At 44.9% G+C, this 257,080-nt stretch overlaps 1 protein-coding gene and 1 pseudogene across 1 annotated transcript; one reads left to right on the plus strand and one right to left on the minus strand.

Annotated features, from left to right (window-relative positions):
• Positions 1-1,250: 1,250 nt before the first annotated feature.
• AR (androgen receptor) lies at positions 1,251-240,837 on the plus strand. The gene is made up of 8 exons (XM_077922599.1): positions 1,251-3,442; positions 110,538-110,689; positions 156,812-156,928; positions 193,831-194,118; positions 225,773-225,917; positions 229,128-229,258; positions 230,276-230,433; positions 233,076-240,837. Exons 1-8 carry the CDS (start codon positions 2,265-2,267, stop codon positions 233,229-233,231), a joined length of 2,325 nt encoding a protein of 774 aa, XP_077778725.1. The 5' UTR covers positions 1,251-2,264; the 3' UTR covers positions 233,232-240,837.
• LOC114589602 (U6 spliceosomal RNA) lies at positions 128,334-128,429 on the minus strand (annotated as a pseudogene).
• Positions 240,838-257,080: the final 16,243 nt, after the last annotated feature.

Consider the following 257,080-nt stretch of genomic DNA (forward strand, 5'->3'; position numbering starts at 1 on the left):
GTGTTCAGCTTATTTTTTAGTTGCTGGTTTATTAATAGCATTTAATAGATTGCAATTGTTTCACTGATGATTTGTTAATTTATACGACTTATGTTGCACCTTTAATGTTCCATTATGTTCTTGCTATTTATTGTCACACACAAAAAGAACTTTATTGCGGCCAGTAGACCCGAAATACATGGTACTTATGGTCTGTAAGCTGTTTTGGGAATTCATGTGAATGGAAAGAAATTCTGAGCTTTCTCACACTTCCACTGGTGCACAGGTCTGAGAGGTATTCTACCTGCCACAACCACTTTCTCCAGGAAAACTCGCTCTTTACCACTGTATTGGAACTAACGTCAACCTGCAGAAAAACCAACTGACATTTGCTCCATTTCAGCAGTGAATCCTTTTCCCAAGGAGAGGAGCGGGACAAGCAGAAATGTGTACGAACCCATAGAAATACATTCACTCACTCACTCACTCACTCACTCACTCAGTGTAGTTCCAGATTTGCCAGGCTTGTTAGGAAGGCTGCTTTGCTGTTGCTATTTCACTGTGTTGCCTTTTTCCTTTCTCTTCATTGCCTACCTGCTTTATTTCAGTGTTGATATGCTTTTGCATGTAACAAAAACTCAACAGGAGGTTTTTAAGGAAGGCCTGCCATTGGAGCAGCCACCCCACAATAAGCAGCCACCTGCAAACACCCCACAAGTTGCAAGCCTTGCCCCAATTTGCTGGAACACCCCAGTGTGTGGAGTGATCAACACTCCAGATGTTGCTGTCAGTTGGATGGCTAGAGCATTTATATCCGACCTTAGGTTTTTCCAAGCAGCACATATAAGTCTCCCCCTCATTTAATTCCCACAACAGCCCTGTGAGGTAAGGCTGAGAGGAAGTGCCTGGTCCCCAGTGCTACACCCAAAACTTCATGGCAGAGTGTGGGGATTGGAATCTTGGTGTCTCGCAGGTCCTAGTCCCACACTCTAACCATTACGCGGCACCACCATGATTGCAAAGCGCTGTAGCGACTACAGCGGCGTCGAATGTTCGCTACTGCTGAGCGATACCTAGATCGGTATCTGAGGCTTTGCGGGCGCTTTGAGTGAGCTCTGAGCCCGCGCTCCCGTGTGTAGAGGCTTCTCTACAAGCTCCGCCGTCGGGCACGTGGTGGAGCTGGGCATGCATATGTGCCGAGCAGTCGCCAAGAAGGCACAGCAGTGCCAAGCGGCCCCGGATCGGCGCAACCTTGCCCGCTGTGCGCAGCTAAAGCGCAGCTTGGGATCTCTTGAGGCCATCGAGTCAGACTGCCGAGCGGGGGAAAGCGAGAGCGAGCAAGGCGCGGCGCAGCGCTTTCAGGCGGAGCGAGAGTGCGGAGCCAATCTCCTCCCCGGAATCGGAGTCCAAAGGGGCGGGAAGGGAAGCGCATAAAACCCGAGCGAAGGCGGACCGGCTTCCTTCTCCCCCGCCCTGTCCACGATCCTCCGGAGGCGCGCCGGGCGACAGCAGCGGAGCCGGGCGCGGGAGCGCGCGGCGTGGCCAGCCTAGGGAAGCCACTTACTTTTACTGCTTCTATCCCACCAACCGCGACTTGTTGCTGCTCTCTCCGCCCCGGATTCAAGGGATCTCCTCGGCCGCTGCGCCGATTGGGCGACCAGCACCGCCGCTCCTCCCAGGCCTGCCGGCTCGCCAGCCTCCGTCTCCGCCTTCCCTCCGCGCCCGGGTTCACCTTCTCCGGGCAGCCCGGCTTGCCTCCAAAGCGTCCGTCCGTCGGCGGAGCTTGCAAGGAAAGGAGGGGGTGTGCGGGCCGCGGCGCTCTCTCGCCTCCAGCCAGCAGCCGCTCTCTCTCTCCCGGCTGTAACCTCAGCTCACCCCTGCAAGAGAGGCATCAGTTTGCAATTGCAACAGCAGCAACTGCCAACGGCTGCGTCTTTGCTCCGGCTGGGAAAGTTGAAAAAAACAAAAAGAACAACAACAAAAAACAGCGGACTAGCGCCTTGACTTCTACGTTTCCCCAGGCGGGAGGCGTCGGACCCGAGAGGCCAGGGCCGACCGGCTTTTCTCTCACACACCACTGACAACTGCACCTGCTCCAATTTAGGAGCGCCTCGCGCGTGCCCCGACGGCCCAAGGGATGGCTCTGCTGGTCGCCGTCGGAAGCTGGTAGAAAAGCCCGGTTCTCGCAGCTGACAGTCGAGGAGTCTCCAGAACCAACCTGCAGCCAGAGAAAAACACAGCGGGCTGACCCCCACACGCCTTGCCGTCCAGCCACAGGAGAGATCATGGAGGTGCACGTCGGTCTGGGCAGAGTCTATCCTCGGCCGCCGGCGAAAGCTTTTCGAAGTGCCTTCCAGAACCTGTTTCAGAGTGTCCGCGAAGCGTTCCAGAGCCCCGGACCCCTGCGGGAGGAGGCTGGCCCCAGCCACCAGGCGTCGGCGTCCGCGACGGTGGGGTCATCTTCCTCGGGGTCCCACTTGCAAGAGCCCAGCGCCCACCAGCAAGACCCGGCTTCGCCCTCTTACTTGCCGCTGGAGGAGCAGCCCCAGGTGAGCAAAACGCTGCAGCCCCCGGATGAGCGGGAGGAGTCCGCGTCCTCGTCCGCCCCGTCCTCTCTGGCCCTGCTGGGAGGCCCCTCTTTCCAGAGTTGCCCGGGTGAGTTTAAAGACATCCTGGGTGAGAGCAGTCTTCTGCAGGCGGCAGAAGGAGGCGAGCCCCGAGGAGGAGGCGAGGAAGCCCCATCTGACAAAACTGACTACCTGGGGGAGAGCGCCAAGGAGCTGTGCAAAGCCGTCTCCGCCTCCATGGGCTTGGGGGTGGAAGCGCTTGATGCGCCCGGCGTCGGCGAGGTGGCGACGACCCGCGGCGACTGCATGTTCGCTGGCGCGCACGCTCGGCCCCTGAATCTGGGCGGCTGCAAGATCATGGAAGCCGAGGAGGGAGGCACTGGCGGCGGCGCTGGCGGTGAGGGCGCGCTGGCCATGGACGTGCCAGGACACCTGAGCCTCTACAAGAGCTCTCCGGAGCTGGAGGAGCCGTCGGGAGCCTTCCCGAACCGAGACTACTACAACTTCCAGCTGGCCCTGGCCTCACATGGGCGCATCAAGCTGGAGAGCCCCTTGGAGTACGCACCCGGCGGTGCCGTTTGGGGGCCGCAGTGCCGGCGCGCCGGGGACGTGCCTGCTGCCTTGGCGCCCCACTATGCCGGCCCTCCTGGCCCCGGCTGGCACCCTTTCTTCACCGAGGAAGGGCAGCTCTACGAAGGCGCACCCCCGGCCTCCTTCGGCTACGCCAGGAGCCAGGGCCCGCCGTCTGGGCAAGAGGGCGCAGAGCTCCCACCGTCCGAGGTGTGGTATCCCGGGGGCGTAGTGGGCAGGATGCCCTTCGCCCCTGCCGCCGGCTGCATCAAGACGGAGCTCACCCCGTGGATGGAGGGCTACCCGGGGGCCTACGGAGACATGAGGTAAAGGGCTAACACGCGCTCAGACATTCCTCTCCGAGGGCCGGTAGGGTTTGGCAAAACACTTGCAGGCAGATTGGAGGGGGAAAATCCCGGGTTTACAAAAAGAAGAGGGGAGGCTTGCAACCAGTATTCCTTTTTAGCCTGGTTTGCTGTGTGTGTGGATTGCATGACCTTTTGCATCTCCTCCTGCAATTTCCTTGGGTGTGAATTGGTGCAGGGCAGGGGTCCAAAGGAGGGCTTCAACCTAACGGTTGCTGGTTCAAGGCCCACTCTGCTCTGGAGCTACTCACAGGTAAATACCATCAGGTTTGCAACCTGCCTGCTGAGCTTGCGGATCAAGTGTAGATAAAGCAAAAACTATATTAACCCTCCCCCTCCCAAAAAAAAACTTACCCCAGTTTTCCTGGGGTAAATTGTCAATTTGTTCAGTCCTGACCATGATGCATCTTTCATCAGTCTGACTGAATGTCAGGATTTGGGGGTATCGTTTAGAAATGTTGATTTCATTGGCTTTAGCAGCATTCTGGATTCCTAATACAGTTGGGAGTCCTCTGCATGAATGTAGCATTATTTTGTTGTTTTGAGCGAGGTTCTGGCAGAGTTCACTGCCGTTGCTTCTCTCATGACTCATCGGGGAAGGTGCTTGCGCCAGAATTTCTATGCTCTGAAACCAGGACTTTGAAAGGTGATTTAGCGATCCATTAGAGATATGGAGCTATGATTATTCATATTTAAATTTGCTCTTATCTCCCCCCTCCCCCCCCTCACTTTGAATAGCTGAGTCTCTTTATCAGGGCCGTTTCAGTGTTGTTATTTTATATATCTATAAAGTTGTCTGTATTTTGGGTGCTCCAGCGAGTTTCTAGAAATGCTGACAACAGCAGACGTAAATTAAGGTAAGTAAATTTGTGCCCATAAATGTGGATGAACTCCCACTTCTGAATTCTCACCCCTTTAGAGACTGAACTGAGACTGCATTTTGAGTTAAGCTGTGCTGCAAATATTATTTACACGCAAGAGAGATCTCATAGTTGGTTGACAAATATAGCAAGCGGTTAAAAACTTTTGCAAGCTACTTTCTAAACAGAAGGTTGGAAAATGCAATTGATGTAAATAATTTAAACACAGAATTGATCAGTACGGGCCTTTATATAAAGATATGCATGTGCAATTTTTTTTTTTTAAAATGTTTCTTTTCTCTTTGCTTAGCTAGAGCAGATGAGACATGAGATACTTGCTTTGGTGTTGCAGGTGTAACCATGCTTATTTGAGGGAAGCCCCACCACACTGGATGGGACTTTCCACTTAACAATTGAACCTCAGTTGGTGGGCACTGGACTTTTACCCTTGCCACACACCCATTCTGTGTCTTTCCCCCAGCAGCTGGTTGACTCAACTGGAGTTATGGGCTTTTTTAATACCTAGGTATCTTGTGTGCTGGCTGTCCTGGCACACTCCTTAGCTAGCCAGTGTCCATCTCACCAGTGGCGCCTGTATTGACATTCTTAGTGGTTAGGCCATGAGTTTAAAATGAAGACAAGGATCAGGTCCTTCCCTTCCTAGAATCCAGTTGTAAAGGAACTCAGACTTATCGCTCCCTGAGTACCTCATGCCTGCTCTGGTGATGTAACAATGACTTCATTTGTTTGGGCAATAAAATTTATGCCACTAGTAGTAAAGTCTCCACATCAACATTTATTATTATTATTTTTATTTTACAAGCAACAGTCAAATGCAGTGCACTTTTATAGGAGTGGTGATGGCTTCCTTGAAATCAGATTCATATGATCCTTTAACAAAAAGAAACGTAAGCAAGGAGGTTTTAATCTTGGCTTCAGCTATATATGATTAAGGATCCCTAATTCCTTAAGGAGTGAGTCTCATTCTTACAATCTGTTTTGCAGCCCAATCCAAAAGATCCTTAAACTGAAGCATTGTAGTCCTATGGACTACAATGTCGCTTGGAGTAGGATGCTAAAATGTGTTTATGCAGGAGGAAAAGCTACCGGTTTCACCAGAACTTATTTCTAGTGAATATGTACATTTAGAATCATATTCTCAAGTGACTTTAAAATTACAGTGTTTGAGCTTAACCAGGTTTAGACAGATTTGCATTAGCATCTTTGTTTAATATTTGTTTCATTTGATAATGAATGGGTTAGATTGTCAGCCTTCCCTATCCAGAGGCTGAGGTAGAAAGCACAAATAAATAAAATTAAAACGAAAGAAAGCATGAATTGATCCATGTCCCAAAGGCTCATAGTCTGGAAAAACATTGTGGATGGCCACAATCCAAGCCTCCCATAAAAATTACAATAAAGATACTGAACTTGGGATCTTAATAAACTACTGCATGATTTTGCAAAGGCATTTAATCATTAGAGATACATGGGACGCTCTGCCTGTACAAAATGGCACGTGCAAATTATATGTGGGACTCATCGCAGCCGAGTCCAGTGTTGCTTTTGCCTGATTGTGTCTTTATGATACACGTTGGGAGGAGAAGTGCTGGGTGGGGGTGGAATAATACAGTGGGGTGGGGGGAAGGCAAGAAGTTCTGTGCATGTTGATCGGTGAAATGTACAACCAGCACAGAAAGAGCCCCTTTGCGTGTAGGCGTGATTCTCATATAGGGCTGCTTTCGGTTTGAAGACTTGAGCCTTCCGCCATTTTGTCCTGCTTTCTCAAAATGCAGCTCGGCGATATAAGCACGGCAGTTATGCTACCCTGAGCTTTGGCCTGCAGCTCCCCCTCCCCATTTTCATGGAAGGGGCACTGTCCAGATTTTGCCTTAAACTACTGGTGAGTAAGGCAAGTGGTACCTGTGTGGTGCTTGCAAGCATCTTGGGCGATGCATCAACGCTGACCCATAGAAGCTTTTGAGTCAGAGAAAATGGGGTTCATTGCTCGGGTCTCCCTGAGTCAAAAGTTGATTCACGTCTGCTATATGTCTCCACCACCTTCTTTTTTCTCCCTTTTATACACACAGCAAGAATCAGTTCTGCCCAGGACAAAGTGGAAATAGATAGAATTTAAGATTTTGCACGCCTAATACCTGGAACGGTGACCATAACATTTCAGTTGCTTCCCAAGAAGTCGTTTTAGGGACTTTAAGGGAGTAAGTGGTTTTAGATCCTTTAAAGCATTTAAATTCCCCTTGGAGTGCCATCCCTGAATATGCTGTATCAATTTTGCATTCCCCACTCCGTGGGAAACATTTTGGGAGTTTCAGATGTAGAAATTTGATAGATTGCGGAAGAGAAGCAAACTAGTGTACCCAAGTGGGTTTTTGTTTTATTTTAAAGAATATACTTTGTAAGCAGTTGATTACCCTTTCCCTTTCTAATACTTTTCTTGGGCTGTATCCAGCCCTCTGTGGAATCTAATGGGAAGGCTTCCCATCGATGTCAACGGAGCTGAATTAGGCCTTTGCATTTGTGACTCCCAGTCCCGTTGCGATTTTTAAGAATTGCAGTCTGAGCTGTTGAATAATATTTATTTCTCACATTACCACTGGGTGGTAAAGCCCACTTTCCTCAAAATGGAACAGCTGAATCTTGCTGGTGCAGACAGCAGGGGTAATGAATTGCTTACGGGCAAGTATAGAAAAGCTCGTTTTCGTTTTACTGGAAAATGAACTGCAGCTCTATTGGACAGACGGCAATGTCTCCTCTCCCTCACCAACCCAGTCATAAGACCCGTAGTCAGAACTTTGGTGGTGGTGGGTGACATGATAGATCTACCCATGAAAGCAAAACAGCTAAATGCAACTACTCAAATAAGTTATTTATCAAATAATATTAATAAAGTTTTTAAAAGCTAGGTGCCAGCTGCACAGTAATATATCTGTTAGCCCTGTGTCCTTTCCCGTAATGCTGCAAATTGGAAACAGGTTTATTTTTTACTGAACAATTTGAGAGAAGACTGCCAGCTTGTCTCCCCCACCCCCTTATCATACAAAAACAAACAGACTAGAACATGGGTAGGCAAACTAAGGCCCGGGGGCAGGATCCGGCCCAATCGCCTCCTAAATCCGGCCCACAGACGGTCCAGGAATCAGCGTGTTTTTACATGAGTGGAATGTGTCCTTTTATTTAAAATGCATCTCTGGGTTATTCGTGGGGCATAGGCATGTGTTCATCCCCCCCCCAATATAGTCCTGCCCCCCCACATGGTCTGAGGGACAGTGGACCAGCCCCCTGCTGAAAAAGTTTGCTGACCCCTGCCACAATTTTTTAGACCCATTCATTTCCATAGGGGAACCAAGCAAATGCTGAAATTGTTTCCTGTTAAAACAAAAAGTAACTTTGGCTGGATCACTCAGTGATAATAAAAGCTCAGAAGGGACTGGGAATATTTAATTTATTTATTGCATATTTAGCCCCCCTTTCTCGAAGGAAGCTCAGGGTAGTGTGTACATAGTTCTCTTCCCTCACCCCAACATAATACACCCTCAAAACAACCCTGTTACACTGCATAGCCAGAGGTGCTGGGTAGCCCACCAGACAAAAGCCCAACACCCTTAACAACCACATTGGGTCTCATGCTCGTAGAATCACAGAACCCCCGAGTTGGAAGAGACCCCCAAGGGTAATCTACACCATTGTACGGAGTGGCACATTGGCTGAACGAAAATGCTTGTGGCAAGAGCATGGGCACCCAGTGCTGTGCTCTCCAGGTGTAACTGGTCTCCCAGCAGACCCAGCCAGCGTTGCCAGTGGCCTCCATGTTGGCTACCCCTGAACCAGAGCTTGCAAAGGCACACCCAACCTTGGCCTCTTTTATTCCCGCCCGCCTGCCACCACCGCCATCTCTTGCCATAAATGGATGTAGTGCTGTGCACATTTCCTTGGGAGACAGCAAAACTTGTGGGACCTGTTTTCCGAATAGCTTGCTTTGGATCGCGCATTGCATTTTATGAATCAGGTTTATCACTCTTTACCTCCAATTATTTCCCAAGCTGGCGGTTACTTTTAGGCTTGCAAGAGTCCTCCCCAAATGCAGATTAAGGTTCCTGCAGAGTAAGGAGGTTGGTTGCCTCTCCATCACCTTTATTCTTTGTGGTGCTTTAAATCCCACCTGACAGTGAGAGTGGTGGCTGCTTCATTTTAGCTTTGCACTCTCCCGGCAGCACAAGCAAAGAGCATGTGTGGGGTGGGATTGTGTGTGGTCTTTCCCCCTCCTTGATGTTATGTGCAGATCGATCTCCTTAAAGGTTATTTATTCCCTTGGGAGTGAAGTTGCTGTGTAGCTTCATAATCTGTTTGCCCTGTGAGTAGCTTTTGATTTTCTCTTGATGTGGAGAGATTAGCGATGAAGAAATTGCTGGGGCTAAGATAAGGATTTCTGATTTATAGGTGCTTTTCTTTTCTTTTTTTAACTCTTCTTCAGTGGATAACCCAGTTGCAGCCGTATGGGTTTCTCCATCCTTTGTTCCTCCTCAAGTCCTTTCAGTGGAGCGAGCCTGTCACATAAACAATATTCTGCATTTCGGAAGGACGGCACAGCCAAAAACAATTAAGCAAATAGCTCTCCTGATGTTGGCCATAAGGACAGGATAGTCTTAACGCCTGCATCTAACTTAAGCCTAAGTTTTGCACTGTTAGCCCTTTCCAGTCTGGGTGGCTTTTCTGGGGCTTAACCTGCCTTCAATCCAGGGCACTTCTTTGACCATCTTTCCCTAAACCTGGGCTCAGTACGGCTTGAATCATTGAGGAAGCCTGCATAGCAAATGTCCGGCACTGATCAGTGCTAGAGCAGATATTCTGTGGTATGTTGAATGTCCTGTACATTTTCAGTGTCAGGACTAAGCCCCAGGAGTTCCCATGTAATTCTGAAGACACAAATCCAGGCACTTAACAGATTAAAGCTTGGTGATAAATAACATTATGTTGGGTTTTCTCACTTACCCATTTTCCTTTGGCTAGATGTCCCTTCCAACTCTACAGTTCTATGATCCTTTCCTATAGGGCTGGTGATCGTTACGTTTGATGCCTCCTTTTTAAAACGTTGTGATCTGGCACTGTTGAACTGGGAATATTTTATCAGGAGGCAATCCCCACTGAAGACGTTAAGGGACTTTTTATACACGCACCTACCCATGTAAACATGTCGCCCCTCCCTTTGGGCTTGCAGGGTCCTTTCAAAGCAACTTCCTAGCACTTGTCCTCTTGGACCAGAAGCCTGCACTCTTCACCCTTTTTGGACCACCTCGGATGACCTCCACTTTTCTGCTTTTTTCTTTCACCTGCTCTAGGTTTTGTTTTGTTTTAGGTTTAAAAAAATCATGACCCACAAAGGCCATTTTGCAAACTTTCCCTGTGGCATTTTTAAATCCTCCCCCCCCCCCGACTTTGCTGTTCCCCCTTTGTGTCGGTTCCTGCCACGCTTCGTTTTTCAACTGCTTTTTTATTTGTTGGAAGGGAAATAGGTCAGTCCAGTTTCCGTGGAGGTCGAGACTTGGTCAGCTAAAGGGGGGGGGGGAGAAATTAATGGGCCAGTTTGTGAGGCCTTCCTTCACCTGAAGGTCATTGATCTGAACCGAGCATGTCCACGCTTCCGAGCAGAACATGACCACTTCCTTTTCTGTGGTGCCTGCGGGGTGCACTTCTGGCATCAGCTGCAGTCGTTATGGAGAAGTCATTTTACTCTTGGAAAAAGAACCTCATGGTCTGTTACCCGCAGCTGGAGTCTTTTGTTGTTGTTGTTGTTGTTGTTGTTGTTGTTCGAAAGGTAAAACGGTTTACTGACCAAATTGCCATATGAGCCGAGGCCCAATTCAAAGCTTCAGGTTTGCACACATTGTCTCTGTTCCCGCTTGCGCAGTTCCTCATTGGTAGCTTTATGCAGATTTTTGTTGCAAGCCCTCTTACTAATTTTTCATTTTTTAACAACAACAACAACTTGAGGGAAAGCAGTACACAGCACTGGACGAAGTACACAGCAGAGAGAGAGAGAAATCCAAGCACATCTGGACTGTGTTCAAGGCTGGTTATTATGATTCAAGATATTATTTTTCAGAAGTACGCCAGCTTCTCATCCGTGGTTTCTGTGCGGATTTATTTATTTATTTTTAAAGAGTGTGGCCACCATTATATGACTGTGCTTTCGCTGGAATGCTATCAACTACATTTCATGTTTAGTAACAGGAATGTTCCAATCTTGGATTGAAAGTGGTTTATGAGAGATAAGCTTATAGACAGACAATTAAATAATAATAATGGCGCTCTGATCGTGTTTGCTTCAGGCTTTTTTTAACGACAGAATGATCCAGCTGCTAACTTTAAGTGGACTTGTAGCGGGGAGGACCCCTAAGTGGACTAAACAAATTAGAGAGCAGCTTAGAAACATCTAGGTGGGCGCATATGGCCATTCACTGTAATCACATTTCCCCTTATCCTGCTCCACTCGTTTCCCCCAGCCATTTATTTGTTAATTAGCGTCTTACTTGTTAAAGTCCCTGTTGTAAAATAGATCACAATCTTTCCAGAGTGAGTTTTCTGTCTTGGTGTGTATATTTGTATTTATTTTTTTAATGGCAAAACAATATTGTTGGGTTTTGCTTTTTGCGACCTGTGGCTCAGAACTGAATTCTAACAAACGTTACTAGGAGAAGATGCCTTGTAGTTAGGTTAATAACAAACAGCAAGGCTATTTATAATGCAGAAATAAGAGGAAACGAAAAGATATAGCAGGGTCCTTTCTCTAGATCTTTTGTTATCTCTACTCTTTTTTTTAAAGCAAAAAGTCCAAGTTGTGTGTTTACAAATTGTGCTTTCAGGTTGTTCTGCTGAGGTTATCTGGTTTAAGTGGCTTTTGGACCAGAGAGTCAGACATTTTCCCACAGCTCCTTAACTGTTTTGTTTTCCCCAGATTGCCTGGTGAACAACGATGGTGTTTTATGGACTTGATTCGCAGACACTTAGACACACTTGGATCCCTTTTGCAGATGAAATATTTGAGACAGTCTGAATTCTAATTTCTCTGCAGCCCGTAGAGCTAAGCATTCAAATCAGGATTAGATCTGTAGAATAATTGTTCAGAACTTCTGCAGCATGGATCCACACTGCGGTTCCCGTAGCTGTTGGGTCTTCTCTTCTCCCCTCCTTGCCTTTGCATCTTATTTATTTTATAACATTTATACACTTCTTTATGGTTCTGAAAAAAGCACACACACATATCCTCAAAGTACAGTAGTTTATAGAGAGAATCTTTAATAGTTTTCATGAGCACCTATTTAGCTGCTATTAGGATGAAAAAGCCTTGCATAATCAGAACTCAATTTGGTTAGATTTGTACTGAGAATTAGGTTTGGGTTTTTTTTTTTAAAAAAATACTTCTGGAAATTTGGAACAATTAACTTTGGTTTTAAAATCGCTTAAAAGACTTGCATAAGGACATACAAAAGGATTACTTTCATATTCTTGGTTTTTCCCAAAGAAATAAATTTCATTTGCATGTTTGGGCACAGAGTGGCTGGGGGAGCAGAACTATTTAAGAAGGAGTACAGGTCAGTTGCCAATCAGAGAATGAAGATTATTTCCCCAACCGCCACGGGGGGGGGGGGGGAGGGAGTTCATGTTTGCCTCTGTAAGAACGGGATCGGGCCCCTGTTTTCTCTCGGGTGCCTCTGACCTTTGTTCTTCAATTTAATGGTAATAATATGTAGATATTTCTTTTGAAGACAAATGGTGCGTGGAAGAATGCTATTTCCAAAACCGGCTGGCTTTCGGTTGCTCTCTTAAAAGCCCACAGTCAGAAGAACTGATTTTATGTACTGTGAATTCCAGGTAATTTCTCATGGATGGGATAAATCCTGTCTTTCGATACAGAAAGTAATCGTGTCCTTAAAAAAAAAATCTCTTCACCTTATTTTAACCTCTGCCTTTATTAGACTGAGTTAAAAAAAAAAACACATAAGACAGTCTGGGGCACATTATCTCTCTACACCAACCCCCACCCCTGGCCCCCTGCATGTCTTGAAGTCATGAACTTTGGAGTTTGATACAGAGAGCTGCTGTATGAATGAGCCAGGAAGCAGATTTATCTGTCTTAATTCGTCCATGCGTACTTCGCCTCGGGCTAGAAAACATCACGTACTGTACATTGTGTAGGGCTCCCCTTGACGGCACTCTGGCTGGTGCAAAATGCCGATCGGTGTGGTGGGTGGATCATCGGAACACATCACAGCAGGGCTCCATTCCTCTTCTGGGCTCAGTTCAAGGGGCTGGTGGCTACAAAGCCTTACAAGGTCCGGATACAGCATACCTAACAAGCCACCTTCTCTTACCCCATTGCACTGCTAACTGGAAACAGTCCCTTAGACCTGCAAGGGTGTGCAGTGCATGGTGGGGTTTTTTCGGTGGCTGCCCCTTCGGTTTAGGATTCTCTTCCTCTGGAGATGTACCAAAGCTTGAGGTTGCGCCACTGTTCCCAGAAATAGTGCAAAACACTTCTGTGCAAGCCACCTTTTGCCAACAATAGGGAGTGAGAGGGTAAGATGACAGGAATGCAGACGTAATATGTATTGTTTTTCATTTCAACACACAAGAAGACCGTGGAGCAGTGGTTCCCAAACTTTTCTAGGCCATCTCCCCCCCCCCCCCTCTGCGTTCCTCAGTTCCATAAACCCATCATATCGCCCTCTACCCTGCCCTATAAAAAGCGTTAATTCAGAACAGGGGTTTTGTACAACCCGCCGAGGAAGACGATGACCAAATAAAATCCAGCCAAGAATATTGTACAAGAAATATCTCTCTCCATTCGTAATTAAAAAGTAACGGTGAAGGAAATCCATAGCATAACATGCATATATGTCACTACTTACCAAACATGCACAAACCTTCGCCTACCACGGATGCTTGGTAGCTATAATTCGTAAGAAAATCAATAGTAATTACCAGTACGTAATTGGCGGTCTTGTGCCAACTCAGAGTTGTAAATACAAACAAATGTGATCAAAGCTTTGGAAGTGATAAAAGAACAGTAAGTCTTGAAATATGAAGTGCGGAAGTTTTTTCACTTTAGTGTCTTGTCTTGCCAATCAAAAAGAAAATAATCAATATCCTCAGAGGGGCCCCCTGCTGCCACCTTTCCTCTTAGTGCCCCCCTAGGTAATCCCTCGACCCCACCTTGGGAATCACAGTTTCTCTTAGTCTGCTTGTCAGTCATTGTCCCCCAAATTATTGGTTTGCAATCTGAGGCTAAGAGAGGCTGTTTTCAACAGCTAACTCTTCTAAAGAATTTAAAGGCAAGTCACCCTGGGAAATTGGAGTGTTCAAACTCTGGAAATAAATTTTAAAAACTGGATAGAGTTCTCCTCGTACAACTTCATTCACAGTAACACTCTCTCCCTTTTTAGCCGAGACCCTGAATGCCCTGTACTCCCACCTCTCAGAAGAGGTTATTGGGATTTTAAAGTGGTTTTAAGTATTGGCATGGCAGTGCAGAGAAGCCTCCCCAAACACACAGATAAATATATGGCAAGTATCTCATTTGAAGGCAGCCACTTAAACTCGTTGTCCACAAGCAACAAATCTGCAATTAAAATGTCCCTGGACTGTACCACTTCAGAAGGTGTTTCTTGTTAGAATTCATTTACAGAGAAAACCAGGTATTGAGTAGGATGCATTTTATCCTCCTGGATGTTTTCTATATATGGGGGGGGGGTTAGTTTCTTCCATGAGGAAGCATTCAGTCATTTCATTACTTGCAGGCTGAAGTGCTTTATGAGTCCAAGAAAAACATCATGACTCACTGTGCATTTAGACTGACCACCTTTTTTCAAAGACCACCCTACGTTTTACCCATTCTGTGATATTTAGGCGAGTCTCTTCTGCAAGTTCCAAAGGATCTCAGAAGCCCTCTCTGAAGTAACTTAGAGCAGGGCCTTTGGTGTGGCTGCCCCTTCTGTGGAACATCCTCTCTGTTGAGATGTGACATGCTCCCCCTATATGCACTTTCTGGAAATGGTTGGAGGTATTTTTCCTCCAGTAAGCCTTCCCAGCTGGATGGATAGTTATCTGCTATAAATTATCTGCTTGGTGTTCCTTCCCTGATGTTTTCTATGTGTTTCTTTTTTGTTCATTGTCATGAGATATGTGTGGAAGATTATTAATAAATACTAATTTAGATCTCCACTGGTGCATTTTTCTTATTGATGAATCAGTTCCCATGGGGCACCCTAAAGCAATTTACCAGCCAACCAACCACCAAACCCACCCATTACATATATAAGAACAGTTTGACTCAACAGCACATGCATGAAAGCAATTTAAGCCCATTACATATGGGGACGTAGGAAGCTGCCTGCCCTATACCGAGTCAGACCTTTGGGTTAATCTAGCTCAGTATTGTCTGTGCTGACTTGGTAGAGGCTTTCCAGGATTTCAGGCAGAGAGTTTCTCCCACTGTACCAGGAGATGATGGGGACTAAACCTGGGGCAATTTGCATGCAAGGCAAGATTCTCTACCACTGAGCTGTGGTCCTTCCACATAGATGCCAGCTGGGATGAAGATCTCCATGTACAGTGGTACCTCGGGTTACATACACTTCAGGTTACATACGCTTCAGGTTACAGACTCCACTAACCCAGAAATAGTACCTCAGGTTAAGAACTTTGCTTCAGGGTGAGAACAGAAATTGTGCGGCGGCAGCAGGAGGCCCCATAGCTAAAGTGGTACCTCAGGTTAAGAACAGTTTCAGGTTAAGAACGGACCTCCAGAACAAATTAAGTTCTTATCCAGAAGTACCACTGTAGAAGGTTTGTTGAAAGAGGTATTTCATTGGTTCCCAGAAGGCAACAGGGAAGGCCCCTGTCTTGGTAGGCAATGAGAGGTAGTTCCAAACTGTAGGAGCTGCTGCCACACTAAAGGCCCAAGTCTGGCAGCAGCTGCACAGGCCTCCTGATTGGATTATATCTTTAGGGTGCCCCCACCTGCAGTACGCTGTGATCTTTTGGGTATGTATGGGTGGGGGCAAGATAATATTTTAGAGGCATCCGAGGTCAAACCGTGCCATTGCCTGGCCTACTATCAACAAAACATCAAAGCAACCCACTAGAAATTTATTGGGCCTAAGAGTAATATGTGCAGATCTTGCCTGCAGGCTTGGCAGAAGCAGAGAACAGGTAAAGGAATGAGCCTGAACTGAGTGCACACCCCACTGAAGTGTGCGGGGTAGTGTTTAGAATGTTAGACTAGGAGCTGAGAGAGACCAAGGTACAAATGCCCCACTTGGCCATGAAGATCCCTGGGTATGGCCATAGGCCAGTTCACTGCCTCTCAACCTAACCCAACTGTCACAGGGTTGTAGGCATTAAATGGAGGGGGGAGGGCCATGCATTACACCTTGAGCTCTGTGTAGGAAAAAAGTGGGATATAAATACAATCTATTAACTTAAAGCCTGCATCTGGATTCAGGCAAGCATCAGCCCCTGAGAGCTACTAGGCATAATGCCTGTGCTCTGCCTTCCACAGTTTGAGGCAGAAATGCTCCTGAATACCAGTTACTGGAAACCACAGGAGGGCAGAGGGCTCTGGTGCTTGAATCCTGCTTGAAGGAGGCCCTTTGAAGCATCTTGTCAGCCACTGTGAGAACAGAATGCTGGACTGACCTGACCCAACGGAGGTCGTCTTACATCTTTTATATTCAGTAGAATTCTTGTTGTGCCAGGGATTGAGATGAAGTCAGTCTTTGGGGCAAATGATTGCCTGAGCCCCAGCTTCCATCAGCGCAACTTGGTTTTGAAGGATACACATCTCCCGACTCATTGAAAGAGGTTTTGTAGGGGCCCTGAGACTTTTTCTCTGAGTCAACTGCCCAGCTTCTGTGGCAGAGGCCAGCCTTAGATTCCAAGAAGCGCAGGCCTGGTGCTGCTGAGCTTGCCTGGGTTGTACAGCCAGGTTTTCTAAATGGCATAGCAGGTGTGTCGGGGGGGGGGGTTGAGTGATTTTCAGCAGGAGAATGACTGAAAGAGAAGAATATAATAAGGCCTGCTCCCCCTCATTCTTGTCTACTCCCATCAAACTCAGCCTCAGTGGTATAAAAAGAAGGATGGCTTCCATTAATAATTTTTATAACCAAGAATATTTTTATTATGCAAACATCCAAGGACTCACACACCACTGTGGAGGGGGGCACTTGCCTCCCCCCAAATAATTTTCTTCTTTTCCAGAATGCCCTCTCCCCAACTTGTTGGTGTTTTTTTCTGTTTTGATGACTTTTGGTCAGAAGACCATAAGAGCCTTCTGGATCAGGTCAGTGGCCCTTCTTGTCCAGCATCCTGTTCTCATACAGTCTGAACAGTTGCCTGTGGAAAAGCAGCAAGCAGAATCCAACCACAAGAGCCCTCTCACCTCTTGTGGTTTCCAGCAACTAGTGTTCAGAAGAACTTATTGTTTACAACTCTAGAGCCATAGCCATTGTGGCTAGTAGCCATCTCCTCCATGAGTATGTCTAATCCTCTTTTAAAGCCATGTGGGTTGGGGGCCATCCCTGCCTCCTGCCAGACAGCTTTCCATAGTTTAACTATGCCTTGCATGGAAAGTCCTTTATTTACCGTATTTTTCCTGCTCTGAATCTTCCAGCATTCAGCTTCATTGGATGCCCACGAGTTCCAGCGTTATAAGAGAGGGAGAGAAACTTTTTTTCTACCCACTTTCTCCATGGTTTGATTAATTCTATAAACTTCTATCATGTTGCCTCTTGTCCTCTTTTTCTATAAACTAAAAAGTCCCAAGCACTGCAACCTTCCTTCTGATGATTAATCTGATTACAGATACTATTTCATTCAGATGCAAACTCTGACCTGTTGATCCTCATTTTTTTCTGACTATTGATGATGATATAAACAATTTCTGTACTTCACGTAGTCAAGTTTATGGTTATTAGGTTTTTTTATATCTATTATCCTTCCTATTGACTGTTTTTCAGTTGTGTATCAAAAAAGCATACATTTAAAAGAAAGGGAACCTGTACCCAGAAGCTCGTTCACAGCTGATGCAAGAGATGGCCCCCACTTCCATATCTGTTTTCAGGGCTGCCGAACAGTCTTCCATCTCCTGCCAGCTGAACACTCTGTTCATCCTTGTAATATTGTGGCCATGAAGCCTTATTCTTGGTGACATGCTGATCCAGCTTGGGCCCCCATTTAGGTTTCTTTGCTTCCCGCGACCTTCTGACATGAAACCTGGAATAGCTTGTGTAAACAGGCAAGGAAAAGGAACAATAGTATTGTAGTGCTGGAAGGCACCCCCAAGGGTCATCTAGCTCAACCCCCTGCAATGCAGGAGCCGCAGGTAAAGAATGGCTGTAATTCTGCTTGCAGGTTTCCCACAGGCATCTGGTTGGCAACTTTGTGAGAACAGGCTACTGAAATAGAAGGGCCATTGGCCCAATCCAGCAGGCTCTACTTATGTGAACTTTTTAAAGTCAGATTTGGAGATTCCTGCTTAGGAATGTTGAGGGCAGCTCTGGGATAAATGCAGGGGGGTTCTGCACCTTGGTGGCTGTTCTAGAGCCTGGAAAAACACAATTCTTCCATGCAAGTTGGTGCCCATCACTGCCTCGTGTAGGAGGGAGTTCCATAGTTGTGCTGTGTGGAGAAGTCCACCCTTTTATCTACCATTTACCTTCATTGGATGCTCACAAGTTCCTAGGGAAGGAGAAAAAACATCTATCCACTTTCTCTACACCATGCACAATTTCATTACCTTCTATCATGTCTTCTTTTCTATAAGTTTAGAAGTTACTCTATATAAAGTCCCAAATGCTTTATATAGGAGTCGCTCCAAACCTTTGACCATTTTGGTTGCCCTTTTCTGAACCTTTTACAACTTTACTACTGTATCTCCCTTTTTTTGAGGTGAGGTGACCAGGGCTGCCCTATGGAGCGATTTTGTAACTTTCCTGCTCCTTTTTATTCCTGCAAGAGAAAAGGAGAGAGCACCCCCCCCACGGCCTCATCTTTAAATGTAAGCCCTCACCCCAAAAGTTGAGCTTACAACCCCCTTGATTACTCTAGAGTTAACCCAGGCATCGCTGTGAGCATCCGCTGAATGGGTGGGCAAACAGGCCCGCCTCCCCTCTGTTTTCATGCAGAGGCCGGCGGAGGGAAGGGGGAGCCCCCGGCTGCCTTCAATGCCCTCTTGCGCCCCCTGACAAGGTTATGGGAATCATTAGATGGATTCTGCTTGGAACTGTTGCAATTAGTGGAGGCGGGGTGGCGGTGGTGGTTAAACCCCAAGCAGGTCGTGCGAGATGTTCGCCGGATGGCTGACATTCTCTTCTCCACACACAACAAACAGCCCGAAACAGGCAAACGCGGCTGCTTTTTGACGGACGCGAGGAAGCAAAGACAAAGGCGGAAAGAGAGGGGAAGAGGCACCTCTCAGGGACGCGGGCGGAATGCGCAGAGGGCGAAGGAAAGAAGCCCCGAGTCCACCGTGGAGGAAACTTCCTTGCTTAGCGCGCCCGACGGCTTTTTATGGCATAGCTTTGGAGTGGGGTCCGGGTGGGGAGGAGATTAGCGTGTGGGTTTTTTTTTTTTGCAGTTACCTTCTAAGAAGAGTTTAAAAACCGTTTTAATAAGGGAGAGAGGATTTGGACCTTGAGCGTATTCCACAGAAAGAGTGCCCGCTCTTTCTCAGAGCGTCCACTGCTTGATGGTTGTTTCCTCTTTCCGTCTCGTCCTGCCCGTCCCGCGGCGCTGCCGCCTCAATGCTTGCGCCCTCCTCCTAATTTGGCTGCAGGACAGTGACCTGCGATCGGAAAGGGATTGTCTGTCCATGAGACAGAGAGCGATAGTTAGGGCTTTGACTTTTAATGGGAGTGGGACTAACCATCAGTGGGGGCAGTTGGGGAGTTTGAACTATATGAGTGGGGATAGCTAGGCAGGGCAACCCGGTTTTGATTCCCTGTGGGGAAGATAAATCCTAGAAGTGGCTTAGTGGGGTGATAGTCATTTCAGGTGAGAAAAGTCTACCTGAGCAGTGGCGTAGCGTGGGGGGTGCAGGGGGGGCCGGCCGCACCAGCCGCAACATCTGGGGGGCGCACGCTCGCAGCTCGCACTCGCAGCTCACACTTGCAGGGGGCACAAATTACTTGCCTTGCCCCGGGTGCTGACAACCCACGCTACGCCACTGTACCTGAGCCTTGGTTGGATAAAGAGTGCAGTTTAGAAGTTTCTCTGCAAAGAGTTTGTGGTTTAAGTTTTGTCCCTTAGTTGTGAAGCCATCAAGTGTTAAGCGCTCACAGAAGTTTCATTAAATCTCCAGGTTCTTTTGTTTCTTTTTTGTTACCCCCTGATATTTTGAACCTCTGGGTGGAGAGGAAGTGGGCACTGGACAGCCTTCACAGAAGCTTAATGCATTGTTGCTGCTTAATCACACACATTACCACAAGTAGTTAATTCTAGGCACCTCTGCTGCAGGGGGAAAGTAATCTGTTTACAAACACGAAAAAATCAATAATGTTACCCATCTTCTGTGAGAGTGAAGAGTTTGAAAAAGTTCAAAAGAGGGCAAACAAAGTGATTAAGGGGATGGAATGGCATCAGTGAAGTTAGCTCTTTATTTAAAGAAACAAACAGCTCGGGAGGGCAGGTCTAGTGAGCAGAGCAACTCTTCCCAGTAGGTCTTGCCCCAGTGAGGCAGTTGTGAGGACTGAAGGTCTCCACCTCCCCACTGCTCCCTAAGGCTCCTCCCCTGGTCCTTCTCAAGCAACCTGAGACTTCTTCCCCTTGTCTGTCTATGCTGTGTCCTCTTCATACCTCTTCTGGTCCTGGGAGACCAGCGGAGAGGTGAGCTGGTGCTGATGTGGGATGCTGCCTGCATTTAATAAGAAAAGCTATTCAGACAGGACCATTTCCCCACCAGGATGCACTTTTGTAGCCCTAAGTGGCTTTGGCCCTGCATACCTGCTCTGGGGGCCTTCTGGCAGTTCCCTTCATTGTGAGAAGTTGCAGGGATCCTGCAGAGAGCCTTCTCAGTAGTGGTGCCCACCCTGTGGAACACTCTCCCATCAGGTGTCAAAGAGATAAACCATTATACAAGTTTCCGTAGACATCTGAAGGCAGTCCCGTTTGAGGAAGCTTTTAATGTGTGATGTTTTGTTGTGTTCTTTTATATATAATATAATAATAATTTATTTATATCCATCTGGCTGGGTTTGAAGCTGCAACCCAGTCTTATGGGTGGGGTAAAAAAAATAAATTATTATTAATATTATGTAAATTGGCACATTTTTTTTTAACCTGTGTATGTGTAGGTATTGTTTGATGTAAGTGTAGCAGCTCTGCCTCTTGTTTGGTGCCCAGGTTGAAACACACCAACCTAGTAGATGGTTAACAAGCTTTCTGGCAGGAAGGGTTTTTTTGTTCCCGCCTTTGACATTGCTGGCTTTGTTTAGTGATGGATGGTGTTCAGCGATCTTTTATTTCCTTTTCCACCTGCTCAAGTAGCTGACTGGCATTAGTCATGTTTTCTTGGGTAGACATTGCTTTCTTACTTTGTGTTTTAGTGTGTTTTGATTTCATTGACATTTCAGCTGGTGATTTAAATACATATTTTAGTGCCTTAATCATTGTTAAGAGCTGCCTTAGGCGGGAGCTGTAAAGCAAAGGCAAGCTCTTAAAAACTGTGGCTGGGGATTGCTTTCTAAGCTTGCAGTTCCAAAACCTTGGCTGATTCAAGCAAAGATTCTTCCACCCCCGTGACTTGCTCACAGACGAAAAGCAAGAGGCAATTTGACAATTTGGCCGAGTTCGCTGATTGTAACTAAATTGTTTGGAGTTGTTAAAAAGAGATTGCAAAGAGCTCCAAAAGGACCTCTCCAAACGGAGAGATTGGGCAGTAAAATGGCACATGCAATTCAACATAAACAAGCGTAAAGTTGGGCACTTTGTGGCAAAAATATAAATAAATCTTTATTTCACCTATGCGCTGATGTGGTCTGAACTGGAGGTGATGGACCAGGAACAAGACCTTGGGGTTAAGCTATGGAACTCACTCCCACAAGAGGCAGATGGCCACCAACCTGGGTGGCTTTGAAAGTGGTTTAGATAAATTCATGGAAGAGAGGGCTATCGATGGCCATTAGCCATGATAGCTACGTTCTGCCTCCACCGTCAGAGACAATAATGCTTCTGGAGGTCACAGAGTGCAGGTATAGTTCAGGGGTTTCCCACAGCAGTTGGTTGGCAGCTTGTGAGAAGAGGATGCTGGACTAGATGGGCCTCTGACCTGATCCAGCAAGCTCCTCTTACGTTCTTATGTTCTTTATTCTGGCAAACAAAAGCTGCAATCTTTTCTCAGAAAGGAAAGAGAAATTATGTATCTACTTAATGGCTGATTTTTATTTTTTTAAAACGGAACAAAACAGAACAAAAAGGCTCCCTTGTATCTCCATGCAAGACTAGCTATTTAGAGCATCCTTTCAGTTTTTGCACCTGTTCATCATAAGCTCAAAGAGTTGTACTAGCCTGTAATTAAGCCTAGATCTCCAGGCGAGTCTCATATTTGCACTTCGGGGAGATCGTCGTTGGAGGTGGCTGTGCTGTGTGTTTGCCTTATGGATGTGTGCTTGGGGTGGGTGCGTTTCTTGGTGGGTGAAGCTTTGCAGTGATGTCTCAATGGGATAGAAAACTGTGGTTGACACCACATCCCGAGGACTAAGTATGCTTGGCAGTGGTGGATAGCTGTGAAAAGCGTGAGAGGTGTGTGTGTATGTGTGAGAGAGACTAGCAGCTAATACAGAATATTGGGAGGTATCATGATCTTTGCAGGCATCTCCCATTTTAGGTAACCGATTTGTGTGTGAACGTGCAGACGCACACAGTGCCAAAGCCGAAAAAGTCATAAGGATGTCACTAAAAGGGTGGGATGGGGCGGGACAGTGTGTCTGTAGGCTTTTTAAGTGAGTTTCTGATTTCACACAAGCACACGGTGACTCAGAACACCACCACCACCACCACCACCCTGTGCAAACGGGGAGTTGCCTGTATAGGTTTTGAGTTCACCTATGGAGATCCAACGAAGCTGAATTGTGAAAGTTTCAGATGAGATAAAAGAAAGCCCTTCACACAGTGCAGAGTTAAACTATGGAACTCACACCCACATGAGGCAGTGATGGTCTCCCACTTAGATGGCTTTAAAAAAGGATTGGGCATATCCATGAAGGAGAAACCTATAGATAACCACTAGCTACTATAGCAAACTAACTGAGATAGCTCAGTAAGTAGAGCAGGAGATTCTTAATCTCGGGGTCGTGGGTTCAAGCCCCACATTGGGCAAAATATTCCTGCATTGCATGGGGTTGGACTAGATGTCCCTTATAGTCCCTTCCATCTCTACAATTCTATGATTCTGTGACTCAGGCTATGCTGTGCCCTCCACAGTTGGAGGCAGCAATGCTTCTCAATACCAGTTTTCATAAATCGCAGAAGAGGATAGGGTCCTTGTGCTTAGATCCTATTTAATGAGCATCTGGTTGGCCATTGGACTTGCTGGCCTGATCCAGCAAGCTCTTCTTAAGTTCTTAACCCAAATGGCAAAGATGCCAACCTTCAGAGGAGGCCATTTCCTCCTGAAGACTTCTGTCCTTCTTTCAAAACATCCTTGTCCTTCCTCCTTAGAATTTTGAAGAGGGAGCTAGTGTTCCATCTCAGGAATTGTGACAAAGTCCAGCCCAGCCATTTGCCTCCATTGAGAGGACAGCTCTGGCTTCCTGTGACTTCCTGCCTCTCTGGGCTCTTCCACGCTTGACTGGGAAGGATGCCCTGTCAGTGTCTTGTCTATTTAAGGCAGACATCTAAATAGCAAATGATGTTCCTTGGCACCTCATTGACATGAGTGGCATCTTGGTGTCGTTTTTCAATGGTATCATAAGTAGCATATTGCAAGGGGCAGGGAAGCGCCACTTGTGGCAAAGGAGGGTTGCCCAGGAGAGTCTCTCACCCCCTCCCCACATTGCCTAACTGCAACACAAGAGCCCTGCAGTGTTGCTAGTGGGCATTTCTTCCCACTAGCTGCCATCACCACCCTTCTCCTTCCTCCTGCACCTCCAGATGGGAGGGAAAATCTTGCACTCTTGTAAAGAGATAGTAGAATGTTTATTTGCCCTTTGATATCAATCTTTTGGCAATACAGAGCTGCTCTCCAAGTATCTGAAAACCTTTTAGTCGGAGAGATCAGAAAGACGTTCCTCAAAGCTCTTTTCCAAGACTGGAAGTGCAGCTCCAATCTTAAAGCGTCTGGGCACATGGGGATCTTAAAACCCTGAGATTCGCAATCACACACTACCTCCACCCTGGCTGTGGCCTTCTCATGTTGGCCAACCAAATGATGTGGGAAACCCACGAGCAGCTAGATGGTCCCTTCCTATGATTCTGTAAATGAATTTATTATTATTATTATTATTTTTAAAATTTGTATACTGCCCTATACCCGCAGGTCTCAGGGCAGTTACAACATAAAATCACAATAATAATGGGGGGGGGGGAAACAACCCAATAACACCCCCGCCTCCACAACACATTTTAAAAGGGCATTGGATGACCTTCCAGCCAAAGGCCTGGTTAAAGAAGAATGTTTTTGCCTGGCACCTAGAGGTGTACAACGAAGGCGCCAGCCGAACCTCCCTGGGGAGAGCATTCCACAAATTAGGAATGAAAAGTGGCAGGGAAAGCAGGCAGAAGGCCAAAACTATACAAAATAACCCTGAGCACTGTGGCTCTCGACCTGAACTAAACCAGACATTTCCCCTACACTCAGCCTGGTCTACTCACAAGCAGCATGGGTGGTCAGCATCACAGACAGTCTGGTCTGGATCGCTGGTGCTGGAAAGGGAACTGGTGGTTACAGGAAACAAAAGCTGCAAGAAAGAAGCTCAGCTTTTAAAAGTTTTTCTCCCCTCTCATGGGAGGAATGTATCTCATGTCCTTCAGCCCTTTTTGCATAAGAGGAGGATTAGCAGGGAACACAGTAACTGACAGACTGGCTTAATGTAATGGGGCAGATCAGGGCCCTACATAACATTGCCCACCTGAATTGGTTAGGCCAGGCATAGGTAAACTCGGCCCTCCAGATATTTGGGGACTACAACTCCCATCATCCCTGACTACTGGTCCTGTTAGCTAGGGATGATGGGAGTTGTAGTCCCAAAACATCTGGAGGGCCGAGTTTGCCTATGCCCTGGGTTAGACTTTGGGTTGGGTTGGCTCAACCCTGGAATATCTTTGGTCACTGATGCAGTTGTGTAAGGAAGGTGGCATTGCCCCCCTTTTTCCCAAAACAGGAATGGAAAAAAAGCCTTCTTTTTCTGCAGGCTGTGTTTTCAGAAGCACAAAATTGGAATGGCCAGTTTTGGGGAGAAATGTTTTTAATTTCAGAACACACAAAGCTGCCTTTTACTGAATTAGGCCATTGGTTCCATCTAACTCAGTGTTGTCTACATTGACTAGCAGAGGCTCTCTAGGGCTTCAGGCAGAAAATCCTTCCCAGTGTTATCTGGAGGTGTTGGGTATTAGGGTCCAAGTCCTTGCGCATGCAGAACTGGTGCTCTACCACTGAGCTACAGCCTTAATTTTGTAAAATATTTAGTTATTCCACTCCTTACTTTCTGCCCCATTTTTATATCCTCCAGTAGCCGTAGATAAACTCTCAGCAAGGAGGAGGAGGAAGGCACCAGTTTTGGGAAAGATGAGTCAATGAATTGTTGTGTGTTTCAGATTTCAAAATACAAGACGTGTCATTCCTGATTGCTGAGTGTACACTTTTGCAATATAGACATAAGTTGGGAATATGTATCTTTTTTCTACGCAGGATGCCAACGCTGATTCAGCTTTGGCCCATGCCACTCAGCACGGAAAGAAGAAGGGCTTGGATTCAAATGCTGCTGCTTCTGTGGGCTCCTAGTGATCCCGTGGACTCCACACTTTCAGACTTCGCTTCCTTCCTGTATAATGAAAGCATTGTAGGGGGCTGGACTAGATGACCCATCAAGTCCACTCCTGCTCTAAAATTCTGTGAGATAAAAGTGACCTTTGCCCACAGGATAGAGGGTTTTTTTTAGGTTAGTTCTGGCTAACTAGGAAAATTGCCTGATTGCCCATGTGCTTGGGCATTTGAAATATTTCTTCAGATTTATGGATAGCCAGTGTCTGCTCTGCTAATATACAAATTTGTTTTCAGTCCCAGTGAACTCAGACAAAGACAGCAAAATACTTCGTAACCCGGATATGCCATATAAATGAGTAAGTGGGAAGTAAATTCAACTATTGACCTGCACAATATTTGAACGGTTGGCTGGCTCCCGGGAGATTCAGAGCTATCATTTCTTCCTGATAATCTCTTATTCCCAATTTTGATGGGCTTGCAACAGATGATACAGCTGTGAGTGAGGGCAGCCGTGGCGGGTTTATTGTACCCCTTCCTTTTGCTCTGGGTTTTTCCAAATGGAACAGGAAAGGTAACGGACAGTTCGTCTGGCTCCCATTTCATGGAGACGTCTATGTTCAAGTAAACATTTAAGAAACAAGATTTCGGGCATGCTGTCTCCATGCACTTCCCTGGCTAGGAAATGATTCCTGCTTAAACATTAGGAAGAACTTTCTGAGGGCAAGAGCTGTTCGACTGTGGAGCGGACTGCCTCAGAAAGTGGTAGACTCTCCTTTGTTGGAGGTTTTTAAAACAGGTCCGATGGTCATCTGTCTGGGATGCTATAGCTATGATTACTGCATTGCAGGGAGCTGGACCAGATGAACCTTGGGGGTCCCTGCCAACTCTACAGTTCTGCCATTTTTCTCCTGAACGCAACTCCAAGGTGACCAATTATATTGCAATATTCTGCTCACCATTTCCATGCAGGGAAAGGGAAGAGGCTTGGAGCACCCCTGCTCCCCTGCTGCAGACCAGTCAGCTTTATAAGCAGTTGATGGAATTTTTACAATGGTTTTTAAAAAGGGGATAAAAGAGAGGAGGACCTGCTCCAAGAACCTCTCCAGGGGCTGTCATGCTGCTCTAATTTCCTGTCCATGACTGCTGTTATAGCATTAACTAACATCTGGGGAAATGTGTCTGAAAGACCTTGCAGACAACAAAAAATATTTGCATTCTGAGTTCACTTCTGTTGAGTCCCCCCCCCCCCCCGCTCCTCATTTTAGGATTCATCTTTGTTTGGGAGGTGGAGTGGAGCTCAGGTGTGTGTGTCTTATGTGCAACTCAATTTGCACTCTTGACTTTGCCACCCTGGGTTTCTTTGGGAGGAGGGGTGCACATAAATTATAGTTAATGTTACATGCCACCAAGCTGTGACAGACTATAGGGGTTTCAAGTGCCTGCCCAGGTTTAGTTTCCTTGGAAAAAAACAGTGGTGTCTTTAAGATGTGTGGTTTTATTTCCACGTACAGGCAACCCCTCATTTACATGAGGATTACATTCTGAGGCACCGTACACCTATGTGAAATTGCTTATAATTGAAACACCCATTGGAAAAGCCTGCAAACACCCTCTAAACCTCTGGAAACCCTTGAAAAACCTCTTTAAAAACCATCAGCACTTAACCAGTTGCCAAATTCCACCACAATCGCTCCCTCCCAACCCCCTTCCTCAAACTACGACTCTCCATGGGCATCAATAGTCTGTGTGAGGGCTCTAGGGACTGCAATTGCAAAGGCCCATGGGATTGCTCGGCACGGTTTCTGCGCCTTTACTGACTGCTTTGTGCCTCTTCTCTGGCCATTTTAAAATTTGCTTCTGAGTAGGTTTGATGTGCGTATACACGGTTGCACACATATTGAATGTATGTAAATGGGGAGTTGTGTGTATATGCAACAGAGCATAAGATCTTACGGCATTAACACCCCAAATAAATTTTGCTTCTCCATTAGTTACAGCTTTGGATCTGACACAGGTTAGGGCCAGGCATACACAAACTTGGCCCTCCAGATGTTTTGGGACTACAACTCCCATCATCCCTAGCTAACAGGACCGGTAGTCAGGGATGATGGGAGTTGTAGTCCCAAAACATCTGGAGGGCCGAGTTTGCCTCTGCCTGGGTTAGGCAATGATTGTCCCCCCCACCCCACCCCAAGGTCCCTTAGTGAGCTGCATTAACAAGTGGGGATTTGAACCCAAGTCTTTGCCCAACACTCCAAATGCTGCAGAACACTGGCTAACTTCTGTCTGAAAGATGAATATTCAGTGCAGCTTTGCTTGGTTTAAATGCTTTGCGAGGGCTTGCTAGAGCAAGCCTTGAAGAGCAGCAATAAACTGAGCTTTTATAATTGACTGGCTTTTGTTCTAATGGAGTAACTGCTGGCTGTAGCTGGTCCAATGTGAAGCCTGCAGCAGCTGGAGAACGTCTAACCATAAATCTTCCTGCACAAGTAGAGCCTCTCCCTTGGAAGCCACTGACAAGTTCACGAAGTAACAACAACAATAAAAATACTTTCCTGTCTATAAAATGGGAGTAGTAAATGGTTTTTCCCCCTTCCTGGATTTCATGTGGGCACACAATTAGCTGTGATTCCTGCATTGTAAGGGGTTGGACTAGATGACCTTTGGGATCCCTTCCAACCATATAATTCTATGAAATACTCACCTGCAGTAGCTCCAATGAAATGAGCAAGAGATGAGCAAGACCTCCAGTTTAGCCAGGCACATCCCTTGCTGGCAGACGTTCTGAGGGTGTGGTATGGCGACACATTGGTGGGAAAGCTACTAGTGCTATAATTATTATCATTAATGATAATGATAATTTATTACTTGCCCTTATTACATCCCTGGGTGACTCACAGTAATTAAAACATTTTAAAACAACTTGCAATCATAAAAATAAGGTGGGCTTTAAAAACATACACCTCAAAATTTATTGTTCAGCCTGGACACTGAGGGCCTTTTGGTGGAAATGAAGTTACAGGGAACCATGCAGAGGGACTTATCGGTAGTGGCACCCTCCCTGTGGAATGCCCTCCCATCAGATGTCAAGGAGATAAAGAACTGCACAACTTGTAGAAGACGTCTGAAAGCAGCCCTGGATAGGGAAGTTTTTAAATGTTTGACATTTTATTGTGTTTTTATATGTGCTGGAAGCTGTCCAGAGTATCTGGGGGAAACCCAGCCAGGTGGGCAGGGTATAAATAATAAAACTGTTGTTATTATTAAAAGAGGTGCATCTTCAGCATTCTCCAAAAGCTGTACTGTATGGTAAAAGTGCCAAGCATCCCTCCATTGAGAAGGGAGCCCCACAGTTTAGGGGCTGCCACAGAGAAGGCCTTCTCCCAGGTCTCTCTCTCTCTCTCTCTCTCTCACACACACACACACACACACACCAAGCATCCAAGGACAGAGGGACTCAGCACCTGAGAGCTTCTGTGGGGAAGGAGGTGGCCTTCAGGCATTTGGACCCGGAAACAAACCGGCAATAAGCATGGCTGTTTCGAAACAGGCTATGCAAGATCTTGACTGAATCTCAGCCAGCAATCTGGCCAATGCATTTTAGACCAGTTTAAGTTTCCGAGCCATCTCCAAGGGCAGGCCCGCATTGAGCACATTGCAGCAATCCTCCTGTGGTTTCCAGAAATTGGTATTCATAAATCTCCAACTTTGTACAAAGTGTGACTTGGGGAATAATTGTTGTGCGTTCATAATGGGATACAAAGTTGTCTTATCTATCATGCGGCACTGAAGCAGAGAGAAGCATTTGTTTTTCTGTAGGGATCTTGTAATTTGGGATATAACAAAGAGCAATATTTCAATTCCCAATAAGTGAATGAATGAAAGCAGCCTTTGTGTCTGGAGGAAAATCCTCTCGCATTTCCTCTTAAAAGGCAGAACTGCCACATTATTATTTTTTTCAACAGCACCCGTGGCCTTTTAAACCATTGCTTTTAAAATGGTTTCAAAAGCAACGAAGGGAGTTGTGCCCTCCATTTGCATTTGAAATTAAAAGCAAAAGTTTCAATTTAGATGGGCAAATGATGCTAGTGCCCTGTTTCTGCTTTATGAAATAAGGTGTTCCTTTTGCAAGTCAACAGAAAAGAGAATTCTTTGCAAGCACTGATCCTGAAGTTTCGGCTTGCTAGTTTTGAATAATCCTGGCAGTAAATTCCCATGCTTCCCATGCGTGTCGTGTTGCAATCCGTACCACAAGTCTGCAAAGTAAGTCAGTATTGATTTCTACCCTACATAGTGTGAGTAGCCAGTGTGGAATAGTGGTTAGACTGCTAGGCTAATGGGCCCAGGAGAGGCCAGGGTTCAAATCCCTACTCTGTCATGAAGCCCACTGGGTGATTTGGGGTGGTCACTGTCCCTCAGCCTAACCTTGTTGTGAGAATAAAATGGAGAGAGCTCTTTTGGGGGGGCATGTAGTAATAAATGAATAAATTATATTGCAGATTGGCTGGGGTTATAAAATTATACATAGCATGGAGAAAGATTCAGAAAAGGGCAAGCAAACTTATAAAGGGAATGTAGTGGCTCCCTTGTGAAGAAAGGTTGCAGCATTTTGGTCTTTTTAGTTTACAGAAGAGGCAAGCAAGCGGTGGCAGAATATACCGGTAAGTGTATAATTTCATGGGATGGAGAAAGCTGACAGAGAAAAGTCTTCCTTTCTCATAATACTGAAATTGGTGGACATCCAGTGAAGCTGATTTTGGGGAGTTAAGGCAGAGAAAATAAAGTCCTTCATCATGCAGTTCTCAGTTAAACTCTGGAGGCAGTGACAGCCACCAACTAGGGCTGGGCAATAACTGGTTTTTAATATCGTGATATGTCACCAGTTAAACATCAGGATATATTGATATATCATGATATCTGAAATAAGGAAGGAACTACACAGGGGCAAACAGGACAGTGTCCTGGCAATTGCCACTACTTAACAGTCTAAAACTGATAAATGATGATATTAACAATCACCTCATGGTCACTTTCAGCAACAGGCAAACCTAAATGCATCCAAATGAGACTTTTGGATTTGGGCTTGGCTACTAAATGGTGGATGGGATGCGGTTGGCACTGTGGTCTAAACCACAGAGCCTAGGGCTTGCCAATCAGAAGGTTGGCGGTTCGAATCCCCGCAACAGGGTAAGCTCCCGTTGTTCAGTCCCTGCTCCTGCCAACCTAGCAGTTTGAAAGCACATCAAGTGTAAGTAGATAAATAGGTACTGCTCCAGTGGGAAGGTAAACGGCTTTTCCGTGCACTGCTCTGGTTCGCCAGAAACGGCTTAGTCATGACCCAGAAGCTGTCTGCGGACAAACGCCGGCTCCCTCAGCCAGTAAAGTGAGATGAGCGCCGCAACCCCAGAGTCGTCTGCGACTGGACTTAACGGTCAGGGGTCCCCTTTACCTTTACTAAATAGTGGTATTCAGGACAATCCAAAGTACGGTGATGAGTCATAGTGAATACAAATAATCTGGGGCTGCCAGCAGGCCTGCTAGGTGGCAGAAGCAGCAGCAGCCTGGCAGCAGAGGCAAAGTAATCAGCAGCCTACAAAGCCTCACTACCTGTTGTCACTGCCGTGAGGCGAGACTTTTCAGGCTGCTGCCATTACTGCCGTCACTTTTCATTAGTGTTGCAAGGCCTCGCAGGCCACCCACCACTACTACTGCCGCCACCTCCCGTCACCACTCTCAGGCTTCCATTGCTACTGCTACCATTTTCCATCACTGCTGCGAGGCCTTGCATTCTACTGCCACAGCTGTCGCTTCGTCACTGCCATGAGGCCTTGCAGGCTGCCACCGTTACTGCTGCTGCATCCTGTCACTGTCATGAGACTTTGCAGGCCACTGCCATTACTGCCACTACTTTCCACTGCCACCTTGAGACCTTGCAGGCTGCCACCACTACTGCCGCCACCTCCTGCTGTCACTGTGAGGCCTTACAGGCCGCCGCTACTGCCGTCATCCCCCATCACTCCTTGCAGGCCACTACTGCTACTGCCGCCACTCTCTATCACCGCCACAAGGCCCCGCAGGCCGCCACTGTTTGTGCCACCAACTACAAGGCTTTGCAGGCTGCAGCTGCTACTGCTGTCCCTCCCATCACCTCCACAAGGACTCACGGGCCACCACTGATTGTGCCACCAACCACAAGGCCTTGCGGGTTGTCTCTGCTACTGCCAACACGTATCATGGTCATGGCAAGCCGTTTCTGCCAGTGCTGCCTTTGCCTCCTAGCATGCCTGCTGGCAGTCTGGCAATCCCAGATTATGTCTATCACTCATCACAGTACTTTGGATTGTCCTAAATTCCACCATTTGGTAGCCAAGTCCCAAACCAAAAGTCTCACTTGGATGCATTTTGGCTTGCCTGCTGGTGAAACTGAGTGTGTAATGATTGATAATATTGTTGTTTTTCTGTTTTAGACCCCTAAGCCACTCTCACAGGAGTGGTTTTAGACCCCTAAGTAGTGCTTCTGTATAGTTCCACCCTTATTTCAGACATTGTGGTACAGTAGATTGCAACGTTAAGCTGGTTATATTGTGAGGTTTAGGTGGTGATAACATTGCAACGTTTAACTGGTCGGTTATTGCATTACACACCCTTACACACATTGTGATTTGCAATATATTGCCAGCTCAAATATTATTAAACAGTTATCACTATGTGAACTTCAAAGTGGTTTTGGATGATATATCACCCAGCCCTACCACCAACTTGGAAGGCTTTAAAAGAGGATTGGGCAAGTTCATGAAGGAGACGGCTTCAGGATGCCTATGATCTGCCTCCAGGGTCACAGGCAGCAATGCTTCTGAATTGAGCGCTTGCTGTCTTTCCCAAAGAATATGGCTGAGCTCTCAGCCCAACCTACGTCACAGGGTTGTAGTAAGATGTAAACCTGGGGAGAGGGAGCCATGTGCACCTTTTGGGTTAGGAATGCAGTGGTACCTCAGGTTACAAACGCTTCAGGTTACAAACACTTCGGGTTACAAATGCCACTAACTCGGAAGTAATACCTTAGGTTGAGAACTTTGCTCCAGGATGAGAACGGAAATCATGTGTCAGCAGCGCGGCAGCCGCAGGAGGCCCCATTAGCAAAAGCATACCTCATCCAGGTTAAGAACGGTTTTGGGTTAAGAACGGATCTCCAGAAAGAATTAAGTTTGTAACCCAAGGTACCACTGTAGATGGAATTACACACACACACACACACACACACACACACACAGAGAGAGAGAGAGAGAGAGAGAGAGAGAGGGAGAGAGAGAACACCCTGGGAATTGTGGTTTTATGATTGTCTAAAGAAGCAAGAGGGAAGTGAGCAGGTAGCTGCCGAGTCTCTGAAAGGTTTGCAGTAATACAACCATGTAAGAGGCCCAGAAAAGTGACCAGAAGATAGGTTGATGATGCCTTCCTGTCATAGCATCATCGTATGGCATTTGCACTTCCTCCAGCTACTTTTATGCACACCTGGGTAGGGTGTCCATAAAAGAGAGAGAAGGGATGTGCATCTCGCCTTTTGACTTCCCTCCACAGTTTTAGGCTGGAAACTCCTCACCGCAGATAAAAGAGAATATCCCATCAGTTGGTTAGCTGCCCACCTGCCGCCTCCTCTGCTCTAGATGTTATCACCTCCCTAGCTTCTTTTTGTAGGAGGGAAAAGCCCCAGGGGGTCGTATGCAAATAGATTGCGTGTAAATAGGGAGTTGCCTGTATTTTCTTTTCTTAGAGAAGTGGAGACAGTTTGACGGGGTGGAGGGAGGGGCTGTGCTTGTGGTTTGGAGCATGGGATGGATCTCCCTCATCTGCACTTTCTGGAGCAATGAATTAAATAAAACATTTAAGCTGTGTGTACTTTTCCAGTTTTTGCGTTTCTTCAGCCAAGTGATCTTTCAAAAAGAAAAGCATCTATTAGTGAAAATAACCCATAGCGTGAATTTATTATAGAAAACTGCTTTATGGAGTATTGTGTCTTGGGCACCCTTGCATACAAAAATGTGTGTGTTAGGAGAAATCTGATGAATTTTCACAAGGCCTTTCTTTCTGAAAAGGTTTTATTGAAGTAAATCAAAACAAATCAATACAAGAAAAATGTAGAGGAACAGAAAAGGTGTGCAGTATATCTAGGAGCAACTTAATATTAGGTGGGACTAGATGAGCCTCAGGGGCCCCTTCAAAATCTACAATTCTATGATTCCAATATCAAGTAGGTAGAATGCTTAAGACCATTAGGACAGCCAAATTTCATACCATACCATGGAGAGGAAGTCCTGCATGTTTTTATTTGTTGCATATGAGATAAAGTCCCACCAAATGGCATACCATTTTTCACAAGGACTTCAACAACAACAACAACAGCAGCAACAACAACAACTGATATAGAAATATGGAGAATCAAATTTAAGGTTGGAGAAAATGGCAGTTTCATCTGCCCAATTCTGGAACCTCATTCTAGTTCTATCTCTTGCCAAACAGGCGTGGGAGGATTTTTGTTTAACCTCACCCCCCAGCCATTTCAAAATCTGTTTGTGCAGAGGAAAAAAATGGGATGAGATTTAAAGTGTTTGTGACTCCCCAAAAATCAGCACTCATAAAAGCTGCAATCTATTGTCAGCCTAATGTGGATCTCATGTGATTCATTTGAACTTGCTCTGTGCTGGAGGCATAGTGCTGTGCTCAGTCCTTGGTTAGGAAAGAGCTGCACAGCTCTATCTCAGGGTGGAGATCGGGAGGGTGGAGCAACTCCCCTTTAAGGAAAAGTGTGCAGTGTCTGGGGATTTGAGAAAATGAATGGAGAAAGGTCCCCCCCCCCTTTCCTAACATGCAAGCTTGAAGCTAAATGCTGGAAGATACAGGACAGGTAAAAGGAAGGACTTCTCCACACAGCACACCTGAATGGCTTTTAAAATTAAAATAGAGGAAAGAGCTGTCATTGGCTGCTGGCCCCAGTGGCTGTCCTTAGCCTTCCATGGTCGGAAGCAGCAATGCTTCTGAATATCAGTTGCTTGGATCTGCAGAAGGGTAGAGTGCTCTTGTGCTCAAATTCTGCTTGTGGGTATCCCATTGGGGTATCTGGCTGTGAGAAGAAGAGGATGCTGGACCAGATGGACCATTGGCCTGATCCAGCAAACTCTTCTTAAAAGACAGGCTTGTGAGCATGCTCCTTACAAGAACAATTGCTTGTAAGGCCTTTCCATTACTGCAAAATGCTTCTGACTCCTTTATCTTAGGTAATCCTTTTACTTCAACCCTATAAGACAGGGGGTATTATAATCTTACTTCTGATTAGAGAGATGAGTTTAAGAGATCATGACTGGTGCAGATTTAATGTTGCTTCCTTCCTAGCCTGGCTAAGCAAAAGCATTAGCATTAATCACAGTTAAGGTCGTTGCTGATCTTTCCCTTGAACTTGGCTAAAGCAGGATAGAAAGATTAAACCCCAGAAGGCCAAGGGGAGGCGATCAAGGCTACCTCCTCTTCGTTGTCTTTCACTCTCCTGAATAAGGAAATGGGGAAATGATGTTACTACTGCACTTGGGCTTACTTGGCTTCAGGTGAGACTTCTCTCCAGGGCTCTGCTCACTTTCACTTATGTAAACAGTTGCAATTGTTTGTGGCACAGAAAGGAAAAAAGAAAAAGGAGCAAAGCCCATCCTCCTTCAGTTTACATTCACAGAATTAAAGAGTTGGAAGGGATCCCCAGGGGTCATCCAGCCCAACCCTCCATAATGTAAGTATCACATTGAAAAAAATTCCTGGCAGATGGCCACCCAACCTATGCTTAGAAACCTCCAATGAAGGAGAGTACCATCTTCCGAAGGAGTCTTATCCACTGCCAAATGGCTCTTACCCTCAGAATGTTCTGCCCAATGTTTAGTCAGAATCTCCTTCCTTGTTGTTTGAATCTCCTGACCTCTGGAGCAGGCAGAAGCAAGCTTGCTCCATCTTCCTTGTGCTAGCCCTTTAGCCCCTTCTCCAGGCTAAACATACCAACTCCCTCATGAACCTCCCTTTCTGGAGGTAATTCATGCTTTCCAGAGGACTCCAAGTGACCAGCTGTTTACCAGTCTAGTAAATCCATCATCTAGTCTAGGACAAAGTACCCTTTTCTTTCTCCCCCACTTTTTTATTTTTAACAAAAGCTTTTGAGGCTCTTGGGAGAAGCCTGGCTAATACTCTTCCTATTAACCTTTCTCTTTCCACATTCTAAAAAGACAAGCAGGTGGTGACTATTTTGCCTGAACACACACACACACACCCATGTGCATTGGCGGAGTGCACACAAGCCCATCCTGCATAAGCCCACTGTCAAACAATAACTAAGTTTGTGAATGAAATGATTTGCATCAGTTTAGGGGTCTTCTGCTCTCCATCATAACAGGTTGCCCTAGGGTGAGCCACAGCTCACAGGTGGAGCTGGTGTGGAGGGCTTTATCCATTGCACTGAATAAACACATGCCATTATTGAAATCATATGAACAGAAGAAGAGCCTGTGGGGTCAGGCCAGGGCCCCATCTAGCACAGCATCCTCTTCTCACAGTGGCTGAACAGTTGCCTATGGAAAGCCAGCAAGCAGGACCTGAGCATGAGTAGCCCTCTCCTGTCCTGTGGTTTCCAGCAACTGGTATTCAGAAACATAGCTGCCTCCAGCTGTGGAGGCAGAGCATAGCTATCTTGGCTAGTAGCAGTCAATAGCCCTCTACTCCATGAATTTGCCTAACCCTCTTTTAAAGCCACCCAAATTGGTGGCCATGCCGCCTCCTGAAGGATTAAGTTCCATAGTTTGAATATGTGCTGTATGAAGAAGTATTTTCTCCACCCTGAATCTTCCAACATTAAGCTTCATTGGATGGCCACAAGTTCTCATGCAGTGCTTTATTTTATTCCATGCATCATTTTACAAACTTCTATCACCTCTTCCTTGCCTTTTCTGTAAACTAAAAAGTCCCAAACTCTGCAACTGTTCTTCATAGGGGAGTCACTCCATCCCTGCAATAATTTTGGTTGCCTTTTTCTGAACCTTTCCCAACTCTACAGTATCCTTTTTGAGGTCAGATGACCATATTTAGTCTTTGTGTTCCAGAGCAATGCAATATGCTCCCTTACTTTCTCCATATTGACTGTATTCCATAGACTATCCCGCCACTCCTTCAGAGTTAAGTTAGGGTTTACCCAGGCTCACTGCTCCTTCCATGCACGGGTCCACAATTTAAAGATCTGTGTCCATGTTTTTCTGGGGGGGTTTTACCACAGAGCTCCCCACGAAAACACAATCTTTAAACTGAAGCACAACAAATGGTAATTGGGGTTTTCAGTGGATTGCTGTTTGCTCTGATTCAGCTTTAAAGAGCCAAGTTTTTTGTGTAGAAAGCTCTGGGACAAAAAAACAAAAACCCTACTCAGACATGGAACTTTAAAGTGCGCACTGTGTGTGGAAAGCTCAAAGGAAAGGTAAGTGTGGCTGAGCCCTTAATAATCTCTTTCCAGTATATTTGTAGCTGTGGGCATGAAGAGGATTAGTATGTACTTTAAAAGCTAATTCTTGTAGTCATCAGATTAAATAAAGCTAGCTTCGGATTACCTGTCCCGTAACAGAAGAAACTTCTTCAAAGGCTGTTTTTCAAAATAATTGCACAGGTTTGCGTTTCCACCATGGAATCATAGAATCACAAAATTGCAGAGTTAGAAGGGAAACTGAGGAGCAGTTAGTCCAACCCCCTGCAATGCAGGAATCTCCATTAAAGCATCCATGACAGTTGGCTATCCAACCTCTGCTTAAAAACCTCCAAGGGTGGAGAATCCACTGCATTGCAAGGAAGACCTCCTTTCTTGTCACTTGAAGCCATTGACTTGGGTTCTACCCTCCAGAACAGAAGGAAACAAGCTTGTTCCATCTTCCTTGTGACAGCCCTTCAGATATCTCAGTCTCCTCTTTTCCAGGCTAAACATATGCAACCCCCTCAAAAACTGCTTTCCAGACCCTTGAGGGCAGCTCTCCTCGGTGCACATTCCAGCTTGCCAATATCCTTCTCTAATTGTTGTGCCCAGAACTGGACCCAGATGTTGTCTAACCGAGGCAGAATAGAGTGGCCCCATGACTATGAATGGGACTATGAATTATGTTGATTCAGCCTAGAAAAATATTAGCTTTTTGCTGCTGCATTATGCTGTTAGCTCATGTTAAGACCGTGGTCTACTAAGGCTCCTAGATCCTTTCTACATGTCCTACTGGCAAGCCACATGATCCCCATCTTGTATTGATGCAGCTGATTAAACCTGCCTAAGTGCAGAACCTTACATTTGTCCCTACTGAAATTCATTGCATTCCACCTGACCTTGTGGCTGTCATTCCGCTTGGTGGGCTAGTAAGATTTCTAGGAAGCATATTCAAAACATGCTTGACGTTAATAATGTCAGAATGACAGTCAGTTCAGGTTTGCAAGGCTTCAGTGTGCTTTTGGTTAACAAGGAAATTGACAGGTGTTGAAACAAAATTTAAGACAATGGGATTTCATTTCCTACAGAAATTTACTGCTTGTTCATTAAGGACCAGCTGTCATTCCTTATTTATGCCCTTCATAAACATCCTGGACTTCATGATCTTTCCTCTGGTCTCTCTAGCCAGGCAGAATTTACAGCCTGATGTTGTAAAGTAAATAATGGAACTGTTAAAATGTTTTTTAAAAATGAAAAATGTCTCCTCCCCCCCTTCGTAAATCAATTTGTTTTGTTTGTTGTGTAAGTGCATGAAACTTAGTGCATAAAGTATGCAGGATGAATGGTTGTAGGTGTGAGAAACCTCTTAAGATAGCTTGCTATTTCCTAGTTCTGCTGGATCTCTCAGTGGCCTTTGACACCATTGACCATAGCATCCTTCTGGGCCGTCTAGAGGAGCTGGGGGCACTGTTATACAGTGGCTCCGCTCCTTCCTCCTGGGCCGTGTCCAGAAAGTGGTGTTGGGAGATGAGTGTTCAGACCTCTGGGCTCTCGCTTGTGGGGTGCCTCAGGGTTCCATCCTCTCCACCATGCTTTTCAACATCTATATGAAGCCGCTGGGAGAGATCATCAGGGGTTGGGGCTGGGTGGTCACCAGTATGCAGATGACACCCAGCTCTACCTCTCTTTCAAATCGGAATGAGTGAAGGCGGTGAAGGTGCTGTGTGAGTGTCTGGAGGCGGTTGGGGGATGGATGGCAACTAATGGATTGAGGTTGAATCCTGACAAGACAGAAGTACTCCTTTTGGGGAACAGAGGATGGGTGGGGATGGGGGACTCCCTGGTTCTGAATGGGGCAACTGTGCCCCTGAAGGACCAGGTACACAGCCTGGGAGTCATTTTGGACTCACAGCTGTCCATGGAGGCGCAGGTCAATTCTGTTTCCAGGACAGCTGTCTACCAGCTCCATCTGGTACGCAGGCTGAGACCCTACCTGCCGGCGGACTGTCTCGCCAGAGTGGTGCATGCTCTAGTTATCTCCTGCCTGGACTACTGCCATGTGCTCTATGTGGGGCTACCTTTGAAGGTGAACTACCAACTAATCCAGAATGTGGCAGCCAGACTGGTGAGTGGGAGCGGCCACCGAGACCACATAACACCGGTCTTGAAAGACCTGCATCGGCTCCCAGTATGTTTCCGAGCACAATTCAAAGTGTTGGTGTCGACATTTAAAGCCCTAAATGGCTTCGGCCCAGTATACCTGAAGGAGCGTCTCCACCCCCATCGTTCTGCCCAGACACTGAGATCCAGTGCCGAGGGCCTTCTGGTGGTTCCCTCACTGCAAGAAGTGAGGTTACAGGGCACCCGCCCTGTGGAACACTCTCCCATCAGATGTCAAAGAGATAAACAACTATCTGACACTTAGAAGACATCTGAAGGCAGCCCTGTTTAGTGAAGTTTTTAATGACTGATGTTTTAATGTATTTTTTTATCTTTGTTGGAAGCCACCAAGAGTGGCTGGGAAACCCAGACAGATGGACGGGATATAAATAATAAACTATCATTATCATTTTCATCATCATCATCATCATCATCATCATCATCAAAAGCTTCCAGAAAGAAAAAGTTCTAGACTTGCCTTGGCAATCTTTCGTCCCTTCTGCCTCAAAAGTCACTAACAGAGGAATTTGGGGGGTAGCATTCAGGGACGTGCTTTATACTGCTGAGAGATGAGATGCTGTGACCAGGGCTTGGTGTTGGGGTTCTGCATTTATTTATTAAATTTTATTTATGACATTAATACACCATTCTTTTCTGCAAACAGCTCAAGATGGCATAAATAGCCCCCCCCCCCGTTTTATCCTCATAACAAACCTCATAACACCCCCCTCCCACCCAGTGGGTTAGACTGAGAGGCAAGGACACACCCAGCAAGCTTAATGGCTGAGGGGAGGAGGATTTGAACCCCCAGGCTGTGGACTTGATCCAGGAGGGAGTAGCTGAACCCCATTCAGAACGACGTCTCTCTGAGCAAACAAACCTCCCACCTGCAGAATCTCTGACGTGTCACTGTTGGGTTTCTGGCCATTATTCATCTGTTTACTGGTTGCAGGCCCTGATCCAGCACTGCTACATCTGGGTCTGATGCTAAAAGGGGAGAGAGCTGGATGTCATCAGCATTATGATGGGACCTCCCCACCCCCAAGTGATACCTTACAGCAGTTTTGTGTAGACGTTTGCTGGGAGCAATGGAGAGAACCTAGTGGTAGGTTAGGCTCAGAGGCAGTGACTATTCAAGGTCACACCCAGTGAGCATAGCCAAGTGGGAAATTGAATCTTGGTCTCCTAGGTCCTAGCCTGACACTCTAACCACTACACCATGCTGTCTCTTGTAATTGTCTCAGAGTGGTCTCATGACTTCTTTCATGTGGAATGGAATCAGCACCTCCACAAAATGGGCATTAATCCAGAACCCAGGTCATTTTCCAGCCTACTATTATTAGCCATTAAGGGTGGTGGTTGAGTAAACAAATGTCTGGCCACACCATAACAACTTAACTTGCTCAACCCTGATTATTATTATTATGCTCAACTTAATTACTATTAAGCTCAAAGCTTTCTGTCATTAAATTTGGACATTTTTTCCCTTACTATCTTGACCGACTCCTTGGTTTCTAAACAATCTCAGGAGTTTTACCTAAGCAGGTATCTCCAGGTGCACCTCAAACTTTATCGTGACATGGGATTGATTGATTATTTTTTTAGTTAGTTAGTTAGTTATTATACCATCCAGAGCAGGTAACCTCCCAGCCACTCAGTCTAGAACAGGCCACTAACAGTTCCCCAGTTTTATCTGGATTGAGCTTCAGTTTGTTGGATCTCTTCCAGTCCATTACTGAGCCAAGATAGTGGTCCAGCACATCTGCTGCCACACCTGCAGATGTAAAGGAGAAGTAGAGCTGTGTGTCATCAGCATATTGAAGACAATGTACTCCAAACTTCTGGATAACTCCACTCAGTGGTCTCATGTAGATGTTTAATAGCATAAAATTGAACGCATTGAAGGCTCCATGGGGCCACAGAACACTCCCCAAGCATCACCCTCTGGAAACATCCATCCAAGTAGGACTGGAAGCACCACAAAGCAGTGGAGTGGTGGTTAGATTGTCAGACTAGGACCTAGGAGAGTTTCAGCCATGAATCTCACTGGGTGACTTTCGACTAGTCACTGCTTTCTCCCAGCCTAACCCACCTCATAGGGTTGCTGTGAGAATTAAATGAGAAGAACCACGTACACTACATTGTACTCTTTGGGGGGAGGGGGAATATGTGGTATAAATGCAATCAAGCATCACACGTGTTCACTGGTGATGTGGGTACTCCAGAAAATGTTGGATCTGAATATTCTTCTGCCTTCAATCACTAGGGATATGATTTATCAAGTTACTTTGACCTTATATTTAAAACTCAAACTGAAAACACTATAAAAATGAATGTTTTACAAATTGTATAAATATTTCAAAAGGTTTTCCAACAGCCAGAAGAGGTGGGAAACATCTGACATGGGGGGGGGGGTGTGCAGGGGAAAATCGATAAATTGCACTTAACATTATGTACAAAGAAATTCAAAGCTCTGCTTTGAAATTATTTCTGTTTGGGATACTTGTAAATATTTTAAGATGGGCTACTCAATAGTGTATAACTTCTCCTTGAAGTTATTTCTGTTTCAGTAGGAAAATGGAAAGTGCAGAAAGCCGTCTTCTTAAGTAATATGTGCTTCCTGTGGATAGTCTGCTGGGTGAGGGGGGAGTTTAAAAGTTTAATTGCAAATGGTATTTTTAGATCCCAGTTACTCAAATTGACTTGAACTGTGTTTACTGATGGTTACTAATTTTATGAAACAATGCATTTCTAAAAGGAGAACATTTTTCTGTGGGAAGAATATAACAGTGGAAAATATTGTTTGCTAACAATTCCCAAACTAGTTCTCATGAGAGAACTGCTGGCATGCCTCAAAAAAGAGAAAAAATAATAATTAAATAGCTAAGCGCTCCTATTAAAGAAAAATTACGTTACAGTTTGATGGGGTCAGTATAGATGATGTCCTGAATCCTTTTCAATTTCCTGGGTGTTGTGCCCAGTGATGGTTAGAATCTAATAGAGGATTATGTTGCTGAGCTAGTAAGACAAGTTTATTTGTAAGACCTTGGCTGGCCTCTTAAGTGTCCTCATTAGCTCCCAAAAGAGTGAGATGTGTTTCAAGAGCTATGCTGCATCTCTGCGTGATTTGCTGTCCTCATCTTGCTCAGCTCCCTTCATTGAGGGCTGGTTGTTCTGCTGTGTTTTCATCAGGTATGTATTATCAGATTAATCGGTTGCTCCCAGTGCACAAACAGCTTTCGGAGAAAGGCTGTCTGTCTCTGCAAGAGTTTCTGCTGTAGGCTTGCATCTTCAAGTATAGTTGCTGAAAACCACAGGAGGAGAGAGTGCACTTGTGGTCGGATCCTGCTCGCTGGTTTCCTATGGGCATCTGATCGGCTCCTGCGAGAACTGGATGCTGGACAAGGTGGGCCATTGGCCTGATCCGGTTGGTTGTTCTTATGTGCTTATGCTCTTAAGGCAGAGCTGATGCCATAACTATTTTAGTTCTGTGTACAATTGGTACCCAGAGCTTCCAGGTCCATTCATTTCCGTATCAGTAGGGCTGGGAAGACTCATTTCTGAAACACAGAATTGGAAGGCTTTCCAATGGTCATCTAGTCCAACTTAGGGTTACCAGATGGGGGACAGTCCCCGGATTCACCAATCTGTCCCCGGACAAAATCTGTCCCCGGAATGTCCCCGGTTTTTAATTAATGTCCCCGGATTTATGCCTGGGGACTTCTGGCGAGGCAACATGGTGGACGCCATGGCAGCGAGCAGCACTGGAGGTCCTGGCCACGTCAAAGTTCCAGCCAGCCAATCCACTGGCGGGGGGGAGGGGGCTATTTAAACCGAGGCGCGAGCCAGAGAGCTTCTTTCTGGCTTGCTTCCTCGATCAGCACTCGCCCTGAACTCGCACAGAGCTGCCTGCAGCAGAAGAGCCCACGGCGCTCTTCTGCTGAGGGCGCTGTGCACCCGAGTTGGGGGGGGGAGCGCTTAGGCGGTGAAGAAGAGGATGAGAAGCATAGAAAAGAGCTGTGCCGCGTTGTGTGTGTGTGTGTGTGAGAGAGAGAGAGAGAGAGAGAGATGGAGCGCGGTGGCGGCTTGTCACGGGAACAAAGAGGCGCGAAAACGAAGGCTGAGGGGGAAATGGGGGGGGGAGAGGAAGGTAGGCAGGCTCCTTTGTTTTCTCTGCCTCCTCTCCCTCCAACGGCCACTGTGGAGATGGTGAGTTTAATGGGGGGCGAGGCAGGCGCTGCAGCGCCCCTTGTCCCCGGCAGTGCCACGCGGCCTTCCCGCCAGGAGTGGGGCGCAGGGGGAGGGGGTTGAAATGTTCCTGGGAGATAGAGCCTCCCTCCCTCTTGTGAGGAGGGCTGTGTGTGAGTCCGCTGTTTGTCCACCTCTGGTAACAGGACACCACCACCACCACCAGTTAAATCTCCATAGAGACTGCACTCACCCTCCAGTGGTCTCCCAGTTATGGGAAGCCGGTGCCTTGTGTGTGTGTTTTAATGTGTGTTTTCCCAAGACCAGCAAGCGCCTCCCCCCCCCAACCTCTTTTTTTGGCATTTGTGTGCTTGTAGATGGGCTTCTCCGCCTGCCTTGTGTTGAGGTGTGTGACCGACAACTTTGGGGTCCCCTTCTAAAAAAAGGTCAAGAACTCTGGGCAACCCTTTCCTAAAATAAAGCATGATTATTATTATTTTTAAAAAAGTGTCCACGGATTCCTTGAAAAAAATCTGGTAACCATAGTCCAACTCCCTGCAATGTAGGAGTTACAGCTAAAGCATCCCTGACAGATGGCCATCCAACCTCTGTTTAAAAATCTCCAATGAAGGAGAGTCCACCGCCTTTCGAGGCAGTCCATTCCATTGTCGAATGGCTCTTGCCATCAGAAATTTCTTCCTGATGTTTAGTTAGAATCTTCTTTCTTGCCATTTGAACCCATTGGTTTGGGTCCTGACTTGTGGGGTAGAAGAACACAAGCTTGCTCTGTTTTCCATGGGACAGCCCTTCAGATAAGGTGGACACCATACCACATCTCAGTCTTCTCCCTGGAGAGCTTCTGCCAGTCATTGGGCTTCACGGAGCCATGGTGTGAAGGCAGCACCCTACATTTCTAAGTACACCCTCCTTTTTAATTTAAAGAAGTGTGTGTCCCAGTTTTCAGTTGCTTGGGGAATCCTGACAGTTGCTTGGGGAATGTGCACGTGCATTGATAAATAAGAGAATTATCTGCCCATTGCCTAGCAAATAGTAAATTTCTGCTCCAAATCCAGCAACATAACTTCTCGACTACTGTAACACATTCTAATGGGGCTGCCTTTGAAAAGTGCCCAGAAACTCCAACTGGCTCAGAGAGCTGTAGCCAGACTGTTGACTTTGGCTGGTTATAGGAAGTAGATGAGTCCCTTGCTGCAATTTAAAGGGCTGGCTATGAGCTATAAAGTCCTAAGAGGCTTAGGTCCGGACTCTGGAAAACTGTATTCCCTCATATGAATCTGCCTGAGCTTTGAAATCTTTGGAGGAGGCCTTTCTCTCTGTCCCACCCCCTCCCCTCACAGGCACAATTGGTGGGGATGTGGGACAGAGCCTTCTTGGTGGCTGCTCCGTGGCAACTTAGGAACTCCTTTCTTAAAGAAGCCAGACTTGCTCCTTCCTGGCTGTCCTTGTGCCAGGTGGTGACCACCGTTTTATTCTGACAGGACTTTGGGAATTGGCTGCTTTTAATGAAAGAATTGGTGCTGTGATGTTATGTGCATTTTAATAGACTTGCTTTATACTTTATTGTTTTAACTTGATTAGAGATCAGTTACTTTTAAACTATTATGTTTTATATCTTTTTAGCTTTTTGTATTTTATCTGTGTTTGTTTAAAATTGCGTCAGATGCTTTAAGTTGCAGTGTGGGGGAAAGGTGGGATAAAAATAAATATAATTTTTTATTATTATTTCCTGCAGGTAAAAGACACGGTTTACTAATAGTACTATACTATAGTAATACTATTATTACTGTACCATGCCTTTTTCCTATATAGGGACTCAACCACCCCCCTCATTAAAAACAGGCAGTTCCCCAAAGCCTGTTGGAATAAGAAGGTTTTCACCAGCCAATGGAAGAACAAAGCAAGACTGGCTTTGCCAGGAAGTGAGTTCCAAAGGTACTCCCTTATTGCACAAACAGGGCTCTGTTAACTGGAGGGCCCAACCCTCTCACTTTGATGGAAGCAGGTCCACATGCACAAAGCTTGCTGCTCACACATTTCTGCTTAATCAGTCAGTCAGAGTGAATGGGTTGCCCTTACACAAAGCTCCACCTGGTCTATGGAGCCACCTGTAGGCCTTCTCGCCATGGCAGCTGTACCTTTGCCTACAAACTTCACCACGATGCAGTCGAGACTGCTCTGATTCTCGCTGCTGTGAAACAACCTTTTCTCCCCATGACTTGTGGTGGGTAAGTAATTCTACACCAGATAAACCCAGCAGGGAAGTGCACTTTCTGTTTTCATTCTGTTCCCCCCCCCTGCCTCGTTTTGCTCCTATTTATTCAAAGGCATTTCATCACATCAGGCTTAAAAGTCAAGCGTGCACTGTTTATTTTGGCATTACTAGTTACCAGCTTACATTGGAATTTAATTGCCTCGAATTAGCTATGTTTGGGACAGGAGGAGAAGGGATCTCTCAGGATTGTCATGTGAAAGCCAGGAGCAGATCGTGATGGCGTGAATTTCCCACACCCTGCCTCTTAGAATTTTAGTACCTCAGGCTGTGAATGAGCTTCAGGGCCGAGTGGGGATTAGAAAACTGGTTTCTCCCAAGTCCTAGTGTGATGCTTTACCCACTACAGTGGTACCTGGGGTTACATACGCTTCAGGTTACATACGCTTCAGGTTAAGACTCCGCTAACCCAGAAATAGTACCTTGGGTTAAGAACTTTGCTTCAGGATGAGAACAGAAATCATGCTCTGGCGGCGCGGCGGCAGCAGGAGGCCCCATTAGCTAAAGTGGTGCTTCAAGTTAAGAACAGTTTCAGGTTAAGAACGGACCTCCGGAATGAATTAAGTACTTAACCTGAGGTACCACTGTATATCATGTTGACTCCATTGACCCCCACTGACACATATTGCTTGATTACAGTTGTGTAGCATGAATTGCCAGCACCTGGGGCAGGGCAAGTGGGAAGCTGGGGTGCATGCCAGGGGTGGGGCCTTCCCCTCTCTGGCACTTTCCTGCCTCCCTCCCTACTTGGTGGGCTGTGGCAGTGGCAGTACACTCCTGCTCCCTCCCTCTTGGCCACGCCAGGCAGCACACCGGTAGCAGTCAGTGGCAAGGTGCAAGTATGGAGGGCAGACCAACGAGCACCCATGCTGGCTGAGCAAGCCCTCGCCTCTCGGCCAGCCCAGGCAGACATCCAAGGAAAAGGAGGCACCACCCAGCCCCAAAGGGCGAAGGCCCAGCCTGGGTGTGGACTGCTTCCCACAGCTCTGGAAGACGGCAGGAGTACAGCAGGGAGCCTGTTGTGGAGGCGTCTGGTTGCGCCTCTCATGATTTTGCCCCCCTGCTACACTACTGCTTGTTTACGATGCTTAAATCTCACCTCCTGCCAGCCTTCTCCTCCACCCCATATTTGTGGCACGCATCTAACAGCACTTGATTTATCAGGCTGAAGCTAGGTCCGCAGACACGTGTTGTGTTGCTTGGAAGAATTCAAAGTGCTGCATGCTGCTGCTACCACTGGAACCTTTCAGTTGTTTGCTGTCTCCTCTCCTTCCAAAGGTGGCTTAAGAATTAAAATTCACAGTGTAAAACTGAGTGGAAGGGTGAGCTTGCGGTCTGTGGGCCTGAAACCTTGTCTGAAATCCTGGAGAGCTGCTGCCAGCCAGGACAGACAGTGCTAAGGTAGAGAGACCAGTGGTTTGATTCAATATTAGGCAGCTTCCCATTTCATTCAGCTCCTTTTCTTTTTAAAACCGTAAGGACTAGAATCTTGATCTGTTTCTATGGGAAAGAGCTGTTTCTCCAGTGCCTTGCATGCATAAGGTCCCAGCTTCAATTCTCAATGGCACCTTCTGGTAGAAATCCCCTGCCCCAGAAACCCTGGGGAGCTGCTGTCAGTCAGTGTTGAGACAGTCTTTAGCTAGATTGACCTACAGGTTGAAGAAAGTGCCTTCTCACCATAATCTGACCCCTGACATTATTGTGGTATTCCTTTCTGTTTTGGAAGCACTTGATTCTGCTGTCAGTGGTGCTGTAAAAAGGGCGAGGCATCTCATTCAGTGATGTTGCAAGGAGCAGCAGCACTGTGTATTTTTACCTCCTCTTTGCAATGCTGAGCTTCTCTGCACAAGCTCAGTGCTGCAATAGTTGGGAAATCGCCTCCTCTTCTCTTCAGATTGTGTTACCAGGAGTAGTAGATATTCTTGGAGGTGGCCTCATAAGAGGGTAAAAAGAGCCTGCTGGATTAGGCCAGTCCAGCATCCTTTTCTTGCAGTTTTCTTTGGGAAAACAGTAAGCAAGAGCCCTCTCCCCTCTTGTGATTTCCAACAGCTGGTATTCAGAAGCATTGCTACCTCCAACGATGGAGGCAGAGCATAGCTATCAAGGCTAGTAGCCATCAATAGCCCTCTCCTCCTGCATGAACTTGCCTAAGCCTCTTTTAAAGCCATCCACATTATTGGCAGTCACTGCCTTTCCATTTTCTCTCCCTCCACCCCCATCTCATTTTGGGGAAGTTTATCCTTTTGACATAAAATCTGACCCCATTTACCACTTGGCCACTCAGATGCATATTTAATTGAACAGCACTGTGGTCACTGCTACCAATTGGATTGACAGCACTTACTGCACCAAGTCCTTTAGCTGTGATTACTGTATTGCAGGGTATTGGACTAGAGGACCCTGTGGGATGCCTCCCAGCCTTAAAATTCTATCATCCTATAAGTCCATCAGGTACTTGATCAAGAAGATTTGGCGGTTACATATTAGAAGCTGGGGGTAGTAGCGCTGTGCTTCTTGATGTATAAACAATTCATATCCCATCTGCTTTCAAAACACGAATGCAAGGTGGCTTACAGCCGCCATAAAGCCTCAAACAATATGAGCATGAAACCTATTAAGCCCATACCATAATAAATCACCAATTAACAACAGGAGCAGAAATTCTTTCAAGTAGCAAGAGGGTGTAATAGCAGGCAAGGCCGCTGTAGCTTTCTGAAACCTGGGATGGGTCTTCCGTGAGCTAAATCACAAAATGAGAATCTGCCCACCTTTTTTCTGTTTGCATGAATGTGTGAAACTATCCTATTCCTGACCCCCACCCCCAGCTGGCTGGAATGAGATTTGGAAGACGGGCAGCTTTCTGATTGCAAAAGGCAGTTTACAGTTTCTATTGTGGATAATACATTTTTCAATAAATGTGAGCAAACATTGGGTTACAAGGATATTTTTTTAAAGCCAAGCAGTTTTTGATTAGATTCTCCTCCTAATTGCCTTTTTATTTGGTCAGGAAAGGGCACTGGTAGATATTAATTATAAACCTCAGGTCTCAGCCAACTGTTTCCTTTCTCACACTAGGGACAAGCAATCCCAGGAGTGTCGTGGGATGAGAATTCTCACACTCTCTAGCTCCTGCAAATTGGTGTAAAGAGAGAGAATTTACACATATACATTGCCTCAGAGAGAGGAGAGTCCAGGGGCATAAATGAGTTGGCTTTGTTTGCCCTTGTACAGCCTGCTGCAGCCTTTCCCAATCTGATGCCCTCCATGTTTTTGTACTCCAGAGCCCCCCCCCAGCCCCCAGCCAGCATGGCTGTTTGATGCTGGGAGCTGTAGTACAAAGAATCTGGGGGGCACCAGCTTACTAGAGGCTATCTTGTCCTTAAACAACTGTGTCTAGTTCTGGAGACAAGTTTAAAAATCTCCAAGGAAGGATAGTCCACCACCTTTCGTGAGAGTCTGTTCCACTGTCAAATGGCTCTTACCACCATAAAGTTCTTCCTCATGTTTAGTCAGAATCTCCTTTCTTGTACCTTGAATTTGTTGGTTTGAGTCCTACCCTTCAGAAAACAAGCTTACTCCACCTTCCACGTGAAAAGCCTTCAGATATTTGAAGATCATATTTCCCCTCGGTCTCCTCTTTTCAAAGTTAAAGATATCCAACCCCCTCAACCATTCCTCCTAAGGCTTGGTTCCCAGACCCTTGATCATCTTGGTTGCCCTCCTCTGCACATTCTATGATTCTGTGTTCCAAGTGGTTAATTCTCTTCCTAAATTGTAATGCTCAGAACACAGGACCTCCAGTGGGGTAGACCGGTGGGGTCTACCCAAGGCAGAATAAATGATACTATGACTTCCTTTGATCTGGATACTGGACTTCTGTTGATGCAGCTTTTTCTTGCTGCTGCATGACACTGTTGACTCATGTTAAGCTCTTGGCATGCTAAGACCCTGAGATCCTAGGGCCCCACAATGATGATGGAGAATTTTGAAAGGAAATTCTGCTTCTTTTCCTTGAGGGATGAGAAACATAAAAATATCTCAGAAATGCAGTGTCTTTGGGTACTTTTTGTACCCAAGGCTCTAGCTTGTCACAATGCTTGAAAGGTCACTAACATGAATTTGCTTCTAGGTGTTCTCTTTAACATGTAGATGTTGGTAAGGGCGCAGCAAGTGTGCATTTTGTGTGGGGTGGAGAGGATGAGCAAATGGCCCGAATGAGGGCTGGAAAAAGCGGAAGATGCCTCGGTCCTGTATACCTGAAGGAACATCTCCACCCCCATCGTTCGTTCCACCTCCGAGGGCCTTCTGGTGGTTCCCTCACTGTGAGAAGTGCAGTTCCAGTGAACCAGGTAGAGGCCCTTCTCAGTAGTCATGCCTGCCTTGTAGAATGCCCTCCTGTCAGATGTCAAAGAGATATAGGACTTATAGAAGACACCTGAATGTAGCCCTGTATGTAAAGGTAAAGGACCCCTGACAGTTAAGTCCAGTTGCGAACGACTCTGCGGTTGCGGCACTCATCTCGCTTTACAGGCCGAGGAAGCCAGTGTTTGTCCGCAGACAGTTTTTTTCGGGTCATGTGGCCAGCATGGAAGTTTTTAATGCATGGTGTTTTGCTGTTTTTCTATAATTTGCTGGATATCACCCAAAATGGGTGGCATATAGATAAACTAACAACAACAACAGGAGATCTTTCTGGACTGTGCTCTAATTTTTTTAACAGCTAACCTTCCTGAATATTTCTGGACCCTGCAGTGGCTGCACAATATGTTGTGGACTCTGACAATGTAATGTGGGATTCGTATAATAGCTACCAGGGCGGCAAAACACTACCATCTTCCTGTTCCAAATACTGTTGTTCTGAATTGCAAACAAGTGCAATTCCTCTTCTCCAAAGTGATCTCATTTATCTAGTCAGCACACAGGGAAGGATGTAATGGAAGGACCTGCAGGTAATGTATTTCTGAGATCATTTTTGGGACTGAGATTGAGAGCAGCCGCTCATGGAAGCTAGGAAAGGTGGCCTGCAGCTTGTGTAAAAAGAGCCTTCAAGACTGGGGTGGGGGAAATAAAGGGATAGAGTAGGGTTCAAATACCCAACTCAACCATGAAGCTCACTGGATGTGACCGTTGGGGCTGGTCACTCCCTCTCTCAACCTGCCTCACAGGGTTGCTGTACTTTTATCGACACACGTTTTCAGCTTTTCTTCTTAAAACATCTTGTTCCCCATCCCCCCCAAAAACCTGCCTCTTTCTCCCTCCACCAGTAAGTATAAAAACATTTTAAATGACTATCCCAACAAATTCAAATACTTCCGGAAGTAAATAATCACAGTTGTATATGGAAGCATAATACTAAAACACGTACTGAAATATTGTTTAAATGAATGAATAAATTTCAACAAGATAAGTTTAATTGTATCCCTGATGGTTAATACAAATTTATATGAAAAGGTTTTTTTAAGGCCAAACCTTCCCATCTTCTGCAGTTCCTGCAATGGAGCATCTGATTCTAAGCGTTTGTGCAGAAGAGCATATGGAGATCCCTATCACCCTTTGCAGACTGCATTACCCCCTCATTCTTTGTGACGAGGAAGACACACCTTGAGTGCGTTGTGCAAATCTCGATGTCCTTGCAAGGAAGAAATCCAAAACGCTTCTGGAATATCCATAATGGAATGCTTCCATAGATCCATGAAAGAATATCTGTACTGGATTTTGTGCGACATTCAGACTTCTCTTTCTGAAGCTTTCCAAGTGGTATAACCGTACTCCCTTAGGTCCTGTGCTAGCATTGCAAAACCTTCAGGATTGTGGTCTCGTTATGGGATTGCATCGCATGCCAGAACAGTTCTGCAATATATGCAACAGCTTGCCCCACTCCCTTAATCCTGATGGTTGCGAAGAGATAAGGAATTTGGACAGAGGTGCATTTGCCAAACAGAGTAAACAAGTGCAGAAGAGTGGTAACATCTCCTAACAAACATTTCAATATTCAGCAATGTTTAACATTAGGCCCAAGAAGTGCTACAACTTTGTTTAAAAACTTCTGTTTCATGAACCAGGCAAGCCTTTATGTAGTTTCTATGAATCTTTTGGCAAGCGATCAGTCCCAGAATTTGAATCTTGAATGAGTTGCAAGAATAAACACCTTAAGGAGGGGAAGAAGAACTGGTGTAGCGTTTTGAATGTTAGACTAGCACCTGGGAGACCAGGTTTCACTTTCCTTCTCAGTCGTGAAGCCCATCAGGCTTCGCTTAACCTTCCTCACAGGGTGGTTGTGAGGATAAAAAGTGGAGGTGGTGAACGATGTACTTTATGCTGAGCTCCTTTGAAGAAATCTGAGATATGAATGAAACATTAAACATAAGAGTGCAGTTCCATTTGAGTATGCCAAGTAGCCATGGAATGTAGAGGAAGATAATTGAAAAGAAAGTCGGGTGGGAGGGAAGGAGCAGAATCTCTTGCTTTGTGGGGAAATGGCTGCCTAGAATCCGGAACCAGGGACTCTGCTTTTTGAAGGAAGGACACACTACAACATTTGTTTTGCAGGACTCACTTACACTTTGTAATTTTATTTTATTTTTAAACTAGATAGCAACTTTTAAAACTTGTGGGAAGTAATCAGACTGGAGTTAGGGTTTCTTGTGCCAGTGCTTCTCAAATGTTATGAGATTATCCCAGATCCTGCAAACCCCACCCAGTTTTGGAATCTTGCTGTGTGTAAACATTGCAGGGGGGCTGGACTAGATGACCCTCAGGGTCCCTTCTAACTATGATTATACAATTCTATAAATGCAATAAGTAAGTAAGTCTATCTGTCAGTCAAATGCATTGGGAGAGCACCAGGCTGCCAAGGCTGGTCTACCCTGCAGCTCTCTTTTTTTATTTTTATGAACAGCAGTGTGTGTGTGTGTGTGTGTGTGTGTGTGTGTGTGTGTGTGTAAGTAATCATAGAATTGTAGAGTTGGAAGGGACCACAAGAGTCATCTAGTCCAACCCCCTGCATTGCAGATTTTTTTTTTTGCCCAGTGTGGGGCTCGAACCCTCAACCCTGAGATTAAGAGTCTCACACTCTACCCACACGTGTCAAAAAATCTACTGAAGACAAATGAAGCCTAATGGTAGAGCTTTTTATAGAATTATTATCTCCTTTGTATCCCACCTCCCTTCCAAGGAGCTGAAGGTGTGGTGCACATGGTTCTCCACCTCACCATTTCATCCACACAACAACTCTGTGAGGTAGGTTAAGCTGTCACTCAGTTGAGCTTCATGGCTGAGGGGGGATTTAACTGTCAGCTCCCAGGTCATAGCCTGGCATTGTAATCACTGTGCCACACCAGCAGTTGGTGGGTGTTGTTGCAGACAGCGTTCTCTTGCCATGTTGTCAAAGGGGGCCCCACCATCACCAGGGACTAGAAACTTGCAAAATATCCCATATCAAGTAAGTACCCATTTGTTTTTGTTTCTTCATGCCTAGGTAGTTTAGAAAGGAAAATATTACTTGAAGTAAAAACATCCCAATGAGCAGGCTCTTTTCTGGACATTCTGTGTTTTCTGTTTTCTCTCCTCCCATTACTATAAGAACAACCACAGAGTATCCCGAAGGCAAGGAAAATGATTAAAGTCAGTTAAATTGGCCAGAGGAGAATCCTGTAGTTTCTTGCATGGGAAAGTGTGCAAGAGAGGATTGTGCTTTACCCAACTGGTTTGACTCCTTGCATTAAATATTACTTGATCCGCCCACTCAAGGCAGTTTGAGGCTTGCTCGAGGCACGGCTAATAATATCCCAGGCTCCAGATAGCATTTAGCCCTCTCCGCTCCGTGATGCGTACTGATTTGAACACGATACTCTGCCCACCTGTATGACCCTTGTGCCTAGGATAAGGTTACCAGAGGTCCCTGCTTCCTGGGGACAGTCCCTGGATTTACAAATCAGTCCCCAGACAAAATTCTGTCATTCCTACTGAAGTTGAAAAGTGTCCCCAGATTCATTGAAAAAAATCTCGTAACCTTAGCCTAGGAGTCCAGGCCCACAAGAAGAAGAAGAAGAAGAGGAGGAGGAGGAGGAGGAGTTTGGATTTGATATCCCGCTTTATCACTACCCGAAGGAGTCTCAAAGCAGCTAACATTCTCCTTTCCCTTCCTCCCTCACAACAAACACTCTGTGAGGTGAGTGGGGCTGAGAGACTTCAAAGAAGTGTGACTGGCCCAAGGTCACCCAGCAGCTGCATGTGGAGGAGCAGGGAAGCAACAGGTCTATGATTTGTTAGCTGAGATTCCTGCATTGCTGTGAACTGGCCTAGGTGACTCTTTGTGCTCCTTCCATCTCTATAATGCAATGCTGTGAGACCCTGGGACCCTTTAGTTCGGTTGCAAACCTCTTTGAGTGTGGTGTGCTTGAAAGCTCTTCAACCTCACTAGGGTCAGGAAGGTTCTGGGGTGTGTGGCCCAACTGGACTATATATTTTAAGTAGTACCATACCACTTTAAACAGCCATGGCTTCCTCCAAAACATCCTGGGGATTGTAGTTTATTGAGGATAGTTAGAGTTGTTAGGAGACCCCCTCCCCCAATTCCTTCCCCAAGTCAGCAATTTCAAAAGTGGTTTAACACTTAACATATTTGTCTGGTTAGCCAGTTCCTGGACAGGGACAGCTGGGCCACTGTAGGTCATGCACTGGTAACCTCAAAGCTGGATTACTGCAATGAGCTCTATGTGGTACTGCCCTTGGGCCCGTTTAGAAGCTCCAGCTGGGGCAGAATGCTGCAGCCAGTTTGCTGATGGGAGCTTCAGGCTGAGGACAATTGACACCATCTTTGAAACAGCTGCACTGGCTGCCCATCTCTTACCGAGCTAGGCTAAAGTTCCTTGTATTAAGTTACAAAGACCTGAACATCTTAGGCCCAGGGTACCTCAGGGATTGCCTGAACCCTCATCCCCCAGCTTGAGATCATTTGCAGGAGCATCGCTGGTCAATCTCTAAGTTGGCGAGGCTCATTTGACAAGTACCAATTGATCAGTTTGACATCAATATCAGGAAAGGTTCTAAACAGATCATTAAATGGTGGGTCTGTGAGCATCAAGAAAAGGAAGCTGTGATTACTAAGACCCAGCATGGGTTTCTCAAAAACAAGTCATGCCAAACAAATCTCATCTTTTTTTTCTTTTTGTTTGGCAGAGTTACTTTCCTCTCCATTGGTTTCCAGCCACTGCTATTTTGAAGCATGAGGCAGACCATAACCATCATAGCTAGCAGTCGTTGATAGCCTTATCACCTGCCATGAATTTGTTCCGTCTTTTAAAGCCATCTGCTCTAGTAGCCATCCTTGTCTCCTGTGGGAGTGAGTTCCATAGGTTCCATAGGCTGCGTGAAGAACTACTTCCTTTTATCTGTCCTGAATCTTCCCAACACTCAGCTTCATTGGGTGTCCACAAGTTCTAGAGTTATGCTAGAGGGAGGAAAAACTCTTCTCTATCGGCGTCCCCTTTGCAAGGCATAATTCTGTAGGCTTTTCCTAAGTTTCCTTAAACTAAGAATTCTGTCCCAAATGCTGCAACCCTTATTCTTAAGGGAGATGCTCCATCTCTTATGCAGAATTAGCTCTCAGTATTCTCCATCATTTGGGGGGGGGGGAGCTGCCATAAAGGTGGAAGGTGGTGAACTCTCCTTCATTGAAGGTTTTCATACAATATGTCTGATGCTCAAGCTTCCTGAATCTTCCAACATTCAGCTTCCCTTAGATCCCAATATTTTGTCGGCATTATAGTTGGGGGGGGGGGGATATTTCCATGGTAGGATGTGAAAGAGGTTTGTAAAATTGTGCATTATTTGAATAGGAAGTTTTTCTAAAGTTGGAACTACAGTATATGAGTGTTTCCTTAGTTAGTTGTGTGTGTGTCGTCGTCTCTCTCCCCCCCCCCCCCGGCTATTCTCCAGCCTCGAGGACTTTTATCTTGTGTATCAGTTGATTTTTTTCCATTTTAGAGGGAGGTGGTCTTCAGGCTAAACAGAAAAAGCTTTTTAGGTTCATCTTTTCCAGGCAGGGCATAATTAGCTGGCAGAATCCTTAGTCACAACATATTAATTACATGATTGCATTTGTGACTCACTTCCTCCGAAACATCTCATAGAAATTTAACAGCAAAAAAATATATCTGAAAAGCACTTCAATATATGAAAAGGATTTTGAATCCAAAACAGACACATTCTGGGGTAAAAGAAAATATCCACTTAAAGAGCTTGTTGGGGGGAAAGGATTCAGGAAGCAACAGCGAGATAATCAAGATGACTCTTGCCTGATATGTAAAAGGAGGGAGTTGTGGTTGCTGGCACCCAGGGCAGGGCAAGTGTTGCGGCACCCTGGTGGACTGGGCAGATGGGGGGCACACACAGAGCCCACATGGCTGCCAGCGCTGGTGGTCACACACCTTTTTAGCTTGTGAGGTCACTTAGGCTGAGAGTGAGTGGCCAAGGTCAGAAATCTTAGGCACTACAAACCAAATGGGGTAAAAATAATAATGATGCATTTGTTGAGATAAAAAAACTCAACCTGGGAGGATAGTTATTTATGCTTCTTAAAACACTTGCTGAGTTTTGAACTTCCATGTTCCAGTTCTGGATCAATAAATAATTGAGATTTATTATCACATTGGTTTGGGTGGGAAGATGTGGGAAACCCGTGATGACATCTTGGATCAACCTTGAATCTCAGAGTAGAACTGAATGTTACTGAAATGTCTTATTGGTCCTGGTTTTTGCTAGATTTTATTGCCGAGCTGTTTGATAATTAACAGTTTTGTGTTTTCATGTTAGCTGCCATGGTGGGATTAAAAATATGCTAACTAACTACGGGCGTGTGGGGGAACTGTAGGTGTAATGACAATTGGTCTACTTATTAAGACCTTAAGATGTATTGTTGTTATTATTAATTTGCATTCATATACCACATTTTTCTCTCCAAGGTTGCTTCTTTCTTCATCTATGGCTGTCACTCGTAGCCGAGTAAGATTGCCTTCCATGAAAACGGTCTTAGCAGTGAGTCCGTAAGTGACTGTGGAGGCCAATTCTGGATCCACACGTCCTTCCACAGTGGGGACATAGGTTTCTGGGGGGGAGTTGATCATGTTGAGCCTTCCTCTTGGTTCTTCCCCTCTTCATTTAATCCCCACAACAACCCTGTGAGCAGCCCCACCATAGATGGGAAAGGTGCCTCTTTTACCAACAGTTCTGAGAAGATTGTGATGCCATATGGGCAGTTTGCACTGGTGTGCAGTGCCATCTGTGTAGGATTTCCATAGAACACTCCCTCATGTAAGCTAAGACTGGCTTGTATGCGGGATGGGGGAAAAAACCATTTTAATAATAATAATAATAATAATAATAATAATAATAATATTAATTTTAAATCGGAATTTTTTTTTAATTTAACTTGGATTTTTAAAATAAAATGCTTTTGGAGGAAAAATCTTCCTATAGTTTTCTATTTAAGTTACATTATAATCCAAAAGCTATTCATCAGGAAATAAGGATTTGTTTTAAGTTTTTCATGTGTGCTAAAATAAGATTATTTTTAATTGTTTAACCACATCAGTTAACAAACATGGATACGTATGCTATAATGTTATTGCTTTAGTTAAATAAATTGTTAAAATTGTTATTAAGGAAATGATGATTTTTCTCCTTCCAATAAAGTACAGCAGAAAAGCTGTCCAAATATAAACAGTTAACTTATTAAACCTCACAATAATTTCATAATTATTGGTCTTTCTATTTCTAATAGTATAACCAAATCAGTAATTTTTGATATAACTGTAAAAACTACTCTGAAAATTTATTATTCCAAAAATGAAACCTTCATCTGGTTGTAAATATTAAGAGTATACCAGCAAGAATGTCTTTCTGTAAAAAAATTATTTAAATCAAGTCTTACTGACTAGTGATTTAAATCAAATTCACCCTTCCTGTATGGTTTAGAAACTTCAGATGGACGTAGTGCACACCATTGAGAACCTGTTACAGGCAGCAACCATTTCAGATGCATCCAATATGTGCACGACTGGACACATATCTCACAGGATCCAGAAGTGACCCAAAACCATCACAAAAAGGGGCAGGGGCGAAACAGGGTGTTTGCAGGCTTTTTCAACGTTGTTTCAGATATATGTGATTTCATTTAAATGCATAGTGCCTTGGAAATTAACCCCCGCACAAACAGGGAGTTGCCTGTATTTGTATGTGCAGGTCTTTCTCTCATGTGAATCCATCAAAACCAGCACTCTGGCTGAAAAGGCAATCGCCATTCCTCATAATGGATGGAGTTGGGGCCAGCACACTGGGCAGCCACTAGCTGTCAAGCAACTCAGTCTCTAGTTTTAGCAGGGAGGTGCTTCCCTGCCCTCTCTGGATCAGCAGCCAGGGAAGCTTGAAACAGGTTTTTGGAAGTTTGGTAGAACTCCACACATCTGACTGGAGAGCAGGGTGTCAGGCACCTGTTAGGGGGTTCTTAGCCTGTTCTTGGAATCTTCCAAGTCCTGCGGCTGCTGCAACCTCAGGCACAGGGTTTATCCACACTTACCTTTTGCCCTGCTCTGGCGCTGTGGGTTAAACCACAGAACCTAGGACTTGCCAATCGGAAGGTCGGCAGTTTGAATCCCTGCGACGGGGTGAGCTCCCCTTGCTCAGTCCCTGCTCCTGCCAACCTAGCAGTTCGAAAACACGTCAAAGTGCAAGTCGATAAATAGGGACCGCTCCGGCGGGAAGGTAAACGGTGTTTCTGTGCACTGCTCTGGTTCGCCAGAATCGGCTTAGTCATGCTGGCCACATGACCCGGAAGCTGTACACCGGCTCCCTCAGCCAATAAAGCAAGATGAGCGCCGCAACCCCAGAGTCAGCCACGACTGGACCTAACGGTCAGGGGTCCCTTTACCTTACCTATCCAACCACAGGTCCATGCCTAAAAACTCCATGCCTGAATGTTGTAGTTGTTTTACCTCGAGATTTCTCTGCAGAAACCCGCTCTATAGCACTCTAGTCGAAGCAAATGTCAATTCAGGTTTTCCCAACTGAGTTTTAAACAGTGGGGTTTTGCAGATAAAGCTCAGGGCAAAAAAAGAAAGATGTGTGTGCTTGGACACAGAGCTTTAAATTGTGGTCCTATGCCTGGAAAGAATGGAGGAAAGGCACACACACACACACACACACACACACACACACACTGGGGTGCTGGAAGAGTTTTTGGCTAGGATGGATGATTTTAGTTTGTCTGCCTTTTTAAGCCAACCAATTTAATTTGCACTTCCTAGACTTATGGAATTGCATGTGATTATCCTTCAGGCCTCATGCTTTTCCAAGTGGAGAAAGTGGATAGAGAAAAGTTTCCCGCCCTCTCTCTCATAACACTAGAACTCCTGAACATCCAACAGAGCCTCATGATGGGAGAATCAGGATGGTTTGGGGGAGTACTTCTTCATGAAGTGCAGAGTTAAAATTTTGGAACTCATTCCCACAGGTGGTGGTAGCACAGCCACCAGCTTGGAGGCTTTGAAAGAGAACCGAACAAATACATGGAGTTGGAGGAGAACTACTAGTCAATGACAGCTAGTCATGATGGATGCTATGCTGTGCTGTCATCGTCAGAGGCAGCAGTGCTTCTGAATACCAGTTGCTGGAAACCACTGGAGGGGAAAGTGCTGTTGTGCTCAAATCCTGCCTGCAGGCTTCCCATTGGGGCATCTGGGTGGTGACTGTGATGACAGGATGTTGGACTAGGTGGACCATTGGACTGATCCAACAAGCTCTTGTGATTCTGTAAGAAGTGGCTTACAAATTTGAGTTGCTTGGATACCTTTTAGGTAACATGCAACTAAGTCGTTTAATTGATGAGGATGCCTTACACCACAAATCCATATATGCATGTGTTTGCTGGGTAACGACTCCCATCAGCCACCTGTGGGCTTTTGGCTAGAGAGAGGTTGGGGAGATGTGTTTGGGAGCTTCTTAAACACCATGCTCTTGTGAAAGGTGACATGGAAATTACCAAGTGCAGATAATGACCTCCTGTTACAATGCTGTGTTGTAAGATTGATTTTAGCTCCATTAATTACAAACCCCGATATTTGGAATCCCCTCCAAACTGGTGCCAAAATTTTGCAGTTGTTTTGCAGTGTGAACTCAGAATTTTGCAGTGCCCCCAAATGGAGTAATTGATACTCAACTTGAGGGATACACTCAAAAATCCAACATATCCCAATTCACCCCAAGCCAGTGCCAAAGTTTTGCAGTGGTTTTGCAGTTCAAACCCCACAGTTTTCAGCACCCCATAAAAAGTACAGTACTGTAAGAAGCAATACATCAAACTGTGGTTACTGCAGACCAATGCCAAAGTTTTGCAGTCATTTTGCATCATCCTGAAAACTGTGATCTACTCAGCATGTGGACTTCCTGGTTTCTTCAAATCCAATCCAGTTACCTCCAGAGCCATCTCCTCTTAAATTATTTCTTGAAATGTGTGTTCAGGTGGGATAAGAGCTTGAGTTCAACTTGAAAGTGCAAGAAAAGAAGACTAGAAAATGTGGCAAAAGTGCTAACTCCACAATCATATTGAATAAACCCCATGTGTGAATGCAGGCATACCCACCTCAAATTCCTGGCCATTCAGTTACAGATCTTAACGTCATAAACCTCAGAAACACAAGAGTTTAAATTCAAAATTATCTCAGGATAGTACGGGACTCCAATTCGGCTAAAAAGAATACCAATAAAATGATGGTTTATAATTGTTTGTTGTAAAATTTGTTGTTATTATTTAAAATTCATTTCTTGTGTGTGGACACAGACATATGAAGTTGGCTGTGGCCAACGAAAAATTATGCCATAATAAAAACAGTTATTAAAGTCCCACAGACAATCTGATGTTTATTCATGGAGATAGTGCAATGTGGGAATTTGAGTGCTGTTAACTATAGTGTCATTAACTGGGGCCCCCAGTTTGCTTTATTACTTGCTGTGCTTTTTGAGACGCGCTGCAAAAGGTAGCGTTTTCGCTGCAGAACGGTGCAAAACAATTGCAAAACTTAAGCACCAGTTTCGAGTGAATTTGCCAAAGCTCTGTCTTTATGTCCTATGTCCTTTATGTCCTATGACCCTTGGTTTAAGTATCAATTACTCAGCTGGGGGGGGGGAGGCGCAGCAAAATGCTGCGAAGCTGTTGCAAAACTTTGGCACTGGTTTGGAGGGGATCCCAGATTTTGGGGTTTGCAGTTAATGAAGCTACTGACTTCCATGAGGAAAAGCTGAAAATTTTTCCCTATTTGTAAATTCTCCTCTTGTTCCTGGGCAGAATAGACTTTTGCCTGAAGGACATCTAGTTCCCATTCAGAGGTAATTATGGAGTTAAGAGCATTTAATTGTAACTAAAAGATTTTCTCCAGCAAAGCATTATACTGCTCTCCCTTCAACTTGGTGTATGCTGCTGTGCACGCCTCAGTGACACAGGGTAATGTTGAGGCAGCCTGAAGGAACCTCTGACTCCCTCCCCCAGCTGAGCTCTTACCTGGCCCTCCATTGCAGCTCGTTTGTTCTATTACAATTATACCCCACCTTTGTCTCCAAGGAGCTCAAGGTGGAATATGTGGTTCTCCCCCTAGACTGAGAGAGAATGTGGCTCACGGTCACACCCAGTGTGTTTAAAGGCAAGTGAGGATTTGAAACCTTGTCTGCAGGGTCCTAGTCCTCATTTAATCCCCACAACAACCCTGCGAGGTAGGTTAGGCTGAGAGGCAGTGGGCAGCCCAAGGTGACCCAGTGAGCTCTATGGCAGAGTGGGGATTCTCTCTCAGATCCTAGTCTGACACTCTAACCACTACACGACACTTCCTCTCTCTTGTGGCTTTATTCCAAATATTGGGTGGGAGGCAGCTTTGCTGGGTTTACTCTGTGTCAAGCTTCTCATAGCAGACGGGCCCCGAAACTGCCTGTCTAGTAAGCAACTGAAAGCCAGTCAGTTATATAAAGTGAGTCCATGCGCGTGCAATACTTTCAATTAACTTGTTATTTAACATCTCATTAAGCAATGAAATAATCTGGTGTCGATGATGGAATGCTCCCTTTTAAACAGGAGCAAATCTCAACAATGAGATGGGAAAGGGAGGCAAAATACAGGTGCCACATCATTTTCATTACAGTGGTACCTCGGGTTAAGTACTTAATTCATTCCGGACGTCCGTTCTTTCTGATATTTCAGGCCTGAGTTGTTTAGGGCTTTGAACACCAATGTGAGCACTTTCAGTTGGGCACAGAAACAAACTGGCAACAAGTGCAACTGTTTCAGAACAAGACATGGGAATTAAATGAGATCTAAATGAAGCCCCAGCCAGGAATCTGGCCACTTATTTTGGGCCAGCTGAAGTTTCTGAGTCATCTTCAGAGTTTTCTTCACTGGAGGTTTTCAAGCAGAAATAGGATGGCTACCCATCAGGAATTCCGTAGTTGAGATTCCTGCATTGCAGGGGGTTGGACTGGATGACCGTCAAGGTCTCTTTAAACTCTACAATTCTATGAATCTGTGAGTCTTCAGGGGCAGCCCCATATAGAGCACTCTGCAGTAATCCAGTCACAAGGGTTCCTTTCCCCTTTTTAAAATCAAGCTCATTTTTGCTCTTATGCTGTTGACTGTTACAGTGGTACCTCGGGTTAAGTACTTAATTCGTTCTGGAGGTCCGTTCTTAACCTGAAACTGTTCTTAACCTAAGGTATCATGGGTGGCGCTGTGGGTAAAACCTCAGCGCCTAGGACTTGCCGATAGAAAGGTTGGCGGTTCGAATCCCCACGGCGGGGTGCGCCCCCGTCGTTCAGTCCCAGCGCCTGCCAACCTAGCAGTTCGAAAGCACCCCCGGGTGCAAGTAGATAAATAGGGACCGCTTACCGGCGGGAAGGTAAACGGCGTTCCGTGTGCTGTACTGGCTCGCCAGATGCAGCTTGTCACGCTGGCCACGTGACCCGGAAGTGTCTGCGGACAGTGCTGGCTCCCGGCCTATAGAGTGAGATGAGCGCACAACCCTAGAGTCTGGCAAGACTGGCCCGAACGGGCAGGGGTACCTTTACCTTTACCTTTACCACTTTAGCTCATGGGGCCTCCCGCTGCTGCTGCGCCGCCGTCACATGATTTCTGTTCTCATCTTGAAGCAAAGTTTTTAACCCAAGGTACTATATCTGGGTTAGTGGATTAAATGAGAAGGAGAGCCATGTAAACCACCTCAAGCTCCATAGAGAAAAAGGTGAACTATAAATGTAGTCCATCAATCAATAATTGCAGAGGGGCAATAGAGAATTGTTCTTTGAGTGAAACATTGTGAGCTTCTGATTGTTCAAATATCAGAATTCTTGGATTCTGGGTTAGGAATATCACTTAATGGGGCCTTCCTTAAAATTCTGTGTTCCCCACGGTTCTTTGGAAGAGTCAAAGGGGTTGCATAATAAAAGTTTACATGACTCTGGGATAGCTCAGTCAGTAGAGCACGAGACTCTTAATCTCTAGGATTAAGAGAGGTTTCCAAAGTTGTTTACACAAGACTGAAATGTATTGAAACATGTAATCAATAGTATTGTTGTGAGTTTGGGAAGGGTCAGTCACGATGATGCCCTGAGTCCCTTCCTGTTCTTAGGGTCTTGTACCCAGTGAGTTTATAATCTGACCAAGGAGTCTGTTGAACAAGTTTCTTTGTGAGGCAGTAACCTTAGTTGACCAGTTAGATGTCCTCATCAGCATCCTAAAAGGATTAGCCAGGTCACAAGACCTGCAACTAGGTCATGGAGCCCTCAGTGCTAACAGGTAGGTCTTTGCTCCATCCCCTCACCTAGCTGCTAGGTAAGAGAACAAGAGCCAGAGTGTGAACTGGGCTGGGCTGGAGGCAGGTTGGAAGTTGGGAGACAGAGACAGGCTTGGTCTTTGCTTGGGGCCAAAGTTGCAACCTACAGAGAAGAAATATCTGGTAGGGGGTCAGTGCTGTGAGCCCCTCTGTCCTATGCTCAGGTGCATATGTGTAAATATATGTGCATATGTGCAAATATATCTGCTTTTCTGAAAGGCCCTGCAGTCTCTATGTACCACGGAAACTGAACCCTGGGCTCACACCAGGAAACCCTAGATTCTCTCACCACCCAGAGATTGGGATGGCACGTAACATTGTCACAGTATCCATGTGATGCCAGGATTGTTAACATTTCCTACCACCATCCTACCCCAGGGTATCTCTTTGGCCATCATGCTGGGACACATTTCCCACAGGTGTGTTTTAAGGCAAGCTGGCAGAGGCAGGTCTTAACCAGCTATCTCAAATCCCCATCCTGAAGTTTCCAGGGCTTTGCCAAATTGTGAGGGACCCCCCACAAGATGCAACTTCATGGCTCCATTGATGCAGAAACTGCCAGTGTTTCTGTGTCCTAGATAAAGACAAGTATTTCCAGATCCAGTTAATACAGTTGTTGCAGGTACTTGCGAAAGTATAAATTAGGATAAGTAGTGATGAAATGGCAATGGCGAAATGTGGCTCTATTAGAAATCTTGCTCTCCATAACCAATACCGTAACTGAAGGAGCATTTCCCCTCAAGGGATGGTGCGTTAATCTTGTGTAAACAACATGTAAAATGCAAATGGATGGCCTCTTGGCAGCTGTATGCTTTTTCTACCATGAAGTAGAAAGGCAGGCTCCTTTGGTCTCAAGGAACAAGAAGCTTGGCAGCTGCCTCAGGGCAACGATTTCAAAATAGTGAGGCAAGGCACTTCCATTGGTCTTGGAAGACTTGCAAGGGGCTCACCAGGCTGGTGCTAGTTCTGGGACAGAACCTATTCATTTATTGCATTGATATCCCAACTTTTTCTCAAAGGAGCTAAATGTGGCATATATAGTTCTCCTCTCCATTCTGTCCTCACTACAATCCTGTGAGGTACGTTAAGCCGAGAGATGGTGACTGGCCCAAGATCACACCCAGTGAGCTTCAAGGCTGCATGAGGATTTGAACCCTCGTCTCAGGAGTCCAAGTCCAACATTGTAACCACTATGCCACACTGCCTCTCTTACTCCAGTGTTTGTTCATGCTCTTCCTTGCTGCGAACTCAGTGAGGGGCAGGCTATTGACACAGTCACATTTATAGAAGGAGAAATGAAAAGTTTGAGAGATTGTAAACCTGACAGGGCCTACTTAGCAAGTTGGTATGTTGCTGAGCTAAGCTATGAACTAGAGCCACTCTCCTTACTGGGCTTAATGGGCATTCATCCCATGTTTTTAATATCCTGTTGGAAGCCGCTCAGAGTGGCTGAGGAGGCTTGGCCAGATGGGTAGGGTAGCTGAGGAGGCTTGGCCAGATGGGCAAGGTATAAGTAATAAATTATTGTTATTATTATTATATCCACCTGAAAGAGGATACCTGGGAGGTCTTTTCAAGGCTAGTTCACATATGCATCCACATCACTCATTTACTGCAGCACCAAACCAAGACTTGTTCTCTAGTGAAGCCAAGGAGCAATGGGATCAGGTGAAGTGGGAAGGATGCTTGCATGCCTGGAAGCATTTCAAGCCTGTGCTCCAAGCGCAAACTCCAATGAACCTCAAACTGGCTGCTTCGTCTCCTAGGCCCACAGCATGCAGGAAACTTCTCCTGAGGCAGCATGGTGTAGTGGTTAGAGTGTTGGACTAGGACCTGGGAGACCAGGGTTTGAATCCCCACTCAGCCATGAAGCTCACTGGGTGTGACTTTGAGGGCTAGTCACTGTCTCTCAGCTTAACAACCCACTTCACAGGGTTGTTTTGAGGATAAAATGGAGAAGGGGAGTACCATGTATACAACATTGAGGGGAAAGGTGGTGGAAAAAATAATGTGCAACAAATAAAATAATAAATAATATATTTCTATATTGCCCTCTGTACAGACGGAATTCACTGCCACATCAGTGGTCAGAATCAGGGAATATGGCCAAGGGCGCTGACTTATAAAAAATATTGGGGGGGCCCATACCGGGGTCCTGCCGCTGGTTCGCTCGGGTAGCCGGGAGAACGCAGTTTGAGGTGGCGGTGTTGGGGAGAGACCCTCGCTCAGGGCGCCACGAGACTTGGCGGCCGGCGGCCTATCTGGGGGGTTTTGGCTGGCTGGCTGGCTGGCTGGCTGGCGAGGGAGCAGGTGGGGAGGAGGCGGGGGTGCATCCCTTTCCTTTAAGGCTTCCGCCCTAACCCAGCATGGAATTCAAGGCGATTTACTGCCAAGTAGACATGGGGCTGCTGCCCAAAAAGTTTTACTTGGAGCAGGCGCAGTGAAATTAATGCACTTAAGCCAGTAGCGTCTACTCCGAGGAGGACTAGCCTTGGGGAGGCGTGAGAACGCAACTTCGGCAGCGGGCCACTTTAGGGCTGCAGCCATTCTGTGCGTCGGTGGAGACGCGTCCCCGAAGGCACTCTGCCTATGCCTAGAGGCCGCGCCTCTGCCCACGCCACGCAAGCCTGGGAAAAGAAACGAGAGAGTGTCCGGCCGACTTTCACTACCCTCCGTGGCGGCCAGGAGCAACGGGACGGGCCAGCACGCCGGGGTGCAAAAGCGAAAGGGAGGGAGAGCAACCGGGCTGCGGGCCGGGGCCTAAGGCCAGGGAGGCGCCGCCCCAAGCAGGGCAGCTAGCGGGGAGCCCCGACGCCCGCCCACCGCCCCCAGATCAGGATCGGTCCCCCTCCGCCTGCAAACGGGGCTCACATGGTGACGTTGGGGCTGGTGGTGGCGCAGCAGCGGCTCTCTCCGAAGAAGTTCTGCTGCTCCGCAGGCTGTTGCTGTTGCCGCTTCGGGCTGCAACTTTTGCAGGCGCGGCCGCTGGGTGGGGCCCTGGGAAGCTCCGCCCCGCCGGCCGGAGAAAGCCCCCAGCCCCAGGAGCCGGAGGCGGAGGAAGGGACGGCGGCGGCGCTCTGCTGGAGGGGCACCCGAGATTATTGGGGGGGCTGAGCCCCCCCAAATGAATTTTTGAGGGGGCTCGGGCCCCCTCAGGCCCCATGGAGTCGGCGCCTATGAATATGGCTGTTCAGCCTGTGTGGTACAGAGGTCAGGGTATTTGACTAGGCCCTGAGAGACCAGGGTTCAAATCCCCTCACTCATCCATGAAGCTTGCCAGTCATTCACTCTCAGCCTAACAACAACTTCACAGGGTTGTTGTGGGAATTAAATTATGAGGGGGGAGAATGCCAGTTTCAGAGTGCTCTTAATTTTCCTATCTATGAAAAAGGTAGCTGTGTCTGCTGGAAATAGCTGCTTTTTGTTTTGTGACACCAAGTGACTGCAGGAACAACAGCAACACAACCCAGATGGTTACTCCTTTTGTTTCCTCCTGTGTAAAGCCAGTCCATAATCCTGTGAGGAGAGGTAACCTCTGAAAATGTTTGCTTGGCTGTTTTCTTTGATTTGGCTCACACTTAAAGCACACACAGTCATGTGTGATAATTTGCCTGAACTTTGACTGTAGCACTGAAATTGCAGGTGCTTTCTGTTTGATGCTCCCACTCTTTGACCTAGCATCAAAGTCCAGAATTTGCAGCTTACAACTTCTTAGCATTGCTGATACGGCTGCTGATTTTTTGCCAATTCTACCCACGCACACAGCTTTTTCATTAGAGCCAGGCTGTGTCCCCAGGGAGCAAACACTTATGAATGTTATTTATTTATATATATATTTATTGCATTGGGATATGGTGGATGTGGAGCAACTCCAGGAATTCCTGGATGAGACTAATGACCCAGATCCATTGCTATCTGGATTCAGAACTGGCTTCGGAACTGAATGAGCCTTGATGGAAAAGCAAGAGGTATTTTTGCCAAGTTTGCTGATGGTACTAAATTGTTCAGTACTGGTAAAACAAAAGGAGATTGCAAAGAGTTCCAAAAGGATCTCTCCAGATTGATTGAATGGGCAGTAAAACAGCAGATGAAGTTTTGTGTAAACAAATGTAATAGTGGTACAGGTTGGTGCAAAACAAAAAATCTCAATTTCTCATATACCCTTCATGGGGTCTGAACTGGAGATGACAGACCAGGAACAAGACCTTGGGGACATAGTGGAGAGCCTGATGAAGGCATTGACCCAGTGTGTGGCAGCCATGAAAATAGCAAATTCTATGCAAGGGATCACGAGGAAAGGAATTGAATCATAATGCCATTATACAAGGAAGAGGCAACGATAGAAGTTTATAAAATTATGCATTATCATGGAGAAAATGGATAGAGAAAGTTTTTTTCTCCCTCATGGCACTAGACCTCATGGACCTGCAATGAAGTTGAGTGTTGGAAGATTCACGACAGATAAAAGGAAGTCAACACAGTGATAATAATAATAATAATAATAATAATAATAATAATAATAATAATAATAATAATAATTTATTATTTGTACCCCGCCCATCTGGCTGGGTTTCTCCAGCCACTCTGGGCGGCTTCCAACAAAGATGAAAGATACACTAAAATGTCACATATTAAAAACTTCCCTGAACAGGGCTGCCTTCAGATGTCTTCTGAATGTCAGGTAGATGTTTATCGCTTTGACATCTGATGGGAGGGCTTTCCACAGGGCGGGCGCCACTACCGAGAAGGCCCTCTGCCTTGTTCCCTGTAACTTGGCCTCTTGCAGTGAGGGAACCGCCAGAAGGCCCTCGGAACTGGACCTCAGTGTCCGGGCAGAACGATGGGGGAGGAGACGCTCCTTCAGATATACTGGACCGAGGCCGTTTAGGGCTTTAAAGGTCAGCACCAGCACTTTGAATTGTGCTTGGAAACGTACTGGGAGCCAATGTAGGTCTTTCAAGACTGGTGTTATATGGTCTCGGCGGCCGCTCCCAGTCACCAGTCTAGCTGCCACATTCTGGATTAGTTGTAGTTTCCGGGTCACCTTCAAAGGTAGCCCCACGTAGAGCGCATTGCAGTAGTCCAAGCGGGAGATAACCAGAGCATGTACCACTCTGGCGAGACAATCTGCAGGCAGATAGGGTCTCAGCCTACGTACCAGATGGAGCTGGTAAACAGCTGCCCTGGATACAGATTTGACCTGTGCCTCCATGGGCAGCTGTGAGTCCAAAATGACTCCCAGGCTGCGCACCTGGTCCTTCAGGGGCACAGTTACCCCATTCAGGACCAGGGAATCCTCCACACCTGCCCGCCTCCTGTCCCCAAAAAACAGTACTTCTGTCTTGTCAGGATTCAACCTCAATCTGTTAGCCGCCATCCATCCTCCAACCGCTTCCAGACACTCACACAGGACCTTCACCACCTTCACTGGTTCTGATTTAAAAGAGAGGTAGAGCTCTCTTTGTGCATGGTGAAACTATAGATCTCTCTCCCGCAGTAGGCAGTGATGGAGGCTCTTTGAATGGGTGGTTCCCATGACTGGGAAATTGGAAAGTTACCTGTTTTGGGTGGAGTTTCCCTTCTTTTGAAGGAGTGAGTGTGTAAAGTAGAATTACTCCTAGATACGCCTTTGTCCTAGATTTTGACATCTGAGGTGTGTATTTTTTTAAAACCCACTTAAAAAAAATAATGATGGTATTTCTATTACTGTAACTGGTCTTGAAGTGTTTTTTAATGCTGTGTCTTAATGTTGCACCTACCCTGAGAACCTAGAGTGAAGGGTTGGTGATAAATAAGTGATCATTATTAAGAGCCCAAGGTCGCCGAGTGAATGCTACATGAGGAATTCATGCCAGCAGCAGACATGAACCTAAATTCATTTATTTTTATTTAGTCTTACTGTTTCTGATGCTGCAGTTACTCCTTGTTAACAGCTGTCATAAAACCCAGAACATCATAAAAAAGTGATTTATAATATCAGTGAAATCAATGCCAGCAATTAAAGCAGTGAGCAATAAAACGTTTTAACTGCTGTGTTCCAAACCAGTTATGCTCCTGGCCATTTAGATTCATGGGGGGGGGGGCAGTTGGATTTCACTTGGGAGGAGTTCCACAGAGAAGGGGGCCGCCATTGGGAAGGCCTTGTTCCTGTCACTTCCCATTGGGCTATCATGGCACCATGAGCAGGGCCAGTTTCTTCTAGGGGGTGGACAATCATCATCTTGTTGGATTATTGGCTGCCCCAGCCAGCATGGTCAGTAGCCAGGATGAGAGGAGTTGCTTGCTTATTTATTTATTTATTTATTTACTTTATTTTATAGCCCACTTTTTTCTCCAACGTTCTCAAGGCAGCATACATGGTTCTCCCCGCTCCTCTTTTAACCCCCCTAAGAACAGCCCTGTGACGTAGTTTAGGCTGAGAGACAGTGAGTACAGCCACCAAGGCCACAGGGTGAGCTTCATGGCCCAGTGGGGATTTGAACCCTGGTCTCTGCCAGGTCCAGTTTTGACATTCTAATCCCCACAACTACCCTGTAAGGTTGACTTATTATTCCCAGAAAACAGCACACTTGGTAGATGCTAGCGTTGGGGGGAAGGGGGAAATAACACAATGGGCATTGGGTGGGTCCCCTCTGAATACTCCAGCTGGGCACCACTGATTTACAGCAGTGCTTATGTTTCCAAATATACGAGCTCTGAATTGCTGCCTGCACCTCTTGTTTCTCGTGAATTTAAAAGCCACAATCTTTTCTTGCCATTCAGCTTGAAGAAACTCCCCACCTTGCTGTCACCTCTTAAATAAGAAATAACAACACCACCATGCTGGGGATCTACACCAAAACCCCAAACATAGCCCCTCCGGAAGACCTGCCCAGCTCTGGGGCTGAGGAGGGGGTGTGCAGGAAAGCACTGAGCTTCACATTCTGGTCTTTAAGTTTTCCTGAACGAAATAGGATGGGAGGCGGATAGCATAGGAAGTTGCCTTATACTGAGTCACAACACTGGTCCATCTAGCCCAGTATTGCCTACTCTGACTGGTAGCAGCTCTCCAGGGTCACCTTCCTCCTTCAGCATCTTTTACGCTGATCATTTGCAGTTAGCTGCTTACTTGAGGAGCCTGCACATTGCTAGATATTGGAGAGCTTTCCCCCTCTGGTCAGATTTAATGGCCTCCCATCCCCTGTGCTGCAACCTGGCTGAGTTCTGGACCCTCCTGGGGCCTTTGTCAGTGGCTGGCTTTTTCACCCACATGGACATCACTAAACAAATGGTGTTTATTAAATGCACAGTAATTAGAGGATTGAACAGTGTGCAAGTTGTTTAGACTGCTGGTGGTGCAATGTGAAAAAGAAGAAGTTAATAACGTTGCAATTAATTAAACTTTCATTACTTGGAATATGCTAAGAGTATTGTGTTTGTCTGCCAAGGACATTTCCGCCATTAAGTGTGTTGTTTGAGTTTTCCTGGTTTTTAAGTATACACATTTTCTTCCCTCTGCCAATTTTGTGTGTGTATGTGTGTGTGTGTTTTCTTTGTAATTTCCCCATTTGAAGGCTGGATTAGCTCAGTTTCTGAGCTTCATAGGCCACTCCAGATCACACACCAGTTTTCCCCAACAAAGCCATCTGACATAATCCATGGCTGAATGGATCCCTCCTGCGGAGTCTGGAGGAGCATAAAAAGAGGCAGGCAGCTTAGAGCCCCGTTTAAATGCTCTTAGCTTGAAAAGAGGCCACTTGGTGAGAAGGGTTCAGTTTGACTCTCCCATCCCCAAATGTTAAATCTTGTTTGTTTGTTTGCATGTACAGTATTTTATCTTCTCTCAATATTTGTAGAGAGCTTTCAAACATTGACTATGGATTATCAGGGGGTTGGATTACGTTTGTGTACAAACTGAAACCTTTGCTAACCTTTTATTCCCACTGCTGTGATTTAAGCACACCAGTAGATGTAAGCCAACAGCTCAGACGTCTCCCAACATTTTGCCTACTGGATGGTTGGACTATAACTCCCATCAGCCTCAACGTAATATGGCCATCCTAGCTGGGGTTGGTAGGAATTCTCACCCAGTGCAAGAGGCAGTGTGGCATAGTGGTTAGACTGTTGGATTAAGACTCAGGCCCCAAGTATTTGAAGGGCTGCCTACTTCCCTACAGACCCTGATTGGGAAAGGGAGACCTCTTGGTAGTTTCTCTGCCCTCTGAGGCTAGAGGCGGTAGTGGTCCAGGAAGAGACAGCCTTCTCTGTGGTGGCCCCTAAGCTGTAAAACTGCTTCCCCACAGATGTGTGTCTGACACATTTTAAACATTGTGTTTTAATTTTGTAATATGCTCATGTGCTTAGTGTGAAGGGCAGGTATTGGGAAACAGGTGATAAGGGAACACCCATCTACTTCAAAATAATTCAAATATCCAGGGCCTGATAGCTGCATCCAATAGTACTAGAGGAGCTTGCAAATGAAATTCAGAGCCTCTGTCTATAATCTTTGAGAATTCTTGGGAGAACAGGTGAGGTCCCTGCAGACTTGAGAAGGGCTATGTTGGCCCCATCTTCAAAAAAAGCAGGTAACTACCAACAGGCCATGAAAAATCTGAGAACAGATAATTAAAGTGTTCAGTCCTGGGCCCATTGTTGTTCAACATCTTTATAAAAAATGTAGTTGAAGTAATTGAGGGGATGTTCAGCCAATTTGCAGATGACACAAAACTGGGAGGGATAGCTAATGCCACCGAAGACAGAATTGGGATTCAAAATAACCTTAACAGATTGGAAAACTAGGCCCAAACTAACAAAATGAATTTCAATAGGGACAAATGTCAGGTTGCCCACTTAGGTAAGTAGAACCAGCTGCATGGGGTTTTTTTTTTGGGGGGGGGGAGGGATACCTGAGTTGCCAGTAGTACGTGTGAAAAAGATATAGGGATCTTAGTAGACTACAAACTTAACCTGAGTCAACAGGGTGATTCTGCACCAGAAAAGCTCATGCTATTCTGGGCTGCATCAACAGAAGTCTAGTGTCCTGATCAAGGGAAGTAATAGTTCCACTCCATTCTTCCTTGGTCAGACCCCACCTGGAGTCCTGTGTCCAGTTCTGTGTGCTACAATTTAAGAAGGATGTTGACAAGCTGGAATGTGTGCGGAGGAGGACAACCAAGGTGGTGAAGGGTCTGGAAACCAAGCCTTATGAGGAATGGTTGAGGGAGTTGGGGATGTTTAGCCTGGAGAAGAGGAAACTGAGTGGTGATACAATAGCCCCCTTAAAACAGCTAAAGGGCTGTCACATGGAAGATGGAGCAAGCTTATTTTCTGCTGCTACAGAGTGTGGGCCATCTCTCATTGATTCTTTAGTTGTGATTCCTGCACTGCAGGGACTAAATGCCCCTCAATTTTCCTCCCAATTCTACAATCCTATTCCTTTTCTTTACAGCTCTTTTTAACCTTACACTAGGCTTATTCAGTAAATATTGCCAGACATGATGGTTTCATGTGGGCCGGAGAGAGTAACTTAGTTCTCTCCTCTAATAATAGGGTGCTGTTCATCAACAATAGAATCCTCTCTTGCCCCCCACCCACCCACCCACCTACCCACGGGAAATAGAATAACATCCTGCCAAATGATCTTAAGCAAATGCTTCTCCTGTCATTCTGACAGGGCCCCTCTGGGGCACTGAAAGACGGGGATTCAAAGCTACCTTGTTACTTGCGATCTCTCAGACAACCTTTTCCTGTTCATTGCCAGCAGCGGAGTTTATAGAATTGGAGCTTGGAGTTAAATGAAATTAGAAAATATTGCGCAGGACATCCTGTTTCCTTGGGAACTGGTTAAGGTTGTGAGAGCAATGGATTCAGGCCCAGGGTCTTCACCTTGGAGAGTCCAGGTAACTCTTCAGTCTCCCAGGATAACAACAGAGGCTCTGAGGCAGATGCAGCCTTGCTGGAGGTGGTTGTTTATTCCATTCCGCATGGAGCTTTTTGTGTGTGTTTGTGTGTGTGTGTGTGTGTGTGTGTGTGTGTGTTTTTGTGTGTGTGTGTTTTACCGCACAACAAATCATAATAACAGATGCGAAATAAAATTAAATAAAAGTAGAGCAAAATGAGATATTTTGAGTCCAAACATATAGGAGCAGATTACCATACCAAAATTGAATTTGTGGGCATCCATTCACGATAGATGAAAGAAAAGTAGCAGGAATGGCCCCCAACCTGGATGGCTTTAAAAAGGGGTTAGACAAATTCCTGGAGAGCCAGTGTGGTGTAGTGGTTAAGAGAGGTAGATTTGTAATCTGGGGAACCGGGTTTGCGTCTCCGCTCCTCCACATGCAGCTGCTGGGTAACCTTGGGCTAGTCACACTTCTTTGAAGTCTCTCAGCCCCACTCACCTTGCAGAGTATTTGTTGTGAGGGAGGAAGGGAAAAGAGAATGTTAGCCGCTTTGAGACTCCTTCGGGTTGTGATAAAGTGAGATATCAAATCCAAACTCTTCTGGAGGAGGAGGAGGAGGAGGAGGAGGAGGAGGAGGAGGAGGAGATGGCTATTGATGACTGCTAGCTAGGATAGCTGTGCTCTGCCTCCATAGTTGGACACAGCCATGCTTATGGGTACCAATTGCTGGATACCACAGGAAGGGAGAGGGCTCTTGGCGTCACCCAGCAGGGTTCTTTGTATGTCCCAAAGTTCCAAGTATATGTCCCAAAGTTCTCCTGTATATTATATATACTCCAGTATATCACTAAAAAGACTATCCTTTCTTGACCAAGGCATTACCTTCTTGTCTACCCTTTAACAACAACAACAAAAACAACAATTTTTATTTATATCCCACCCTCCCTGGCCAGAACCGGGCTCAGGGCATCTAACATCAAAATATATAATACATTAAAACATAAAATCCAGCAGTCGACTGAAATACAGCTTAAAGTCAGATTAAAATCTAAATAAGTTCAGATGGCTACCCACAAATTATACCTATAACTATAGGGGTTGGGAGCCTTAAGTACTCACAAGGCTCAGCTATTTGTATGAGCCGGTGCGAAGCGTTAGAGAGGCCACTTATATGCAGGGTCTTGTAAAAGGAGAGGCGTCAGACTGAGCCCTGACCAAAGGCCTGGCAGAACAGCACCATCTTGAAGGCCCTGCAGAAAGATATCAAGTCTCGCAGAGCCCTGGTTTCTTTTCATTCCACCAGACTGGGGCCAGGGCCAAATAGGTCTTGGCTCTGGTCGAGGCCAGTCTCACCTCCTTGAGGCCCAGGACCTCCAAAGTATTATTACTTGTGGACCGCAAGGTCCTCCACAGGGCATGCCAGGAGAGGCGGTCCCTTAGGTACGAGGGTCCTAGGCCGTACAGTGGTACTTCGTGTTACAGACGCTTCAGGTTACAGACTCTGCTAACCCAGAAATAGTCCCTAGGCTTAAGAACTTTACCTCAGGATGAGAACAGAAATCGCGTGGCAGCGGGAGGCCCCATTAGTTAAAGTGGTACCTCAGGTTAAGAACAGTTTCAGGTTAAGAACGGACCTCCAGAACAAATTAAGTTCTTAACCTGAGGTACCACTGTATAGGGCTTTAAACAGGCATAGTCAAACTCAGCCCTTCAGATGCTTTGGGACTACAACTCCCATGATCCCTAGCTAACAGGACCAGTGGTCGGGATGATGGGAATTGTAGTCCCAAAACATCTGGAGGGCTGAGTTTGCCAATGCCTGGCTTTAAAGGTTAAAACCAGCACTTCAAACCTGACCCTGTACTCCACCGGGAGCAAGTGCAGCTGGTATAGCACTGGATGAATGTGGTCCCACAGCGAGGACCTCGTAAGGAGCCTTGCTGCGGCATTCTGCACCTGCTGGAGTTCCTGGGTCAGCTTCATGGGCAGCCCCATGTAGAGCGAATTACAGTAATCAAGCCTGGAGGTGACCGTCACATGGATCACAGTGGCTAGTTAAGGGCAAGAAAGTTAAGGAACCAACTGCTTAACACGGTGGAGATGGAAAAATGCCGTCTTTGCTGTAACCTGTGCCTCCATAGAGAGGGAAGTGTCAAGGGTTATACCCAGACTCTTGACAGAAGGTGCTGGCACTAATTGCGTCCCTGCAAGGGATGGGAGTTTACCTTTCTGGTTTTCACCATCAGAGCCATCTTTCCCATAGGGCTTAGTGGTGCGTCGCGCCAGGGCGCCGGCCTCTCAGGGGTGCCCCAGCAAGTGGGGGAGCTGAGCACCTTTGCCTGCGGCCTCCCCTTTCCCTGCACGCCCACCAGCTGCGCCCCGCCAACCATAAGGCTGGCAGGCGCACAGCTTCCCTCCCGAGCCTCTGCGAGGATTGCTCTCCTCCCATGAAGGCTTGGGAGGGGTGCAACTTCACTCCCAAGCCTCTGCGAGGATCGCTCTCCCGTGGTGGCATGGGGGAGAGTCCCCCCCCCCCCAGATGGCTGGCAGTGTGCAGCTATGGCCACCCCAACACTATCCATGGTAATTTGGGGGCGCTGGGCGGATATTTGCACCCTGGCGCCGCATCTGCTAAAGACGGCCCTGTTCACCATATATGTATGCTTAACCATAAATACTATGTCCCAGCAAAGGCGGGTCTAGGGAAGCACAATTGGTGTGATTGTACCGGGTGCAGAGCTTCTGGGGCGCTGCGGCAGGCGCTACAGCTATGACATTCAATGGAAGGTGAGAGGCAGGATGTGTTTCCACTGAAATATGAAACGCCGAGATCTGCCCCGGTCGCAGATTTTAGTTATCCATTCTCTCAAAATGCACTCCCCACTTGATCTGAGTAGACTTCTCCAAACAAAAATATTTTTAGCAGGTGCTGAAAGGAGTACAGTGAAGGCCTGGTGTCAATAGGCAGAGGGTTCCAAAGGACATGCTGCTACACTAAAATATCAGTTTCTTACAAAGGCGGAATGGGTGTTACATGGTACCTGTAACAGTGCTGGTAAGGTGAACTGGCACAGGTGAACTGGTCTCAGGTTTTTGAAAATCTTTATATTCTAATAGTAGTAACACCCTCAACTTGGCCCACTATCAGATTACCAATTCATACAAATCACAGAGCAGGCATAAGCTGTGGACAGCTTCCTCCTCTGCCTGTCTCTCTTCCTCTCCTCCAACCCCACGCTACTAAAATAAAAGCAGGAAATTGAGATCCAAAAGCTTGGGAGAATGATAAGGAACCTAAAAACAGTGCTGGAGCCTGGTATGCATCTCTGGGGAGAGCATTCCATCAATGGGAAGCCACCACTGAGAAGTCTTGTCCTGCTGTGGTCACCCTTCCCTCAGAGAGGGTACACAGAGAAGGGCCTTGGAAGATGAATGCAGGGAGATGTGTGTCAGCGAGCTGCTAAGATTTCAGAACAACTGTCGGCGGCAGCCGTCATATTAAGCAGTTGAGGAATTTCCAGATCTCCACACAATTGTGTTAGAGCTGGGGTGTGCAACATCTATCCCAGGGGGAGGCAACCTAAGGCCCAGGGGCCGGATCCAGCCCAATTGCCTTCTCAATCTGGCCGACGAACGGTCCGGGAATCAGCGTGTTTTTACAGGAGTAGAATGTGTCCTTTTATTTAAAATGCATCTCAGGGTTATTTATGGGGCATAGGAATTCATTCATTCCCCCCCCCCCAAATGTAGCCCAGCCCACCACATGGTCTGAAGGATGGTGGACTGGCCCCCTGCTGAGAAAGGTTGCTGACCCCTGATCTATCCTGCTTGGAAAAATAATGGAATGCCTTCTTCATGCAGCACACAGTTAAGCTGTGGAACTCACTCCCACAGGAGGCATTTGATGGCATTAAAAGAGGATTAAGTATATCCAAAGAGGATTAAGTATATCCATGGAGGAGAGCGCTATCGATGGCCATTAGTTATGATGGCTATGTTCTGCCTCCAACCTCAGAGGTGATAATGCTTCTGGATACCAGTCACGGGAGGCCACATGATGGCAGAGGGCTCTTGTGCCTGGATCCTGCTTGTAGGCTTCCCATTGAAGCACTTGGTTGGCCACTGTGAGGATGCTGCACTAGATGGGTCATTGGCCTGACCTGTCCCATCAGGCTCTTCCAATGTTCTTATAATTTTAAATCTACCTGATCCCCTTTCTTATCAGCATCCCTTCCAGGAATGCTTACACCACAACCCTGTTTGATCTTAATGAAGTTCCTCGCTCTCTCCCAAAGATGCTATCTTTTGTGGTCCTCCCTCCATCTGCACAAACAAATCAGCTTGGAAACATTCAAGGCTGTTTCGAGAAAGTGAAACAAAATTCGGCGTGTTTGCAAGGGGAGGAAGCTGACCCCAGATTACCAAAGCAGGCCCTTCCTAAAACATTGCAAAATTGCAAGCCTTCTGGACGGAGGAGCCCGGAGCTCTTCTTGCACCTAATACGAATGACGTAGGCATGGGACGAGTGCCAGATTTAGGGCAGTGTGGGCATTTTATCCGCACAGGCTGCTGAGCCAAGGAGCTTTAATAATAATAATAATAATAATAATAATAATAATAATAATAATAATAATAATTTAATAATAATAATACCACTTATATTTATACAGGAACCTGCTGAGAAGATCCATTTAAAAACCAGCTGTACAGAAAGGAACTATTGTGAAAATAAGAAATATTTGGGGAAGGGGTGCGCCAAATTTTGTCCTCGCTCAGGGCAGCATATTACCAATGCCTACCCCTGCTATGTAGGTGACCTGCCACAAGGCTAATGTGGCACATCCAGGCTCACAGATAGCTTGTTTTTTTGGGAGTAGTGAGAAAAGTGTGTGAGTGTGGATGTGATAGGGAGGCAAATGAACAGGCCATAAAGATCCAAACAGCCTGTCCTGGGGCAGCCGGCATCATCCTGCCATGCAGTTCAGAAGATTTTCCCCACATGCCAGCTGCAAGTGTATAGGAATCTGTGATCAGCTGTGATTCTGCTTTGCAGGAGGTTGTACTACATGGCCCTTTGGGTCACTTCCCGCCCTACAATTTTATTATTCTGTGTGTCGAAAGCTGCATGTTAAATAGCTTCTTTCCAGTAGCACCTTAAAGACCAACTAAGTTAGTTCTTGGTATGAGCTTTCGTGTGCATGCACACTTCTTTAGATACCACGAAGATGCATGCACACGAAAGCTCATACCAAGAACTAACTTAGTTGGTCTTTAAGGTGCTACTGGAAGGAATTTTTTTTGTTTTGACTATGGCAGACCAACACGGCTACCTATCTGTAACTGTTAAATAGCTTGTTTGTGTGAGCTGACTGCAAAGTCTCAGGCAGTGGTTCCCAAACTTTTTTTTGGGGGGGGGGCCACCAGCCTGATTCCCAGTGCCCCCTACCCTATAAAAGTATTATTCAGAACAGTGGTTTGCACAACCCACTAAGGAAGATAATAACACAGTAAAATTCAAAATAAAAACAGAACCAGTGTGGTGTAACCATTAAGAGTATCAGACTGGGACGTGGGAGACCAGGGTTCAAATCCCCACTTTGTCATGAAGCTGACTGGGTGACCTTTGGGACCAGACAACTTCTTTGCCTAACCTACCTCACAGGTTCAGGTAGGTAGCCGTGTTGGTCTGACGCAGTCGAAATAAATAAAAAAATTGTCCAGGAGCACCTTAGAGACCAATTAAGTTTGTTCTGGGTATAAGCTTCCGCATGCAATGAAATGAAATAATAAAGAATCAATTGCTCAGTGATTCAAAATTGAATTAAAATTATACAGTTTAATTAATGAATGAACTTGATCTAGTGATGCGAGCTTTACAAAGCCTGATAGTCATTTACACCTCCAGCACCCCCTACCACGCCTCTTAGCATACCCCAACCCTGGTAAACCACTGGTCTAAGACATTATTATTATCAATTGCATCAAGAGCCAGTGTGGTGTAGTGGTTAGAGTGCTGGACTGGGACCTGGAAGAGACCAGGGTTCCAATACCCAGACCTAATGGTTGCATAGTGGGGAAGGTATCTTCTCATGTCTCCTCTTGGTCTCCTCTTATCCAGGCTGAACATGTGCAACTTCCTCCACCGTTCCTCCTCATGAGGCTTGGTTTCCAGGCCCTTGATCATTTGGTCCACAAGTCCAAATGCAGTCGTTTTTTGTTAGCTTGTTATGTCCAATAAACACACCGCGCAGACTGCCAATATAAAAAGGAAATAAAGTCCATGCCACTATATAAGAAAGAAAGAAAGGGCAGAACAGAAATGAATTCAAGTATTGAAAAATTAAAGTGAAGATTCCAGTTTGGCAATCCTCACCGTTTTTATGTAAGGTGTTTTCATATTGTATTAAAAATGAATGTGTGACATAACCAGGCCAGCAGCTGCATTTGCCACAGGACATAGTTTGCCAAATGGGCAACAGTAGACAACCAATGAATCATCTGTAGGCATTTATTGCCCAGTAAAAATGTCAGTTTCTCAGAAATGGAAGATGGTGAAAAGGCTCATTCCCATGAAAAGGAATAATGGAAAAGGAGTTTAGATCATCCATGTGCTGTCTGGACCTTCCGATCTGCAATGCCTTCATAAGTATGAAGGTGGCTGGATGTTTGTTGGAGAATTAGCAACAGTAATGAAAGCTCTAGGGAGAACATGGGGGCTGATTTGACGCTTCCACTAAAGAATGGCTAGTGTTTAGATTCTCTGGAAGAGTCAGTTTCTCCAGAAAAAAGTCCCAGGGGCCAGAACTATGTTTAGCTGCACAAACAAAACCCCTTCATGTGTGACCTTATGAGGAACGGTTGAGGGAGTTGGGATGTTTGCCTGGATAAGAGGAGATGGAGAGGAGATATGACAGCCATCTTTTGCTATTTTAGCTGTCACATGGAAGATGGAGCAAGCTTGTTTTCTCCTCCTCCAGAGGGTAGGATCCAAACCAGTGAAAGGAGATTCTGACTAAACATCAGAAATAACTTTCTGAAAGTAAGAACTACTAGACAGTGGAATGGACTCTTTCAGAGGTTAGTGGATTCTCCTTCCTTGGAGGTTTTTAAGCAGAGGCTGGATGGCCATCTCTCATGGGTGCTTTGGCTGAGATTCTTGCATTTCAGGGGGTTGGACTGGATAAGCCTGAGGGGATCCCTTCCAGGTCTACAGTTCTGTGATTGGGTTCCATCATGTCAGTTCACATGTTACATATAAAACTTAAAAAGAAGTTTTTCTTTTTAAGTTGCTCATTCATTACTGTTAATACACAACCTTTCAGTGTAAGGGCAGTGTTTATCAAAATGATAAATCCTAGCTTTATACCATCACTACATGTGTAAAATGCAGAACATAAGTCACAAACCAAGCAATAAAAATTAGCACAACTGGTACAGCCATAATTTAAACCATTTTATGCAACATAAGCTGATGCTACATAATTGATGTATGTTTCTAATTTTTTGTGGTTTTACTGTATGTTTTTATTGCTGTAAACTACTTTGATTTTTTTTATGATAACAGCAGTCTACATATATTTTTATTAATAAATAGGGAAAGGCCTGGGCAGGTTAAAAAAAAAAGTAATTAGTCTTGTCACTGGATGAACTTGATGATCATTTCCAATGGAATGGCAACACTGGCTAACTTGTTTGTTTGTTTTATTGCATTTATTTATTCCTCTAAAGAGCTCAAGGTGGCATTCAAAGTTCTTCTGCTCCCCATTTTAGCCTCACAGCAATCCTGCGAGGGAGGCTATGCTGAGAAGCAGTGACTGGCTCAGTGTCACACAATGAACTTTATGGCTGAATGGGGATTTGAATCCTGGTCTCTTACAGACCCCTAGTCTGGTCTCAAACCACTACATCACACTAGTTATTATGTGTGCTTTCTTTTGGAGCACCTGTTTTGCTGCTGTAAGTACAGGATGCTGGACTCAATGGGCCTTTGGTCTTACCCAGTAGCTGGGCTCTTCCAAAAGTTTTAATTCATAGCAGAAGTTCCTTCTTTGGTTACCCAGACTCCAAGCTATTTAAGACTTTATAGGAAATCACCAGCACTTTAAATGTGATTTATTACTTTTGTGGGTTCTGAATGTCACAGCGTTTGTAATACTTCTGTTTCATACAATGTGCAAACACTTTCCATAAGCACAGGGAATGCTTTTACTGTATCTAGATGAATATTTGGAAGAAATTCCAGGGGCTAGATCAAATTCCTCAGGCCTGGAGCGCCCTAGCTACCTCCAGTTTAGTAGGATGTCGTCCTACATACCTGTTACTTTTTTGTGGACCATTATTCAGGAATTATGTTGCAAAGGAACCTGAATCCCTGGCCACCTGAAACCCCCTTAGCATTGAACTTAAGAGGTAAATGGGTTTGGTGCTTGAAGTTCAAATAGAATATGCTTGGGAATGTTATTTTTTCTGATATGCTGTAACTTAAATTTATCCCCATATAAGAAGAGGCTACTGGATCAGGCCAATGGACCATCTAGTCCAGCAACCTGGTCTCACTGGGCCAAACAGATGCCCCAATGGAAAGTCCCCAAGAAGTGACCAGTGCTTTATGATATGCTTTATGTCTCTAACCAATGGCCCTCTCCTCCTGCCTGAATTTCTCCAATCCTCTTTTAAAGCCATACACATTTGTGGCCTTCTCAACCTCCTTTGGGCTCGTGTTCCACAGTTTAACAATGCACCATGTGAAGAAGTCTTTTCTCCTTTCCATCCTGAATCTTCCACCATTCAGTCCAGGAATTCTACTGTTACGCGAGAAGGAGAAACCCCTTTTCTTATCCATATCATGCATAATTTCATAGACTTCTATCACTTCTGTATACTTCACCAAAAAAGTAATTAGGAGTTGTACAGTCTAACTGGAAGAGTACCAGGGCAGGAAATAAAGCAAATATGCCTATCTTATCTTATTTTATCTTATCTTTTGTGTGCGTATCTACTGTGAGGATCCCAAGTGAGGAATCCCAAGCAGGAAAGAGCTCTGCTTTTTTGGAGCTTTGAAATCTCATGCATGAATAAGTGAGTTATAGAGCTCTGTGACTTGGCTCCACTTGAAAGGGATGTACTTCTCTCTCTCTCTCTTTCTCTCTCTTTTATTGCTTGGGTGGAAATTTTTAGCATGAGCAAAAGCAGGACGGAGGAGGGCGAGGGAGTGGTTGAAATTTCCCCTTATTCAAGGTTGCCCTCTGCCCACTGAATGCACAGTGAAAGCTGGGCTGATTGCTGAAGTGAACTATTGACACAGATGGTGATTACCTGGTCAGCGGAAAGTGGTTCTTGGCTGTTTCAAAAATGGTTATATTTTGCACAGGGCTTTCATCTCTCTAGAGAGCAGCCTAATCACTCTCTCCCTTCTCATACCAAGGAGAAGTGCGGGGCAGGGGGAGAAAGTTTCTTTCTTTCTCCTCTTTCCAAAAGCCCTGAAAATGCTCCTGACCTTGACCTCCCAGTCATGAACCTGGGATGGAATCTCTGGCCCACGTCATTCCTCCACAAGCTGTGTCCGCTTCTCCGTGCCTTATCTCACTGTCCAGGGTTTCCAAGCTTTGCTGCGACACTCGGGTTGCATATTTTTCAGATTGCACTGGAAAAATCTCCCCCTCCACTCCCTGCAAAAAGAAGAAGAAAGGTTTCAAATGTGTGCACAGGAAACTGGTCAGAAGAAGTGACTGTTGTGAGCACAGATCACCAGCATGTCTGTCAATATTGGTGTAAAACTGGTAAGAATGTAATAAGAGCCAGTGGCCCATCTAGTCCAGTATCCTGTTCTCACAGTGGTCAACTATGTGCCTCTGGAGAACCTGCAAGTAGGATCTAAGCACAAGAGCATCTTTCCCCTCCTGTGGTTCCCAGCAACTGGTATTCAGAAGCATTGCTGCCTCTGAGTGTGGGGGCAGAGCATAGCCATTGTGACTAGTAGCCATTGATAGTTTTTATTGGTTTTCATACATATATCACACATTATTCAACTTAACCAAACAGTCGTTTTATAAATTCCCCTCTCCCCCTTGGCTTCCCTCCGTTTCCGTTTCCAGTTTGTTAAACCACTTGTTGCATTCTGCTGCTTGTATATAGTAATATATTATCACATTGTTGTCTTTCTTGTTCTCTCTAATTACATTATATATGTTTATTTAAACCCTGCCAAAGAGTCCATACTTTTACATTGTTTCTGCAAATATGTTACAAAAGGTTCCCATTCTTTTCCAAAGTCACTATTATCTTTTTCATGCAGTTTATCTGTCAATTTTGCTAATTCTGCATATTCCATCAACTTTTCATGCCATTGTTCTTTGGATGGTATTTCTCCCGTCTTCCAGTTTTGTGCTATTAGGATTCTTGCTGCTGTTGTCAAATACATAAATAGTGTCCTCAATTCTTTCTTCACATCTTGTCCTAAAATATCCAACAGAAAAGCTTCTGGGTTCTTTAAAAATGTTATTTTAAACATTTTTTTTCAATTCGTAATAATAATAATAATAATAATAATAATAATAATAATAATAATAATAATAATTTATTTGTACCCCACCCATCTGGCTGGGTTTCCCCAGCCACTCTAGGCGGCTTCCAACAAAGATGAAAAATACACAAAAATGTCACATATTAAAAACTTCCCTGAACAGGGCTGCCTTCAGATGTCTTCTGAATGTCAGGTAGTTGTTTATCGCTTTGACATCTGATGGGAGGCTGTTCCACAGGGCAGGCGCCACTACCGAGAAGGCCCTCTGCCTGGTTCCCTGTAACTTGGCCTCTCGCAGTGAGGGAACCGCCAGAAGGCCCTCGGAACTGGACCTCAGTGTCCGGGCAGAACGATGGGGGAGGAGACGCTCCTTCAGATATACTGGACCGAGGCCGTTTAGGGCTTTAAAGGTCAGCACCAACACTTTGAATTGTGCTCAGAAACGTACTGGGAGCCAATGTAGGTCTTTCAAGACCGGTGTTATATGGTCTCGGCGGCCGCTCCCAGTCACCAGTCTAGCTGCCACATTCTGGATTAGTTGTAGTTTCCGGGTCACCTTCAAAGGTAGCCCCACGTAGAGTGCATTGCAGTACTCCAAGCGGGAGATAACCAGAGCATGCACCACTCTGGCGAGACAATCTGCAGGCAGATAGGGTCTCAGCCTACGTACCAGATGGAGCTGGTAAACAGCTGCCCTGGATACAGATTTGACCTATGCCTCCATGGACAGCTGTGAGTCCAAAATGACTCCCAGGCTGCGAACCTGGTCCTTCAGGGGCACAGTTACCCCATTCAGGACCAGGGAATCCTCCACACCTGCCCGCCTCCTGTCCCCCCAAAACAGTACTTCTGTCTTGTCAGGATTCAACCTCAATCTGTTAGCCGCCATCCATCCTCCAACCGCCTCCAGACACTCACACAGGACCTTCACCGCCTTCACTGGTTCTGACTTAAAAGAGAGGTAGAGCTGGGTATCATCCGCATACTGATGAACACCCAGCCCAAACCTCCTGATGATCTCTCCCAGTGGCTGCATGTAAATGTTGAAAAGCATGGGGGAGAGGACAGAACCCTGAGGCACCCCACAAGTGAGAGCCCAGGGGTCTGAACACTCATCCCCCCCCCCCACTTTCTGAACACGGCCCAGGAGGAAGGAGCGGAACCACTGTATGACAGTGCTCCCAGCTCCCAGCCCCTCAAGACGGTCCAGAAGGATGTTATGGTCGATGGTATCAAACGCCGCTGAGAGATCCAGCAGAACTAGGAAACAGCTCTCACCTTTGTCCCTAGCCCGCCGGAGATCATCAACCAGTGCGACCAAGGCAGTTTCAGTCCCATGATGAGGCCTGAATCCCGACTGGAAGGGATCCAAATGGTCCGCTTCTTCCAGGCGTGCCTGGAGTTGTTCAGCAACCACTCTCTCAATCACCTCGCCCAAGAATGGAAGATTTGAGACTGGGCAATAATTGGCCATCGTGGCCGCATCTAAAGATGGTTTTTTAAGAAGCGGTTTAATAACCGCCTCTTTCAGCAGGTCTGGGAAGGCTCCTCACGGAGGGAAGCATTCACCACCCCACGAAGCCCATCGCCCAGTCCTTTCCGGCTAGCTTTTATAAGCCAGGATGGGCAAGGATCCAGGAGACAGGTGGTTGGCTTCACTCATCCAAGCAGCCTGTCCACATCCTTGGAGGTAACAGATTGGAATTGATCCCACACAACTTGACTAGACAGGACTCTAGCACTCTCCTGCCCTGGCCCTGCTCCCACGGTGGAGTCTACTTCTTCCCGAATCTGAGCGATTTTATCTGCAAAAAACTTTGCAAAATCATTGCAGGAGATCATGTGGCCCGTACTGGGCCCCGATGTCGCAGGTGGTTCCGCTAAATTGTGAACCACCTGAAAAAGTCTCCTGCTGCTGTTTTCTGCAGATGCAATAGAGGCGGCGAAGAATGTCTTCTTCGCCGTCGCTATCGCCACTTGGTAGGCTCGACGTTGAGCTCTAACCTATGTCTGGTCAGATTCGGAATGAGTTATCCGCCACCGGCGCTCTAGCCGTCTCAACGATTGTTTCATTGCCCTCAGATCCGTGGAAAACCACGGGGCTCTCCGGGCTCCATGCATTCGGAGAGGGCGCTTCGGAGCCAAACAGTCAATAGCCCTGGTTAACTCCACATTCCAGCGGGCCACCAGGGAATCGGCTGAAAGGCCATCAACATGGGATAAAGCATCCCCTACCACTCTCTGGAAACCATTTGGATCCATTAAGTGGCGGGGGTGGACCATCCGAATCAGTCCCACCTCCCTGCAGAGGGGATGGGTTGCAGAAAAGTCCAGTTGCACCAGGAAGTGATCTGACCATGGCACTTCTTTCGTTTCGCTTTTACTTAGTGTCAGATTACCAACATCCATAGAGGTAAACACCAGGTCCAAGGCATGTCCACGGCTATGGGTTGGGCCAGACTTATTCAGGGACAGCCCCATGGAGGCCATACTTTCCACGAAGTCCCGAGCGGCCCCTTGTAAGATCGTGTCGGCATGGATGTTAAAATCCCCTAGGACAACCAAGCTAGGTGTCTCCAGGAGAACATCTGCCACAACCTGAAGCAGCTCGGACAGGGAATCCTTGGTGCAGCGGGGAGGTCGGTACACCAAAAGGAATCCTGTACTGCCCCTATTGCCCAACTTCCAGAACATGCACTCGAAAAACTGGGTCTTCCCAATAGGACGCCTGGTGCAAACTAATGACTTCCTAAAAATCACTGCAACCCCCCTCCCCGCCCACATGACCTGGGTTGCTGTGCGTAAGAGAAACCTGGTAGACAAGCAGTGGCAAGGACAGGCCCATCTGCTTCATCCAACCAAGTCTCTGTTACACATGCCAGGTCAAGTCCTCCATCCATGATCAAGTCATGGATGGCAGTGGTCTTATGAATCATTGACCTGGCATTGCACAGCAACACTTTCAGGTCATGTGGGTATCCCTTGTTGATTCTAGTATCCATCCGGTCAGGACCAGACCCGGAGGCAGGGATAGTCCTCAGACAACGACTAAACCTGCCTCCTCTGTAATGACATGGTCTGGTCTTAGCGTAACTCCTCCTCCTACCCGTGATCACTGAGATCGGTTGTCCCAGTGCATCCCCCCCCCCCCGTGGAACATGCCCCAGCCATTTTGTTGGCTGGGACTTACTTCCCAGCAGCCCTGACCCCTCCCCTTAAGAACAAAATAACACCTTAAAAAAACAAAAACAAAGAAAACAATGCAAACAAAAAAACAATAAAAATTACAAAAACATAAAATCAAACAAATTCCCAGGCCCAATAAACATCCATCCCACCCACCCCACATACAAAAAATTCAAAAGAAAAATTTTAAAACATTTTAAAAGCACTCTGCACCCCTCCAGCAGTAACAGCAACTGTCCTAGTGAGGCCCATCAGGCCCTGCCCTGGGCCAGGTGGTAAGTGGCAGGAAGGAGCAGGGCCCCCAGACACTCACACAAGAGAGTCCTCCTGGGCAGCAGAGCGCAGCAGTCCTTATGAGGCTTCAGGCCCCGCCCTGGGCCAGGTGGTAAGTGGCAGGAAGGAGCAGGGCCCTCAGACACTCACACAAGAGAGTCCTCCTGGGCAGCAGAGCGCAGCAGTCCTTATGAGGCTTCAGGCCCAGGCCAGGTAGATGGTAAGCAGCAAGAGCAGGGCCCTCAGACACTCACACAGGAAATAAATTATTTCCCAATAATTTTTTACAATCTTACATTCCCACCACATATGGTAAAACATCCCTTCATTTTCTTTACATCTCCAGCAAATCTTTTGTTCTGTTTTGTACATCTTTGCTAATTTAACTGGTGTGATATACCATCTATACATCATTTTCATGCAATTCTCTTTTATTAAAGCACAATCCATAAACTTAAGATTTATCTTCCAGAGCCTTGTCCAATCCTCAAACATTATGTTATGCCCTAAATCTTGCACCCATTTGATCATTGCTGACTTAACTTCTTCATCTTTAGTTTCCCATTCCAACAGTATACCATAAGCCTTTTTAAATAATTTGGTATTGTCATCTATGATATCCTTTTGGAATTTGGAAACTGAATACGTAAATTCTTTCTTACAATCTTGCTTAAATGTTTCATTTAGTTGCCTGTAATGCAGCCAGCTTTGTAAATGTTCCTTTATCTCATCATATTCTTTCAATTTTAGCCTTCCTTGTTCTTCCTTTAAAAATTCTCTATATGTTGGCCAAGTCTCTCTTCTAGTTGCTGCTTTAAGTGCTAATGCTTCTATCGGTGATACCCACTACTGAGTTTTTGGCTCCAATAGCTCTTGATACTTTTTCCACACCTTCATTAGGGACCTTCTTATTATGTGATTGTAAAAATATATATATGCACTTTTGCTTTCTCATACCACAAGTATGCATGCAAACCAAATCTGTTATCATGTCCTTCCGATTCTATTGCCTCTTCCTTCTCCAGTTTGATCCAGTCCTGAATCCAAGTAAGGCATGCCGCCTCATAGTAAATTTTAAAATCTGAAAGAAAAAAGCCTCCCCTTTCTTTTATATCTGTGAGTATCTTGTATTTTATCTGAGGTCTTTTCCCATTCCAGATAAATCTTACTATCTCTTTTTGCCATTCTTTGAAGTATGCAGTGTTACTTATTATTGGTATTGTCTGGAAATAGAACAACATTTTTGGCAATACGTTCATTTTAATTGCAGCAATTCTTCCCAAAAGGGAAAGATTCATTCTACTCCATATTTCTAGATTCTTTCTTACCCCTATCCATACTTTTTCATAGTTATCTTTATATATATTGATATTTTTGTAGTTATCCAAATTCCTAAGTACTTCACCTTTCTATGTATCTTTATATCTATTAATTCCATTAACTCCTTCTTTTCTCCTTTTAAATTTTTAGCTAGCAGTTTATTTTTATTAAGTTTAAAACCTGCTACCTGTCCAGACTTATGTATTTTTCAATCACTTTTGGGAGAGAATTCCTTGGGTCTTCTACAGTAATAATCAAATCATCAGCAAAGGCTTTCAATTTATGCTCGCTTTTCTTTATTTTAATTCCTACCACCTCTTTTTTCTGCTCTAATATTACTTGCTAATACCTCCAGGACCAGAATAAATAAAAGTGGTGACAACGGACGACCTTGTCTCGTTCCTTTTTGTATCTTACATTGTTTCATTATCACTTGATTAATGATTAATTTTACATTCTGTTCTGAATAAATTATGGGACGCGGGTGGTGCTGTGGGTAAAAGCCTCAGCGCCTAGGGCTTGCCGATCGAAAGGTCGGCGGTTCGAATCCCCGTGGCGGGGTGCGCTCCCGTTGCTCGGTCCCAGCGCCTGCCAACCTAGCAGTTCGAAAGCACCCCCAGGTGCAAGTAGATAAATAGGGACCGCTTTATAGCGGGAAGGTAAACGGCGTCTCCGTGTGCGGCTCTGGCTCGCCAGAGCAGCGATGTCACGCTGGCCACGTGACCCGGAAGTGTCTCCGGACAGCGCTGGCCCCCAGCCTATTGAGTGAGATGGGCGCACAACCCCAGAGTCTGGCAAGACTGGCTCGTACGGGCAGGGGAACCTTGACCTTTACCTTTACTGAATAAATTGCTTGGATTCCCATATTATGTTGTTGTTGTTTAGTCGTTTAGTTGTGTCCGACTCTTCGTGAGCCCATGGACCAGAGCACGCCAGGCACTTCTGTTTTCCACTGCCTCCCGCAGTTTGGTCAGACTCATGTTTGTAGCTTCGAGAACACTGTCCAACCATCTCATCCTCTGTCGTCCCCTTCTCCTTGTGCCTTCCATCTTTCCCAACATCAGGGTCTTTTCCAGGGAGTCTTCTCTTCTCATGAGGTGGCCAAAGTATTGGAGCCTAACTTTACAATCTGTCCTTCCAGTGAGCACTCAGGGCTGATTTACTTAAGAATGGATAGGTTTGATCTTCTTGCAGTCCATGGGACTCTCAAGAGTCTCCTCCAGCACCATAATTCAAAAGCATCAATTCTTCGGCGATCAGCCTTCTTGATGGTCCAGCTCTCACTTCCATACATCACTACTGGGAAGACCATGGCTTTAACTCTATTACATTACATTACATTACATTACATTATTATCTTTCTCCAAATTCCGCTTCTTCAAGCACTCTTTTCATAAAATCCCAAGACACGTTGTCAAATGCTTTTTCAGCATCTATAAACATTAAGGTGGCTTGCTTGTCATTTCGGACTTCCAGGTATTCTATAATATTTAACACTTTCCTAATACTGTCTTTCATCTGTCTACCTGATAGGAATCCGGCTTGATCATGATGTATAGAATCTTTCAAGATTTTTTTCATTCTGTTGGCCAAAATGTATGCAAACAATTTATAATCATTATTTAATAATGAAATAGGCCTATAATTTTTAACTAGAGTAATAGCTGACTCTTGTTTTGGTATTAGTGTTATATACGCCTCTTTCCAAGTTTCTGGGATTTCTCCTGTTCTCAAAATCTCATTCATCATATGTTTCAAAGGGATCACAAGCTGTTCAACTAATTTTTTATAATATTCCGTCTGGCCCTGGAGATTTCCCTACCTTTGCTTGATTAATTGCTTCTGATATTTCCTGAACTGTTATTTCCGCATTTAGGAGTATTCGATTGTCCTCTTTTATTTTGGGGAGATTACTATTTTTTATATATTCTTCCGTCCATGTCTTCTTTTCCTGTCCTTATATAAATCAGAGAAGTATTTAATGAAGGCTTCCCTTATTTCTTTTGACTTGTCTGAAACTTAGTCATTAAATTTTATCTTATTTATGTGACTTTTTTGATCATTTTTCCTTAATTGCCAAGCAAAAATTTTTTCCTGGTTTGTTGACATGCTCAAAATACTTTTGCTTCATCTTTTTAATTTTTCACTCTATTTCCTGATTAATCAGCATTGAATATTGTGTTTGTAATAATTTAATTGCATGTTTAACTATCTCTTTATTTGGACTTTTTATCATTCTTTTTGTAATATTTCATCTAAAATCTCCTTTTTTCCCTTTCCCCTTAACTTCTTCCTAGTTACATTTTGTTGAATAAACAGTCCCCCTCATGACTGCCTTATTAGCATCCCATACTGTTTGCAGCTTGGTTTCATTGTTAAGATTTATTTTGAAATATTCTCCTAGTACCTTTTTTGCTGTTTCCAAGAGAGTATTATCACCCAACAAGTCCTCATTCAGTCTCCATCTAAAAGTATACTGGTTTTCTTTTTGAATCTCCATTTTTATAGATTTATGGTCTGACAGTGTTCTAGAATTTATTTCGATTCTCTTCACTTTAATTTCTAACTCTTTAGAAATCCAAACCGCATCCAGCCAGGCACTGCTGCCATGGACATGGGGAAAGAATGTAAACGGTTTATCAAACAGATGCTTCACTCTCCAAATGTCTATTAAGTTCAAAGTTTTTGTCATTTCAAAAAAGGTTTTGGGAAGCCTACCTTCTTTAGTATCTTTCTTCCTAATTGTTCTGTCTGTTTCTAATGATGGTACCCCATTTAAATCTCCCATCACTATTACCTTCTCATCTGCAAAATCTAAAAGGTCTGTTTCCAGTTTTTGAAATAATTTTGATTTGTTTTCATTTGGTGCATATAATCCCACCAAAATTATTTTTTCTCCTTGGACTTTGATCTGTACTACTAAGATTCTCCCTTCCTCATTTTTCTGTATTAGTTTGGGTTCAAGTGCAGGTTTTATGTAGAATACTACTCCTCACCTTTTAGCGTTAACTGCCGACACAATTTCCATCCCAAATTTTTTATTAATTAAGATTTTTTAATGTTTTTTGGCTACATGTGTTTCTTGAAGAAAAATTACCAGTATATCTAAACTTTTGTTTAAAAATTACATGTTCGGTTCTATCTTGTTTCACCTAACTGATCAGTCCATTAACATTCCAACTTAGGACTTTAAGCTTTCCCACTATCAGATTTGCATAAAAATCCAAAACAGGATTTTGTCTAACCCTCTTTTAGACCCACCACTGCCTCCTGTGGGAGTGAGTTCCATAGTTATAACTATGTGCCGCGTGGGGAAAAAGTCCTCTATTTTATCTGTCCTGAATCTTCCAACTTTCAGCTTCACTGAACTCCAGTGCTAAGAGAGAGGGAGGAAAACTTTCCTCTTTCTGCTTTCTCCATGCCAGGTATACATTTATAAATTGCTTTCATGTCACCTGTTCCTCACTTTTCCTCTAAATGGAAAAAAAACCAAGCCTTTTTTTTTTTTACAAGGGAGTTGCTACACACACACACACACACACACACACACCCTGATTATTTGAGTTGCCTTTCCCCAGCCTTTCCCCCACTTTACTAGTGAGGCATCCAATATATTCCAAATGCAGTCACACCACAGTTTTGTATAATGACTTTATGATACCAGCAGCTTTATTTTCATTTCATTTCCCATAATAGAATTTGCCTTTTTTACGGCCACTTGCACACTGCATCAACATCTTTATCAAGCTATCCACTATGGCCCAAAGTTCCCTTCCGGGTCTGAGTTCAGACTCCCATCAACCTATATGTGAAATTCATTTATTTCACTCCAGCATGTGCCACTTCACACTTATTCGAGGTGTGGGGACAGGTGGGTGCTTTTAGAGAAGGGTGAACCTGCATTTTTAAAAACTTAAGTCGTGGAGTTTCTGTTTTTACCCTTTCTGAAAAAATCTGAGTGTTTTGTCTGGTTCCTTGTGGCCCCTCAGGTTTTCCTGCTAGGGTAGCACTAAAAATAAGCTTTTCTATAGACTTACTAACCCAAGAATCTACCTCCTGAGTTACAAGTTCTTACAGGATTTGGATGCTAGCACAAAGAGGCCTTGCTATGTACTTAGAGGTCTTTCCTCCTATAAACTAAGGAAAAACAAAATGTTTCTTGAGGAAGGTGTGTAGCTCAGTGATAGAACATGCTGCTTTACATGCCAAAGGCCCTGGGCTCAATCTCTGGTAACTTCAGGTAGGACTGGGAATTTACCCCATCTGAAGCCCTGGAGATCTCCTGCCAGCCAGTGCAGGCAGTATTGAGCTAGATTTGCCAATAGTCCTGACTGCATATAAAGCAGCTTCCTGTGTACCCCAACTAGCTGGATTTTGGGAGCCACAGTAGACAAATAGCTAGTCATTTTGAACCTAGGAGATCTGCATTCAGCTTCATCTGTCCCACTGACTCGCTGCAATGGAGATGGCTAAGTTGCTGTTCCTCATCCGACAATAATGAAAACCGTTGTTGAGTTTTTGAGAGGATACATTTAATAAAGCAGCACTGGCAGTGAATAGCACCAGAAGCTGAGTATCTTGCCTTTTTCTCATTTGGGGCAGGCGGCCTGCATGCTCAAACAAGCTGGCTTTTTCTGGGGAAGAGGGAAATGGATATGCATGCAGGTGGAACAGGATGTAATTTTGACAAATCTGTTTGGGGACCAAGGAGTTCCTTTCAGGCATTAGCTGAAAAGTGTTGGTCTTATCAGGAAACTGCGTGAAGCATCTGCTTCAGTCCACAGAGCCTGCAGTGGTTGGGGTGAGGTTTGTAATTTATCTTGCCTTTAATATCTAGTACTACGTATTATATTTTTTTTTATCGTTAAGTTGTGGAACTCCTTCCCTCAGGAGGCAGTGATGGCCACCAACTTGGATGATTTTGAAAGAGGCAGATTCGTGGAGGAGAAAGCTATAGCCTGCCACCACAGGGGCAGCAATGCTTGTGAACACGAGTTGCTGGAAACCAGAGGAGAAGAAAGGGCTCTTGTGCTTGAGTCCTGCTTTTGAACTTCTCACTAGGGCATCTGGTTGGCCACTGTGAGCACAGCTGTTGACCTGATCCAGCAGGCTCTGTTTACATTTCAGTAAAACCTGGTGCAGAGCAGGATAATGGTCTCTTGGCCATATGTCACTGTCTCTTGAGGTGAGCATTAACTAGGGATGGGGGAGAAATTCACTTCAGGTCACATGTAAAGGTGAACCTACCAAAGCTGCATTTTCCAGACTGATATACAAACTGAGATGCAGCCATCCTTCCAAATTCACACTTCTCTGAATTTTGTAATGCAGTTCTCCAACCACGAAAGGTGTACAAAAATGCATTAACAAGGGCAAAGTGAGCAATCAGTTGCACAATTCAGTGAAAACAGTATGCACAGTTGTGTTAGGAAAATCCCTTTGCAAAACTGAGTACAGTGGACACTCGGGTTGCAAATGTGATCCGTGCGGGAGGTACGTTCGCAACCCGCAGCGCCACGTCTGCACACACGGGTTGCGATTCGGTGCTTCTGCACATGTGCAAAGCACGATTTAGTGCTTCTGCGCATGCACAATCACCAAAACCCAGAAGTAACCTGTTCCGGTACTTCCAGGTTTCAGAACGTCTGTAACCCTGAAAAAATGCAACCTGAAGCATCTGTAACCCGAGGTATGACTGTATATTGGGCAAAATTAGATTAGGAGAAATTAGCACTAAGGTGCTGAATAGTTTTCGTGAGGGACTTTAAAAAAGAAAGAAAGAAAGAACGCAAATGAATGTGGCGAACTGAAGATTGGAAAATGAGAAACTGGGAGAAGCCAAAACTGACACAAACATGTTTTAATCAGGTGCTGAAAGGAGTACATAAAAGGTGCCTGCCTGATATCATTAGACGGGGAGTTCCAAAGTGTAGGTGCTGCCACACTAAAATATTGATTTCTTGCAGGCATGGAATAGCTGCTATGTGGTACCTGTAACTGGTGGGGCAAGGCAATCTTGCAAGTAAGCTGATCCCAAGTTGTCAAGGGCTTTATAGTCTAATAGTAAAACCTTGAACCTGGCCTGGTGGCAAATTGGCAACTACTGCAGATCCCTGAGCACAGGTGTTACATGCTGACAAGGCCTGACTCCTGTGAGCATCTGAAGCAGCAAATGCTTTCAGGATTAGAAGGCAAATAGGAAGAAGGGTTGACTGGAACAGAGGCTTCTCTGTTTATAAATCAAGCGCAGCGTACATGCCTTAGAAGCACATTTTCCCAGCCACCAGGAACGGCCTTTCCAGATGGGCTGAACCTGCGTTTGAGTCTCTCTCTACCTGTTCGCCCCAGATGTCCACATTCCCTTTTCCTCACCGTCTGCTTGGAGATTGAGTGCTGACATTATTCTTCATCTCTCCAGAGAGCTTGAATTCAGCAGTTAAATCCGTCATTCCCCTGGTTTCTCCCTGCTTCTTAATGGACAAGTAAAGCAAATCTGCAAAGACTGCAGTTTGCTAACCTACCTAAGCCTCCCTGCACCAACTTACTGTTTTGAAGCCTAACTGGGCTCTCCCCCTGCCTTTGCAAGATCAAGTAGGCTTGTAAAATATTAACACAAGTCTTACTTCTTTCCTTCTTTGTGAAATGCTGCCAGCTGTCTAGACCCAGGACTCACCCACACTTGCCTTTCTAGGAATAGGTCCGCACTTTAAAGCACTTCTCTTTCCTTGACCTGCCACTTTCCCTGCAAACACCTGCACTTCAACACTGAATTGGAACAAATGGCAATTAGGGTTTTCTTCCAATTGCTATTCTCTCCAATTCAGCAGTAAAGAACCTGTTTTCACAGGAAAGCACCTGGGCAAATAGAAGGGTGCCAGGACATAGCGCTTTAAACTCAGAACTGTGCTTAGAAATGCAGCACAAAAGGAAGTCTGGATGAGCCCTGAGAGTATGGCAAGCTGTTTTGTTGACAGTAATCAGGGATCTTCTGTTCTGCAGATCAATTGGTATTGTGAGGCTGTAGGCAAAAATAACAAGTTCAAAGCCTCAGGGGGACAGTTATCCTAAAAAAAAAAACAAAAAAAAAAAAACAGAACCCCTTCAAATCAGAGGCCATTGCAGTAGATTCCAATGTTAAGAGCATAAGAACAACAGAAGGCGCTACTGGATCAGGTCAATGGCCCACCTAGTCCAGCATCCTGTTCTCACAGCAGCCAATCAGATGCCCCAAAGGGAAACCTGCAGGCAGGATCCAAGCACAAGAGCCCTCTCCCCTCCAGTGGTTTCCAGCAACTGGCATTCAGGGGCATTACAGCCTCTGACTATAGCATGGTCATCATGGCTAGTAGCCATTGACAGCCTTTTCCTCCTCCATGAATTTGGCTAATCTTTTAAAGCCCATCTAGCTCCTGCAGGAGGGAGTTCATAGTTTAACTCTGCCCTGCCAACGTGAGTGTGGTTTTCATGACAATGAAATGTTTTTGCCCATTTCTACAAAACTCTTTAATCTGGTTCCCAATATTGCTCTTCATTTGTATTTACAAATACTTACGTGTTGGAGACAATGTGCTGTAGTGCTTAACAGAGTGCTAGGCTAGGAATAAGGAGACCCTGCACATGTTTCCATTAGGTCATGAAGCTCGTTGGGTGAGCCGCAGTTACTCAACCTGACCTACCTCACAGGGCTGTTGTGAGGATAAAATTTCATGTAAATTGAAAACAGCCTTTGAACTCGTTTCAGCAGAGGAGTGGTGAGTGACCGTGAGCTTGTTTCTCTCTGTGTGTCAACATCGCATGTCCTCCCTGCAGGGTTCCAGTTACAAAATTTTAGATACTCGCTCATAGCACAATGACGACAGAACCCGCCGCAGCAGAAAGGCAGCTTGCCAGGGAGGGAGTTGTTTTTTAATTGAAAAGCTGCCAGTGGATAAAGGGTTAAACATCCCACTCCCCTGCTTTAAATCACAGCCCCAGCTTTACTACATCCTGTGTTTTTTTCCTGTGCATTTGAAAGTTGCCTTAGAAATTAAGGCCAGAGGCAGGATATGCAAAATGCTGAATCAATAATTAAAAGCTGTATGTTAAAGTCAAACCCTGGCAGTTGTTGTTTTAAGTGTACTTTCTCTGGCCATTTTTATTTTGAAAGAGAAACAGCTGCATAGCGCCCCGCCCCCAGCACACGTTTTTCCCCAGGGTGTCATACCAGTTTCCCTTCTGGAAATCTTGGCTTACAGTTGCTCCCCCCCCCCCCCGCCGTCCCCGTCCCAGGGTTTACTAACAGCAAATTCAAGAGCAAATTGTGGTGGGGAAGGGGAGTTGTGACAGAAAAGTAGATTGGGCTGCTTTTCCTTTGAAACAAGAATGGCCAGCTTAAACATGCTTTCCTTTTCTTCCTTTAAGGAGTGTTTAAAAGGGAGTACTTTTGGGCTAAAAAAATAATAATTCTTTTCTGTGTCTGGGCTGATGGCACATTGTTTGCTTGAAGAGACAGGTTCCCTGCCTCCCTATATGTCATGCTTGAATTCCATCCAGACAGTGGCGTAGCGTGGGTTTCCAGCACCTGCTGCAAGGCAAGTATTGCGCTGTTAGCATGGGTGCCAAGAGGCTGCGCTGCGGAACAAACTGAGACATTTGTAAGATTATATTTATTTTACAAGCGGAGTCCTGAGAGGTCGAGCACCTTTCCAGGTTGGCCCAACTTCAAAATGTGGTGTTTGGTAGGAAGCACTCCTCATCTCTGAAGATTCCTTTCCTTGATTTGTTAACAACAGCAACAAAATGTTCAAGCACAGCAAAAAGAAAGAAAACAGAGAATCAGAAATTTAAACCATAAAGCATCATGGGTCGGACCCACAAAGGCACAGTGCAGCTCAAAAGGGATAATATAGTACAAAGTATTATGCACCTGTGACTTCCATCATTACTGAGAATAAAGGTTCTACATAGTCTTAAACGAGCCAGACATTTGCATAAACCGATGGCATAGACTTTAGGCATTACATTAGCTGTGCTTCCTGCACAGCAGGGGGTTGGACTAGAACTAGCTGACCCTTGGGATTCCCTTCCAACTCCACAATTCTATGATTCTGAATACTGCTAGCACTGAGTGACCATGTGCCTCAGTAGTTGTATAAGAAATAAAATCATGCCTTTTACACACACACACACACACACACTGTCACTTGAGCTCTGTTTTTAGGTACTTTTAGTTTACGCTACATCTTTTCAAGGAGGGAAATTTGCCAAACCCCAGAGTACCAACAATTCAAATTATTAATATTAAATGTCTTCCAATATTAAATGTCTTTCCAATAATAATTTATTTATACCCCGCCCATCTGGCTGGGCCTCACCAGCCACTCTGGGTGGCTTCCATAGAAACCAAAAATACAGTAAAATATCACACGTTAAAAACTTCCCTGAACAGTGCTGCCTTAAGATGTCTTCTGAATGTCAGGTAGTTATTTATCGCTTTGACATCTGCTGGAAGGGCGTTCCACAGGGCAGGCGCAGTATAGCCCGTGTCTGCTGTTAAGAGATGAGAAGTTATTTTCTCTTCTTTAGCTTCCCCCCCCCCCCTAAAAATATCTATATACTTCTCTATGGTGAAGATATCTCACAGTGCTTTATGACAATAAATAAACATAAAACTTGGTTTGAGCAAGGAATGCCAATCCTGGCCCAACTGCTCTGGCTGCCATTTAGTGCTTATAAAGCCTTAAAATGGCTCAAGACCGAAGTACCTCAAGGACTGCCTCTCCCCATTTGAACCAACCCAGACCCTGCAATCATCATCTGAGGTCCTTCGCGTGCCTCCTCTGTGAGAGATCTGCAGGGCAGCAACAAAAGAGTGGGGCCTTTTTGATGGTGGCTCCCTGTTTGCAGAATGGTCTCCCCAGGGAGGCTTCACTACATATGTTTAGGCAGCCGGAGGTTAAACTGACTCCTTATAAAAGCATGTACATGACTCACCTACACACCGCATCCAAACACACTTAATGTGTCGCAACACACAGTTTGGAAAACTCTGATCCAAATAAGTCATTCTCTTCTAGGAGTACCTGCAGTTGCTGCATAATCACTGACTTCACCTCTTATGCAACAAAAGGGTGTTGGTAACTGATCTCTTCAGTGATTGACTTGAGTTTACAGAAGCCTCCTGTTGTTTATTGGTTCGGTTAATTAAGTTAGGCTACAATCACAGCTATGCTTTGATTGGGAGTAAGCCCTGGTTGAACACAGTGGAGCTTACTTCTGAATAGACATACACAGCACACGAATATGTCCCCACAACACCTTTTGGGGATGTCCTTCCTCAGTGCAGTGATGCATTACAGGGTGACATCATGGGAGCAAGAGAGTGTGATTCACTCTCTCCAAAGCCAGGCTGCAGAGGAAACCTTTGGCTATGCTTTCCACAACCACTTACTTTGGGTTAAGGTAAAGGGACCCCTGACTGTTAGGTCTAGTTGCAGACGACTCTGGGGTTGCAGTGCTCATCTCACTTTACTGGCCAAGGGAGCCGGCTTCTGGGTCATGTGGCCAGCTTGACTAAGCCGCTTCTGGCGAACCAGAGCAGCTCACAGAAACACCGTTTCCCTTTCCGCCAGAGCGGTACCTATTTATCTACTTGCACTTCGTGCTTTCGAACTGCTAGGTTGGCAGGAGCTAGGACTGAACAACAGGAACTCACCCCGTTGCAGGGATTCGAACCGCCGACCATCTGATCGGCAAGCCCTGTGGAACCTCAGATTTTTATTTGTGCAGTGAGATCGCCGTTTATGGTAGTCTAATCATCCCATGTTACCCTGTAATTCATATCCAGCAATCCAGTTTGTGCATTCACGAGTACTAAAGCGGGGTTGGAATTCTATTCCACTAACTAAACATCTGTGGGAAGCAGATTTCGTCTTATATCTTTGAGGGCGGTGGCATCATGAAACAAACACACAGACTTTCACCACATGAAACATGCTCTATTTCTGTGTGAACATAAATTTGGCTTGCTTGGTGTTATTATTCCTGGATCTCGGTGCCAGTTTACTTCCAACCAGAGGTTTAATATCTCAGTTGGGGTTAGCAAACACTTTTTACCTCATCATTGTGAACATGCCTGTGGCATTAAGAATATATTGCATAATACAAAATTCCTAGCCATCTAAGCACACAGAGTGAGGGAGTTTTAATGAAATGAATGCAAGAGCATGCCCATGCATGTACAAACTTCCCTTGAAGAAAGGTTGCAGCCTTTATGACTCTTTAGATAAGGCAAGTAAGAGGCAACACAATAGAAGTTTATAAACTTATGTATGGCATGGAGAAAGTGGATAGAAAGAAGTCCCCTTCTCACTTTCATAACACTAGAACACTAGAACAGACGGGCATCTCATGAAGCCAAATGTTGGAAAATTCAGGACAGATAAAAGGAAGGACTTATTCATGCAGCAAAGAGTTAATCTGTGGAACCCACTCCTACAGGAGGTAGTGATGGACAACAACTTGTATGGCTTTAAAACAGGGTCGGGCAAATTCATGGAGGTTGATGGCTACTAACCATGATACCTATTCTCTTCTTCCATGGTTGGAGACAGCAATGCTCCTAGATATCAGTTGCTGGTGACTGCAGGACAGGAAAGGACTCTTTTGCTGGAATCCTGCTTGGGGGTTTCCCACAGGCACTTTTCTGTCCACTGTGAGAACTAGGTCAGCCATTGGCCTGATTCAGCATGCTCTTCTTATGTTCTCTGTTCTTTCCCATCTCTGTTCTGCTCATCCACAGTGACCTGACCACAGTGATCTTGAGGAGCTATAGTTTAGGGGTGGAAAAGAAGGTAGCAGGTTCAAGCTTTACATCTGCAGTTGAAAGGTTCAGGTGGCAACTTATAGGGGGAAAACATGTATTGGGTTTTGAAGGTCCCCATACACTATAATTGGGGAATTAGGTTGGTTGAGGTTGGTTGGTTGAGATTGGGTAGCTAGCACTGACTGTGCATTAAGAGTTTGTGGGGAAAACGAAAGCCCCACTACTATCATTTGGAGAACCATTTACCATCATATGCCAACCTGGTGCCCTCCAGATGTTTTGGTCCACATCTCCTGGGGCTGATGGGAGCTCACACTCACACATCTGAGAAGTGCCCAGTGGCTCCTAAAGTTTTTGCGGCCACTTCCCTGTTGGTTCTATAAATTCATTTGTGGTGCTCCCTACCCTACAAAAAGCATCATTCAGAATAGTGGTTTGCAGGATAACACACTAAGGAAGATCATAACAAAAAATCAAAAATCAAAACAGTAACAATGAATTGCACATTTATTCAAAACCAAATTAAAACTTTAATTAGTTTAGTAGATGAACTTGATTCAGTGCTACCAGCTTTTTGTAGTCTGTTAACCCCTCCCCATAATTTTTATTGGTTTTTAAACATTTTAACAAATTCAATTCAGTTTCAATACAGTATTCCCTTAACATTTTGACTTCCCATCCTTACTTCCATGATGATTCTGTTCAAATTGTTCATCTACTGCCATTAATGCCATATTTTTTTCTATAACATATATTGTACATTACATTCCTTTATCATTCTCATTCCTTTGCTTATATTTGAAGTCCTGCTTGTGATTTCCTTTGACTATTGATAATCCAAAAAGGGTCTCTACTCTTCCACAAACGTTTCTTCCTTTTTAAAAAAATATTTTTTATTAACCGACCAATCAAATCAAATCACATCACATAAATTCCGAATTACAAAGCCGAATTTTAAATTTTTGTTGAGGGGACCCATATTTCAAGTTCCGAAGGGGGATTCTGATCATCTTCTTGCTACTGCATTAATATCCACAAATCAGTTCAAATAATGTTCATAATTCTATCCAGTCTTATCTTGCTGTTTCCACATCTCATCTTATTCGTATCTTTTTTCTTCTTTTCTTTATGATCTCTTCTGATAATCTCCTTAAGCAGACAAACACCAATTATAATCCTGTGTGAATTTTCCATTTGACCAGTCCTCATATCAAGATGGTTTCCATATATCATCGCTTTCATAAATAACATCACTCTTTCCATCATTAATCTCGTAGATCTGTCGCTCTTAAGTCCCTCTGAGGAGTCTCACCCACAATATAAAAACAGCTCTGTTCCTCCTCCCAGACCTAAGTCCTCCGACAGAACTTGCCAACATGGCGACGGTATTTTTTACTGCATCATTCCAAAGCTCTTATAGTTTCCACGGTCTTCTTGAAACATGCTTTGGTTAGTAAATTATCTCCACACAGTCATAAATCCACAGCTTAAGTCAAATCAAATCAAAATCCGTTTATTGTGAGGACCATGCCTGTGCACAAACATCAACACTACAATAGTTAAAAATATTAAAATTCATTACATACTATGCCAACAAAACCTTCTTCCCACAAAATAGAAAAGGAGGGAAAATGAGCAACGAGTTAAACAGACGATGAAGAGGTCTTTACATTGTCGTCCATAAATCTTTCCCTGGCTTTCATGGCCTTCATCACAAAAACCGCTACCACATGGGTAATGCGTGGGTTTGCATCAACTAACAAAAATTTTACTCTATCTTCAGGACTGGTTATAGAGTTGGGTATAATTTGCAGCAATGCGTCTCTAAAGCCCGAGTAAATGGGGCAATAGAGGAGGTAATGTGTAAGATCCTCTTTAATTTTCATAAGGCAAGGACATAAACGATGTTCTACTGGGGTTTTTGTGTATCTACCGGTCAGATAAGCAGTTGGCAATGTTTGAAACCGTGCCATAGTGAAAGCTCTCCGAAGGGTGGGATCAGTGATCTCCACCAAGTAGTTGACGCAGATTTTGACTGCTTTTACTCGGGGGAACCAGTAGGAAAACCCAGAGTTTTTTATCTTAGTGGAGTCCAAAAAGGCGTCTTTTTCAAAGATCCATTCCCGAACTTTATCAGGGCTCCACAATTTGAGAGTATTAAACTCAGGTAGGTTGTATCTGGATAGAATGTCTAGTAGGTTTTTATGCCAAGAGGTATTATTTTGTAATGATACAAAGGCTTGTTTAGCCAATAAGGTGTTCGGGGCATCTATGAGGTTGGTGTAAAAACGCAAGAATCTTAAGTGGGCCCTGGCAGACACAGAAGGTAATCCTACTTCCACTCTTAGGAGAGCTGCCGGAGTACTCTGAGTGAGGCCTAGAATTCTTCTGAGATAAAAATTTTGGAAGATTTCAAGCCGTTCTAACAGCTTCTGATTCCATCCCCAGAGTTCTACTCCGTATAACATCTGGGGAATCACTTTTCCAACAAAAGTTTTTAGTGCCGGGGTCACCAGTTGCCCTCCCCTCGAATAAAAAAAGCTGAGCAGAGCACCAATTGTCCTACGTGTTAGAAGGGCTACAGTCTTGAAGTGGGCAAGCCAGCTAGATGTAGCTTGGAAAGTGATACCAAGATATTTAAAGAAAAGACATTGTTCGATTTTGTGTTCATCTAAAGACCATCTAAATGTGTGGCGAGCTCTAGTAAATACCACAATTTTTGTTTTGTCATAATTTATCTTTAGAGAGTTTTGGGAACAATAAGCTGCGAGCCCCTCCAGCATGCTGTGTAGGCCCCTTCGAGTGAGTGCCATGACCGCCATGTCATCAGCATATAGCAGTATATTCAGGTGTTTGCCTTCCAGGGCAGGAGCTGATGACTTATACTTTGCCATATGTTGAACAATGTCGTTTATATAGAAATTAAAGAGGAACAGCGCTAACAAACAGCCCTGTTTAACCCCTTTCCCCAGTGGCAGTGGGTCAGTATAGTTGCCTGACATCCCAGTTCTGATTTTAACTGTGGTGTCTGAATGTAGCTCTCTAAGTATTTTGAGAAGTCGTCTATCAATATCTGTGTCATAAAGTTTTTGCCATAGTTTGTCCCTACAGATTGAGTCAAAGGCGGATGTGAGATCTACAAAAGCCACAAAAAGTTTGCTCTTATGTGTCTTTGTATACTTATCTATCATTGTCTGTAGTACCAAGCAATGGCCTATTGTACTATGGCCCTTTCTAAACCCTGCCTGTTCCGGGTTAAGCAAGTTAGAGTGGTCAGCCCAGTCAACCAATTTATTTAGCAGGTGGCGAGTATAAAGCTTAAGTCATTTAAACGGCATTACTAACTTGTGACTTGTGTGGGAGGGGGATTCTTGGTTAATCATATAGAGAAAAGAAAGGAAAGTTTCCCCCCCTCCCCCATCCAGTCCCTTTGCCATACTGAGCCTTGGTGGGTCTTCTCATGATTTATTCTTGTTCTTCCGACCCAGTTAGCAGTCTTTACTCCCCCTCCTTCCTTGAAATATGTGCATTCGCTTCCTCCTAATTGATTCTTTTGTTGTTGTTGTTTTTAAAGAGATATTTATTAAGGTTTTACCAAAAAACACACACATAGGTTTACAGAATAGTGAAAGTTAAAACAAAGATTAACAAACTAAAAAACACACATAGAAAAAAAGAAGAAAAAAGATACAAAATGCAAAAAACAAATAGCTAAAAAGAAAAAAAATTAAAAAATAAATCAATTTTTCAATATCTTTAGGCTCATTTATTTATTTCCTTGACCTCCTCACACCTCCCCTTTTTGTATTCCCATTTACAAAAACATTTCAGCAAATCCTTACCCTCTTTCGTTTATCTTTACTCTATATCTTAGCCTATTATAACTATATATTTTCATCCATTATCAATCCGTATTTGCATATTCTTGTTAATCTTGTTACCAATACCACTTATTTTCAATCCAACATCATTTTAACATTCATTAATTTTACAGTATTTCTGCAAGTAGTCTTTGAATTTCTTCCAATCTTCTTCCACCAACTCTTCTCCCTGGTCTCGGATTCTGCCAGTCATTTCTGCCAATTCCATATAGTCTATCACCTTCATCTGCCACTCTTCCAGTGTGGGTAAATCTTGTGTCTTCCACTAATTGATTCTTTTGAAGTTATTGCAGCTAGAAGCGCAGATCAGAGACAGCATCCAGGAGCGCCGAGATCCACAGAAGGGTTTTCTGCCTAGTGCCCCCATCCCCACAAATTCGGGGGTGGTGTAGGGCACAGCAGGCAAGGGCAGCCCCCCCACAACCTTGGGGGGGTAGGGAGGGTATTTACTCCCATCACAGCCTCCTATTTACCTCGTGTGGATCGGAGAGATGTTACTGTCAGCCATCTTCCGATGAGCCCCTAGTGGCCCCCACAAATGTTTCTTCCTTTTGGTCTCCTATTTTTGCCAACACTTTCGCCATCTCCACATAGTCCAATAATTTCAAATTCTGCTCCTCTTTTGTTGGATCTTCTTTCCATTTCTGCTCATGCAGAATTCTGGCTGTGGTGGCAGCATACATAAACAATTTAACCAACTTTTGTGGAATCTCTGCCCTATTATTCCCAAGAGAAATGTCTCAGGCCTTTGGGGGATAACTATTTTAAACTATTTTTTATATTCTTCAATTCAAAAGCTTGCCGCTTTTTTGCAAGTCCATCACATATGAAAAAATGACCCTTCAGACTGTTTACATTTCTAGCATTTACTTGATACAGTCTTGTATATCTTGGTCAGTTTATCAGGTGTTAAATACCACCTGTATGTTTCATATCTTGTGCACCTCTAGGCTTTGTAATCTACCTACCAAGTAAAACCTAATAGGAACTAATTTTTTGCAGCCTGATAAATCAAGATTGTCAGGGAAGGGAGATTTTGGCATACTTTGACTGCAGAACAACAATATGCACCCAAGTAGTGCAGCTCCTTCTGTGTTAATAAAGACAGTGTTTGAGAACAGCCTTTTTATAGACTGTGTAAAGAAGAAGAAACGGCTGTCAGAGCTAACGTTGCACCCGCAAGGTGAGCGTCCAAAGAGCAACAGAGTAAAACACCATCATTTACTGTCAAGGGGTTGTCAGTAATTTGCTGGCAGTAATTTGCTGGGAGTGGTGCAGATTTACAAGTCCTGTTTCTGGGCTAAGAAGCCTTTCTGAGAAACACACTGCTACTCGGGCTTTTTGTGGGGCAGGCAGGTGTCTCTTTTTGCAGCTGGTGTGCTCAGTGACCAAATCCCAGTTTTTCCCAGTTCCAAAACCACACTCCAGTTTTACTGCAGGAAGGATTATTGTTGTTTTATTATTAAGTGCATTTATATCCCACTTTTTCTCTCCCATGAGCTCGAGGTGGCCTTCTCTCCATCCTCACATAAACCCCACAACAACCCTGTGAGGTAGTTTAGGCTGAGAGTCCCCTGTGGTCACACCCAGGGAACTTCATGGCTAAGTGGGGGATATAAACCCCTGTCTCTCCCAGGTCCTAGTCCTCACTTAAGCCCCACAACAACCCTGTGAGGCAGTTGGCGTCACTGCATCAAGTTCATCAGTTTTGTTGAACTAATTTAAAAGTTTTGATTGGATTTGGAATAGATGTGCAATTTTTGGTTGCTGTGTTGAATCAGGAGGCTCTTCTGAATGGTCTTTTTATAGGGTTGGGGGCACTAGGGGTGCCTGAAAAAGCTTGCTTTAAAGCAGGGGTTAGCAAACTTTTTCAGCAGGGGGCCAGTCCGCTGTCCCTCAGACCTTATGGGGGGCCAGTCTCTATTTTGAAAATAAAATATGAACAAATTCCTATGCCCCACAAATAACCCAGAGATGCATTTTAAATAAAAGGACACATTCTACTCATGTCAAAACACGCTGATTCCCAGACCGTCCGTGGGCTGGATTGAGAACGCGATTGGGCCGGATTTGGCCTCCGGGCCTTAATTTGCCTACCCATGCTTAAAGTTATACAGTGGTGCCCCGCAAGACGAATGCCTCGCAAGACGGAAAACCCGCTAGACGAAAGGGTTTTCCGTTTTTCAGTTGCTTCGCAAGACGATTTTCCCTATGGGCTTGTTTCGCAAGACGAAAATGTCTTGCAAGTCTTGCGATTCCCCCCCCCCCGCTTCCCCCCTTTTTTCTAAGCCGCTAAGCCGCTAATAGCCTTTTAGCAGCTAAGCCACTAAGCCTTTAATAGCCGCTAAACCGCTAATAGCGCTAATCCACTAAGCCGCTAATAGGGTTGCTTCGCAAGACGAAAAAACCGCTAGACGAAGAGAATCACGAAACGGATTCTTTTCGTCTTGCGAGGCACCACTGTATTGTAATAGCCCCTCTTATTTTTCCCCTCTGGCATTTCCCCCCTACCTCTTAACAGCTGCTCAACAAACAGAAGCCCATTAGGTAAAAGCAGGGGAGCTTGGTGGGCTGATGGACACCTCCATAGGTGTTCTCCTGTACCATCTCACTATAAGGCAGTGGATTGTGGTATGGAGGGCACCACATTTCTCTGGGTCAGGTGGATTTGTTGGGGAATCTCTTTTAGCTTGAGGGCCATATTCTCTTCTAGGAAACCTGCAGGGACCACATGCCAGTGGTGGATGGGGCCAGAGGCAAAAGGAAGCAAATGCATTATTATTATTATTATTATTATTATTATTATTATTATTGTTGTTGTTGTTGTTGTTGTTGTTGTTGTTATTTAATTTTATTTATAAAAGAGGTAGAGTGAGGAGAGAAAAAATGTGTGTGAATGAATTTTTTAAAAATACTGTTACATTACCATACATTGATATACAGATGTGTATATTCTTATTATTCTAACTCACATTTAATTGTCAGAGCTACATTAGACAGTCCTTTCTTATACAAACATAAGGGAGTCCAATAAATGCTAAATAATAGTTTCTGTTGATTTAGTCTTAGTTTAAGATCCATCAATGCATCTGATATCGAAGCCAATACATATTCCCACTGTCTGGGTAATAGTGAACATTCCCATTATTTATTCCAATCATTTCTTAAACTTTACACATTAAACTTATTTGTTGATGATAAATATTTATAAAATGCTTTAGTTTCAAATGCAAATTTGGCCTTTGTACAACAGGCTAGTTTCTACACACATGCATTATCACAGTATCCTCCATCCATCCATGCAAGAGGCATTGAAGGGTGTGCCAGACAGCAGAGCCAGGCCAGAGTCTTGGTGGTGCAGTCCCTCAGAATTCTCTGATTGGCTACCAAGACAGCCAAACAACGGAGGTGGGTGGGGCATGGAGCCAACACTGGGGGGGGGGGGGACTGTTTCTGAGGGAGTTTTTAGATAGGGATAGAGATAGGGCTTGATTTGAGATGGATGGTAAGAATTAGGATAAGGTTTGCCTGAGGGAAAACTGGTTCTGATTTGAGCCAAACAACCACACTGAGGAGACTATCTGTAGCATGAGGAAAGAGCCTCACAGCTTAGATAGGAAGACTGGGTTGAGGGTTTGGGAAATATAGTCAGGAGTTAACTGAAGGACTGAGTCTGAGCCAGAAGCTGTGGGGATCAGACTACCTGGGACTCATTCCAGTCAGGAGGGGAGATTTCTTCTAGGTAAAGAAGACTCCCAAAGCAATAACAAGGGGTGAGGTGATTCCCTGGGTCTGCTATACTAATTAGAATACCTCAGGTGTGGGATTTTTTTCTTAAAAAAAAAAGTGAAGAAAAGTGCCCCTTTGCTTGTGAACCAAATTAATAAACGGTGTTAAAAGCGTTGATCTGAAGCATCTGCCCTAAGCATCTGCATAAGGACCTAGAAAGGAGTAACGGAAACTGAAGTGTAATAACTGATTTTAAGTAAAGGGAGTTTGAGAGAAGCTGTGACTGTCATACTGTGTTTAAGCCTGTGATGTCCCTATATTTAGTTTAAATAATAAGTTCTACCTGAAAGAACGTGTCTCCTGACCTAAAGTTGTTTCACCATCTTCGGAGTTGGGTTTTTTTAAGGGGGAGGGGGTAAATCAAACTTTCCTTGTTTGATTAACTCCCGCCTGAGACTCCCTGAATGGCAGTTTCCCTCACACAAGACCCCCTCCCCCGATAGCCTGTGGTAAATTGCAGTCATTTATTTAATTGGCGTATAGTGAGGTGGGTCTACTTTAGTCCACAACAAAGGGTGCATTGCAATCAGGCAGAAACACTTAATGAGGGTGTGAAGTAAGATCAGCTATGAGTGTCGTGATCTGGCTGTTGATTCCCTGACTATTGATTAGCTGGGATTCCTGCATTTCATAGGGTTGGACTAGGTGACATATGAGGTCTCTACAATTCTCTGATTCTACAATTCTAGGTAGCTTAGGCTGAGAGGTGGTGACTGGCACTCAAGATCACACCCAGTGAGCTTCATTGCCCAGTAGGGATTTGAAACCTGCTCTCCCCAAGGTCCTGTTCTGACACTCTAACCACTAGACCACACTGTGACTTCTCCCAAAGCAAGGGTGGTAGATCTGTGATGAACACTTGCAGGCCAACACTTGATAACGAGCCATGTTCAAAAGCCCAGGTCTGTAGGTTGTTTAAGAGCACAATAAGAGACTTGCAGCTGGATCTGGTTTAAAAAAAAATAATGTTTGAGGAAATGCAGAATGGCCCTGAACCTTGGAAAGTGTTTCGGAAATTAAGGAGGGTGTTTTCATGCTTTTCTGCCCTATTTGCTCCATGTCTGAGTTTGCCACTTCCTTGCTTCTGCTATCTTTGAAATGTTTCTGTCTTCTTCCCATTCAGAAGGGTTCACAATCACTGTTTTTAATTGCCACATAGCACAGACTGAGAATCCTTAATGCCAAGCCCTGAACAGCACCACTTTTTTATTGAAAGATCAATATGAAGCAACCAACTTTTGAAGAGCAAATTGCTGTTTAATCCAAGCACAATTTTCCAGGATCAGCATAAGCCTAGACAGGAGAGTACAAATCATAGAATGCAGAGTTGGAAGGGACACAAAGGGCCATTAATGTTAGAGCGGATGCTAACAGTTATTCATGCAGACATTTGTTTGTTTGCTTATTTCATAAAATTTATACACTGCTTCATTGTACAAAATCTCAAATCAGTTTATGAAAAGATGAAACAATAAAACTGAGAAAAATTCATAACCATATTGCTAAACATACAAAAGTTAAAATAATAAAGCAGATTAAGATTACCCTCAACTTTCTAAGCATCTGGGTAGGCTTGTCTGAACAAGCAATAAGTATGAAGTTACTTCCACTGTGGACCTGAACCTCCCAAATAAATACTTGTCCTAAGAACACATAGTGTTATATACTAATGGGCTCACACACCAGAATCTTCTGGAAAGCCACTTGCAGAAACAGGAAACTGGGATGCATGTCCATTGAGATCTGACATATTAATGTGCCTGAGCAAATCTGCATTTCTCATTTCCCAGGATTTCCAGGCCCAAGCAAAGCCAGATTTCTGATGGGTCCTGGCTTTGCCCAATAGCTTGAGAGCAGGCATGTTGAACATCTGGACAGGGGTGACCCATTCCAACAGAAAGTACTTTTAACAATCTGCCTTAAAACTGCATAGGAAAAGGCCCTTAACATTAGTATTGAAGACTCCCTGTTGGGTCACATAAACCACTTAAGTCTGTCTCCACTTACATACATGAAAGGTCTTTGAAAGTTTAACACAAATGGCATTGTACACTAGTTCAGATTTCACACATAAATTCTCAATCTTTCCAACTTCGTTGAAGGGGTTGCTCCCATAATGGCACATCCCCCCCCCCCCATTTATGGTGGGATTGCAGAAAGTGTGTGCAGAAATATCACAAATACTTAAATATGCAATTCTGGCATCGCCACAACTTGTACTATTTAATATATGGGATGATACTGTAAAATGATTCTCTTTGAAGGAATTGCTAAGTTGGTTTCTAGTAGCAGCTAGACTTTCTGTTGCATAAAAATGGAAGAACTGAAAGGATCTATTTCTTGAGTTGTGGCATAAGAATTTACAGAACCTTACAGCTGCTGAAAGGATGACACACAATATACTACATGGAGTTAAGTACCAGTGGAATATTGTCTTAAGATATTTCTCTTTCAGGTTCACACTAATAAACATTTCTGGAATATTATTTAATATCCAGTAGTTCTTATGTGTTTGCCACATTTGCTGATGTTTTCCCATTTTCTCCTTTTTTGCTTCCAAAGGTTGGAGTCTGCAAGAGACCATGTTCTTCCCATTGACTATTACTTCCCACCACAGAAGACATGCTTGATCTGTGGGGATGAAGCTTCTGGGTGCCACTATGGAGCACTCACTTGCGGGAGCTGCAAAGTCTTTTTCAAGAGGGCAGCTGAAGGTAATTCATCTTTTTTTGTGTTTGTGATGTGTGTGATTGAATGCAAATCAGACAATGGCTGTAGATGTCTCTGTATATACACACATATATATATCTGTATATACACAGAGATATAGGATGGGGTACCCCTGGCTTGACAACAGGACATGACAAAAGGGATCTAGGGGTCTTAGGAGAAAAAAATCTCGTAACCTTAGCCTAGGAGTCCAGGCCCACAAGAAGAAGAAGAAGAAGAAGAGGAGGAGGAGGAGGAGTTTGGATTTGATATCCCACTTTATCACTACCCTAAGGAGTCTCAAAGCGGCTAACATTCTCCTTTCCCTTCCTCCCACACAATAAACACTCTGTGAGGTGAGAGACTTCAGAGAACTTCAGAGAAGTGTGACTAGCCCAAGGTCACCCAGCAGCTGCATGTGAAGGAGTGGGGAAGCGAACCCAGTTCACCAGTTTATGAGTCCTCTGTTCTTAACCACTACACCACACTGGCTCACAAGAACAACATGAGTCAGTGGTGTGATGCAGCAGCAAAAAAAGCTATTGCTATTGTATGCTGCATTAACAGATATCAAGGGGAAATAATAGTTTCACTCTATTCTTCCTTGGCCAGACCCCACTGGGAGTCCTGGGTCCATTTCTCAGTGCCACAGTTTAAGAAGTATCGTATATACTCAAGTATAAGCTGACTTTTTCAGCACATTTTTTATGCCGAACCCCCCCCCCCCCCCGGCTTATACTCGAGTGAGACGGGCAGTGGCGGCGGAGGGATGAGCGGCCCGAAAGGAGCCCTTTCTCACCGCTGGTCCCGCCACCCGCCTCTTGCAAGGGCAGAAACAGGAGCTGCGGTTGGGAGAGGCACTGCACTGCACTGTGCCTCTCCCAACCACGGCTCCTATGCCTGCTTTTGCGAGCAGCTTGCGAGCAGCAGAGTTGGCGGCGGAGGGACATGTGGCCTAAAAGGAGCCCTTTTGGGCTGCTCCTTCCTCCTCTTCCATCTTTGCTGCTGTCAGTGGCGGAGGAGAAGGAACGAGCAGCCCAAAAGCAGCCTTTTCGAACTGCTTGTTTTTCCTCCACTGCTGCCGCCACCACCAGGTTTGTGGTGTGGTGAACCAGCTTATACTCAAGTATATACGGTATATTGGCAAGCTATGACATGTGCAGAAGAGGAGGGTGAAGAATATGATCAAGGGCCTGGAAACCAAGCCCTAAGAGGAATGGTAGAGGGAGTTAGGGATGTTTATCCTGGAGAAGAAAAGATGGAGAGGTGACATGATAGCCATCTTCAAATATCTGAAGGGCTGTAACATGGGAGAGAGAGCAAGTTTGTTTTCTCCTGCTCTGAAGAGAAGGTCCTGAATCAATGGATTCAAATTCCAAGAAAGGAGATTTAAACTAAACATTAAGAAGAACTTTCATAGGGTAGAAGCTGTTCAGCAGTGAAAAAGACTCCCTCAGAAGGTGATCTCATTTGAGATTTTGAAACAGAGTCTAGATGGCCATCTGTCAGGGATTCTTGAGCTGTGGTTAATGCATTTCAGGGGTTGCACTAGATTGAGGCCCCTTCCAACTCTACAACAGTGGTGAGATCCCGTTGCTCTGACCCAGCAGTTTGAAAGCACAGATAAATAGGTACTGCTGCAGCAGAAAGGTACATGGTGTTTCCGTGTGCTCTGGAACTCATCATAGTGTCTTGTTGCTCCAGAACCGTTTTAGTCATGCTGACCACATGACCCAGAAAGCTGTGTGTGGACAAATGCCAGCTCCCTCAGCCTGAAAAATGAGATGAGTGTCATACCCCATAGTAGCCTTTGACTGGACTTAACCATCCAGGGGTCCTTTACCTTTTTACCTCTATGATTCTGTGATTTCATTGGGTTAAGCAGCCCAGATTACATTTAATTTCTGTATTAAAACTCTTTAGCAGACAGTAATCTTAGTAATCTTAGGGACGCGGGTGGCGCTGTGGGTTAAAGCCTCAGCGCCTAGGACTTGCCGATCGAAAGGTCGGCGGTTCGAATCCCCGCGGCGGGGTGCGCTCCCGTCGTTTGGTCCCAGCGTCTGCCAACCTAGCAGTTCGAAAGCACCTCCGGGTGCAAGTAGATAAATAGGGACCGCTTACCAGCGGGAAGGTAAACAGCGTTCCGTGTGCTGCGCTGGCTCGCCAGGTGCAGCTTGTCACGCTGGCCACGTGACCCGGAAGTGTCTGCGGACAGTGCTGGCTCCCGGCCTATAGAGTGAGATGAGCGCACAACCCTAGAGTCTGGCAAGACTGGCCTGTACGGGCAGGGGTACCTTTACCTTTACCTTTAATCTTAGTGTTTGCCTGCTCAGGGTGAGGACTTCCCATCTTGTCTTTAAAGAAAGTTTTCCCTTGAATCCACCCGCCAACCCCCAGAAAACGGTGCTGGGTTAGGAAGGATAGTGGCGATTATTATCTGCCAGATTTCCACCTCCAAATGGCTCCCCCTCGAAATCTGTTTTTTTTGGGGGGGGGGGGAGGGCACATCTTGTTAGAGAAACTAAATTATTGAAGGCAAAATAGGTTGATAAGGGAAAGGAATGGAACTCTCCTTGTAGTGTGGTATGGGGGCTAGATTATCAGACTAGGACGTGGGAGACCAGGGCTTAGATCCCCAGACGGCCGTGAAGCTCCCTGGGAGACAATGCCACTCAGCCTGAACTACCTCACATTTTTGTGAGAATTAAACATGGAGCAGATGATCTCAGGTTCAATCCCTGACAGCATCTCCAGGTAGGGTTGGGAATCACCCCTGCCTGAAAGGAAAGCCTGGAGAGCTGCTGCCAGTCAGAGTAGGCAATACTGGGCTAAATGGACCAGTGGTGTGACTCAATATAAGGCAACTTCCTATGCTATCCTCCTCCCATCCTATTTTGTTCAGGTGAACATAAATCGATTGCACTCTGAGCTTTCACCTCAAAGACCAGGATATGAAGCTTTATGCTTCCCTGCGCACCCCTCAGCTCCAGGTTTTGGTGTGGATCCCTGGCATGCTGTTGTTGTTGTTTCTTATTTAGAGGTGACAGCAAGATGGCAAGTTTGTTCAGGCTGAAGGGAAAGAAAAGATTGTGGCTTTTAAATTCGTGAAGATGGGAGGAACAGGCAGCAGTTTAGAGCCCATATATTTGGAAACATAAGTACTGCCATAAATTAGAGGCACCCGGCTGGGGTATTCAGAGGGGACCCACCCAATACCCATCGCATTATTTTCTCCTAACGTGAACATCTACTAAGCGCACTGTCTGCTGGCAGTAATAAGTCATCTGCCACATTTTTATGATATTACTTAGCAAAGAGGCACATCTTGGTCTGCCAGCCAAAGTACTCGCATTTGAGGATTTGACCGTGCTGTTCTGTCTGATATGTTTCTCGGTCATCACATGGAGGGCTTCTGCGCACTCACTTTTCATGCTGCATGCAGTGACTTTGCACAGCATTTGTGATCATAGGATTGTAGATAGTGCCACAAATCTAACTCAGTGGTGTAATATTGGAAAGTGTTAATCACTTCTCCTACCTGGGCAGTTCCCTTTCCACAAGGGCTGACATTGATGCTGAAATCCAGCATCGCCTGAGCTCTGTGAGTGTAGCCTTCTCTCAACTGAAGTGCAGAGTGTTTGAGGACCAGGACATTTGCAGGAAAACCAAAATGTTTGTTGACAAAGCTATTGCACTACCAACTTTACTGTATGCTTGTGAAACATGGACCACTTCTAAATGCCATCTCCAGCGCCTTGAAAGTTTCCAACAACAGTATTTCTGAAAAAAATTACATATCACTTGGGAAGACAGGTGAACTAATGCCAGTGTACTGGAAGAAGCAAAGATTACCAGTGTCAAAGCAATCATTCTTCAACGTCAACTTCATTGGCTGGTCATGTTGTTCGGATACCTGCTTATCGTCTTCCAAAGCAACTACTCTATTCCGAACTTAAAAATGGAAACCGTAATGCTAGTTGTCAACAAAAGATGTTTAAAGACTTTCTCAAAGTAAATCCAAAAAAATGTAATATAAACACCAACAATTGGGGAACACTGGCCTGCGAGTGCTCCAATTGGAGAACAGCCTTTACCAAAGGTGTCATGGACTTTGAAGACGCTTGAACTTAGGACAAAAGGGGAAAATGTTCTAAGAGGAAGGCACATTTGGCAAACCCTCAACATGATCAACTTCTGCACGGAAACATATGTCCCACTGTGGAAAGACATGTGGATCCAGAATTGACCTCCACAGTCACTTATGGACTCACTGTCAAGACCGTGTTCATAGAAGAGAATCTTACTTTGCTATGAGTGATAAGAAGAAGAAGAAGAAGAAGAAGAAGAAGAAGAAGAAGAAGAAGAAGAAGAAGACGACTTGGAAGGGATCCCATGGGCTTTCTAGTCAACTCCCATTCAATGCAGGAATCCCAGCTGAGTAATCCCTGACAAGTGACCATTCAACTTATGCTTAAAAACCTTCGAGGAGAAAGAGGCCACCACCTTGTGAGGGAGCCTGTTCCATGTCATGGAAACATAGAATTGTAGAGTTGGAAGGGGCCCCAAGGGTCATCTAGTGCAACTGCATGCAATGCTGGAATCTCAGCGAAAGCATTTATGACAGATGGCCATCCAGCCCCTTCTTTAAAACCTCCAGTGAATGCTCTTACCATTGTAAAGTTCCTTTCTAATGTTTAGTTGGAATCTCCTTTCTTGCTATCATTTTCTCTAAACTAAAATATCCCCAATGCCGCAAGGGGAGGCACTCCATCACCTTCATCATTTTAGCTCCCCTTTTCTGAATGCAATTAAGGCCTCATTTGCACCTTATGTTTAAAGCACTATTATACCATGTTGACGTACATAGCTCCTCCCAAAGAATCCTGGGAACTGTCATTTGTTAAGGACATTGTGAGTTGTTAGGAGACCCCTAATCCCTTCACATAGCTACAGTTCCCAAAGTACAGTGGTACCTCGGGTTACAGACACTTCAGGTTACAGACTCTGCTAACCCAGAAATAGTACCTCGGGTTAAGAACTTTGCTTCAGGATGAGAACAGAAATCACGCGGTGGCAGCGGGAGGTCCCATTAGCTAAAATGGTACCTCAGGTTAAGAACAGTTTCAGGTTAAGAACAGACCTCCAGAACGAATTAAGTTCTTAACCCGAGGTACCACTGTATTAGAATTAGTCCTCAGGGCTGTTCACAACAAAAAATCACAATATAAAAACAGAAAATACATAACAAAAACAACCCAATAATCCCCACTTCCACAGCACATTTTAAAAGGGTATTGGATGTCAATCAGCCAAAGGCCTGGTTGGAGAAGGTTTTCACTTGGCACCTAAAGGTATATAATGAAGGCGCCGTGGGGAGAGAATTCCGCAAATGGAATCACTGCAAAAAAAAAAAAAAAAAAAAAAAGGCCTGTTCTCGTGTTGCCACCCTCCAGACCTCAGGTGGAGGAGGCACACGAAGAAGGGCCTCAGAATATGACCTCAGGATCTGGGTAGGTTCATATGGAGAAAGGCAGTCCTTGAGGCATTGCGGTCCAGAGCTGTTTAAGGCTTTATAGGTCAAAACCAGAGTAGTTTATCAACCAATCCCTCTTCCTAGGCAGCTCTGAGAACTGTATCTCTGTGTGGGAATAGAGGCCTCTTAATAACTGTCAGTGCCCTTAACCAACTACAATTCTCAGGAGTATTTGAGGGGAGAAGCCATGACTGTTTTAACTGGCACAATACTGCCTTAAATGTATGGTGCAGGTATGGCCTGAATGTGCATTGGCATATAATACCTACCTATTGTGGCACATGGAATCCAGAGTGGCCTTGGCACTAGGATCCTTCATGCCTGCATGCTTTATTTCAGGTCAATCCAGGGCAGAAATAAAAACCCCACTTAGCGAAGGATACTTTCTTTCTGTGGCATCTTTGGATGAAATTTAGAGCTTGCCAGCTTGGCTCTTAAAGTGCTTCTCAAAATCGTCTTCACCAAAGGGTAAAGCACACATCCTGTCAGAGAGCCCCCCAATGTTCTCTGTTTGCCAAACAGCCATCCAATTTGCACAGTTGGATTGGACTTGTCAGACTCGAAAGTGGAATAGCAGCAACAGATACTTGTAATTGGGTTTGGAAGGACATTGGCAGAGATGTCACACAGAGGGATTCCAGAAGTGAGATATCAAAGGGCAAAGAGGGTCAGGCCGTGAAGGATCTGCAGGAGTAAAGAGGAGGAGGATTCAGAGAGAGGACTCTTTTACACTTTGGAACGCCTGGGCAATGCAGGGCCCATTAGCAAAGGGTAAGTTTGCAAGGGGCGTTGTTGTTGTTGTTTAATTAAATTAAAAATCCCATCCTGGGCTCTCTCCTCCCCCTCCCCCACCGCCCTAGCATTTGCATTGTTACGTTGCACACCATGTGCATGTAATGCGCCTCTTACAAACCCTGGAGGTGCTTGTGAATGTGTGCAGGTCATAATGATAAAAATATTCTGCACGTATGTCGGTCTTGTTTGCAGACTCATTTCTGTCCTTCCCTTGCAAGAATGAGACCAGGAATCACCATACAGTGGAGTAGTGGTTCAGAATTGAAAGACCTTTGGGACAGTCTATTTTCAGCAGCCCAGTGGTGGCTCCTCTATATTTAGTGGCTGAGGGACATAACATTAATCTTTTTGGATGCTGGCCTTGGATTCTCCTCCATTTTGCACTGCAAGGCAAAATGGAGATATTCTGCAGGCCCTGAAGCTTATTTTTCACCTTCCTCATACAAAGCAATAGCAATTTGGGTAACTTTTATTGAATCACTACATATTTTTATTGTTGTTGTTGTTAGAATTATTTTATTTCACAAAATTTATACATGCACCATTCAGTTGTTTAAAAAGATCACCTCAAAGTGGTTTACAAAAAATCAGTAATCACTGGAAACAACTCTTTAAAACATTCAAAAAATAAAATCAGCAGTAAACTAAAAATAGCTTGAAAGGTTCACCAGTGTTCTACATGCCTAGAGAAGCTTATTTAAAGAAAAAGGTTTTTAGCAGGCACCAAAAAGAGTACAGCAAAGGTGCCTGTCTAATGTGTCAATAGGCAGGGAGTTCCAAAGTGTAGGTGCTGCCACTCTAAATGATTGACTGTGTAATGGGGATTATATGGCACCTGCAACAGTGCCAGTTCCACAGATGGAAGTAGTCGAGCAGGGGTGGAGGTGTAAGGTAATTTCCCAGGTAAATTGATCAGAAGTTGTTATGGGCTTTATTGACTAATAGTAACACCTTGATATGGTCTGAAGCTCAACATCAAAAAAACTAAGATCATAGCCACTAGTCCCATCACCTCCTGACAAATAGAAGGGGAAGAAATGGAGGCAGTGAGAGATTTTATTTTCTTGGGTTCCGTGATCACTGCAGATGGTTACAGCAGTCTGCTTCTTGGGAGAAAAGCAGGGACAAACCTAGACAGCATCTTAAAAAGCACAGACATCACCTTGCCGACAAAGGTCTGTATAGTTAAAGCTATGGTTTTCCCAGTAGTGATGTATGGAAGTAAGAGCCGGACCATAAAGAAGGCTAATCGTTGAAGAATTGATGCTTTTGAATTATGGTGCTGGAGGAGACTCTTGAGAATCCCATGGACTGCAAGAAGATTTAATCTATCCATTCTTAAGGAAATCAGCCCTGAGTGCTCACTGGAAGGACAGATCCTGAAGCCGAGGCTCCAGTACTTTGGCCACCTCATAAGAAGATAAGTCTTTCTGGAAAAGACCCTGATGTTAGGAAAGATTGAAGGCACAAGGAGAAGGGGACGACAAAGGACGAGATGTTTAGACAGTGTTTTCGAAGCTACCAGCATGAGTTTGACCAAACTGCAGGAGGCAGTAGAGAAGGAGACGACAGAGAATGAGATGGTTGGACAACTCAACAACAACAACAACAACACCTTGAACTTGGCCCAGTTGGAAAACAGCAACCATCCCAGATCTCTGAGTGCACTTGTATGCTGACAGTCTTATGCCTAATAAAAGTCAGTATGCTGGCGAAGAGCACAAAGCAGATGTCCCTTTTAAATGTGTTTGTGGGAGGGGGCTTTAATGTTTTGTGTCCTTTTTTTCTTGCTTTTATTATGTATTTTGCATCCAGTTGGTCTCTGGACTGTATAGCCCCCATCAGCCCAGGCATGCATGGCCAGTGGTCAGGGCTGAAGGGAATTAAATTCCAACTACGTTTGGAGATCCAAGACTGGGGAAGTCTTTATGGACCATACTGTCCAGATCAATGGTTCCCAAACTTTCTGGCCACTGCCCACTTGGTTCTATAAACTTATCCCCAGAGCCTGCTATCCTACCATATAAAAAGTGTTATTTGGAATGGTGGTTTACACAACCTACTGAGGAAGGTAACAACACAGTAAAATTCAAAAACACAGTAAAATTCAAAATTATAGCAATTAATTGTACAAAATCCAATTTGTTTAGTTTGATTAATTCAGCAAAATGGATGAGCTCGATCCAGTGATACCTGCTTTTCAATGTCTGATAATCATTAACACCTGCAACCCTTCAACCCCCTTGCCTCTTAGTGCCCCGCTGGGGGGCGGGGCGGGGTGTGCTACCAACCACTTTGGGAAACACTGGTCTAGAATGGTTGAAATAGTATGGGGCACTTGCGTAAGGTTCTAGCCTTAGGACAGGATCCCAAGCCCAGTTCTCACTGCAGATGGAAGAGCAGTCATTTTTGATCTTGCATTGGTTTCTGTCCCCTGTCCAGGCGTTGTACAACTGATGTGCATGGTTAGTCTCTCCTCTGATACAACTTGCTCAGTATCCTAAGAACATAATAAGCGACCAGCTGCTGGATCATGTAGTGGCCCATCTAGTTGAGCAGTCTTTTCTCAAAGCTGCCAACCAGGTGCTTGTGGGAAGGTGGCAAGCAGGACCTGAGCACAACAACAATGCTCACTTGTGATTCCCAGCAATTGGTCTTACACGTTGTTTTTCTTGAACACCCCATGATCACCCTTCTGAGCAGCCCAATCAAGGAGCATCCTGTTGAGCAAGTTCTGTGTATTTCAATAGTTTGTGGTTTAGGGCTCATTCACACATCGTTTGGTGTTGCGTTTCTAGGCACAGGTCAAGGCTTTCCAGGTTCGTATCCAAGCATTATTTTTTATTTTTTATTTTTTGCTTTGGTCCCGGCACATTCTCTGGGAAAACCTGCATTGAGCAAATGGCAATTGAGTTTTACTAGGGAAAGTGTGGAGCAAAGTTATGTGTAGATGAGCCCTTCTTTTATTGGCTTCAGTTAGAGATTGTACTGTAAGAACATAAGAAGAGCCTGCTGGATCAGGCCAGTGGCTCATATAGTCCAACATCCTTTTCTCACTGTGGCCAAAATGATTCTCATGGGAAACTTACAAGCAGGATCTGATCCCTCTTCCCTCCCATGGATTCCAGCAACCAGTATCCAGAAGCATTACTGCTTCCAACTGTGTAGGCAGAGCACAGTGATCATGTCTAGTAGCCATTAATTTGTCTAATCCTCTTTTAAAGCCATCTAGGTCGGTGGCCATTGCTGCCTCCTGAGAGAAGGAGTTCCATATTTGGCAGTGTGGATTTCTTTTATCTGCCCTGAATCTTGCAACATTCAGCCTCATTGGATGTTTGCAAGTTCTAGCGTTATGAGAAAGGGAGACAAACAGCTGGTTGCCAGTTCATTTCCAGACCTAATTCCTGCCTCCTGTGGGAGCGAGTTCCATGGTTTGTGTTGCTGCGTCAAGAAATACTTTCTTTTCTCCATCCTTTCCTGTTGTGCTGTATGTGGGGCTACCCTTGAAGACAGCTCAGATGAAACATTAGTCCATGTTCTCCTATACTGACATTTTAACGGGGACATTAGATCCCCTTTTATCACCCATGTACTATTTCTACGCTAGGGGAACTTGGATGAGTTTTATCTCAGTTTTATACCTGTTTTACTGTCTGATTTCAACCTTATGATCACAGAAAATATAGCCAGGTTCCTTGCTGTAGCTATCAAAACTCTGTCATACTTATAAAAGGAGAGGCAAGTTCCTAGTCAAACCGTCTGTCTTATTATCTATTCCTGATCGTTAAGTGGTTTTGTGATATTCATTTTAAAAGGTGCCATTTATGTAGATGTAGATTGTCTGGATCCTACTCACTTCCCTCTTTTTTGATGTTTATAGGCTGAAGACCAAATTAACTTTTGTTAGAACTTGATATTTTTGTGTGGCAACACCTATACTCTAGAACTCCCTACCTCTTGATATCAGGCTGGTGCCTCAACTGCACTCCTTTTGGTGCCTGCTCAAAACATTTTATTTTAAACAAGCCTGTCCAGATATTTAGAATGTTTTAATCTGTTTTTTCTCTATTTTTATTTTAACATGTTTAAAGTCTTAAATTATTGTTGTTAATTGTTCTTATCAATAATTTCATTGTTTAATCTTTTTTTTGTAAACCACTTTGGGGGCTTTATTTACAATCAACAAGGCTATAAATTTTATGTAATAAAATTAATAAGCTGAATTGGTTTGGAAGATGGACTATCTATAAGTGCAAAGTTCAGTAGCCAGTCACTAAGTGGTTCAGCAAGCCAGTATTATATTACCACCAATTCAGTGGGATTTTCACCTGCTCCTGATATGCTTCTGAACCTAATTCAAAATGTTACCGCTGATCTTTAAAGCCCCACATGACTTAGTATCCAGGTACCTAAGGAGCACCTCCAATATTATATTGCTGTGTTAAGATCTGAAGGAAAGGCTCATCTTAGAAGACATCCACACCATAGATATGAAGCGCTATGATGCCACGTTAAACAGTCACAGCTTCCACCCAAAGTGTTATGGGAGCTGTAGTTTGTTAAGGAAGCTGAGGGTTAAGAATGTAGGAATAGCCAGCTGGGTCAGACCAATGGCCCGTCTAGTCTAGCATCCTGATCTCACAATGGCCAACTAGATACCTCTTTTCGTAAGCCCACAAGCAGGCCCTGAGCACAAGAGAAATCTGCCGCGCTGTGGTTTCTAGCAACTGGTATTCAGAAGCAATGCTACCTCCAACTATGAAGGCAGAGCCGTGGGCATCATGGCTAATACCCATCAATAGCCTTCTCTTCCATGAATTTTTCCAGTCCTCTTTTAAAGCCATCCAGGTTGGTGGCCACCACAGTATCCTGCATTAAGAAGCCTTTCTTTTATCTGTACTGAATATTCCCACATTCATTGGATGCCCACAAGTTTCAGTATTATGAGAGAGGGAGAAAAACTTTTCTTTTTCCACTTTCTCCATGCCATGCATAATTTTATGAACTTCCATCATGTCACCTGTTACTTGCCTTTTCTCTAAACTAAAAAGACCCAAATGCTGCAGCCTTTCTTCATGGGGGAGTCGCTCCACCCCCTTTATCATTTGGGCTGCCATTTTCCAAACACTTCCTAACTCTGCAATATCCATTTTGAAGTGAGGTGACCAGAACTGCCTACACAGTATTTCAAATATGGTCACACCCTAGATTTGTACAGTGGTATTATGGTACTTCAGCTTGAAACCAGGAGGCTGTTTGAGAATACGGATGCATGTGAGGACTAGAAGGAGGGAGCTGGAGGTAACTTGGGCAAAATATTTGATCATACAAGAAGCAAAGGTGTGGTTGCATTACACAAGCCCCAAGGCTTTTGCAGTAAATTATGATAGGGATGCCCATTCCTTAATAATAATGAATTAACAAAGATGGGGGGGGGGGGAGAGACTATAGCTATGCCTTGCCATAGTCATAACCTGAGTTTGTTTGAAGTTTCTGAATCCTGTTTCCATGCACCAGAGACATTCTTCAGATCCTGAAATCTACAGCTAGTTGGCAGTTTCAAAACACATTAATAAGTTACTATAGAAGCTTGAAAATCGTCACAAAATGATAGCAGTGTCAAATGTTATGATGATATGGGAGAAAGAGCAGTAGGTGACATGCCCTCCTTTATATATTTTTATTTGCATCCCACTTTTCCTCCAAGGAGCTCAAGGTGGCATACATGGTTATCTTCCCTCCTCATTTAAGCCCCACAAAATCCCTGTGAGGTAAGTAAGGCTGAGAGGCTGTGACTGATCACCAAGGTTACTCAGTAAGCTTCATGGTCTAGTGGGGATTTGAACCCTGGTTTCTCAGGTTAGAGTCCAACACTCTAACCCAGAGCTTTCCAAATTTTTCATGTCGGTGACACACTTTTCAGACATGCATCATATCGCACCACAGTAAGTCAGTTTTACTAGTAAACCAGAGGTTAAACGAACCCCTTTCCAGCCCCAGGAGGAGCACAAGGAGCATTCGCACGACACACCTATACACTGCCGCTGACACGCTAATGTATCACGACACACAGTTTGGAAAGCTCTGCTCTAACTACTACACCATGACTGGCTCTCCTGAACTGAATTTGGCTCTTGCTGACTGTTCTTAAAATTAATTAATTCCTTAGAAAGACTCCTATTTTTTTAAAAAAAAAACTGTATAAAATATAAAAGTAGAGTTCGCATCCTGAAATTTTGCCCAATTTTGAGTCTGTCTACATTGTTTTAAAATTCAAGCAAACCTGGATCCTGGCTCTCACTGCTTCATGCAACTTTGGTTTCCCACTTTCTAATCAGATTGTGTGCCAAAATGCATTTTGGGACAAAAATCTAATTTATAGCCCACCCTCCTTCCCCTCTCTCTTTGTGTGTGTCAAATATATGGAAATTCTAAACCATGACATTCGTTTTTGCAACTTCCAAATCTTTCTGCAGGCTTTGCAGTTAACTTACCCAAGATAGGAAAAATCAGGGGGATTCAAATATTAAGAAGCAAGGGAAACTGGAAACAAATTATTTGTGTTGGCAGCTAGCTGTTAACCTGGCCTTGGTTCTGCTCTGACAACTCAGTAGTCTTTGGCAAACTGGTATGTAGAGCAAAGGGAGGATTTGTTCACTGCAGAGCAACATGAAAAGGTTGCCTGAGCTCACGCAGAGAGCCACGTGAGCAAGATGACTGGAAGTGGGACTTGTGCCGGAGGTTGAGCATAAAAAGAGCCCTGCTGATCAGTCCCGGGGGCCCACCTAGCCCAGCACCCTGTCCTTGAAGTGGGCAAACCAGATGCCTGTGGGAAACCAGGGAGCAGACTCCAAGTGCAAGATCCCTCCTGCGGTTTCCAGCAACTGATATTCAGAAATATTGCTGCCTATGACTGTGGGGAGCAGAGCAGAGCCATGATGGCCAGCAACCACTGATAGCCCTCTCCTCCTCCATGAATTTGTCCAATCCTCTTTTAAAGCCATCTGAGTTGGTGACCATCCCTGCCTCCTGCAGGAGGGAGTTCCACAGTTTAACTAAGTGCTGCATGAAGAAGCAACTTTGAACCTTCTGAGCTGCCTGCAGCCCACGAAACATAAACTGTCCTATTAGTAGATTGCCAATGACACTTCCCCATTCCATGCAAGGAAGCTGTTTATTGAAACTCTGCTGGGGAGATGGTTCTGCTTCATGGATTAAACAAGCTCTGCAGGAGTGGAGCTGAAAACAGGGCTCCCCTTTCCTTTCCTTCCTTTTAAAACCTTTTGCAGAGTTCTAGAAGAAGAAAGTAAATTAATGCAGAATAAGTCAAGTGACTTTACTTTTCACAATTTATTCTGATGAGAATAACCTGGGCCAGACACTTCCCTAGCTATTATTAACTGTGAGAAAGAACCTTACAGAATGCAGAACAAGTTTTTTTTTTTGTTTTTTTTTTTTTGCTGCAGCACCTTCAACCAGGAGTTGGGGGTGGGGAGGCAGGTTGGGTGGGGCATGCTAGGGATCATTAGGAAAGGAATTGAAAATAAAACGGCCAATATCATAATGCCATTATATAACTCTATGGTGCAATCACATTTGGAGTACTGCTGACTGTTTTGTTCGCCTCACCTCAAAAAGGATATTGTAGTGTTGGAATAGGGCAAGGTTCACAATAGGGCAACCAAAATGATAAAGGGGATGGAGCGACTCCCCTATGAATAAAGTTTGGCGTGTTTGGGACTTGAAAAAGGAGAAGAGGAAGTGACATGATAGACGTTTATAAAAAATTATGCAGGGCATGGAGAAAAAGTGGATAGAGGACCGTTTTTCTCCCTCTCATAACACTAGAATGTGTGGGCATCCAGTGAAGCTGAATGTTTGGTGATTCAGGATGCATAAAAGAAAAGACTTCTTCACACAGCACTATAAAATTTGCTCCCGTAGGAGGCAATGATGGCCAAAAAAATGGGATTGCTTTTAAAGAGGGTTGCACAAATTAATGAAGAAGGAGAAGTTTATTGATGGCTACTAGCAAGGATGGTTATGCTGCGCCCTCTACAGTTTGAGGCAGCAATGCTTCTGAATGCCAGCTGCTGGAAACCATAGAAGGGGTGAGTGTCGCTCTTGTGTTTGAATCCTGCTTACAGGTTTCCCCCAGACATCTGGTTAAGCAATGTGGGAGGAGGATACCGGACTAGATGGGCCACTGGCCTAGTCCAGCAGGATCTTCTTAGGTTCTTAAAAGCCTGCCTGAATTCCCCAAAAGGGTGAACTGGGCAAGGTTGGGAAGAAATAACAGGAGGCAAACAGCAGCCCACACGGCTTTTTGGTGGTGAACATTGTAGCTGGGCTGAGGAATCTGTCTGAACAAGCTGGAGCCAGCCTGTATTCGGCATGGCCCTATGCGTCTCATGGAATGTCTATAAATTAAGGGAGAGCTGCCTTGCAAGTATGGAAGGGAGAGATTTATGTGCTTTTAAGAGTCCTCCAGTGGAATGAACCACTCTGGATGGAGAGCTATCTGCCTTTTCTGGGAATGCCAAACCTACTGCTCACACAGAGCGTGACAGCTGGGGGCCACAGGAACAGATCGATGCAAAGAACTCGGCCCTCCAGAATTCTAGGATTTTACTTATTTTACCGAATTCTTATCCCACCTTTTTCTCCAGTGAGCTCAAGGTGACATACATGATTCTCTCCCCATCCCAATTTAATTCCCAAGGATTACATCAATCCTGTGATGTAGATTAGGCTGAGAGACAATGGCTGGCCCCCAAGATCACACCCTGTGAGCTTTATGACCGAGTAGAGAATCGAACCCTGGTCTCTTTCAGATCCTAACTGAGGTGGATTGGGTACCCTAGGCTGACCAGAACAAATTTACAGTGTATTTGAGGTTTTTAAGCAGAGTTGGGCTGGCCACCAATCAGAAATTCTTTAGCTATGATTCCTGCATTGCAGGGGGTTGGTCTAGATGGCCCTTGGGGTTCCCTTCCAACTCTGCAATTTTGTGATTGTATGATGGTGGTGGGGATTTCAGGAAGCAAACATTTTGGCCATTTAGGTAGGGAGTGAGCAAAAATTTTGTGAAAATTACCATTTGCAGTAGCTTAGCTTTTCAGTTTTGCAACGTTTTCACTGGTGCAGCAGTGGCAACAGATGTCCTTTCAGTGGCTTCCTACTGGCTGATGCCCATCTCCTGTCCCCACATTCCTGTCTCCCACAGTGTGTGAGGCGTAGGATTGGTCTCTCTCTCTCTCTCTCTCTCTCTCTCTCTCTGTGTGTGTGTGTGTGTGTGTGTGTTTTAAAGATAGAGACCGTACCACCACAAGTGATGCATTTTTAGACTTTAATGCTATGCTGGATAATAGAATCATAGAATTGCAGAGTTGGAAGCAACAAAACAAGTCATCTAGTTCAACTCCCTGCACTGCAATCTCCAAAATAGATGGTGCCTATATCTGGTTTTGTACTTTGGGGTGGACATGTTCTCCTCTCCACCATTTATAATATTGCAGGCAGGATGTCCCATTTAAAAAAATAAGGAAGGGGAGGGGCCATCAGACCACATGTTGCTGTCAATTCTCCCCTCCCCATAGAACTCTGAAATCCCCCTGATGCAAACCTTTCATGCACATTTCTTTTGCATAAATTGTTTGATACATGGAAGTGTGTAAAATTGGGGTGCAGAGGTAATTGAGAAGAAATCTCTGTTTGTGGAAACTGAAAAATATGGAAGTGTTTGCAAAATATAGTTAGTTTATATATGCACCTTGCATGCAAACAGGACCACAGTTTTCCTAATTCGGTAAAATGCAAATGTTAAAATGGATACCTATTCATCTCAGCTCAAAAAGGATATTGTAGTTGGAAAAAGTTATTTAAAGGGCATCCAAAATGATCAGGGTATGGAGCGACTCCCTGATGAAGAAAGGTTGCAGGTTTTGGGTTTTTTGAGTTTAGAGAAAGGGAAAATAAGAGATCACATCATAGACATTTATAAAATGATGCATGGGCTGGAGAAAGTGGATAGAGAAAAGTTTTTGCTTCCTCTCCCATAACAGTAGAACTCATGAATATCAAAGTAACTTGAATGTTGGAAGATTCAGGACAGCTACAAGAAAGTCTTCACACAGCACATAGTTAAACTATGCAACTCACTCCCACAGGAGGCAAGGCTGGCCACCAACCTAAAGGTAAAGGTAAAGGGACCCCTGACCATTAGGTCCAGTCGTGACCGACTCTGGGGTTGCGGTGCTCATCTCGCTTTATTGGCCAAGGGAGCCGGCGTACAGCTTCCGGGTCATGTGGCCAGCATGACTAAGCCGCTTCTGGCGAACCAGAGCAGCACACGGAAACGCCGTTTACCTTCCGGCCGGAGCTATTTATCCGACCTATTTATCTACTTGCACTTTGACGTGCTTTCGAACTGCTAGGTTGGCAGGAGCAGGGACCGAGCAACGGGAGCTCAGCCCCGTCCCGGTGATTCGAACCGCCGACCTTCTGATCAACAAGTCTTAGGCTCTGTGGTTTAACCCACAGCGCCACCCGCATTTCTGGCCACCAACCTAGATGGCTTTAAAAGAGGATTAGACAAATGCATGCAGGAAGAGAAGGCTATTGATGGCTACTAGCTGGGATGGCTGTGATCTGCCTCCATAGATGGAGATAATAATGCTGCTGAGTGTTCCTGATTGCAGGTTTCCCCCAAGGTTATCTGGTTCGCTACTGGGAGAAGAGGATGCTGAACTAGATGGGCCATTGGCCTGAACCAGCAGGACTCTTCTTACATACTTTTGTGCTTATGTAAGGCACCAGTTTTAACTTTGAAAGGCCTGGAGTTGGAAGTGCCCATTGCGAGCTGGACCTAGAAATTCTTAGGCATGGGGGAGCTTTGTAAGACACTAGCAATTCTTGCAATAGATAAATATTGTACATCAGTTGGCCACCCACAGATGTCTTCTTCATCATCTTTTGTAGGGCTGTCAGCTTGCCACAGCTCAAAAGAGTGTGTGGGCTCCCCTTTGGGTCTGTCCTTTTCCACAGCACAGGTCCAGTCTCACCATGCCTGACAGCACTGCTTGCCAGCCGCTGGATCAGTTACTCTTGCCTGCTGAAGTATTTAAAAGCCTTTCTGAACAAACAAATATATGGCTATTGCATCTGCAGAAAAAGGAAGGATAATCCTTTTCCTACTCACTTGACTTCTGTTCCTTTTAAATCACAGTTCTTTGAACTTTAAGCTGCTACAGGGACAATGAAGGGGTGCTCTTTTGTTGGTGAAGTAAAACTAATGTTATTCTAGAAAAAGAGGTGCCAGAAATTACCATGAACACCTCCCTTGTTCTCTTATAATGGCCATGCTAACCTTCTCTGTATCATTCCAATTTTAGTATATGTGCTGTCGAAGCGAGCACTGTTCTCTTATACAGTGGTGCCTCGCAAGACGAAATTAATTCGTTCCGCAAGTCTCTTCGTCTTGCGAGTTTTTCGTCTTGCGATGCACGGTTTCCCATAGGAATGCATTGAAAATCAATTAATGCGTTCCTATGGAAACCGCCTTCAGACCAGGTCCAGGGACAGTCTGTCCCCCGACCTCTTCTGAAGGCTGGGGGGGGGGGGAACAAGGGCTTTTCTTCCCACCCCCAGCATTTTAAAAAACCCCGGGACAGCGGAGGACTTCTCCGCTGTCCGGGGCGATCTTAAAATGCTGGCGGGCGGCATTTTAAAATCGCCCCGGGACAGCGGAGGACTTCTCCGCTGTCCGGGGCGATTTTAAAGCCTCTGGGAAGGCAGGCAGGGGGGACAAAGACTTTTGCCCCCCGCCAGCCTTCAGAAGAGGTCCAGGACCTCTTCTGAAGGCGGGTGGGGGGCGAAAGTCTTTGCTCCCCTACGCCTGCCTTCAAAAGCCGTCCGGGACAGCGGAGAAACACGCTGCGTTTCTCCGCTCTCCCGGGAAGGCAGGCAGGGAGGAACAAAGACTTTTGCCCCCCGCCGGCCTTCAGAAGGTGTTCCCTCCCCGCCGCCCGGCTTCGGAGCATCGTTCCGAAGCCGGGCGGCGGGGGGAGGTGTTCCCTCCCCGCCGCCCAGCTTCGGAGCATCGTTCCGAAGCCCGGCGGCGGCGGGAGGAGGTGTTCCCGCCCCGCCGCCCGGCTTTGGAGGAGCCTTCCGAAGCCCGGCGGCGGCGGGAGGAGGTGTTCCCGCCCCGCCGCCAGGCTTCGGAGGAGGTCCGAGGACAGTGGGGAAGACGCGCTGCGCTTCCCCGCTGTCCCGGAGATTTCCCTATGGGCTGTCGTCTTGCGAAGCAAGCCCATAGGGAAATTCGTTTTGCGAAGCGCCTCCAAAACGGAAAACCCTTTCGTCTAGCAGGTTTTCCGTCTTGCGAGGCGTTCGTCTTGCGGGGCACCACTGTAATGGCAATGGCATCTACCTGAGAGGGGCCGGAAGTCCTCCCAAATATGTTGTTTCTTTTCAAACCATCCCAATCATTAATGGAACAAATTGCTTCAAGGAATGGCATAGGTTTCTGACAAGATATATCTGGCAAGGCAAGAAACCTAGAATAAAATTCAAATTATTAACGGACCTAAAAGAAAGGGGCGGATTTGCATTACCAGACTTTAGGTTATACTTCAAAGCAGCCTGTTTTGTATGGTTAAACTATTGGATGCTTCTAAAGAATACCAGCTTACTTGATATAGAAGGATGGGACAATGTAGTGGGATGGCATGGTTATTTGGGCTATGAAAAAGTGAAAATACATAAGGGATTCAAAAATCATATCGTGAGGAAGGCAATATTTGAGGTATGGGAGAGAAATAAAAAATTGTTAGAGCCAAAAACCCTTTGGTGGATTTCAACTGCAACAGCAGTTAAAAGAAAAAACATGGATAGCAACTGGCCAACCTATAAAAATTTATTGGAAGAACAAGATAATCAATTAAGATTAAAGAATTATGACACTCTAAAACAAATTGGCATAAACTGGCTACAACATTATCAACTTAATGGAATTTTTGAACATGACAAAAGAAAAACGGGTTTGATGAAATAATCTCTGAACTAGACAAAGAACTCCTCTCAGATAACAAAAAAACAAACAAACAACCCTGTCTAAAATGTACAAATTTTTATTAAAATGGCATCTTAAAGACAAGGAAGTCAAAGATGTAATGGTAAAATGGGCGCAAGATCTGGGATATAATATGGAGCTAGAAAAATTGGAAAACCTCTGGAAAAATGATATCAGATTCATGGCCTGTTAAACGATTAAAGAAAATTTCCTTTAAATGATGTACCTGTGGGATATAACTCCAGCAAAATTGGCTAAAATGAATAAAAAGATTAGTAACAAATGCTGGAAATGTAACCAAAAAGAGGGGAGTCTTTTCCACATGTGGTGGACGTGTCCCAGAATTAAAAAAATCTGGGATATGATATATGAAGAAATAATAATAATAAAAAAGATTAGACATACATATTTTTTAAAACCTGAATTATTTTTATTAGGAATTTTCACAACAGACATCCCAAAGGAAAATAAAAGAGTCTTTCTGTATGCAATCACAGCTGCAAGGTTCGTGATAGCGAAATATTGGAAATGTAATACAATCCCAACAAAAGAAGAATGGCTCTCAAAACTAAGTGAATATCTAGAACTCGCCAAATTAACAAGCCTAATAAGAAATCACTCAAAAGAAAGATTAAGAAGAGAATGGGATGTCTTTACAAATTATATGGAAAAAGAAGGCTTCCAGAGCATCACTTGGATTAAAGGTAAAGGGACCCCTGACCATTAGGTCCAGTCGTGACCGACTCTGGGGTTGTGGCGCTCATCAGCTTCCAGGTCATGTGGCCAGCATGACTAAGCCGCTTCTGGCGAACCAGAGCAGTGCATGAAAAATAAATAAATAAATAAATAAATAAATAAATAATAATAATAATAATTTATTATTTGTACCCTGCCCATCTGGCTGGGTTTCCCCAGCCACTCTGGGCGGCTTCCATAGAAACCAAAGATACAGTAAAATATCACAGATTAAAAACTTCCCTGAACAGGGCTGCCTTAAGATGTTTTCTGAATGTCAGGTAGTTATTTATCGCTTTGACATCTGATGGGAGGGCGTTCCACAGGGCGGGCGCCACTACCGAGAAGGCCCTCTGCCTGGTTCCCTGTAGCTTTGCTTCTCGCAATGAGGGAACCGCCAGAAGGCCCTCGGCGCTGGACCTCAGCGTCCGGGCAGAACGATGGGGGTGGAGACGTTTACCTTCCCGCCAGAGCGTAGATTAAATCCCACTGGCAATCAGACTGTTTCTCCAAGACTTACCATCTAAATACAGTTATCGGGGTAGGGCAGGGGATGATTTGCTAAGTACGTTCATGGATAGCGGGAAGTCATGATTCGCATTAAGGAGTCAATCCAAAGCTGTGTAAAGAAGGCTTGTACTCCCTTTATAGAAGTTAATTTGAAAATATTTGTTGCTTGAAGTTAGTTAGTTATTTTTTGTTTTTATTCTTTTTCTGTTTTCTTTCTTTTTCTTTTCATTTTATTTATGTATAATGGATGTATCTATGTGTTTGCAATTAAGAAATTAAACGGGGGGGGGGGGGTAGACCAATGCAGAAGAGACATTTTTTGTTGCAGCTGGGGCAAATGAACAGCTCCATTTGTGCTGCTGCATATGCACAATGCATGATTTCTGGCAGGAATGAGGCCTCACTTGCATATATGACCTGTGCTCAAAGATCTGCACTGGTCACCCATTTGCTACAAGCCAAGTTCAAGATGTTACTATTAGTATACAAAGCCCTTAACAACTAGATATCAGTTTACCAATAAGATCACCATATACACCCACTTGATTGTATTCATCAGCAGAATTGCTGGAGGTACCACATAATATTTGTAAGAAATGTTTTAGTGTGGCACCACCTACACTTTGGAACTCCATCACTGTGCTTTTTTTGGCACCTGCTAAAAATGTATGTTCTTTAGACAAACCAGTCCAGATGCTTAGGAAGTTGAGGTAATTTTTAATCTGTTTTTAATTTGTTGTTGATTTTTAGGTTTTGAATATTTTACAGAGCACTTTTTCAGGGTTTTTCACCTGCAAAATTTTATTATCTCTTTGTAAACCACTTTGATGGGTTTTTTAAAACTATCAAGTGATGTATAAATATTGTGAAATAAGTAATGTTATTTGTTTGCATGTGGTTTTATGGAAATGTCATCAGCTGGTGGTGCAATCTAGTGGATATTTACTGTGCTCAGTGGTGCTTGCTTAGGGCTGCAGATTAACAACGAAATCCTGTGCTTGCCTACTCAGAAGTAAATCTCAGTGAGGTAAGTGGGGTTTACTTTCGGGTAAGTTGATGTACAGTTGCAGGTTCTGAGACGAGAGGGCCTCCCTAGCACTGCCCGGGTCCTCATTGTTGGTGCCTCTCTGATGCCTGCACAACCAGTACATCGGTAGGTAAATTGACTCCAAATCTTAACATAAGACCATAAGAAGAGCTCTGCTGGACCATGCTGATAGTCCGTCTAGCCCAGCAACCTGTTCTCTCAGTGGCCAACCAGATGTCTATGGGAAAAGTGCAAGCAGGACCCAAGCACAAGTGCCCTCTTCCCTCCTCTGGTTTCCAGCAATGGATATTCAGAAACACTGATAGCCTCCTCCTCCTCCTCCTCCTCCTCCTCCTCCTCCTCCTCCTCCTCCTCCTCCTCCCCCCTCCTCCCCCTCCGCCTCCTCCATGAATTTATCTATTTCTCTTTTGAAGTCATCTAGGTTGGTATCCATCACCGCCTCCTGGTGGAACAAGTTCCACTTTTCTAACTCTGCGCTTCATGAATAAGTCCTTCCTTTTGTCTGTCCTGATTCTTCAGCTTTGTTGGATGAGCACAGGTTCTAGTGTTACAAGAATGAGCAGTAACTGAGGTTTCTGAAAGAGTTACTTTTGCCCACCTGCTGGGGGAGTGTGTGTGACTAAGGCAAGGTATGTTTGTGGGTGCGGTGCGGGAGACTGATTGACACGCCTGGCTTTTCTGTGGTTGTAGTTAGGTTACAACTTGAATCACATGTAGCAATGCTAGTCATTTATTATTTATTTATTTAAAAATAGGGATCAAAGTTTAACGTTAAGTCATCAGTGTGATGCAGCAGCAAAAAAGCTAATGCAATTCTAGGCTGCATCGATGGAAATCTAGAGTCCAGATCAATAGTAGTAATAAAAGGTAAAGGTACCCCTGCCCGTAAGGGCCAGTCCTGACAGACTCTAGGGTTGTGCGCCCATCTCACTTAAGAGGCCGGGGGCCAGCACTGTCCGGAGACACTTCCGGGTCACGTGGCCAGCGTGACAAAGCTGCATCTGGCGAGCCAGCGCAGCACACGGAAACGCCGTTTACCTTTCCGCCAGTAAGCGGGCCCTATTTATCTACTTGCACCTGGGGGTGCTTTCGAACTGCTAGGTTGGCAGGCGCTGGGACCGAGCAATGGGAGCGCACCCCGCTGCGGGGATTCGAACCGCTGACCTTTCGATCGGCAAGCCCTAGGCGCTGAGGCTTTTACCCACAGCGCCACCCGCATCCCTATAGTAGTAATAGTATGGCTCTATTCTGCCTTGGTCAGACCACCCTTGGAGTCCTGTGTACAGTTCAAAGGATGTTGACAAGCTGGAAGGTGTGCAGAAGAGGGTGACCAGGATGATCAAGGGTCTGGAAACTAAGCTTTATGAGGAACAGTGGAGGGAGCTGGGGATGCTTAGCCTGGAGAAGAGGAGATATTAGAGCCAAATATCAAACATCTGAAGGGCTATCACAAGGAAGATGGAGCAAGCTTGTTTTCTTCGGCTCCAGAGGGGAGGATATGAACCAACAGATTCAAATAACAAGAAAAAAGATTCCAGCTGAGCATTAGGAAGAATGTTCTGAGGGTAAGACAGAGGAACAGACTCCCTTGGAAGGTGGTGGGTTCTCCTTCCTTAGATGTTTTTAAAGTGAGGTTGGATGGCCGTCTGCCAGCGAATCTTCAGCTGTGATTCCCCAGGGTTGTCAGGGTTTCCCAAACTTGGGTCTCCAACTGTTTTGGACTACAATTCCCATCATCTATGATGACTGGTCCTGCTGGCTAGGGATGATGGGAGTTGTAGTCTAAAAACAGCTAGAGCCCCAAGTTTGGGAAACCCTATGCTAGATGAACTTTGGGGGTCCCTTCCAGCTTCACAGTTCTATGATTCTATAATTCCTAGAGTATAGATAGTCAGTCTTTGTTTCATCTGTGTCAGCTCTGGACCTGCTACTTCTGGATTGCTTTTTTGCAGCTGCAAAATTCATCCTAGTTCTAATTCTCCACTGCTGTGGGGTGAGGAGTGTTCTACAGGGAGCAACCCTCCATGAAACAACAACAGTGGCTCGAGGTCTGATCTTTGTGGCTTTGATGTTGCTCTCATTGCATTTAATGCAAGCCTTTTTTGTTCAGAGATGCTTGATTTCCTCCTTATTTATCACAGAATTAAGGAAACCCTTGCCAGGCAGGGAAATCTAAAATTAGACAGAGGCAGCTGTGTTTTGATTTATTAAGTAGGCCTTGGAGAACAGTTTTCCTGTAGACGGCAGTGCTCCTATTCCCCCTCCCCCGGCAAAAAATGACAAGGCGGGCAGAGAGAAAATGCAGTTTGCTAAATTTTAGAGTTGGAAATGACCCCAGGGGTCATCTAGTCCAACCCCTGCAGTGCAGAAATCACATATGTCTCCCATCACATTTAGATGATGGTTGCTGACATTGCTGTTGTTGGTAGAGACCAAACTGCAAGACTCAGAGGCATGCATAACCTTACTGAAAGTGGTGAAGAGCTTAAGCCTGATTTTACTTTTTACTATGTGAGCTCATTTCTTGCAACCTCTGAATAAATGCCCGCGGGTTGGGGTAAAGCATTGCAAAACAGGCGTGGGCAGAATTGCAGATGAAAGAAATGAGCCTCATCAACTCGGGGAATCACCAACAACACTCCTGCAGTCATTGAGCTGGAATAGGAGGGTTCAGACAGTGCCAGAGGCCCCTTGGACCTGAGTTGTTCAGGGCTTTGCAAATTGATGCAAACCTGGCTCCATAGCACGTGGGCACTTCTCAGTCCATTATACTACATTGGCCACAGCTGTCTGCTCATTCTCTATAGACATGTTTTCCTTTTCTCCGATGAAGCACGATATCTTTCCCACCCTACAATGAGTGTTTGATACAGTATTTTCACAACTTTCATGTTGCAGCAATTTGCCTTGCGTAGGATGTTGCTGTATTGAATTCATTGATAAATTGTAGTAATAGCCTCACTTAGATAATTGCCGTTGTTGCTGCTTTTGCATCTCTCTCCCTCTGCTCATCTTTGTTCCCAGAAGAGATTAAGGCACATTCTCCTCCCCCACTCATCATCTAATTCCTGCATTTAATTGTGATGTCAGCTAATGAGCCCTGATTGGAATAATAGTGATAATTACATTTGCTCTTCTCCCTCTGTGGCATATTTTGTAAAGGCTCACAGCAAGGAACCGGGAACTCTCTCTTTCTCAACAACGTAGCGCAGACCTCAGCAGAAAAAAATGGGGGGGGGTGAATGGAAAGGTGATTTCTTCTCATCTGAACTAAGCAGAATTTAGAATTTAGACTCTCCTAACATTTCTAAGTACAGTGGTACCTCGGGTTACATACGCTTCAGGTTACATATGCTTCAGGTTACAGACTCCGCTAACCCAGAAATAGTACCTCGGGTTAAGAACTTTGCTTCAGGATGAGAACAGAAATCGTGCTGCAGCGGGAGGCCCCATTAGCTAAAATGGTGCTTCAGGTTAAGAACAGTTTCAGGTTAAGAACAGACCTCCGGAACGAATTAAGTACTTAACCCGAGGTACCACTGTATAGCAAAAGCCTTTGACTGTTTTGACCACAGCAAACTATGGCAAGTTCTTAAAGAAATGGGAGTGCAAGGCTGCATATTGTCCCCCTGCTTATTTAACTTATATGCAGAATTCATCATGCGAAAGGCTGGGCTGGATGAATCCCAAGCCGGAATTAAGATCGCCAGAAGAAATATCAGCAACCTCAGATATGCAGATGACACAACCTTGATGGCAGAAAGTGAGGAGGAATTAGAGAACCTTTTACAGTGGTACCCCGCAAGACGAACGCCTCGCGAGACGAAAAACTCGCAAAACGAAAGGTTTTTTCGTTTTCGAATTGCCTCGCAAGACGAATTTCCCTATGGGCTTGCTTCGCAAAACGAAGCTTGCCCAGGGGACAGCGGGTCTTCTCTTTTGAAGCAAGGGGCGGCGGGGAGAAGCGATCTTCTCCCCGCAGCCCCAGGTCCGGGGACAGCGGGAAGCGCTTCCCGCTGCCCCCGGACCTCTTTTGAAGCAAGGGGCTGCGGGGAGATCGCTTCTCCCCACCTCCCCTTCCTTCAAAAGAGGTCCGGGGACAGCGGGAAGCACTTCGCGCTGCCCCCGGACCTCTTTTGAAGCAAGGGTTTGCGGGGAAAAGCGATCTCCCCGCAGCCCCTTGCTTCAAAAGAGGTCCGGGGGCAGCGCGAAGCGCAGCGCTTCTTCCCCGCTGCCCCCGGACCTCTTTTGAAGCAAGGGGCTGCGGGGAGATCGCTTCTCCCCACCGCCCCTTGCTTCAAAAGAGGTCCGGGGACAGCGGGAAGCACTTCCCGCTGCCCCCGGACCTCTTTTGAAGCAAGGGGCTGCGGGGAGATCGCTTCTCCCGGTGCTCCGAAGCCGGGCGGGGGGGGGGAGGGAACACCTGCCCCCACCGCCCGGCTTCGGAACGCTGCCCCGAAGCGGGGCGGGGGGGCGGGAACACCTGCCCCAGCCACCCCGCTTCGGAACGCTGCCCCGAAGCGGGGCGGGGGGGCGGGAACACCTGCCCCAGCCGCCCCGCTTCGGAACGCTGCTCCGAAGCGGGGCGGGGGGGCGGGAACACCTGCCCCAGCCGCCCCGCTTCGGAACGCTGCCCCGAAGCGGGGCGGGGGGGCGGGAACACCTGCCCCAGCCGCCCCGCTTCGGAACGCTGCCCCGAAGCGGGGGGGCGGGAACACCTGCCCCAGCCGCCCCGCTTCGGAACGCTGCCCCAAAGCGGGGCGGGGGGGCGGGAACCTCTCACCCCGCCGCCAGGCATCGGAACGAGGTCCTGGACCTCTTCTGAAGGCAGGCGGGGGCAAAAGTCTTTGCTCACCCCGCCTGCCTTCCCGGGACAGCGGAGACTTCTCCGCTGCCCCGGGCGATCTTAAAATGCTGGCGGGCGGGAGCGAAGCGTTCGCTGCCGACCCCCAGCATTTTAAAATCTCCTCGGGGCAGCGGAGACTTCGCTCCCGCCCGCCAGCATTTTAAAATCGCCCCGGGACAGCAGGGGCTTTTAAAATGCTGGCGGTCGGCAGCAAAGCCCTCCTGTCCCCGGAGCTTGCGGGGCGGGAGGTGGGAAGAAGGGCTTTTCTTCCCACCGCCAGCCTTCAGAACAGCCTTCTGAAGGCTGGCAGTGGGAAGAAAAGCCCTTGTCCCCCCCCCCCCCCAGCCTTCAGAAGAGGTCGGGGGACAGACTGTCCCCGGACCCAGTGGCGTAGCGTGGGTTGTCAGCACCCGGGGCAAGGCAAGTAATTTGCGCCCCCTAACCCGTGGATTTGCGCCCTCTAACCCGTGGATTTGCCCTAACCCCAGATGTTGCGCCTGGTGCGGCTGGCCCCCCCTGCACCCCCCACGCTACGCCACTGCCCGGACCTGGTCTGAAGGCGGTTACCCTAGGAACGCATTAATTGATTTTCAATGCATTCCTATGGGAAACCGTGCATCGCAAGACGAAAAAACCGCAAGACGAAGAGACTTGCGGAACGAATTAATTTCGTCTTGCGAGGCACCACTGTATTGAGGGTGAAAGAGGAGAGCGCAAAATATGGTCTGAAGCTCAACATCAAAAAAAACGAAGATCATGGCCACTGGTCCCATCACCTCCTGGCAAATAGAAGGGGAAGAAATGGAGGCAGTGAGAGAGTTTACTTTCTTCGGCTCCATGATCACTGCAGATGGTGATTGCAGTCACAAAATTAAAAGACGCCTGCTCCTTGGGAGAAAGGCGATGGCAAATTTAGACGACATCTTAAAAAGTAGAGACATCACCTTACCAACAAAGGTCCGTATAGTAAAAGCTATGGTTTTCCCAGTAGTGATGTATGGAAGTGAGAGCTGGACCATAAAGAAGGCTGATCGCCGAAGAATTGATGCTTTTGAATTATGGTGCTGGAGGAGACTCTTGAGAGTCCCATGGACTGCAAGAAGATCAAATGTATCCATTCTTAAGGAAATCAGCCCTGAGTGCTCACTTGAAGGACAGATCGTGAATCTGAGGCTCCAATACTTTGGCCACCTCATGAGAAGAGAAGACTCCCTGGAAAAGACCCTGATGCTGGGAAAGATGGAGGGCACAAGGAGAAGGGGACGACAGAGGACGAAATGGTTGGACAGTGTTCTCGAAGCTACAAACATGAGTCTGACCAAACTGCGGGAGGCAGTGGAAGACAGGAGTGCCTGGCGTGCTCTGGTCCATGGGGTCATGAAGAGTCGGACACGACTAAACGACTAAACAACAAGAACAACCAATGTATAGAGAGCCAGCAGTGGCATAGTGGTTAGCCTGTCAGACTAGGAGCTGGGAGACAAGGGTTCAAATCCTTCTCTGCTCACTGGGTAAAGGTAATGGTCCAGTCGTGGACGACTCTGGGGTTGCGGTGCTCATCTCGCTTTATTGGCCGAAGGAGCTGGCGTACATCTTCCTGGTCATGTGGCCAGCATGACTAAGCCGCTTCTGGCGAGCTGCCTCTTAGGCTAACCTACCTCACAGAGCTGTTGTGGGGATTAAATGAGGAAGAGAGAACAATGCATGCCACCTTGAGCTTCTTGGATAAAAAGGTGAGATATAAATAAATAAATAGGATGATGTTGAGTGTTTTTAGAAAAGAGAGGAGCAAAGTAAAACAAAAACAAAAAACACCACTGCCTTAGAATAATCAGCAAGGTCTTAAATTTCATTGATAACATCTGAAAATGTTTGAATTTTATTGTAATTTTGCGCTGACAGGATCTCAGGGTGGTTTACAACTGTTAATGTATTAAAAGAGCAGTAAAATCAGCCCTGAAGCAATACTCCAAGCAAATGCTACTACTGTATGATTAAAGTAAATCATATTTACTGCAGCAAAGTGGTGGCTTTACTTTCAGGAGGTTTCACCCAGTAGCTGTAGCTCAGTGGTGGAGCTAAGGCTTTTCATGCAAATGGTCCTGGGTTCAATCCCTGGGAGGGGTGTTTTCTAGAAGGGCTAGGAATGCCTCCTGCTTGAACCACTGGAGAGCTGCTGCCAGTCAGTGTCAGCAGTCCTGAGTATTAGGTCTTGATCTATAGTTGACCGGTATGCCCTGAAACTAGCTTGTGCTTCTGTGAGAATATGTTCTTGCTCCATCCAATCCACAAGTTTATTATGTACATGGGCAGTGTAGAGTTTAATAATAATGCTTAGGAGGCTAATTGGTCTGTAATTAGCAGGGTCAGATTTGCTCCCTTTCTTAAATAATTGCTAAGCCCCAATCCTCCAGGTTGGTAGCCAATTGATCTATGGTGGTAAACAGGGCTGCAAGCACTGGGGCCCACCAATCAACATTAGCCTTAAGAAGCTTGAGGGAAATATTGTCCACTCCAGAAGCTTTGCCAGATTTGAGAGCTTGAATAAGCCTACGAGCTTCTTCAGTTGACATTGGAGGCCACTCAGCACCCGCCTTACTTAGAGTCAGCGACTGTGTCTATGGCTGTTGGTTAATTGTATATACTGTAAGGATTGAAAGTATGACTCCAAAACCCCAACAGGGATGGTATACTCCACTTCAGAGGGGGTATCTTGCCACCCGTTTGTGACTATTTTCCAAAAGGTGGCTGAGCCTCTCCTTCGGGAAGCCTCTCTTAGGCATTTCCACTCTCCCCTTTGGGCCTGAAGCTTTTTATTTTTAATCAAAGCTTTGTAATTTTGTTTGGCTTCAAACCACTCTACAGGGAGCAAAGGAAGATTGACAGACCTGTAGTTCCTATATTTTCCCAGCAAGGTAAACTTCATAGCGAGGCATTCCTGATCGAACCAGGGTTTAGATTTGTTGGAATGTAATGGCCAGGTTGCCTTTTTGTGAATCAAGCAGGCTTGAAGAAGTAACATCAAATCCTGAAACATATCCATTCTTGTTTCGGGGCATGAAGATTTTAAGAGGTTATCTCTCTTAATAAGAAATTTCTCTGAGATTAGCTTCCTAGAAATTTCCTTATCCAGCTAATCTGACCATCTAATATGAGAAAATGTCAGCTCCATGTTGGTAGGCCTGGGGGGTTCAAGTTTGTCATTACAGAATAGGTCCCTTTTCACGTCAAGGTGGAGGCAAAGCAGTAAATGATCACTGTCTACTCACTTCTCCACCCTACATTCAAGGGATCTATTCAGAAGGTTATATGACACTTAATATAATCAATTGTATAGGCGCCTACATTTGATATGAACGTGAATTCTCCAGCCTTCTCCCCTTTGGCGCAGCCATTCAGTATGACCAAGTCCAGCTTATTAGACAAGCACAGTAGGCACAGACCTGCATAATTGCAGCCCTTGTCTTTTGAGTGTCTAATTGGTATTGAATGGGCTTCCTCTAGGGTAGGTGATAATTCATGGAAGTGTGCATATAGAGCATCATCAGATTGACCAGTTCTAGCATTTAGATCGCCTGCCACTATCACTGAGGCATCAGGAAACTGGTCACCTTGAATTTAGTCCCAGAGCATATTCAAAAGAAGTGGGAGGGGAATATGCATTCTGAAATCGACACAAAATGCTACAGGTGGTATCCTACTCAGAATTAATCCACTGAAATGAATGAACCTAAATTGGTCATGTTCATTAACTTCAGTGGGTCTACTCTGTGTAGAACTAGCATTGGGATGCAGCCCTGCTTGTTTAGATAAGCTGAACTCTTGTGTGCACAAAACACAGTACTGGGGGTGAGTTTATGAAATGAAGTATGCAAGGGACCAAAAAACAGAGAGGCAAAGACACAACACATAAGGGGAAAGGGACCAGAAGGGAAGAGGGAAATCAAAACTCAGGCACCAATTTCTAAACAGCTGTTCTTATAATGACCAGCTGGCACAGTTCAGGTGCAGGAGGTGTCTGATGGATGAACTGGTGATAGTAAACTCTATCCCAAATAATATTTGTTTGTTTGTATGTATGTTTGCTTTTATATCCCACCTTTTTCTCGAAGTAGCTCAACGTAAATGGTTCTCGCCCTCTTGATTTAATCCCCAGAACAACCATGTGAGGTAGGTTAGGGTGAGAGGCAGAGACTGGTCCAAGGTCATATTTATGTCTGATGTAAAGAGATTTATGTCTGAGTAGGTCTCCCAGGTCCTAGTCCAACATTCTAACCATGACACCACACTGGATCTCATGTTGTCTGTGGCTGTTGAAATATCAGGCTGTTTGGAGCCTGCAGCTCCACAGGCTTTGTTTCTGTGTGGTTGTCATACTTGCAATGGCCTGTGGTTTCAAGCAATAAATATTTACCATATCATAGGGGCTGGGGGTTGTTGGGGGTGGGGTTCTTGCTTTGGATTTTTTTGTATCTTTATCTTAGATCTTGTTGTGATTTATTTGGAAATTGGTTGGTTTGTATATTTTGACTACTTTTGTTATGTTGTAATTATGTGGGTTTTTCATGTTGTAAGCCTCTGAGCATGGTTTGAACTGTGGAAAGGTGGCATACAAATTAAATTATGCATATATGTATTGCCACTTATCTGGTCATAGTTGGATGCCTGCTGCCACCTGCAGTGACTTGTGCCAGCAAATAAGCTGCCATAGATCAAATGCCACAGACAGGATGTTTGTGTTTCCTGGAGTCGTATCAGACTTTCAGCTGTATTGCTCTCAAGGTTTGCCAGTGCAGAAGTGAGGCAGGGGAGCTAGTATCACTGTTTGGTCTTCCAACTGATTCTGTTAAACTTCCTTTTCCTTACTAAAGACAGCAACAGGGAATCTCCAGGGGCCAATTTCAAAATATATGGGGAAGTAAAGCATTTAAGAACTTACAATAAGAGACTGCTGGATCAGGGCAATGGCCCATCTAGTCCAGCATCCTGTTCTCACAATGGCAAACGAGAATGGCCCTGAGGAAAACCACAGGAAGGAATTTAGCACAAGAGGAAAACTCTATTTCTCCGCCTGCCCACCCTCCCAATGATTTCCATTGCTGCTTCTGAAGTACCATTTGCTGCCTCCGATCAAAGAGGTACCGTATTTTTCGTCTCATAGGACGCACCGGCCCATAGGACACACCTAGTTTTTTTGGGGGGAAATAAAGGAAATCCCCCCCCCCCAAAAAAAACCAGGTCGGGGAATCCAAACCAGGTCAGGGAACAGCGGGATGGCGGTACTGCGCCTCCCCGCTGTTCCCCGAGCTTGTGGGGCTGGCGCTGGGGAGAAGCGCGCTTCTCCCTAGCGCCAGCCTCCAAACCAGGTCGGGGAACAGCGGGATGGCGGCACTGCGCCTCCCCGCTGTTCCCCGAGCTTGTGGGGCTGCCCGATGTCTGCCCAAAGCACCGGTCGCTCTGCTTCCAGCGCGCCCCGCGCTCCGGGAAGCAGGCTGCTATCCGCAGCCTAGGGAGCCCTGCAGGAACTCCCACGGGCTCCCCAGGCTTGCTGATAGCTTCCTGAAGCCTGGAGAGCGAGAGGGGTCGGTGCGCACCGACCCCTCTCGCTCCCCAAGCTTCAGCGAAAGCCTGCATTCGCCCCATAGGGCGCACACAGATTTCCCCTTCATTTTTGGAGGGGGAAAAGTGTGTCCTATAGGGCGAAAAATACATTAGTAGAGCATAGCCATCCTGGCTAGTAGTCATCAATAGCCTTCTCCTTCATGAAGCTATCTAATCTTCTTTTAAAGCCATCACTGCCTCCTGGGGGAGTAGTTCCACAGTTTAACTATGCACTGCATGAATAAGGACTTCCTTTTGTCTGTCCTTTATCTTCCAACATTTAGCTTTGTAGGATGTCCACAAGTTCCAGTGAGAGAATTATGCCTTGCATAATTTCATCAACTTCTATCTTAAATAAATGCTGCTGAGTTAACTAAGCAAGATTTTAGCCTGTTTTGAAGTTTTATTCGCTGTTTTCTTGGGGAAGGGATTTGCATTTGTTTTATGCAGTAAGGTGACTTGAAATCTGATACAGAATCACAGAATTGTAGAGCTGGGCATCTAGTTCAGCCATCTTCAATGTGACGTTGGACATAGAAGTTAGCTTTTACTGGTACATGTTGTATGTTCATATTCCTTGATTATATAATAAACTATTACTCTCATAAACAATAGCCAATTTTGCATTTTCATTGTCGTGTTTGTTTTCAGTACCTCAAAATCTATTAGAAATGGCTTCTTTTATCTCAGAGGTATGAGTTTTGTCAAAAATTGTTGTGAAGAGTCTTCAGAGGCCAACCCCACATATAACAGGTTCAATGGTGGATATTGGGCTCTCAAATTTCACCACCACCCTGTGCAATGCCAAAGTTCGGCATCCTCATGCACTCCATTCTAAATCATAGTTGTGGCACCCCCTGAGGCTTTGTGCCCAGTGCAACTGAACCAATTGTGCTCCCCTAAATCCACCTATAGGGACGCGGGTGGCGCTGTGGGTAAAACTTCAGCTCCTAGGACTTGCCGATCGCATGGTCAGCGGTTCAGATCCCCGCAGTGGGGTGCGCTCCCGTTGTTCGGTCCCAGCGCCTGCCAACCTAGCAGTTCGAAAGCACCTCCGGGTGCAAGTAGATAAATAGGGACCGCTTACCAGCGGGAAGGTAAACGGCATTCCATGTGCTGCAATGGCTCGCCAGATGCAGCTTGTCACGCTGGCCACGTGACCCGGAAGTGTCTGCGGACAGCGCTGGCCCCCGGCCTCTAGAGTGAGATGAGCGCACAACCCTAGAGTCTGTCAAGACTGGCCCGTACGGGCAGGGGTACCTTTACCTTTTACCTAAATCCACCTATAACATCTGTAATCTATCTATACCTTTCCAGATAGGGGTGCAGCTGGGCCACCAGCCGAAGCTGAAGGAAGCTGACTTTGTGCCACCAAGGCTGGCTAAGCCTCAAATGACAGCAGTGGATCTAGAAATACCCCAAGCTTTGTACCTTCCCCTTCAGAGGGAATGTAACCTCATCAAGAGCAGGCAACCTCCCATCCTGGGAACTACCCACTAGTAGTGCCGCTGTCTTATCTGAATTGAGCTTCAGTTTATTGGCTCTCATCCAGTCCATTACCATGGCAAGACAGTGGTCCAGCACATCTATGATTTGTTACCTTGTTCCTCAGTAAGAGTGACTAATGCATAAATCACACAGACTGCCTTTAGATGTTTGCATCCTCCTTTCATAATAGGCACAAGAATACTTGTTTTTTCCTTTTTGGAAATCCTTAATGATGCTATGGCACCAACAAAGGGAGGGTTAAATTGAGCTGTGTGTTTGTTGTGGTTTTGGGTGTGGAGAAAACTATAATAATGCATTGCCTGCCAAATGGAAAACAGAAATTAAACTTTGCCACCAAGCCATTGAGAGATATTTCCAAAGAGATGGAGAAAGAGTCGGGAGGGGGTGGGGGAAAAGAACCCTCAAGAAGATATAAAAGCTATTTATGGTTCTGGGTATTTTGAAGGATGCCTAGCTGAGTACTCATCACTTTATTTTGAAGTGCTTAGGATAAGTCATTCTGAAAATTGTAAGCAATGGTGGGAGGTGCATGATTGTGATGAAATGTTTCTTGTCTTGCATATAAACCTTCTCTTGATTTCCTTCTGCTGTCTTGCATGACAAGATTAGAATTTCCTACATCACACATGAAAGCGTATTGCATCAGCTCCATGTGAAGACAGTCTTCATTTCATAGAATCATAGAGTTGGAAGGGATCCCTAAGGGTCATCTAGTCCACCCCCTGCAATACAGGAACCACAGGTAGCTGCCTCTACATCGCAAACAGTGGATTACCACAAGAACTAAGCACATCTGAATATGCCCTCCTCTGTGCCCGTTGGAGATGTTTTTATTTTTTTATTTACTCACACCAGCTTTCTGAACATCTGGGTAGGCTTGCCTTTTAAAAATGCTTTTAGCAAGTGCCAAAAAGAGTGCAGTGAAGGTATAATTATTAGATACCACATTCCTTTTGAAAAAGTTAATTTTGTCATCAACATGGCACCCCAAGTTTTCCTCAGCCAATCTGTCAGTGTCAGGGAACTCTTTAGTTTTCAATTTTTTTAAAAAAATAGATTTTATTGGAATTTTTAATTTAACAGGATTAAGGCAACAAACTGTAAAAAATAAAAAAGTCACAAGCCATAACATTGTAGTTGCTTTTTGTAATACAAAATGTAGTATGTATCTGGAAACAAGACTTAAGAGTCAAGCCACACTTTCCCTTACGTCTGTAACTCTTTGCCCCGTTTTCAATTTGGATCATGGCTGGGTGTTCCCACTTGTGATTTTTGCCTTCAATTTTACTTGGGGGAAGATGCTTGGAACCCTATGTTTTCCTGCTCATTCTTCTTATGATCAATAGTCTGCTTTTCATGTTGTCTCCACCTTCAGCTCCTCCCACCCATGCCAGAGAGTCAGAGAACCAGATAATCAAAAAATAATTTGGAAAGGAGCTGGGACCCTCCCAATACGAGGGGCAACACACACGTTTTGTACATATATTGCAATTTTTATATGAGCACTAATCAGAGAAAAGTGAAGAAGAAGGAGGAGGAGGAGGAGGAGGAGGAGGAGGAGGAGGAGGGAAGGTAGAGAAACAACTGGAAAAATTACCCTGTAGGGGTAGGCAGGGAAAGGAGGAAAGTAGGTGGGAGAGGACCATCCCAACACCACTCACAGGAAAGCATATGAAATACCCTTCAGAACCAGTTATAGGACCGGTTCAGAAAAGGGACAGATCTTTATTCAGGTTTTCTGTTTGTTCCAATTCACCAATAAACAGCATGGTTTCCTGGAGAGTGTGATGGGGCAATATCCAGTAGGTAGATTAAAAAAAATACTAGAAATCACAGAACAAAGGAAAGTGTGGATTGGCCCTAAGTAAACTATAAGAAGATCCATCAATTAACCTTATCCAAGGAATGAGCTGAAGGCAGTAAAACTGACATTTCATTAGGCTTTAAATAAGAGATGAGCTGGTACCACACAGCTGAGTCCTTGTCTTTATGTCTTTCTCCCCAAACATTACTGCTAGTTGCAAATCTGTATTTCTTACTTCTGATTGTCTTGTCTCTCTTTTGTAACCTATTGTGCATGTCTTAGAAACGGTAGTTTTACACAGTATATAAATGGCTGAAATGATGATAATGAAGGTGGTGGGTGTGGAGAGCAGGTAAGTCAGGAGTGAGGAGGTGGGTAGTAGTCGATGCAGGTGGGTGGAAAGGGGAAAAAGAGGAATTAGGCAACTTCGCTTCTACTCATGGACTGAGGTTAGGTAGCTGGGGAGGGGCAGGGGAGAGAAAATGTCATCCTCTGGGAATCTGTTCCCTTCCACTCCCCTTAGCCCCTATGCTCCCACTTTCCTGTTGAAGGAATTTGAAGAAAAAGTTCTGGTTTCTGCATTGCATAGTCTTAGAATCATTGAATGGTAGAGTTGGAAGGTACCAGCAAGGGTAATCTTGTCCAACCCCTTTCATTGCAGGAATCAACTAAAGCATCCTTGACAGATGGCCAACCAAACTCTGCTTAAAATCTTTCAGTGCAGGAAACTCCACCACCTTCCAAGGGAGCGTGTTCCTCTACCAAATAGTCCTTACCCTCAGAAATTTCACCCTGACGTTTAGTCTGAATCCTTTCTTGGATTTTGAATCCGTTGGTTTGGGATCTACCCTACGGGGCAGGGAAAAACAAGCTTGCTTCATCCTCCATGTGACAGCCCTTTAGATATTTGAAGGTGGCTATAATATCTACTAGGGACGCGGGTGGCGCTGTGGGTAAAAGCCTCAGCGCCTAGGGCTTGCCGATCAAAAGGTCGGCGGTTCGAATCCCAGCGGCGGGGTGCGCTCCCGCTGCTCGGTCCCAGTGCCTGCCAACCTAGCAGTTCGAAAGCACCTCCGGGTGCAAGTAGATAAATAGGGACCGCTTACCAGCGGGAAGGTAAACGGCGTTTTCGTGTGCTGCGCTGGCTCGCCAGATGCAGCTTTGTCACGCTGGCCACGTGACCCGGAAGTGTCTCTGGACAGTGCTGGCCCCCGGCCTCTTAAGTGAGATGGGCGCACAACCCTAGAGTCTGTCAAGACTGGCCCGTACGGGCAGGGGTACCTTTACCTTTACCTTTATAATATCTACTCTGTCTCCTATTTTCCAGGCTAAACTTACCCAACTCCTTCAACCATTCCTCATAAGGCTTGATTTCCAGACCCTTGACCACCTTACTCTGCTCACATTCCAGCTTGTCAACATCCTTCTTAAATTGTGATGCCCAGAACTGGAGTTGTCTAACCAAGACAGAATAGAGCAGTACTATGACTTCCGTTGACATTGACACTAGACTTCTGTTGATACAGCCAAGAATAGCATTAGCTTTTCTTTTCTTTTTTTGCTTCTGTATCATACTGTTGACTCATGTTAAGCCTGTGGTCTACTAAGACCCCAATATCATTTTCATGTTGACTGCTGTCAACCCAAGTGTCTCCCCACCATCATCTTATATTTGTGCATCCAATTTATTCCTGCCTAAGTGTAGTAACCACAAGACCTCTCAAAATATAATTTGCTCCAACACGCTGCCTTTACTACATCCAAAATGAAGACATTATTTCTCCAAAGATGGCCCATGATAGAGAACATTGCTTTGTATCTCCACTGTTAACAGTCACTGACATAATGTACTGCACAACCTCATAAAAGTTGGTACAGAGTCACTTCATATATCTTTGGAAAGTCACTTTTTCTTTTGCCACATCATGGGCAAAAGCAAGAACTCTGGTTACAGAGCTGTTCCAAGGTGGCATTGGTTCAACTATCATTGTTCCTAAGTTGTTGTTGAAGGGATCACATAGAAATCTTTTAAGTAAAATGCTTGAGGGAAATTCTAAAGTGACTGCGTAAGTGCAGATCATCTGTGGCAATGAAAGTGCACACTAGTGTTTATTCTTGGGGCAATGTTAGAACTGGAAATGGTGGTCTCACTCCCCCTGTCTTACGTTGGGTCACCTATGTAAGTAATGAAAGTGATGTACATGGCGTGGAGCAGTGAATGATTCATTCATTGATCAGTATCAAAAGTTGTTCAGAGACTCGTTCTTCCCCAACCTCTTTCATAGGCACACTAAGAACATCAGAGGAGCTCTGCTGGGTCAGGCCAATGGTCTATCTACTCTAGCGTCCTGTTCTCAAAGTGGCTAGACAGATGCCTTTTCTCCTCCTGTGGCTTTCAGCAACTGGTATTCAGAAGCATTACTGTCTCTGACCATAGGCAGAACATAGTCATCATGACTAATAGCCATTGATAGCCTTCTTCATGAATTTTTCCAGTTCTCTTTTAAAGCCATCCAGGTTGGTCACAGTCATTGCGTCCTGTGGAAATGAGTTCCATACTTTAACTATTCTGCATGAATAAGGACTTTATTTTGCTTGTCCTGAATTTTCCAACATTCAGCTTCATTAGATGTCCACGAGTTCTGGAGTTCTGGGAGAGGGGGGAAAGCTTTTCTCTCCACACCACCCCTTTCTCCAGGTCATGAGTAATTTTATACACTTCTATCATATTGCCTCTTACTTGCTTTCCCCCCTACCTTTTTTCCCTCCATGCATGCGTATGCATTGCCATTACTCTCCTTCTTAGGACATTTCTTGAGCCTAGCTCTGGAGGGAAAGCTAAACAAGGGTGGGCAAGGGACTTGGAGGGTTTGGGCAGGCCGACGTCCACAGATCATCCTGCATGGTGCCTGTTTATCTCTCTGACCAAGTAGAGGAGAGTGAGCTCAAGCCATGAGAGTGTCAAGGGAGAGCAGAAAGAGAGGTGTGTAGTGTGAAGAAAGGAAGACACAACTCTAATCCATCTCTTCCCATCCATTCACAGATTTGTTTATTTGTAATGCTTTAATTTTACAATGAAAATAATTAACAAATAACAGTAATACTGAAGCATAAACATTGCCATAGATAATAGAATCATAGGATTCTAGAGTTGGAGGGGACCTCAAGGGTTATCTGGCCCAAGCCCCTGCAATACAGGATTGTCAACTAAAGCATTCCTGTCAGATGGCCATTCAAACGATGTTGAAAAACATCCAATGTGGAAGAATCCACCACCTCCGAAGGAATCTGTTCTTACAGCTCTTACAGTCATAAAGTTCTTCCTAATGTTTAGTTGGAATCTCTTTTCTTTTAACTTGAAGCCATTGGCTCAGGTCCTACTTTCCAGAGCAGAAGAAAACAAGCTTGCTCCATCTTCCATGTGACAGTCATTTAGATATTTGAAGATGGCTATCATATCTCTTCTCAGTTCAGCTCTCCCAATCATTCCTCATAAGGCTTGGTTGCCGGTCTCTTGATCATCTTGGTTGCCCTCCTCTGCACACCTTCCAGCTTGTCAGTATCCTTCTGAAGTTGTAATGCTATTCATTTCTTGAAATGCATCCCTCCAAAATGCAGCAATGTATGGGCACAACCACCACATATGAAAACAAAAAAACTTCTCCAGCACATCGGGGAGAGTAATCTCTCTCTCTCTCTTTAATCCTTTGGAGGGTATGGAGAGAAAAGTACCAGTGACAAATAATTTTGTAGCATTTCCCCTTACCATGGCAGAGATGGATTTAAACTGGGGCTGGATCCATATGGCATACCAAGAATCACAGTTTATTTTTAGTTCAAGGTCATGTTCCCGTGGAATTTTACTACCAGCATGTGATCTCTTAGTTTAATCCAGTAAAATATTGTGTAAGGTAGAAATGCCACCCACATCTCGGACCACATCTCCAGCTAACAGGTTTTTAAAGTTGTAAGGGGTCTGGTAACTTGCGATGTTGTCACTGGAATAATTGTGATATATAACACTTGATGAAGCTGAAACCTTTGAAATCTTTGAGTTATAATTTAAGCCCCACAACAACCCTGTGAAGTAGATTAGGCTGAGAGACGCTGTGACTGGACCCCAAGGTCACACACCCAGTGAGCTTCACAGCTGAGTTGTGATTCAAACACTGGTCTCCCAGGTCCTACTCCAACACTAACCACTTCACCATGCTGACTCTCTATAAAGCTTGCATATCTCTCTTGTACCTATAGCTTCGTGCCCAGTCCCCCAGATGGGCCCTATTAAGCCTCTTTATCCCCTCACCATCCACACTCAGTCCAGGCTCAAACACATTTTTGCAAGTCCCCCTGTTTTCCCCAGCCCTCCCCAAATCATACAAGTACCCTTAGAGCTGATAATGGGGAAGAACGAGTGAGGTCCAGGGAGGGGAGCATTGAAGAGAGGAGCCGCTGAGAGCTGGTTGTGCTAAAAGAACTTGGTGAAATAGCACATTAATGCACTCGAGCCCCATTATTCTCCTTTTTTTGGCTGCCAAGGGGTCTTGAGTGTAATAACCAGCTTCTAATAAGGGGAACTTATTTAGCGGGTTTTGTTGTTGTTTGTGTGTGGGGGGGTGTTAAAAAAAAAGCCATAGTTGTTTCTTAGCTCCACGCCATAACATCCCACCATGCATCCAGAGAGAGAGGAGAGCAGCATTATTAGAAGAGAAAAACCTTATAATGACTTCTTATGCAGGGGCCTTGATTACAGGGTTGTTGATGTGATTTTTGCTGATGGAGGTCAACTGTGTCAGACAAAAGAGTACACAGTTATGTAATTCAGAGGAGGGTGGGCAAGAGTTCTTGCTGGGGGCTCAACAGTTGCCTGGGATACAGCTGGCTAGTAAGTGTCTGAGAGGAAGCTCTTCCTGCAAATGGGGACTGCTGGAACAGGATATGGCTGGCCCCAGAGCAAAAACTAGCTTGCTGTGGAACTGTGGATTCAGCCAAGGTCAGTCCCCTACGACAGCAGCCGCCTCCTAAGGAATGCCATGGTTTTCTCTGTAGTACTATGGTGGTGTCATGAGCTCACTGGAGGCACTGGTGGGAGGCTCCAGATGGGGAACCCCCAAGGGAAGAAGACTTCAAGCCACGGAATTGGTGGTGGAATGATAATGAGTGGTCAGTGGGACAAGAGGCAGACTGGAAGGAGGAGGTGTCAGAAGCTGAAGAGGTAACAGAATTTAGTGAACAGCAGGAGTCTGCGGCAGAGGGCAGTCCCGAGTCAGAGGCAAAAGTGGAGGCTGAAGATGAGGGGGGTCAAGAGGCAGAGATGAGGCAGGCTGCTGAAGAAGCCAGGGAGTCTCCCCTCCTGTAGAGACCAGGTCTCCCAGAACACACAGAGAAATGCAAAGACCAGTGGAGAGCTTGGTTGCATGCAGATGCAGTCTCTAATTGCTTGGGGAAAGCACTGGAGAGGAGAGGGCTTAGGTAGCTGTGGGAAAGTGGGGACCCTCAGTCCTTGCAACTGCCTTGTTGGGGCAAGACCTACTGGGAAGAGTTGCTGTGAACACTAGGCTTGTGCTGTTTTGGTTTCTTTGAATAAAGAGTTAGCTTCACTGACACCAGTGTTCTTTATTTCTGGCCTACACCTAACTCCAACTCCTGACAGGTGGGATTTAGCAGCATGCCATTCAGGGAGAATGACATGTTGTATTTGGCCACACACATCCATAGAATCATACATTTGTAGAGTTGGTAGGGACCCCCCCCCCCCGGGCCATCCAGCTCAACCCCCTGCAATGCAGGGATCACAGCTGAAGAATCCCTGACAATGGGCCATCCAACCTCTGCTTTAAAACCTCCAAGAAAGGAGAGTCTACCACCACCACCTCCCAAGGTTCCACTGTTGAACATCACTTACAGCCAGAAAGTTCTTTCTTTTTTTCTCATTTGATCGGGTCCTAACCTCCAGAGCAACAGCAAAAAAAGCTTGATCCGTGTGGTGTAGTGGTTAAGAGCGGTAGTCTCGTAATCTGGGGAACCGGGTTCGCGTCTCCGCTCCTCCACATGCAGCTGCTGGGTGACCTTGGGCCAGTCACACTTCTTTGAAGTTTCTCAGCCCCACTCACCTCACAGAGTGTTTGTTGTGGGGGAGGAAGGGAAAGGAGAATGTTAGCCGCTTTGAGACTCCTGAAGGGGAGTGAAAGGCGGGATATCAAATCCAAACTCTTCCTCCTCCTCCTCCTCTTCTTCTTCTTCTTCTTCTTCTTCTTCTTCTTCTTCTTCTTCTTCTTCTTCTATGCAATAGCCCTTTAGGTATTTTAAGATAGTTTTATAGCACCTCTCAGTTGCTTCTTCATCAGTTGTTGCCATCTTGGTTCAACAATGGTCACACCTAAGCTGTGTACGAGTTTTCTACATTTGTGAATTGGATGTACCTTGAAGTTTGAGGCTGCCTGGGGTGTGAGTAATCAATTACTCTTTCATAAGGTTTGAACTTATTGCTAATTGGTAGCCTCTCCCTCACTGGAGGTTTTTACGCAGAGGTCAGGTGGCTGCCTGTTAGGGTTTCTTCAGCTATGATTTCTGCATTGCAAGGGGCTTGACTAGATGACCCTTGGGGTTCCTTCTAACTGTGATTTTATGATCTGATCTAGCAGCCTCATAAACAACCACACACCTCTGACAAATACTTGAGTTTGAAAATACTTTATGTTGAAACATTCAAACCCCCCCCCCATTAGCATACCACAGAGTCCTTAACATTGGTAAATTTATCGACAGGAAGGCTATTAAAATAATAAGATGTGTTGGCTTATTTACAGTGCTGTGATGGAACTGAAACTACAGCAAAAGTGCTCTGCTAAAAACTAGATCAGTCAATCCATCTGGAGACAGGTAGATAAAGTTTACTCAGGCTCCCAACTTTAGCTCATTTTGCCAGATATTCTATTCCTGACCCCTCTTGGCTTTCTCTATTCTATTACTTGCTCTCTTGACACTATTCAGCTTCTAAAGTCAATTCTACTTTACCTTCTCTGCCATGGGTACTCAGTTTATTTCCTGCCCTGCTGTAAGCCTGAACTTGATGTTCCAATTCTTTAAAATAATAATTTTTAAAAAGCTTTCCTTCATCCCCTCTCACTGACTAATGATCATCCTTACTCTGCTTTCCTTCCTTTTCTCACTGTGTTCCTTGGCTGTTCAAGCCCTTAAACTCCTCTCCCATTATTATCTTCCGAATCCTTATCAACCTTGTTTTTGATCTGCTCATTCTTCTCAAAGCTTCTGTAGCCTGGATTTAAATGATTTTTCTACATAAGTTATGTGCATCTCATAGTCATTTTCACCTGTCCTTCACCCTGTTTTGAGGCTGTCTTTCTCCTGTCTTCACTTTCCTTCCAAAATGTCCCTAGTTCTGTTCTTCAAAAAACTGAAGGCTCATTGGAGGCACTCTCTCTGGAACTCCCTCCCCCAGGAGGCAGTGATGGCCACCAACCTGGATGGCTGTAAAATTCATTAGACAAATTCATGGAGGAGAGGGCTACTGATGGCTACTATCCATGATGGCTAAGCTCTGTCTCCATAATTAGAGGCCTCTCTCAAAGGCCTTTGATACCATCAACCATTACATCCTTCTGGACCATCTAGAGGAGCTGGGAGCTGGGGGCACTGTTATTCAGTGGTTCCACTCCTTCGTCCTGGGCCATGTCCAGAAAGAGGTGTTGGGGATGAGGGTTCAGACCTCTGGACTCTCACTTGTGGGGTGCCTCAGGGTTCTGTCCTCTCTCCCATGCTTTTTAATATCTATATGAAGCCGCTGGGGGTGGGGGACTCCCTGGTCCTGAATGACGCAACTGTGCCCCTGAAGGATAAGGAGCACAGCCTGGGAGTCATTTTGAACTCACAGCTGTCCATGAAGGTGCAGGTCAATTCTGTGTCCAGGGCAACTGTCTACCAGCTCCATCTGGTATGCTGGCTGAGACCCTACGTGCCCGTGGACTGTCTTACAGGAGTAGTGCATGCTCTGGTTATCTCCCGCTTGGATTACTGCAATGTGCTCTATGTGGGGCTACCTTTGAAGGTAACCCAGAAACTACAACTAATCCAGAATGCGGCAACTAGGCTGGTGAGTGGGAGCGGCCACTGAGTCTGGAAGACCTAAGTTGGCTTCCAGTGCATTTCTGAGCACAATTCAAACTGTTGGTGCTGCCCTTTAAAGCCCTAAATTGCATCAGCCCAGTATACCTGAAGGAGCATCTCCACCCCCAACATTCAGCCCAGACACTGAGGTCCAGCTCTGAAGACCTTCTGGCGGTTCCCTCACTGTGATAAGTGAGGTTACAGAGAACCAGGCAGAGGGTCTTCTTGGTAGTGGCACCCGCCTTTCAGAACGCCCTCCCATCAGATGTCAAGCAAATAAACAATTATCTGACTTATAGAAGACATCTGAAGGCAGCTCTGTTTAGGGAAGTATTTCAGGTTTGATCTTTTATCATGTAATGTTCTGTTAGGAGCCACGCAGAGTGGCTGCGGAAACCCAGCCAGATGGCCAGTGTATAAATAATAAATTTTATTATTTTATTATTATTATTATTTGTCAGGGGTTCAGGAGCAGAGGGACAGGAAAGGGAGGGATTGGAGACCGAGGGAGAGGAATCCGAGGGAGAGGTCAGCGATGATAGCCATCCGAGGTCTCTAAGTCTCTCCAGCGAATCAGAGGATTCACAGAAAGGGGCTCCCGTGGTCAGAGCTAGGGGGTTGCCAGAGGGAACACCCCAGGAAGGAGGGGCCAGAGGGGACTCAGAGAGCAGCAGCTGGAAATCGGGACCAGCTTCCCCACCGGAGAGCAGTAAGGGGGAGGAGTCCCAAGCATCGGCAGCAGGCAGCTTTCCGTCAGCGGAAGGACATGAGTCAGGGTTAGCCACGCCTGCATCAGAGAGCGAGGAAACGGTCAAAAGGAAGGTCAGGGGCAGCGCGCGCGCGCGCCAAGTTCAAATGTACAAGAGGGGGGCGCAATGAGCAGCCCGGAGAGGGAGCCGGGTCCTAAAGCCCGGCGAAGAGAGGGGGAGGAGTCCGAAGGGTCCGCTTCCGAGGCGTCCAGGAAGGAAGGCACCCAGGGGGGTAGTAGGACCCAGAGGAGGAAGGAGAAGCGTAGAAGGTGGAGTAGGGCTAGAGTCTTAAACTGGTGTACAGGGGGCGGAGACTCAGACGAGGCTTCGCTGGTCTAGGGTCTAGACGTAGAGACGCACGCTAGGGTTTGAAAATGGGAACTAAACTTCAATAAAGACTTTGTACAGTTCTGCTGGCTAGCGTTGGTCTTCTGTGAGCTGAGACCTGGGGGCCGTCTCTGACATTATTATTATTATTATTATTATTATTATTATTATTATTATTATTATCATGGTGAGTTGAGGCAATGCTTATGGAAACTGCAAGAGGGGAGAGGGCTCTCATACCTGCTTGCAAGTTTCCCGTAACAGGCACCTGGTCAGCCACTGTGAGAAGAGGATGCTGGACTAGATGGGCCATTGGCTTCATCCAGCAGGCTTTTATTGTATTCTCAGGGAAACCACGGGGACGCGGGTGGCGCTGTGGGTAAAAGCCTCAGCGCCTAGGGCTTGCAGATCGAAAGGTCGGCGGTTCGAATCCCCGCGGCGGGGTGCGCTCCCGCTGCTCAGTCCCAGCGCCTGCCAACCTAGCAGTTCGAAAGCACCTTTGGGTGCAAGTAGATAAATAGGGCCCGCTTACTGGCGGGAAGGTAAACGGCGTTCCGTGTGCTGCGCTGGCTCGCCAGATGCAGCTTTGTCACACTGGCCATGTGACCCGGAAGTGTCTTCGGACTGCGCTGGCCCCCGGCCTCTTGAGTGAGATGGGCGCACAACCCTAGAGTCTGTCAAGACTGGCCCGTACGGGCAGGGGTACCTTTACCTTTACCTAGGGAAACCACAGGAGGCGAGAGTTACTCTTGGGCTTGAATCCTGCTTGCTGGTTTCCCATAGGCATCTGGGTGAGCACTGGTAAACTAATCTCTAGTTGTTAAGGGCTTTATATACTAATAGTAACATATTGAGCGTGGCCAGGTAGCTACATGAACCATTTCCATCCCAGCTGTTCTAATAAGAACTGTTAACTTTTAAGAATTCATGCCTGACCTTGCTTTTTCCCTTCTCCCTCCAAATCCCTTTTTCCTTTATGGTCATGTCTGGCACAGGCTGAAGGCTGTATTAAATGCCCCCCCCCCCCGACTTTTAAAAATAAATAGCATGTGATTTTATTGTTTTAAACCAAATCCACTGCTGATGTGTGTGTTAATTTTTTAAAAAAAATGTATTTACTTTAGTCACCAGCTGGAAATGTGTAGAGTGAATGTTGTTTTGTGTTGTTGTTTTATTATTACACAGAATTTTTAGTTTTGCTTCAGTATCTTAAGCTTTAAAGCACACCTTGCATAAAAGATAGTTAATAATTTGCCCTGGCAAAAGAACATTTCGCCAGAGCTTGGGTGGCCACCAGTCAAGGATTATTTAGCTATAATGCAGGGGGTTGGACTAGATGGCCCTTGGGGACCTTTAAAACCCTACAATTGTATGATTTTAGCTTGTCGCTTTGAGTACTTGGTGCTCTTTGTTTCTAGTAAGGGGAGGATTGCCACTTTGCATTCATGATATGCTCTCTTTATGCTTTTAGGTAAACAGAAGTACCTCTGTGCCAGCCGAAATGACTGCACCATCGACAAGTTCCGAAGGAAAAACTGTCCCTCCTGCCGCCTTCGGAAATGCTATGAGGCTGGGATGACTCTCGGAGGTAATCCAGTTTCTGTTTATGAACCTTTGATTCTTTGCAGCATACCTGATTCACTTGCTATGTGTCATGTATCTAAATGAGGCTGGAGGCAGGTATGCGGGTAAGATCTCAGCTGTTGCAGTCATTCTCTTCACCCAGAAGCCTGCCACTGATAATGGATTAGATTAGTGCCCTTCTTCGCTGAGGTTTTGGCAAGCACCCCAGCCCTTGCTGAGTCAGGCAGGGCCCTCTAGCTAAAACAAAACCCCAATCTGTGCTCCAAGGCCAGATCCAAAGCTAGATCCTCAAGAGATGATCCTCTGTGGTGCAGGAATGCAAGCTCGCAATCAAGGCAATCTGTTTTCATTTTTTTTAATTAACTGTTTATTAGTTTTCTACAAAAAGTTTTGTTGCAAGCAAGCAGTCATTACATTGTGGGTGGAGGGACTTCAAGACATGCAATATAGCATGTAGGACATCTTGGGAAATTGTGCTTAGAGCTGTAGAATGGGCACATTCTTTGAATTAAATAAACATAAATAATAACCAAATCAGATACTCTACCATGTCAAGAGAAATTTATCACTACATTCACCTTACATTCTAGCTTAATGTATTAAGTAATTTTTCATAGCCTGGAGGAGGTTCTTGGGCATGTTCCTCTTTACCTACAAAGGAGATAAAGTCGGACTGAAGTGGTACTACATTATCCTATTTATTTAGGCACCTGGCGATGCTCCATTTGTATATTAATTTTTCTAGAAGGACGCTATCCCAAACTTTTAAATGTAAATCTTTCCAGAAATGCACAAGAATCATTCTGGCTACCGCCAATAAATGCATAATCATTTCTTTATTATGTAAATTTAAGTTACCCTTATCAAAAATAAAAGTGTCATGTGGGAGGTTGAGATAACATGGCAGGCATCTGCTTCTCACAACCTGAGAGCCAGAGAGGCAAATGTGGTTATTAGCAGAAGGTGTTCTCTATGAGAAATCTGTGAGACCTCTCTTAAGAAGGTCCTAGGCAGCAGATTTGTGGTGAAAAAGTTGTAGATTCTGATATTTTCATGATCCTCTTAAAAGAGTTATCAGAGCAGTTTGCAACTATAAATAAGACATTCATTGTGCCCAGGGCTCTCCATCTGTCCTGCATGGTGCTCAACACATAGGGGCGTAAGAAGAGCCTGCTGGATCAGGCCAATGACACATCCAGTCCAGCATCCTCTTACAGTCACCTAACAGTTGCCCGTGGGAAATCAGCAAGCAGGCTAAAAGTGCAAGAGTCCCATGGTTTCCAGCAATTGATACTCAGAAGCATTACCTTCTCCAAATGTGGAGGCAGAGCATAGCTATCGTGGTTAGTAACCATTTATAGCCCTCTCCTCCATGAATTTGACCAGGCTCTTCTTCCATAGTTGGAGGCAGCAATACTTCTGAATACCAGTTGCTGGAAACTGCAGGAGAGGAGAGGGCTCTTGTGCTCCAAACCTGCTTGTGGTTTTTCACAGCCATTGCATACTGCATCAATATCATCATCGAACTCTCCACTATGCTCCCAAGGCTTCTTGTTTCTGCTCTGCCATCACCAATTCAGATTCCATGAGCTTATACTGTATATGAGATTAATAATTTATTTGCCCCAACATGCATCACTTTACTCTTGTTTACAGTGAATTGCATCTGCCATTTTACCGCCCGCTCACTTACGGAGCTTGGTGGAATTAGTGAAGATGCAGGAGAGTTGGGATTTCAAGTGTGCCCTCCTGCAGGATGGATGGTCTATATATAGATGACAATACTTCACCCTCCTCTTCGAGCTCCTGAACAGTTGTTGCCTCCCTCCCCAGCTGCTCAGCCCTCCCCAACCTCTGCTGAGACTCTCCAGGTGGGGTGGGGGTGGGGGTCAGGAACCTAACCTGGCCCTACCACTGAACCCAACCCCTCCACCTCACTTCTACCCGCCAAACTCTGGACAAGTGGTCCTTAAATTAAAATCAACATAGTACATTGGCAGCTTACATGTATTGAACGCGTGATTTCAGCCTTACACACTTGACAGACTGAAATACCACAAGTTAAATGAACAGAAGATGGAGAGTGATCATATTGTCAAGATCCACATTCTGTGGTCTAGTTTTGCCCTCTAGCAGAAGGTTTCCTGCTTGCTCACTCTTGGAAAAGATCCATAAGGCTGTTAATAATACAGATTAACTATGAAAGCAATCATAATAAGCAGAGCAGGAGTATTGCTCATTTTCTCAATGCCTCCTTCCCAAGAAAAGACCTGCTATGTTCTACACATGATGCTAGAGGCAGGATAAGTGCAACAGAGAAAGACTCTGGAGTGGGGGGAGCAGGCAAGAAAAAACATGAGAGTGACGTTGGGGATTGGTATGGAAACCATGCAACTCTTTGGCTTGCCCTGCAGACTAACCCTCTTCATGGGTCTTCATTTGCCCCTAAAGACAGAGGCCTAAACTTGAGGTTTAGTCCCTTTCTTCTTCCTTCCATTAGCAAATCAGAGACATGCACACACCCTCTGGTCATAGCCATACCATGCATTTAATGCACTGTAGTATCACTTTAACAGTCACATGGCTTCCCCCAAAGAATCCTGGGAGATTCAGTTTGCTATGGTCACCACCTTTGCAGGTCTACACTACAGTACCTAGCCCTTTTAACAAACTACAGTTCCCAGGATTCTCTACGGTTGTTAAAAGTGGTCTAAGGGTGTTTTCTCTCAGAAAAAAACTCCCCATTCCTACAGAGGCTGTAGTTTATTCAGTAAGGAAGCCAAGCAAATGTGAGGCATCCTTTGAATTGTGCCTTCTTGATTGAGCCAGCCTAAGGCCCTCCAACTCCCTCCTCATCCAGAAAGAAATCCCAAAGGCCGCTTTTTAAAGCAGTTAATGATTTAACTTGTTAAGTCATAATAAATCCATGAGCAGCTCTTTGGAATGCTGACAGGAGTTTGGCTGGGAGGCAGTTGTTTCACTGTCACTTTTGAATGCTGTTGCTCCTGAGAACGTAAAGTAAAATATATTCTCCTTCCCCTTCTTCTTCTTCTTCTTCTTCTTATCATAGAATTGTAGAGTTGGAAGTGAACCCCAAGTCATCTAGTCTAACTGCATAGCTAAAGAACCCCAGAAATATGGCCCTCCATATTCTTAGAAACCTCCAAGAAAGGAGAGTCCACCACCTTCCCAGAGACTCCGTTACACTGTCAAACAGCTTTTAACACCAAAAACTTATTCATAATGTTTAGTCAGAATCTCCCTTCTTGTCATTTGAATTCATTGGTTTGGGTCCTCCCCTCCAGAGCAGCAGAAAACAAGCGTGCTTCATCTTCCATGTGACAGCCCTTAAGGTATTTGAAGATGGCTCTCATGCAATCTCTCAGTATCTTCTTCAGGCTAAATATTCCCAGCTCCCTCAACTGTTCCTCATTAAGCTTGGTTTCCAGATCATTTATCATCTTGGCCACTTTCCTCTGCACACCTTCCAGCTTGTCAATATCCTTCTGATATCATTTTCCTGTACAGTCATTTATTTTATCAACATTTGGCTGTTGTGAGAATAGCTGGTGTGTAGTTTAAGGTGTGAGATTGCACTGGGTTACAAACCAGCCTTTATTTGTTGTTGTCCAGTCACAGCCAGAAAAATCATCCATCACCTATCTGTCCCAATATCTGCGGCACCTAGCAGAGACTTATCTACACTTAATCTTTTGACCCGCTCTTTCCTTTCAATTTTTTTTATTCATTTTCACTTTTAACATTTATCATCATACATATATCATAAGCATTTTACAAATAGGATTCTCATGGTTTCCCCAGATATTATTTTCAAACTGCATTGTATCATATTCTCCATATTTTCTTGAAACTCAATTTTTATCATAGTTCTCGCTTCATTACAAGTGTTTTCATAATCCTGCCAATGTTTTCAATTGTTTACAGTGTTTTTTTCTGATTTTCCTGGTCATTTTTGCCAATTCGGCATAGTCCAACATCTTTATCTGCCATTCTTCTTTTGTAGGTAGAATGTCCTCCTTCCATCTTTGGGCAAGTAACTTCTGACCCGCTCTTTCCAGGCACAGGTCTGCGCTTAAAAGCTTGGACCCCAGAGCTTTCCCTGTAAAAACCCACTCTTTATTACTCTGTCAGTTTGGGTTTTCAACAGTTTGCTGTTTTCCCCAATTGAGCTTTAAAAGGTGAGTTTTCATGGGGAAAGCTCCAGAGCAAAAAAGAAAAAAGGGCGCTTGGACATGGAGCTTTAAAGCATAGGCCTTGTCTGCAAAGAGCAAAGGAAAGGAAAGTGTGGATAAGCCCTCTGAGTGCATTAACACAGCAGTTCATTGCATTTCCTCAATGTTTCCCTAGCTGTTAATGTCTGCATTATTATTTGAGCTTTCAAGCCACTTCTGGAAATCTAGTGGAATATGGTGATAGTTCAGCGCACATTTTTGTATTAATTGCTTCCAAGAAAAATCCATTTAGTACCTCACTGACTCAGAAAATTGTGGGAGAAAGGTGATGAGATTTGGGGCAGTATATCTAGTGGAATATGATGGAAGTGCGGTGCTCATTTCTGAACTAATTGTTTCTGGGAAAAGCTGTGGGAGAAAAATGACAAGATTGGGGGAGGTATACCACCATACAGTTCTTCCCTATTGTTTTCATGGGGGAATAGAAGCATGCATGCATGGAAAGGGGAGAGAGGAGCGATGTTGTCCAATGACACCACACCCAACTGCTGTGAATGAAATTTAGCACCACCTGCCAGTAGATCAGTCAAGAAGCCATTGTATCATAATGCTACAGGAGGAGGAGGAGTTTGGATTTGATATCCCGTCTTTCACTCCCCTTCAGGAGTCTCAAAGCGGCTAACATTCTCCTTTCCCTTCCTCCCCCACAACAAACACTCTGCGAGGTGAGTGGAGCTGAGAGACTTCAAAGAAGTGTGACTGACCCAAGGTCACCCAGCAGCTGCATGTGGAGGAGCGGAGACGCGAACCTGGTTCCCCAGATTACGAGACTACCGCTCTTAACCACTACACCACACTGGCTCTCAGCGTGCTGCAGGTGCTGCAGGAATGCAAGGGGAACATTCTCCCCTTCCAACATCATATCAAGAGCAGTCCTCAAATCAAATGAATGCTTTCCTCTGAAGGATAGCTTTCCTGTCCCTGAAATGAGACAAAAGAGTAACAAGAGCTATTAACCAAAAACCACAGTACACAATCAACCTTAAACAAGCTCAGAGGCAATTGCTGAAGGTTCATGACTGTTTCATAGATATAAAGGGCTGCACAGCTACACAATGCAGGCACACCTTAAAATTCTAATCTAATCTAAGATAATCTTTCCCACATATCTCGGGCACTGCAAGTCTGGGGACATACATTTGCCATTTCCCCTGTGGCTAATTCCTTGTATTATTTGGCTGTTGCCTTCACCTGCCTTCAGAGATGCAGTCCTTAAAACCCTGCCTTTCATGGATTGGGCAACTTTTTGGAAAGAGGAAATTATGATGCTTAACTCCATGTTCTATTTCTGTGAAAAGTCCGTCGTGATACATCACCATGCATGAAATGGTCTCACATGTTCTGACCCTTTCACTGAGTCATCTTTTTCTAAGAGTCTTCTTCTAAGAAAGTTTCCCCCTGAAAGTTTCAGGGCCATCATGGTGTCACATAAGGCCTTTAAAAAAACCACTCTCACATAATTTCTCTATTTCTTTCCCAGTTCTTCTGACTCCTTAAACTGATTCTCCACCTCCTAGCTGCAAGGAGGTCTAGCTAATTATAGTCATTGTTGGAAGAGTTGGAAGAGACCCCCAAAGGTCATCTAGTCCAACTGTCTGCAAAGCAGGGATCATGACTCAAGAATCCCTAACAACAGGCTTTTCTTAAGTAAAAGCCAGTGAAGGAATATGATCTTTGCATGTAATCTGTAATTGTGGTTCTCATACCTATTTATTATACATATACAAAGAGCAACCCATTGAAATATTAGCCTTTCTCTGTCTTTGGTTGACTCACGATCTCTGGGGCTTTCTTCACCAGCTGTCAAGGAAAGTCTGTGGGCATTACTGTCTCATTTGAGTCATTAAATATATCCAGACTGCAGTGGATTTTCTTTTTTAGAACACGATTAGTGTGTGTTAATCCTACCCACGAATCAGGGATAATCATCCTGCTTTGTGGTGGTGTTCTGTAGCATAAATATTGACACTAAAGATGTACAATATCCTGGCAAGGGATATTCCCTTGGTTCTTGTTAGGCAGAGAACAAATTGGGTAAATATGGCATGGTAAATCTCCCAGCACATTAGCAACAAAACCTGTTGGGATAAGCACTTGCACTTGCCTCCAGTTTGTTCCTAATGGAAAAGCCAGAATCATAGGGTTGTAGAGTTGGAAGGAACTCTCAAGGATCATCTCGTCAAATCCCTTGCACCGGGGGATTCACAGCAAAAGATTCCCTGGCAGATAGACATCCCATCTCTGCTTAAAAACTTCCAGTGAAGGAGAGTCCACTACAGTGGTACCTCGGGTTAAGAACTTAATTCGTTCTGAAGGTCTGTTCTTAACCTAAAACTGTTCTTAACCTGAGGTACCACTTTAGCTAATGGGGCCTCCTGCTGCCACCGCTCCACCGCTCCATGGTTTCTGTTCTTATGCTGAAGCAAAGTTCTTAACCCGAGGTACTATTTCTGGGTTAGTGGAGTCTGTAACCTGAAGCGTCTGTAACCCGAGGTACCACTGTACCTACCAAAGGAAGCTCTTACTGTCAGAAAGTTCTTCCTGGTGTTTAGTCAGAATCTCCTTTCTTGTAACTTGAATTCATTGTTTCAGGTCCTGTCCTCTGGAGCAGGAAAAAATAGGTTTGCTCCATCCTCCATGTGACAAACTTTTAGATATTTGAAGATGGCTATCATAGCTCTTTTCAGTCTCCTCTTTTCCAGGCTAAACATACTGAGCTCCCTCCAAAGTTCCTCATAAGGCTTGGTTTCCAGACCCTTGGTCATCCCACTCTGCACACATTCCAGCTGTCAATATCCATCTTAAATTGTGGTGCCCAGAAACGAACACAGTACTCCAGGTGAAGTCTGACCAAGGCAGAATAGAGCAGTACTATTACTTCCCTTGAACTTCATTGGAGGGCATTGTACTAGAGCTGTCCCTTCCAACTGTGTAATTGTCCCTTCCAACTCTACAACTATACTGCTGTTAAAGCAGCCTACAATTGCAATCTTGAGAGAACTAAACTTTGTCACTTCGATATCTGCTCCAATTTCTCTTTCCCCACATATTCACCCTCCTTTCCTTATGAACTAACTGCCAGAATTCCTTTTGTGTGAGATCAAGGCCTCTCTAGTATTTCATTCATTTGTGAGAAAAAATGAATGCAGCATATTGAGGAATGCTGGATTGTGTCTCGTTAATTTGATTTTGCAGTTTTAAAAGCATCAGAAGTTTTAGCTTATAGAGCCACATTAACAACAACCACAGCCTGTTATGTGAACCAATTAATTGATATCATTCAACATTTCTATGTCAGTTACAATTAGCATTAGGTGACTTGACAAAATTTTATAAAATTATGCACAGCCTGGAGAAAGTGAACAGAAAAAAGTTTTCCTGCCTCTCTTGTAACTATAGAACATATGGACATCCAAGGAAGCTGAACTTTGGAAGATTCAGGACAGATAATAGAATCATAGACTCATAGAATTGAAAGGGACCCCAAGGTTCATCTGTTGCAACCCCCTGCAATACAGGAATCTCAACACACAGTGCCCCATCCAATCTGAAACCATACTGGATCCTGCTTACCTTTGCAATGTGCTAGCACCATTAAAAGGAAGTTCTTCTTCACATGGCACATAGTTAAACTAGGGAACTCACTGCCGCAGGAGGCAGTGATAGCGACCAACCTGGATGGCTTTAAAAGAGGATCAGACAAATTCATGGAGGAACAGAGGGCTACCGAAGGCATTCATGCTTATGAATAACAGTTGCTGGAAACCACAGGAGAAGAGAGCCCTCTTGTGCTCAGGTCCTGCTTGCAGGCTTCCCATAATGGGCATCTGTTTGGCCATTGTGAGAACAGAATGCTAAACTAGATAGGCTGTTAGCCTGATCCAGCAGGCTGTTCTGCTTTTATGATCCCAGCTGTTGGGCACACCCAAGCTAAACTGATGATTTGATTTATTTTCTCCAGATAGATATGGGTTCATGGTCTTGTCATGTTTTGCATGGCTGTTTACTCTTCTAGCCAGCCTGGCCTAGGTGAGCAGGAACCCTCTCAGATCTCTTAGGAGAGCAGGAAGCAACAGGAAAGATTTTCCTTCAGCCTTTGAGCTGGGGCTGCTCCCAGAGGACACACCTCTAGGAAAGAGTGACTGTGGAGGAGTGGTGCTCATCTGGCTCCTCCTCCTCAAACAAGACCAGCTAGTCAATAAGAAAAATTAACAAACAATAATGTGGCATCTGCAGCAGATCCAGTTCTGCTTATCAATACAGTCAAGTGGGTGTATATGGTTTGTGGCGATTTCATTGGTAAACTGGTCCCTAGACATTAATGGCTTGGCAGACCACTTCTGTACTACAAAGAAGTTTTCAAACTTGACATGAAGGCTGGCAACATCAACCCTGCCATGTGGGAATCCTTTGCAGATGACCACAGTGCCTGGAGACAGTCAGATCGTGTATCTACAGCAGTGACCAGAGGAGGAATGACCGCTGGAAAAAACGCAGAGAGAAGAAACACCATGGTGCATCTCTAACATTGAAACTAGATGCCTTCATCTTCCCCACCTACAACAAATCATGTCTCTCCCAAATCAGCCCCAAAGGAGCACTCCTCCATTGTCTTCCAAGACAGACAGATGCCAATAAATACATATTAATACTAACACCTTGAACTTGCCCTGGGAACAAATGGGCTGCCAGTGCAGATCTCTAAGCACATGTGTCATATGCCAGCAAGGCCTCAATCCTGTCAGCAATTGTGCTGCAGCTGATCTGCTGCTTTCCTCCTTCTTGTAGCCTTCAGCTCACAACATCAGATCACCAAGATGCTTTCTGGAGGTTCTATGGATGCAAATGTTTCTATGGCTCAGGGGCATTGACCACAAGTTGTAAGGTATCCAAAGGATCTTGTAGTCCAACCCCCTGTTATTCTTGTGAACATATCCCTCCCACAAATGTGTCAGAGGGATAACATGAAAGCAGGCTACAGTCCATTTTTAAAAGTGTACACCAGTGGTTTCCAATATGGGCAATACTTCTGCCCCCCCAGGGGGGGGAGTAGTGGGATTACCTAAGGGGAGGTGCTAAGATGTAGGGGGATGGCAGGACAGTGCTGCAGGTTTGAGTCACTTTCATACTTTGAAAAGCTGGCATTATGGATCAACTCCATCAGTTTTGCTGAATTAATTAAACTAATTAATTTGTTCTTGAGTAAATGTGCAATTAATCGTTACAGTTTTCAATTTTACTTTGCTGTTACCTTCCTGTGTGGGTTGTGCAAACCCCTATTCTGAACAGTGCTTTTATAGAGTAGGCAGCACAGGATATGAGTGTAGATTTTGCTTCTGTCCTTCCTTAAGTCTTCCTGCCATCACTGCTGCCCCAGTATGCCCATGAAAGTGTTGCCATTCCGCCAGTCATGGAGCACTTCAGAAGGGGACAGTCAGTGGGGCAGAATAAAGCCCGTCTCGTCAGCTATGTGAGCAAGCGGAATTAATTGGTAAATACACCCAAATTACCAAAATGTGTTTCTCCTGCGAGGCCTGTGTAAACAGCATTTGCAGCATCACATGTGATATGTTTTTAAGCGAGGGAGAGAAAGGTGAGTTCATGTCCCCATTGCTTGCAGGAGCCAGAATGCTGGCAAGGGAGGTGCAGAGCCATGAGGGTTTCTGCTGTAGCTGCTGGGCTTGGCTTAAGCTATTTCCAGGTCACCCTGCTCCTCCTGTGCAATTCACAACTAGCTGTCATTTGCAGAGAGAACGGAGGAACATTTTGCAGGGTCCTTCTGTGCTATTGCTGCAGCTCCCTTTCTTCTGCTGTGTCTGCTGTGTTTCAGGAGCTCATGGAGGCAAAGACCCAGTTGCCTTTAACCTCTTAAACTGGACCACCCAATGGGAATTACTGGTTGCACTCGGGGAATTTTTTTCAACAGAGCCAGGAATGAATCTGTGTCTGGTTCTGCCAAAATTGGAGTTTGAGATCATGTTCCTGGGCAAAAATGCTGAAATTGTCTCTAGAGACCTTGCCATTCCCAGGTCCTCCAGGATAATTTGCAGGAAGGATATTGGAAGGGGCAGGCCCTGGGCCTGCCACAGAAAGTGGGGCCTGAAACCTGACTGGAAGGGGTCCAAATGGTCTGCATCCTCCAGACAGGCCTGGAGCTGTTCCACAACCACCTGCCCAGGAATGGAAGATTAGCGACTGGACGATAATTGACCATAATGGCCAGGTCCAATGGCTTTTTAAAGAAGTGATTTAATAACCGCTTCTTTAAGGGGTTCCAGGATGACTCCCCGACAGAGGAAAGCATTCACCCCTCCACAGAGCCCATTACCTAGCCCTATCTGGCTCACTTTTATGAGTCAGGATGGGCAAGGATCAAACAGACAAGTGGTTGGTTTCACTCACCCAAGAAGCCTCATAAGTAACATATTGAAATTAATGACATACAACTTGACTAGACAGAGCACTAGCCCTTTCCTGCCCCTTCTACCGTGGTTGAGTCTACCTCTTTCCAAATTTGAATGATTTTGTCTACAAAAAACGTTGCAAGATCATGGAGTCCTGGAACTGTTTTCAACAGATGCGATAGAGGCAGTCACTAGCACCACTAGGTAGGCTCAAGGTTGAGCTATTGCCCCTCCTCAGTAATTACATTATCTGATCCTCATGCAACTTTTCCTGCTGCCCATGATAACAGAGAATGGGTGTCCCAATCCATCCCCCCTGGTGGTACCTGCCCCAGCCATTATGTTGGCTAGGGCCCAGTCCTGAGGCTGCACTGACCCTCTTCCCTTAAAATGAATAAGTCAGACAGAACTAAACTATTTAAAAAGTTTGTGCATACTTGAAAGAGAGCTTACAACATCTCTGATGTGTTTGGGCAGAGGTCCTCAAACATTTTAAACAGGGGGCCAGTTTACTGTCCCTCAGACACTGTTGGCGGCCGGAGTATAGTTTGAAAAAAATATGAACGAGTTCCTATGCACACTGCACATATTTTATTTGTAGTGCCCAAAAAAACAGGAAAAACAATACAATATTTAAAATGAAGAACGATTTTAATCAATATAAGCTTATAAGTATTTCAGTGGGAGGTATGGGCCTGCTTTTGGCTAATGAGATGGTCAATATCTGGCGAGAGCCAGATGTGGTGTAGTGGTTAAGAGCGGTAGTCTCCTAATCTGGGGAACCGGGTTCGCGTCTCCGCTCCTCCACATGCAGCTGCTGGGTGACCTTGGGCCAGTCACACTTCTCAGAAGTCTCTCAGCCCCACTCACCTCACAGAGTGTTTGTTGTGGGGGAGGAAGGGAAAGGAGATTGTTAGCCGCTTTGAGACTCCTTAAAGGGAGTGAAAGGCGGGATATCAAATCCAAACTCTTCTTCTTCCTCTTCTTCCATATTTGTCACTTCTAGTCGTAGCAAGCGATGCAAGTATTCACCAGTTAGTCTGGATCTGGTTGGCGATTTCAGATGTTTCATTCAGGAGAAAGTCTGTTCACAGACATAGGTGCTGCCAAAGTTGGTTGCGCTCCAATGCCAGCATAGTTATTGGGGCATCTTTCCACATTACATGTTTGGGGATAAGCTACTTAATGCAACATTTGTGCATCAAAATAAGTGCAACCCCTTGCCCTTCATTACGGTCACTATTAGATCCTGCATTTCCATGCACTGAAAAGATTTGCATTCAGAAGGCTGACAGCTGCATGTTGGGCAAAAATGTGTGCTGTATTTGCATGCATGGATGTGCACTGTGATGCAAAGAGCTGCGCCTGTTATATTTCTGCCTGTTCTGCAGTAGTTAAAAGAGAAAGCAAGCCAAGGGAGGGGAGAGATGATTTGCAACCCTCTGTCATATGAGAGCAGCCACTTGGCGCCTCCAGGTGACTGAACTATTGTTGTCTACAGGAGGCAAGTTCACATCAATAAGTGACACTTCCAGATATTTCTTTGGGAGTATCACAGACTGCTCAAAGCAAAGCAGAGCAATCCTACATATATCCACTCGTAAGTAAATCCCACTGAATTCAGCGAGGCTTCTTCCCAGATAAGTGAGTATTGGAGCTTTAAGAGTCTCATTTGATGTAATGATAATGACGATAATAATAATAATAATAATAATAATAATAATAATAATAATAATAATAATAAAAATAAATAATAATAATTTATTTGTACCCCGCCCATCTGGCTGGGTTTCCCTAGCCATTCTGGGCGACTTCCAACAAAAGATTAAAAATACATTTAAAAATTTGAAGGCTGCAATCCTACAGGCACTTACTCAGCAATGGGACTTACTTCTGAGTAGACATGATTAGGATCCCCATATCTGGGCCATGACTTTATTAGGACCACACTAAAATGTGGGAGAATCCTGCATCATCCAGGCCTTTCCTCGCGTGGATCTCCTCCCGCTCCCCCACCACTACCCACCCCCACCGGGCAAGGCACAACTTACTGCATGGAGGTGTGGGGCACACACAACTCCTTGGCGTGCAGGCAGCGGGGCAGGCGCCCAATAGCCTCCCTTGCACCAGGTTGGGTGCATCAGGAAATCAGGGCGGCGACAGCGCTGGCGATTGGAGGTGCGGGCAGGAGCCCCACAGACGCTGCCCAGCCAGGTGCCCGCCCACAGCTGCGGAGGCAGCGCAGCACCACTATAAGAGTACCTGGAGACACGCAGCCTGCCCTCACTGCCTGTTCGCCCTGTCCCTCGCCGGTGCATGCAAGCCTTCTGGAGCCTTGCCGCCTCGTCCATCTTTGCGCCATCTGCCTCGTCCAGGAGACTGCCGCTGTTAGACAGCAGCAGGTTCTGCAGTTGCTGGGCGGGCCAGGTCCAGGACCCTGGCGGGCCAGATACGGCCCACAGGCCTTAGTTTGAAGACCTCTGCGTTTGGGCCTTGCTCATATGGAAGGCTTAAGTCCATGGCTAACGTGCCCTGACCTAAAATGCTGGCCTCTTTGTCTGTCGGGAGATTCAAGTCACATAAAATGATGCAGTCCATCATTAAATTGTGGAACTCCCTCCCACAGGAGGCTGTGATAGCCACCAACCTGGGTGGCTTTAGAAGAGCATAAGACAGATTTGTGGAGGAAAGGGCTATCAATGCCTGTTTGCATAGGTGGCTATGCTCTGCCTCCATGGTCAGGTGTGGTGATGCTTCTCAATATCAGTTGCTAGAAAATGCAGGAGTGGAGAGTGCATTTGTGCTCAAGTCCTGCTTGCAGGTTTCCCACAGGCATTTGAGTGGCTACCATAAGAACAGGATGCTAGACTAGATGGGCTAGACTAGATCCTGCAGGCTCCTCTTAGGTTCTTAAGAAGCTGCACAAGATGAGCCCACCTTGATCTTATCTAGGGCTTTCCTCCCCTACATTACAAAGCACATTACCAAATTGAACTTAGCATCCAATGACTTTCAGAGAAAGCACAGCAGGTGGAACCCTGAGGTTGCTTACCTTCATAAACTGTATAGAGCCAGGGTATGTTTTTACATATTCTGTATTTTTAAGATTTGTGGCTTGCATTTCAGGAAGCATTCCTTCCTTTTGTTTAAAGCCCTTGTTAATCCAGCACCACTTAATGAAAAAGCCCTTCTGTTTCTCCCCACCCCCACCAGATAGAAGTGTGTCTGCTGTGTAGGCAGCAACATCCTTTCATGAAAATATTTTTTCTGCAGGTTTTCTAAACTTCCTGCCAATTTGGCATCAAGGTTCTGCTTATTTGGTTTTTTGGAGGGGGGCAAAACTTAACGCATTCTCAGGTTCTTTTTGAAGCTGTTTGCTGGGCTTTTGTTTGATTTCAACAAGTAGCCACTTTGAGACCTATTAAGGAGCTAAATTTTCATGTTAGGAAAAAAGCAACCAGGATCAGTGTGCCAATAGAACCTGTCTTCCACCTCATTTTCTGCCTCAAAGGGTCTTTTTATATTTTTGAAAACTGTTATTTTCAGAGCAATTCCTGATGAATCATTCATTGCAGCTCTTGGTTTTTGTCTGATGCTGCTGTGTGGGGGATCAGAATGTTACCCCAAAGCCAAACGGACAAAAAAATGGACTGCAATGAAAGAACAGCTAACAGCTGGTGAAAGAGAGTAGCCAGTTTGTCTTACTACCAGCATAATGGGAATGAGGCACTGGCAATCACGAAGCACGGCCCAGAATGAGGTGTCATAGCCTCCATTAGGACCTGGTAGACGCACGCAAACATACGCCTGTTTCAAAATGCTCTTTGCCCCTCTGATAAATAATGCACTATAGGATTCTGTACTATAATTACTATACCGTGTGATTGCATCTTGCACACATTTAACTTGTGCAGTTTCAACTATACATGGTTGGAGGCTAACTGGTTGAAATACTGCAATTTAAATGCAAGCAAGGCAGAGAGCTTAAAAGCTCTTTTTGCACCAGTTTTCCCCAGCTCAAATAAAGCTTTTGAGCTGTCTGCATTGCTTTACAGGCAAGGTTTTCATGGCCCGCTAATTCTTCGAAAGCTCTTGGAAGATCTCATAGGGCTGTCCTAGTTCTCTTGAGATGTCACACAAGCATCTTTACTCTTTTAGAGCTGGTGCGCTGAGCAGGCATTACCCGACAAGCAAAACCCAGCATGAAAATAGCTTTTGAGCTCTCTGCCTTATTTGGTGTTTGTGTGTGTGTGCAGGACAAAGTGGCAGGACAAAGCCCTCTTGGTGCACCAGCTTCAGAAAGCTAGGGGTACAGATTGAGTATGCATGTTTTTGCAAGGGAACCCTTGGACCCAAACACCCATGTATGACACAGTCGTACTATACTATACTCTAGGACAGCCTTTTTTAACCTTGGGTCCCCAGATGTTATTGAACTACAACTCATCCCTGACCTGCTAGTTTGGAGTGATGGAAGTTGTAGTCCAACAACATCTGGGGACCCAATATCAAGAAAAGCTGCTCTAGGATGTCCACTGCAATTCTCAAGTAATCAGCTGATGGAAAAATAAGCTGTTTTGCTGGCTTCCAATCTCAGAGCAGTGATTGTGTTTGTTTAGTTATTTCCCCCATTAACTTCTAAACACATCTGTCCTCCCTCCCTGTCTCTCTCAGCACATGCCTTACCACTGGTGTGCCCAACTACTCTGCTTTTATAGCAGCCAGAACTGCTTTTGCAAAACTTGTGGTAATGCAGCTCAGCAACGGAGAGAGTAATCATGGAAGAAAAAATGCTTTGCTCATGCATCAGGTTTCAGAAGTGAAATGAGGAAGGGGAGGGGGGAACCCCAAAGCAACAGAAGCATTCAGGGGGTTTTTCCCAGCCCGTTCTCAGATTGGCTTGCAAGGTCTGCCTCGAGAATCAGTTTCACTGGCAGCCAGGTAGGAATGAGCCTGGAATGGTGACGACCAGATGCCAGCAGGTGGTTCTACCTTTGAGCTTCCTCACATGTCAAGTGTGTTAAGGTGGAAAACATATATCATCAGGTGTTCCAATTAATGGGCTGTTAAGAACAATCAGCTGTTTCAAATTTGCAAGTAAATAGCCTCGCAAGGTGAGCATTAAGTGGCATTCTGGGACTATATTGTTCTTGTCCCCATCAGGTACTCAATTACACCAGCTGCATTTACAAGGCATAAGTGACCTTTGGTATTTCCTACTGGTTCAGGCTCAAGGGTGTCAAAGCTAAAATGGTTTACAGATGAACCCAGGTGGCTGGTCCTTAGCGGAGGGAGGGGGAGCAAAGTTGAGCAGAAGGTGACACCTCCTCACTCCACATCTCCTCAGTGATGCAACACAGGGCTTTTCAATATGGAAGAACAGAAGAGGTTGCTGGATCAGGCCAGTGGCCCATCTGGCCCAGTATCCTGTCCCCACAAGGACCAACCAGATGCCTGTGGGAAACCAGAAACAGGGCATGAGTGCAAAAGCCCTCTCCTCTCCTCTCCTGTGTTTCCAGCAACGGGTATTCAGAAGCAATACATCCACAGACCATGGAGGCAGCGCATAACCATGATGCCTAGTAGCCACTGATAGCCCTCTCCTCCTCCATGAATTTATCTAGTCCTCTTTTAAAGCCATCTAGGTTGGTGGCCATTGCTGCCTCCTGTGGGAGGGAGTTGCACATTTGACAATGTGGACTTTCTTTTATCTGCCCTGAATCTCACAACATTCAGCTCCATTGGATGTCCACGGGTTCTAGCATTATGAGAAAGGGAGACAAACAGCTGTGCTGATTCCCAGTTCATTTCCGGACTTAATTTAAGGGGCTCATGCTGAGGTTTAAAGCCCAATGAAAGACTGCTTCCTTCCCTACAGACCCCCCTCAGATGCCAAGACTGGTTGTTCCACTGCCTTCGGAAGCTCAAGGGGTGCAGCCAGGGAGAGGGCCTTCTTTGTGGCAGCCCCTAAGTTGCAAAACTCCCTCTCCACAGAGATGTGTCTGTTACTTCATCTATACTGCTTCTGGTGAATGCTGAATACGCATTTCTTTAAACTCTAGCCTTTGGCACCTGATGTGTATATTTTTAGGGCCCACCTTATCTCTGACTTTGTTTTAAATTGTTTTTAACACACTGTTTTGATTGTTGCAACCTGCCCTGGAACCTGAGAGTGAAGGGCAAGTCATAACTGTTGCTGCAAGGGAGGAAAGATAGGTATATAAGGAGAATTCCTGGGTGCCAAAGTCCAAGTTTGGGGCAAGTGCTCTTTGATGTGAGAACCCCAGCAGGGATTTAAAATCACAAAATATGCAGCAAAGTTAAGCATGGAAGTATGAACTGTTAGGCTTTTGAAATATGCCCTTGTGATATCCAAAATGTCTCTTTTCCCCTAGCATGGAAAAAGAGCACCCATTCTGTAGCTTTAAAATGGTTTACTTGCAAACTCTCCAGAGGTCACATTCATGTGCTTTTCCATACAGCATTCTGAAAAAGTTTCATAGGCAGTACAACTTGGCTTAGTTACAGTAGCAGAAGTTCCTAAATTATTGGTATAGGACAGGGGTCAGCAAACTTTTTCTGTGGGGGGCCAGTTCACTGTCCCTCAGAACTTGTGGCGGGCCAGACCGCAAGCGAGAGCATGTACACACCCCCTCCTTCCTTCCCTTCTTCCCTTGGAGACAGAGTGGCTGAGATACTTCCACTCACTGCATTCAGATGGAGCGGGCTGGGCTGGGGAGGGAGTGCTGGGTCTCAGCTTGCACGGAGGGGCCGCAGCCACCCCCTGGGGTGTCCATGACTGTGCTGCTAATGTGCCACCTCCGAGCAGCACAGAAGAGTCCTCCTCCTCACTCCTTGCAGTCTCTCTGCTCCCGCTTCTTCCCACCCCTTCACTTCTCCTCCCTTCTCAGAGCTAGACATCAACAAGGGACCCTGCCCTGTGCCTCGCCCCAATTGGAGCAGCGAATCTCGGGAAGGGTCACCATTGGCCACTGGCTCGCATCAAACTAGCCAATGGAGGGGAGGCCTGAGGTTGCTAAGCATTGCGGAAGTCTGAGCAACCTCAGAGCATGCTGGAAGATGTAGTCCGGGGGGAAATCGCAAAAAAATGGCACCCCCCTAAAAAATGTGGGGGGGATTGGCAATTGCGCCAATCCAAGTGGCAATTGCAGAAGCATTTACAGGCCGGATCCAGAGGCAATTGGGCTGGATCTGGCCCATGGACCATAGTTTGCCAACCCTTGGTATAGGAGCTCTAGAGTGGCTTGTGGAGCAACCAGCTTAGCCTCTTCACAAGCTGAGTTCATCAGGTAGACTGGGGAGGGAACAAAGACTTTATTGCCTGGTTTTCCCAAGGTGAGCTAAACCTGGCAGGACAGCTTATTCTATGACCTTAACTCTTTCGTGCATTAATTAGACGTAGGCATGTTGCTTATATGAGGCTGGTTCTCGCACAATGACAACAACAGCAATAACATGTCCTAAGCAGTCTTGCTTATTATTAGAAGCTGTGGGCTAACAGCATAAGATGAGTGTCTCCGTTGTATGTGCATATTAACTTCTCAGGGGCTTCATGAAAAACAGATTGCTAGATGGAGGTCTTACCTACTTATCTGGGAGTAAGCCCTTTTGAACTCCAATAGGGCTTACTTGTGAGTAAGGGCATGTATGCAATAGCCCTGTAAATGGATCTTCTGTCTGATTCAACAAAGCGAGCCTTGTAGGTTCTCATGGAAGGCTTTCCATGCTACAAATGAAAGCATAGGAAGTGTCTGCTGGATCCAGCCAATGACAGTGTTCTGTTCTCATGGAATTTGAGCACAAGAGCCTTCTCCCTTCCTGTGATCTCCAACAACCAGCGTTCAGAAACATTAGAGGTGGAATTGTGCTCTGCAATTACTTTGGAGATTTCACGAGACCGGCAGAGCTTCCGTGAGATGCACCCAAAAAATAATCTGCTCATATTGCTTTCACGACATAAATAAGTAGCATGGGTTGGAGAGAGAGGCAGCTCTGTGCCAAACAGAACCTGGAAATGGGAACTCCTTGCACTCTTAGTTTCATTCTTGGCATGGATCGAAAGAGATTATTAGGCCCAGTCTTAAAGTCAGCTCTGTGTGTTAGAGAGAGAGAGCGTCAGCATAGTGCCCTTTAGATGTTGGGGACTCCATCTCTCATCAACCCCTGCCAGTGTGGCCAGGGATGATGGGCTTTGTAGTCCACAATATATGGAAAGTGCCTCAAATCCCCCCACTCAGCCATTAAGCTCATTGGAAGTGCTATGTGTGCCACTTTGAGCTCTGTGAAGAAAAAGGTGGGAACAAATAAGGCTTTCGTGCCAGGCTAGCAACTAGCAGAAACATCCCTGGGATATCTTTTACCAATGCTCTGTGGCATAATGGGTCAGTGCATCTGACTGTTAACTAGAAGGTTGGTGGTTCGAGCCCACTCAAGGACAGCTGTGGGCAGCGGCTTGGACTAGGTGACCCTTGGGGTCCCTTCCAACTCCTATGACTATGATATAAAGAACAAAAAAGGGGGTTTCTTTACCCCCCCCAAAAAATAGAAACCCTGCCTTCTTGAATGTTGCAGGTAAAGCACAATCACCCACCAAGGTCAAGTTCTTACATGAGACAGATGGGCAAAATCAATGTTATTAACATCTGGGTGTTTGTGTGTGTACAGAAACAGACATATCCTTCTTTCTAGGTCACTCTGACCTGTTCTGCCTGGACTGCTTTATCTTTGTTTTTTTAACAAAAAAATGTTAGTTTAAATGTAATTGTAAAAACATGTGCTGTGAACATTCTCCCCCTCTGGACCCCTCCCTGCTTTCATCACCCCACAGAAAGATGCAGCATATTTGAGAATGTTTCAGTAGCTGGACATTTGCTGTTAACTATTCATTAACAATGATTAGAGCTGGTGAATTTAGCTTTGTTTTTTGGTGAGTGAAAAAGGAGATACTGCTTCCCCCCCCCCCCAAGGATCTCCATCTCTTGGAACAAAATGGTGCCTTTTTATTATTTTTGAATAAAGTACCATTATGGATTCAGTTCACTCTGACTCGAGGACTGAAACCTGTTAATTTGCAGAGGGGAGGGAAAAGGAAAGCTCTCTTATTCTCCAGTTTACCATGTGCACCAAGCAAAAATGGGCATGTGTGGGTGAGCACCAGCTAATGCTGGCAGATTCTTGATCCAATGAATCATAGAACCATAGAGCTGGAAGGGACACCAAGAGTCCACTCTCCTGCCATGCAGGAATCACAGCTCACATCTGGGTTGGCAGCCATCACTGCCTCCAGCGGGAATGAGTTCCAAAGTTTAACTATGCACTGCATGAAGAAGTCCTTTCTTTTCTCTGTCATTCATTGGTAGAGCATCTATTTTCCAGGTTCAGCCCTCAGCATTTCCAGGGAGGGCTGGGACACCTGCCATCTGAAACCCTGGAGAACTGCTGGCCTAATCAGGTAGAAAGCAGTTGCCTCTCTTGTTTTTATGCTGTTTGCAGTGGCTACTTCTTGAGAGGCAGAAACCCAGCAGTGGGTTGGCAGGCAGGGAGCACCAGGGAGGAGGAAGAATTGCTTCCATTCCTCCACATAAAGCAACTGCTGAAAGAATAGAGCTTCTAGAGCAGGGCCTGGCATCACCTGTAACCTCTTTACCTTCCAAGGCATCCAAGCGATTAGGATATTTGGCTTACATTACTGGAGACTGTGAGTTCCAGTTTCTCTTGGCTTATTAACGCTAGATAGCTGCTTCCAGCCCAACCAGCACTGGGGCTTTTTGGACAGTGAAGGCTCTAAAGGGTGGAGAAAGTAGCTACCACCATTTCAGAAAGGGCAAGCCACCAGTTCTGCACCACTGTCAGCTGCCCCTCTTAAACACCCTAGTCCGCCCTAATCCAGTGCAATACACACACCCCTTCCACAGTATACTTCATTGTCTGTGGAAATTTGACATTGAAACTGGACAGTCCCTTTGATGCCTGAAATGTGCCAGTCAATGAATAAATCCTAAATATTATTTATTCATTACCTGCCCTTCACCCACAGGCTCCAGGGACAATTGAAACACAATATTAAAATACAATTTAAAACAAATTACAATTCACACAAAAAATAAGGTGTGTCCTAAAAATATACACCTCAAGTGTCAAAAGCAAGGGTAAATAGGTGTGTCTTCAGCAACCTCCAGAAGCTGTATAGCCAAGGTGCCAGTGGGGTGCTGTGGGGACGGAGTTTCCCAGCTCAGGGGCTGCCACAGAGAAGCCTCCCTCCCCCTGGGCCACCACCAGTTCCCTGAGCCTCTGTGGGCAGAGGAACTACTAAGAGGGCCCTCCTCAGTACTCGAGAGGGTCTGTAGGAAGGGAGACAGCTTTTCAGATATTTGGAGCCTATGTCATTATAGGGCTTTGAACACCAGCAAAAGTACCTTGAATTAGGCCTGGAACTAGTGTTTTAAAATGGGTTGTATGAGATCAAAATGGAGCTGCAGGCAGCAATCTGGTTGCTGCATTATGGGCCAACTGACGTTTCTGAATCATCTTTAAGACAGAGCTAATTGCAGTAGTGTAGCCTGAAAGTTACCACCTGGAAATAACACACTTCAAGTGTCAAAGGACTAGGATAAAGAGGTGCATCTTCAGCATCTTTCAGAAGCTGTGCACTTCTGTAGGGAACCCTACAGTTTAGGGTCTGCTGCAGAGAAGGCCTTCTCCCAGACTGCTGCCACCCCAATCCTCTAAGAGCAGAGGAACTATTCAGAGGGCCCCTTCTGCAGAACCGAAGGTGGTGCCAGATGTATCTCTGTGGGGAGGGTTTTCCAAGATAGACTGCCATCATGGATGCAGGCCTGCATTCTAAGCCCCATCAAGGGCAGCTGGGAAGTAAGTGCCTACACTGGCACGACCTTGTTTCCAGAATGCAGCCAACAGACACCGTAATAACATACGTCTGCCTTACTCTCTGCGCCTGAACTGCCTGCTCTCGGTCTCTAGTGTTGTCAAGGGAACCACTGATATTCGGAGGTGTCAACTGAAAATCACGGGTGATCTTTGAGGAGCCTAACCCATCCCTGCCCCAGGCACATTTTGTTTTCCGATTTATAGAGCATTCAGAATGAGTAATGGCCTTTCTCTTCTGTCTCCCCTCTGGCAGGAGCAGCCGTCCTAAACAGAACATTCCCGTTTTATGGCCATTGTGCCTGCCTGCTTAATAGGCTCTGGTCTCCCCTTACAGAAGTTGCGCTTCTCTGTGGTCTAGGGTTGCCAAACCAGAGGTTTTTTGAGCGCACTTAATTCCTGACAGGCCATACCATGCGCACACACCCGCCCAATGTTCTTGGCGGCCAGATTTTCAGCTGCATCAGACAAGGAGCTGGACAGGCCCTGAGCACAGGAATGAAGTAATAATATCGAGCCACTGTCATTTTTTTCTTTCTCAGTCTGTGGCAGGTTTTATACTTCAGCAAGCAGATGGAAGGCTAGAGTGTGAATTATGGGGATGACCACCTCCCTCACTCTCATTGTATCCAATGACAGGCAAAACACTTAATAAATGTCCCCCTTCAATCTCGCTCTCAGAATTGTGGAGGTATAAGGGATCCCAAGGGTCATCTAGTCCATTCTGTGCAATGCAGGAATTACAGCTAAAGAATCCCCAACAGATGGCCATCTAGCCCCTGTTTAAAAACCTGAAGTGAAGGAGGGTCCAATACTAGACCAGATTAAAGCAACTGGAGCCCTTGGGCTAGGAGACCTTGGGAGGCCCAAACCTAATAGCATCTGATCAGGAGATTCATCTACTCAATGAAAGCAGAACATTGCTGAACATTGGTAAAAAGATTGTTTATAAATCTAACACGTTTACAAAAGCATGGAATTATTGAATACATTCACATAGAACATTCATAAGGGAATCATAACTATAACATTATATACAAAGTCAGAACAATTTCTTTCAAGCTCTTTTGGATGCAAACTTATCAATGATATCATTATAATCAGTAAATTGCAGTTTATTATTTTCTATGCAGAGAATGTTTAGATCAGACAACCCGTCTCGGGTCATTGTTGACAGTAGATCATTCTTTATCCTTTTTAGTCTAAAAATTATCTTTCTTCAGTACAGTTTGTAGCCATTAAACAAAGGAACAATTTGAAAATTGTTTCCACATTTGGATGGAAAGGCAGTGTGAATTTTATTCTGGAATATTACTTGATACATATCTTGGTGGCTGAAATTTTCTTTTTCAGGGTGAGCTTGTTTGGCATACAGGTAGAAGTGCAAAGGTTCAAAAACTAGACTAAGGTCAACACCCTTTAGATATTCTTCCATCAACACCATTGTGAATCTGTTCCTTGGTTGCTTACAGGTTCACCAAAAATGAAAAATTGCCAACTACACTCCTATACACTGCTGCTCTTCTGCCTGGGTTGACTTCAAGAGTATTTATAACAGGGATAAATGAATTTACCCTAAACTTGTCTCTTGCAGAAAGTTTGTCCACAGCTTTGGGTGCTCTCACATCATTGGCTGGATTTTGTTTGTTTGGTATTGTCTGGCTTCTTTTGACAGTTTTGTATTCTACATCTGGTAGTCAATTTTGCTTGCTGTTCAATTTCATCAAAATTAGCCTGAGTGTTTGATATGAGCTGCAAACATTTGTACATGTGGTCAATGAAAATTGTGAACTTTGGAGTGCCTTGCTAACTTTATGAAATTGGTCTAGCAAATGTGTCCTAATGTGCCCAGTGCTAACATACCAATGGACCTTTCACAATCCAGAATGATATTCCCTTATTTATTCCATGTGGTCCATAAACCTACATCATTCTTGTCTCTGACATCACTAGTAGCAGGCACAGTTGGTATTTTTATATCTACAATGTTACGGTTTTGCCGAGATCATTTGCTTTGTTTTCCAATTCTTTTAAGATGATAATGAACTTGAACTGCTTCTTTTTGTGTAACTATCTTGTGGCATGTTCCTTCAGTGCTTAATTCTTTGGCTGTAGATCCTGTCACTCCATTGTCACTTTCTCCAGACATTTCTATACTTGTAGTGGTAGTTATTGACAATGGTTCTCTTTGAAGTTCTTGGGAGGCTGCGTTCTAAAGTGGTTGTTCTTCAGTCTGCTTGAACTGCTTGGTGTAATCTATGTGATTTTCTTCTGTTTGTAAACACAAATATTTTGTATCTGAGGGATTACGTAGGGTTGTTTCTCCCTGCTGTACAAAGAAATATGACATGATTGGCTTTAAACATTTGAGTATTTCCTTCTGTTCTTTTTGTCGCTTTCATTTACTGGAATCACTTTCATATTTCATATTTGTTATTTTCACACATAAAATCAAAATTTAATATTATTATGATTCACAATGATATAAAAGAACTCTCAGTTGTTCTCAGAATGCAAGCTATAATGATAAATAATGATCTGAACATGTGTATTGCTTCATAGCTAGTTTTATTATTTGATTCTGAGTAGCTTTAAAGCCTCCACAAACTTTACTTGAAAGTAAGTACACATTTGTGTATCTGTTATACAGTCATAGAATCATATGTCACTAAGCAACTGGATCTAGATAATAAAATATGTGGGGTTTTTTTTTAAAAAAATGGCAAGAGGTCAAGGCACCCCTAGATTATGAGACTTCAGCCTGCTCAGCCTATATGTACATCTGGCACTGTCCACTACCTTCTGAGGTCATCTTTTCCACAGTCAAACAGTTCTTGGCATGAAAAATTATTCCTAATGTTGAATCAGAATCTCCTTTCTTGTCATTTGAATCCAATGGTTCAGGTCCCAGCCTCCGGAGCAACAGCCCTTCACACTCTTCCACTTGACAGCCCTTCAGATACAGTGGTACCTCAGGTTAAGAACTTAATTTGTTCCGGAGGTCCGTTCTTAACCTGAAACTGTTCTTAACCTGAGGTACCACTTTAGCTAATGGGGCCTCCCATGCTGCTGCCACGCGATTTCTGTTCTCATCCTGAGGTAAAGTTCTCAACCCGAGGTACTACTTCCAGGTTAGCAGAGTCTGTAACCTGAAACGTATGTAACCCGAGGTGTCTATAACCCAAGGTACCACTGTACACTGTACTGACCTCCGGGACGAATTAAGTACTTAACCCGAGGTACCACTGTATTTGAAGATGGCTCTCATGTCATCTCCCAGTCTCCTTCTCTCCAGGCTAAGCATCCCAACTCCCTCAATTGTGCCTTATTAAGCTTGGTTTCCATATCCTTCATCATCTTGGTCACATCTTTTACACACACACCAGTTAGAATAGTATGTTATAGAGCTGGAAAGGACTCAAGGGTCACGTGCCATACAATATCATGTTGAGATGCTGCATAGCATTCCTCCTCTCGGACATGCATGAAGGACCTCATCGATACCCACCAGTAAGCAAAACAATATCTTCTGTTGCAGCAGGAATCCAGAACACATTGCAGAAATGTAAACTACCATTTGAAACAGCTGTCCTGATCTAAGCAGTGGCTGAGAAGTTGGGCAGGAGAAGGGGGAGAGAAGAACTGGCCATATTTCTGTGTTTGTCCAAACTCTGGGCTGCATCATCCAGCTTTCCACTAAAAAAACCTCTTGTGTGCTTCAGCTTAATAAAGCAATATTGAAGACCTATAGAACAATTTCTACCCCCTTGCAATGTTGCCACATGAAATCAGCCTTTCTCAGGAAACTTTCACCCGTCCAGATAAAGCTGCCACTTCTTAATGTCTTCTGAAACACATCTCCTATTCTGGGGGCATGGCTTAGACCAGGGGGTAGTCAGTCTAATACTCATAAGAAGAGCCCTGCTGGATCAGGCCAGTGGCCCATCTAGTCCAGCATCCTGTCTTCACAGTGGTCAACAGGATGCCTGTGGGAAGCCCACAAGCAGAATTTGATCACTTGTCACTCTTGTGGTTTCCAGCAGCTGGTATTCAGAAGCATTGCCGCATCCAACTGTGGAAGGAGAGCATAGCCATCATGGCTAGCCACCACCAACAGTCTTATTCTTCTTCATGAATTTGTCTGAGACACTTTAAAAGCCGTCTAGGTTTGTGACCCTCCCTTCCTCATGTGGTGGTGAGTTCCATAGTTTAGCAATGCATTGTATGAAGAAGCCCTTCCTTTTATCTTGTCTTGCTCTTGAGATGCGGCTAGTCTTCCAGGTCCCCATCCAGCATGGCCAGTGGGCCAGTTTGATGGGTGTCATGGTGCAAAACATCTGGAGAGCAACAGGTAGGCTCTTTGAGTTCCTTTACCATCCCCTGAAATACATGGTGGCCATGCCTGCTTGTTATCTAGGCAGTAATATACCCTTTCATACCATAGAATCCAGATACTTAATTCTTGTATCCTAGTGGTGCCGAGAGGGATAGGGTGTGGAATTACCTGCTAAGAGGTAAGCAGCCAGCAGAGGGTGCTGGAGGGGTAAAAGGCTATTAGACTTGGAGAAGCTGGTATCACTGGATCAAGTTCATCCATTTTTAGCTTTGCTAAACTAAATAGTTTCCACTGGATTTTGGATAAATGTGCAATTAATTGTTACTGCCTTGAATTTTATTTTCTTATCTTTAATGGGTCATGCAAAATGCTTTTCTGAAAAATGCATTTTATTGAGTAGGGTAGTGGGTGTTGGGGATGAGTTTATGGAACCAAGGGGTCATGGGACCCAAAAAGTTTGGGAACCACTGCTTTATCCCATTTGTGATTCGGTAAAAGGTAAAGGTACCCCTGCCCGTACGGGCCAGTCGTGTCCGACTCTAGGGTTGTGCGCCCATCTCACTTAAGAGGCCGGGGGCCAGCGCTGTCCGGAGACACTTCCGGGTCACGTGGCCAGCGTGACGAAGCTGCTCTGGCGAGCCAGCACCAGCGCAGCACACGGAAACGCCGTTTACCTTCCCGCTAGTAAGCGGTCCCTATTTATCTACTTGCACCCGGGGGTGCTTTCGAACTGCTAGGTTGGCAGGCACTGGGACCGAGCAACGGGCGCGCACGCCGCCGCGGGGATTCGAACCGCGGACCTGACAATCGGCAAGTCCTAGGCACTGAGGTTTTACCCACAGCGCCACCCGCGTCCCTTGTGATTCGGTACATATAGACAAAAGAGACAAAGTATTCAGATATGAAAATTTATATATTATCAAAACCATGTAGATACAGTCAACAAGTATATATGCAGTTTACTGTTTGTTTGTTTGTTTGTTTGTTTGTTTGTTTGTTTGTTTGTTACCTGCCTTTCATCCTAAAGTGCCAGGACGGGTAACAGTATTAAAATGCAATATTAAAAACAGTTAATAATAATAATACCCTGCCCATCTGGCTGGGTTTCCCCAGCCACTCTGGGTGGCTCCAACCATATATATACAGCATTAAACATTAAAAAACTTCCCTAAATAGGGCTGTCTTCAGATGTCTTCTAAAAGTCAGACAGTTATTTATTTCCTTGACATCTGATGGGAGGGTGTTCCACAAAGCAGGCGTCACTACTGAGAAGGCACATGCCTGGTTCTCTGTAACTTCTTTTCTCACAGTGAGGGAACCACCGGAAGACCGTCGGCGCTGGACCTCAGTGTCCTAGCTGAACAGTGGGGGTGGAGACGCTCCTTCAGGTATACAGGACCGAAGCTATTTAGGGCTTTAAAGGTCAGCACCAATACTTTGAATTGTGCCCAGAAATGTACTGAGAGCCAATGTAGCTCTCTCAGGACCGGTGTTATATCGTATTGGTGGCCACTCTCAGTCACCAGTCTTGCTGCCACATTCTGGATTAATTTCAGTTTCCAAGTCACCTTCAAAGGTAGCCCCACGTAGAACGCATAGAGCATGCACCACTCTGGCGAGACAGTCCACAGGCAGGTAGGGTCTCAGCCTGCGTACCAGATGGAGCTGGTAGACAGCTGCCCTGGACACAGACAACTTATGAACATGGCGTGGAAAGAAGGTGGATCTTATATACAACTATATAAAAACACTATTATCTACATCAGTGGTTCCCAGACTTTTTCAGGCAAAGCTGTCCCCCTTGGTTCAATAATCTCATCTTCAGTGCCCCCTACCCCATAAAAAGCATTATTCAGAATAGCAGTTTGCATGACCCACCAAAGAAGATCATAATACAGACAAATTCAAACCAGTAACAATGAATTGCCCATTTATTCACAATCTACTTTAAACTATTGTGTTTATTTAATTCAACAAAATGGATGGACTTGATCCAGTGATGCCAGCTTTTCAAAATCTGATAGTTGTTTACACCTCCAGTGTCCCCCTGCCACCCCATCGTCTCTTAGTGCCGTCCCCCAGGAAATCCCTCCCACCCCCATCCCCACGAGGCAATACCATCCACTTTGGGAAGAACAGACTTATATAAAGCACTATTATGAAGCACTATTTCAGTTCAATGCAATAAATAATATGCAGCCAGGAATGTAATAGAACTGAGCATCAGTGACCAGTAAAGGCTTAGCTGTATAGGTGTTTGTAACTAATGGCTGCAACACAGCACTTCGGGTGGAGACAACACAACTCCTGGAGGCTTCCTGGAGGAGAGGGCTACCAGTGGTTGTGTTGGGCCTTCATTAGAAAACACTGGAAAACAAAGGAGCAGAGAGGTGCTCTTGTGCTCAGATCCTGCTTGTTGGTTTTCCAGAGGCGTCTTGGTTGGCCACTGTGAGAACAGGATGCCGGACTAGATGGGTCATGGGCCTCATCCGAACAGCAGACAGCAGACATTCTGTTTACAGGATTATGGTTGGGTCACACTTGAAGAGCTGCAGGAATCTGGGAAAGGCAGCCAAAGGAATTCTTCTCGCCTTGCATGAAAAGGTTATTGTGACCTGGCATTTGGTTTGCTTGTGATTTGTGAATTCTTCCTTATGTGAAACAAAAGAAAACTTATATAACTCATTAGCACAGCAGGGCGAAGGGTTCTAGCTATGTCCTCTTGTTGTGGTAGTAGCTTTCTGCTTGCAGACTGATAGACAAGCAGGGACGCGGACTTATAAAAAATATTGGGGGGGGGGGGGCCGGGAAAGCTCATGAATAATAAATAAGCTCATGAATATGCAAATAAAGTGGCGCCGCCTCCTCGTGAGCGAATAGGGGAGAGCGTGCTGCGCCTATTAATCAGCTCCAAAGGAAATTGGGTGGAGCTTTTGCTTGGGAGGGAGGGCAGGAGGCATGCAGCCCGCCCCTCCCTGTGCATTTTGGGCTGGGGGAGGGGCGGCGATGGCGCTTTGCTGGAGGGGCGCCGGAGATTTTGGGGGGGGCGGAGCCCCCCCAAACGAATTTTTGAGGGGGCTCGGGCCCCCTCAAGCCCCATGGAGTCGGCGCCTATGTAGACAAGTATTAAGAAAGGAAATATTCAAAAACATGATTCTGCCGCCTGAAGTTAGCACTTCAGCGACATGCAATTTCATTCCCTTCTCGAACTACACCATGTGTAAGAACATAAGTCCAGCGTCCTGTTCTCCCAGTGGCTATGGGAAAATCACAAGCAGAATTCGAGCACAAGAGCCCTGTCCCTCTCCTTCGGTTCCCAGCAACTGGTGTTCAGAAACACTTCTGCCTCTGGCTATGGAAGCAGAACACAGCCATTGTGGCTAGGAGCCATCAATAGCCTTCTGCCTCTACAAATTGGTCTAATCTTTAGCAGCCTATGTGAGAGGAAGAAGGTAAGGGAAGATCCTTACTTAGTCTAGCCCTCTTCCCTGAAACCTGGTGCTCTCTGGATGTTTTGGCCCACAATGCTCCCATGCTGACTGGGGCAGCTGAATATTGTAGTTTCAAGGCTGCTTCTAGCAGCAATTCTGTGGAAGTCCTGAGCATATCAAGCCAGTTTATGCCACGTCAGATTGACCTGTCAGACAGATTTATCTACTATATTTATTTATTTATTTATTGCATTTATTTCCCCACCTTTTTTTCCAAGATCTCAAGGTGGCATCCGTGGTTCTCCCCCTCTTCATTTAGGTCCCACAATAACCCTGTGAGGGAGGTTAGGCTGAGTGGCAGGAACTTAGTTCTCCAGGTCACACCCAGTGCCTTCAGGGCTGCTTAGGAAGATTTGAACCTTGATCTCCCATTCTTACCACTACACCACACTAGAGATGCCAAAAATTGCACCAGATATCTGGAATGCTGTTTTGTTTTTGTTTGGTTTGGTTTTTTTAGTTTATTTCTGGTTTTAATTTTCTGCATGTTTTAATTGTTTTTAGTAATGATTTTAGTATTTTCTTCTTTTTGTAAACTGCTTTGAAGATTTTTTTGAAATCAAGCAGTATATAAATGTTATGAAATAAGCATAAATAAATAATTCTGTGCTTTTCTGCCTGCTAAGTGTGTGTTCCACAGCTGAACTAGAACCCCTTGCCATGCCTGTAGAATTCATGTTTCTCCTCTCCACCCTAAGACCTTAGTCACACATGCAGCCTTATAATTGCATACCTACCGTAATTCTACAGTAAATGGCAAATCTTGTCTATCTTAAGGGTTTTCTGACAGTTTGAATTCTCATCCCCGTTTTGAGCCTAAAGGGGGCCCTTATGAACTAAATCAATGTTGTGTGGTCCATAAATGTCCGTTTAAACATTTAGATGGGTAATAAACAACTGATTAAAATGGGTGGGTGGTGCAAGTTTGTTTTGGGACCAACAGCACCATCTGTTAGCCACCCTTCTTGTCTTAATCCACTTTCTACTCTGCAGTCTATGGAAGATATACATTTTTTCTCCCCTTAAGGAAAACTTTTTTTGTCAAGTGGGACAGATGTTTAGAGCTGGGGGGATATAGCTCCCAAAAGCTCTTAAAACCTGGAGAGTTTTCTGCCCATGTTCCACCACTGCATTGTAACATGATGCAATGTCTTGGGTGAAAAATCACGCTCCCTTCCTATTATTATTTTTTCATTTTCATCTATTGTCCCACAGCAAACTTGCTCTAGATAAACAAATGATTGCAACAAATTAAAATTGCTTTTGCAAATGCTTTTCTAAACCTGTTTCTGGCAATGTTTGGAAACTGTGGCATAAGGTAGTGATGTTTATCTGCTTTCTATGTAAGTGATGGTTCCCAAATTTTGGAGGCCATCTCCCCCTCAGTTCCACAAACTCATCCACCAGTGCCCCCAACCCTATTAAAAAAATCATTATTCAGAACAGTAATTTGCATGACCCCCTAAGGAAGATAGTAAACCAGTAAAATTCAATCCAGGAACAATTTATTGCACGTTCGTTCAAAATCCAGTTAAGACTATTTAGTTTAATTAATCCAACAAAACTGATGAACTTGATCCAACAATACAAGCTTTTATTTTATTTTTATTACTTTATTTATGATTTTCAGTTTTATACATTTCAGTAATTTTATAATCATTTTAACATTTCAGAACTTGACTTCCCCCTCTTTCTGCAGTTCCTTAAATTTATTTTTAATATTTTCTGCATATCCTGATTAACTTAATTTACTCATTTATTCATCTACTTTAAATATATACTCTTATAAAACTGCAGGTTATTACAATACTCTGCCAGTGTTCTTATCTGTTTACAATTTATTTATAAATATTCAATAAACCATTTCCATTCTTTTATAAATGATTTGTTATCTCGATTTCTTATTTTTCCAGTAATTTTCACCATTTCTACATATTCCTTAAGTTTTTGTATCCATTCTTCTTTTGCTGGGACTTCTTCTTCTTTTCATTTTGAGGCAAGTAACATTCTTACCGCTGTAGCCACATACATGAATACGGTAAATTTCTATACAGTTTGGGTATTTCTGTCTCTATAATTCCCATAAGTAAAGCTTCTGGTGTGTTTTTTACAAATGTTATTTTAAACATCTTTTTCAATTCATTATATATCATTTCCCAGTAAGCTTTAACCTTACTACAAGACCATCACATATGATAAAAAATAACTTTCTTTCTCTTTACATTTCCAACACTTATTTGATTTGGATTTATACATTTTTTTTCCAATTTACTCGATGTTAAGTACCATCTATACAAGCTTTGCAAGGTCTGATAGACATTGACATCTCCAGCAACTCCTGCCGCTTTCCCATTAGCATATAGTGCCCCCAATCTCAGTAATCCCACTCCCCTCTTTGGGAACCACTAGTGTAAACTTTATGCTTTGTGGTGGCTGGCTCAAGTTGCCATTCAAAATATACAGTGGGCCCCAGATTGGTGACGGCTGATTTACTGAATATTCACATCTGGAAAACGTGTGTGCTGATTCAGGGGAAATGATTCCTTTCCATGTGACTGTGCAAGCTTGGGTCTTCGCAAGCGACCTTTTGGTTGGGTGTTGATGACCACTGCTATGGTTTCCCACAGAGATTCTTAGATTGAGACATACCATTGGTCCATCTTGTTCAGTATTGTCTATACTGACCAGCAACTGCTCCTCAGGGTTTCAGGCAAGAGTCTCCCTGCCTAGAGATCTAGTTACCTTACCTCAAAATGGAGATTGTAGAGTTGGAAATAGTTCAGAAAAGGACAATCAAAATGATGAAGGTGGGTGGAGCAACTCTCCTATGAAGAAAGGTTGCAGATAGGAATTTATAAAATTATGCATGGCTCCCTCAACCGAAAGTCTACAGGGTGGCAACATGAGAACAGGACCTTCTTTGCAGTGGCTCCCCAGGCAAAAACATTCTTCGTCAACCAGGCCTTCAGCTGTTAATGATCTACAGTCTTTTAAAGAGAGGGGGTGTCCTTTTCTTCCTTTTACTATTATTATATAATGTATTTTGTGTTTTATGCTGTACACTGCCCTGTGGTCTCTCAATGAAGGGTGATATATAAAATTAATTTAAAAAATTAAAAATTAATTGTTCTTTAATGATTTCCCCCCTGTGTTTTTAGCAGTTCTTATTTTCCTCTATAAGCCACTTTGAGGCCTGTCAAGGGGAAAAGTGAGGTAAAAATAAAGAAATGAATAAGTAGATAAGTTCTCTCTCTCTCTCTCTCTCTCTCTCTCTCTCTAAGTCCGCTCACCTTCCCTGGTGGGAGGTGTTGCAGCTGGGCATCCAGGTCCTCTCAGTGACCTGGCTGGAAGGCGGAGGGATGCTACCCGCATCACGGTGACTCCTAGCCACGTCAACCCCCCCAGCTGTCCAATCAGCATGGCTGTGGGCGTGACCGCAGGCTGCTTAAACTGCGGCATGGCCAGGGGGAATCCTCCTTTCACGCAGCACAGAGTTAAACTATGGAATTCACCTTCACAGGAGGCTGTGATGGTCACTAACTTGGATGGCTTGAAAAGAGAATTTGACAGATTCATGGAGGAGGAGAGGGCTATCGATGGCTACTAGCCAGGATGGTTATGATGTGCCCTCCACAGTTGGAGACAGCAATGCTTCTGAATATCAGTTGCTGGAAACTGCAGGAGGGGAGAGTCTTGATCTTATACTGTAATCCTGCTTTCAGGTTCCCCACGACAGGCAACTGTGAGGCCACTGTGAGAACAGGATGCTGGGCTAGATGGGCCCCCTTTGGCCTGATCCAGCAGGCAAGAAGAGCAATGTTGAGATGCCAGCAGGGATTGACTAGCCGCTCAGCTATGGCTGTTTCTGCTAAAGGGGAAGCACAGATCAGGTGCTGTAGCCTGACAGAGGAGCTCAAGGGGAAATGGTCTCTAAGCTAAGCAAAGCACCAGCTGCTGATCTTGGAAAACTTGGTGATGTGGCTGTATCCTGAACTTTGGTGGGAGCTGGGAATGAGTAGATCTCACTATCACTCTCCCTCCCTGCCTCCCTCCCTCTCTTTCTCTTTGGTTCTGTCCCACAGAAATTACTGCCAGAATATATCACCCTGCACTCTGCTCTTGTTTTTTTCCAAGCTTACTCACTCTCCTTTTTTTATTGCCCTGTTCCCATTTTTACGGAGCCTCCCTTAATTGCTGTTACTGTAGATCATCCAAAGCATATTATTTAAAAGATCAGCTTTTGCACTGATTTACAGGGCTGCTCTTTGATTTGACGTTTTTACGTCGGGAGGCTTATTTTTCTAATTATGGCCAAAGGAAGTTTCAGATAAGTATCGTTTAATGTTGGGAGCCAGAACCCCAAGGACAGCACATTTCATTTTATTTTTTCTCTTGCTGAAATCGAGCAATCAGGGTTCTTCTCCACCCCTCTCTGCTTTACCTAATTGCCCACCCCCCAAGCTGGCACACTTCTGGGGGTTGATTCGGAGGGATAAAATGGTCGTTGTTTTCTGTCTAGAATAACAAAATTTGGCTCTGCAGACCTTTTCTTTTACAGCTACAAGCATTGCCAAATATTAATGCAGACACTGAGGAGTGAATATAAATAAATAAATGCAATAAACAGCCTATTTCAGACAATTAGAGAGTCGTAATCACAGGCTTCCTTGTGTTTTGTTCCTGTTCCTGTGTAATATGATGCAAGGTCTGTGTTGTGAAGGTTGCTGTCTGCTAGGAACAGGGTCTGCTTAAATGCCACCTTGAAGCAACCTGGCATCTCTCTGGGATTTCTTTTCTCTGGTTGCTGTTCTCTCTTTTAGCAGAGCTTAGGCAGGAGAGATTCTGAAAAGGTTCCATTCTGTTTTGCAGGTTTCCAGTAGAGAGAGGTCCAGCCACACATACCTAGGTGGAAAGCCAGTGTGGTGTAGTTTCAGACTAGGACCTGGGGAAGACCAATGTTCAAATCCCCCCACTTTGCCATCATGAAGCTCACTGGGTGTGGCCTTGGGCAAATCACAGCCTCTCAGCCTAACCTGCCTAACAGGGATCAAATAAGCAGGGGGAGAACTGTGTTGGCCACCCTGAACTCCCTGGAAGAAAAAGTGGCAGTGCTTTCTTTCTGGGGTATGCAGTGTAAGCCCCTTTCCCCCCAAATGTTAAAAGTGTGGCACTTACTATAACAACTTCATAGTGAGTTCTGAAAGGTGGGATAGAAATGCTATAGATGAATCAATTCTTTTTTTAAAAAAAGTTCCTATTAATGCTTGAAAAAACAAAAAAGAAGCAATATACAACAGTTAACATCATATATGAAGTGTTTTTTAACATAAAAACTAAAAAAGAAAATAAAGACTTGCTATTCTCCATCTACCAGCTTTATAGATAAATGCAAAACCTTTGCTCCATAGTCACTTCTAACTTTTCTCTTAGCATAGAATTGTAGAGTTGGAAGGGACCAACATGGAGCTTGAACCCAACATAGGGCTTGAACCCATAACCCTGAGATTAAGAGTCTTATGCTCTACCGGCTGAGCTATAAACAGACATTTTTCTCTGTCTTCAAACCCAGATATCTCTAGCTCATCTTCCTTTTTGTACAAAAAAGTCCATAAGGGGCTTCCAATCATTAATAAATGTTTGCATCTTTCAAGTTATTCCAGAGTGTGGCTATAACCCTACATGCAGCCACCAATAGTAATCCAATTAGTTATTTATCTCCCAAATTCTGATTCTCATTTAAACACAGAATCAGTAACTCAAGCTCTGGAGGCTTGGTGACGTTGCTGATTTGCAACGTTACTTATCTGATTAAACATTTCTGCCCTAAAATTTACCACAATTGGGCATGTCCACTACAAGCGCCTATAGCTCCTCCTGTCCCCACACCCTCACCAGGAGTCCAGGACATAGGTGAAGTATGTTTATGCATATAGGAAAGTTTAACTGGGGTTCTGCACCATTTCTGCATTATCTTTGGCATTATTTCCTTGATGCTGAATGAGATGGTTTTATAGGGATCCCTGCTGTTTTAAATTGCTTTTAATATTGTTTTTAGTGCTTTTACCCACACTGGTACCTTAGGGTGAAGGGTGGGTAATAAATAAATTGATAATAATAATAATTGTCTGTTGTGTGTCCCCAGCAGGGTATTCCAGTGGCTTAGCATGATGGGGCAAAAAAGTTGCCCCAGATGCAAAATTGTTAGGTGCGCAAATTTTCAACTGGTGCTGCCTCAGTACAGCTTCACGTTTCCATTGCTGGACTCCGTTGAAAACGGATTCTCCATGCGAACCAGGAAGTGATCTCTCCAGACAATGGAACTATTCTTTTTTTCTTATCTCTGCGGCTGTGATCTCCAGGTGACACGGATGCCATTAGGCAGTTGAATGCACATGCATACTCCATCCGTTTCCCTCCCTTCTCCCCTTCCACGCAGCCCCGGTCACTGGTAACCCACGCTGCACCACTGGGGTATTTGTAGGAATAATGCCTCTAATTAGAGATGTTCTAATTGGCTAAAGACAATAGGTAATACCAGTAGCTGTCATGGCTGGGGGGGGAAACAGTCTTATGGTGGCTGAGAAGCCAAAAGTCCTAGCAGAAGCTAGGAGGTTGGCTTATGTTATGGTGTATCCACAACAATTTCAGTGATTGCAAGAAAATCCTGCCCATGCCATCTCTAGGCCTGCCCATGCCATCTCTAGGTATTCAGTGAATCCTTAGAAGCTCCCAGAATTCAGCCATCACACCACTGCCCCGGTTGCTGCTTGAGCAGTTGTTTTGGCTTGCCAACACCCACATTCATAAAATCATAGAATTGTAGAGTTGTAAGGCACCTCCAAGGGCCACCTTGTCCACCTCTCTGCAATGCAGGAATCACAGCTAAAGAATTCCTGACGGGTGGCCATTCAGCACACTGCAGCAGGTTCTCATCAGCTACTTGCTGTTAAGTGGGAGCCACCATCAACAACTTCTTATGAGCTTCTCCATCAGCTTCTGTGTGCTGAATTCTGACCTGAATGGGGGTCTCAGCTGGCCCACAGAGTCAAGTTTTCTGACTAAACTTATTTACACAGCACATAGTTGAGCTATGGAACTTGTTCCCTTCGGAGGCTACAATAGCTAACTAAGGTGGCTTTAATGGAGGATAGAGCTATTTATGGCTACTGGCCAAGATGTGTGTGCTCTGCCTTCATGGTCAGAGACAGCAATGCTTCTGAACACCATTTGTTGGAAGCTAGAGGGAGAGAACGTGCTCTTGTGCACGGAACCTGCTTGTGGGTTTCCGATTGGGGCATCTGATTAACCTCTGAAGAGTGGGTGCTGGACTAGATGGGCCCCTCTTCTGACATTCCTATGTAACCTCCAGATCCAGGAGCAGTTTTATCTAAATTCCTAGGTTCTTTGGAGTATTTGGGCATTGTAACAACAGGATTCTGGACTAGATTGGTCACTGGCCTGATCGAACCAGGCTCTTCTTCTGTTCTCACTTCTTTTGTTCTTGTTACTTGCTGCAGCCCGCAAGTTAAAGAAGCTGGGAAACTTGAAGATGCAAGAAGAAGGGGAAGCAGCGGGCCCCTCCAGCCCTACAGAGGAGCAAGCTCCAAAGATGGCCATGACACGCATTGAGAGCCTGGAGTGCCAGCCCATCTTTCTCAATGTCCTGGAAGCTATCGAGCCAGGGGTGGTGTGTGCTGGCCATGACAACAACCAGCCTGATTCCTTTGCTGCCCTTTTGACCAGCTTGAATGAGTTGGGCGAGAGGCACCTGGTGCATGTTGTGAAATGGGCCAAGGCTTTGCCAGGTAAGGAGCAGCTCTTGCATTCTCCCTCTCTCTCTTTCTCTCTTTCGCATGCATCTATTCCTTATCTGAAGATGAGACATCACAGAAAACAGTGCAAAAGCCCCATCTCCCTTCGTGTTATGGTGCAAATATGTTTTCTGCTGTGGTTGCCCTTGTTTATTTGGGTTGGGTCTCTCTAAGCATGATAAGGTGACTGTCAGTGTATTTATACTGCATCAGCTATGTGCCTCGTTCTGCCGACTTGCATCACTTTCAGTCAGAGAAATTTAGGTTTTTCCGGCTTCTTCAATGCAAGGTTCCTCTTGCTGGGGTCTCTTATTTACGGCTTACAAATGGGACGGGTTTCGTTCTGAACAACAATGTTGAATACTGTTGATTATTCAGAATAAGTAGATGGCAAATATTTTCAAAGCACACAATTTGCACCTCTTTTGTGATCTGCATTCCATTATTGGCAATTAAAGAGATGCTGTCTTTCATTATCTGCAGTTAAAATGACTGTCAGGAAGATAGCAGAATGCAAAAATCACATATATTAAGAAATGCATCAGTATAAATAAATAAAAAATAGAGAAAATGTTCCCAGATACTCAGGGAAGCTTGCCTGAGCTTTTTAGATAAAGAGTGGGAGAACAACATTTAATAAGAATTCAGAAATCAAACAATCTTGGGGGGGGGACCACTTCTCAGAATCTATTCCTTAGTCAAAAGAAGTGAGGGGCACCTACTTTTAGGAGCACCTCTCTTCAAATTTGGTGTAGAATGTTTATTTATTTTGTAAAATTTATATGCTGATTGATTGAAAACAGCAACAACCCTCAAAGCATCATGCTTACACTGCTAGTTTGCTGCTCCTGTCAAAAGCTGCACAGTGTGTGCTCTATCTTCTCCCTGTTGTTTTCCAGCATTCTCAAATGTGTCCACATGATCTGCTGGGAAATGTCAGAAAGTTGCATTCACAAAGTCAAAGTGCCCTCGCCTGGCTTCATTAGTTAAAAAGCCCCACACTCCCAATGCAAGTTCCTGAAACTGGGACACAACCACCAAACCATCACAAGATCCAGCATGAGTAAGCAGAATCCTGGCAGGGACACTTCCCTGCAAAAATTAAGGTGTTTGTGTTATTAGGGTGGGACATCAAAACAGTTTACAAAGAGAACGGAACAATAAAATGATCAGTAAAAAATATATAAAACTTGAAATATAAAAGCAAGAGGAAACTAAAAATGAATTAAAATGTACATTAACAATCTACACATCTGTTTAGGATTGTCCAAACAAATACTGTATGTTTTTAGCAGGCACCAAAATGTGTATAGTGAAGGTGCCTGCCTGATGTCAATAGGCAGAGTTCAGAGTGTAGGGGGACTGACCAGATGCTGGAAAAGGGTTTTGTTTGCTCAAGTTCAGTAGGCTGCGTGTGGTTGGGTTCTCATAGTATGTCTGTAAGAATGTGGACCGCACTTGAAGGGAGAAGGTTCACTGATGTGCTCATGCATCTGTTTCCTATAATGGTCAGGGATAGATTGCTGGGAGACACGGGTTGACTAGAGTGGCAGTTAACATTACGTGGAAGCAAGGCTGAGTTTGTCTTCAAGTGTGCATTCACCGGGGAGCTGGAGCAGTGTACTGGTTAGAGTGTTTGACGAGATTCTGGGAGAGACCAGAGTTCAAAACCCCACTCAGCCCCACTCCAGTAACAGTCCAGTTGGCTTCTGTATGTACCCTGGGGGGGGGGCACCCTCTTGTCCTTGGTCTTAGGCAGCAAGATGTCTTGAGCGAGTCCTAACAAAGAAATACAGCCAATTATGGCTCCCTGGTGAGACTGTGTGCATGACAAACATACCGTATTTTTCGTCCCATAGGACGCACCTAGTTTTTTTGGGGGGAAAATAAAGGAAATTTCCCCCCCTTTATTTCCCCCCCAAAACCAGGTCGGGGAATCCAAACCAGGTGGGGAACAGCGGGATGGCTGCGCTGCATCTCCCCGCTGTCCCCCGAGCTTGTGGGGCTGCCTGATGTCTGCCCGAAGCGCGGGGCACTCTGCTTTCAGCGCACCCCGCGCTCCGGGAAGCAGGCTGCTATCCGCAGCCGAGGGAGCCCTGAGGGACCTCCCGCAGGGCTCCCTCGGCTATGGATATCTGCCCGGCGACGAGGCGCTCTGCTTCAGGGCGCGCTGGGCAGCAGGCTGCTATCCGCAGCCAGGGAGCCCTGCAGGACCTCCCGCGGGGCTCCCTCGGCTGCGGATGTCTGCCCGGCGCGAGGGGCGCTCTGCTTCAGGGCGTCCTGCGCGCCGGGCAGCAGGCTGCTATCTGCAGCCTGGGGAGCCCTGCGGGAACTCCCGCGGGCTCCCCAGGCTTGCTGATAGCTTGCTGAAGCCTGGAGAGCGAGAGGGGTCGGTGCGGACCGACTCCTCTCGCTCTCCAAGCTTCAGCGAAAGCCTGCATTCGCCCCATAGGACGCACCCAGATTTTCCCTTTATTTTTGGAGGGGGAAAAGTGTGTCCTATAGGGCGAAAAATACGGTATTTGAATTCACGCATTGTATGGTCAGGTGTTCTGCCTCAAGCAGCAAGAAGTTGCCTGTGTTTGGCTTCCTTTGCAATGAGAGATTACTGTGCAGATGGTCTTTTTGAATTTCTAGTTTTGCAAATCTCCAAATAGAGAGTTGGGTGTGCTCCACCCAGGCAACGGATCTGTACCCTCACATCAGATCTCCAGGGAGAGATGCCCAGAACCCCAGGACACAGCTGTCCAGTAGCCAACTCTCTCCCTCTCTCCTTTTCTCTCTGTCTTCTTGTCTGTCCCCAGACTTTCTTTCATCCTTTCACAAATATGTAAGAAGCCCTAATGGATCAAAGACCCACCTAGTCCTGTAGCTCACCAGGTGCCCGTGGCAAACCTACAAGCAGGATTCAGTCATAAGAGCCATCTCTCCTCCTGCAGTGTCCAGCAACTGGAATTCAGAAGCATTATGCCTTCTGGCAGCAGAGGTGGAGCAAAGCCATTGTGGCTAGTAGCCATAAATAGCCTTTTCCTCCATCAGTTGGTCTAATCTATTTTTAAAGCCATCCAGGTTGGTGGCCATCACTGCCTCCTGCAAGAGAGACTTCCACAGTTTAACTATGTACTGTGTGAAGGACATCCTTTTATCTGTCCTGAACCTTCCAACATTCAGCAGCTTCACTGGATGTTCATGAGTTCCAGTGTTAGAAAAGAGGGAGAAAACCTTTTCTCTGTCCACTTCCTCTAGGTCATACATAATTTTATAAACTCCTGTTATGTCCTTCTTACTCAACTTTTCTTTTTTAAGCAATTATGTTTATTAAATTGTAAGAAACTAAAAGAAGAAATATTGCAGCTGTCAAAACATTATTAAACACTTTAAAGAAACAAATTGACTCTACGAAAGGTTGGCAGCTGATAAATTGCTAAGGAAACAAAAGTAAGTAATTATTATTTTAAAAATAAATAAATGAAATACCACCACGATAGTGTATACCATGCCCAAATCATATCCACCAGGCAAGTAAGTTTGTTACTCATTTCTCTCATAATCGATTATTTCAAAACAAAATTAAAAATTTATACATAAGAATTCAAGCATCATTTGCTATATATCATGTGAAAAGGAAAGGAAAGCCTACGTCAACTGAACCTTATTTCATATCAATATTTGTGCTAGTAAATATTATAAAATCAGACCACACCACAGTAAAGTTATCTTTCTTAGTCTGAGCTCAGATTGTTAATTTAAATTTTTTAGTAACACTGTATCCCATACCACTTGATGGCAATTTGACACTGGCGAGATCTTTCCAGTGACTAACTCTAACAGCCCTTGCAGCTTGTAACAGATGTCCAACTTTTTTCTAAGCTAAAAAAACCCAAATGTTGTAACCTTTCCTCATATAACAGTCGTTCCACCCCATGTTCATTTTGGCTGCCTTTTTCTGAACCTTTTCCAGCTCTTCAATGTCCTTTTTGAGGTGTGACCAGAACTGTACACAGTATTCCAAATTTTCCTCCCTTTACATCAGCTTCATAGAATCATAAAATTGTAGAGTTGAAATGGACCAAAGTGTCATCTAGTCCAACCCCATTGTCCCTTTCGTTGGTAGGACTGCTAGGGGGCAGTGTTACCTTGTCAAACCTCTGGTGCCTAACACTAAAGAGATTTCCCAGCTAGATAGGTACCAATGAGAAAACAGTTTTAAAAACAAATCCTGAGCCATTAAGAAGCAATTTCACTGATGAAGGAAAGGCTCGACAGTGGCCTAATAGCATTTTCAGGTGTGCAGTTAAAGCACCTTAAAAGTACTATGTGACCTCCAACAGTCCCTCAAGTGGACTGGAAAGATTTCTCAAGTCTATCCGAGGAACAATGATATTGTTACATGCCACCCCACTCTCTGAGAAGTGAGAAACTCCAGGGATTCTTGTGCTTCCCCAGGGTTCAGTTTCCTTGGAATGAAGCTCAGTGCAGACTATGGTGTCTTTAGGATATATGGTTTTATTTACACATGTAAATAAAGGGACAGAAGGACTCACAGCTTTAATATCCCAGCAGGCCTTGCTTCCCCATTAGTCATAACTTTGGATCCATCACAGAGCAAGCAGATCTCTGTGTCTGGTTTCCAAACTCAGCTCACATATTCCCCTTCCTTTCTTCTTCTTCTCCTCCTCCTCCTCCTCCTCCTCCTCCTCCTTCTTCTTCTTCTTCTTCTTCTTCTTCTTCTTCCTCCTCCTCCTCCTCCTCCTCCTCCTCCTCCTCCTCCTCTCTTTCTGTCTCTCTGCTCTTCTCCTACTTAACAGTAAGATGAAAGGGATAGAGGAAAGGCCCACCTATTTGTTCTACAGCATAGAGCAACTACTCCGGTTGTGTTCATCACGGTGTTTTAACTAGCCATTCAAAGCCATTACCTTACCAAGCGGACTGGTTTGGCAAGTTTGCTTTCATATCTTCCAGCCCTACAGATACAGGAACCAAGAACTGGAAGCAACTCAGAGCATCATCCAGACTGGGATGGTCCAACACGCAGTCCAAGGGCCACATGCAGCCCTTGAGGCCTTTTTTGGGAAGGAGGCATGAGGGCTCTGGCAGGATCCTAGAGTCCCCCTGCTTGCTTCCCAAAGCCTAGTGTTTTCCCAGTTTGGTGAAGGAGGGTTCTGGGGCCCTACTAGAGCCTTGTGCCTCCTTCTCAAAGCCCAGAGTCTCACTTAGCAGCTTTGATAAGGTGGCGAGAGAGCTGGGTGTGTGTGAAATCTTACCTCACTCTCCCCATCCACCATGCAACAAGGCAGTGTGCAGCCTGTGGATTCCATGTCAAAGTACTCTTGCAACCCACTTGGTATGAAAAGTTGGGCCACCCTGATCCAGTCTGTTCCCCACCCCACCCCAGCTTGCAACAATTTAGATTTCCAGTGACAGTCAATGGGCCTTTGGACAGGTACAGCAGGAAAATAGAGGGAAAGGAAGGAAAAGCTGAATCCTGATCACATCTGAGGAACAAGAACGCTTGTGTTACCACAGCTGCCCTGCTGGGCTGCTTCTCATTTGTAGCACATCAGAGAGGTAGAATGTCAGCTTTCCAGAACTTAGCAGAGAGTGACAATTGGGAACACCTTTGTCTCTTCTCTGTTGAATAAAGAAACAGGGGAGGACTTGAATCCTGAACCATAACCCAGTGCAGCATAATTCATAATTACTGATCTCAATTAAGCTAATGAAGGGTTTTAGTGTTCTACACATTCTGGTTAGTTTGGCTAGATGGCCACTTCCACCATATTCACGAGTTTTCTGGCACTGCAAGAGCTTTGGAGAATAGCTTTTGTCCTATAGCAGGAAGAAGCATAACTCTCCAAGCACAGATAGCTGTGGAGATGAAGTTAACCACTGTTAGGAATGGGTAGGTGGTGGTGTGTGGTTGGTGGAGAAATTCATTCTGTCCACATTTTGATGTGAGCCTAATTTATGCTTCCCTAAAGCGAAACACACCTGCCCTTCAAAATTTGCACTTCTCCACACATTGTGATATAGTAATCAAAAATGGGGAAAGCGCACACACAAAATGCATGCACAAATGTAATATGTAAATGTGTTATATGGGGAGGAATTTTTTGTAAAAATGTGTATACAGTATGGTCACATCATACATACCGTACATTTAATTGTGTGATTTCAGCCATCTGCGGTTGAAGGCTGACTGGTTGAAATCGCACGAATTAAACACACAGGAGGCAGAGAGCTTAAAAGCTGTTTTTGTGTAGCATTTTCACAGAGCGGAAAGAGCTTTTAAACTCTCTGCTTTGCTTATCGAGCTCTGGGATACTCTTGTGGAAACTTGGGCAGCCCCACAAGATCTCGTGAGAATCACCCAGAGCCCATTAGGCATGTCAGAGAGCTTAAAAGCTCTATGTCTTGCTTGGGGGCAAGGCCTCCTTGACTCACAACCAACTCCGGAAAGGTAAAGATGGTCACTTGGGGACAGTTCCAAGAGAATGGTTCAAGTACACAAGTTTTTGTGTACTTCAGATTGTAGCCACCGTGCAATACTGTATTAGATAAAATTGTATAAAAACAAATCTGTTATACAAAAAATGAATACAAAATGTGTGCACATCACCATGCAAACTTTTTGCATGCTAACAGATGAATGCGAGAAACTTAAGACTGGAAAACTGAGGAAGGGAGAGAAGTAAGAATTTATGTGTCTTAGTCTGCTACTCTGACCACTACGCCAGAAGGGTAGCATGGTCAATTGGGTGCTCTGGATGAGGTTGTACTCTATCAAAAGCTGCTGAGAGATCAATAAAGAATCACAAGGCCACCCTCCTCTTGTCTTTCTCTCAATAAAGGACATACAAAGCCAATTCAGTTCCACAACTGCACATAAACCCTAACTGAGTTGTCCTAAATGGATCAGGATAATCAGTGTTTCATCCAAATGTTTTTCAACAGCCGCATGGCAATCCTCTGCATCACTTTCACAAGAAAGTGACCAGACAGTAGTTGTCAGAAACCAATGGGTCCACCGAGATAGGCTTCTTTAGGTCAAGTCACTGCTTCCTTCCATAAAGTTGGGACCACTACTTCCCACAAGGATTCACTGCCACATCCTGGTTCCACCCAGTCCTATCCTCTCAGCAGACTTCAATCATCCAAGAGGGAAAGGCACAGAGAACACATGGGTAATCACTTCATTACAAGTAACTTGCCCAATGCCATCAAGATGCATCAACTGAAACTGATCGACTTTGCCATCAAAGTGCCTTGGAAACAAGTCGCAATGGGATTCTGAAGGGTCTAGAATTCCATTGAATGGAACACAGGAGCCAACTCCTAGAGGCCAAGACCCCTTTGGCCCCCCCCCCAATAAAATATTTGAGGGGGCCTGCCCCTCCCCCAAATTGATGGGCATTGCCATTCAAATGATGTGTGTGCACTGAGTCATGTGATAAGTTATGTGGGATGTGGCTTACCTGCCCCCACAATGTTTTATGCAAGTTGGCACCCCTGACCTGAAGCAGAAGTCAATCGATCCTGGACATAAGAATACAAGAAGAACCTGCTGGATCAGGCCAGCAACCCACATAGTCCAGCATTTTGTTCTTACTGTAGCCAACCAGATGACTGTGAGAAACCTGCAAGCTGGACCCAAGCACAACAGCTCTCTCCCCTTCTGTGGCTTCCAGCAATTGGTATTCAAAAGCAACAATGCTTCCAGCCATGGAGGCAGAGTACATCCATCATGGCTAGTAGATAGCCTTATCCACTGTGAATTCATCCAGTCCTCTTTTAGAGCCATCCAAGTTGGTGGCCACCATTGTCTCCTGCAATAGCAAGTTCCACAGTATGTCTAAGCACTACATAAAGAAGTTCTTTCTTTTGTCTGTCCTTAATTGTCCAACATTCTAACTTCTGTGTTATGGGAAAGGGAGAAAAACTTTTCTGTAGCCAGTTTCTCTACGCCATGCATAATTTTATAAACACCTATCATATGAAAGAAACACATTTGAGGATGCAATGGATGCAAATGAATGGGCCTCCTCTTGAGGTTGTTTAGTATTCTTGCATGTGTACATGTAGAATTAGACATACTGTAATTCTGCAGTGCAAAAGTCACATGGGCTTTGAATTACACTGTTTGGTTACTAAAAGGCTCCATTTTGCTGCAAACCACTATGTTCTCATTAATAGAGCAAGCACTTAGGTTCCATGATTGCTCAGGAAATATATTTGTTTCAAAATGGGAAAACTGATTCAAATCTATGATTTAAATTTGCATTTTCTTTGTCATTTAAATCATGGTTTAAACAGATGATTTAAATCACCGTTATTTAAATCAACCCATTCTGGTTTGCACTGATGGAGAAAATCAATTAGAATCATCTTCAGTATACGCCAAGTTCAGCATCACCATGGCTTCATGTTAGAATAATCAAATTAGCCTTCCACATTCCCTTCTACTTCTTTACACACAGAAAGCAGTTTCCTGTGACATCTGAACTATCATTCGTTCAAAGTATCCTGGTCAGTTAACTAAATGTAGTTAGAACAAACCCCAGTTTTCCAAGCTCTGACATCACAGGAAACTGTGGTTAGCTCAAAAGATGTTTTCAATCTTTTCTTTACATGTGTTGTGCTAGCAAGGATTGCCATGTGCTCTCGTTTACAGAGACTGTCTGGTTCAAAGAGACCCTTAACAGTAGGCACATAGATCATCTGGTCACAGCAATCCTATGGCAAGATTCTAGTTGTATATAAAGCATTAAAATTACAGTCATACCTCGGGTTACAGACACTTCAGGTTGCGTTTTTTCGGGTTATGGACACGCTGAAACCCGGAAGTACCAGAATGGGTTACTTCCGGGTTTCGGCAGTCGTGCATACACAGAAGCTCTAAATCACGCTTTGCGCATGCGCAGAAGCGCCGAATCGCAACCCGCGTGTGTGCAGACATGGCGCTGCAGGTTGCGAACATTGCGGGTTGCGAACGTGCCTCCCACACAGATCACGTTCGCAACCCAAGCATCCACTGTATTTCTAAGTTTTTGACCATACATATAAATAAGCAGTTTTATATCAGCTTGTGTCCTCTTTTTTAGTGATGCGGTTTCTCTTTTTTGTTAGTGAGGACATAGCCACCTCAGGGCAAGTCCAAGGCTCACTCCCATAATACTAACCCATGGTTTAGAGCTACATCAGAGCCAGTGATATAGCACAGCAGTCATGAAATAATCCTTTCCAAGCTCTAAGGCTGAATATTATCCATGGGGTGCCTACATGTTTATTTAAAAACGGGCTGAAGTATTGCCAACAAGAAAATTTCATTCACAGTGGGAGTACTGTTGGTTGTTTAAAAAACACACACAAAAAACCCTCTCACTGGGGGCCTCCCCTGACATGCTTCAATTTTTTTTGCATTTTGTCTGCAGTTGTTCACTGCCAGAATGATCCATTTGCCACAAGCATATGAATGTTTGGCAGCATTTTCCCAGAACCAGGGCAAGTACCCCCTTCTAAGGACAAAGTCAAGTGCTGTCCAGTTGCCCTGGGAGAGGGGTGTGTCTGCACATGATCTAGGATGTATTTCCTGTCCCATGAAATGAGCAAACATCCAGTTCTGTGGCACCCTCCACAGTAAGACTGTGAGGTTGCAGAGGCTGTTTTAATTAAGCCTTGTGCTAAAATTTTAATTTGATTTCAATAGATCACACTACATTTTTTAATATTGAGATTCAATGCAGGAAAAAGCCTCCAAGTGACTGTAGCAGGTGATGTTTCCAGCAACTGTTGCAGTCACCTGCCTAGAACCCCATCTCATAGAATAAAAAAATGAACCGAATCACAGAATTGTAGAGTTGGAAGGGACACAAAGAATAATCTAGTCCAACCCCAAGCAATGCAGGAATCTCACTTCTACAACCTGTGCACACCAACTCACCATCTCTAGAAGCACTGATGACTTCTTGGATGCTAGTAAGTTTGCCACTAGAGCCTTTGGGCTCAGACCCACCCCGCCACACATTTGCAACACCCACCACATATACCATCTTGTTTTTTGAGTTACAGGTTTTGCTCCATCGTACTCTTAACAACTTGATCACCATATTCCTGAGAAACCACCGTCTGTTGTCCACTGTCTTATCCAATCACAATTGGTCAGGATATCTACCTGCACTCCATGTCCAGACAGGAAGGCCACTTGGAAACAAACTCTTGGTGGCTACCTCCCAGCTGTAGGACTCTCTCTTGCAAAGGGACTTGCCAAGAAATAAGAACCTAAAAAGAGTCCATCCAGCCAAGAACCCGCTCTACTACGGTGACCAGCAAGAGGCAGGGATGTGAAGGTCAACAATCTGCTCTTGTTCCCCAGGAACTGGTTTCCAGAGGGATGACACCCCTAAACTTGGCTGTACTTAGCTACCATGAGGAACAGCGCCTCCTCTCCTTGATTCTGGTTAATCCCTTTCCAAAGCCATCACCACCATTTGTGCTGCAAATTTCTGTGCATCCATTATTCATTGTGTGAAGCCTTCCATTTTCTTTGTCCTGAATCAGGAGGCCAATCAGTTCCACGGGGGGGGGGGGTGTCCATCAGTTCTGGTTAGATGAAATTCTGTCTGTCCACTTAATTCAGAAAAATGCAAGCTTTTGGTAAACCTCACCCATATCCCCGTCCCCCATTTCTTCCTTTTTTGGGTGCTAAACCATGCCTTGTGTTCAATTTAGAGCTTGATGTGTTTTTCTTTCTTTCTTTCTTTCTTTCTCTCTCTCTCTCTCTCTCTCTCTCTCTCTCTCTCTCTCTCTTTTAAAAATAGCAACTGCAGGAAGGTCTGATCAGGATCGGGACCATGGGGGCAGGGTAGTTAATCCCTGCCCCATGCTCTCATACTCTCAAATCTAGCCCCCTACCTGAAGCTGCTGTTCAGCAGAGGAGGAACAACCACTGGTGACAAATAATAGCATTGGGGGAGGGGTTGCAATCTTCAGCAGCTCCCTCTACACATCCTAATTCTCCCCAGATCATCTACCCTGCTAAGAGCAGCCCTGGGTCTCCCTCCTTGCACCACCAAGTGGAGGGAGCAGCAGAGAAGGAGACCCTTTCCTGTGTGGCTGGTGGCCTGTTATCTAAGAATACCCAACAGCACTGTGTCTGAGGCCCTATCCTGGAAGCTCAAGTGGGTGATCTAGCTGATCTTTGGGGAAGGGAAAGGACCATATCTCAGTGGGTAGAGTGTTTGCCTTGCAAGCAGAAGGTGCTAGGTTCAATCCCTGATGGCATCTCCCGATAGGATTGGGAGAGGCTCCTGGCCTGAAATTCTGGAGAGTCACTGCTGCCTCTCATTCAGTATGAAGCAGCTTCCTATGCTGACGAGACCTCGGAGATTATTTTAACAGAACACCCTGCATTTTAACTTTTCAAAGCCCATGATTGAGTTTCCATGTGATTAAAAAGCCTCCAGGTGACTGCAGCAAGTGGCATTTCCAGCAACTGCTACAGTCACCTTTTTGGAGCCCTATCTCATGGAATTGCAGAGTTAGAAGGGATCTGAAGGGTCATCTAATCCAGTCCCCTGCAATGCAGGAATGCCATCTGTTCCTACCCACTCAACCATCCTCTCTCCAGAAACACTCGCAGCAGGCAAGCAAACCAGCAAGCTGGCAATTTGCTGTCACAGTCTTTGGACTCGGAGCCACACTACATCCCCTACATACAACTCGAAACCCTCACTGCTGCTTCCTGTGTGCATTATCTTGTTTGGGGAATTACAGGTTTCTTCCAAGTTCACCCTTAGGAACCTGGCCACCCTACAAGGGCATGTCACTTTAGGGGATGAAATGTTTTGTAAATTTCTTTTAAAAATGTTTTGGGGTGAGAAGAATTCACATCTGCTATTTTTGTGATTGGACAATATTTTGCTTAGTCAAGCTACATTTGATCAAAAAGCAGCACATGAACTGCTCTCAGGAAATCAAAGAGTTTTAATTTTACCTTCAGAAAATGTCAGGTAAGGCTATAAAGAAATCTTTATTTCTCGGCATAAAACATATCCTACTAGGCATACAACATTACCTTGTAATCATAAAACAACATTAGAAAGTAATGACATCAGTTAATAAGAAATTTAAGCAACAAGTTTCATCAAGTCTTGCTTTCATTTGTTATTTGACATTATTCGCCAACTTGTTTCTTGACCTCTAATGTAGCCCTCATGTTTATCCTGTATATACACCCTACCTGATGCCAATGTGAGTTGTTCCACACACCTTTGTGTAGACTGGGCATGACAGAGCCACCATGGAAGTTGCATGGATTCGTCAGTGAACTTCTTTACTTCCAGTGTAAAGACCCCATCAGACTTCCCTGTCAGACCAGTCTTTCAGCTCCAACTGGGATGAAGCACTAGGGTTGATGGAAGCTGTCTTCATCAGATATACCGTATTTTTCTCTCTATTACACGCAGATTTTTTCTCCTAAAAAGGAAGGGGAAATGTCTGTGCGTGTTATGGAGCGAATGTGGGGGGGGGGGCCTGGAGCCGATTAGGGGAGCGCAGGAACAAAAATCAGCAAAAATCAACCGTGCGTTGTGTCGGAGAGGGAAACCTGAAAAGAGGAAGTGGTTGCTTTCCTGCATTCTGCCTCAGGGTCTTACTGCCCACCCTCCTCTGTTTCGTTGCTGTGTTTGCTCAAACGGAACAAAGAGCAGGCAAATCCCCTCCCCTCCAGGCAAGCAGAGGGGAAAGCAGAGGTCTTTCCTTCTAATTCCTCTCCGTGCTCCTCGCAGGCAGCCAGAAAACATGCAGGAGGAGAGAGAAAGCTGGCTTCAGTTTGTGGAAACTTTTGCCTTTCTTTCCTCCCTCCCGTAAAATCTCTCTCCTGCTTTCTTAGCCAGCTGCTTCTCTGCACACCGCTCTCTTGTCCCTTCTGTGTTTTTCCTTCACTCCCCACTTAAAATGTAGTTACAAAGCATGGATCCACATGGATCCTCAGGATCTTTGCATTGGGCCACCCCAAATTCACCATCAGATCACATAGCAGCCTGCCCCCCAAAAATCACACACCCACTGTTGCCTGGGGCTGCAATGGTGCAAAAACGTGGTTAAAAAGCATGGATCCACATGGATCCTCAGGATCTTTGCATTGGGCCACCCCAAATTCACCATCAGATCACATAGCAGCCTGCCCCCCAAAAATCACACACCCACTGTTGCCTGGGGCTGCAATGGTGCAAAAACGTGGTTAAAAAGCATGGATCCACATGGATCCTCAGGATCTTTGCATTGGGCCACCCCAAATTCACCATCAGATCACATAGCAGCCTGCCCCCCCAAAATCACACACCCACTGTTGCCTGGGGCTGCAATGGTGCAAAAATGTGGTTAAAAAGCATGGATCCACATGGATCCTCAGGATCTTTGCATTGAGCTACCCCAAATTCACCATCAGATCACATGTCTGTGGCCACAGCATGAAGCACAAAAATGATACATCCACTGTTTCATTCAGAATTTTTTCCCTTGTTTTCCTCCTCTAAAAACGATGTGTGTGTTATGGTCAGGTGCGTGTTATAGAGCGAAAAATACGGTACAGAAAGATCTTCCAGAGTGTCATCATCTCCACCTCTCAAGTCAACAATCTTTTGAACAGGAGCTCTCCTCACTGTCATCTGATCACAAGAGTGTCTGGATTATCAGCTTCCTGAATGCACACCATGCTGAGTGTTGGATGGGTGGCAAAACTATAACCTATAATCCACTATAACCTTCTTTTGCAGCCTTGCTGCAGCTGAAACAAGATGTGGTGTGGACCTTCCACCCAAGAGCATTTTACTTTGATGTTGAACCAGCAGGGGTAGTACACACAAATGATGTATTCCTCTATCAGACTTAAGTTGTTTTTCCTCCCAAGGCCGTGTTTTGAAACCCAGATGCAACAAAGCCTCCTCGCTATCGTTAACTACCTTGAGTGACTCCCTGGACCAATTTCAAGAAGGGCCAGATCCACTGGAAGTTTTCCTGTCCTTAGGGCCTGACACCTCTGGCTTCTCTCCCTACCTCTAATTCTAGACTTAACTGCCTTGCTATGAATGAACGTTTGCTTCTGGTTGACAGGGTTGGGAAATTATTTTGCTCACAATTGTGACTGGGCTTTGCAGCACAGAGTTTTCTGCTTCCTCATAGCAACACCGCTATTCTGCTTATACAGTTGTATAATTTGATCCTAAATATATTTCCATGACTTCTTTTGGATCTCTGGGTGGAGAAGGCATTGGGCCAGGTCCACATCAGGCATCACTCAAACCGGGATTCCCTTAAATAGTATTGTGGATCTGGGTCTTAGGACCACTCCATAGCTCACAGGGTGGGCATGCCTGATGCACACCGTGGTCACAGGATAAGGATTTCAGAAGAGCCCTACTGAATCAGGCCAAGGGCCTATCCAGTCCAGCATCCTGTTCTCACATTAGCCACCCAGATGCCAGCTCAGTCTACCCAGCCAGTGGATGTTCACTGTCTCTGTAACCAATGAGCTGCACCCAATAAAGACATGGCTTTTATGACTCCACCTTGACCCATTTGTAGTTCTTTCTCCCGGAAAACTACCCTGGGTTGCAAGGACTCCTAAACAAAAATTCTCAAAGGCTTTATCATTTTTCCCACACATAGGAGATTCTTCAGACTCTAGCTGGCTCTGGTTCCCCTTTTCCTAACATTACAATATCCATTAGAGATGGGACTGCCAGAAGTGTATATAATGTTGTAGAAATGTGCACTTACACAGGAATAACCAGATGCACAAATATAGGGTGGGGGACACTTGGCTTGCGAGGAGTACATGCAAAAAGGTTCTCAGGGCCTTGGTAGATCACAAGCATAACATGGGTCAGCCGTGTGATGCAGCAGCCAAAAAGGTTAATGTGATTTTGGACTTCATGAACAGAATTCTAGATCCAGATCAAGGAAAGTCATAGTACTGCTCTGTGTTGCCTGGGTCAGATTCCACCTAGAGTCCTGTGTCCAGTTCTGGGCACGCCTGTTGACAGAGGAAAATAGAAGCTGTGCAGAAGAGAGCGACCAAGATGATTAAGAGTCTGAAAACCATGTTTTATGAGGGATGGTTGAGGAAGTTGGGTACCGTATTTTTCACCCTATAGGACACACTTTTTCCCCTCCAAAAATAAAGGGGAAATGTGTGTGCGTCCTATGGGGCGAATGCAGGCTTTCGCTGAAGCCTGGAGAGCGAGGGGGGTCGGTGCGCACTGACCCCTCTCGCTCTCCAGGCTTCAGGAAGCTATCCGCTAGCCGTGGGAGACGCAGCTCTCCCACGGCTAGCGGAGACCTTGCCTTCACCCAGAAGCTTGGGGCGCACTGAGCTCAGCACGCCCCAAGCTTCGGGCTTCGCACAGCGCTCCGCTAGCTGTGGGAGAGATCCATGAAGCCGCACGGCTCTCCCACCGCTAGCGGAGACCTTGCCGGCACCCAGAAGCTTGGGGCGCGCTGAGCTCAGCACACCCCAAGCTTCGGGCTTCGCGCAGCTCGGGCTTCCCCCGCTCCAGCCCCGCACCTGGGGGGAAAATAAATTTTTTTCTCTTTATTTCACCCCAAAAAAACTAGGTGCGTCCTATGGGGCAAAAAATACAGTATGTTTAGCTTGGAAAAGAGGAGAGTGGAGGGAGATAGGATAACCATCTTCAGATGTCTGAAGGGCTTTCTCATGGAAGATGGAACAAGCTTGTTTTATCCTGCTCTGGAGAATAGAACCTGAACAAATGGATTCAAGTTACAAGAATGGAGATTCTGACTAAACATCAGGAAGAACCTTCTGAGAGTAAGAGCCATTAGAGAGTGGAAAGAAATCCCTTAGAAGATAGTGGACTCTCATATGGATGTTGTTAAGCAGAGGTTGGATGGCCTTCTGTCAGGGATTCTTTAGCTGTTAATTTTGCATGGAGGGGCTTGGATAGGATGACCCGCAGGGTCCCTTACAACTCTACAGTTCTCTGATTCTGCAAAATACAATAACACCATCTGTTGGTGTGATGAAATTATATAAATACTGTGTATGTGATTTATAAATAGCAGATTTATATAATGCCATTGATTTATATTTACTCTGTTTCCTAATTCATCCCTAGTATGCCCTTTTCACTGTTGCTGCACACTGAGTTGACATTTTCACCAAACTATCTAACATGAACCCCAAGTACCGTATTTTTCGCTCTATAACACGCACCCGACCATAACGCGCACATAGTTTTTAGAGGAGGAAAATCCGTAGGCATGCCACCTGTAGGCATTCCCTCCATAACACACACAGACATTTCCCCTTAGTTTCTAGGAGGAAAAAAGTGAGTGTTATGGTGCAAAAAATACGGTATATCTTTCCCGTGTTAGTCACTCACTGCTAGTTCTGATTCTGTCATAGTACATGTGAAATTAGGAAATGTTTGCTCCAGTGCGTATCATTTTCCACTTATTTACATTGAGACCCATTTGACACTTTGCAACCACCCACTTGAGCAGTGGCGGACCCTGGGGTCTCAAATATCAGCAGCTCCCTGTACAACACCAGAATTCAGCACACACACCCCACCTCTACACCATAGTTGTGGCACCCCTGAGGGTCTACACTATGGGTAGGCAAACTAAGACCCGTGGGCCAGATCCTGCCCAATCGCCTTCTAAATCCGGCCCGCAGACAGTCCAAGAAACGTGTTTTTACAAGAGTAGAATTTGTCCTTTTATTTAAAATGCATCTCTGGGTTATTTGTGGGACATAGGAATTCATTCATATTTCCCCCCCAAAATATAGTCTTGACCCCCCACAAGGTCTGAGAGACAGTGGACTGGCCCCCTGCTGAAAAAGTTTGCTGACCCCTGGTCTACACTCAGTGCAACCAAACCAATCACAATCCCCTAAATCCACCCCTGACTTGAGAGAGACTTTAGACCTCTTTGCACTCTGCATGGATGAATAATGGTGAATACTATACTTGACCATCACTCTGAACAACTCTGATTGTCACTCAGCCTTCCCAAATTTCTATCAACTCCAGCCAATATGACTAATGGCCAGGCATAATGAAAGTTTAGCCCAAAGGGTAAACTGCAAGGCACTGGATTTGGAAAGACTGCTGTAGGTTATTTGTGAAAATATTAAAATATGCCAGTCCCAATTAGAATGAACGGGGGACCTCACTTCTTATATCCCTCTTTTATGAAAACTGCCCCATTTATTTCCACTTTCTGCTTCCTGTCCTTCATCCCTTCAACCAACCATAAGTGCAACCATCTAATGTTGCTCAGGAGCCTCTGGTGAGGAGATGCGTCAGAAGTCTTTTGAAGGCATTTTTAAAAATGAAAATAGCATGAGGAAGAGTGAAATGGGCACAATTTTTGCTCTCATTTACTTGCACATTTGTTCATTTGTGCAGCGAGTTCATTCATTCATGCTGTGCATAACATCCAATAAACACACAAGACGTAACCGGCTGCACGTTTGAATAAATAAAGTATACTATTCATTGTGCTAAATTGTAGATTTCAACAGAAGTAGCTCATAAAGTTCAATGAAAAAAGTAGAAGGCCCAGTGGATCAGTTCATTCTCTAATCTGTTCATGCATAAGGGTCATATATGTGTCTATTCCACCTGTCTGTTCATAGAGTCCAACAAGCCACACGAAAGGTTGTTACAGTTCCACAGAATTCTTTCACAGAGTCTGAGACAAGGATTTCCGGAATATTAGCCTAGTTTCGCCATCCTGGGCTTCATCAGTAGTACAAACTCATATATGCTATCACAGGACAGGCACAAGCACAATATTGATTCGAGTAGCAGGTGTTGGCGATCAACAGATACAAAATTTCTTTCTTAAAGTGACCCATATGGCACAGCAGAAGTAAAACAAACTTAATCCACACTCAGATGTTATACATATAAACATTAATGCAACTCATACAAAAATGTAATCAAATTTCATATCTAAAGTAATAGCAATTCACAGATACAAAATTTATTTTTCACAGTAATCTACTCGGCCCACAGAGGTGAAACAAACCTAGCCCATGCTCAGGTGTTCTACATATAAACCTTAGTATACATTCACAAAAAGCAACTATAATCAATTTCAGTATTCAGACCTGAGGTATGTAAGGAATTTAATAAGAAAATAAACCTAGTTTATTTCTGCATGAGGATTTTTTTAGCTCATTCTACAGTGGGAAGGTAAATGGCGTTTCCATGCGCTCTGGCACTTGTCACGGCCCTCCATGCATCAGAAGCAGTTTAGTCCTGCTGGACACATGACCCGGAAAACTGTCTGTGGACAAACGCTGACTCCCTCAGCCTGAGAGCGAGATGAGCCCTGCAACACCACAGTCACCTTTGACTGGACTTACCCATCCAGAGGTCATTTACCTTTACCTTTACCTTTACCTTTTACTGTACACAGACATAATTTGGCTTGTTTTTGAAGCACTGCAACTGACTTCCCCAACCTGGTGCCCTCCAGATGCTTTGGACATCTTTCCTGGCTGGGGGCACTAGTAGCCCAAAGCATCCTGGGGGACATCAACTTGGTGGCAGGGCTGTTAAAGCCCATGAGCAGAAATGGGCAATGAAGCATCCATCCAGGGCCAGCATGGTCATGAGGCTTAGTGAGGCAGGTGCCTCTGGCAGCAGATTGGGGACAGCTGGGAGGGGTGGCAGATCCAGGCCCTTGAGGAGTGTGCCACTTGCTGCCTCCTGCACCTGCTGCCCACCATCCCCTGCTCCTCTCCATGCTCCCTTTTTCTCCCCTGTCACCTTCAGTGCGCCAGGGCTTCCCTGGCCACATCCAGTTGCCTTAGGTGGCAAATGAGGTGGTGGTGGTAGCAGTGATTCATCACACTTGCTGTAAAAATAAAAAAGGAAATGTATTTTGCACAAGAATTTGTCCAATCCCCTTTTAAAGTCATCCGCATTGGTGGCCATCCAAAATAACTGGCCACCATTTTCTGGCTAAGGCATTTATTCTCTCACGTGTCAACATGGCTTCTTTTACTTTTAAAAAACAGGAAGAAAGCCCATTATTTTATTTGATAATTTTAAAAAATAAGATCAGGGCAAAATTAAAAGCCGGTACCACTTAACTACTGAAGGTGTGTTTTTTTAAAAGATTTTTTTATTAGGAGTTTCAACATAACAATTTATCAAAAATACATCATCCTCACCCCCCATTTCCCCCCCTGCCCCCTCCCCAAAAAGCAGCTCCTTCCCTCAGCTCCTCTCTCTGGTTTTTCAACACGTTATTCTCTGCATATTATAAAATTGTAAATATCCTTGATTTTTCTATCTATATATTGCCAATACAAGATTTGTGAATGTTTATTACTACTGAAGGTTTTTAAGCCACAGCTGTGCTGCGTTCTGGGAACAGTCAGCTCCATCCTGTTTGCTCAAGGTTTTAGCAGTGTCAGAGCCTTGCTTTCATTGTGAACTGCTGCTTTTTATGTACTTCCATTTAACAACTTCTTATTGAATGTAAAGCTCAGTGTAACTATGGTAGATGCACCAGGATATGGTGATGCCATCGGTTGTTAAGATTGTTTCATGGTCTTTTGGTAAACAATCACTTGTCAGCTCATTTTTAAGTAGTGTTTTGGAGCTTTCTTGTGGAATTCTGGGAGTATAAATTTCTTTAAAGTAAATAGATACACTCATGTTATAAGAAAAAAACCTGCTCCTTTCCCTTATGGGGTACCCAAGAGTTTCTCTATTGGTAGCAGAAAATAACAGAGGCCAACCAGAGAATATTGAGAAGCAAAGCAGTTAGTAAGCCTGATCTTTATTAAACTGTTGCAACAGGGTCCTCACTCACCACATGCAGGAGGGAGGAGGCACCCAGAACAGTGGTGTGCAAGGCCTACTACAGTGGTACCTCGGGTTAAGAACTTAATTCGTTCTGGAGGTCCGTTCTTAACCTGAAACTGTTCTTAACCTGAGGTACCACTTTAGCTAATGGGGCCTTCCGCTGCCGCCATGCCGCTGGTGCACGATTTCTGTTCTCATCCTGAAGCAAAGTTCTTTACCCAAGGTACTATTTCTGGGTTAGTGGAGTCTGTAACCTGAAGCGTCTGTAACCCGATGTACCACTGTATTGACATTTTAAATTGCCACCCTGCAGCCCAAGAACAGCCTCCAATACATCATACATACATCACAGAAGGGGCGGTCTACAACAGAATCCCGTCTGGCAGGAAACCTGTTGATGGGTTTTGTTGTTGTTGTTGTTGTTTAGTCGTCTAGTCATGTCCGACTCTTCGTGACCCCATGGACCAGAGCACGCCAGGCACTTCTCTCTTCCACTGCCTCCCGCAGTTTGGTCAAATTCATGTTGGCAGCTTCGAGAACACTGTCTAACCATCTCGTCCTCTGTCGTCCCCTTCTCCTTGTGCCCTCAATCTTTCCCAACATCAGGCTCTTTTTACCTGGCTGTTAATGGGTTTACCTGGAGAGTCTGGTCATTCTTTTGTGATGATAAATACTTAATTCCTGAATCCAGGTCACTGGCTCACCCTATTCATATCTTAAATGTGCCCTTAGGGCAGGATTTGTGAGCAAATAGACAATGGAGAGGTTTTTCCCATTTCCTCCCTCCTTGCAGAGAAACATTTGAGGTCAATTTGGGAAAGACAAAATGGTTTCAGGACTTTTTTCCTGTACTGTTTCAGACATGCGGTTTGTTTGTTTGTTTGTTTGTTTGTTTGTTTGTTTGTTTGTTTGTTTGTTTATGTGTTTGCTTGGTACATTGATTTTATATCCTAGACCTTATAATTCTCACAACACTCATAAAGTCCCTTCAGTTATAATCACACATTTATTTGAAGGGACTATTTCACAACCTTCCTAATCTGTTATAAATACTGGCCCACACAAATACATTTAACCTAGGAGTGTTTGTGCCTTGAGCTCTGGGGATCAGGAGCAGACGTGTAAGTATTTATCTCCCTTCCCTCTTGTAAAAGGCAACAGGCAATAGAAAGAACTTTATGCTGCTGAGAGCCATTCAACAGTGGGACAGACTCCTTTGCAAGGTGGTGGACTCTCCTTCCTTGGAGGTTTTTAAGCAGAGGTCATATAGCCATCCATCAGGGATTCTTGAACTTTGATTCCTGCATTGCAGGAAGTTAGGGTAGATGACTCTTGGGGGTACCTTTCAACACTACAATTCTGTGATTCTATAAACACATAATCTTGAAGCCAAAATACACGTTCAGACATAAGAACAACCTGCATATATATCTATATATCTATATATCTCCCACCCTTCACCCTAAGGTCCCAGGGCAGGTTACAGCATTAAAGCACAGTATTGAGAAAAAAACTTTTTAAAACAAAAAAAATTCCTTCCAGTAGCACCTTAAAGACCAACTAAGTTAGTTCTTGGTATGAGCTTTCGTGTGCATGCACACTTCTTCAGATACATGCACACGAAAGCTCATACCAAGAACTAACTTAGTTGGTCTTTAAGGTGCTACTGGAAGGAATTTTTTTTTTGTTTTGACTATGGCAGACCAACACAGCTACCTATCTGTAACTGGAACTGTTTAAAACAACTTACAGTCACATGAATAAGGAGGTTCCTAGAAATATACATCCCAGATGTCAAGGATAAAGAGGTGTGTTTTCAGCATTTGCTAGAAGCTGTATAGCAAAGGCACCAGACACGCCTCTGTGGGGAGATATTTCCAAAGCTATGGGCCACCACAAAGAAGGCCCTCTACCTCTCCCCGCCAAGCCTCTGTGGGTGCAGGGACTCCCAAGACGGCTCCCTCTGCCAAACTCATAAGGTATATTGCAGCACTAAGGCCTTAGCTCACTAGTCACAGTACGGCTAAGGACCAATATCCTGACTTGTCAGGGACAAGGAAACAAACTTCAGTAATTCTCTGTGTCCAAAATATTTATTCTTGTTTTACAAAACAACATCAAAGATGTTTACAAAGATAATACAAAATAAGATTATCAGTAAAAATCAGCTCTTTAAAACATTCAAAAGAAATCATCAATAAACTAAAAACAGATTAAAACATACATGAACAATCTAAATGAATGGACAGGCTTGCCTAAACAAAAATGTCTTTAACAGGCACCAAAAAGAGTGCAGTGAAGAAACCTGCCCGATATCAACAGTCAGGAAGTTCCAAAGTGTTGGTGCTACCACATTATACGATCACATTCTTACACATGTGAGGCAGGTATTCTGTGGCACCAGTAAAAGTGTCAATTCCACCAATTGAAGCAGTTGAGTGGGTACATAGAGTAAGGTGATCTCATAGGTAAAATGGTCCCAAGTAAACTGGAAAGGGCTTTACATGCTATTAGTAACACCTTGAACGTGGTCTGGCAGTAGATCAGCAGCCAATGAAGACCTCTGAACACAGGTGTTATATGCTGACAAGTCCTATCAGCAATCATGTTGCAACATTCTGCACCAACTGCAACTTCTGGATTAAGTACAAGGGAAACCCGACAGAGAGAATTTGCATGACTACTTAGAAGTACAGTGGTACCTTGGTTTATGAACTTAATCGGTTCTGGAAGTCCGTTCTTAAATTGAATCTGTTCTTAAACCGAGGTGCGCTTTCCCTAATGAAGCCTCCCGCTGCCGGTGCCCTTCCACCATTCGGATTCCGTTTGTAGACCAAGGTAAAGTTCGCAAACTGGGACACTACTTCCAGTTTTGCGGAGTTCGTAAACCAAATCGTTTGTAAACAGGACTGTTCTTAAACCGAGGTACCACTGTAGATCCAATCAATTGCAGTGAGGCTTACTCCCAAGTAAGTGGATGTAGTGCTTTAAGGCTGAAATGTACAAGGCTTTAAGAACATGTTGAAAATATTAATTGCTGAGATGATGCTAGCCAAATACTTTCCGTACAAGTAACTGCTGATGTGCATTATTTAATAGCTGCTGAACAAAGATACTAACAGAGGTTTTGTTATTTGGGGACAGGTGAAACATATGCATTGAAATACAGGTGAAAAACATTATTATTTCTTAAGGTGTATGTATTGTAGTGGGGAGTTGGATCATCAAACAAAAGGCTCCGGCCAAAATTATGAAGCAAAACAGCAGCCAGGAGGTCTGATCTTTAGTGTTGCAACAAGACTTCAAACTACAACACAAAGGAAGCAGAAAGAAGTCCCCAAAAAGGGTGCTTCTCCTTTTAAAAGTTACCCATAGTTACCAACAATACCTTTGGAAAAACGTCATGCACTTGTCATAAACATGGCATAAATCAGGCGTGGCATTTGAGCTGAAACTTGAGTATCAGAACTGCCCTGTCAATCAAACTTACTCTACATTCCTCTTTCCAGGTACAACAAAGATAGTATTTATATCTTCCTGTTTTCTCCCAGTTGAGTCAAGTACACCCCTTGGTCTTGACTGAGACCCCAATCCACTGGAGCAGGATAGTCATTGTCTTTGAGATGACTTCCAGTCTGGCACTCCGGAGGCATGATGCCAGGGTTTATCACCCAGGTAGTGTGGTCGTTGGGTGTGTGGTCCTACTCTTCAGGGATTATGGCTGACCTTACCTATAGATCAAGCCCCTCCTCTGGTAGCCCTCCCTTCCCTGAGTAAGACAATGTTGAATTGATGAAAATCTACCACAATATTGATTTTATATGAATTTTTAAAGATACATCCCCCCACCCCAGATTCTGGTAACAGTATCTATTAACAGCATTTCCCAAAAGTAGGGTAAAATATTACTTAAACGTAAAAGGACCCCTGACCGTTAGGTCCAGTCGCTGATGACTCTGGGGTTGCAGTTCTCATCTTGCTTTACTGGCTGTGTGAGCCAGCGTACAGCTTCTGGGTCATTGATTAAGCCGCTTCTGGTGAACCAGAGCAGCACACGGAAACGCCGTTTACCTTCCTGCCAGAGCGATACCTATTTATCTACTTGCACTTTGACGTGCTTTCAAACTGCTAGGTTGGCAGGAGCAGGGACCGAGCAACGGGAGCTCATGCCGTCACAGGGATTCAAACCGCCGACCTTCTGATTAGCAAGCCCTAGGCTCTGTGGTTTAGCCCACAGTGCCACCCGCATGAAATACTACTTAGGTTTGCCAGTTAGATGTTTACTAGGAAACAAGTTGTGCTGGGGGTTGGTGTTAGCTTGCTGGGGATTGTATCTGTAGCATCTTCAACCTCAGGGCCGAAAAGATTGGTGGGAGAAGCTGCAGGGGAAATGTTGAATGGAATCATAGAATTATAGAGTTGGAAGGGTCTCCCAAGGGTCACCTAGTCCAACCGCCTGCATTACAGGAATTACAGCTAAAGAATATAAGACAGGGGGCTACACAATCTCTGCTCAGAAACCTCCATTGAAGGGAGAGTCCACCACTTTGCAAGGGAGTCTGTTCCACTGTTGATCAGCTCTTAGTGTCAGAAAGTTCTTCCTAATGTTTAGTCAGAATCTTCTTTCTCGTAACTTGAATCTGTTAGTTTGGGTCCTACCCTCCACAGCAAGAAAAAAACAAGCTTGCTCCATCTTCCATAGGGCAGCCCTTCAGATAAGGGCAATCCATTCCAGCCAAGCCAGGAATGCAAATTCCTTACTTTATTCTGGGTGTTCCTGAATTCAGTAATCTTTGGAGTTTACTACTGCTCATGATCAGATGGGTTTGGAGCATTAAGTGCAAATTAACATGCTGTTTGATATATGGAGCTGATATAGAGACCAAGGGAGTAATCTGGAAGTCTCCTGTGCAAATCTCACTTCTTCTCTTAACTCTTTCAGGCAGGCTTCTCTCTCCCTCTCTTAACCTCAGACACACACACACACACACAGACTATATTTTGGGGAAAAATAATGAACGAATTCCTATGCCCCACAAATAACCCAGATATGCATTTTAAATAAAAACACACATTCTACTCATGTAAAAGCACCAGGCAGGCCCCACAAAAAACCTGGAGATGCATTTTAAAGAAAAGGACACATTCTACTCATGTAAAAACACGCTGGTTCCTGGACCGCCCATGGGCTGGATTTAGAAAGTGATTGGGCCGGATCCGGCCCCCGGGCCTTAGTTTGACTACCCATGATATAAATGGTAAGTATTGAGTTATGAGTCTGTGTGGTGGACTGGTTAGAGTGTCTAGGACATGAGATAAACCAGGGTTCAAATCCCTACTTAGCCATGAAGCGCCTTAGATGCCATTCACTTCCTCTCAGCCCAACCTACCTCCCAGGTTGTTATGAGGACAAAATGGGAAGGAGGAGAACTATGTATACCACCTTGAGCTGCTTGGGGGGCAAAGTGCTGTATAAATGCAAGAAATCAAACCAATTGCAACAAGTGGTTTTATCATTCGAGGAGTTAGTTTGCAGACAGCCTGATGGGAAACACCAAGATGATCCAGCATGTAGAGTGTTACCCATTGCCAGAATGCTTTGCCTCAGATATGGACATCATTGCTACAGAAGATCCCAGGAAAGAATGTTCCTGGTAGCTGCCCAGCAATTGCTTGAAAGAAACCCTTGAAATTCTATATGACGAAGATTAGGCTATCAAAATCAAGGCAGTCAGAAGACAAGATATTTTGTTCACTGGGATTTATGGCTGCTGGGTTGTGGGAACACACTGTGCACTATAGGAAATGGCAAAGAAGGAAGGTATTGTTTGCTGACTGGCCTGTCAGATGTTAAAAAGTATATTCTGCGTTATCACATGCAGCTTGACATGCATGGCCTTTTAAATGGCAAGGCTATTTAAAGTTTATTGCAGGGCACCTCAGCTGAATGATACTGTTTGTTTCACATTCTTTGCAGCCCCCAGAAAAAAATGCTTCTTTGTGGTCTGTGGAACACTTGTGTACAGAAATGTGCGTACATGTGCACATCTTCAAAACATTATTGCTTAAGACTTTAAACCAGTGTGGTTCCCCATCTTTTCTGCCACCCTCTTGGTTCCATAAACTCATGCCCAGCATTCCCTAATCTATTCCATTAAAAATATTATTTAGAAGAACAGTTTGCATGACCCACTAAGGAAGATTATAACACAATAAAATTCAAAACAGTTAATTCACATTTATTTGAAAAGTAAACATAAGCAAAAATAAATACATGTTCTGATCTAATCTTGTAGTAAAATAAATGCAGCAAAGAATATTGCATGAAAAATATTTTTACACATAAGGATGAAGGAGATTTATTGCATAAAATATTTATATATAACTACTTTCCAGACATGTCACATCCTTCACCTACCACAGATGTACAGTAACTCATTTATAAGGAAATAAATTATTGCCAATAATTGACTATGTTGTGACACCTCAGAATTGTAAATGCAAACAAACACAACCAAAGATAGCTCTGAAAGTGATAAAAGCAGCAAAGCTTTAAAAATGAAGCGAGGAAGGTGTTTCGCCCTTGCCTGTAGCCTGCTCAATCATAAATACAGTGGTACCTTGGGTTACATACACTTCAGGTTACAGACGCTTCAGGTTACAGACTCTGCTAACGCAGACATAGTACCTCGGTTTAAGAACTTTGCTTCAGGATGAGAACAGAAATCATGCAGTGGCGGCGTGGTGGCAGGCCCCTTAGCTAAAGTGGTACTTCAAGTTAAGAATGGACTTCCAGAACAAATTAAGTTCTTAACCCAAGGTACCACTGTACAAGATCAGCATGCTCAGAGGGGTTTACCTCCAGAGCTCTGCTGCTGCACCGTTACTTCTTAGTGGGGACACTAATTCCACTCCTCTGGGGGCGCTACCACCCACTTTGGGAACCACTGTTCCAAATGTACATTGAAGCTTAGAATTGTAGAGTTGGAAGGGACCCCGAGGGTCATTTAATCCAACCCTGTGCAATGCAGGAATCTCAACTGCAGGTGCTTAAATTGAGCAGCTTAAGTTATGAAATAAAATACTTCAACGTGCATATAAAGAAAGTTGGCTAAAGAGTTGACAGAAGTTTAAATCTAGAATGAGGAGAGCTACAACTACTAAGGCAATAGCTAGTGAAATTATGCTGTGTGTGTGTGTGTGTGTGTGTGTGTAGGCTTTTGAGCTTCGGATGTGCATGTGACTTATTTCAGTCTAGGTAAACGTCAAATGGCATAATCCTCAGACGCCTTTCCACTTGAGCAAAGCAAAGCAAAGTTTGCAGCTTGCTTAGCCAGGACATATTGAAGGATTCTTGACATAAAGTGGCCTACTCAATCTGTTGAATAAGATTCACGCATATGTTGAAGTCTGGAGAAATCTGCTCAAAATAGTCTATTATGTGTATTGTGCGCCTTGCTGGATTCTGCAATATAAATAGAAAATTAACATGTGTAATACTAATAATAGTAGACACAACTAACAGAACTATGCGCTTCAAGCTGCTTAGCCTGCTATGCTTCCTCTGAATTCTTTCTCTCCTACTAGATTACCTATATGAATCTATGTATACATGCATATAGGACTGGCCCACACATGAGGCAACCACCTCAGACAGCAGGATCTACAGCAGCAGCAGGTGTTGCCTGTAAGGAATGCATTGCCTGCTGCTGAGGTAGCAGCAACGACTGTGCCATGTTCCTTGGAGGCAAGATCTGCCTCCTCCTTGACAGCAGCCGCCTCTGAGCTGCCTTTTGTTGAATAGGAGGCACTGCTAGTCTTCTCCTTCCAACCCTAGGGAAGAAATGGTGGGGACTGCCCTCTAGGGTCTTTTGTGCTCTGCACCTGCCTGGCATGATTCAGAGCAGGCCCCTTCCCACCGCACACAACCAGGAGTGTCAACTTGAACATAATCAGTCACAAGATGCAATGCATGCACACCATTTGAATGGCATTGCCCATTAACTTTGGAGGGCCCGGCCCCCTCAAATATTTTATTGGGAGAACTGAAGGTACCACAGCCCCTAAGAGTTGGCTCATATGCACACAGTGGCCTTTGATTCCTACTTCAACCATTGTGTATGGTTGATTTGATTTCTCCCCACTTTGTTCCCAATGTAGATCTTCACTGATCCCGTTTTCCCTTGCAGGGAGGGGCACCATATTGTGGTTTGTCTCAGGTGCCAAAATGTCATGAGCCAACCCTATATGTATGTATGTGTCAAGGAGGGGGTCACTTTCCCAAGGCCTCCCTCCAAGCTACTCATCAGTAACACGCAGGCACCGAACGGGTTACCAGGCTTTATTGGCTTCTTCTCTGGCACCAGCTACAGGACATCAAACAGCTAGTCTAAAACACGGCATGTTTTCTCCCTCACCCGGCAGGGTGGGTTTGATTTAAATCAAATCGATTTAAATCACAATTTAAATCACTAGTCAACAAGACACGATTTAAATCACTTTTTTACAGAAAGACTCATTCTTGCTGGTATAATCTTAATATTTACAACCAGATGAAGGTTTTATTTTTGGAATTATAAATTTTCAGAGTAGTTTCTACAGTTATATCAAAAATTACTGATTTGGTTATACTATTAGAAATACATAGACCGATAATTATGAAATTATTGTGAGGTTTAATAACTTAACTGTTTATATTTGGACAACTTTTCTGCTGTACTTTATTGGAAGGAGAAAAATAAGAATTTCCTTAATAACAATTTAAACAATTTATTTAACTAAAACAATAACATTATAGCATATCTATCCATGTTTGTTAACTGATGTGGTTAAACAATTTAAAAAAAAACTTAGACGGAGTTTTAGCATGCATTATAGGTTTTCTCCTCCAGGGAGAGAATATTGTGATAAATCTCAGGTTATACACACAAATGTACAGTGGTACCTCGGGTTACATACGCTTCAGGTTACAGACTCCGCTAACCCAGAAATAGTGCGTCAGGTTAAGAACTTTGCTTCAGGATGAGAAGAGAAATCGTGCTCCGGCGGCGCAGCAGCAGCAGGAGGCCCCATTAGCTAAAGTGGTGCTTCAGGTTAAGAACAGTTTCAGGTTAAGTACGGACCTCCGGAACGAATTAAGTACTTAACCCAAGGTACCACTGTAATGGAATCCCAGAGGGGCTATGTCTTTCAGCAGCCCTGGCTTTGGAGAGGCTGGCTTTCCTTTTTCTAGAGGGGGTGGAGAGAGATACAGTTGGTAGGCCTAGGCTGGAACAGGCTTGCAGAAAAAACCGACTGAAGAGAAACAGGCTGGTAGAAACGAAGAACTTCAGGGGTTCCTGCTGCAGGACTGAAGTTCCAGGTAGAGACTTTATTGTTTGGAAAATGTCAAACAAGCCCTGGGAAGAAGGGCTGGAACCAGTGAACTCTTATTAGTTGTCTGGCAAGCACTTCAAAGTCTTGCCAAGGACTTACAGCCCAGTTACTATTTCCACCACCACCACCACCCCTTTGGATTTGCTTCTACATTCAGGTGCCTATTCTGTAAAGTGTTAGTGCAGTTGTTGGAACTCAGTGGGATTGGGAAGAGGTTGCCAGCCCTGAAGTGCCGTCAGCACTTGCCTCAAGTCTGAGTTGCACAGACATGCAACTGACTTGCACAATTATTACACAAATATCCCAAGACTTGTGGAGTATTCTGCTCACAAGCTTGCACTTTCATTTTCACTGCTTCACACTTAGCTACTTGTGCAGATCTATTCCACTCCAAACAATCTATTCATTGAACCTCTTGGAACTTAGCATTTAAGAGGTAAGAGGTTGATTCGGTGTATATAAATTTGCAAAAGAACAATGGGATTAAAGTTTTTCCCTCAACTCTGTATGTTTATTTTATAACATTTTTCCTGTAAAGAAAAGGCATGTTATCTCTGCAGACACAAAATTACACTTTTGAGAACTGCAAAAACAAGCATCTGTGATCATATCTTCTCGTTAGAAAAACTGCACCAAATAATGTTACAGAAACCTCTGGAAGAGCATGACATTGAATGGATTAATGGAATTCATTTACCAAAAAAATTAAACATTGCATATAAAGCCTCATGCTACATAACTAAAAACAAATCCTTATTCTGGTGAGCTGGAGGTGCCGCTATAGATTGTTCACTTGGTCTCTCTCCCTCCTCCCACAGAGCTTCCTCAGACTGCACCACATGCACTTGTGCTGTTCTCGAGAGGCAACCTGTCCACCATTCTCTGTCTTGTAGCAAGCTACAGTCTTTCTTAAGCTGCCCTGGCTGTTTGCAAAAGAAACACAGGCCACTCTGAGGCGAAACTCTGAAACTTTCTCGCCTAGGGGTTTTCCTGTTATTATCAAAGTCACTGTTTTCCCACTCCACCCCTTCGTAAGTTGACTTTCCAGAACTTTGCCGGTGATTCAGTTTCATGTTTTTCACCAGTACCACAGCATCTTTGGCAGTTTTAGGGTTTTCAGGCAGTACACAATAAAATTGTTCTGAAAGTACTACCGTAGTTATTTCAAATCATTAAAAGTACTTACTCCAGCAACCCCGAGCCAATGTGCCATGTCCGAGTCAGTGTATTCACAGCAACAAGAATATAAATTTGCGTCCCACCCTTATCCACTTTGAAAAAGCTTGACAGTAGGTCTTCGCTGACACAGCAAATTGTTGCAAAGCTAAAGTTTTAAAATTATCATAGTTATTAAAACTGAATGGTGACAGCTTTCCCATTACATCTGCCAATTTACCAGTTAACAAGGAGCACAGAATTCTCATCCAGTGGCTCACAGGAACAAAGTCTTCACATGTAGCTTCAAAGAGTGCAAAATATGCGACTAAATCCTGTCCTTCAGTATATGGGGGAAACATACACTTGTCCCAATAAACACAATTACCGCCCCACCCCCGAAATATCTTTCTGGAGAGTAGTTTCTCTCACTCCAAACCATAGCTGTCAACTTTTCCCTTTTCTTGCGAGGAATTCTATTCAGAATAAGGGAATTTCCCTTAAAAAAAGAAAAATGTTGACAGCTGTGCTCTGAACCGCTCTAGGTCTCGACACCCCACCATATTCCTTCTTTACGTCTCCACCCATCGCGTCCATTATCTAGCTGGCTCCTTTCCCACTTCTCACCAAACAGGCAAGCACACTCTTCTGCCATTTTCCCTGCAACTGATGAACACTTTCCGCCATCTAAACAGTCACTTGCCATTCACACTCAAGGTACTGAAGCTCCAAAACTCCTGTTGGAGTCCTCCGCTATGACACCATGTCAAGGAGGGAGTGGTTTTCCTGAGTCCTCCCCCCAAGTTACTAACCAATCACACGAAGGCACCAAACTAATTACCAGGCTTTATTGGCCACTTCTCTGGCACCAGATACAGGAAATCAAGCAGCAAGTCTAAAACACAGCATGTTCTCTCCCTCCCTCAGCAGGTGAACTAGAATATTTGTAGGGGCTGGGGAATGCTGGCAACCAGCCAACCCCATCATATGCTCCCACTTTTGGGACTAATTGTTACCACCTGCCTGAGGGGTCCCACCAAACGATACTTTCTCACAGGATCATTACTTCATGACAGTATGCATGTGCACATCTGTATGTATCGAAATATAATCTTACAAATGGGCTGCTGGAGTTTAAATTATTAGTAGCATTGACAAGTTACTCTCATCTGGAGATGCTGACAGTGCTTTCTTAAGAAAGAATAGTAGCAAGCTTTGCATCCAGCCTGACAGCATTTCTCAGGTGTGCCTCTTTTCTTCCACAGGGTTCCGCAACTTGCATGTGGATGACCAAATGGCGATCATTCAGTATTCCTGGATGGGCCTGATGATTTTTGCAATGGGATGGAGATCATTCACCAACGTGAACTCTCGGATGCTCTACTTCGCCCCAGACTTGGTCTTCAATGAGTAAGTGCTATGAGGGAGTGAGGAAAACGATAAATTAATAAAAGTTGACCAAACCCATCAGGATGCATTAATGAACCAAACTAAAAATAGCATTTTTATTACACTTATTTGGTGGCGGGGTACAGGGAGCAGGCCTTGTTCTGGGTCTCCAGGGATGTTTCTGAGCAACATGAGATTAATTCCTTCATTGGAGGTTTTTAAGTAGGGGTTAGGCTGCCATCTGTCAGGGATGCTTTAGTTGTGATTCCTGTGTGTAATTGGACTAGAACCTTGAGGTCCCTTCCAGTTCTATGATTTTTGCGACTCCGTCTCTCATGCTCACTTGCCTCGACCATTGCAGCCCCACCCCCACCCCCGGTTCCATCTTTAGGATCTGCATGCTTGGAATATTCCGTTGTGGAATCTTCCAGCAGACCGTGTCCCTTCATCTGTCATCTCATGAGCAGTCCTAGGACAGTACATGGAGCCCTTTGAGAGATAGAATGATGCTTGTGCAAAGCCACTCATAAAAGTGGGTTGCACCTTATAAACAGCATAGCTGACTGTGTACGGACTGTGGCACCAATCCTGTGTGAATAATGTTCAAGCAATTGATTTAGGAGACCATAAATCTTTACTTCTCCCTGCAACCAAATACTGAGAGTGGTGAGTACTTTTCCCAGAAGTCTGCTTCTGCTACCTTCTCTGAAACACAAGATTCTTTTTTTGGATTAGTGATACATACCTGCGTACATAACTTTATTTATGCCACCTTTGCACAGTTAAAACCGCGCTCAACGCAGCTTACAACATGAAAAAAAACACATAATTACAAACATAGCAAAAGTAGTCTTAAACAATAAAAAGCATCAAAAAGAATACAAATCGAAACAATTCCTACATAAATAATAACATCTGAAATAAAGATAAAATAAAAACAAACCCCTCCCCCAACAAAGAAACCTAAAACAATACCCCAGCCCAGTAGACTTCTCAGCATGGGGTTGCCCTCTATCTGAAGGAGCAAGTGTGTAGTTTGGGGGTACAGCTGCATACATCTCTGTCACTAGAGGTTCAGGTGTTCTTTGTGACTAGGAGGGCCTTTTGCCAGTTTTCTCTGGTTTACACAGTACAGCTGAAGTCCATGCATTTGTAACCTCGAGGCTGGACCATTGCAATGTGCTCCAAGTGGGACTGCCCATGGGTCTGGTTCGGAAGCTCCAGCTGGGGCAGAATGCTGCAGCCAGATTGCTGACAGGAGCTTCATGCTGAGAGCATGTGACACCATTTTTAAAACAGCTGCACTGGCTGCCCGTCTTCTACCAAGCCAGGTTCAAGGTCCTTGTATTGATTTAACACCCCCCTGAACAACTTAGGGAACCTCAGGGACTGTTATAATATCACAACTCAATCACAGAGATCATTGCAGGAGCGCCATTGGTCATTTCCCAAGTTGGCAAAGCTCATTTGGCAGTGACAAGAAACTGAGCCTTTAGTGTCATCAGCCCAGTATTGTGGTATACTCTGCTGTTAGAGATTAAACAGAGGCCTTATGATTTCAACTTTTAAATGCCTGCTGAACATTTTTCTATTCTGCCAGGCCTAAACAGGCAATTAAGAGCACATCTCACACAATAGATTATTTATGCTTGTTTTAATTTCTTTTTGGTTTTAATTTACTTTTAACTTTTTATTATTTTACTGTATGGTTTTATGCTTTTAGATTGTTGTAAACCACAGTTATATATATTTTATGATAATAAATAATAAATAATTGAAACAGTGTGGGAGGAATTGGAGACCCCACTCTTCTGATCATTCCATCAGCACAAGCGTTCCTGTTAAAAGCAAGAAACTACAAGAAGGAAGCAGCTGGAGGAAATGACTCATGATTTCAGTTGTCCCTGTGCTAATGCACAGAGTATAGGAAACAAGCAAGATATATATACTATATGATTAGATCAGAGTACATATTCATTTTTACATATATTTATTTTTTGAATAAATGTGCTATTCATGTCACTGTTTTGAATCTTTGTGTTATTATCTACTTTTGAGGGTTGTGCAAACCACTGTTCTGAGTAAATGCTTTTCATTGGGTAGGGTAAAGTAAGGTAGGGTAGGGGCCCCCGGAGGTGCATTCACAGAACCAGGCAGTGCCCCCACCCCAAGATGTTTAGGAACTGCTGATCTCAAATCCTTGTGTCTGACTACAAGTGTGTATCAATAACTTTTGGGCCCTCCATCCTTTGACTTCCTACTCAAATTATGCAGAAAATACACATACAGCTCATTTAGCAATTAAACCGGCAGGGATAAACTGAACAAGGAAAGCCCCTTGCTGCCAGCAGCACCACAGTGGGATCTGCAGTTTAAATATTAATTTATTGATGCAGAATGGTAGCAGAACAGCATTAACCAACCCTTGCCCATTCCCTTCCTTGATATCAGCTAGTGTTTGCAACAACAACCAGAAGGCAGACCCAGACAGGGCTTTGCAGGTCTTCTTGGGTCATTGAGAAGGATCAAAAGTTTGTGCTGATGGAAGTAATCAAGAAATGTGCCCTGTTCTGATGGCTTGCACACCAAATAATTGCATTGCATTCTTTAATGATTGCAAATTCTTGGGAGTGATGTTTTCCCCAAGGCATCAAGAAGGTCATGAGCTCCTTAGAATAACTTCCCTCTATCCTCCTGTTTAGCAATGTTCTCGTTCCTTGATTCCAGGACAGGTTGCTCTTAAGACTGCAGCAGAGATAGATTTCCAGCCAGTGTGGTGGAGGCTGGGGGTGCAATCTTTATTTTAAGAACATAAGAAGAGCCTGCTAGATCAGGCCAGTGGCTCATCTAATCTAGCATCCTATTCTTACAGTTGACACTATATGCCCATTGTAGGAAACTACCAAGCAGGATTTGAGCACAGGCGCTGTTTCCCCTTCTGTGGTTCCCAGCATCTAGGATTCAAAAGCAGTCCAGCCTCTGACTGTGGAGGCAGAGCACAGCCTTTATGAATTTCTGTAATCCTCTTTTAAAGCCATACAAGTTGGTGGCCATCACTGCCTCATGAGGGAGCAAGTTACACAGTTTAACTATGTGCTGTGTGAAGAAGTCCTTTCTTTTTATCCTTCCTGAATCTTCCAACAAGCAAGAAAGATCCATTTGCCTAATTGATCACTGATTCTCTTTTCAGTTTCCTGCTGGCATTTGCTAATTATCTCCTCCTCCTCCCAGGTACCGGATGCACAAATCCAGAATGTACAGTCAGTGCGTCAGGATGCGGCATCTCTCCCAAGAGTTTGGATGGCTTCAAATCACTCCCCAAGAATTCCTCTGCATGAAAGCTCTGCTCCTCTTCAGTATTAGTAAGACACATTTTTTTCATGGGGGCCTTTTTATTTCCTTCTCCCTTTCTTTCAAAAAAGAATAAAAGAATTGTAGAGTTGCAAGGGACCTCCCAAGGGTCATCTAGCCCTCTCCCTGATAGATGGCCAGAGATACATAGCAGAAGACTGCTATACTGCACACACAGAGTATTTTAATCAACTATTATTTTATTAATTGTTACTTATTTATTGCATTTATTTCCCACCTTCTTCTCCAGAGAGTTCATGGTGGTGCACATGACTGTCCACCTCCTCATTTAATCCCCACAACAATCCTGTGGGGTAGGTTAAACTGAGAGGCAGTGACCAGCCCAAGGTCACCTAGTAAACTTCACTACTGAGTAGGGATTTGAACCCTGGTCTCTTCCTAGTCCCAGTCCAACACTCCAACCACCACACCACATTGATTCTCAATAATTTAATGTGGTGTGATTAAACCTCCTTCATCATTTTATTCTGACAACCACTCTGTCTGACAAACCACTATTATTACCACCAGCATCATTATGCACCAAAATTCCATCCCATCTTGCATGTGATTAACTTATGCAATTTCAAGCATGTGTGGTTTTGAAAGCCAGATGGTTGAAATCCCGCAAATTAAATGCATACAAGGTAGAGAGCTTTGAGAGCTTAAAAGCTCCCTTTGCACCTGGTTCTGTGATTTTAAGCTCTCAATACTTACTTACTGAGCTCTGGGATGCTCTCACAATATCTTGCCGGAACTCAGGCTTACCTGCAAGATTACATCAGAGCCTCCCAGAGCCTGGTAAGCAAGGTGGAGAACTTAAAAGCTCTCTGCCTTGCTGGGAGAGGGGCCAGGCGCCCTTGGCACACAACTCCAAAAAGGTAAAGATACTCTCACGGGGTGGTTCCAAGCAGGTGGTTCAAGTGGGCACAGTTTTGCAAATAAGCGCTGTCTTGGAAAGTAACATGCACACAAGGCACAACCATACTGTACATTGACAATTGTTCCTCTCTTTCTACATGCACCAGTTCCAGTGGACGGGCTGAAAAACCAGAAGTTCTTTGATGAACTTCGGATGAACTACATCAAGGAACTTGATCGCATCATTGCTTGCAAGAGAAAGAACCCTACCTCCTGCTCCCGGCGTTTCTACCAGCTCACCAAGCTCCTAGACTCTGTGCAGCCTGTAAGTAAGAGGAGAAGGGAAGAGAAAGAGGGTTAGCCACACACATGGCAAGATCTTTTGTTAATCTTTTGATCAAAACTCCACAGAATATGCTGTTGAACTTGTGGGGTGGGGGAGTGCAGGGAGAGGAAAACAAAACACCAACAAACCTGTAAAAACAAGCACTGGAAGCAAATCTGCAGAAAGTCACTGTGACCTCCAAGAGAGAACTGTGCCATCAAAGAGAAAGATGTTTGTGGGAGGCTGACTTTAAAGCCCTAAATGGCCTCAGCCCAGTATACCTGAAGGATCGTCTCCACCTCCATCATTCAGACACTGAGGTCCAGCTCCGAGGGTCTTCTAGCAGTTCCCTCACTGCAAAATGTAAAATTACAAGGAACCAGGCAGAGGTTCTTCTTGGCAGTGGCACCCTCCTTGTGGAACACCCTCCCATCAGATGTGAGAGAGATAAAGAATTACACAACTTTTAGAAAACATCTGAAGGGAAGTTTTTAATGTCTGGCATTTTAATATTTTTCATATCTTGCTGGATGCCACACAGAATGTGCAGGGTATAAACAACACTATTATTATTATTATTATTATTATTATTATTATTATTATTATTATTATTATTATTATATTTAAGATCTAGTACACATGCAGGGAAACATTCCTTAACCCCCAGGCTGCCAATGTCAAAGTATTTGTTATTTTTATTATTTTATTATTTATTAAATTTGTATACCGCCTTATACCCACAGGTCTCAGTATGGTTCACAGGATAAAATCACAACATTAAAAACAAAAAATGCATAATCAAAATAAAAACAAGAACAATCCAGTAACACACCCCCAACAAATTTTAAAAGGCATTGAATGCCAGTCAACCAAATGCCTGTTTTTGCCTGGTGCCTAAAAGTGTATAATGAAGGCATCAGGCAAACATCCCTGGGAGAGCATTCCACAAATGGGGAGCCACTGCAGAAAAGGCCCGGTCTCATGTCGCTACCCTCCAGACCTCTTGTGGAGGAGGCACACAAAGAAGGGCCTCAAAAGATTATCTCAGGATCAGGGTAGGTTCATATGGAAAGAGGTGGCCCTTGAGGTATTGCGGTCCTGAGTTATTTAAGGCTTTATAGATCAAAAACTGAACTTTGAATTAGGCCTGGAAACTAATTGGTAGCCAGTGCAGTCAGACCAGGATCAATGCAATATGCTCAAAGTCTCTTTCCCCAGTGAGCAACCTGGCTGCTGAATTTTGCACTAGCTGAAGTTTCCAGAAGCAGCCCTACGTATAATGCATTGCAGTAATCTAACCTTGAAGTTACCAGAGCATAGACCACAGTAGTTAGGCTAACCTCATCCAGATAAGGGCGTAGCTGGGCCACCAGCCGAAGCTGATGGAAGGCATATAAAATACATGTTTGAAATAGCACACCAAAATATGCATCAAAGAAGAATAAATAAACGCATTAGGCCACATTGCGTAAGAATATTAGGAGAAGCGTGCATGAGAATTTGTGTACAATTATTTTGGCATAAGCGTAAAAAAAAAGCAGACTGATGCAGAAGTGGGGCAGACTGAACTTAAGGTTGGGAAAGTGAGGAACAGAGAAAAATCAGAACTGACAGATGCATCCCACTTAACAGCTCAGTGACAGCACCCGCTTTTTACTGCAGAGGGTCAGTCTCCAGCATCTCCCAGGTAGAGCTCCAGAGAGAAACTCCCTGCTTGAAACCCTGGAAAGCCACAGCTAGTCAGTGTAAAGATACCAGATGGGCTGTCTCACCATAAGGCACCTTTCTGTGTGCATGCACACCAGAATGTAAGAGCCCTGTTGGATTAGGCCAGTGGCCCACCCAGCCCAGCATCCTGTTCTCACAGGAGCCAATAACAAAAAAACCACACACCTAGATTCCAGCCTGCCGTAGTCAAAGTTGCTCCCAGGGTGCCTCAGTACCACCTAGGAAGTACTACCTGGTGGTTATTCCTAAGAAAAGGAGAAGGTGCCTGCATGCCTTGTTTGTCTATGCAGAAATGGTACCAATGTATAATATTGTTACATGCCACTCCAATCTCCAAGTGGTGAGAGATTCCAGAGGTTGCAGGTGCTTGCCAAGGGTTCAGTTTCCTTGGAATGAAGTTCAGTGGAGACTGTAGTGTCTTTAGGATATATGTTTTCAGTTGCAAAAATATACAACCTGAGCACAGGCCGGAATGGCTCACAGCATTAACACTCCAAACGTTCTTGCTTCTCCATTAGTCACAGTCTTAGATCCAGCTCAAATCAATCATGTCTCTATCTTCCATCCTGCTTTCTGCCCAGCTCACACCAAACACCATCTCTTGTTCTAGGTGAGGGGGGTGGAGGAAAACCTCCCCTCCCCTCCCCCAGGCCTGAAAGGCCCCGTCCCTTAGTCACAGCTCTTGTAGCCCAGCTCATCCTTTTGGGATGCTGATCTTGGTGCTTAACTACTCAGTCACAGCTATTGCCTAGACAAAAGGGGCTGGTTTGTTGAGCTTGTTCTCATACCTTCCACCTACCTCCAATACAGGAACCCAAGAACTGGAAGGGACTCAGGGCATCATGCATACTTCCTCCCTCGAAAACCCACATCACTATAAAGTGACATCACCTTCTCTCTTTCCTCTTTCCTAGATTGCCCGAGAGCTGCACCAGTTTACATTCGACCTCCTAGTCAAGTCCCACATGGTCAGTGTGGATTACCCAGAAATGATGGCAGAGATCATCTCGGTGCAAGTCCCCAAGATCCTGTCTGGGAAGGTGAAGCCCATCTACTTCCACACACAGTGATGGAGCGAGGGAGACACTGGAAAGGAGGAGCCCTTTGCGGCCAAGGCCCTGGAAGCTGCCGACCTTGTCCAGCCTTCACTTGCCTGTTATTTTTGCACTGCAGTGCCTTGGAATACTGTATACGCTACAAAGATATACAGTAATAACGAAAACAGAACTAACCTGCTGGGATTCTTTTCAATTTCAGTGACTCCCCACCTGGGGGAATTCCCTTTTCAAGTGGGAGCTTTTTTCGGCCTGTTTTGAAACAGCCCAGCATATGTGTGTGCGTGCAAACCCTGCACCTTCTCTACTTCTCTTTCCTGTTCTTATATATATTTTTAATCTGGTGTTGTGGCATGGTGCCAGGCGGCACTTGTTTACATTCTTGGGCTTCTGCATTTCCCACAATGGCTTCTGTGGCCCTGTACCACGATGGGAAGTCTGGCAAAACACACACACACATTGTGTTTTGGGGCTTCCCTTCATTGCTGTTTTATTCTCTCTTTTTAAACAAAACCAGAATCCAAGATGACAAGCAGGTTGCTCAAATCAAATCCTGGGAGTGGGAAGAACTTCATTTTTGGGGAGTGGGTGATTTTATTTTTATTTTTTAACAGTTTTTTGATCAACTCTTAACTTTTCTGTGCAGTGTGCTTTTCCCCCATTATGTTGCGAGTCTCACTCTTAAGATGCAGGAGGATTTCAATAGCATATATGAGGACAGGAAGGGAGAACTGGACTCAAAATCATATGGAGGAGAGAATGTAGTGGAATCATACAACTGCAAAAAAAAAAAAAAAAAAAGTGTGTGTGCCGTTAGATTCCCCAGGGCCACATTTCTGCATGTGAACTAGTCTCAGTCCTCGTCACGTTCCTATACTACGTGGCCACAAGCCACTGCCTCAGATTCGGCTGCTGTTCAGTGTGCCTCTCCAATTAACTCTGAGGCCCTTACAGCAGCATTTACCTGACACAAAGTGCCCAAATCCATACAGTGCTGTTCTTGTGCTCATGAAAAATGACACAAAGCATTAAGAGGAGCTGGAGGGTAGTGCTTAACCTTCCTGGTGCCCTGAAGGTTACGGAGGGCTGTTTTACAGTGCAATCCTTTTTTCTTACTTCCTTTTCTTTCTGTGGACCATGAGCCAAAACTTTTAAAAAGTCACCCAATGAATGTGAGCACATTCCAGTTTTGAGCATTTTTTGTTTTTGTTTCTCCATCACGAAGGACACTCTCCTCAAAAAAGGCAGCTCTGCAGTGCTCAGAGGGCCTCCATCCAGCTGCTTTTGTCACCTACACCAACATCCCTCCTCCCAGCTCTGCTTCCCAAAAGTCAGAAGCACCTAAAGACCCTCTTGGAAGACTTTTCCTTGGAGAGCGTGGTGGGCGAGGGCCTCAGAAGCCAAGCCAAGTGAAACAAGGACTCTGATGCCCCTTTGGGGTTCCTGAGAAACTGCACATAACTATGGTCCTAACCCACTCCACTGGGGAAGAACTTGTGTTTTCATTATCTTTTTTAATAACATTGTGGTACATTGTAAAGAGAACATGTATTGGGATGGGGATGCGCTTTTCATTTTTGTGATTTCTGTAGTTGAGACTGCCATTCATCTAAAGGAGTAACGGGGAGTCAAACAAACCTTAGAAACTTTCCTTGGTTGTGGGAAGAAGGGCCCTCAGTCTCAATAAGCTATCCTAGAGCAGTCCCTGGCCAGATAATCTCACAGGATGACACAAATAGATTCTGAGCTGTTGTCTTCTGATTTTTTCAGAAAGAATTATATGTGTGTGGGGGGGGGGGTATTGTTCCAGGTCATGTCCTAGAATGGCTGAATTGAGTATGTGTTAAAAGCTCATTGGTTCTCCTAAGAATGCCACTCACAATTATCCTGTTTCTCAACCATCGGTTTTATCTCCCAACCCTATTCTGTTCATCCCTGGCATCACAAGAAAATAATCACAAATTGTTTGACTCCTTTGATTTTTGGATGTGGATTGTGATTCTCTAGCTCACAATCTTTATTTAGGTAGTGATAACTTGCTTGTCTTTAATTCTAAAAATGGCTTAAGGCTTTGCTCCTACTGCCATGAGCAGTTTCACCTGCCTCCCTTGTTCAACAATGGCCTGGCAAATTGTGACTTTGAAGGATCTTGCATACCTTTCAGAAGCAACGGCTGTAAAGTTGCACTTTGCAGTGATGCATTTTTAAATGATTGTTAGCCATTACCCCACTCCTCCTACCTCCCTCAAAAAAAAAAACAGCAGCCATGGGAATACTCTGGGCAATGGTCATTTTAATAATGTGGCTCTGCAAAGCTTGATTTGGTTTGATTATTTTCAGTGATGTCACCTGCAGTTTTATTGAAATATGTTTAGAAGATGGGCTTTTCTTTTACTGTGCAGACTGTTGAGAAACTTTGCTGCTTTTGGAGGGGAGGGCAGGAAGCACCTCAGAAATCTTACTCTGTTTGCACCTTGAGGGGTTTTCATATTGTAGGGGTTTGAGGATGCTGCAAAAGGGTTGGCTTGGCCAGGTGCTTCGAGAGATGACAGAACATTGAGAAGTGACAATGCAGCACCTTAATTTGGCCATGGTTACTTGATGCAGAAACAACAACACACACACCCCCTCCCATGACGTTCAGCAGTGCTGGTTAAAAAATCATTCTGCTCTTTCCATCAAGCTGTTTTTCTTACAAATGCAGCATGTGGATGTGGACCTCTTTGTGGTCCTTAGGAACAAAAAAGTGGGAAATGGACAGGTGATGGACAAAGCACTGGAAATAGACATCAGATGAGCCTGACTGCTGGATCAGGCTCACCTAGTCCAGTCTCCTGTTCTCAGAGTAGCCAAATGCCCTTAAGGATCTAGCAGTACAGATAGACTCTGTGCCTGGAAAGTCCACAAGAGAATCAGAAGAGCCTCTTGGTTCAGTCCAATATGGACCCATCTAGCCCAGTATCCTGGCCCCACAGTGGCCACCCAGATGCCCCACTGGGCCCCACACATTGTGCCTAGTAGTGAAACCTCTGAGAAAGCTTTAGGAAGGATACACGTGTCATCATGAAGTTCCATTTGTTGACTCACGTTCTTTCAAGTTGACTCAGTTTCACTTGTGGTTTGCCTGCAATAGAGTTAGCCATGGGGAACTTGCATGGTTTGGACGCACGCGCACAGGTAACTCACAATTTGCACAGGGGTTGCATTCTGGAGATGGCGCATATATAAGAATGTATGCTCAAGCTGCTCCTGTGAGAGGAAGATTACCTTCTGGAGCTGATATGCTGAACAGGTCTTACCCCCTTAACAAGGCAGAGAGCTTTTAAGCTCTCTGCTTTGCTCACCAGGCTTTGGAAGGCTCTTGCAAATCTTGCAAGATGTCTAGAGAGAAAGCATCCCAGTCTCCATGCAAGAACTTCCCAGAACCCAGTAAGCTAGGCAGAGAGCTTAAAACCTCTTTCTGTGCTGGGAAAATTCTGCACAGAAAGAGTTTTTGAGCTCTCTTCCTTTCATGCGTTTAATTTGCACAATTTCAGCTGGCCAGCTTAGGTTGAAATCACACAAATTAAACATGTAAGTTGTGGTGGTACCATATATCTCATTTTAAGCCTTTTCCCCTTCTGTGGGTTCAAATCTCTTGGAAAGGTCAGCTGGGCATCCAGTCATGCAGAGCAAGACTGCATGCCAAAGAACTGCTTCATGTTCTTCAAAAGTGGCCAAGAGTTCCCCAACATCTTAAGAGACTTAAACCAAGTTGTGGGAAGTGGCAATGAATATATCTCACATGTATATAGTCAACAACTTCACGCACCCGGTGTGGTAGCCTCTAACCTACAGAAGTGGGCACAGTGAACTTTCCAGCCCCCTCTGATTCTTTGCATTTTGTTGCTATAACTAGATTTGTACAAGACTCGCTATGCAGAAGGATGCTTTGGGTGGCATTGAAGACTGCAGGGCAACCTCTGCCCATCTCTGCCCTAGAGCCCCTGAGGGATCTTTGGATCCTGACTATGTTTTGAAGAGATATTGATTCAAAATACCTGTAATGAATACAATGTAAAAAGTGGGGGGGGGGGTTTAGAAATGGTGGTGGTGATGGGAAATTGAGCATTTACTTGCTCTGCTTTATTTACAACCGGCTACAGTTTTTTAAAGGGGGGGGGGGCTTGAGAAATACCAAAAGCATTGACAATGTCTTAGCCTTCAATCCTTACTTTTATTATGCAGTTTATGCGTTGTTGTTATTATTATTATTCTGTGATTTTTTAAAAAAAAAAATATGCTTGCATATGTTCTGTTTTGTGAAAGTTGCCCTAGTTTAGTCTTTAAACTCACTGTGGCACAGACCAATCCACACAGACTCCTCCTCCTCACCTTCTGATAAAATCATAGAGCTGTAGAGTCCAACCCCCTGCAGCACCCTGCACTTCCTGCCAGGCTTCACAGGATGTAGCCCCTCCTTTTTTGGGGACCGCAGCAAAGCCAGGTGCCCCCTGTCCCCATCTATTTGATTGCCCCAATCCGTAAGTGTAGCAGGTAGTAAAAAGTATTGTTTCTTATATCCTTCAGCTTCTGCGAAAGCAGAGTAAGGCCCTTCCTTGGAGGCACTTGGAAGTTGCAGCTCGGATATTCTTTCATAGAGACATGTCTCAAGCTCTCTTCCACTGGAAGCAAAGAAAGATCTTGAGTATTTTGACTCTAGTTGGGGAAACAACTTTGAGGACACTATCTCTCCATCATGGAGCTGGTTGGGTTTTTGTTTTCTTTTTTGGGGGGTGATTCTGTGTATTTTAAGAATTATGTTTTCTGCACTTAAAAAATACCATGCCTTTTTTTTTTTTAAGGTGGGTGGAGAACATCCTGCACCCTGAACTGACTTATTACAGGAGATTGAAGCACCTTATAGAGTCTAAGCTATTTTTGTTCATCATTGCAACCTTTTTTCCTATCTTTTTTTTACCCATAGAATGCTTATTTAAAACGGGGGAAAGAATAGGGTCCTGTTTTCATAAATCACATACTTGTATGCATGCTGGGGAGGGGGGATGTGTATTGTGATAAGTCTTTATGCAATGTTGTCCACCAGCATTGGAACAAATGCACTCACTCTTGCCTGCCTTAATTGGGGGGTGGGGGTGAAGGGAGAGTTAATTTCACCCCTTTTTGCCCTTTGAAATTTACTAATGTGTGCACTGGCAACACTGGACCCAGTTGCCAATTTTGTTACAACCCACAATTGTAGAATACTGTCTGCCTGGCCACTGTGAGAAGAGGGTGCTGAATGAGATTGCCCCTTGGCCTGACCTAGCAGTTCTCCTCTGGTGCTGTTATGGAACCTCTAGGTCCAGAGGCAGTCTGTCTAGATTCCTAGGTTTTTATAAGCATTTGGCTGCTAGATGGGCTTCATCCATCAGTGAGGCACTTCTTTTATGGAACATCTCCAAAACCCAACTCGTATCTCAGAAGGCAAGGATACTGCAGCCAAATGTCCCTAAGAATCTAGGAATCAAGATAGACTGCCAACCAAATTTGTGTGGGAGAACTTTGCACTTTGGAAACAAAACAAAGGTGCCCTGGATGGATTGGGAGTAGGCAGGGAGATGTCTGTGGCCTCCTTAGGAAGATGCAATGCTTGGGCTGTGATCGTGCTTCATCTATAGGGTTGAGTGGGCATGATACAACCAGGTTTACAGGGCCAGGGAGTAGGTAAGGAGCCCCTCTAAGATGCCCCATTGCTCATGCGCATGCGTGTGAGGAGGACCCTGTCCAGTCCAAGCCTCCCCTTGCTTTTTAGGGGGCAGAAGGTGCTGTTTCCTTTCTTCTCCCCTCCTTCTCTTTGCAGGAGTCACATTCCCCTTCAGAGAGACCCAGGCCAGCCGGCATTTCCTCTGTGTCAGTGGTTCCCAATTAGCTAAGTACTGTGCACTCCATTTCTCAAAAGCCAAGCCATGGACTCCCTACTTTTGAAAATTTTGATATCTCTGTGGTAGTTTTTGTTATGTGAATGTGCCACAGACCCCCTGGGTGGGTTACACAGACACCCTGGGGTCTGCAGACCATCAGTTGTGAACCACTGCTGCAGGGTGTTGCTATGCCCACTACAAACATCTCCACTGGGCCTTCTGAGATAGCAGGCTGGACTTCAGAGACATTCTGTAAAAGATTGTGGCGCTTTTGAACAGCAAGGAGAGATAATTTCTATCCATTTGCCTGTTTATGTGTTTATGTATAATTTGATACGCTGGGGAAATTGGAGGAAGTGTTGGGCTGCTAGTCCATAAGAACTATGTATGATTTTGTGGGGGGTGCGGGGAGTTATTTGCAAAAGGAGGTAAATAGAATTGTAGTCTGTTTATGCAGCTAAATAAGCTTGTGAATCTACAGGAACATCAGAACCAGCAGAGCAGCTGAAATGTATAACTGCGTAATAAACAGACACAATGGGTGTGTGTGGTGTGTGGGTATTTGATCTCAGCTTCAAGGGATGCTAGGTGGGTCTGTTGCAAATAATGACAGGAATAAGAGCCAGCCACCTGGGGAAGAGTTGTGGCTTAGTGGGTAGAGCACCTGTTTTGCCTGCAGAATGCCCCTGGTTCAATCCCTAATGGCACCTTCAGGTAGGGCTAGGAGAGACCCTCTAGATCAGAGCTTTCCAAACTGTGTCACGACACGTGTGTTGGCTGCAGTGTGTAGGTGTGTCGCACGAACGCTCCCCGACACTCCTCCAAGAGCTGGAAAAGGGTTAGTTTAACCTCCGGTTTGGTAGTAAAACTGAATTACTGTGCCATGAAATGATTCATGTCTAAAAAGTGTGTCACCAACAAGAAAAGTTTGGAAAGCTGTGTCCTAGATGAAACCCTGGAGAGCTGCTGCCCAGTCAGTGTAGACAATACTGAGCTAGATGGACCCAATGGTCTAACTCAGTGACAAGGCAGCTTCCTATGTTCCTCTTTTGCTCTGTCTCCTGGGGGCCTCAGAGCATATGCCAGCCCCGCTGTGAGTCCTTCAGCAAGGCTTGCCATGAAGTTGAGTGTCCAACTTGGCTTCCTTCGGCCACTTGCCTTTAACTAACATTGCAAAAAAAGAGAAACCTGAAGCTAGCAACAAGTGAAGCTTCTCATACTGGGAGAATTTGGTAGCCCCTGTTCTAGAGCCATCACTGGACACTCACAGCAGCACTGCACAGAATTATGCACATTTAAGGCAACCCTGGGTGCTACCCACCAGGGACACTGGAAATGAGCTGGGTGTGCACTAGGACCATCCTCTGGTGAATGGCACCTTTCAAAACAAAAAGCAAAAACACATTTGATCCCTCTGCAAAGGCATTGATGCTCAGGAGCCAGAGACCACCCCACCTCACAGGATGTCTTAAAATTGCATCTATCTCTGCTCATGAATCAGGAAGAGGCAGGGGACTTCTGGTGCACAGGCAGGGCAGTCCAGCAGAGTATACTGATAAAAGACAAAAAATTAAACCTCTTGTTTCTGTCTTCTTGGTTTCAAGAAAGGGTAAATCAACCACACCAGGGCAAGTTTCATGCTGTTGTTCAGATCGCCCTTTTTTGTAATCTTGGATTCTCTTGTTGCTCCAAATACAATTAAAAAAGGCAAAATTTTGGTTGTTGGAGTATATTGTTGTTCATTTGTGTGTGTCTCCCCTCCCCCCGAAAAATGACTTCTACAAACTATTTTGCTGTGTTGCAACAAAGCCAAATGATCCATTTTCCAAAAGGCAATAAGGCAATTAATTAGTGCATATCAGCTTTTATAGATTTTTCTGCAGAATCCTGAGAGTAAAGAAGAGAACTTCATTCAAGCTAATAGCAGTACAGTCTCAGCAGGTGCCTGAACAAAGCAAGAAGTTTATAACCAAACAGAAGTCACTACCCAGGCATTGCTTTTTCTGAAGTGAGCTCTAATTCCCTCACCAGCCTTACTTTCACCAACACCACAAGTGTATCGTTGTTGTTGTTTTTCCCAGAATGTACTTGCAAAGCAGCCAAGTTAATCAAAGGTGCACATTTTCAGGTACAGAGTAACCTTTCCATGGAGATTCCTGAGTGACAGACGCCAGTTTAACAGCCTCGTTGCAGCTTCTGTGGAGGCTACAGCATATAGATACTGCACCTCCTTAGCTTATTAAAAAAGGGCTTCCAAGAAGGGAAAGTAAAGGGGGGGGGAGTAGGTATGCGGTTAGAGGATGGATGGGCGCTAACAGATTGAGGTTGAATCCTGACAAGACAGAGTACTGTTCTTGGGAGACAGGGGGCGGGCAGGTGTGGAGGACTCCCTGGTCCTGAATGGGGTAACTGTGCTCCTGAAGGACCAGGTGCGCAGCTTGGGAGTCATTCTGGACTCACAGCTGTCCATGGAGGTGCAGGTCAATTCTGTATCCAGGGCAGCTGTTTACCAGCTCCATCTGGTATGCAGGCTGAGACCCTACCTGCCCGCAGACTGTCTCACCAGAGTGGTGCATGCTCTAGTTATCTCTCGCTGGACTACTGCACTCTATGTGGGGCTACCTTTGAAGGTGACCCAGAAACTAAAACTAATCCAGACTGCGGCAGCTAGACTGGTGACTGGGAGCAGCCACCGAGACCACATAACACCAGTCTTGAAAAACCTACATTGGCCCCCAGTACGTTTCTGAGCACAATTCAAAGTGTTGGTGCTGACCTTTAAAGCCCTAAACGGCCTCGGTCCTGTATACCTGAAGGAGCGTCTCCACCACGATCGTTCTGCCAGGACACTGAGGTCCAGCGCCGAGGGCCTTCTGGCGGTTCACTCACTGCGAGAAGTGAGGTTACAGGGAACCAGGCAGAGGACCTTTTCAGTAGTGGCACCCGCCCTGTGGAACACCCTCCCACCAGAGGTCAAAGAGAAAAACTACCAGACTTTTAGAAGACATCTGAATGCAGCCCTGTTTAGGGAAGCTTTTAATGTTTAATAGACCGTTGTATTTAAATATTCTGTTGGAAGCCGCCCACAGTGGCTGGGGAAACCCAGCCAGATGGGTGGGGTATAAATAAATTATTATTATTATTATTATTATTATTATTATTCACAAGGGTTTTGTGGAGTCTCCTGCAGTGGACCTTTGAGCCCAGGGATACTCCCAGCTCTTTAAAAGGTCTGTTTGTTCACCGCCTCTCTGTGTTTGGAAAGTCGCCAGGCTTTCCTAGATCAATAAAACCTGATTTGGCCCACCCCAGAGAGACGGTCCTAAAACTCAAGATAGATTTTTTTTTTTTAAGGACTTATTTATATGGCACATAATAAAACTATGGAACTTGCTCCCACAGGAGGCAGTCCTGGCCCCCAACTTGGATGGCTTTAAAAGAAAATTAGTTTCATACAGAATAAGTATTGAGGGCTATTAGCCATGATGGCTATGATTTTGCCTTCACAGTTGGAGACAGCAATGCTTCTGAATCCCAGTTGCTGGAAACCACAAGAGGTGAGAGGGCTCTTGTGCTCAGGTCCTGCTTTGGGGTTGGCCCCTGTGAGAACTGGATGTGCTATGTGCCTGATCCATCAGGCTGTTTTGATATTCTTAAGGTGGTAGCACCACTCATTCCCCACTCCCAACAGGATGCCAAATTCGTCAAGCGTAGCTTTGAGCAGTTGAATCTTTTTCCCAACCCCAACACACACACCCCACAGTCATACACAAACCACAGTCCAAATTGCCCATGTTTTGGAAGTACACAGTTGCATACCCAACAGCTGTCCCGATTTAATTGGGACACCCTGGATTTGGGCCCTGCAACCTTTGGCTGTGGCAGTGGTGGTGCACTCCAGCAGGGTGCCTCCTCAAGGCACACATGGTGCAGGAGATGTGCTGAACAAGGCAGGGAAGGATGGAGAAGTAACCATCAAACTCTTTAGGGTGCCACCGGGTGCCTCCATCCCCTTGCACTCCTGAGAGTGCAATGCACCAGCTGCCTCCACATGGTTGTGGGGACACATCAAGGGCAAGGCAGCGAGCTGAGAGGAGTGCACAGCAGCAAAGATCTGGGAGAAAGTAGGGCATGTGTAGGGGGACTGTAGGGGAAGGGGCAGTAGCAAAGTCAAAATCCTTGTCCAATCACAAGCCACACAAGTGAGCCTGGCCTTGGGTGGGAAAGGGGGATGGGACAGATGTCCTGGAAGGTGAGGTGGAAGGGGAGGGAGTCCGCTTGGCAAAATCAGAAGGCAGAGAGTGCCACCTAAGCCGTGCACTAGACGAGAAAGCAGAGGCAATGTTGGAAGAAGTTCCCACCAAAGAATAAAAAAGATGATGGACTATGAGGAATTGGGAAAGTTAACAGTCAAAATAAGAGAACCTGATGACGATGGTTTTGTGGAAGAATGGAAGCCTTTTGCAAATTACTTAAAGAAACACTGTAGTGATGAACTCAACAAGCAAGATTTGAACTATGAGCAACAGAAGTAATTAGAAATTATTGCAGCAGAGAGGGAGAAATAAAAACACCATGGAAAACAGGGTGGGAAGTCAACTAAACAAAATACAAATTTATCATGTCTTAGAGTGTATATGTTAAACGTTTGAAAATTTAATAAAATATAATTTTTAAAAGAGAGAAAGCGGCAATGTCACCCCCAAATCACAGGCTGAACTATAGGGCGGAGGAGACACTGACAAGTGAGGGGGGGTGTCCCTATTTTCCTCTGAATCAAAGTTGGAGGATATGCAGTTGTGCCTTTGGTATTGTGGGCCCAGCTCTTTGGAATTCTCAGCATTGAGTTCATTGCCCAACACACAATGTTCTGCTCCATTCACAACTGGTAGGAGGGTTGCCAAGGGTCATATCGCTTCCCACCCCCCTCATGAACTGTTGCTATTTCAGGATGTCTGCCCATAAGAATAAAATGATAGGTATAATGGATAGAGTCTGTATTTCCTATGAAGCTGAAATCCCTTAATTTTCAAATGCATCTGCAGGGGAGGTGGTGGGGGAAGAAAGTACAGCAAGGAGTAACAGCAAATATGCTTTCAAAAAAAAAAAAAAAAAAGGTCTGAACCATCTACAAATATAGCACATGGTGCCCTGCTCTGGAAACTGAAATTGCGGTGTATGTTCCACCCAGAGCTGCAATTATTCTTAGTCTTTCATTAGCAAGCTCTTTCCCAAGCCCACGGTTAATAAGTAAAATAAAGCACCATAAATTGCCATAGCGAAAGGCTAGCAGAATCAGAAGTCTCTCTTGCACCTTTTTCCATGAGCAGGGGCGAAGGGTATAGGGGCACAAGGGGCTTCAGCCCCCTCAATATTTTGAGGCAGGGGGCAGAGCCCCCCCCCTCAATATTGAAGGGGCAGCCAACCCCCACTGCCCCCTGGATGAGTGTCAGTGCGCCAGAGCACCGACCCACCAGGCAGGGGTGGGTAACTTGGGCAGTCAGTGCATTGGCATTATATGAACAGAGTGTCTTGACCTGGTGAGCATCCATATGAAAAGGACCTCTGGACTGGGGCCTTGGAAAAACAGCACAGCTTCCTGGGTCTGATGGAAGCTGCAATTGAATACCACCTGGAGACGGCATCACGTTAGCAAAGGGGAAACGTTCATTTTTACAGCACTAGCAGGTAATTGTTTTCTGTTGTGTTGTTTAGTCGTTTCCGACTCTTCGTGACCCCATGGACCAGAGCACGCCATGCACTCCTGTCTTCCACTGTCTCCCACAGCTTGGTCAAACTCATGTTCGTAGCTTCGAGAACACTGTCCAACCATCTCGTCCTCTGTCGTCCCCTTCTCCTTGTGTCCTCCATCTTTCCCAACATCAGGGTCTCTGCCAGGGAGTCTTCTCTTCTCATGAGGTGGCCAAAGTATTGGAGCCTCAGCTTCAGGATCTGTCCTTCCAGTGAGCACTCAGGGCTGATTTCCTTCAGAATGGATAGGTTTGATCTTCTTGCAGTCCATGGGACTCTCAAGAGTCTCCTCCAGCACCCTAATTCAAAAGCATCAATTCTTTGGCGATCAGCCTTCTTTATGGTCCAGCTCTCACTTCCATACATCACTACTGGGAAAACCATAGCTTTTACTATATGGACCTTTGTTGGCAAGGTGATGTCTCTGCTTTTTAAGATGCTGTCTAGGTTTGTCATTGCTTTCCTCCCAAGGAGCAGGCGTCTTTTAATTTCGTGACTGCTGTCACCATCTGCAGTGATCATGGAGCCCAAGAAAGTAAAATCTCTCACTGTTTCCATTTCTTCCCCTTCTATTTGCCAGGAGGTGATGGGCCAAGTGGCCTTCTGTGGTTGGTGTGAAATGCTGTGCCACCATGCAATGGTGGCCAAATGTGGACCCTGCAGCCATTGCATGGTGGCCAAATGTGGACCCTGCAGCCATTGGGGCCAGCACAGTGTGCATGTGCAAACACACCACACACACACACACACACACAGAGAGAGAGAGAGAGAGAGAGAGAGAGAGAGGGAGGATCCAGGCAGTAGGATTGCCAGGTAACCAGACCTGCAGCCTGACCTGCTCTGACAGCATGACCCTTAAAGGCAACCTGCTGTGCCAAAATCGACAGCTGAAGCTTTTCAAGGCAGAGATGGATATTATCACCTGCTCTTGCCTGCACATCAAATTAGTGTTAATAGAGTCTGTTGAAAAGATTGCAAAGCTGGCCACCTCACATTAAAAAGAATATTATAGACCTGGAAAGGGGCAGCAAAAATAATGAAGGGGAAGGACCATCTCCCCTATGAAAACGGGTTGCAGCATTTGGGACTTTTGGGTTTAGAGAAAAGACAAGTGAGAGGCAACATGATGGGAGTTTGTAAAATGATGCATGGCATGAAGAAAGTAGATAGAGAAAAGTTTATTCTCTCTCGTAACACTAGAACTCATGGACATCCAATGAAGCTGACTGGTGGAAGACTCAGGGTGAGTAAAAGAAAGTCCTTTATGCAGCTCATAGTTAAACTGTGGAACTCACTCAGTGATGGCCACCAATTTCAATGGTTTTAAAAGAGGATTAGACAAATTCATGAACAAGGATATTTTTATATAATTTTTTAATTAGTTTTCCAATATACCCCCAATAATAGCAAAATTATAACAATAACAATTCCCAATTATACAATTATCAAAGTGCCAATCAACTTCCAATTAATACATTTTAGTTAAAATGGCTCCCCGCATGAAGGTTTGGGTGCATTTCTGATCTGATATCACTGTGTTCCATAATCTTAATTAATGTCAGTTATATCTCAGTTATAATAATCCCTTAGTCAACAGCTACATAATTAGTTATTTCCATTTGTCATGCTACAATATATAAATGTATAAAGCTTCAAGTGAGGAACTCAAACTATTATCTTTATTCTGCCCTGTGTGTGAAAACTGTTATAACCATGGAGATTCCTTCTGTCCATATATGGTGTTGTCTCTTTCACTTCCCAGCTGTTGTTTTCTCCCATCATGGCTTGGGGCAGAACTGACTCTCAAAGTTTCTCACAGGTCTTACCTCTCCATCCCTTGTTTTGACGTCTTGGAACAGGCAACAGTCTGCTAGAAACCATTCTGTCTCACCAGTAAAACATGTCACAGATCTTTGCCATTTTTCTCTCAGCCTAGGACAAGGTGGGCAGTTTTTGAATGCGCTGAAGATTTAATACTGCTTTCCAGCTCCCGGAATCTCTGCAGCATTCTTATCACAGCCCACAAATTATTTTCCTTCCAGCAAGAGATTAATGGCCCAATTACAGTGGTACCTCAGGTTACGTACTTAATTCGTTCCGGAGGTCCGTTCTTAACCTGAAACTGTTCTTAATCTGAGGTACCACTTTAGCTAATGGGGCCTCCCGCTGCCGCCACGCGATTTCTGTTCTCATCCTGAAGCAAAGTTCTTAACCCGAGGTACTATTTCTGGGTTAGCAGAGTCTGTAACCTGAAGCGTATGTAACCTGAAGCGTATGTAAGCCGAGGTACCACTGTAAACATTATCTTAGATTACAACCTGTCAGTAGCACACACAAATCTCAGTATCTTTTTCCTTGTCTGTTGTTTTTAAATGGAGTTGAGGGGAATTACTCTGTCTTTCCAACAGTCATACTTGAGCTTTTCCTCCCCCTCCTTTCTTCATTTCAGATCACACACCGTTTCCATTTTTGCTAGTTAATATCAATATTACTCCAACGTCCCTGCCTCACTTGTAAATATCTTTTTATTTTATATTCTGAAGAGGGTGGCTGAATCATAAATATTTAACAGAAACTAAGAATAAATAAACCATGGGCTTCCCTCTCCCTAATCGACTCTCACACCGAAGAAAATCTTATCTCAATTCAAACCTTTGATCCTTGTAGCTGGTATATTTGGCAGTACATTCGTACCTTGGTTTTCAAACAGCTTAGTTCTTAAACGTTTGGGCTCCTGAACGCTGCAAACCCAGAAGTGACTGTTCCAGTTTGGGAACTATTTTTGGAAGCTGAACATCCGACAGGGCTTCCGCAGCTTCTGATTGGCTGCAGGAGCTTCCTGAAGCCAATCAGAAGCCGCGCTTTGGTTTCCAAACTTTTTGTAAGTCGAACGGACTTCTGGAATGGATTCTGTTCGGCTTCTGAGGTGTGACTGTATGTTGTTGCAAGCCCTTTCCATCACGTGCCGGTACTTTAAAGCCAATTAAAGATCCAATTAAATGGAGAACTTTTGCTTCTTAATGGCAGCGTGGGATGATTTTCACCAGGTGAAGTGCTTTTGCATTCAACGCCTCCCTGCCTCCCATATTCCATGCCAGAGTGAAAGCCAGGTACCAAGACGAACTGCGAGTGAATCCCATTCCCCCCTTCTCTGGGGAGAATTTGCAACGATGATTTACCCTCTGTCATCCTTGTTTTCCATCCACTGATGATCCCCCACTGTAGTGGGGGCTGCCTTCATTAAGGTCATGAACAAGAATATTAATGGCTGATAGCCAGGATGGCTGTGCTCTGCCTTCACTGTTGTAGGCAGGAATGCTTCTGAATACCAGTTGCTGGAAACTCTTGGAGAGGAGAGGGCTCTTGTGTTCACATTCTGCTTGTGGTTTTCTCACAGGCATCTGGTTGGCCACTGAGGGAACAGGATGGGCCATTGGCCTGATCCCACAGCCTCATTTTATGTTCTTATGAAAAGAAAGAAGCTAACTTTATCTGCTGTGTTTCTCTTCTGGGGTCCCTCCTTGGCCCAAAGCAATGAGACAACAAAATATTCCTCCCTTCTCTCTCTTTCTCCCCGCAAATGTACAATGCCAATAACTTCCATAATGCAAGATTAATGGATCTACTTGGAAAAAGTGTTGAGACTTTGATTCCTTGTGCAAAATCCTTAAAGATGCTGTCCTCCTCAACTTTCCACTTTCTTTACTGGGAGGGAATCTAGTAGCTCTCATTCATCAAGTTTAGGATTAATGCACATTCTCCCAAGAAGAAGAAGAAGAAGAAGACAGGACATATGTGGCAGATGCTGGACAGCAAAGCAACGCAACATTTGTTGTAATTATAGGAAACAAGGACACACCAAGGCCTCATATATTCAGCATGGTGTTTCTCAAAGTTCCTGCTTGTTTAGGGTGATCTTTCTCAAAGCAAAACTGTTTTGTTTTTCTCTGTTTCCTTTCTCCATTTCACACACTTGCCAGGAGACAACTCTCATTTAGCAAACTCATCTGTGCAACTGAACGCTAAGAAAAACAACAACCATTTAACAGAATGCCTTGCAGCCACTGCTATAACCCAGCCTTTCAGGACACTGCTCATTTTTCACTGTGCTTTATTTGCATGAAGACAGCTGACATGATGAGGTAGTCACTGAACTGCAATTTGCTTTACTAGAGAACAACAAATTGTCGTTTCACCACAAAGATCTCAAAGTCAGTCTCCATATATTTGCCTCATTTGTACAAATTGTCATGCAGCATGCAGAAAGTGTTTGCTTCCAAAAAAAATTCTAGTGTGTGGTGGGGCAAAGAGAGCAGTTTCTGTGACAGGTGAGAAGGAAGTCTGCAGCTTGTATAAGAACATGAGAAGAGCCTTTTGGATCAGGCCAGTGGAGCAGCATCCTCTTCTCACAGTGACCAACCAGATGCCTCTGTGGGAAACCTTCAAGCAGGATTTGGGCACTAGAGCAGCACTTTCCGCAACTGATATCCAGAGTCATGGCTGCACTGACTGTAGAGGCAGAGTAGAGGCATGGCTAGCAGTCATCAATAACATTCTCCTCCATGAATTTGTCCAATCCTTTCTTAAATCTATCCAAGTTGGTGGCCATCACTGCCTCCTGTGGCAGCAAGTTCCATAGTTTAACTATACCCTGAATTAAAAACTTTCTTTTTATTTGTCCTGAACCTTTCAGTGATCTTAACTCATCTTCATCTCACCTGGCAATTATGGGAACTCCTTTCAGGTTTAGTTCATTGATTTTTTAAAAAATAATTAAGTGTTAATTAATTGACCAGCATCCAACTGATCAAAATCGGGACACTCTTTTTTGGTCCCAGGCTCTCGCAGGAGCCATTTGACACGCACCAGAGTGCAAAACCAAAAATTGAGTGTCTTTTGGTTTTGCGTGTTCAGACCCAGAAACCTCCCCCCTAAATAAATTCACACGAGACTCAAATTTTGGTTTTGGTTTTTGGCAGAATTTAGGCCACAGCTTTATTGATTACAGAAAGTGAGTGGTTGCATAGGCTCTGGTTCGACTAGCTCCCTGCCATGCAGGTAGCGCTGACCCAGGGTTCCAGCATAGGTCAGCCAAGGGTGAATACCTGGATAAGCGGAAAGCTGGGCATGGGCTAACTCCGCCACCCAAATGTCCCCCTGGACTCAGGCACGGGCACAACCCCCTCACAGGGGTTGACCAAACCATCAAGTCCCCGGATTCCTTTAACGGAATACCCTTCACATAGGGATGGTGAGAGCGTTCTCCCATCCCTATCACCTGAACCAGAGCCTATCCACCACACAAGCCCCGCGCTTGCAGCCAGACACTCAGACCTGTAACCAATCCCTTAACCCCGCTGACACGGAGGTCAGCCATAAATCAATCCCAATCACAGACAGATGAACCCCAAGCCTGTAAAGGGACGCATCACGAGAGGTAATGCCCGGGTGATGGATCACCATCCTGCCCAAGGCCAGAACCTTCTTGGCCACTGCACTCTGCACATGCCTCCTGGCCCTCTTGGTGGCAGCTGGGCATCGGCTTCCTCGCCATGCACGTCGCTGCAACAGCTGTGACCAAAATATCTTGAGTCCAGAAAGAGCTGCCTTTAACTCTTTCAAGTCCTCCTGCATGCGGGTCTGCAGGCTCAAGCTGGGAGCTTCCGGCAAATCGTTCTCACCCAGCTGCACCACCATTGCCACAGGCGTGCCTTCCACAGACACCTTCGCCCACACCATTGGCTTCATCTCCCTACCACAACTTGTAACATTGCCAACTGCAAATGAATTAGAAATAAGCTCGTAAGTTTCTCTTCCTGCCTTTAATGCTCAAGAGCAGCCTGGCAGAATCTATTAGCATTAATTGTTATTTACAACGATGCCCTCCCTCTGTGCTGCCAAGCCCACCTGGGAAGGCCCAAAGCCCCTTCGCCGTGGTCCCAATAAAGACCCAGGGTCACATCTGACTCATCCTCAGATGTCTCAGAAGACATACCTGTAGAAGAGGAGGTATCGCCATCCTTCCGCCTCTTGGCCCTGCGCTTGGAGCGACGACTCTTCTGCTGCTTGCCATCGGATGAAGGGACCCTGGGCACCGGAAGATCCTCCTCAGAAGAGTGGATGCTGAACGTCTCCCTCGGATGGACCGACTGCACCTGAACAGAACTAAAAACATGTAAGGTGCTAGGCTGAAAAGAAGTTCCTTTCCCCGTAAGCTGCGCTGCTGGAAGCCCTGAACTCCCAGAACCCGGGGGTGCCGACTGCAAACGTGGCAGTCTGGGCTGAAAGGCCTGCTGAACCGTGGCACCCATACTCCTGGGTCAACCCCTGGGACTAGTTGGGACTGGAATCCTGGAAAAATGCAGCTGGGAAAACAAAGCCCCGGAAGAATCAAAAGCCTCACTCCCTTCACTTGCATCAGAGGGACCATGGGCTTCATAAACAGTAGAAGAAGAGGAGGGGCCAGGCTGGGGATCAGGCTGCCTCCCAAACTCCTGAGCCAATGACTCAAGCTGTGAATTCAACCTTGTCAAGGCCGCAGGGTCTGAGCCAATATTGGCAACAATAGAACCCAGACAATCCAGTGTTTGCTGAGGAACTACTGGGGCTTGCACTGAACACTGCGACTGAGGCGGGCCTCTAATTACCCTTTTTGAAGGGAGAGCAGGACTAGGGTTCCTTTTAACAGGCATCTCGATAAGCTCTCCCACAATACAAAATAAATAATTAAGGCTTAACCCATTAAGATGGCGCTCCCACCAAAACAAGATCATGCTCCCGCCAGAAATTGCACTATCACCAGTGCAAATGGCACTCCCGCCAAATTAAGCTGGAGAAAATGGCCGCCGGCCCAAGCAGTTTCCCCAACCAGCCTTAAAATTGGGAGGGGGGGGGTGCAGAGTTCACCAGGCTTACAGAGGGGGAACTCTCAGAAGCCGGAACAAGCAGTAGAACTCAAAATATTTTCACCCCCACTAAACTCAGTTCAAGGCTCTTTAAATGAAAGACGCAGCTATAACTGCTCAAAATTGCTGCTCGGAGAACCCAGGGAAATGGAGGAAACTCCACAGGCAAAAGTGCCAACAGCCAAAGCCCCGTGGGCGAAATCTCCTCCAAGATTAATAAGATGAACCGCTGAGCAGAGGTTTTCTCAGGCCATGGCAACACCGGACTCCGGGAGCCCCCATATCAGCCAGCTCATGAGGGATCAGCAAACGCTGCACGAAGCCACATATATAAAATCGGAATCCGCAGCAAGCCCCGCAAAAGGGAAAAATCCAGGAAAATTAAAAGAGTGAAAAGCTCCGAAAGGGCACTAAGGGGCCGAGACCCTGTGGGGGGCAAAGGCCCCTCATAGTCAGGGAAGGGCAGGGATGGGGAGGATTAACCTGAAATTAAAGTGAGGGGGAAAAGAGGGTAAAAGAAAGGATAACGAAAAGATATCACCAGGACAATCCATCGAAGGTAAATCGCTCTCCCTCTCCCTCTCTCGGTATGCAGAGGACACACTGTTGGTGTTCTGAATTCAAGCCCTGAAAGAGGGAGCTCTGGGTCATGGGCATGGGCATAAATAGGTCCCTCGAACCGTTTAGACTACGTCCCATTGGCCAGGTTGCACACAGCTTTGAGGGACCTACCATTCGGGTGTTGTGGCTGTCCAAACGTACCCACCCACAACACAGGGTGCCAGTTGTCCAGGTTTCACCGCAATACGTGTCCTCCTTAAGGGAGGACCCAATTTGGCACTCTGGCCTAAGCCAGCTGATTCACATAAGAGCATGAGACAAAAAAAGAGAGTATTTTGGTCTAGTGTTCTGGCATGAACCAGCTGACACATGCCAGAGCACCAGACCAAAGACCAGGACATTGCAGGATCCAGTCAGTAGTTGGGATGGCTTCAGTAATTTCAGGATGTCCCACTTAAATTGGGGCAGTTGAGGGCTATAAACTGAGTAAGTTCATTATGAACACTAGTTAAACATAAGAATATGCATTATAATTAGGTTGCACAATAAACTGTGCTATCTATAAGTCATTCTTAGTCATATTGTGTGATATTTTCCATAATTCTTCTCTGCCGATAACTGATGGTTAAGTGTAAGCAGCTCTCACTAGTGTATTCTCCCTTCCCCAAATTCCGCTAAGTATCTCTTTTGAAGTAGAAGCTATGTCCCAATTTTTCACTCACCAACTGTTTTAAAAGTGGCATCATCTCCCTACCACAACTTGCAACATTGCCAGCTGCAAATGAATTAAAAATAAGCTCGTAAGTTTCTCTTCCTGCCTTTAATGCTCAAGAGCAGCCCAGCAGAATCTATTAGCATTAATTGCTATTTACAACGATGCCCTCCCTAAAGTTTTCTGTGCATAAAAATGTTTTTCCCATGATGATCAAGCACTCTTTTAAAAAGCCCAACAATTTAAGCTAAATTATCTCAGACAACTTTGCCTCTCTTTTTTTTATTGCTTGGTTTTCTTTGTACAAGAAACTTCCCCAATCTCAAAAACAAAAAAACAAAAAACTCCATAATTTCTTCTGCCCTAAATGAAACTCAGGGAGCCAATGGCAATGTAGGATTGCATCAGCTTGAGTACTAAACAGCAGAAGATATATAACTTCAGACTATAGGAGGAAATAAGAACGTAAGTCGAGTTTGCAATTGGATCAGGTCATTGGCCCATCTAGTCCAGCATTGTGTTCTCACAGTGGTCAGTCAGATGCCCCAAAGGGAAGCCCACAAGTAGGATCCGAGCACAAGAGCCCTCTCCACTCCTGTGGCTTCCAGCAACTGGTATTCTGAAGCATCATTGCACTACTAGAATGTTAGTGTAATACCACTGAAGGAAGCAACAGGCTTGATCCTCCAGCCATCCTCTCTTGGTTCAAGCTGGTGGATGAAGAGAAGCAATGGACCAATACTAGAGATTCATTTTGCATTGTTTGAGTCAGATAAATTATGAGGGTTTTCTTTCCCCCCCCCATCCCAAATTGTGGAGAATTGAACCCTTTCCCACTGTAGGCAATTCAGCAAAATGGCCTCTTCCCCTCCTCACAAATAAGGTGCAGGATTTGGGGAGACTGCTTATGCTCAGCCTGAGCTGAGACTTGTTTTTGTCAGGCTGCTTAAGTAGGGTGGAGAGAACCAACTCATTTGTAAACACGCTGCAGGACCCCATGCTAACTTTTAGCATAGCACATAATGAGCTGCACTCAAGGCCTCTTGGACACTTTGGAGTCCTCAGAAAGAAAGAAAAAACCCAGCCCCATTTGCTCATGATATAGTCAGCTGGGGAGAGGCAGATCAAAGCCACTTTGTCATCTACATTTGCAAAGTGGTTTGCCTCTCATAGGCAGATTCTCTGGCTGTCTGGGATGAACAGAGATAGGGCGGTTTCTCCTTCTGGAGAGGAAGGCCAAGGCAGATGGCTCTCTTTACACAGATTGCAGGCCTCGGGCTTGGAGGATGGAACTGTTGGCTTTAGCCGCTGCTGTAAATCTTCAGCAGGTCGGCCAAAGAGCAGGCAGAAAACTCTCTGGCGACAGGCAGTCTGGGCCTAACCTTCCTCTGCAGGGGTGAGTGAGATGGAGATGGGGAAATGCCTTTATAAAGCGAACCTTCCTAATGTGTGCTGTCTAAAACACAGATGTCCTTCAGCCATCACTCTTCTCTGTCTTTTGCAAAGTGGGTATCAGACTGAAACCAGCATACAAAGATGCCTATATTCAGGGACAGAACACATAAAGCTCTCATCTATGAGCTGCCCAAATATTGTTGGCCCAGAGATGCAAAGAAAATACAGTTCTGACCAAGGAAGAGTAGCAGATAAAACTAATGAACTATGCTGAATTGGCAAAATTTACAGGAAGAAATTAGGAACCAGGAAGATTCAAACTTTAATAAGGAATGGGAGAAGTATACAATGTATTCAAAAAACTATTGTAATTGTTGGTAGGTTTGACAGAAAACCTGTAGTAATTTTTTTTAACTATGGATTGATTAAGGATTTATACTAATTGGAGTTAGTGATGAGATGCAGAATGAAAATTAAAATATAAGGATCCACAAAAGGGAGGGAAGGGAAGTCAAAGGGGATATGATGTTTGCATTTTTTTTCTTTGTTGTTGTTATTATAGTCTGTAAAATGGAAAATCCCCCCCAAATTAAAGCTTCCTATGTGAGAGCGAGAGCAACAGTAAATGCGTTTTATCGAGGGAAATTGTGTGTAGAAAATGTGCACCTTAGGAGAAATGCATACTAAAATGCTTATGGATATTTCGTAGGATCTTAGAATTGTAGAGTTGGATGGGATCCGCAAGGATCATCTAATCCAACCCCCTGCAATGGAGGAATTGCAGCCAGGGGTGCCAACCTGAATAAAATATTATGGGGCCCAAATAAACCCTGCCCCACATAATGGATCACATGACATGGCACATACACACTAACTGAATGGCAATGCTCATCAATTTGGGGGGAGGATCCAGGCCCCTCAAATATTTTATTGGGGGGCCAAAGGGACCTCAGCCTCAAGGAGTTGGCTCATCTGATCGCAGCTAAGTATCCCTGACAGATGGTCATCCGGTCTCTGCTTAGAAACCTCCAAGGAGGGAGAGTCCACCACCTCCCAAGGGAGTCCATTTCACTGTCTTTTGTGTGTGTGTGTATAATTTTTATTAAGTTTTTCATTTTACAATTTAAAATATTCATTAAACAACCTTAAAATGTCAATGACTTCCCTTCTTCTCTTTCCATGGTTCAATTTGCATATCATAAATCCCTGCATATTTTAAATAAAGTAAACCATTCAGTATTCCATTAATACATCTATAATAACTTGTTTACATTGCCGAATTTTTCTTAATGCTGCCAGCGTTTTCAAGTGTACACAGTTTCCCCCCATATATTCAATAAACATTTTCCAATCTTATTTAAATGTATGTTGTTCTTGTTCTCTTATTCTATATGTTAGGTCTGCAAGCTGCGGATATTCCATTAGTTTAAGCTGTCATTCTTCTTTAGTTGGGGCCTTGCTTGTTTTCCATTTTGGGGCTAACAAAACACGGGCCGCACTAGTGGCATACATAAATAGCCTTTTTTGACACCTAGGGATTTCCATCTGAATTATCCCCAACAAAAAGGACTCTGTTTGGAAAAGTACTTCTAACATATTTTTCAATTCATTATAAACAATTTCCCAATACAGTTGTACATTGGATCCCGAACACCTTGGTACCCAGACACTTTGGCTCCAGAACGCCACAAACCTGGAAGTGATAGTTCTAGTTTGCGAACTTTCTTTTGAAACTCAAACATCTGACGGGGCTTCCACGGTTTCCAACTGGCTGCAGAAGCTTTGGTTTCCGAATGTTTTGGAAGTTTAACAGACTTCCAGAATGGATTCCATTCGACTTCCAAAGTATGACTGTACTCTTTCACTTTTTTACAGGTCCACCACATATGAAAGAACATACCCTAAACCTCATTGCATCTCCAACACTTATCTGATTCAGTCTTATACATCTTTGCAAGTCTACTTGGAGTTAAATACCATCTTTAAATCATTTTCAAATAATTCTTCTTCAAAGAATAACATGCTGTAAACTTCACAGTCAAAAAGCTCTTCCAGAAAGTTCTTCACAAAGTTTAGTCAGAATATCCTTCCCTACAATTTCAATCCATTGGTTCAGGTCCTGCATTCTGGAGCAGCAGAAAACAAGTTTGCTCAATTTTCCACGGGGCAGCCCTTTAGATATTTGATGGTGGGTATCATATGTCCTCTCAGCTGCCTCTTAACCAGGCTAAACATCCGCAACTTCCTCAACCGGAAATGGGATTACATGCATCATCAGAGTATTTGTTAAGGGTGTACACCAACCCCGCATGCAGTCCGAATTAAGAGTCAAACGGGGGCAATTCAGATGACAGTTTTCACATGCCCAGGTTTGACTGCATTGCTTCCAAAGTGTCTTGAGTCAGATCAAGGACTCCCTTAAAGTCCCAAATCGTTCTGTGCATGTAAATGCTTAGAAAAAGAAAACAAAAAGCTGCATCTTGCCTTTTAAAATAAAGCAGCTGCTGCATATATTTTTATAAAGTGAAACCAGTGTGACCAGGGAAATGCCTTCAGCTCAAGTGAGGAGAGGATCCTTATTATTTATTTACTTATTGCATTTGTGTATCACAGGGGTCAGCAAACTTTTTCAGCAGG

Source organism: Podarcis muralis, chromosome Z (assembly GCF_964188315.1).
Source record: "Podarcis muralis chromosome Z, rPodMur119.hap1.1, whole genome shotgun sequence".
NCBI lineage: Eukaryota > Metazoa > Chordata > Lepidosauria > Squamata > Lacertidae > Podarcis > Podarcis muralis.

What these genes read in the sequence shown, in the direction of transcription:
- AR (XM_077922599.1), top strand. Translation starts at nt 2,265, where the DNA reads ATGGAGGTGCACGTCGGTCTGGGCAGAGTCTATCCTCGGCCGCCGGCG. An exon ending in TTTCAAGAGGGCAGCTGAAG is followed by an intron (nt 110,690 to 156,811) that starts GTAATTCATCTT and finishes TTATGCTTTTAG; the next exon opens with GTAAACAGAAGTACCTCTGT. An exon ending in TCTGCTCCTCTTCAGTATTA is followed by an intron (nt 229,259 to 230,275) that starts GTAAGACACATT and finishes TACATGCACCAG; the next exon opens with TTCCAGTGGACGGGCTGAAA.